General features: G+C 42.8%; 8 protein-coding genes across 22 annotated transcripts in view; 4 read left to right on the top strand and 4 right to left on the bottom strand.

Annotated features, from left to right (window-relative positions):
• C16H7orf50 (chromosome 16 C7orf50 homolog) overlaps positions 1 to 110,887 on the top strand; it is a 135,628-nt gene extending 24,741 nt beyond the window's left edge. For all 5 annotated transcript variants that reach the window (XM_067306187.1, XM_067306186.1, XM_067306185.1 and 2 more), the window contains exons 3-5: positions 83,678 to 83,853; positions 105,322 to 105,403; positions 109,923 to 110,887. In XM_067306187.1, the coding sequence (XP_067162288.1) occupies positions 83,678 to 83,853; positions 105,322 to 105,403; positions 109,923 to 110,105 (441 nt within the window). In that variant the 3' untranslated portion in view covers positions 110,106 to 110,887. The remainder of the gene's footprint in view (positions 1 to 83,677; positions 83,854 to 105,321; positions 105,404 to 109,922) is intronic.
• Positions 18,459 to 75,387, bottom strand: GPR146 (G protein-coupled receptor 146). 8 transcript variants are annotated; one of them, XM_013950962.2, is made up of 4 exons: positions 75,158 to 75,387; positions 74,852 to 75,075; positions 49,460 to 49,501; positions 18,459 to 22,962 (listed from the first exon to the last, which is right to left on the bottom strand). In XM_013950962.2, exon 4 carries the CDS (start codon positions 22,916 to 22,918, stop codon positions 21,917 to 21,919), a length of 1,002 nt encoding a protein of 333 aa, XP_013806416.1. In that variant the 5' UTR covers positions 22,919 to 22,962; positions 49,460 to 49,501; positions 74,852 to 75,075; positions 75,158 to 75,387; the 3' UTR covers positions 18,459 to 21,916. The 8 variants fall into 8 exon arrangements, 6 of the variants coding, with proteins under 6 accessions (XP_013806416.1, XP_067162284.1, XP_013806417.1 ...); XR_001293766.2 differs by lacking the exon at positions 18,459 to 22,962 and adding an exon at positions 43,762 to 43,933; XM_067306183.1 differs by having other exon boundaries at positions 74,852 to 75,387.
• An 18,316-nt stretch (positions 110,888 to 129,203) lies between the features above and the next one.
• On the top strand, positions 129,204 to 140,144 carry CYP2W1 (cytochrome P450 family 2 subfamily W member 1). Its single transcript, XM_067305939.1, has 9 exons — positions 129,204 to 129,386; positions 132,977 to 133,139; positions 134,450 to 134,599; positions 134,720 to 134,877; positions 136,705 to 136,878; positions 137,811 to 137,952; positions 138,307 to 138,491; positions 139,149 to 139,299; positions 139,840 to 140,144. The coding sequence occupies exons 1-9, from the start codon at positions 129,204 to 129,206 to the stop codon at positions 140,025 to 140,027; spliced, it is 1,494 nt and encodes a 497-aa protein (XP_067162040.1). The 3' UTR covers positions 140,028 to 140,144.
• A 3,427-nt stretch (positions 140,145 to 143,571) lies between these two features.
• Positions 143,572 to 155,535, bottom strand: LOC106491342 (cytochrome P450 2W1-like). Its single transcript, XM_067305938.1, has 9 exons — positions 155,244 to 155,535; positions 152,551 to 152,713; positions 150,492 to 150,641; positions 150,251 to 150,408; positions 149,231 to 149,404; positions 148,078 to 148,219; positions 147,505 to 147,689; positions 146,723 to 146,864; positions 143,572 to 144,660 (listed from the first exon to the last, which is right to left on the bottom strand). Exons 1-9 carry the CDS (start codon positions 155,439 to 155,441, stop codon positions 144,470 to 144,472), a joined length of 1,503 nt encoding a protein of 500 aa, XP_067162039.1. The 5' UTR covers positions 155,442 to 155,535; the 3' UTR covers positions 143,572 to 144,469.
• A 7,001-nt stretch (positions 155,536 to 162,536) lies between these two features.
• Positions 162,537 to 170,129, bottom strand: LOC106491306 (cytochrome P450 2K1-like). Its single transcript, XM_013950870.2, has 9 exons — positions 169,932 to 170,129; positions 167,569 to 167,731; positions 167,220 to 167,369; positions 166,639 to 166,799; positions 165,266 to 165,439; positions 164,586 to 164,727; positions 163,822 to 164,009; positions 163,172 to 163,313; positions 162,537 to 162,742 (listed from the first exon to the last, which is right to left on the bottom strand). The coding sequence occupies exons 1-9, from the start codon at positions 170,127 to 170,129 to the stop codon at positions 162,537 to 162,539; spliced, it is 1,524 nt and encodes a 507-aa protein (XP_013806324.2).
• Positions 170,130 to 176,233: 6,104 nt separating this feature from the next.
• COX19 (cytochrome c oxidase assembly factor COX19) lies at positions 176,234 to 180,139 on the top strand. 2 transcript variants are annotated; one of them, XR_010885838.1, is made up of 4 exons: positions 176,234 to 176,444; positions 176,618 to 176,729; positions 177,388 to 178,789; positions 180,012 to 180,139. XR_010885838.1 is itself a non-coding variant. In XM_067306499.1 (3 exons), exons 1-3 carry the CDS (start codon positions 176,273 to 176,275, stop codon positions 177,473 to 177,475), a joined length of 372 nt encoding a protein of 123 aa, XP_067162600.1. In that variant the 5' UTR covers positions 176,234 to 176,272; the 3' UTR covers positions 177,476 to 178,818. The 2 variants fall into 2 exon arrangements, 1 of the variants encoding a protein (XP_067162600.1); XM_067306499.1 differs by lacking the exon at positions 180,012 to 180,139 and having other exon boundaries at positions 177,388 to 178,818.
• An 11,205-nt stretch (positions 180,140 to 191,344) lies between these two features.
• On the top strand, positions 191,345 to 271,440 carry ADAP1 (ArfGAP with dual PH domains 1). The gene is made up of 11 exons (XM_067306593.1): positions 191,345 to 191,627; positions 202,889 to 203,019; positions 206,022 to 206,113; positions 219,280 to 219,362; positions 250,579 to 250,691; positions 254,638 to 254,784; positions 261,585 to 261,668; positions 263,605 to 263,667; positions 265,791 to 265,862; positions 266,265 to 266,493; positions 267,342 to 271,440. The coding sequence occupies exons 1-11, from the start codon at positions 191,543 to 191,545 to the stop codon at positions 267,368 to 267,370; spliced, it is 1,128 nt and encodes a 375-aa protein (XP_067162694.1). The 5' UTR covers positions 191,345 to 191,542; the 3' UTR covers positions 267,371 to 271,440.
• A 1,210-nt stretch (positions 271,441 to 272,650) lies between these two features.
• GET4 (guided entry of tail-anchored proteins factor 4) lies at positions 272,651 to 285,760 on the bottom strand. Of its 3 annotated transcripts, none has more exons than XM_067306594.1 (9): positions 285,581 to 285,760; positions 281,082 to 281,160; positions 280,565 to 280,646; positions 279,620 to 279,769; positions 277,809 to 277,947; positions 275,746 to 275,886; positions 275,587 to 275,662; positions 275,108 to 275,180; positions 272,651 to 274,020 (listed from the first exon to the last, which is right to left on the bottom strand). In XM_067306594.1, the coding sequence occupies exons 1-9, from the start codon at positions 285,739 to 285,741 to the stop codon at positions 273,932 to 273,934; spliced, it is 990 nt and encodes a 329-aa protein (XP_067162695.1). In that variant the 5' UTR covers positions 285,742 to 285,760; the 3' UTR covers positions 272,651 to 273,931. The 3 variants fall into 3 exon arrangements, with proteins under 3 accessions (XP_067162695.1, XP_067162697.1, XP_013806405.1); XM_067306596.1 differs by having other exon boundaries at positions 277,809 to 277,902; XM_013950951.2 differs by lacking the exon at positions 285,581 to 285,760 and adding an exon at positions 284,475 to 284,538.
• Positions 285,761 to 286,498: the final 738 nt, after the last annotated feature.

Genomic DNA, 286,498 nt, shown 5'->3' with positions numbered 1-286,498 from the left:
AACTAGATCCAATATATTTCTGGAGTAGGTTTTTCTTTTGGGCACCTTTAACAGTAACTCAGATTAAGGTGACTCAGAAACCATACAGTATTTATTCTTTCATCCTCAAATATAAAATATATGGAAGCAGTGAATGAAGTAGAATCCTTTGTGCATATTCCCATACTAAAAAATAACCTATTTATCTGTGGTGCAGCTGAAGCTATGCTATTCTCTGTCTAAATTGGGATAAACAGCTTGCGTCTTTTGCCATATTCTTTCACTCAGTCTGTCAGCTTTTTTCACTGACACGCTGCTCTTACAACTTATCTCTTCAAGCTTCTTTCTGGATCAAGCTGATCTTCAGTCTGTCTTTTAATCTCTTTTTCAGGTGCAAAACAATAGCTCTGATGCCAAATTTGGAGCTGAGAAATCCTTTCACAACTATAAAACTGGTTCTTGTGTTTGAAGAGATGATTTTTATCTACGTATTTCCTTTCTGACCAGGTTCTATAATGGTCTGTTTTTATGTAGCTTTCTTTAATTATCCATCTGTTCGTGCTGGCAGCAGAACAAAATTGAACAGGAAAACAGGCTGACATAATACAATGCAGACATAGTACCAGCTGATTTTTACGTCTTGCGGAAGCATTGGTCCTTATGGTCCTGGTTATTGAGATACATATTGCGCTCTACTTGCATGTGATACAGTCATGTTCCATAAATTTCAGGACTTAGGTATCTGAGACTAGGTCCATATGTCTAAATACCAGATCTAAATACTGTATTATTATTGGAGAAATGTCCTTTATTCTTCTATTTATCCACTTGGCTGTTGTTTTGCAGAAGTTGTTCCTGTCAATAGGTCAGTGCCCAGTCCTCTGTAAGTTGGCCAGCCCATGCTGATTTGCAACAACTATCCATACAAATCTAGAGCCTGTCAAGAAGGCTTTCCAAACATACAATTGCAATTAAATATATCAGTTCCTTTAGCATCCAGGTATCATGTTTCAGCCAGTGAATTCCTGTCCTTGTAAGTGCCATGCAAAGGTACATGATTAATCATCAAAGCAGCTCTTCTCAAAAACCTTCAGGTCATTTCTGAGCCTTTCTCATCGCATCAGTATATTTCTATAACTTTGTAATTCAAGTCTACATCTTTATCCAAGATTTAGTATGATTCTTGTGTCTTCCCTGTTGTTTTTGTTCTCCTCCCCACTCACCCACCCCCACTCCCATGGACAGGAAAAGTTGGCTTGTGCCCAAATTCGGTAACAATGTGTTCACAGCAAGCATCTAAAACTTTGCATCTATACACCAGCCTATATTAGCTACTGATTCTGGAGGGCTACACCTGAACTTGTATACCACAACTGCTGTTTTATGCTTCATTTCAGGTTGTTGGGTTTTTTTTTTTCTGCTTTGCACCATTCACCTGTGAATTCTTATCCACATGTATAATGTTCCCTATCTTGTTTCTAGGAGAGCCTTGACTTAAATCAGAAATTGGGGCTCTGCTTTGTTTGTGTTTTTTTAAAAGCAAGCCTCAGTTATACTCTTCTGAGCCTGGCTTATCTTGTTTTTTCTTTAGGATATTATCCAATGTGATTCTTCCTAGGTATAGTACTTCATACTTTTGAATGAACCTATCAAGAATGATTAAAATCAATAATTGCTTTAAGTCTTAAAGTAAAGTTGAAGCCAAGGGAAGTTTAACAAAAAGCCTTCATCCTTGCACAAAAGTTTTAATTAGCTATCTTGTTGATCTTCCCAGTTCAGTACCTCAGAAGGGCCTCAGAACTTTCCTTTATGGACCAGAGTTTCCATTAATTTGAGGGTTTTCTTTCTTTCTTTCTTTTTTTTTTTTGGCTGCAAGAATTCATACAAAACCTTAAAACCTTAATGGTTCCAACAAAAGTAGGAAAGGAAAATGGAGAAAGAGAAAGAATGCTAAGGTTTTTTATTCAGTATATACAAATATATATATAAATATATATACTTTTTATATTCTTATATGTAAGTTTATATAAAGCAGTGCAGCAGACTTATAGCATCGCAGTATAATTTCAGGATTATAGTGGACTCTTAAGCCATAATTCACTGCTGTTGCTACTGGATTTAACCAAGATTATAAAAAATATGAGTATTGTATAGGGGAAGAAATTCCAGTCAAAAGAGAAAGCACAGCTGAGAAAATGCTTTTGCTGCAGATTTTTACCTTAGCTCAAAGTTGCTTTCTGCTGTGTTTTTGTTTGCATCTTTGCCAGTGCATTGGTACTATTACAAAAGCATACTTCTATGGTAACATGCTCTTATTTCTGCTCTGCTTAGAAGTAACACTTGTAGAACGTAGGGAATTTTTTTTAAAGATATTGCTGGGGGAAAAAAAGACCGAAAAGCCTAGATGTTTTCTCATAGATCACTGCAAATACTAGACACAAATATATTTTTTCTTCTACTACTGCTACCTGTAAGGTAGTCCAAGTTTGGGATCTAAACAAGGAACCATTATCCTTTATGAAGAAGAAGAAGTGAAAAAATGACAGTTTTTAAAAAGCAGGCATTACTGAGACCCGCTCTCATGGTTTGTAGATGTTACTGGTATTTCAAGATGATTGTTGGTGGTGTTTTCCTTTTTGCAGTTCCGTATGACTTTCAGCATTCCATCTTTGCATGGTTTATGAAAACAAAGTACGAATATCAAACTAGCACAGCTCTCACAGAACAACACTATTTCTGCAATGTTCATCATGAGCTCGTTCTTTGGAGTTCCAATGCTTTTCTGTAATTTGAATGTCGTCCTGAAGAGAAGCATAATGCTGTAAAATAGGTGGCATATAAATATTGTTACGCTTAGAGGTACCACAGCCAGGTAAGTACGAATATGCTGTTGTAAGGCTGGAGCTTCAGCAGGTGCTTCTTTAGCAAAGAGCACAGTAAAACAGGCTATCTGAAGAAATGATGGGATTCCAAATCCAAAGGTGAATTTAATGATCTCATATTCAGGCCATGCAAATAAAGGATCTAACTGGCAATCGGTTTCCAAGTGATAGTTATCTGTGCCAAGCAGTACTGTTTCAGTTAGTGACAAACAGAAGGCATAGATAAGTACAAATCCAACACACAATATGGGACTTTGGGTTGCTTTGCGCAGAGCAGTCCTTGGTGGAAATCTCTCGAGTAAAATTATGAGAAGCATCAAAATCAAAAGATACTGAGAAGTGAAATAACTTAAGTTGAAAAAAAATGATAGAATTTTACATGTGAAATGTGTTGCTTTTAAATAGTCAGGTCTAGGAATGACAGTGAATGAAAAAAAAATCATTATAATATTGCTGATGGTGAAGTGTAGAAGAGGTAAGTCTAAGTTTTTTATGACTTTGAACTGCAAATAATTCTTTATGAAAATGATCAAAATACATATGCCAGCTATTAATCCTGTTGGTACAAAAAGGGCAATATAACAGTGCATAAGTCTTGATATGATGTTTTGAGATGCTATGAGTGCTTCAATTTCTTCTGGGGAGGTGAAAGCCAAGTTCTTACTCGGGTAGCTGATCCATGTCATGTTGTGAGAAATCATCCTTTCTTCAGTGCAGTGTTTATTTCCTGTTTTATGAAGTTTGAAACTGAAACCTAAAAGGAAGATAAAACAGGTTTTAAAGTACAGTTTGTATTGTCTGTAGTTTGTATATTAAATAGCATGTGGAGTCAGGATTATGAACTATTTCTTCAGTATAAATGTAGTGGGTTTTTTTGGTAAATGTAAAATTTTTATGTTAATTTCAAGTTAACTTAATAACTTAATATTTGTAGCCAGATAAATCTGGATGCTTATTTTTTTAATCTGGTTCCACTTTCCATTTTCATTGCTTCAGGAAGATAGGCATTTATTGCAGCTGAGCTTTTTAGACAACAGTCAGGGTTCAGTGCGCTCATGTTCCCTGTTCTATAAATTGGAAATTCAGTCTTAATGTGGGTGAGGAAGAGTGTTGGATCTATGATTAGGTGGAGCCCCTTTTCCTCACCATCTTGCCAAGAAAGGATAAAGGCAGCATGCAAGGCAGCCCTAGTATGTGGGCTGCAGTTACAGCCACAAAATAGCTTTGCTCTACGGTGGCAAGTGTGGAAATTTTGTATAATATGAACCCAGCTGACAGTCTCAGGGCTCACACTGCATATTGAGGAAAATGCAAAGATAATCACAATATGAGGCAAGAACCACATTCCTTTCTTTGTTTCAGTTTTGCTTCCTTTCTGTTATGAAAAAAAGCTTTTCATAACTGCTGTCTGCGCTGAGAAACTCATTGAAAATTAATACAAATGTTTAAGTATTACTATGAACAAGCTGTGCTTTCATACTCAAACATCTTTATGCATTAATAATACTATCATTTCAGATGTAGCTATTGCATAAAGCTGCAAAAAATAATGATTTTCTGATTGCTCAAATTTGAGAAAATGTTTACCTGTGCATTATAGGCCTATTGATAAAGCTATATAAAGTTATATAAAATAGCAAGGAACATTTTTTATAGCTGAGTTATCAATTCCTGAAAATAGGGAATCTTAAGAGTAATACAGATAGGCTGTTAGCTATAATGACTAAGATATGTTGTCAAAATAATTCTGCTACTGTGAAAATGTTGGGAGGATCTTTGTTTAAAGCAAAAGGCTTTGTAGGAGAACATATATGTACTCAAGAAAAACAGCATGATAGATATGCTTTTAGGAGGTCTATAAAATTTATATATACATAATTACCTCACTTTGAAAAGAAAATTTCCAAGTACCTTGTACTGGCTGATTTGGAAAAATACAGATTTTTTTCTTATTGACCTATTTCTTTTTTTTGTTTTGAAGGATGAATATTTTTAAACATTGGGCAATGAACTCACTATTTCCTAATGAGTCTTGAATGTCTGATTAAGTATGGTCCTTAGTACTGAAAAAAATGTGCATATGTACAGTTTTACAGTGTTGTTTTCTGGAAAAAAAAATCTTGTATATTCACAAGGATCTCAGTTTTGTGTTCCATCAGAGTTTAGTTTCTTTACTTTATTCAGTTGTATGCAAAGCTGGTATGTTTAAGCAATGTACCTAGAGAGTGAACCAGGCAGTGCAGCCAATAACAATATACTTACAGTTGTACATAATGCATTTTTCCATAAAGGGATACTAGTGATGTTAACTCTTAAAGTGAAAGTAATTTTAAATTGGTAAAAGTTCATAAAGACACATTAATATTTTTAAGCAGTGTTCATTATAGATAAGTCAGCCTCTTAATTCTGTTTGACAGTTCATTTATGGTTGTTACCTCTGACACTACTTCACATTTCTGATATTTCTAATCTCTCTCCAAAATTGGAATTCTAACACTAGCTTTAATTAGAAAAGTTGACTTATCGGAGTGACTTTGATTAAATGTATATATAATCTTATATAATTATAATTTCATTTATATAAAACCATGGAGTTATGTTTTGATTCAGCAGTGGTCTTTGTCCCCTTAAAGACAGCAGTTCTTCCTTTCTCAAAGATGGTTATTTTTGGAGAGGTTCCACTACAGGGAGGACTAATGCACACAGGAAGACTTTTGTGTTACAGGTACACTAGCAATAGGCGGGAGCTGGCTGGTCTGACTTGCTATATTCTAGGCTGTCAGCTTGGGTACAGCATACAGGAAAATGATGAGAGGCAAAACTGGCAGAAGTGTCTGAAGCGAATTAATAATTAAGAGTCAGTATAATATTGAATCTTAAAAAATAGGTTGTTAAATCTAAACATTCTTGAGAAAAATGGAAGGGAAATCTTTTCAAAGATGAGAGGTGTTGGGAGGAAACATGGTTGACTTGTTAATTAAGGCAATAGATCTTAAATGCTTGCAGTAGGGTTTTTATTTCTGTTCAGCGGATTTTTAATATGTACCACTAAGAAGAGAATCATGTTTGTATTAAAGTGCTCAATCTGAAGAGTGGGGATATTAAAAAAGAAAGAAAAAAAAAAAGAAAGAAAAAATACCCTCTAGTAAATTGATTGGCCTTTTGTATTTTTTCATACTAATGACTTCTCCCTTGTAAGTTATAATTCCAAAGTATTGCTTTTGAAATAAAGCTGATTAGTCTGACTTCTAAATCATCTTCCATGCTTTTGGTGGCTAGTGAGAGAAGTTCAGACAGATTCAGATTATGTCCCTGTAGCTTTGGAAAACAAAGTTTAACTTCCATTTTCCGTGAGCAGTGAAACACAGTTCATAGGGTTAATTATTTTAGCTTCTGTTTGATAAACTGTGAGATACTGAAGTGCTGGGAAAAAATCTAGAAAATTTCTCATTAGTCAAGCAGTTGCAATGCTCTCTACTTCCCTTCGCCTGTATGGCTGTTCTTGTATGCTGGGCGGCGTAAAAGTGGTCTACTGTGCTATTCAGTCAGCTGCAGCCCCGGGGCTCGACAGACTTGCTTCTTGTGGCTCCTCCTGCTGCTTTGATTTCTCTTTATTTCCTGGAAATCCAAAGACCCTGAAATTCTAACTTTTACAATTAATCTCTCCTTAAATACTCAGGAGAAATCTCATGAGTGAAGGAATCAGTGTAAGTCAAATTCTGACCCTCTGTTAGAAGAGAGACTTGAAGCCTCGGCTGGTATTGTACTTTGTGAGGGTAGGTAGAGAAAGAGGATGTGGAACCACGTGAGCATCTGAAGAAGGCTTGCCATTTTTATCGGAAGTTGTCCTCCCGTACAATAGTTTCAGGAGGTTAAGAAAAACTTGTATTTTGAGAAGCTCTTCCACTGCAGTCTCTAGTGTTATTTTCTTCTAGTCCTATCAGGCCTTTCACAAAACTGAACATTTGAAGTTAGTTTTGGTTCTGTGAATGTTCCTGTTACCTTCTCAACTCTTTTCAGATCATGGGCCAAGGAACCGTACTCGCTTTCCTTACACCGACTCTCAGAAGAGCTTAGCAACATTCTAGTTTTCTGGTAGCAAAGGAAACAAAGGGCATGGTTTTAGTTTCAGATCCAGATTTCACAGGAAATAATATTGGCCATGCATGAAACTACTGAAAAAAAAAAGATATCAACATTTTTTTAAATTTTGCTCAGGATCTGGCCTTGGTACTGATATTAGAATTATCTTTGACAATAGCAAGGGATTTATTCTTTTATTTAGCTGCTCTTTGAGTGTTTAACACGAACTAAGGAAGATTAGATTTAAAGCAGCAGATTCCAGTAATTGCAACTTACCTTTCTTTTTTTTCTTTTTCTTTTTTTTTTTTTTTAAGTGCATCTTCATGATTCCTCTTGCTCTACCCACCTGTTTTCAGGTTATATTTTAATGATGGAACTGCATTTTATTACTGAGAAGCTATCAATGTATCTAGGCCTCATTTGCCACAAATGTCAAGATGAATGCCTGAAATAGCTTGAACTAGGTTGCACCTCTTGTTTATAGCTGCAGACCATTATTTAACATTACTGTTAAATAATAACAAAAATGTTATTAGCATTGTTGTTGTTCTCCATCTAGACATTGCTATTCCAACTTAAGTGTGTCTCCTTTAACTTATGTCATTTGGGGAGGGACTTAAACTAAACAAAAATAATCTATTCAAACTAGAATTAAAATATTCACTTGGAAATCACAGTGCAAATTTATGTGTATAATTATAATCAGTATAAATGTTAATTTTGACGTACACTGAAACTAAAGATATTTGGAGAATCTGGTGTTAGAGAACTCTTGAATACTATGCTAATGCGAACTTAAGATGAAGGAAGACATAAGGCATTTATGATCATGTATCCTACAGTTTTAGAGAGTGTTTTGACTGTAGGGCAATCATCTGTCTTGCAGGACTACCTTTAGAAATTTTAAGCCTTTACAAGCATATTTAAAGTTTTAAGTTTATTCCTTGCACTAAACTAAATCTATGCTTATAATAATAATGGGATAAAGCTCACAACTTCTGCTATAGTAAGTTGAACATCTCTGCAAATTTTTGTAGATTTTTGGTTATACTAATATAATTTAAAGTAAAAAGATATGTTGGTATGGGAGCAATGGAGCAATGGAGGGCACTTTGTTTCCCACATCTTTTATTTCATTATGTCCATACAGCAGAATACATTTTTTTCTCAAAATACTTTCAGAGTTTCCATGATGAGATAATAAGGAGTTCATTATCCCTTTTTCCTCTTGCTGCAATTAAGATCTGGTATTCCCTCAGTTCTTGTCAGGTTCTTAAATTTACTGTAGTGGCATACATTTTATTTCAAAACGCTTGTAATGTTTTTGGTGTGCTTGGCGGGGGGCCCGTGTCCTTTATTTTCTGTGGAATCTGTCATGTTGCAGTGTAAGCACCACAAGGCATGACTGCATTTTTCCTCACAACATGTGAGGCATACTGACTTCATTGCTTCTCCTATTCATTGGTAGCTGAGACTGACATCGAAATAGCTTGTCAAAGCTCATGTACATGGAAACTGTGGCAGAACGCAGACCTAGTCGTGTTTATCCCGAGGTTACTGTCCTGTATCTCAAATGCAGGGGAACTCTCAATATGCTATTTGCATTTTATTTTCTGTATTGTCTTGCTCCAGCGGCACATTGTCCCTGCTTTACCTCTGCTCCCCCTTGCTTTGGTTTAATTGATCATAAGTCTCATGTTGTTAATCGTTCTTTAACTTCACATTGCCTCACCTTCTGTTCTTTGGGTTTTGACTCTTTCTGGCACTATGCTCCCCCACTATCATCCGATTTGCCTTTTGCATTAGCAGTTAAAGTGAACATGTTTGATTTTTACTTCTGAAGCACAGCTAATACATTATCCTTCAATTCCAACAGACGGAGCTGAGCAAATGAGTATAGTGTTTAGAAGGCAGTTTAAAAATAGCAAGTTGTGAAAAGGCTACTTTCGGTATCGAGAGGACCTGGTCTGTAAGGGTTCATTGTTCCTGTTTTTTTTCCCCTCTGATGGTTAACTCTTGTAGATGGAGATCTTGGTTTCAAGTAAACTTTAGTTTATTTAAAGCCTACAGAAGCGTTCCTAAAACAGGGAATTTCTCCCTGGCAACTAGAACTCTTCCTACATGGCAGGGCAGTGTCTCTGCGTTTCGTAACCAGCCTTTAGAAGAAAAATATTCTTTCAGTCCGTCGTAAAGCAGTATGCACAATATTCCTTGCGGCATTCAGCCTTTCATGGGCATGTGCAGTTTCAACCATTGAAAACAATGCAGATAATTTTTGGGGGGTGGGGGTGGGGGGTTAGTAAGGTATGTGAATTTATCCTTCCTGCTTTTACGAGGTCTGCCAAGTTAAAAGATGGGGCACGTTGCAGTGTACTAAAGATTGAAATGTAAAGCACTGCACTCGTTTTTCTTGTAATTTCACCATGACAAAATTCCTACATTTTGGAAAATATATGAGGTTGTAAAGGTTTAAGAAATCCTACCTTTAACTTCTGAAAAACGATCACTTTCTGAGAAACTGAAAGCTTATACTTTTACTTCTCCAGACTGTAAATGAATTGGCAGTAACTGAACATAATCTTCAAGTAGCATTGCTGACGTGTTTCCTGCCCCATACAATTTTTGCAGTGTGGTTAGCATTATTCAACAATGTTCATCCTTTAAAGGTCTGCTCTTAGGCATAGGCTAGAGTCTTTTTCCAAGACCACTGAACAGTATTTTGCCTATCCAACTATCTAACTATCATCACTTCAATGGGAGTTAATTACTTATAGAAAAACAGCCTTTTGTTTTACTCTACTTAAAGCTGAGCTTTATTACTAATTTCAGTTTTATGAGGATGTTTCCCAGATGTGGTATTTTATCTTGTGCAGTTCAAATGTTGTTAATGAAGGGAAAACTAAAAACTGGAAATTACAACCTTAGCATCACAATTTTATCCTGTTATGATGAAAAAAGCATTGCATATTCAAAGTAAGATAAAACGCTTACCTCTTCAAGAAAATGCTCCACAGATACAATTGGCTGAGGCTTTCACTGTGAATAGTCAGATGAAATATAATTACTGTTTGGAGGAAACAGCCCTTTTTTATTTATGCAGAAAGCAGGGTATGTATTACAATCGCTTCTTTAGCTGCTGTACATCAAGATGAAAAATCCAGACGCTCGCTGACTACAAAAACATTCAGTTCGCAAAGGAAGCAGGAACTTGGTTTAAGTGATTCAAACCATACACGTTGCATGTTTAGCAAACCTATGGTTTCGTCATGTGACTTTAAAGTTCAAATTATCCTCTGCAGTTAGATATTTCAAAACAGTGAAGTAGTGTTTGGCCCAGCTATTTCTAAGTATGTGAGGCCATCCAGTGGATTTTTCTTCCTGTTCATGAAGTAATCCTATGCATGTAGACCAGCCTTTGCAATTACTTTGGTTTTTTTTAAAGTGTGCTATTTAGAAGTCATGAAAAGGAAAATCCAGTTGAGTAAATATCAGACAACCCCCCTTACTAAACAAGACAAAAGCTTGACACAAATGTCATGCATGTCAAAAATGTTAAGATTTCTTTTTAAAAATAGGGTGCTTCCCTTCCCCCCCCCCCCCCCGATTCCGTGGGTCCTGGCTTTTGGAACACTCCAAGTAATGCAAACATGCAATAAATTATTTTTCAAGATTTTCTGCAATGACTATAAAGTGTTGAAAGGCAGGATCTTGAGCCTGTAGTATGTTTTGGGTCTGGCTCAGCATCAGTCATCTTAGTGGCTGTGTAGAATAGTGTTTTTAAAACCTCAGATATAAATGAGCAAGAAAGGGTTGGGGTATGATTTTTCTAGTGCATGCACCCTTGTTTTTGGAAAGTGTCAGTCGCATCATCCTTTCTCATACCAGCACACCCATGGAGAAGAACATTTTTGTTGTTTAAATCTCTTGAAAATCTACAGTAGCTTCTGTAGGATAAGAAGATTATTTGTGGCCAGTGTTTGATCAGCTCTTTGTCTTCATAATATCTTACCTGTTGCACTTTAATATGTTCTACAGAAAAACATGTTAAAATAGAGCCAAAACACTTCAAAACAAAGAAATAACATGAAACAAATGAATCTGAGTCTAGATTTCAAAAATGAAGTTACAGGTTGCCTGGGGAAAACATTTCACCACTAAGTTTACATTTCACCCAAAGGTTAGCACTACTGCTCTAAATATGTTTCTGAAAGTAGAGATGTGTGCGGATGGTCCTGGGTTGCATTAATAACCCAGAGATGCTTCAGCTTTTGGGTGGTTTCCAATGAGCATACATTATTCAGAATACCCTAATTCCCTTGCTGACTTTGGTTGTGATCATCTTAGTGTGGTTTGTGGAACAGGGTAGATTGTTTCCCTTTCATTTATAGTAGTTCCTTCAAGTTGTTACTGAAAAACTTGACGCTGGCTGCGTAGTGTACCTGTTTTGTACATAGCATTTGTTTTTTGAGGTGTACCCAAATCCTGGTTTCTTTTGTTGTCATTAATTTCACATAGTTAATACGGGTTAAGGAAAAAATATGCATTTTAATAGTATGTAAGTTAGGCAAATGATTTTTTCTCTTGATTTTCCATAAAAGATGCAAATTTCAAGTGTTACCTTATTCTTCCTAGGACTTAGGGCTGTACAGAGATCACATTTAAACTGCCTAAACGTAGTCAAATGATTGTTTAGGAAATTGCAGGAAAACTTAAGAAAGTATTTGATCCTCAGCTGGAAGATACTAACTTGAACTTCCAGAACGGATCATGTGCATGCATGGGATAACGCTCCACAGCTACGGCAGCAGTTGGTTGTTGTCCTTTCCACTGAAGCAGTCTGCGTTCTCACGTGATCCATCACATCGGCTCTGCTGGGCGGCAGCAGCAGGGAGTAATTTGGGGCTGTGTTTAGTTTCATTATTCAATTGTATTTAGAGGGAAATAACATTTATCATACTTTGTTTTGAATGGGGAAATGATCGAGAGCCTGCAAAGAAGCACACTACAATTTCAGTGCTGTACATACATTAATCCAGAGAATAACATAGGAAAGTATCCACGTTTTACAGGTGCAGAAACTTGTCTCCTGGAAATTTATTCTCCTAAGTTGATGGAATAAATTGAAGGCCATAGGAGAAACAGGAGTTAGAAAATCAGTGTTTCCCAGCTCCATATTCTTTGTTCTGTTTAGACCATGCTGATTTCCACATTGGTAGCTGCAATTCTGCCTTGTCCCTGAAAACGGACAAAACTTAATCAGAAATACCTTAACATTTATATGGTGTAGTTTTGACAGCAACTAACTGTCCTGTTATTTTCAAAGTTAATGCAATATTAAAAGAGAAGCAAGATATTGCTGGTTTTGTGATCAGCTGTGCCTTTTCTTAAACAATAAAACAGTTCAGCTTGATTTGCTTGAATGATCACAGGGTGCAAGTCATATGAAAACAGTGGCAAAACAAACTAGTGTTTAGTTATATAAATGAGGAGCTAATTCAACTTTTTATAACAGTGCAAAACATGGTGGTTAAATGTGTGGGATGATGCATAAATTTAGTATTATTTTCATTAGTGACTTAGTGATTCATGATTAGTGATTAGTATGTATTAGTATATACGCTGTCAATGGATAAGGTTAATATATGATAATGCTGTTCTGGATAGGGTGGAGGCAGGAAAGGCAGAAGTTGTTGAAGTTAAATATTTGTGATATTCTGTGACAATATTTTAGGACTGGCTGATAACAGAATTGTACTAGCCACCTACAGTATGCTGCTGCTGGCAAAGCTCTTGTTTGTTTTTTAACCCATGTTATTCTTTCTGTGGCAAAATACATATATCCAGTGCAGAGTGACTGACATCATTATAAAGAAAGCAGATGTGAGACACCATTTTTTTCTTTTGACGGAAAACTACTGTTTCTTTAATTGTCCTGTATTACTGATGTGTTTAGTAGACTATAGATCCCTAACAGTAAGTTTGATTTTCAAGTGATATCTCTTTCTCTCATAACCATAAACGCCAGGTGAGAAACTCATCTCTCCTAAAACAAATGTGGTTCAGGGCTGCTAGCTCATGAGACACTGAAACCATTGATATTTCAGTCTTTATATTCTCTGACTTAAAGCAGATCTATGCAGTAAAGTATTACGGAGATGGCAGTTCTGGCTTGCTCACCTTTCTTCTGAATCATTATGATCTGTTATTCAGCAAAGAGTCCCAATACTCAGTTGAGCAATACAGCTCTTGCTTGCTTGCTTACAGCATCAAATAGCTGCAGCCATCAAGGACTGAGAGACCAAAGGCTGCAGTAAGCTTGCAGTTAGTCTAAGGTTTGGACTGGATAGCTCTAGACTAATGGTTATTGTTAGGAAGCTAACCCTGCATGAGAAGTCTGAGGTCTCTTTTTAGACTGCCCTGTCTGCTCCTGCTCTTGATTCATATATCCTTCCTTGCCTCTTTGATGTGAGGTTATGATTAAGGTAACTATGCCTGTATAGTATGATAGGAATGGTTTGGAATATTCAAGAGCTGTTATTGCCCATTCCCCGGTGTGCTGTGATTAAGGTGAAAGCAATTGCTGTGTGATTGGAATTTTGAATTGTGAAATAGTCCACATTTTATTCATAAATATTTTTCATGAACTGCCATGTATTTCCATCTCAATTTTCCTCTAGTGTAATTAAGTAACAACAAATAACTTGCGTGGGATATTAGCCAAAGAGCTGGGCTAGTTAAAGATGCTTTGATGGTCTATTCAAGGGCTGAGCTTACATATTAGAGACTTTTTTTGGTGGCATTTTAGCACCTCAGGGCCACTTGCTATTAATGCAGTGACTCAAGATTCACGGAAAAAATTCCCACCTTATGCTTGAGAAGAGACTGTACACTAAGGCTCCTGTTACATTGATGCACAGTTGAAAGTAGCTCTGTAAAATTGTTCTTGTGAGAGGTTTTGCTTTTAATTTTATGTATGTTTAGTCTTTATTACTTGACAGCAAGCAAATTTATGTCCTTGATTAAAAGAGCATGGAACTGTTGGTCTTTGACATAAAAATACTGGGGAAGTTTGTACAGAGAAACTGAAATCGCTAGCTCTGAAAAATTTAAAGGAATTTTACTTATGGTTGCATTTTATAACAAAAAAACTTGTATGCCTTCATTCTATTATATTCCTTGCATGTTTGGTTTGGTTGCGCTGTGAGTTTATTTATTTAATGGCATTCAGATGCTTATGCTTTTTTCATGGTAACTGAGGCTTTATGGGTCTTAGCACTAGCATTTGGATATGCAGATGCTTTGATTACGTATGATAGTTCACTGGAAAGCTGTTTCAACTTCTTTGTTGGCAAATAGAAAAACTGAGTATAGGGTATGTGGAGCTATGTGAATTTTTTTAATTTGACAGTCTTTCTGGCTGTACTTGGAACTTTAAAGATAGGGTTAGAAAAGCAGAAATTGGAGATGTTGATACATACTCAATGCTATTAATAACTACCTTTAGGATGAAGTCCTAAATCATTTCTTCCTTATATTCTAGAACAACCATGCTCTGTGCTGTCTGATCGCTGTCTTCCCATCTCAGAATTGCTTGCCCATGATTCACCATTAGTAATTTCATACTGGCTTGTTTGGGTATTGTTTGTAATGTAAGTTGTTTTATAAACAGTACTTTATTATTACTAGAAAATATATATAGTATTACTATAAAATAATGTTTCTATCAATCACAAAATAAATTCCTCAGTATGGGTAGATCATCTAGACAACTCAGCTATGACAGCTCAAAAAGTGCCTGTGTTTCCAATTAATACTCTACTTTTAATAAAGAATGAAAAAAAACCTTTCTCTAATTACAATAATTTTTATGAGAGATCTGAGCTCTGCATAGCACTGCAGGTGCTAGAATGATAATTTAATTGTGGCTGGCTGAGCTGAAAATTTTTAGAAATTTATATTAATAAAGTGTGAAATCTATTTGTTTGTGAACTAGTGAAACCATAACTTAATTAGAAAGAATAACAGTGTTCTGGAGCTGAATGGGAATGGCACTTTCTTTGATCTTTGAGCACCTTGTCATCCACCATGACTAGTTCCAAATGGGTCACAGAAAAATGCAAGACATACTTTTTTTAATAAATATTTCTCTCTTGTGAATAATCAAAGTTAATAGTCTGGTTAAATATCTGTTACATTCACACAAAAAATTTTTTTGAGGTTTGTTTCTTAGAATAGAATTTTTCTCATATCGACTTCATCCTCACAACAGCAGTTTGTTGTAAAAGTTATGGGTAATGTTGTTTCCGCTTTACAGGTGCTGGTAGCAGTACTCTTACTGCTTGCAGACAGGACCGGCTTATATGTATATGTGCTTAACCAGAACCTGGGATTGATTTTTTTCTAATGATTAACTTAAATCCTTTAATTAGTTTTACTAGTCTTACTGCTTCAGTAAAGGTAAACTTCAAGAGTATTCAGCTAGTGACCACCAGATGGAGTTTCTAAAACATTTTCCATCGAGGCTTTGATATTGTAGTTCCCATTCCAGACTTAATTTCAAATTTTTCTTTAAAAAGTTTTGAAGATAAGTTAAGAAACAAATATGGAAATTCTGCCAGCTTCAAGATAAGTTTAAGCTAAAATTTGCAAGCCTAGCTGCTATAATTATGCTTTTCAATTCATGTTACAATTGGTAAATAAAATTAGGCTAACGTAGTAGTGATCAATAGAAGAACCTCTTTTTGATGTCAGTGGGATTTGTGATAAAAACACTTTAATTTAGGAGTTTAATAATGCATTTATGAAGGTTAACTTTAGTTATCCAGAATCTAACATTTTGGCTGTATTTTCATAGCAGAATTATGCCTACTGTGGGACCTTTTTGGCTCCAGATTGGTGTATTCTTGCAAGACGTCTCTAACTGTAAATCTGTATTCTCTTTCTTCTCCTATTATATATTCTCCTCTCTCCAGGACTCCGAGTTGACAGTATTTATGCTGTTTCTTATTTATCTTTCCGTATAATGAATCATCAAATACTCTGCTAAGAATCTGATACTTTCCAAATCTCTTACTAGCATGATTTGTAATTATACAAGAACTTGGCCTGTTGTAGATTGTAAATAGTTTTGAGTATGCTTGTGAATGTAATTAAAAGCAACAATTCTTTGTAAGGGAGGAATATAAGGAAATCACGTGGACTGTAAGAAAAAAGCTTGGGGGGAAGCAAGTGGAATGACAAAATAGATAACAAATCATCCTCTCGCCTGATGGAAAACTAATGTATGCAGAATGTGTCAAAGTGTTCTGATATATAACAGAAAGTTAAAGGAAGTAAAACAGAGGAAACACTTCACACTTCAAATTTGTTGCCATGGTAGTCTGCACAGTTGTTTTTGTACATTTAGATTGCTTTCATTTAGGAAGAATATTGTATGATATAGTCAGAAATACATGAAGTTTCACTTACTAAAAAGCTGCAAAAATTAATCTTAGTGCATATGTTTCAGATTCATCAGTGTGTTGAGCACTTCACAGCTGCAAAAACTTAGGCAAAAGTCAGTGCTTTGCAAAGTCTTTAGTTAACAGAAGAACTGAGACTAGGTGAGAACTTTGGAGCCAAAATCTGCTTTTATTTTCTGTTACTGATCCTGTGCAACTGCGATAAAGTTAGTGAAAAGGAGAAGGTCTCCAGCCTGACCACTGTACTGTTTTCATTTTTAATAAATGACAAGTAATGTTTTCAATTATGTACTTGCCCATAGCACAGAACCAGTTTAATTGAATCTTAGTTTAAAAACAAAAGTTACATTCCCTTGAGTTCTCTGGTATAGGTATCATATTTTCTTGTCAACTTTGGTGCCTATTTTTCTCTTATATGATACAGTTAAATATATATTCTCTGTGACTGCTCCAAAATATGGTTGTCTTCAGTGAAATCTTTTTGTGCTGATGGAAAAGGGCTGATTCTGATGCCATGTTGGCCTGTTTTGTACCAGTGCAAACCTGTTGACTTGAGTGACGGTATCTGATCAGTTGAGTTTACTTGCATTTATGTTGAAGTTCATCCTTTGCAAAACTGTAGGCTAGTTAACTTGCTGCTTATTAATGAGCTGCATTTTCATTTAAGATTCTCCAAGTCTGTTTTATATAAAAGGGATTTTACTTCTCGAGATGAGAAACATGGCCTTTTTACGTGTAATGGTTACAGCAGAGAATGGTCTGAGGAATGAAGCATCAGAAAATTACTGCTCACTGTGTTTGTTTAGAAATGCTGGCTCTCCAATTTAGAGGAGTAAGAAATAGTCTTTAAATCATTGTATGGAAGTAAAGACTTCTTGTGAGATACTAGGCTTTGATTAAATGGTGTAATACTACAATTCCCATTTTCACAGTTGCTATTTTCATTTATTTTCACTGAGACTTAACGCTTGTAAGTGTCTTGGACTGTTTTGTTATTATGGAAGAGATTCCTAAGATATTCGTTTGTTGTTTTTTTTAGTAATTCACCAGTAACCATTTTAAATAGTTACTTTACTTACTGTCAGCATACACTTTACAGGGAAGTAATTAATAATTTTGAATGTATAATGACAAGTATTTTCATATATGCGGGGTAAACTAATTGATCCATGGTGACTGATAATTTTGATCATATGCAGTGGCTACTGCAAATAATGTATTATCAGGGATGTTAAAACTCTTAGAGGTAAATAGTCTTTGCAGTGCCAAAGGTATACATTATTACATCTATGTTGTTCAGGGAACCAAGAGAAGTTCTGCAGGGAGTTGATTTCTATGAACTCATCTGTGGCAGCACAGAGGAGATGATGTGACAAGGACATGGACAATGTATGCATTCATCACTAACCTGGTATTTTTGTGGTGTGATATTAATCCATTCTTTTAGTTGCAGGATTCTTTATACTAAAAAAGTTGTAGTTCGGGGGGTTGGAGGATGGAGGAGTGGTATTTTCATTTCAGTTTGGGGAATTTCTTTTTACTTTCATCCCCAGCCAACTTCACGCTGATGAATAATGAGATTTGAATGATGTCAGAATTGTGATCTGGAAAAAATGATAATTCAATATGTGTGATTTGACATTCAAGTCACGTAGTTTGTGATGGTTTAATTCAGTGAAGCAACACTGGTTTAACCTTATCTACAGTTGGGTTTTTATTAAGAAGGCCAAAAAAATCACTTACTGACCAGATAGACTTTAACACTTAGGCGTTTTATTAAGAGTATTGTACGAGTCAGTAGTTCCGTTGTGAAGCTTTGCATTTCTATAGTTTTATGACATGATACGGAAGATTCTGTCCCCTCATTTTAAATGGAGACAGAAATTTTCTAGTGGTTGACTGCTTTCTTTCATTAACAGAACATTACCTCTTCAGAGCTCACCTCAATTTGGTTCTCAAACGGAAACTTGTGAAACGAGGATCTGTACTAGATCAGTCAACAAGAACCTGTCTGGAACTAGCTTTGTTAATGACTTAAGCAGAAGCGGAGATGAACGTTTTTGTTAGTTTATTGATTTGACTTAATTGGCTCTTCAGCAAGAGGGCTGTAAGCCATAGATCAACTCAAATATTAAATTTAATTTTGTGAGAAAATAACACTGTTAATAATGGCACTTAACTTGTGCTTACTTTCTAATATACAGTATATACATACAGTAACATACAGTACACTTCATTGTTCAGAGGTTTACATTTAAATGATACTTTCTTTAAGAAATAATTTAATAAATTCTTTGCAGATTTTTTTTACATCAGTAGACTGATTTTTATCTTGCACATATATACAATACTTTATTCATATTTATTTAAATGCAAAATAGATAAGCCCATATTTACAAAGTCAACAAAACCCTTCAGGTATTGAAATGGAAAGGCCCCACTTTTAGAACTTTGTATATTAAAGATCGGTCCATAAAAGTTCCCCTGTATTTATGATACCATGTATTTCCTAAAGTATTTTAATGCACTTGCTCATGTACCCTTTTTTGTATAAATATTGCAAAGTTGCTGTTTTTTGGAATGTCACTTTTTAAGAGACACCAAGTTGAGGGTATTGCAAGCGCTCAGAATTTCCTTAAGAGAACTGCAGTCAGTCGTTCCATGGCACAGTTTCTTCGAGGCAACTGATATATCACTTTAACTCTTAAAAATATTTATTGAGTCCATATTAATCTCATTCATTAAATTATAACAGTTGTTTGTCTATATGATTGCCATCACATTTAGTATATTATCAAGGATATATGCAAAAATACTTAACTTTTCTGAAATAAAAAGGACATCAGAAAAACTCAAAATTGAGATTTAAAGAGTAAATTATATAAAACCTGTTCTTTCTCCATGTTTTAAATTGCAGCTTCCATTTTGCTAAACAAATCCATTTATAATTTCAAATCATTGTGATAAAATTTGAGCTGTCATAAAAGAGTCAGTCGTCTAGTGAAGTAAATATGAGTGGTGAGTAGTATCAAGGATAAAGTAAAGGACCAAGTAGGGAAGGGAACAGAGGAGCAAAACTAAACAAGAAAATCAAATAGAACAGCACATGCAGATGGAAAACACAAGAAAAAATCCGAAGAGAAATAATAAAAGAACAGTGGTTTGAGACAGGGAACTTAACAGGGAGAGAAAAGAGCAGAAATAAATATGCCATTCAGTCCTATTAGACACAATAAGCAAGATGACTTGGGAGAAGGAGGAAACGGAGTAAGAAAGCAACGTAGAAGTTAAAATTGCACTTAATGCTGTCCGTCAGCCACACAGTCCTGGCAGTGGCCCAGTTCTGTAAGCCTGTATTCATACCAGATAAGCCAGTGCCTCCCTGCTGGAATTTGTTTCCCTGCATAATAGGACAGAATTTCTTTAACAGCTTCTACATGAGAGGTTTAATGTGGTGCTTTAGGAAACCAAATTTTCCTCTGGTAGGAAGAAGAGGAGCCTATTTGCTAGACAGTTGTAAGGAAAGGTTTCTTATTTCTGCATTTTGGTGTGGAAGGTGAGCTTGAATGCTTAAAAATTAGAGTGTAGCTTGCAGTTCTTAGAAAAGCTCCTATGCTGGGTGGGTGGGGGTGAGAAAAAAGGGAAAGAAAAAGGCAATGGTTTACCAAAAAACAAGAAAGCCAGCATGCTGTCAGCACAGAGGCACCACAGGCCGTAGCGTCAATCAGACACAATGATAAAGGCTTCCTGCCTTTACATGGTTTTAATCAACAGGCTAAAACTATGAAGGAAATTGATATAATTGTGCTGGATAGTTTTCATGCAGAAAACCCACCACAGAAATAGATGATTTAATGTATAGGGTTTTAAGGGTTAAAAAAGTTTCCATAAAATATGAGACGCTACAAGATCAGAGAAGTCCGTGACCTCAGCGACTTCCCACTTAAAGTTTATGCATGTCTCTATGCTGATACATTAGGGCAAATTATCAGATAAAACTGTGCTATGAGCAATGGAAAAGGTTTAATTCTGTTTTTACTCCTTGGTTTTTCTATACCAGAAGCTTGAAAAGCCACACTTGTTGATGAAGTCATGTGGAGTTTGAGAGTTGTGACAGATGAGTCAATGAAATGACTATGCCATGTGAAAGCAGGGCCAGTGCCAAAGCTGTCATGCTGCCCCAAACCGATGGGACAACACGGGTTTAACTTCTGCTCCCTCTGCCGTTCATACTGCAACACCAGTTACAGCGAATTCTTTGGGTTAGCATTTCCTAATTTGTTATTGTGGGTTAACTGACATTCCACTACTAATTTACCTGCAGCATGTTTGTGTTTCTCATATATTTCGAATACTCTCCAAACTGTAAAATTTGGTATTCGACCCTGGGTTTCTTTATCACCTCTGTGCAATACAGAGGGAGGCACTCCATTTCTGAGAGGTCAGCTGATGCTGACTGGAACGCATACATGCTGCTCCCATTTTAAAATCTAGTATGTATTGAAGGATTTTGTATGGTTTCCAAACCTCCAATGATGCCCTAGATTAAAGAGAAGTTAATTTATTTGTTGCAAACATATCCCTTGAAAATACAAAATGTTAATCATAAACATATTTATTTTTAAGATAATTACTCTTGTTACATGAACATATGTGGACCATAACACTTAGCCAGACATTCTTTACTAGTTAAATTTTAATTTAACTTTGTAAACCACTGTGTCCTTCATTTTAATGTGCAGAGAAAATGTCTCTCAGTTCCCCTAGAATTTGTTAATAAATATTTCTGAATTGTTGAAATGTTTTAGGATGCAAACAGAGCACTGGAAAAATAATTAAAAAAATTGTTAATTACTAGATCTAGAAAATATTGATTTAAAATAGGTGTTAAATCTTAGGTTAGTTGGTGTGAGAATATAATTTCTGAAAATGGTAAATTAGGCATTTTTAGAGGGGATTCAGTGATGGAGAAAGAAATTAAATAATGTAATTTATAATTAACATATTACTATTTGGACTTACATTATTGAGTAATATGATCTTTACTAAAGATCACCTAGATCATCTTCATTGAAAAATGCCATTTACTTCATCAAGGATAGCACTGTTAGTTATTTCTTTGTACAGAAAATAAGATAATTCTTTTTTCTGTACAAGATACAAAGTGCTGTCTTAAGTCAAAATTTCAATTAAATGCTTAGTTATTTCTTCAGGCAGAAATATTAGAACTATGAAGACAGAGCTTATGCTTTGTAACCAGTTCAGTGCACTGAATATATTAGATGTCACAGGTATTACAGCACATAGGCCAGAGCCTTACAAGATTTCTGCAAACACTTAACTATTTGAAAATTAAGACTGTGTCTCATTTAACTGTAATGGAAGGCTCCTTCTGGCCCCCTGGTTGGGACCCTCACATAAATGATTTTCAGTGCCAACACAGCAATATCATAGCCTGAGTACTGATATACTAAGGACTGCAGTAACTGAACACCAGAGATTTTTTCATACCTACGTCATAACTTGCTGTACTACTGTGCGTTCATGAGAACACCCTTGATTCCCACAATGCATTTTTTTAAGCAGGCGTCGTAATTTGTTGGGAAAGTTTTTGTTAATGTATCTGTAGAGCAGAGGCATTACAAAGCTGCTTGAGAAAGCAAAAAATTTTGATAAAATCTTGGTAAAATGTAATATTCGACTGTAATTCTCATCCGCTAGTCTTCCTTGTGCATTAGTAAATGTGCTTACCAAAAGAGTTACATAATAGGGTGTCCATAACGTGAACTGTGTACAGACTGTGGCAATCAAAAGCCTGTGCACCGATGGATCTAATCGTCCAGTGTCTTGATCCAGTGGTGTAGCCTCTTTGCGTATTCGCAAAATTAATACAAGTGCATACAGTACAGCAATAGCTGGTACAACATACCCGATAAAGACCATAATGGCATCTGCTGCCTCTTTGTTCTGCATCTTGGAACATTCGATTATTTTAGTGGATACGTGATTGCAGACGTAGAATAGAAGAGATGAGAAGCTCGTAAGCATAGCTCCTCCCCATATGAATCCACAAACATGTTTCGTGTTGTACACACTTGACATATAAGTTCTAGGTAGAGCACGTTCAATGTAGTAGTCCAGACTGAGCAATGTAGTAGAGTACATGGTAACTAAAGATGAAACGTTGAATAAAATAAGTAAGGTAATATAAACTTCATTGTTGGAATTCCAGATGGCCCATTTTGTATTGGCAAGACCTAGAAGGTACAATGGTGCCAGAGCGTTGATGATGAGACCAGCAATGGCAATATTGACAAAGTAAACATCTGGCATAGTCATAGTTGCTTTGTTACAGAGGTTAACTAGGACCAGCAAGCCATTGTAACAAAGGCCAATTGGAAAACATATAATGAGGTAGAGAAGGGAAAAGATGGAAAGCACAAGATGGAAGTCATGGCAGAGATGCTGGTCCTCACTGTTCTCGGTACTATTTAATGTTTCACAGCTCCACATAGTGATTTTAGCTTTTGTATCTTCTCTGCTGGTTACCAGCTTTCCTGTGGAGAGAGAAATAGTGAGAGTATTGTTCAGTATTACATTCTAAATGAAATGCAATGTAGTATGAAGAAAACAAAGATTATACTCAAGGAAAAGTCAATGACTAAATGCCTTTTGATCTTGTTAGTCTAGAACAAAGTCATCTCTGGCTCAGAATTTCATGAGATTAGTAAATGTACTGAAATTTTAATTTTTAAAATGAAATAAGCAAATGATTCATTACAGGACACTCAACAGTTAATCATAGACTATACATCTCTGTGTATATTACATCAGTATTTTAAGATTAGTACACTGTTTTTAAATTACTAAACAATATCTTTAATACATCTAATAATTATGTAACACAGTAATGGCTGAAGAAGTGAAGGATGTAAGATGAGCCACAAATCTCAGCAATAAACTGCAGAATACAGTTCTCTGTCGTGTTCTGTGGTAAACTAAATATAAATAAGAAGCTCTCTCTTCAGGTGAAAACTTAGGAGGCACAACCGAGGAGGTACAGTGGGAGTGGACAGACACTGGGTCAGCGATAAGGTTGACAAAGACTAGAGGAAATCGGGGAATGTAGTGAATTTTTTATGGGTCTAGCCATACTCTGACTTCAAACCTATAACCATTTAGCTCTGAAAAAACAATGGACCTCTGTAGTCCGGGGAACCTAATATCAGGGCAGCCTGACTTTCTGAAAAGGCAAGAATTATCTTTCCCCTCTCAAAAGAGCCTGACTTCTTTTAAAAATATGCTAATTTCAGTAGATGTTGTCCAGCTGTCTTTATCAGTAAAGAGATAACGTTCTAACCGAAATCAGTAAACTTTTCAAAACAGTCATGAAAAGTGTCTTTCCAAAATGCTGAAGTAAATAATCTCTAAAGTACAACTGCAAACATTCACAGCCTTAAAATCATCATTATTATTCCTGCTAGGCCATTTCTGGGCCAGTGTGGAATTCATGTGGCAGGTGATTTCCCATGTCAAGTGTATTGTGGTAATGTCAGATACTTAGCGTAATTTTGTGTTTTTTCCTTTTAGTATGTATAAAAAATAAAAGTACACATACAATTCTTTCCAAAAAAGAGCAAGGACAAGATATAATCAAATCCACAATAAAGATTGTGCAATTAAAATGAATGCTACTAGGAAATATGCTATATTTAATGAACCATACAGCTAAATTACACAGTGTGGGTTTTCCAAACACAGAAAGATATATGGCTGTATCTCACTGGTGCTAATCCTTTGACACTTCAGCTATAGTACAGAATTTGTTCCAGAATCTGTTACATTGCATTTTTACTTCCCATTGTAGTTGTTTTTGCACGTTTTTTTCTAAATATCATTAGTTTGTGCCAGAAGTCAGGCTAAAAATACAGCAATTTTAGCTGAACAAACAAATTTCTTATTCCACCACTATATATTGGCTTTTCTCAGATAAGTGATTTCTGTGGCAGTAGCGCAAGATGAAATTCAGTTGTATTTGGCTTGCTTTTACCATTGTGGAAAAACTTTGTGTTTTTCTCAAATTGTTCTTTAGCTGTAGCATGGCACGTGTGTAACAAAGTATCGTATCTTCATATTGACCCTTCAAGCTTCATACTATTTTTGAGCACTGAAAACAACCCAGTTTATTTTTAGACCGTTGTTTTAAATGTTTCTTTTTTTTTTAATTAAAAAAAAAAAAAGCTGTTTTGCACAGTTGAAGGCGACCAAAACTGCATTGAACTGTTATGACCTGATTCAACCAAAGCAGTAGACTGGAACTAGATATTGCAAATATATGCATTACAGTGAGTGCAAGGGTGACTAAGCACAGGCACGGGTACAATCACGTACTTCCATTGTGTAGGTTTATCCTTAAGCATGTAGCTTTGATTACTCCAGACTGAATTACATCAGCCACAAAACACTTTTCTGTATATTGTCTCTGAATGCGATCAATACAGTTTTTGCTACCCTGCTTTGTATTGTAGAGAGGCATGTCTGCTTCCACAATTCTTTTTAAAAATTACCCCATTTGCTTTATTTCCTGTAAACGCAGTTAAATAAGACTCCTCTAACGACAGAAATAGCTGGAAATTTATTTTGTTAATTACGAAATGACAGAACTTATCTCAGAAATGAGCAAAAATAAAGTCCACAATAAACATATATTCTCTGAAGAAATATGTCGTTAATGATTTCTGAACTACCAGATGGGGTATTTTTGCCATCAATATAATAATCACCCAGTTTTACATGTCACTTACCTGAGAAAGCGCTGTACCTGTTTGCTATGCTGTACAGGCTCAGTTCGGCATTTCTTACCCAGGAATGTCTTTTGTCATTTTACAGGCACTTTTGCCTTCGCAGACTACGTTTGGGTGAGTCCTTAGGGCGCTACAAATGAAGCAGTTTGACTTGATAACTCTAAAGCAAGCGCTCCTCTAACCAGAAGTCCTTCTGAAGCTCAGGTTCGGTGTGTTGCATAAGTCGGTTCTGCAGTCCTCCTGTTTACTGTATTCCGACTCAGCCTTCCCTAACGCTGCTTCTGGTTTTGCTGTTCTTACACTTTCATCCTATTTAAAACCCGAAGTTAAAATGCAGAGTTAGGAGTAAAAGAGCTTCCTCCGGACTGCTGCTCACGCTCCAGGTCCTCTCTCTCGGCCCCAGCCTCAGCAGCCTTGTTTCCAAGCCTCTTACCTTTAATTCACGTTTCACATTCCTTCGCGCTGCGCGATCCACACGCGTTTGAGAAGTAGTGTTTCCGAGGAAGGAAGGAGGCTGAAAAGCCTTGTCTCGTTTCGCTTTGGAGCCATCGCGCCCGCCTGTCCCCAGCATGCGTGCGGCGCGCTGCGCCGTGTGTGCGCTGCACTTGTTTTTCCCCTAGTAACTTACTCACGAGTTTCTGCTTGGCTTGGCAGGCGGCAGCAGCCCCTCCCTTGCTCTGTTTACAGCCAGTTTCAAGAAGTGAGAGGCTGTGCTCAGAGGGGAGTGAACTGCTGGATTAAACTCGGCTTAGTGGTTGGGTTTCAGCTTTACTACTTAAACCGTACGGGTTCCTGGAGCAAACAGCTTTGTTATGGTATTGGCACTTGTGTCTGTGTTCTTTTCTGACCTTTGAGAATGCGTTTCGTTCTCCCTAAGTGGAATGGGCAGCTATGGCTTGAGAGCATGTGTTTTATTTTTAACCTGTTATAAGAAAATATAGCTTTGAGGTTTTATTTTTATATGATAGGCATCCTAAACAATCTGTATTTAAGACTATTGTACTAATAGGTGCACAAGTGCTAGTGCCACTTCCAAAGGTGAGCTCGCTTGTAATATAAGCTAGGAAGAAAAGTTTTGATTTACTTGGAATTTTGGTGTTGTAAAAAGGCATTAAGATGTGACATGAGCCTCACTTTGTGATGGTATCTTTGCTTCCTTTTTTCAAAAATTAAATTAAAGAGGTGGTTGTTCTCAAGCTATTTGCATAGATCATCAGTTAATGGAAGTGAGTGTGTGTTTTCTCTGTGCCCTTGAAATGAATCATTTCTGTGCTGTCACTTGAGAAGTTTTTGAACTGTAGGTTGATAATTTATTTCATACTGAATTTTATACTGGGGAAGTTCTGTTGTTTATATGGAAACTGCTCAGGCTAGTGAACTGAAGTGACTGCCTACTTCAAAGTATGTTTTCATTGATAGCATCAAACAAAACCAAGAGCTGCCTTACTTTTTCCTCTATCATTTGTCTTATACTTAGAGATTCTGAGTTTTTATTCTGTAATAAACCAATAAAAAAATCACTGAATTTAAAAATTAAATTAAGGAGGTGTTTATTGGATAAATACCAGAGAAACACTAAAAATGGTTACTCGATTTGTATTGAGTTACCCTTCTCTAGTGCAGTTTGTTTATATAGGCAATGTCACTGCTTGTTGGTTTGTACCTAGCATTCCATTCTGAATATTATAAAACCTCTGCAACTCCCAAATGAGAGAAAATTTCTACATTTCTATTTCATAAGTAGTACATGGACAGAATTGCATGCACACTGTGGATAACTGTGTTACAAACTGTGGCATCAAGTCCTTGCTGCCTCAAAACTTCAGGAAGGAATGTCATCTTTGTAAGTTTAGTGGGGAGGCAGCAAAGTAGGAAAAATATTAGTTAGCCCATACTTTTAGAGCTTTGATACTTAACTGAAAGTCAATTTTTTTTACATGTTATAAAAATTAAAGGTGACTTTATTTAGCTAAGAATTTATGGGAAGTACTTTAGGAAGAATTCTTAGTACACAAAAATTAAGAGCACGGCAAAAAATATTTTAGAAAAGATGCATAGAACAACCTTTTAAATTAATGAGTGAGAAAAAGTGAACTGCTGCTTAGTTGCATTATAGAGTCAATAGCTGCAGTTGGATTTTTTTTCAGAGATTTATAATTCATCACTAAATTGTAGAGCGGGATGGTTAACAGTTTCAAGCATGGTCATTCTAAACTGATTATTTTATTTGATTTAAAAAAAAATTATCCATCCGTAGCACTATCTCTTGCTGTGCAGGTATCTTTTTGTTTAGAAAATAAATATTTGTCTACTTGCTTTATTAAGTTATCATCTGTATGCGAGATAATCTAGATAAGAGCTATCTAATTTTTGAGTATGTGTTTTCACAAGCTGTAATATCATTATAAGCCATATGTAGCTAATAAAGTGACTACTTTATTAGCATGTAAACTAAGTCTCTAAACAGGCTTAAGATTCATACCTTCATCAGATCTTGTAAAGGTCCCACAGTATCCATTAATTTGTACAGAGACTGGAAACAAAGCACACTGCACAGTAAAGGCTGAGAGCTCTGTAGGGCTTTGGACTATGTAATTTGCTTCAGATCATGACTAAGAAAACTGAAAAGCTTTGCCAGAAACGTCACATATACGCATTAACCATGACTTAGTTACTCATCAGTGTTTGTAAGGTGCATTTATAAAGTCACATGCTAAATATTATTATTTATTGATTAATCTTTTAAAAATTAATGGATGATTGGTATTTCTGGATAGCAGCATTCCCACAATTAGTTGTACCTCCAGGGGAACACCCTTTGAATTCTCAAGTGGGAGAGAAAGCAGTGTCACATTGCTGTTATCTCTAAGTCTGGATAACATGGCATTTTTTTAAGCTTACTAGTTTATATACATGCCATAGGGATTAACAGAAGAGTTGTTGGCCGGATATACAGAAAATAAAACTAGATTGTGCAGGTTAGATGTGAGGGGGGAAAAAATGCAGTAGTGCGGGCGAGTCGGTTTCTGGCTACTCTTTCTTTACGCAGTTGCCGAGTTGCCGTTGTTTATAATATAATGATATGGCTCAGATAAAATGCTTTTAACATTAATGTGGAAGAAAATCCTGCTTGATGCTGGGTGCTGGGCTGAAAAACAGGCCTCTTCCAACCCTATCATTTATGTTTTTATGGTGCAATCATTGACCAGTTTGACAGGTGGGATGTTTGTAATTGATATTGGTTCCATTTTATAATGTAGTTAATTCAGTGCAGTATGATATGAAAGAAGCTATGACTAAATTACAGAAATAATTAATGTATGAAGTATCATTGAATCTAAACCCATCTTGTATGTTTAAAAAATACAAATAAAAAAGCAAGAGTAAGTCAGTTGGAAGAGGGATGGTTTTATTCATTCTACAGTCCTAGCACTTTTTGCCCCTGGTCGAGAGAGAGAGAGAGAGAGAGAGAGAGAGAGAGAGAGAGAGAGAGAGAGAGAGAGAAAGAAAACATGGAGCAAAGGGCTTGCCAACCCTGGCAAGCTAATTCACAGGAATAGCAGACCTTCCAGCCTCCTTAGTCCCACGCATTAGACTCATCTTTTTCTTTTAAAATGCATTCCCTTTGCTATACAAATCTGCTTTAATAGAAGCATAAGCAAAAAAAAAAAAAAAAAAAAAGCCCTCACCTTTGACTCTGTCTGTCCAACTTTTGCCTACTCCCACTTAATTATGCACAATTTATGAGTGTTGTGAGCCCATTTCCAGCTTTATAGCTTATTACCTCCCTTCTCAGTCCACTGTTATTCCTTAGGAGTTCCTTCTGGCCAAACCTAAATGCTTCTATACATTTCCATCTGTTTTTCAAAAATCTTTGTTTTCGCATCTGCCTGGCTATTGTGTTCCTCTTTATCTCTCCCTGATGGCTCCATTACCATTAACACTGCACCTCTCCATCATTTGGACATATGACACATATATAATATCAGACTCATCACAGGGTTTCCCCAGTACAATATTCTTCTCACTTTTTTCTTCCCTGTTGCTCTCCTGCGAGACATCTCAGTCTGCCTTGGATACATTCTTAGCCATGGCCAGCCAACAATAAAAACTGATTTCTCAAAAACTAAGGGTGTATTTCTGGGACACATCAGATGAAGACAGAGATCCTCATGCATCTGAAATCAGTCTTCTGCTATGGTCATCCTTTGAGGTTGCTCACTCAAACTGCTTTTTCAGAACTTCGGAATATACTTTGTCCTCAGAACACTTCAGAACTTAGCTCCGTCCCATGGGTCCCACTCTGTCACTTGCTACCTGATCCTTCTCATTGTTCCACAGATGTTAGCAACCCTTTCACTTGTTCATTCTTTTATTCTATAAACACCATCTTTGTGGTAAATCACCCTGCTTTGCAGCTACCTTGTTATTCAAATCCCACTTCTGCCATGATAAACTGCTCACTGACTTGGCCTGTTAGTCACCTAATACATATATGTAATTTTTTGCTTCTGTTTTAACATTTTTCATTATTATTAATATAAATTATTAACAATTTGTCAATGGCATTGTGCACATTTTGTTTCTATTTAGATTGTTGAGCTCTTTGGGAATCCAAGTTCGTGTAAGGCCATGTCAGAATTGATCTCTGCAAATCGCTGTCATATAATCAGTAAGCATTAACAAGTGAGTTCAGACGCTCCTATGGTTTGGAAGGGAGGAAAACTTAAATTTAGATTATGACAACTGTTTTTTCAATACGTGTGTCTTATGTATATTACGTTAGAACTGAAGAACTTTCTTTTGTCTTCAAAGTTTGTAGAATATTACTCAAAGCAACGTGTATTGTCCTAATCAGAAGTGGATAACAATGTGTATTTGCTTTCTTTTCTCTCTCTTCTTTTTTTCCCCCCCTCATTTTCTAAGAAGCTTAAAGCTTTCAAGGACAGATAAGATACTCCAAAAAACAAAGACAAAAAGTTCAATTACTCTGGAAAACAATAGAAACTGCTAAAGGTTGTCTTTAAGAGACAAACTGTTAGATCTGTTAGTGAGTGGCAGTGTGGTAGCAATCTGGAAAGCCTTAACAACAAAGTAGTATGGGACTAAAAGAGGCATGCATATATTTTTTATTTTACTAGATAAAAGCTACTAGGTACCTATTGAAATTACTGCAAAATGGGGGACTAAGTTTTGAGGAGAGGAGATAGTCCAGCATTAAGGTCTCTAAAGATTTGTGTGGGAGGAGTCCTGAATTCAGAGACAGATGCTATCTGCCAGGCACATCTGCCATTCCAGATAAATCTTTTTTTAAATCCTTCTTTTTTTATGCTGTTTATTTCTTTGTAATAGGGCCTCTGCAGGAGTTTATGTTGCCAGTTGTTGTGCCCTCTGCAGCTCTGGTAACAGCTGCGCAGGGGGCTCTGCATGGGTTAACTCCATCAAACTTGGTTGTTTTGTTAACTTATCTCGGTGTCTGAGTATCAGATGAGTATGACTGGTCTCCTGCTCCACCTCTTCCTGACTTAGCTTTATCACTGAAGTCCAAAAGAGCCTCTATATGGAAAACCTGACATACTGACTTCTTTTATTTTCCCATTTGTACAAAGTGAGAGAAGATTCACCATAAAGTGAACAGTGCAGCTTTTAATATACCAGGAATTTGTTGTGGCTTAAAATTTCATTACTGCAAAATGTGAAATCTCTTATTTTTTGCAGTGCTAAAGGAGAGATAATCCATTAGGCAAAATGAATGTATGTTAAAGTGAATCAGATCTTATAGAGCAGTTAGCTGTATATCTTCTACAAGTCCTAGCTGTCTCAGTGTCTTGAAATGAGATACAATTTTGAGATGCAGAAATATCTACAGGGTAATATTTTTCTTTAAAAAGGAGTTTTATCCAAAATAAAGAACTTGTCACTGTCCTGGTATTCATATTCACTTCCAATAATGTATAGTATATTACATAACAACAATTAGAATGAGTATAGTATTAGAAAATAGGCTTCATAAGATGATTTGAGTTGTGGATTTTAAAAAGTTGACTAATTGGAAGACAAGAAATGACAGCTTTTAAGTGTTAACCTAGTAGACCGTTTCATTCAGACCATTTAATATGAACAGCCAATCAGTACTACTGCTCTAATTTCTATTGCATGTTTTCAGAGCATCTGGAAGCCAGTTTTGATGTAGCTATACTACTTTAAAACTAAGTGGCAAAAAAATAAAGTAAATTAAATTTAGTATCAAGATGAAAGTTGCTTTATATATTTCACTTTCATTGGTTCGATAAAAAATCTTTTTCTTAGTTTTAACCTGTGGCAGAACTTCCACTGTGTTTATAACTAAAGAGCTGCAGAAACCAAAAGACTTAATTGAATTATACAATTCCAGCTTCTTGGAGAACGCACAAGACCATTAGCTGTAGCAAATATTTACATTCAGTTTAAAACTGAATATAAGTTGCAGTTTTGTTTACTGTGAAATATGTCAACTTGGTGGAGCTAACAAGGGTTATACACACCTTCGGAAAGCGTTCTGACTATCGTGATACTGATGTTCAGAAGGTGGCAGACAGTGACTTCAGTAGATTTTACATAGTGGATATACTTTCTCCAACTGTTTTTCATGAAAGTATTTAGTCTAATAATTTTTCTGACTTAATGAATAGAATGAACCAGTTAGGCAATTTCATAAAAATCTTTATGATATAATCAATTATATAATCATGAATACTTAATAAAGTTTTTTTGTCCCCAGTAGCTACAGACACCTAAGCTGTAGAATAACATGGTAATTAAGACTGGCTTTGGGGGAAAAAATGTGTTTATGAAATAGGAAAAAATGGAACGTGTGTATCAAGATCATGAGATCTTGGAGAAAATTTTAAATTTTTCTATTGAGCTTTTTTAGAATTTGAGGAAAACAGAAAATTACACAACAGTTTTATAGTAAAGCCTATGAAATGTTCCGTCTGTTTATAAAATAGGTTATTAGCCTTTTACAGGCTAGCAGGTGGCTAGATATCTCAATTTCCACCATTTTGGATTTGTTCAGGTTTCCAGCAGTAAGGAGTATATGTAAACTAAACAATATGCTTCTGGTCCATTTAAATCAACATTGCTCCATTAGAAAAGCCCAATTCTCGCTGATCAAAATTAGTGCAAATTATCCCTTTTCTAGATACTGTGGGCTGAATCTTTCCCAAGGAAAGAGAGTCAAAGGCACACTGACTGGGCTGGAATTACCTCGTAAATGAGCTGGTGCAGTGATTTGGCGGGGTGGAGACAGCCGCCCTTATCTCGGTGCAGTATTTGTTAGCTTCACCCATGTCTGACTTTGTGGCAGGAAACGCTGCTCAAAGTTGGCAGCAGGAAAAACGTTCCCAGCGGATATTTTGCTGCCAGTTGCCAGGGCTGACGGGAGGCACGGATGGCAGTTTTCCTGGAAACTATAGTACAGCCGCACTTCCTATGAGAAACAAGTGAAAGGTGACCTGGTGCCCCAACGGGGCAGCGCGCTGGCCGCGTAGGAAGCTCGTGTGCAGCAGCCTCAGATGGCAGCGACCACACGTTTCCAGTAAATGCAGAAATATTGACATAGCTCTTTCCCAGATAACATTTATAAGAATGTGTAGGAAACTGGTTTGGGTTGAGTTTAGAGTCTGACTGGAAAAATCAGCCCTCAGGAGGGCTGAACTAAGGCTGAAATGACTGTAGAACTTGTCACATCCGCTGGAGATAAACAGATACCTTCCTGATAATGGTCAGCAAAAGTCTGAGACGTCTTGTTCCTGACACCCCTACTCATTTTAATTTCTCTCGCTTGGTAAAGGAAATAGCGTTTACTGGCTGCATCTGTGAGCCGAACTTAGACATTTGATTTCATTTTATGATTCCGTTTATGATGTCTGAATAAAATATTTTCATTGAACATTTTAGGAAGACTAGTATAATATTAGTGCTGATCTAAGAATGGCTGTTAGTAGACTGTAAAATTTGGAGTAGGAGTTTTCATTCACCAGGGGGCTGAAATTAATAACGGGCTTCGTACTGACACGAACGGGTTCCTGATTTGGCCCTCTTCTGCTTGTAGCTCCCCACTCTGCTTTATGAGCGACAGGATTTTTACTGCTTATTCCTCCAAGCTTTCTATCACTAATCTTGCTTTCTTACAAGGCTCCCCATTACACCTGTATGTATGGAATGACCCTTCCATCAAACTCCAAAAAGCCAGTAACGACCTTTAACTAATTTCCTGTGTTAGGGTGCCTTGGAAGTGTTTGACACGTTTAAGTGCGTGGTGTTGTGCGGTTTGACTCCCTAGCCACACTTGCACAACCTGCGTGGATGGTTTCTTAGTTATTTTTAACTGATGTCAGTTCTTCTGTCCATATCAGTATGAGGGTGCACAAATGTTTCCAGCGGCAAAACTGAAAGTAGTTTTGAGGGGAAGACATGCGCTACAGAGTCTGGGGCCTACATAAACCAGGACTCTGTAAACCAGGTCTCCCATTGCAAAACCGGCCATGAAGTTGCACCTTCCAGATACTAACTATAGCCACTGACTGCTACCCCAAATTGTATTTTGAGGAATCCTGGTTAGGATTTTTACAAAACACTGGGACTACAGACATTGAAAAAATACCTGTGCTTATTAATTGTAGTGCATAAATTGACATATCATACTGCAATTACTGATTTTTACTTTAAATATATTTTTTAAAGTTTTCTTGCAATCCTTGATAGCTACACACATTTAAAAAAATCTTTTATGCCTCAGGAAGAAAACATAAATTTTGTAGCAGATTTTTGTTATACAGGAGCTGTACAGAGCCTTGATTATAAATTTATTTTGAATATCTGCTTCCTCTTTTGCTAATGGGTGGAAGCCCAAGGAGCAATTAGTTTGTCACAGAACCAGTTTCTTAGTAGTGATTGATAAATGGTTGCTTTTACATAGCCCACAGACAGAGGGTGCATACCAGTGCTAAAGCACAGTTTGCAGGGAGGTCACTAGAGCCTACTATACTATCTTCATTTAAATAAGCATTACATGTTTGAGCTGTTGTGGAAACATGCAGAATCTGCTGATCAACTCTATCTGTTGCTCACATCCCGACCACAGAAGTTCAAATGAATCATTCTGATGTGCAGATTACAGACACAGACATTTAAATGAATCATTTTGTCTAGAACATTTGATTAACATTTGGGTTTTTTATTAATTTCAGAATGAGTCCAACTTCTGTTGAAATCTATGGGATACTTCTTTGACTTAAATACTGATTGAATTGGGCCAATCAAATACATAAAGAATGTGATGCTGGCGTAGGAAATAGTGTGCTGCCTTTTTATGCTGCTTTAGCATTTATATAAAAAGGGATAAAAGTTCAGCTGACAGAGCCCTAAAGCGAAGAAGGTCTTCTGCTAAGTACAGTAGAAAATAGATGTGCAAATATCATGGTGATGAGCACAATTAAAAATGCTTATGGAGGCTAAAAAAGACAACAGTCATTCTGCTTATTTAAAGTTTCTGCTGAAAGCAGTTTGGAAATTTTTGGTGCTTTGAAGTTTGCCTTTGGCTTACCTTTCTTTATAATATAAATGAAAATGCAGCTTAATTGTGATTAATTAGTTAATTAGTTACTGCAGTGACTTCTAGTTGCTTTGCAGTAATATTTCACAGTACAGTTTGCTGTGCATTTTACTATTATGCTATGAATAGAAGATTCATAAGTATCTCACTTTCTCACTTTCACTGAGAAATTTTGTTTTATTAAAGACTTTATAAAAAGACTTTTGTTTTATTAAAGACTTGTTAGATTAACTTTTGACCAATTCCTCTAATAATATACTTCCAGATTTAATATAGACAGAAAAATTAAGATCTCATATATTCACAGCAACTAATACAAAAATTAAAAGCACCTGTTAAGTACGTACAAGAACAGTAAATGAGAAATACAGCCTCATGTTGTAAAAGAAAATTGATATGCATAAGAAAAAACCTACTGTACATTTCTTTTGGACAACCAGATAAAAGCAGCAGCATGCCAGATTCAAACAACAAAGTTTTCTTTTTCTAAAACCTGCATATTGTTTTCTGATGATGGAGCTGCTCATCTCCACTGATCCAAGGTTTATATGCATTACTCTAAATTGCTTGCAGGCTCTTAAAAATCAAAAGCAATCTAAAAGGTGAACTGCTTAAAATCTCACCTGGTAGGCACTGCCTTGTTGTTTGAGACTGTGTTTCTTGATGGCTGGCAGAAGCATTTTGCCCATCAAGTCTGAACCTTTTCAAAGTAAGCTCAGCAGAAGCTCCAATATCTCATTTCTCTAGTGAGGGCAAACAACAGGAGAGCTTAGAAAAAGACCGCTGACTCTGCTGCAGCACCCCTGTTAGTGGCACTGAACTCCGTATTTACATGTGACTTCCCCCTGCACATACATACACACATAATCCGTTAAGCTTTAGCCGCACGCTTCTATTGGCGGAGAGGGCCCTTGCGAAAACAAGTCCTCCACGGCGATACCTCAAAGTGATGAAGTCAGAAGGGTGAAGCGGCGTTAATCGCAGGGCCTGATCCCTGCCGGAAGGCCTGTTTGCTGTACCAGGCTCATAATCGTGGCAGCTTCTTTTTAAACACAAGCTGAAAAGACGTAATTGCCATTTGAGAATAGTTCAACCTTCAGTATAGTTACATAACCGAAGGCAAATAATGGCTGCATCTAATTGCGAGAGCTTTTTTTGGCATGAGGGAAGGATTTTTACGGTAGAAGTAGCTATTCTGCAAAGCTGTGCACGTTCACAGTGTAATAAACCGTTCTCCCTGGCAAAATGAGCCAAACTGGCAAAAATATTGGCAAAAAAAGAAATTACTGACAAAAATTCTATTTTCTTTACCACTTCTGCTCTCACAGCCGTATTGGTCAGGAGTCATACTCCTTCACACCTTTGAAAAACAATATTATTTAGCAGGAGCTTGTAACATCCACTTGTCCTCTGTAGAGTTTAGAAACCAATCAACGTTACAGCTGAAAAAGGGCCAATGTATGCTTTAAAATGTACTTTACTGTAAACCTCAGGATTATTTTAAGCAATCGAAAGAACATTTTAATAAAAAATCACCCATAAGGAAAATGTTTTCTACTGCTATAGCATTCTTACCATAATGAGATTTTAGGTAAATGTAAGTTCTTTTCATTTGAATAAAAAGTGTGTAATATCATGATTCTGTGTACTTAACTTGAATACAAATAGCCCTTTAAATAATTTGCCTTTTTAAACCATAATGAAGAATTTATTTATGTTTTCCTCCCTCCCTCCCCAAAGCAGTGAAGCGCAGTAGATGCATTACTTATTAACCAAAAAGGGGTTGACCCCTGAAATGAATGAATAATTTGTCATCCACATTAAGCGTGTATGTAGCATGTACGTTTTACTTAGTAAATGTAATATACATGTGTGTTTTTTTATTCTAGGCCATTAGTTGCTTTTTTCTTTTTCTTACAGTACCTTGTAAGCTAAAACATAGACTTTAAGGTAACATCTGAAAACGTTTTGATTGTTGTTATTTACAATGCAAGTATTTGCCTAGTTCAATTATTTTGTTGTTCATTGTGGCTAATCTTTTGTCGTTCATGTTAAAGTAAAAAATTCTCTTTCCATTTACAATCTTTGTAACCTGGCAGCTCTGCTTTTAGGTCCCACTGTTAGTATTTTCCATTATATACTCTATTGTTACGGGTTTGTCAATTTATTAAATAAGTACTATTTTTTAAATCTCAGAAGTAATATTCATATGAGGAAGCAATGTGGGGCGGCCCTGGATTAGGCTTTTGTATGGTTTGTATTATTTTATGTTTATCACTCTTTTTTGTTAAGCCACTAGGTATGGTTTAATTTTGAAACACACAGTGAAACCCGTAAACTAGGGTGATTTACATTTGATAAAATACCACTGACAGTTGTGTATGGAGTTTAAGATGAACTGTGCTTTATTGTTGAAATTCAGACCTCATACACTTTAGCACATAAGCTTTTTGCAGGAGAAAAATGCAGAGACTGGGAGATGGAATAATACTCCTTCAGTCTTTAGGAAGACTAAAAGGCAATAATGTGGCTCCTTTGAGTCTGCTATTTTCTTTGTTTTATACTAGTGACTTTGTGCTCTTACAAGCCCAGCCAGTGCATCACTCGTTTCACTTTGCAGTGCCCACAACCCAATAGTCCTCACATTATCCCGACTCGGTTTGTTTAACACTCTTCCCCTGAGGCTTCTTTGAATGTGAGGATATATAATCCCTACACAGTTACGCTACGTAATTATCGCTCGGCTCTGAGCGCTCAGAGTAACTTGGGGTAGTTGTGGAGCAGGAGATTGAAATGTTTTGACAAAAAAGGCCTAACTTTTTAACTCTATCCTCACTTGTGGAACTTGCCTGGGTATTTCTTGTGCCCGCGCCTGCCCCCGGGGGCTTTGTACAGCGACTCTCCCTTCTGTCCAGGCAGATGCAGGGCCATTGGGCGACAGGGTGAACAAGGTGATGGACGGTTACTTCAGTGACTCTCTGTTTCTTTGCCTCATTGCAAAGTAAGTGCCAGCCTAAGTGAAGGTGGAGCCTTTTCTGTGTCTTCCCCACCAAGAAAGTTAGCCCATACTTAAAGCACCTTTAAACATAAGTCAGATATTTTTTCTTTGTGCGTGGTAGAAGTTTGGCTGGAGGAATCCAGTGCAAGTGTGAGGCATAAGCAATTTTCCTTTATTTCCACCTAGCAAAAGGAATCACAGGCACCTTGGGGGTCTCCTCGCATGCTTAATATTCAGGTACATGCTGATATTGGCTTGATTAATATGCTGGATTAAATATGAAACCCCCCCTCCCCGAAATACAGTTCTCATTGCTGATGGTTTCGTGAAGTTAATGTGCAGTCACAGAGTTTGTAATTAGAAGACACTTTGTTAATATGAAAGTCTTATTTGAGTAGTGCAGGTTTCTGTTTGCATAATAACTTTGTAGTGGTTCAAATGATGAAGTCAAAGTGTTTGAGATGCTGATGTTTCTGAAGTCGTGCTACATCTGATACAGCACTGATAGACAATTCTGATAATACCTGCACTTATAGAAGCTAAATAATAAAAAGACTAATAACTTCTGTTTAGTTTTGTTCAGCAGTATAATGAGTTTCAAAGGTTAATCTTTTAGGAGTGCTTAATACAGTAACATAGACTTAGGTGGAGTTAGAACTCCAGTTGGATTAAACAAATCAGAAGGTTGAAGTAAAACTAGTTATTTAGGACTGCGTTTGCTACGATATTATTTTTACGAGCTAAAGTGGTTTTGTTGAAACATCACTGTATGACATTAGTGAATTAGAGGGTATATATTTGTGCCCTTGCAGCCCGTGTGTACACTGTCTATAAAGAATAGTTATTCATATAAAAGGATTAACAGAAACATTCCTCAATATACTTGTGTTTCAAGCTGAAATGATGGTACTTTCAGAGAAGTGACAACAATGCATCAGTTAGTATATGATAAAGAGGCTGTGATGTGGGCAAAGATCTTTTTTGTAAGGTGCTTCTGATTTTATTGCACTGACTGCTTCCAATCTTTGGCTGACACTTTTTTCATATTTTTCAGTGCTGTTGTTTAAGTGTAGAAGTAAAAAGCAATATAATATTAATTGGATTAATTCAGGACTGTTTATTTGTGTATTATCTGGTTGTGAGAATTCAGCAAGTTAATATTTGTTCATAGCGTGTCTGAAAATGTTTTGGTAATTATTTTAAAAAATTGAAATTGAATTTGTAAATCAGCTCAAGTAAGCAAGATTCATTCGCAAATTTTAGATTAGTTGCTTTAGAACCGTCTTTTCTATGAGCACAACTTTTGATCCCTTTCATTTTTTTTGATCTACTGCAATATTTCAGGTTGTAAGACCTTTGAGGGAAAGCTTTAAAAAGGAGACCACAATTGTACTTAGGCTGCGACCCAATTATTCATACATTCATGCTTCTAGAACCAGCCTCTCTGGTTTCAGAAATTCAGCCGGCTTCCCCGAAGGGCCACTAAACAAACGAGCTCCGGTGAAACTTGCTGTGGCAGTTGGATGTGCTGCTGCCCTGACAGCCCAGTCTCCCTTCTGGCAAAGGTTACCTGCCCCAGCAGCGTCAGCAGAGGCACGCGTGTGCCAGAAACGGACTGCAAAGGTGCACTCCTTTAAGGTGCATTAATCCGAACTCAAGCTGCTGCAGGCCTTTTATTTTCCTTGTGCCAGCTCTACCACAAGAGCAGGACCCTCCTGCAGAGAGTCGGTAACAGCCAGGCTGGGAGAGGCATGAGAACATCACAAACCATCACAGCTCTTTCCCAGCTAACAGGAATCAGCATCCTGACCTGCTTTTAGTGAAAACCCCACAAACCAGCTAACCCAGCTCATTCAGAGGAGTTTTCCAAAAGGAGTCAGAGCTTATCTGACTCATGACAGTAGCATGATTCCCACCCCCACCACCACCCCCAAAACAACTCCAAACCCCAATATTCTGTTTCAAAAGACATGGTTCTATATTAAAAACATAGGAGGTTTGAATTTTCTGGTTATGCTGGGGGGCAGTTGACAAAAACTGGTAGTTGCATAGTAATGGGCTAGACAGGAGTATTTCTTCCTTTTCTGTTCAAGAGATTTTTACTTGGGCATATTTATATTTGAACTTTAACCGAATGGCCAAACTACTGAAATGCACTTTTAGGGCATTGCTTATGTGGATGCATTCAGAGACCATAATGGTGCTTCTGTGTGCATCTTTTGTTTCCGTGTACTTTGGATAATTTTATTAGCTATTGTTTGAAAATGTCATTAGACATTAAATCAGTTTATTTAGCTATTGTGGGCTAATCTAAACATACAGAATATAATACACTGCTCCAGACCTTTTCCTGTCAGCAGGCTTTCAGAAGTTCTTTCTTTTGCAAACCTCAAGTGGTTGGAACAAGGGGAGGGCCTTAACCCTGTGTGTCTTCTGTAAAGACTACAGAATGGTCTTCAGGTACTATAGCTCACTTTACAGATCAGGAGAGATGGGAGAGGAGGTGGTTGAGAAGGAGAAAGAAACAAGTCCAGGGCCTTACTGTCATCTCTAATAAATGCTTGAGTGGAGTTTCCCCACCCCCTATCTCATTTAAGGATCTTAGACTTAAAGCAACAAGATTGCACACTCCAGACTGTAGTTAGCTAGCAGGATTTCATAGGCATCTGACCATGAAACACTCCCTCTTAGCTTCTAAAATCTGCTAGATTGAACATTACTTCTTGAAGTCTTCCAGATCCTGAAGAAAACTTGCACAACAGTCTTTTAAGATGAGGTTATAGTGGTTGAAGGATTACGACTTTTAAAGGATATTAAAGAAACTTTAATATGTTTCAAATCTAAGAAATGGGAGTTAAAACATCATTGCCTCTGGTTATCCATTTTACTATTGCCACTTGTGATCTTTGTTGGTTTGGAAATACAATTGATTAATAAATCTCTCTTCCAGCAGGTTTTTTGGTAGCATAAATCTGTTATATGTGTTGTGAATAGCAAACCTGGAAGAGAAGAAAAAACAGGAAGAATGCAACAAAGATGTTGACCTAACTGGATAAATATTGGACTGTTTGTAACATGAGAAAATTCAGTAATTATGACTATTATTATTATGACTATAAAACCTTTGCTCAAGGAATGAAAATAAACAACATACACTCTGTGTGGAAGTGGGAGACAGCCTTTACATTAATACAGATTCACTGTAATCTTTTCTCCATAATAATTCTTAACAATTTGGGGATTATTTTCGTTAACAACTAAAACTGTTGAGGGTGTCTAGGGAGTTTGGAAGCTGTGCATAATAAGACATTTTGCAAACATTGCACACCGGGAAAACATTTGAGAACCAATAATGTGGTTGCTGTTATAAGCACTATTAGGTGCATTTCTTAATGTTGCATTACAGTGGTCTGGCGGGTAGGTTGTCCATCTGTCTTTTAACAACAGAAGATTTGCTAGCCAGTCTATTTTTGAATCATTCCATATAAAATTTACTTTTAGGCTTACTCTTCAAAGAAAAAATGTGGTTGTAAAAAAAATGTGTGTCAGAACAAAGGTGATAAAACATCAATTAACTACAGCACAATAACACTGCAAACTAATTAGGACCACTGTGGAGCCTGACTCCTTGTTTCTAGATGTAAAGAGTTTTTCCTTAACATAAGCTATAGCTAAATGGTTTTCTCAGACACAGATTGTTCATGTGTTATCTGAACTGGACCAGCTCCATCTATGTTCAGAATTTTCTCTGGAGTGTCCTAATACAAAGAGTAGTTGTGTCTTAAGAGTCTGACACCAAGTAGAAATAAAAGGCTGAAATAGTATACCACTAACTTGCTTTAATTAGTTGTATGTTTCTGTACTTAAGCTTGAAGGTTGGAAGTATTGCTTTAAAGACTACCTACAAAACTGGTGAATGAGCAGCCACCGAGGGTACCACTTCAAAGGGGAACGCCCAAAAGAGCAACAGAAGGAAGCTGCTTTACAATTCCCTAAGTTCCTCTTTGCAGCCCAGAGCTTGCAAACGAAGACTAGAATAGGTTATTCCCCTTTGTATTAGTTACAGAGCCAGCTCCCAGCAAATAAAACTGAAGGTGGAGCAGTCATACTAAGTTCTACCTAAAAACTTATGCCTAACGCAGCTTGATACGAAAAGAATCCTGCCTAATCTTAATAGTCTTAATTTTAATAATCTTAATCCCTTTGTGGCTAAGGGATATTCCTCACACATGGTCTGCAGACAAGAAACTGATTAAAAATTCTGGGGCTGGTTGCAGCTCTCAGTTGCACTGGTGCAACTTTGAGATTGAAGTCTTCATGGTTACTCCAGATTTAGACCTTACTGCTGAAGCAGTAGAACAGCTCTTGGTTTCTACCACTTTTTATTTTTTCAGACCTTTGTATACAATCTCACTGTAGCTAATACTAAAGAAGTAAAAAAAGCATAAGAAATTGGGCATTATTTCCTTAGGATCAGTTGAAGCTCTAAGAATTTTGCTTTCATGCCAGTCATCCTAAATTATTTCTAAGCTTTGTCTTTGCAATCATGCTGTAGCTGCCATTAGCCATTCAAGATGCAGGCTATAACTTTGTCACCATAGGTGATGGCTCCAGCTGGTCAAGCTCCTTTGTTTTGGCCCTTGTGAGCTTTGCCTCCCTGTCCCCTTCAGCCATCTTCCCACACTACCCGCGACAGGAGGTGCTGCCTGTTGTCCCACTCTGCTGCCTCTGGATCCCCCATCATTTTCTTCCCTCCTCTGTAGTAATGGCTTTGTCTTCGCTTTGGGACTTTGCAGTTTGTGAATAGTAACTCACAATTCATGGTAATTCACAGACTAGTTCACTAGTTCCGCATGTCCTGAATTCTGGAAGTGTGTTTCCATTGTCTTCAGGTGTCAGCAGTAACGTCACTGCTGACTTATTTAAGAATGGTGTCATCATTTAAAACATGATTAGAAGACCAGTTTGAGGGTAGCTTAAAAACAAATACTTCATCTCTGTTACTGATGATATAGGAGGTAAAAAGGATGAAAAAAGAATTTATGGATTTGGCAGTTCAAACCATTTTTACACTTGCACTATGTGAAATTAGACCTGGAAAAGAGGGACCTGTAGTAAGCACGAAATTCTAAAATGCCACTTGTGCCATAAAGTATTTACAATACTTTATTATCATTACTTCTTTAAGTATTAAAAGTCAGTGCATGTAGTCTGCAGCAGCAAATATTGTCAGATGTTGTGTAATGGAAATACGTAAGAGCCAATATTTAACATTTTGAAATATGAAGTATCCAGGATAATTTTTGAAATCATTTCACTTAAATTCAGTATATATTACAACAAAATACTAAGGTATTTTCATCAGATGACTTTAAACTAATCTCTGTATTTCCTTTAAAAAATAAAATTAAAAAAATGAGTAGTGGAGAAACAGAGTATTCTTCATGTAGCTAAAATTCTAAAGCATAGTGCTGAGAGAAAAAATAGTTATAAATAATTCTATTTCCATGTTTATTGCTCTGGTTGTTTGAATCTAGAATGCTTTTTAAATCATCTGTTTTAGGCCTTTATATTGCAAACAAACTTTGGATAGGTAGATGCATACGTAGAGGCAGAACAAACTACAGAAATTAATAGATCTTGTGTAGCCTGAGGTTCGGTCTTCACAGAATTGTTTGCAGTTTTTTTGTTTATTTTTGAAGTGTTTTGGAATATTTTTTCCAACTAAATATATGATATTCCATATATGACAGATGAGTAGTACCAAACTTCAAACCATCAGACAACTTTCCTTTGCTTTGTTTAGAAAGATCTTTTTGATTATGCTTGTATTTAAAGTGCACTGGTGGGTAATCATAGAGCATGTATCTGTTTAAACCAAATTAAAAGAGTATCACGAAACGACACCTGCTTAAGTCTTTAATTAAAAGTGACTTAATCTCTAAGAATCTCCACATACATAAGCAGAAAGTATCTGTGTTTAATGTGTACTTTGAACTGCCATTCATTTAAAAATCAAAGATTTGGAAATGAAACACAGTATGCTAGACGTTACGATGCTTGACTGGAATCCCTTTTTGTTGGCATAGCCTAGTTTTCTTGATGCTGTCAGCCTCTGGGAATGCATTCTTATTAAAAATCATGTAAAGAAGGAAAAGATAAAAAGATTAGCTAAAAAAGTGTGTATATATCAACTATATATATAACATGCTTAAAATAGGCAAATGTAGTTGGACATGTAATGGAGAATTGCTCCTCCCTTTTGTGATTAGTGTTCTGTCATTAAACAGTTGTACTGCCTAATATATTATTATTTTGAATCAATGTAAATATATAAATTGTCATGTATTTTTACCAGTTCTTTAATTTAAAATGCTTCAGCAGAGTCGGTCATACAATTAGTTGGTACTGAATACTGTATTTACTGGTAATCTATGTTCTTTGCTGGATTGTTTGGTTCACAGGCTGTGCTTAATTTAGTCATCGATCTGTATTGCTAATGGCAGCATTTAGCCTTCACTTTCCTTTCACTGCAAAAAAAGACAGTGTAAAGCTCCAATTAAATTCTCTTCTATTACTGGGAGATACCTTTTCCTTAAAACAGGCCTGTGCTTTTTTCTTATTGCTAAGTATGTATGTGTTGGTCATTTGGAAGGGTTTGCAGAAGGAATACTGGTTGTGTTTCAAGATGAATGTACCCCATAGAAAGAGATCTATTTTCTGTATTTTTCCCAGCTCTGTGAATTTTGCTGAGGTAACAAGAATTAAAACTAAGGATTGATCTTAGTTTACTTAATGTTCATTAATGTTAGTTCATGTTCTCCTTCTCAACTATCTCAGCTTTTCTCCTGCAAAAAACCTCCTTATTTTCTTGAAACAAATGTATAGACAATCTTATATTTTCCTGTTATTTGGCAGCTGGGGATGGTAAAGGGCATTAAGTGATAATAAGCACTGGTTTTTAGCTATTGAAGGGAAAAGGAAGGAAGGAAGTGGAGCCTCTTACTTCAGTTTTTGCAGATCCATATTTTCAGCTATCCCTGCAAACAACGTATTGGTGGCACCCATAACGATTTTCAGCACAATAGTATGCCTAATCTCACTTCTACCTCTCCTCACAGTGAAGTTTAGTATGTTGTTTGAGAACCTGAACCTAACTCCCAAATAACACGAAGACATTCAGTAATGAGTGAGGGGTGAAGGAGACACAGGTAATGGAAGGAGCCCCTGGAATGGCTGTGGATGGGAAGGTGGCATGTGTAACGGGGTGAACAGAGGAACGTAAAGGAATCCCGGGGATGTGCAGTGAGCTTGGCTTACACGGGCTCAGACGTGTGTAACCCTTTTGACATATTCAACTTGTCTGTCTTAAATGAATTATTGTAATGTCTGTGTTAGGTATATGCTGAATTAAACTAATAGTGAAAATGTGTGGAAATACACCCAGAAAGGAGATAAATATTTCTTGAAAAACGTTTCAGAGCTAATGTTTGAAAATACAGTGTTAAAAACATTTGCTTTTGATTTGCCTTTGACCTCCTCCAGAGCTCACCAAACAAGTTTTGGGTGAGAGGAACAAGACTGCGCAAAGAACCTTGGCTTGATTTAAATGTGGGTAGTTGTGTTTTTAGGATGGAGACCCAAATACTGAGAGGTTAAGTGTGTGGGGTTTTTTTGAAAAGTTAAGGGGTTTATTTTGTTTGTTTGTTTATAAGCTTTCTTTTTCCTCTTATGCTATCATTTCTTTCTATTGATAGTTTTAAAATATTTCAGATATTGTTTGGATCATTGTAATCTGCTGTTTACAAACCTATGTAAGAGAGGATTGCATTTGTCCTTGCTGTGGCCAAATAATATAGTGATACAAAGATTCTGATATGACAATCAAAGAATCATGGTATTTTTCCCTGGGAAAGATTAAACCTAGCATCTCTAGGAGTTGCATTCAGGCAGAGAGAACTGAGGTCATAGATCAAGCTGGTCTTCAAACTGTGACACAGGTATTTCACTGTGAAATTTACTGGTAACTGTTGACATTGCACATCTAAAATTCATTAAGGTAAATCTTTATGCACCCTCTTTTCTGCTGCCTCAACTTTGTTTCAAAAAACTATAGCCACCAGTGGAAGATTTCAATTAAGATTTGAATTAAAAAAATGAGAGTTTGCAGTTAAATGCTATCCACAGCTGTTTTTCCATGATTATTTTAAAATTTATTTCACCACAATATTAGTAAACAAATATGTTTATGATTATAATAGGTAGTAGGAAAAATCAAAACAACAATCCGAATAAATTCTGAATGCTTTTTGCTTCTGTTATTTAAAATCTTAACTATTTTTGACAAGACTGAATTAATCATAGAATAATTCAGGTTAGAAGGTGACCTGAGAAGGTCATCTCTCCAAACTCCTGCTCAAAGTAGGGTCAGCTATGAGATTAGACCAGATCTTGAAAACTTCTGAGGATGGAGACTGTCTAACCTTTGTGGGCAACCTGTTCCAATGCTTGATTGTCCCAATGTTTAAAAAAAACCCAAACTTATAACCAGTTAGAACTTGTCTGGTTTCAACTTAATGCCTGTCACTTCTTGTCAGCTGGTGGAGTGACAAGATGCATCACTGTAAAGAGCCTGGATCTGTCTTCCCAATAACCTCCTTATAGGTAATGGACAGTTGCTATTAGATCCTCCCGAAGCCTTCTCTTCCCCAGGCTGAATGAGCCCAGTTCCCTCAGCTTCCTCTTCTCACAGGGCAAGTGTTCCAGCCCCTTGATTATCTTGGTGGCCTCTGTTGAACTCACACCAGTTCACTGAAGTCTTTCTTGTACTGGGGAACCCAAAACTGGAGACAGTATCTACCCGTAGTCTAACAAGTGCTAAGTAAAGGGGAAAAATCACTTCCTTCAGTCTGTTGACTTTGTTTCTGTTAATACAACCCAGGATGCTGTTAGCCTTCTTTGCTGCCAGGACACACAGCTGGCTCGCTTTCAGCTTGCTGTCCATCAAGACCCTTGGGCCTTTTCAGCAGAGCTGCTCCTCAGCCACTCAGTCTGCAGCCTGTATTGTTGCAAGGGGTTATTCCTTTCCAGGTGGAGGACTTAGTATACATTCAGCCCTCAAGCGTATTTTCTAGTCCCTCCAATTTGGTGTCATCAGCAGACTTGATGAGAGTATACTCTGTCATCTCTTCCAGGCACTGATAAGGATGTTAAATAAGACAGGTCCCAGTTTAGCCTGCTGTACTTCTTACTGACCTCCAGATAAAGTACGACCCTTTAACCACAGCCCTCTGAGTCTCGCTATCCAAACAGTTTTTTAGCCATTTAGTTTTCCTAACTTGGATGCAAGAATATTGTGGGAGACACTGTTGAAAGCCTTGCTAAAGTTGAGATAAATGGCATCCACTGCTCTCCCCTTTTCCACAAATCCAGTCATTTTATCATAGAAGGCAGTTAGGTTGGTCAGGCATGATTTATTCTTAGTCAATCCTTGCAGACTGTTTTCGATCAGTTAATGATAACTATGTTTTAAGTCATTCCAATCCAAACACAAAATGTAGATGTTGTAGTTCATAGTCCATATGAAATTCTTGAGAGTAAAGGAGAAATATTTATACTATTTCTATTTGTTAAAGTGGAATAATCTGAATTGAAGATTGCATCACACTGTGGTGTTGTCATGGAATGCGAGTGTTTTTTTTTTCTTTGCAAAATTGTATGTATTAGGAGATAGGAAACGATGGGAAATCTATGGAACACTGTTTTGGAGAAGACACAATTACCAGATACTCCTTACAGGTTCTTCCCCAAGATTATATCTTTCAGAGTTTTGGCCCTGCTTGAACACCTGAACCAAATTTATCTTGAGTTCCACACTGCATATTATTCCTTTGAATGTGTAATCTGTAAATGGACTCAGCTGTTCTGAGGTAGTTTGTCCTCTCTCTTTTTCACTGGTAGCATATCTATCACTTTTCTCATTTCCTGGGGAGTAGAGGGCATGTTCCTTGGTGTACCTTTTCCATTGCCGATTTTGCCCACTATTCGGTATGAGGGAAACTTGCATCAAGAAGTGCTATAAGGAATGATCTGGCTCTTAAAAATCTACTAAAATATCTAATTTTGATAAATGGCCTAAATTTGAACTTGCAGCCAAGGTTTTAGAAGCTGGTGAATTTGCTGGATGCAAAAGAGGTGAACATCAGCATCGGTTCCATTTATTGAGTTAATTTATATTTAAGGTTATTGCTTACACTGGATTGCTTACACTGTCAGAGATTCAAAACACGGAATAAGAAAAACAGCCAAAACCCAAAGACAACTTAGTGTAATACCTGACAACATTTTTGTCAACCCAAAGAGTTCTCATATTCTCTTTCATGCCATTTTACATGCTATTGTCACTAAAATTCTTATGCAGAGAAGTATCAGGTTGGTCTTCATGCAAAAAAGACATGTAAATTCAGATATGTGGAGGCTTAGAGAAGTTTTCCTGTGTTTCGTATGCATCTGGGCAATGAGATCAAATTTTTTTTAGTAGAGTGTCTTGCAGGTGTATAATTTAGAGGAGTCTTCTGTAGGCCGACTTAGGTTTGGGGATCTCAGGCTTTTTTAACAATGGCCCCTAAAAAGATGGCTGTCCATGGAGCTGCACGCATGTAATGTGTTTGGCCCTCTGTGGAGACTTTAAATTAGAGGTTTGTCTCGTTATAGCTGACATCTTATTTAATATATCCTTTATGTCTCTATACATAAAGTAGACTCTAAGATTAGTGTGGTTCAATATATTGAAAGTAATAGAAAACAGACCCAGAATAATTGTTGCATGTTTAAAAAAAATCATAAAATGAAAGAGGAAGTGCATCATTTATTATAACACCATGTAGACTAATGAAAAACATACTGCAGGCTGGAAATTTGTTAAGAGCTGAACTCAAAAAGTTTCCATTCCCAAAAATGCCTTGGGGCCTCCGGCTGTAAGCTTGTGGCTGAGGAGGCCCTATGGTAAACTGACATAAAAAATAACTACTCCATAAACATTCAGCTCCTCTTTCACAATAGTTGGAAAGAAGTTTTTAAAAGTGTTACCAATTGATACTTGACCATACTTTATCAAAGTAAATGGGAGGCAATGAATTATTGTGACGAGAATATTAAATTGGGAATTAAACACTGGGGAGATAGGCACAATAATGTTGCGTTCATTGTGCACAGTAGAAAATGGAAAAGACGAAGTGATTTGCCGAGGGCAACAGAGCAGCGCTCGGTACTGGCAGAGCGCTGGATGTTCGCATTAACGGATCCTGGCTCCCAGCCCTTTGCTCATTGACTGGACCAAGGTGAGCAGGCTGCCAGCCTCCGCCCCCGAGGGTAGGTACCGCATCCCCGAAAGGTGCAGTAAATTGGATCCGTCTTGGTATGAGCCTACTTAGGTGGCTAATTTGTGAGCTTTGAGAAGGAGGATCATCTGGGAGCAAATACGGGTTGCCTGAACTAACTCTGCAGTGAGGACCTGCTCAGTTTTCCAGTACATTTTCAGAGAAGTAAATAGTGGGTCTAGGAGGCCCAATTTTGGTAATTATTTTCACTGTTGTAGATTGATGAAAAAAATGTACACAGTAACAGTTGCACTACATTGTTATAGCTGTACTTACTAGAGGTGCAGCCCAGAAGGATGTCAGTCCAAGATTGAGCCACTGGAGGGAAAAAAAAAAGAAAAGCAAGAAAAAGTGAAAAGATTGTTCATAGGTGGTTGAGAGAAATATAAAAAATCCATCAGTTCTGATTAAAAATAAAAATTACAGATCACACTCAGTTTTTTTTTGTCCTAGGTGTCACTGTACCATGATTTGGATAGCATTCATCATACACAGTGTTTTCGTTCAGTGATTAGAAAATCCAAAACATTATTTTTTGCTATGTTTGGAATTGAATTGCTGCTTGACGTTGTGATTAGTGACCTCATGACTGTAGCTGAAAGGCTGATAGGAAAATCACTGCATCACAGTGGTGTTATGGTTTTATTTATATTTGTGAGGTGAACGGAGATTCTTGAATAAAAGCTATATACGGATCTAAAAATAGAAACTCATACAACTTCCCTCTCCTCTTTGAACATTATGTCCTGCATAGTGGGTTAAAACTGAAATGTAACAGTCCCAGTATGAAACATTTGTCATGTAGTATGATACTATGACAAATGTCAGGGTTTTTTTATTGTAAAAAGTAGTGGTTTGGCATACTGTGTTACACTAATTCACTTTGATTACTGGGTATATATCTCCTCCTTTGCGCACTGTGGAAAAAATATGTATTTTTTAGTAAATTTATATTAAAAAATAAAAGCATTATATATCCGGCCAGCCAAAATTTGTAACCAGTATTTTGGTATACAGATGTAATGAATCTAAGGGAGAAGAAGAATGAAGTAAAGCACTGATTTCCATTTTTCTTGCTGTAAAATGAATGTTTAATATTTTGACAATAAAGAGGTTTAAATGTTTTAGCTTATTTATATATGATTGAACTGTAGTATTTGGAGAGCAAGATAACTTTAAGAATAGACTGTCCCCCCAGTATCAGAGGTGGGTTGTCCCCTAAAGAGAAAGATTAACCCTATTAAGTAAGGGTACTTAATTATGACTGAATTTTAATTTAAGAGGAATACTTTATTTGTGCAAAAATGGTTTAAGAGAGCAGCCCCTGCACTCCATTCTTTTTATATTAAAATTTTATTAAAAGGAATAATAAAGCCTGTGAAAGATCTAATCTCTTACTGATTCAGATTTTCCCTTCCCTGTTTCTCTACTACTATTAATGGTTATGGTCTTTACAGGCTGCTGCATGGGATATAGTCAGAGCTACCAAGCTTCCCTGTTCAGCCTGGCTTCTGTTTGTCCTGGTTTCTCACATATTTCCATATATTTGCAAGGGCTAAATTGTATTTGTGATGTGTCACATAGGTGTAAATCACCTAACACTAGCTGTAGTGGTCTTCAAATATGATGTAGTAGCTGGCTGTTTGATCACAGGTGGTTTATCTTCTCCAGCACCAAAATGAAAGTACCACTGATTCACGTGGAGAAACAGCAGATTTTTCTGATTATACTTTCATACAAATTTAAGCTGTGTTGAAGGTCTTAATGAGACAGCTGCTCCATGCTTTAGATCAGGAAGTGCGTGTGGAGAGCTCTTCTTGTCTGCATTTGTTAAATGGGAAGGAGGATTTAAGTTGTTAAACTGGCGGGTGCGAAAGGGCCTGGCTGATACCACTCACTGCTGAAGTCCCATGCCTGGAACAGCTGTAATACGTTCTGGGGCTCCTTAGTGCTCCTCAGTGAGCTCCAGTCATGTAGCGACAGGCCGTAGAGGATGGCTGTCCCTGGCTAATGCAGCCCCTCAGTGTCATTGGTGTGACCTGGCATATAGTTACAGATGTGAGTAGAATTACACGTGAATTATCATCGACTTCAGCTGGCCAAGTTGCACATAGGAACGTACTTATGCACGTGGCAAGGTGCCGTGCTGAGGTCTGCGTTCAGAGGACCACAGCTGTATGTTTACAGAGTTCCTAGACGTGGGATGGAGAAAGGTTCTGTCCACATTGGTCACTGAGTAGTCACCAAAGAGAAGCTTTGGTATTGCTGACCTAGTCTGGATTCACAGTAACGATGCGTATCACATTGCCTGCCTTCTTAGTGACTCAGTAGCTCATCCTGGAATGATTTGATTTTCTTGCGTTCTGATCCTTTTTGATGGAGAAATACAGTTCCTTTTATGTAGTAAACAATGTTTCAGAAATGATTAAATTACAACATGAATCATACCTGAAATGCTGAGCTACGCTCTGCTTTTTACGTCTTTAAACCAATGGAAATGAATAATAAATTTTGTAGTGAGAGACTTAAAACGTGGGTTGCAGAAGCTTTGCTGGGAGGTGAACCCACTGATTTTATGACTTTTGATGTAATCAACTATCATGGACCAAAAGGCAGGTTAATCAGTTTGAAATAAACTTATAGCATGTACAGTATGAGCATATTATGTCTAGATAGCCTGAAGAACACAATACATTTTCAAATGTCATGTGTTATGTATTGTATAATTTTTATTCATGAGACCTCTGTTTTATAGTCTAACAAATATAAATCATATATCATATAATATAATTCTGAATCAGAATATACAATTTTGCAATGCTGTAATTAAGAAACCTTAGAAAGAGAGTAGCAACTGTATAGCTAATGAAGGAGTTAATTTCAACATGTCTTTCGGACCATTAAGTTGTATAAAGCACAAAGTGTTGTGTTGCCAGCACAGACCAAAGGAAAGCAGTAAACCACCACTCCCTTCCCCAGACAAACATAGCTGGGGATACCATAGAGCTTAGGCTTCATTTAAATTGATTGATTGATTAAGATAATAACATGCACTAGAAACATGGAAGTTGTAAATGAATCATTGTTACAAGTTGTCTTATACCAAAGCAAAACTTCCTTATTCTGCCTATGTGACTATTGATATTTCTTTAAGAAAACATTTTTATCCTTTCAGGTTAGAGTATATTTTATAAACTGATCTAACAGTTTGAGAGCCAAGAGTTCAGGTCCTTGTTCTGTCTGTCAAGACTTTCCAGAGGCTGAAGGCTGCAGGCCATCCAATACATCATCGCTCACTTCGTGCCTTTTTTTTTTTTTTTTTTTTTTTTAACAAGCCTGAAATATTTTCCATGTTGTGTGGTTTCGCAAACCCATTTTTTTCAAACAGCACAAGTCTTATCACTAGATCAAATTTAGAATTCACTGCTTCCAACAATTGTCTAATGGATTCGCATGTTTACACAGCACGACATTGGCATCCAGATAGTGCCGTCAAAGTCTCCAGTCAGTACTACTGTTTTGTGCTTCCGCTTTAAAAAAATGCAAAAGAAAGCCACAGTCATGATTATTCTGGGAAGCAGTGAATGGTCCCTCTGCTCCAGCCATCACTGTTGGCTCACAAAATTTAGAAAATAAACTTTTCTCATCTGTTATACATGAAAATATCAGTTCATAAGGTATTTTATCAATGATTATTGTATCAATAAAAAGTTCTTAAAATGTTATTGAATAATGGACTGGAAAAAAACAGTTTCAGAGCTGCTCCTTTTTTCTCTCCTGAGTTTCCCATACTGAATGAAAACTTTATCCGTATATGCCGCTATTGCCACTACTATCAGCATAAGAAGCATTTCTGTCTCTCTGAAGATCCTAGCTGCTTCTTCCTGCCACTGTATCTTTTTGTTGATATAGGTACTTGCATAGTCTTATGGTGAATCAGATTGCTGAAAACTAACCCATCAACCTGCAGCCTCAGTCGCTTGGAATTTGTGTGTAGTGTGATAAGACCTTTTATAATTAGCTTGCCTGTGTATTTTGCAATGTGTTTAATTCCTGTTCTGTGTGATTGGATGTAAATAAATCAGTAGCCATTACCTGACAGCAACCTTCCACAAACACTGAGTGGAGAAACTTAGTCCATGGTAGCATTAAGTGGAGGGAAAGGGGGTTGGCAAGGACACCAAAACCTTCCTTTTTTAATGCTCTCATGGGATCTATCACTTCCACACAAGCAACTGCCCAAATTGGCCAAGTGGCCTTGATTTAACACTGCTTTGTGAACACTACTTCTTCCAGCTGCAGAATGTCATAACCTCTGTTTCCTTAGCTTAGATTTGAAATCTGGAGCCATATGATTCAGATAAACCACAACTGCCTGCACTTTAACTTGATGTATTTGTTCTGAAAATACCATTGTTCACTTCAGGTTTTCGCTGCTAAGCGAATGAAGCTGATCTGCACTGATAAATAGGGAATACGTACTGGCTTGTGAAAAAAAAATACCTTCTGCTAAGCAAGTTGAAGTAATACTTAACTCATCAATCCCAATGAAAATACTTTGTTAGCATAAACTTATTAAATACAGAAGAACAGATTTTTATAAATAAAGAATGATACATTGTCCCTAATGTAAGTGTAGCTCTGATGCAAAAACTTTCCTCATGACGATTAATTGCATGCTATACAGTATTTCAGTGAAGGACAGTGAGCTTACAGAAATGTTGCTGCAGACAGCTTTTAGGACAGAGAATGATGAATGTAACTGGGTTGGCTTTGGAACCATCTACATTCAAAATCAGATTTTATGTGGGCTCCTGTTCCTTGTGCAGCTTAGAAACAAGGTTTTGGGTTTGAAGTTAAGCTAACCGGCTTTGTAAAGATGCTTATCTTATTCTCTGGCCCTGTTCAAATCACCAGAAGATATTAGGACTGACAAGCCTAACTTGATATGCTTCTCAATTAATATTTTTATGCTAGATTAGATCTTATATATAGATCCGGACAAATGATACGTTTGTAGTTACTCAGCCAATATTTGCAACTGGCTTGTGCTTGCTGCTGTTGCTACTATATTGCAACCGTGTATGTCTACTCTCCAAAGATAAAATCAGTCCAAATATTAGTGTTGGGGTTCAGTGCCTTTAAGTGTAACTTGTAGCATTATAGAAATCTTAATATCTCTGACAGACAACTTTAATATGGCACTTTCCTTTTAGATTCTGGGTTAATATATACAATGTGTGTCAGTGCCTCTTAACTCCATGTTCTTTTTTGGCAGTCTCCAGTTCTGGCATTCTGTCTCCAGTTAAAATTTATGCTTTTATCAGTTGGGGCTGGTAATTTTTTGGTGGTGGGTGTTTTTCTGATTTTTTTAAGTGTATTTCATCCAGAACAGGAAGGCAGAACAAATGCTATGCAAAAAACATGGCCACATCAAATATCTCAGAAAGGAGAGCATGCTTTAAGAATGTAAAATTAAAAAAAACCAAAACCCCAAAAAATAAAAAACACAAAAAAAGTCTTTACCACACTGCAGCCTGTTTAAAAAAATAATCTTGCAAAAAAAACTTTTGTGCAAAACTGATACATACCAGAAAAAAAAAGGAAAATCAGCTGATTGTCCATGAGGATCCATATGTGTATCCCATGTTCATATAAGTGAAGATCTATTTACAAGCTCTAATTTGTAAAGATCTTTTACCATTAAGGCTTTAAACGTCATAACCTAATTAAATTCTTTATTTTTACTTTCTGTAATTGCCAGTTTGTAGTGTTATTTTGTGAGTTTTATTATTTATTTACTCATAAATGCTCAGAGAGGCTAAACAGAAACTTTGAGATCTGGGATACTTTCCCAAATATAATTTAGAGCTGTTGGTCAATCAGTGCGTTGCTTCTGCAGTCTGAAATATAAGTAGCTACAGCAGCACCTGCTAGTACAGCATGTTCAGAATGTTAAGGCTGGCAAATCTAAAATCTGATTTTTATTCAGATAGTGTGTGGACTGGCCGGTTGTAGGGTGTCTACAGAGTTGCTTCTAATTGCCAAGCATACCTTACCCAGTGGGAAAGTATTGAGGAAATTGCATTCAGATACTGAAAATGACATTACAATTAAGATTCAATTTTACTTGATTGATTTAGGTAATTCTACTTGCTGCGAAACTGTAAGGACTGAGTGGGTTTTTTCTCGCCCTTCTTTCCTCTCCTCTCTCTCCCAAGGTAATGCAGTATACTGGTTCTGAGCTTGGTATAAGACAGTGGAACTATTCCAGATTTAAAAGCTGTTTTTAGTGTCTGAAAGCAATGCTATGGATGAGGGACATGAGCTGAATTCCTCAGCAGTGGTTACATGACCAGCTGGGCCAGTTTCTCGCACTTCACTGTTGATTCTTTTTTGACCATGGTTGTTGAAAATCCTTAATGAACCATAAGATTTAGCCCATCTATTTTTATATTCTTTATGTAATGTCCCAGCCTCGTAGGCTGATCTGATTTTATTTACACTTACACTGACACTTGGCACAGCTTAGAGCTAGAAGAGCAGTTTCTCTAACCTCCTAGCAGCTGAGAGGCAGCATGTGCTGTTGGGCTAAATGGCAGTACATCCTTGCTGGCCAAGCAGCTCCCCAGACGGGCAGGCATGTGCCTCCTGGCTTGCTAGTTGATTTGAATGCATGTGTTTTCTTGCCAGGCATCTGGTCCATCTGAACGTGACTACCACCTGACAAGCTGCAGTTGGGACATCTGCATCGCCTCCCTTACTGGTATATGCCAGGTGGCATGTGCTTATTTTCTCAGCTAACTTTTTATTGGGACAGAGAGCAGCAGAAGAAAGCTGTGTGTTCTCTCTTAGTAATGAGTATTACTGGAGGTGAGGGTTGGAGTGGGGAGGCAGAAGAAGGGATGGTGAGTACTGTAGTGCTCATGAACAGAGAAGCTAGAGATGGGTTGAATGTGCTGTACAGTAGAAGAAAAAAATGGGATTTTGTAATGAGGGGGAAGTGGTGTGGCTTGATATTGCTACATCAAAGTTTTCAGTGACCCACCCATTTGTTTTGACATAAACATCTACTCTTAAGCTATGAAGAGGCATGACAACTGGATGCATACCTCCAGACTTGTGATCTTCAGGATTCGTTATTACTCTTTGAAGTTTGAGCTTGATGTTTTAATGTTTTGTTTGGAGATTTACATGTTTAGATTTATAATTCTGCCCTTCTAACCATTTCCCTGAAATTATCTTGCAGAATAAATATGCTTTCATTCAGTTTTCCTTAAAGTACGGAGGGACTTCCTTTTCCTTTTGTTTGCTGTTGGCCTATTTTTCAGTATTCTCTAAGTTCTCAAATGCAGGTACCACCAAAGGCACCAATTTTAACAGCAGCAGCAGCAGTGCTTAGGTGTTCTGGCAAAGCTCACAAGCCACTTTGAAAAAACTGGCATATTGCTTGTGGAAAGTGTCCTGTAATTTGGAAAGCAGTGCTTTAGACAAATTTGTAAAGCATTTTCTTTTGTGGGTTATACCTCCCAAAGTTACTGGTTTTCATTTAATCTACAGTGGGCTCAGTTTCCTTCAGTGTTTGATATCTAGGATCTTAGCATCAAATCCGTAATTAATATAGCTACATTTAGAGACTAAAACGTGGAGTATTTATAGCAATAATTCACTGTGTTACACAGTACTGAACTTGGCACGTTTTAAATAGTCTCCACTTGTCTGTGCACAGATTATTATAGTTGAATTAAAGAATTATAATATGCTGGTTCTCATGTTCCAGGCCTGTTTGTTTCTAAAGCAACGTACAGAACTTAGACTAGGTCATAAATTTCTGTAGATAAAATGAAGGCTGATTAGAATTTTAATATTAAGGAAGGAAATGGTCTTGGGTAGCGCACTACAGAGCAGAACAGGCCTTCTGTTAATACACTGGAAGCATTAGTGTTTTCTTAAACTTTGCCTTCCAGTCCAATTACCACTTGCGCCTAGAAATCATAACTGTGATGCTTCCCTTTTGATAACACAGAATGTAATCCTCCTCCTAGTTTATATCATTTTTAGTAGTAAAAAATGATCTTGGTTATAAAACTGCTAGATAATATACTCTTAAAATTGAATTGTAGGTAGTTGTACGTTGTATTTGTTGATACACAAAGCAGATTCATGATAGTATATTAAATTGGCCCAGTTCTGCCTCTTGAAATGAAATGAAACGGAGAGGCTTGCTTGTGAGGTGCTTTTCTTGTGATAGCATCTTGCGTATTGCACTTGTCATGACATAAACGAGGACAAAGCTCTCAGTTTCGTAAATGATTTATTTTGAGAGTCAAACAAAATTACCGGAATCTGTGTTGTTGGGTTTCATTTTAAGCACTTCTGTGATAGCATAATGCTCCCAGTATGTAAAGAGCTCATGCAGGGAGCACTTCCAGGCAGCTCCTTTAGCAGCGCAAGCCTTTGCAGCTCGGTGCAAGTGCTTCCCAAGGAGAGCGGGACAGGCCCGCGTCCTCCTCCCCTGCCCTGCCGGGTGGTGCATGAGGCAGGATGCTGCGTAATTCTGCAGATGCCGGATACTGAGCTTCTGTTGCACATTTATAGCAGAATGTTGTCACCAAAAGCGTGGAATCGCGTTTTGGTATTATTACATGAAAATTGTCAGTATTGCAGAGAGTATATTACTAGAGTAGTACAAAACCCCCCATGTTCTTACTGAGGGAATTAAAATCCAACCCTTGTTTAGATGCTGCATGTTTATTTATAAGATCATAATGCCCAGTGGTGGCTAAACTCGGCTGCTCCTCTTGCTGGTTTCTATGGGTTTATTAAGTTGTCCAGAAACAGGGACAACATTCTCAGCTCTGCGGCATCCATCAACGTGATTCGTGTGATGTCCATTTGTGGCAGGAAAAGAAAGATGTATATTTGTTTATTTAGGCCGTTAAAGTTATACCAGACCTTATAGTTTATTGTCTCTCTCTAAGATATTTTGTTTACAGTTCTCACACCATTAAAACATCACTTTAGTCTGAAACATTCTAATCCTACTCAAAAGACTGAATGGTTTATGTACAGTCTTTTATGTAAGTAGCTTTACTTTAGATGTTTTTTCTTTTTTCCTTTGATCACTTGTGTAATGTGCATTTGAAATGCATGTGTGCTATGTTGATTCCTTTTGGTGTTGCATTAGGTGCATTTGATTTTGCAACTAGAAGGACTGAATACCAAATGTCCTTTTTGTATGTGTATATAATGGTATTTTAGTTTTCATCTTTCAGTCAGAGGATGGGAGTTCCTAGGATCTGGGGCTTGATAAAGTACTGTAAAAATATAGTATCAAAAACAAAAAGCCCCAAAATAAAAACATATTTTTAAAATTTCCATGATTTTTATACCGTAAATCAGAGCAGAAGGAACAAACTATATTCAAGATAATTTTAAAATTAAAAAAAATAAAATTATTATATTGTTTTATGAGAACAGCAAAGGTAGACTCTGACTCTTTCAGTGTGTTTTTTTACTGTATTAATCCACCAGTGCTTCAGTAACCAGGAATATACGAGTTTATGGAGAAACTTGTTATAATGAATCCTTTGCTGAGAAAGTGTTGCGTTCAAAGATTTCTTTTTATTCCCTCTTTCTTAGAGCAGAAAATTGCTAATGTTTCCTTTCCTTTCTTACCTTCTAGACTGGGACAGTATTTGATGAGCTGACTCCCAGGGTAAAAGTGCCCTTTGGAGATGGATGCTCTTTGTAGAATATATGAATTCTTTCGTTTCATTTGTTACAGTTTTTAGGCACAGCAGGGCAAGTTTAGTTTTGGTATCTGCATTAGATATAGCATTTCAACAATATTTCTTTTAAACAAAGCATTATCTAGTGATTCATTGTTAAACATATAGATGATTCTGGAGCTCTAAAGAGACTCATTTCTTTCTGGCCCTGTATGTTATCTTTAATCAGAAATTAAGGAGGGAAATGTGAACTGAGAAGTCTTCAGAAATCACATGAGAAAATATAGAAGTTCAGACCTTTTTAGACGGTTTTATAAACTGCAAGGCTGAATGTGACTGTGGTTTTGCCTATAGACTTTTTTTTTATCTGCTGACATACAGTTTTTAATTACTTAAAACCGTGAGTGATTTTTGTGTCACTCGTGTGAGTTGTAGAAGCATTCAGAACTGAATTATCATGACAAGTTTTTCCTATGCGCATTTTTACTTCTTCCCCTCCTCAATTCAGTTTATTGAAGAGAAGAAAGGAGCACTGGTCCTGGCTGGCTGGAAAGAGATCTCCTTTTTCAGTAGGCAAAATTTGAAAGGCTGAAAGTGATCTTGCTGACATTTCACACCAAAAGCTTCATACAAAATACTAACGTACTAGCATCAAACCATCCAGTATCGAGCTACTCAGTGCTACTGAAGAAGAGCAGTACTGCTCTTAGTAAAAGGGACACCAAAAAGCCCTGTGCCACATTATGTACCAGGAGTAGGGTTCCTGGCACTAACCCTGGAGAACGTAACTTACGACCCTTGGTGGTTCCTGCCATGCTGGACATGGACATGGACCAACCAACTTCAGAACCACCAGGATACATGTGTGTAGACCAGAGTGCCTTGCAAGCCTTGAAAGAATAGTTGCAGCTTTGTCAAAGGTGTCTCCATCTCTGAGTTTACAGAACAACTACTTGGAGTTGAGTTTACACTTTCACTCATCAGTTCTTCCTGGTGGATGACGCTGTATGCAATACTTGTTCTGGCAAAGCTGTCTTAGTTTTATTGTATTAGTTTCTAATTAATCATTTCTACAAAATCACTGCTGGAGAGTCACCATAAGCCAAACACTCTGTGAACAATTATCCCAGGAAGTTGTTAATTACTCTGCAGTAACTACAGCCCTTTAAAATGTATTGCCTGTTTAGATACTGTAAATCCGCTTTCCATTTAATTGAGGAATCTTTTGTATTATGGAATCTGTGTTAATGAAGGTATGGAAGTGTTGCTGTGGCTTATATTCCTCATGCCACTGGCTGAAGTGTACAGAAAAGCAAGTAAGATGGAGTGACTGCTACAAAAGGCCCTGTTAACCGAGCATGTGGGGTTCATGCACGTCGGTAACACACATCAAAGTATCACAAATAAGAGTTAGGTATTTTACCATCTAAGGTTTTTTTTAATTCTGATGGTCAGTAAGGAGGAAGTGCCGCAAAAGCACTGTGTAACTTTCCATCTTTGTAGTAATTATGGTGGATCTTGCGGCTTCCTATTTGCGACATTGGTTGCATGTAAATTTTTGCAATTTGGCCATAACAAAACTGGTTTTAGGCCTTTGCTTCGAAATGTGTTGAGCATATGTTGCCATATTATTTATTGTACAGCACTTTTAACTAGCTTTATATACTGAACACATAAATGCACATAAATGGCATCCCTCAGTTTAACTTTTAAAGTATTTCTTAAATTGGAGAGAACCTACAGTTTGTATGCAACTCTAGTGACATAGCTTTGTTTGTAAGGAAAATGGACTATTTTGGGGCAGGATTATGGAAATAATTAATATTTGAAACTGTTATAGTACCAGGAACATTAGGCCTAATTTGAATGAAATCAGAACACAAGCCTTACGAAAAAGAAAATTAAGAAAATAGTAAGACTTTTATTATGAGAAAAACATTTCAGAAGCTTTTACAGGCCTGCATGCACTTGCAAACTTGTGATTCTGAGACCTTTCCATGTGGGATTTAAAGTAGCCTTTTTTTATATAATAAGAAAGGTAAATAAATTTGATTAAGCAGTATGTTGGCGGTTGATCTACTTTTCTTTCAGTAGACAAAAAATGCTTTAAAAAATTGATAATTCCTTATAACAGGAATCTGAGAACTGTATTAGAAAGCTGTTTTCCCCTTTTATTTTTACTAAATTTATAGGCTGAATAGTTTAGGAGGTGTTCCAAGTTAATAATTTATTTGGAATTAAGAACTGTTTTCCACTTTTTGGATCACACTTCCAGTTTACTTTGATATGATTATGCTTTTCACTTCTTTAGACTTTGTCTTTTTCCGCTTGTCTTAAATTTTGCATTGATTTTAGTATGAGTGTTTTTACCTTCAGAAGTTTATTCCTTTCACCTAAAAAGTATGGTGACATATTCTACTGCTTTAAGGATTGTCTGATTCAAAATTTAGCAAGCAGTAGTGTATACCTAGATTTTAACAAAGTTTCTGGTGTACCTGAGCTGCCTGTTATTAATTACATCATTAACTTTAACCTGTGTGGAAACACTGTAGATCTGAGCTTAAAGTATTTATTTGCTGGGTACTGTATTGATTAAATAAAAATATTTATTTAAATATTATGGATAAAATAATGTATTTCCTGATAGAATAGTAATGATAGTGACTGATTTGTATAATTCTCTTTCTACTTGGGCCAAAGCCCAATGATTTATTAGTTTTTTTTCTCCAAATTATTTGATTTTGTTATATTTTCGGTAACAAAGTCTGAGATTTGGGTCCCTCCAGTGAAAGAAAGGTGCTGATTAACATGGGCTACTGCAGCAGAGGGCTGCCGAGATGGCCAGGAGGGCTGGAGCATGTCCTGTGCAGAGAGACTGGGGGAACTGGGCTTGGTCAGCCTGGAGAGCGGGGGCTTGGGGGGACCTCAGCCAGTCCCTGCAAGGAGGTCACCAAAAAGATGGAGCCCAGCTCCTTCCTGAGGTGCACAGCCTCATAAAGGGAAACAGGGGAGGTTCTGGCTGAATATAAGGAAAGCGTTTTGCACTGTGAGTTTAATTAAGCCTTTGAGCACGTTGTGCGGCAGCTCGTGGAACCTCTGCGCTTGGAGGTTTCAGCACCCACCGGGACCAAGCCCAGGTAACCTGCTCCCAGTTCAGTGTTGGCTGGAGTTCAGAGGTTGGACTAGATTATTCTACAGTTTATGCCGGCCCATTTCTTTCTCCAAATTCTCTGTAATTCTGTCTCACCTTCATACAGTGATGTTTACCAAAGCTGTCTCTAATTATATCTTGTTGCACAGTAAAACTTGGTCTCAAGTCTTGGTATCAGACCCAACTGAATCTATTCTTCTATAACAAACTTTTTCCCTGACAAGAAGGGAAAGAGATGAGCTTCGCAGGTGGGGACAACATGAAATGTGTCTAAGAGTTTTGCCTATGTGCTTGGAGGGAATTACAAGGAGAGCAGGGGCGTGAATATTTGTGTTACACAGAAATACATGTTTTATTTGTGGACACCATTAAAAGGAAGACATCATGATTCCTGCAGACATTGTTACTATTACTGTAAAAATTCTCATGAAAAACAGCTCAAACTTACTAACACTCAGTTCAAGAGTGGAACTAGTACCTAAACCGTCTCTACCAGGTCTGTAGTTGTCCTGGTAGGTGAAGAGTCTCTTGCCATATCAGTTCTTATAGCATATGTGTTCTTTCCTCTTAAAATTTTTTTTTTTTTTTTTACACTAGTGTTGTTATATCAGTAATCTGTTGGGAATGTTCTAATTTGAGACTAGTAAAAATCTTAAGATCTTGTGAGCTTAGTCTATATTTTGTTCTGTGGGGTCTGAGAGGGGAAAAAAGCCCTTTTAAATAAATCTGTTCTGTTTCTAAATAGGTAACTAGCTAAATGCACTTCAAATATTTGCTCAACTGTTCAAATATTGGTTTAGGTTTAGAAAACAAATTAACCTAGTGTTTGAAAAATTAGACATTTTGTACCTGAACACTTTTCTGTGTCATTAGTTCTGTATCAATGACACTAAGTACTTTGGTCAAAATAAAAGATCCTTCTTACAAAAATTGGGTAGGCAAACATATTTTTGCAACTTGAATAATTCTTATTGTTGCGTGCACTCACGTTAAAATAGTGCATTTCTGTGTTTGAATTTTGGTAGTTGCAATAAGGAAAATCTAGTCCAATTACAGCTCTTTAATGATGGAAAGCTGGAATTTTTTCTGAAGGAACTGAAAGTATGCAGAATAGTTATACTTACAGTATTTTGCTAGTCTGTCAGTATTGGATGAAATCATATGTCTGTATGTAATATTTAAATGACTAAAAAAAGTTGTAAGATGGATAAATTATAGATCAAAGCTAATAAACTACTAAGCCAGCTTCTTTACTGTTTTGGGGCGATTTGGGTTTTTGGGGGGTTTTGTGGTTTTTTTTTACTTTTTCTGCATAAATTAAGTAAACTTTGGAAGCATTTACTCATTTTCTTCCTCTACCCTTTTGCTTACAAATAAGGTGTACCAGTGTGTCAAATTTAAGTTGTTACTTACACTGTAGATACACTGATTTGCCGGTTTACTTCTATATGAGCTTATTTTTGGCGAAGAGATAACTTGATAGTTGAACATCAGTTTCATTTTATGATAAACGGATTTCTAAAAGGGTGGGTTAATAAACCAGAGCAGTCTTCTGTTGTGAAACTAAATAAAAACAGTCCAAGGTGGGAATGCTCCTTCTCTTTAGAGGAGTGTTTGATTTAAAACAGCCTTCTGAGATGTTTGGTCGCCTGCTATCTCAGTGGATATGCCTCAAGATCCTGGTATGTATTTAAAAGGGGTGAGATACCTGAAAGAGAAGCTATGAACTTCTTTTCTTCAGAAAGTGTACATTTAAAATTTTCTGCTAAGTAGCTAATAACATGAGTGGACTCATGCACATATATGCATATAAAATACGTTTTTGCACACTTCCTATGACTAGGAGTTGTAAGTAGATCAAACTTAAGACTTTGCGGTGACACATTGCAGATTCTCAGTTGATACGTCTGAGTCTCATGTTCTGTACGGCACACTGCTGGTTGTACAGCAGATCACAAGGAACGCCTCTCCGCTGTGCGGCCAGCGATTACTGTACGTTCTGCTTACGAAGTTCTGAACCTTTTAAAAAGGTTTCTAGATTTTAACTTTTAACTGGATGCAGCCACTCGCTTTACGTAACATGCTGAACTGAATGATCCCTTGCAGAGATAACATGACTAAAAGGGAAAACCCAAAGGGAAGGACAGAGGAGGGCAACATACATTGTCTCCTCTGTCTTTAACTACTGTGACCACATCTCGTCATACGTTTGCATTTGTATCCTAGAAAGTGAAGGGGAGGTTCTTGCTCAGTTTTAGTGTAAAGTGCAGGAAGCTAACCAGCATCTTGCCACTGCAGATACAAGTTAACATGGCTAGAAAACCCGACAGCTCCAGTTGGAGTCCGTTTCCCCAGCTATTTGTTTCTGGATGTGCTTCATAGTTTTTCATGGTCAGGAAGTCAGTGTATATGCTGTGCAGTTAAACACTGTGATTCAGGGAATAGTAGCTATAGCAGCCAGAGAACATCATCTAAAGAGAAAAATAATTGGAACAAATAGTTCACCTAAGAGGACTAAGAACAGAGAAGGTTGCTTCTGCATAAACAGAATGCTTTATGTACTCTGAAAATGGGACTTTTACACACTAAAAAAAAATCTGTAAATTGCTATATTAGCTATCTGTTGATGTTTTTTGAATTCACTTGCTTGCATCTGCAAGAAAAATAATTTTTTTCAAAATGTTGCCATAGGGAAAGTATTTGATCCATGTTGTTACGGTCTTACTGCAAATGCTCACCCTCTATGTAAAAAGCAAATGGTTCTCTTGTGTTCCTGATAGACTGATTGTTGCCTGATATGTTCTGAATGATAAAAACGTGAAGTATATGATATTGTCAGTCTTGAGTTAAATCACAGGTCGTTTCAAATCATACATTTAAAAATACCACCTTATTTTTAACTTGCTTTCTGATTTGCTAACCTTGAGAAAACATAGCCTTCTTCCAGTTGATGGTCTCAGATTCTCTGCTCAGTCTTAAGTATCCACTTGTGAACAATGAATATGGCTCGTTCTCGATTCCCAGGTGTTTACCTGCCCTGTCCTATGCTTTGGCTCGTGGAGATGCCACTTCTACTCTTGATCGTCTTTCTCTAAATGTAGAGGAAGAGCAGCTATTCCAGTCATATTATGCATATGGTGAAGGGTTGTATGTCCTCCACTTCTCTCCTGTATTTATTTTTGCCTTTGATTCTCTTTCTTCCATTGCACTCTCCCTTTGTGGTATTTCATATGGTTCAGCACATCCTTCAGTCTCCCCCCCCCCCCCCGCCCCCTTGTATTACTCCATATCCCCCTGGGGCCCCCTTCCTGCCCTACTGTGTCCATGTGTGCTCTTATCAGATACTCCTGCACTTTGTACTTGCAGCTCTCATTCTGTTCCCTCCTACATATAAACATTGCTTCTCCTGACTTTCCTGAGTTTCTAGTTCCTTTTTACTGAAACATTTCCTACTCCCTGCTGCCTCCTTTGTCTAACTTCTCTTGTTCTCTGATTGAAGTCACTGGAAATTGTGTTACTGGTTTTGGCAACGTAATCGGGCTCTTGATGACTGACATGCCATCACGCTTAACGTGGACAGCCTGATTTCAGGCACTCTGAAGCAAAAGTTGCAATTTCTGCCTTTGCTAAGGCAATCTGTCATACTGGAATTAGAGAGTGATGATCAAAAGCCCCAAACTGTGCGATGCGTGGCACTCCTGAAAAGCACCAAATGCTAGAAGATCTGTGATAATATGAGAGCTGGCAAGCTGGAAGCCATCATCTCTCTGTACTTAAAAGGTTTACATATATATTAGGATTACGTATATTACTCTTGCATTTGTTTTAAGGAACAGTGTCTGAAGCCGGAGAGGCTGCCAAAAATCTGATACCACAAGCTGCACAGCCACTTGCTTCCACCTTTATATCACCTCTATTTGCTGGCAGAAACATTTGCAATGAATTGAATCAGAGAATGAATTTGTTTTTAAAGTAGCCTTTTGGGGGGATAGAGGGGTAATTTTGTACAGTCTTATAAACTTATCTGGACTAAATGCTTGGGCCAACCCAAGGAAGAGGTGGGAGAAAATGGAAACTGTGTCTTTTGGCAGCTGTACTGATTTATACTGGTTTAAATTGTTTGTCAGACTATTACCGGAGATTCTTTTATTCACAAATAAAGCTTTATTTAGAGCCTGAACAGAATGATTTGTTTGTGTTATCTTTTTTCTGTAAGCAAAATATACTACATCTAATTTAGAAGCATATTATTTGTACTGCTGCAGTCACTGTGTGAGTCTATTTCCTCCAGTAAGTTAATCATTTCTATTATATATGATGTGGATGTTTTCGTGTAAGACGGGAAGGGGAGAAATCGGAGCTCTGTGTAATGATATTAAGCTTTTAGGCATATAGACAGCTTAAACAGACTCACAGCTGTTTAACATATGCCCTCTGCCTGAACTCATTTTTATCACTTGATATCTGACTTCTCTCAATGTATAAAAAGTTGATGTGATTGATGCTTGGTTATATAATATTTGTCAGAATGAGCTGAATCATTCTGGGTATGGATTCAAGAATATAGAAAAATAAAGCTGAAAGAACAAAAAACCCTGTCTTTTTTGCTTTTATTAAGCTTACTTAAAGCAACTCTTTGTTTGCTGGAGTTGGTGGTTGCTGGTTTTCTAAGCAGCAATTGCTGAGTGATTTAGAGTACATTTCTGCTCTTTTGTTTGGATTTCATTTGCAAAACCATTTAGAGTTATAAAACTGTCAACTTAAGAACATTCTATATGCTGTGCAAGTGAGGGCCTCATGTGTAATGTTTGTGTTGTTCTCTCTGTTTTGCGTTCCATTTGAATTCTCCAATATATCACCATTCTTCTTTGAGCTGCTTATTAGAATATGACTATTCCTGTAAGTCACATGGCCTTCTTTAAAGTAGGAAGAATCTTCAACGTAATCATGAAATTGTGTCTTAGATTAGTCATTAGGTAAAAGAAAGTAGACGATCTGTTAATCACAGTGTCTCACCCTTGCAAAACCTAGTCTATCAGTCTAGTAGTAGAAGGCTCTGCTGTTGCTTAAACACTTGAAATTTAGCAGGAGTGACTGTAACTAGAATTGAATCATACATCTAAACATGAAAAAGAAAGGACCAGAACTGGTAGTTACATTAATTACAAGATTTGAAACAGAATATGGCACCTATCAGAACTCTCAGATCCCTAAAATAACAAAAAGCTTAGTAGCTGAAAAATGTTATGCAAACAGTATTACCTATTACTTGGAATTTTGTTTGCTATGTTCCCCTTCTGCAGATTTTCTTTGGTGACTAAACTCATCTTTACATTGTATGAAATTTCTGCGGCCTGAATCTGCTGTGATTCTGCATGCAGTTCATTGCTGGTGTGGTTCCTACAGGTTCTGCACGCAGAAAACTCAGAGTACTGTCTGGGTGATTGTATATTTTTATTTTAGGTTCTCTCTTCCAATTGTTCAACTTCATAAGGTGCTGCAGATTTATGATATCAAGTACTTCATAAAATTATATAAATATGCTGATGTCAAAGCTTAGAAGCAGACAGGAGCTGCATCACTTTTGGGGCCGGAACAGCATCCTGACAAGCACTTTAAGGTGCTTTGGGTTTTGTTCCTCTCTCTGAGCAGCAATCCCACCTTTCCTGTTGAAGAACTTCTGTCTCTGTCGCATAGGTTTTTCCCAGCACAGCTGGGCTTTAGTCTTTGTTGCAGTATTTCCTGAACTGTGGGCTCCCTGCAAGGGAGGGGGAATGCAAAAGGTGCTTGGTGGGCTGCAAGAAGCTATGATTGCCGGGTTTGTTTGCCCCATTGGACCATGCTAATTGCAGCTTAAGCAGGGCAGATGTATAAACAGTAGAGTTTACATGCAAAAAAGTATGCAAAGCATAATAATTTAGAGAATACCTTTCAAGTTGGACGCCTTAGGAACTATAACTATTTTTTGTTTAATTAAAATACATATATATATATATTGTACAAAAGGAGAAAATGTATTTCTGTAACCTACTGTTGAGCTGAATAGATGCCTGAGAGTTGGGAATTCTTAAGCTGAGAAGTTCCGCTGTCTGTTTAGATACATGTTACTTTGGGCAACTCATAAAGTTTGGCTGAAACTGCCAGCATGAACCATTATTTCCTGTCACAAAATTTGTTAAGAGTACTCAATGAATCAGATTATTATCTTTTATTTTTCAGTTGTATCCCAAGCCTAACCATAGCAAGATCTGGGTGGATAGGTACCAAAAAAAAAAAAATGTTGTAAACATTTTCAAAGCCAGGGAAGGTATGAATCAAGCTGTTGTTTATAACTTGACAAGTTGGAAATTATCATGAATTTGCACCTCTTATTGTTACTGTATGCCTGGTTGCTCATGTACCATGGAAAAGTAATCAGCACTTCAGACTGACTTGGAATTTTTGAAGTGAATTAATAGAAGTTTTTAAGAGTCAGCAACAGATTTTACAAAACTACTAAATTAAATATGAGTTCATTCAGAGAATTTGGAAAAATCACGCATAGACGTAAAATGCTTTTGTCTCTGCTATCTTGAAAGAAAACTGGGCGTTGACTTTCCTGGCCTCTCTAACTTCTGCAGTCTTCCCTTTTCTCCTTGTCCTTACATTTCAGTAAATGTGCTGTCCGTACCACTGTGCGGAGTTCATCTCTTCAGTTCCACCTTGAAACCTTCCAGTATGATTTTAGCTCCCAGTATTCCAAGTGAAAGTACCCATCTCTAAAGATGGTTAAATAAAAAGACAAAATGAGAGAACCTCTCTATCTCACTGGAAGATTTTTTTTTCATTTGGGGATTGCCATTTTGTTTAATGTGTTTTAGCAAAGATCCTGACTTTTAATTTAATTTTCAACAGGGAAGTATGATTTCTGCTTTCTCATTTCATGTTCATAAGACCAGAATGTCTCATGCTAAGGTAGAATGTTACATTTTAATTTTGATTTTAGTTTGAAATTTCTGTCTTAAAGTATGTTGTATTATTCACAAGTAAAATGAAATGCGAAGATTTTCTGTTTCCATTCAAAAGAGAGCTCTGACATCTTGATTTTTTCCAGACTTATCAGAAATTTAAAAAAATTCTTAAAGATCAGAATTTCCTTTGAGATGGATGTTCCATTTGCTCTTAATCTTTGTCTTCCTTTGCTGTCCTTCCAGCAAGTACAAACTACTTCTCTTTCAAAGCTATTTGCAGTCTGTTCCCACTCTGGCCATTATCCCATGTGCTATGGAGATGTTGACTTTTCTCCTCCACTAACAATTCAAGCATTTACCTTTGACTGTCTGCATTTTCTAATGACCATCTTCAGTGGTCTCTACCATGCAGCCCCGTGTGCACTGAAGAAGTTCCTTGTAACCCTCCACTGGGCCACCTTACTGTCCTTTTCCAAATCCTTGCTTAAAACTCCTTTCTCTTGATGCCTGCAAAATTATGTGATAGCAAAACAGTTATGTGATACACTTAATCCTTCTCTTAGTGGGTTGGTCTGTACTTTCTTGTATTCCACATGTTATTCTGTCTGTAATTATCCACTATATTTTATATTTAATTTTAAAATTATTTGGGCTACAGCTGTCTTCTGTTGTGTATATATTTGTTTTATCATCATAAAGCATTCATTCATGTCTCCTGCATACTTTCATAGTGGAAATAATAGGTAATTACAAAATGACAGGTACTTTGGTATGCACATATTCTATTCAAACAGTAAAATGTTTCCTTTTCTTTCAGGAACTTAATTGAATAATAAGCAAAATGGCATACAAATTAAAAGAAAAAAATGTGACTTGCCTCCTCAACAAAGATGTAAAATTTAATCTATCCATGTAAAGTTTGAGTAGGAAACTAAAGTGAGTTATAAATTCCATCCACATAAATTATGGCATTTATTTTATAAATATGTGGAAGCTATTTATTATTGAAACACAGATTAATACAATTTTATTTTAGGATAACTTGCTAGCTGCCTTCATTAAAAAAAAAAAAAAAACCACCACCACCTTTTGTGTTGCATTTACAATTATATTCTTCAGTGTGGTCTACTGAAATACAAACAGGTTTTATGGAGTATTTTTACTAAACAGTCGACAGGTTTTAATTTAGGGTCTTAAATCATAATTGTTTTTCAATTTTCTGCTCTGCCTCACAGAAGCATAATGAGGGCACACCTGATGCTATAAAAAACAGATGTCATTTTAATGTTCCAGGACTGTGTGATAAATTTGGAAATCCTATGAATTAGTGTCATAGCTATATAGTTATCAGGGAGCTTAAAAGAACAGAAAACATGTAAAGCGTTGCTAATTAAATAAGATTTGGGAATAGATTGCAGTTTAATTTTTGAGCCTTTCAAAATACTGAAAATATGGATATAATTTTCTTAAGAAACTTCCAGGAGACCTTTTCAAACTGGCAAGTAACATATTCAAATTCTTGCTTCCTAGGAGTCATTTTTAATGAGACAAAATTACTTGGACTTGATCATTTTGATTGGATGAGCAACAAACAGACCTAGAGGAAAGCTAGATCATGTAATTTGTACAAACTCTTAGAAATATTATTCCCTTACATTTCTCCTTAAGACCAAACTTCTTGAAAAAACATATTCAGCATGAACTGAACTGCATGTTAGATACAAATGGAGCTTTATGGTACTTGTTCCTTTGAACAGGTTCAAATTTTGCACACAGGTGTTCAAAGGTCTCTTGCAACTGATGGAAATTACATAGATTTCTAAGAATAATCATTTTACAGGAAGTAATTTTCACAGTCTGAGTTGCCCGTGTCTAGTTACCCCTGCACATAAAGTCAAATGCAAATATCTCTACTTTCCACCTCATTCATTCCTTATTTTGAGTTAAAATACCTCTCTCTTCATAACCAAACCTGCTAAAGAAATGGTTCCTGCCCACTCACTTTTCCTGCGTGTTTGATTTTAGGTCTTATCCATCACAAATTGAAAGTCATATGTGCCTGCCTACATGTGCATGTGCAGTCATGTGTGCGTATGTATGTATGAAACACTGGAATATTTACATAGTGATTTAAAAGACCTTAGTATATCAAACTATAGTGATTCTCCTTTTGTCAAATGATGGATTTGTAAATATGATGAAGTAGTTTCTTCTTTTAATTGTCTGTGAGAACACAGAGTTTGAAAGTACAGCATATATAGCAGGACACTGATTCCTGCTAGTTACGTATCCCATTGAACACTGGAGCTGAGGCTAATGACAACAGGTTGGTAAAGAGGTAGGGTTTTGGTTTTTTAGGAGTTTTTGATGCCTTTTTACAACCAAGAATTGTTTCTTCCTAAGTCAAACATGAAGATTCCCATTTGAATCATAAGGAAAACTGGCTTTCCTAGGGAGTAATAACTTTTAACTAATTTAATTATTAGTCCTCTGCTTCGCTAGCCTTTCCCACAGATGGGGGAAAAACTGTACCTTCTCCAGCTCTATGTTTATTTAGGTTCCGTTTTTTTAGTCAGAATAGGTACGTTGTAAGGAAGCAGTCACTCAGTTTCAGAATGAACAAACTAAATATACTCAGCTGAATGAATCTAATACTGCCAGCATGAACCAGTGGTATAAATGAGGAGGGCAATACCTAGAAGCTTTACAGTATTCAAGAAGTATCAGAGCATGTTTGTTTGCAAGGGATGGAAGCAGTCTTTCTCTACTAGTGCAGACACCAGTATTATGTTTCACCTAAGACTGGCTATCCAGGTGCTTAGCAGACCCTAATAGCACTTTTGTTGTTGCCAGTGTCATTGAATTTCAGCCTTTTTGGAATAGTTCAAATTGTTTGGTAGAGTTCCAGATTTCCCCCTTCATGAAACTTTAGATAGGCGAGATTAAAGCAAAGTGTTGATGCCCTTCTGCCTTTAAAAAGGCTTCATCTAGTTTGCTGATCGTTACGAAACCTTACCTACTGTTTTTTAAAAGCTCTTTTACCAAGACAAATTGCTGTAAGGACAATCAATATGAATTATTAAGAAGTCTTGGCTATGGTGAAGTGTGATTTGTTGAGGACAAAGTACTTCTGATGATATGAGGATATCAAGACTAGTAGAAATGTGAGAAAACAGATTCCCATTGGTTATACTTTGTATCTAACTCAACAAAGCAACCTGAGAGATCTGAGATCTTCCAGATCTCCCTGCTCTAAAGTAAGAGTCTGAAGGACTGGGTCACTGGTCAGTGAATCTGCTTCAATATCATTGGCAACTTGAACATGTCTTGCCTTCTGGTATGACTTCTGGAATATCTGTATTTGGTCAAAACACTTCTTAACAAGAAAATACATGACACCTTTTTTCTATGTTGTGTGTTTGTAAGGAACATGTTCTGTTAATAGTAAATGCTGTGGAAACTCATTCCACTTAGCTTCTGAAAAGTGCATCATTGTCAACAAAAATACACTGCACTCTGCTTTGAAGGTATTTATATCTTCTGCTGCAAGAATAACGGGGAGGAATATCATTTGAACTTGAGAATGTCAGTACAAGTGATGCGCATTGCCTGAGTCCTGCCTAAGCATTCCTCTTCTGAAATTTTAAATAAAGACTTAAGTGAGTTCTCCTCTGCATAAGGATGCATTTTTCTCTAAGAACAGTGAAAAATAATTTGTTGTTTGGTTTGGAAGTGATTACCATGATTCCCTAACCATGCAAGAGTTGTCATTTTTGCAAAGGACCTGTGTTGGCAGTGGTCAAAACATGGAAGAGATTTTGAAAACTGTGGGAAGTGAGGTGAATCTTGGGTATGTGGCTATGCCCCAAAAGTTATACTGGGCCATTTTCTATTATGAATCATAACCTTGCTTTTTTATTGTTATTTATTTTTCTTTAATTAAATTTTCAGCTGTAATTTTGCTACTGTCTTTTATGAAGAGTTTCAAACTAGACTGATAACATCAGAGTAAAAACTTTTTAGTATTTAGAAATTGCTTCAGCTATTTTCATAGTTTAGTCAGAACTGTACATGCTTTAAAAATGGTTAAGCACACATCTGTGCAAAAATAACAGTCCCTTACTTTCAGCGATGGAGCTGTTATCCAGGTCATTTTTTAAGCGTGAGTGTCTTTTGCATTTCCATGTGATGAGAAAATAATAAAGTAACCCTAAAAGGCTGTATTTTCCAAAGAAGGAGCAACATTTGCACCTGCACAAATATTTATGCACTTGTTGTAGCAAAATAAGATCCCATAATTATGTAAGTAAAACAGATCATTGCCCACACAGTTACTAGTTTGTACATATAATTATTTGATCTGCTAATAAACAGAATGACTGTTCATATGACAGGGACCTAAGCCTGAACTCCAAGGAAGATTGTCTTGACTTTCTCAATTACATGGCTCTTCAGGAGAGTTACCATTATCATTCTTTTCTAGCTGAGAGAATTAACCAAAAAGATTTTCTTAAAAAATCCACAAATCTGCACTATCATGCATTTTACAAGAGCTAGCATGAATTTCTTTACAACAATTTTGAATATTTAAGTGGATCCTTATGTACAAATGATGGTTCTTATTTTGAAAAGTAATGAGGCACAAGGACGTTCTGTCTGGTGGTGCAGACATGGAGGAGGTATTGGGAAGACTCTTCCCACCACCGGTCATTCAGACTCTGCTTATACCTTTGAGGTTTGGGATAATGAGGCGCAGCTACTGTGCCAGCTCGCATGAAACGTCCCCTTGGGACCCTGGGAGGAGGTGGAGACATCCAGTGCCTCCCTCAGCTCTCTTTCTGGCAGCGGGCATGCACGGTGCTGTCAGCATCTGGCAATGGCCAGGACAGAAGGGGCAAGCAAGGTGGCTCTTGCTCAGCAGGTACCTATTTATCGTCTGTCCCAGCGTATTCCTGCCACTACTGGGAAAGAGAAGTATGTGTCATCATTTTCACCTACCTTGCGAAAGGCAGGATTTGATTTCACCCTTAATGTCTCACTGAAGTCTAGATAAATCTTTTTTTTTAAGTTAGTCAAAAACTTGTGAAGGATTTTTCTATCTACAACTGTCACCTGTATCTTTACTGTTTTTATGGGGGTATCTGCTTAAAAAACATATGCAGTTGGGTAATGACAGAATATACAAGTACTGAGTAGAACTAAGTTGGTCATTCTTAAACGATGTGCCAGAAATGCCCCTTGGCTGTAGTAATAAGTAATTGGAAAGTTCTTTTAAACAAGATAATCAGATTTGTAAGTGTTGAGGATGAATGAGATTAGCCCACGTGCATACAAGTTGCTATAATTTATGGTATAAATCAGCCACAGAACTCGGTGCAAGTATGTAGTGTATGTGGCTGCTATGGTGATTAAAACACAAAAATAAAACAGATAAATATGCACCATACTAGAAATTCATTACTGGCAGTCTTTCAGATCGCAGGCAGTTTCGGCTTGCGGTGTCGGCAGTGTTTCATAATCCCACATAGCAAAAGGGACCTCCTGGAGCAGGGAACACAAAGTCTTTCTGGAACGGGTGGAGTTATGTAATGGCCTGATTCTACCTTGTCAATAAGCAAATTACACACAAAACTGATAAACAAAAAGCTTTTATAAATATTTTAGAGTTCCCTGAAGATTAGTGGCCTGACAGAATTTGAAAATGGTATTAGCTTCACGTTAACTTGCCTGAGAGTTAACAAGGAGGGACGTGAGGCAGTCTGTGGAAACTTAAGTGGAACGGTGTATCTCTGATTGCAGACTTGATACGGGGAATCATTCAAAACATTGTACTCACCTCGGTCTTGGCTTTGGTCATGTGCTTCCTAATGTTTCAGCTGCTTTAAGATGTGGATAATACTGGTCTTAGGCTTTTGCTTGCAGTGTTTCCAGCAGCTGCAGGAGCCTCCCCAGCCAGGGGTGACAGTCCATCCTGAACGTGGGCTTTTGCTGAGTGCGCTCCCGCCTGTTCTTCCCTCTCGCACCTCTTAACATTCTTCTGCTGTCAAATCCATCCCCCTCCTGAAATGCAGAATGATGCACTTGTCTGATGAAGTTTTTCCAGGCAGCATTCAAATTAAAAACAAGCCGTTCATTTTCTTACCACTGTCGAGAGGGTGAAGGGAGCAAGGAGACTTAAAACTCTCACTTCCTTTAAATCCCCGTCAGGATCTGCCGAGTGCTGAAAGCGAAGTAGCTCGTCATGGTGATCCTCAGAGTTTAACTTTCGGGGGGAGGGAGAAAGTGGAAAGCAAACTGAATGCTGCAGAGGAGATTTCTCTCTTCCCCCACTGGGCCTCTTGCCGACTGTTTTTATTGATTTCAATCACTGGAGGCTAGCTAGCTCGCCGAAGAAACACTGTGTAATGTGTTCTTTCCTGGCTTTCATTAAAGAAACTCAATGCAGTGCGGTCACGCTGCCGAGCGCGCCTGGCAACCTGCCTACACGCTGTGGTACCTCTTTCATTGGAGGAGAGCGAGCGCTTGGGTTGCTTGCTCCAGCGAGGATTTCAAAACAGCTTATTCTCCGCTTCCACCTTTTCTGAGCCTAAAGCCATTTGAAACTTAGGGAGAAATTATCCACGCTCGTAAAAGGGATGGTTTTGCCGGTGACGAGAAAAGGGCTGAGTGCTGCGACAGGCTCATGCTCAGTTCATTAAAAGTCTCGCGTGCGTTTTTGGGGAGGGGTTGGGGGGGGGCTGCGTGTAAGTCGCAGAGATGTGGATACAAATGACTTCTCAGGGGTGCTCTTTTTCTCTGTTTGTGATTCCTGTCTTCCCCTGATTGGTTAACATGCTTTAATTATGGGTAAGAGAGTAAGTGAAATACTTCTACAAATATGTAAAAATTCCTGGCAGTGTTGTAGTTGCAAATGAAGCAAAACTACATTCCGCAAGACTGCGTTGCTGATGTTGTCTTAAATATTCCTGTAGTATTCAAGACTATGATACAGGTGGGCAAAAAAAAGAAAGAAATGAAATATGGTATTAATTTGTGCTTTAGGACTTAATCTGTTAAAATATGTATTTTATAGGAACAAATAGTCTGCAAAGTGGAATTCGACAAGCTAGTTTCTGTAAATCACGTTGTTCTGTGCGCCTGTAAATGCTTCAGTTTGATTTATTGAATTGTGCAATTTCTTCTTATTCAGCAGTTCATCCTGACAACACTTTCTGTACTCTTCAGAACTGGACGCAACTGTAATAAATGTGTAAAGATCACGTAGTTTCAAATTAAGCCAAGTTTCAAGCTAATAAAGCTGTGTTCATTCTAAAATACAGTTGCAAATTTAGGATGCTGCCTGATCACTTGTACTTAGGAGATACTTTAGCTATGTGCGTAAGGGTGTGGGGTTTTTTTCTTTTTACATTTATACAGTTCCTCAAAGAATCCTTTCCTGGATCAGAAAGATACAAAAGCTTGTTCTTATTTAAATCTGGCTTCCTGCAGGACTTGTTTGAGGTTTTTCTGCCTGGTCGTATCTTCAGAAACCTTTCCAAATCAACATAATGTAATTTATTCCCAATGTTTCTGTTGCCAGGGGTTGAGATTATAAAAACAGGTTAGTTTTTATGAAAAATTTAATTTTCCTCTGTATAGTTCTACAGACATGATATAAGGAAGCACATTGCTACAAATGTTACTTTTGATTCAAAGTTTGCTTTCTTCATGGTAATGAAATTTCATATGCCCTCTCTGGTCGTACTTCTTCTGTTCATAAGGTGGTAACTAATAGAAAATAGTTATTTAAATTTAGTATGGTTGTGAATTATTTCATGTTAATACTATAGCTGTGGTCATAACATAGTTCTTTCTTGTTCATAGTTCTCAAACCTCAAACAGTAAATCATTTGTCAATCTTTCTTTTAGGAACCTTGCATCTAAGGATTTGCCAGCCTTTCTTCCTTGCAGTTTTTGAACTGTATTTATAGATTTTGCTTTTTTTTTTTTTTTTTTTAAGCTGGCAGATGGCCAGTTATTTATCTGCCTTCATACGTATTGTGCAAGAAAGAAACTGAACATTTTGTATGCTAAAATAATGGGGCAAAAGGCTACTTGTAAGCAAAATTCATTGTGTGGCTGGTCGGTAGCTTCTAGTCAGTTCTTGGACAGTGAACAAAGCCCCTTTTTGATATTGCCCTATATTAAAAATAATGGAATAACATGAGCTTAATGAAGAAACAAGGCAATACAATGCTCCTACTATGAAAAATGTGGTCATCCATTTCCTCATCTTTCTCTTTGGAGTTCAAAAATTTGAAGCCTTCTTTATATATTTGTCACTCTTAATCATGCTTGCGGCTTGCTTTGCCGTTCTGCAGACTTCTGTTATTGTGCTGGTAGAAAATGATAAAAGTCCACTGACTGTTGGAGGGGCTCAATTCACTGGCGCCAATGGTAAATTCGGTTTCCTCCCTTTTTCCCCATGTTTTCCAGTTCTTTTCCTGTTGCCTTTGTGGAGTGTCCTGTTCCATCACTTCTCTATTCCAGCAGATTCTTTACATTTAGTTCTATTTATCAGGGTAGGTTACAGTTAGGGTCACGCAGAGTTTGTCACGTTGCTCGCAGAGCCCCGACGCACTGTTGGTTGCAGCAGTACAAACGATGCTTTCGGCCCCAGCAGAGCAAACGGGTGTGTTGTGGTTTTGCCTGTTTGCGCTTGCTGCTATAGGTCGGGAAGCAGGGCTGAACCACTGAATAGAAGTTCAGACCTACATAGCTGAACCCCGACGGCAAATTTATAATAAACGAACGTTAAGTTCTTTGTGGCTGTTTTCAGCGTTTCTGACTCCATTCAACCTTTTTGTGTGCTGGCAAAAAACAACTGGTGATGCAAGTGTAGGATTCTTTAAAACAGTGATAAGCAAGAGGAAGGAGCAGAAGCCTTTAGAAAATATATGAAGTTCCACTCAGGTATGAGGCAGCCAGGAGCCTTTGGTTAACTATAAAACTGGAAACAAATTCAAACATTTACTTGCTAGTCTGCTGAAATGCAACAAAATTAGTTTGCCTTTAATACCATGTTTGTACTAGTTCCATAGCTATCATAGTTCATAGTACCCTGGCAGTTTGAGCTTATGTGCAGATTCAGCCTCCGAAAAACTGTATTTGTTTGTTTTTGCCACTCCTGCTGCATAAGAAAGGGTCTGATGTCTTCAGGAAATCCTGTCTGGGGTAAAACTTTCTGCCTTTTCCAGGCTGCCTTGCAGTTACAGTTGTTTCTTTTTTGTTCTGAATTGTTTAGCAGGTCTGCTTTACGCTGTTAAATGCTTTACTCGCTCCTCTTTGAGATGACTGCCTTTTTGTGATGGGCAAACTCATTCCTAACCACCACTTATAAAATGTTTTAAATTTGGGAAATATTTCCAGATTACAAATAATAATGGAAGACTTCAGTTGGTATGTAAAACTGCCACAGCTGAAGCTATCAGCTGTTTTGAGTCAGATGTCTCACACTACTTACGCTGTTACTATGTTTACACAAATTTAAAGACTGGCACTGATGAAGGGCACTCTATGGGCCGTCACAGTCCTTTGCATGCAGATTGACATAGTATAGCATGAACTTTGGGAGTTTGCTCGAGGATAGGATGTCTGAGCTCGCATCTCCTTACCCTTGCGAAAATGATGTGGATTTTTAATCAGCATATGTGTTAAAGATTTGGGGATCTATCTCTTACTCAAAATATGGCATCCAGTGGCAGTATCCCTCTTAGCACCTTTTCAGGCCTTCTGGAAAGTTTCCAAGTGGAAGATTCCCACCTCCTTAATCATGGAAAGAAAAACCCTAGCTCTCTCCTCTGAATGTCATTCATTCAAGTGTGCTGACCTGGCCTGACCTCGTTTAGATTGAGATCTAATGAGCTCGCAACCCAAGGTGGCATGGTAGCGCTCAGCAGGCTTTGCAAATAAGCAAATGTTGTGTTTTTCTGTATGCATGTGTTTTAAATTTATCACATCAATAAACAAGTGTATCGCACGCTCAATATGGACTTTACAATGTTGTAGTTAAGAGTAAATTGTAGCACTACAAATTGCGATGTCACTTTATAAATATAGAAGGGGACAACGTGGAATATTTATGATCACGAAAGAATGAAGTCCTTATTGTTTTTAAATTTAAATACAGATGAGATAATACTAAAACGCTTAATCTGAATGGCTCACAAATTTTGGGCACATCTGTCAGAAAAACAGTCATATTAATGGTGCAGGAAGAGTAAGATTAAAAAAATAATGCTGTTGATTTAAGAAAGGAGAGATGCATCAGGAGAGTATCATAATGGAGACCAAGTTAAAATAAATACAGCTAGGCATTAAATTACATTGAAAGTTTTGGGTTTGTTTTCTTTTGAGTCCCAGATTGGGGGGTGGAGGGGAGGGCAGAGCTGGGAGTTTTTTTCTTCTTTTTTTTAAAGTTATTGATAAAACTACTATCAGCCTCAGTGGGGAGTATACCCCAAAATGCACATACTTTGTGAGGGACATAAACCTTGAGGCCTTCAAATTAAAAAGCAGTTAAGGACAGACTGGTACATACCACTAGACTAATAAAGCTGACAGGTATGGATAAACGTATGGTTGTAACTAGAAAAAGTCATTGGAGTTATAAAATTCCAGGCATTTTCACAGCAAATGTGTGGGGAGTTCCAAACAGAAGTCTCATGAATCATATTTTTGTTGGCCTGAATGATGGTATGCACTATCCGAAGGGTACCTTAAGCTATAAATCCCGACTCCCTTAACCCTGGAAGAGCTCCAGCCCCGAAGGGAGAACAATGCTCTTGTTTCAGAGGGCCACAGCGCATAAATTGTTATGCTGGCAACAAATGTTGTTAGGGCTTGGTATTTATGTTGGGACCTACTTATGGGGAGGCAGCAACTTGTTTTCTTTTTAATGGAGCAGTCGGAGAGAGGGATAAAAAGCTTTTTGATAATGTGAGGAATGTGGGGGGGAAGGGAAGGTACGGAGATACGCGGTTACTGTAAGGCTGAAGCAGCAGAGGCCTCTTTATCAGGACGGCTCTAATGATGTGCCACAGTCGCTTTATTTGAAAGCTTCATGGCTCGCAGAAAAAGTAAACAAATTCATTACATTATTTTTAAAAGAAGATTAAGTGTAGTGTGTTGTCTGTTGGACAGCTGCTGTGGTAATCTTTTACAAACACTTTATAAATGACCACCCTCAGTGTTTTCCTGGGTTTTGCATGGCAGGATTGTTATTTTAATAAGTACTAGCGTGGCTTTTCAAAAGAAAATGTTGTTTCCTGTAAAACAATTACGTACCTACCTTCACCCTAAATATTATTTCTTCTCAGCATGAGTTACAAAATGTCTTCTATACAAATGCAGTATATGCTGCTTTTTTGTGTCTGTGTTTGCACATGAAGGCTGGCTTTTCTGTAAAAACAAATAAGTATTTCAAACAAAAAAGCAAATCTTCTATGTTGTCCTACTCTCATTTATTCTAATGTCTGTTTTCTTGCCCTTTTTTGGTCTTTGAAAACAGAAGGTTGAAAAGATGAGTCAGGAGTAAACTTAGATGATACATGAATTGATGCTGAACAAATGTTTAGTCCTCAGCAGGTGTTTTTGGCAAATAAGATTATAGTCAGGTATTGTCTTGTTTAACTGTTCTTTGTTTGCATGTCAGCAATAATAATGATATTTAGCACCATGTCTGGGTTTTCGTTTTAGAGCACTGGACAAACACTAACCGATGTAATACCAAGGATTTGGCGCTTTATAAAAAGTGATTTTAACCAACATTTTCATAAAGTAATTGATCTTTTTGTGTAATTCAGGTTTCAGTTATGGGTTCCCATAACTGGTGAAGAGGCATCAGAGGGAGTAAGAAGAGCATTGCTTTTGCTTTCAGTTTGTCCTCCCAGGGGGTTCTCATGCTCTGGTGGAGATAATTTCACCCCACCTTGCAAGTATGATGCTTTAGTTCCTCTGAGATTTAGATACTCGTTTGACTTTAGGGTGGCTCATTTGAACAGGTTGATACCGTCAAATAGCTTCTCAAAGCAATAGGGACGTTAAGGGCCTGTTAAGTTCCTGGCAGGGCCCCCTTCCCCACTGGACAGTAAGTAGGTGTTCTAACCTATCATTTAATGACACTTTCTTCCATAGCAGCTGGATCTGAGCAGAGTCCACTCCATGACTGTAATTCTTGTTCTTGAAAATGTTCCTAGAGTTTAGACTCCTTTACCTTCCTCAAGATGGGGATGCGAGACACTAACACAAGTGCCATAGGTATTGAAGCTAACACAGAATCCTCCAAGCTTCCTTACTTGTCTCCGTATACTCCACCTTCCTGGGCTTATAGTTGAAGTGTTTGAGGAACATATGGGTTTGAAAGAAATATCAGAAAAGCATACTCTGCTGATTTTGAGCAGAAGAATTACAGATCTAGATATCTCAACACACACTTGCGTGCAATCACCCCTTTTTCTGTCCTTGTCATACAGGAATCTTCTGAGCCTCCGTTCTGCTTTACAGTCTATTTGTGTACAGATAAGGTAGACATTTCCTCAGCCTTCCTATATCAGTGCCATTTTTGCTGCTGTTGGTTGCTGTTTTTTAATACCCAGCGACCTCACCTTCTTCTAAATTTAGCTTGTCCTCATAGGAAACTGTTTCTTGCTCTAGTTGTGTTAACAAATCCAGTACAACTGTTTCTGAGAAAGTGGGTTAGTGGATGGGGTCACTGGCAAATTGTTACTGTTTGGTCAGCATCTGGATCATATTTCACATTTCCGTATGCCATTATGTCTCCACAGTATCAAACATAGCCCCTTCTCCTCTTGTTAAAAGTCAGGAGCAGGAAATTTAAACTGTGTCTTGAGAGAACATGCTAAATATGGCAAGATACAAAATGGAAGCCAGACAACCTGTTCCAATCTAAGCCCATAACTTAGAAATGTCTCAATATTTGCAATTTTAAGTTGGCTACAAATGATAGTAGGGATGTACTGTAGCACAGCAAATAGGAGCAAAAAACCCCAGCTGTCATCATAGAAGCTAGTACTTATAGTATTTTTGTTACTGGGTTTCTGTTGTTAACTTGGAAGAGGAGATGACATGTAAATGGTCTTCAGTGTGCATACCTTTAGCCTCCTTAATACTGCAGTGCCTGAACCATGGAAGCGGCTAAGAAGCAACAGTTCCTTAAACCATAACAAAGGTGGCAAGTTTTATTCAGGACTGTGTGAAGTCTGTAACTCTCAGATAAGCTAAGAATTAGCTTGGACCATTCAATCTTGGACTTGGAAAAATCCAAAAGTAAGGCCAAAACAGTCCAAGAGTCTTGTTTTCAGAATGTCATACTTTTCATTGCTCAGTTGTTATTGGGAGGCTGCACATAAGAGGCAGTTTTACAGTGTCCAAATTCCTACTGCTCTCTTGAGGTACATAGGGATTTGGATACCCAGATGCTATTTTGCCTACAGTTTTATGAAGGTTCGTGTCAGATAATCATCAAAGTAGTTAGGGTTCTGTAAAGGGTAAATTTCTCAAGAAGACATGATAAAACTGGTATTTGTCCTCTACAGTGTGAATGAGGAGGGGAGAGGAAGCACAGTCATAGCTTGTTTTAGACTACAGAGTGTTCGTACAGGAAAATAAATTGTATTAGAACGTAGAAATCTGGCAGGGAGATGAGTAAACAGCCATCTAGCGTTACGCTAGCTGGAGCTTTGTATGCTTCCAGTTGATACCTAGCCATTGATACTTGACAATTCAGTGGGACCATTGCCTGGAAAAGTCATGGATCAACAACTCATGATGCTCTGGAAATCACTGAAGTAAGTCTCATCTTGTTATGGAACAGGTTTGTATTTGTGTACTGAGTGATCTCACACTGGGTTCTCAGCAGAACTATTTAATGCTCTTCATCTGTATTTTAAATAAATATTTTCATTTTGGATGTGCCTATGCATTCATGTTTTCAATATGGATCACTAACTGTTCAGTCTCTAAACTAAAGAAACATCAGTCTTTGTGAGATGTGTATGTACACACAATATACCCAAGGTTGGTAAAAGATGATCTAGAGCTCTTGGATTAAGATGGTAGTTGTCACATCGTCTCCTCTGGCATAATGGAAATTTCTACAATAAAGATGAAGCACCTATGTGGAAGACAGTTTTTCTCAGTCCAGGGCAGTGTGAGATTACAGAACAAACTGCCCCAGAAACTATGGATCAAACGAAAACTCCACTTCTCACACTTCAGCATGTATATGTTAAAATAAAAAATCCATACCCTTCCTCCACTGCTAAACAGCCTCTGCTGCTCACATTTCTCCCTCCCATATGAGAGAACAAACAGCACAACAAATTTTAGGTATGGTGTTTAATGTAAGCTAGAAGGTGTTCAGATTACTGTATTGCTGAAAACAGTATAATCATCTATAGAGGGCAAAACAGTGTTTCTGCAGATTTCTGCAATTGCAGTATTTACAATTCTGTGAATTGGGCAGAGCAGAAAATTGATGGAAGTATAGTGTACAACTTGAAGCTTCTAGTTTGAAATATTTAATGTTTTCATCAATTGCATTTCTGCATATTAGTTTGCATTCCTACAGGAATATAAACTTTTTCTATAAATATTATTTCAGGCAACAAATGAAGAGAAAGATCTTACTGCGGAGGAAAGACGAAAACTGGAAAGAAAATTAAAAAAAGAGAGAAAGAAAAAAGAAAAAAAGCTGATGAGAGAAGCTGGGATCTCTACTAAAAAAGAGGAACCCAAAAAGCTGTCAGGATCTGAGCTGGCTCTGGCCTATTTAACTAGGTAAGAATACTAAAACCACTACAGATGGTCCCTATAGAAGTAAGCTGTAAACTGTGCCAGAAATCTAGAGCAAGCTGAACCAAGTAATAAGACATTAAAGCAAATTCCTGCAATTAAGTACTAAGTTAATGTTTCATCTCAGTTGACACCCTTCCATGCAGTTGTTCACCCCATTTTATTTATATCACAGTTACAACTGAAGGATGTTAAGTATGGTACAAACATTTTATAAAAAGATAGTTCTTGTCCTGAAGATGTTATAGTTGAAACATAAATATCACTGGGTTAGCTGCAATTACAAAGATCAAAGGCATATTACAGAAAGGATTGCACTGGGGAAATTAGTTTTGTTTATTTAGTACACTGTTTTAAGCAAAGGAGTTTCATTTGTTCTCTTTATATAAGCAAATTTCATTAAATGGTTAAGAATTATGGTGTCTTAATTTAATCTAATGCAAATCTCTGATATTTGGATATTTGTAAATTAAGATGGAATTATGCAACTATTTTAAAGTTAACAACAATGCCTTGTCTTTGCATGCCAAAGTGTATAGCAAGTACAGTGACTGATTTTGGATTGGAAGTAATTACCTAATCTAGTTATCCTACTTTCTTAGAATACTTAAAATTCCATCATAAGGCAAAGTCTATGGTCAAAATAAAAAGGATTAAAATAAGACATTCATAGTATAGAACAAACAATAAGAGGTCATGTATAAACAGGAAGATAGTGTTTATTTTTTTCCAAACTGCAAAATATTCCCTGTCCCTAAGAACTCCAGAACACTGTCATGGTACAAATAGTAGGTTACCACTTGGAATAACTCCAGTGCTGCATCTCTGGCCATGCTTAAAACTAAAGTATTCAGACTGTCTGAATTGTTACTTGCAACTTTCAGTGGGGAAGGAGGAAATTAATTGCATTCCAGGCAGAGGGACATGTGCATTTTTGTTACATAACCTTCAGCATGCAGTGATAGCAAAATGGCAATAATATTTTTGATCTGGAAAACAGCTGGAGTAGTTCACTGTTTTGAACTGCAAATGGATTGACAGTGGTGAACTACCATCTGTGCAAACTGTACTCTGGTATGTGTGTTAGTAAGTGGTGGATATAGAGACAATGGTTTTCAGGTTTGGAAAGCAAAGGAGTAAGCTGTGGGTTTTTGGTTAAAATCCACTGTTATTTTTATGGATTTTTGCCTTGTTAGGTGAGAGAATATGAAACCTACTGTATTTGAACTGATTTGACTCCAGAGTTTCACTTTACCCTTTCCAAAATATCTTGAAACAGTACACCTGCCACATAACTCAGTCATGTCATACATGGAGTCCAATGGCTGTATGTATGGCATTAGGTTATCAGGGATTATTTCATCAACAGCTGATTTGAATTTCATAAACTTAACAGGGGTAGTCATAAGATGTGAACTGCTAAGCAAACATAACTGTAGATGGTGTTCTAGCCACAAATGTCATGTGACCATCTTGCACTATTGTAAATTACTGAAAAATAGCATAATCCTTTTATACTTCTAAAGTTTTTCAACCTAGCAAGATTGGAAAAAGGAACAACATTTGGTTTTAAAGCCATCAGAGAGGTAATATGGTAGTTGGGGAAAGTAAACTAAAATCCCGGCTCTTAAAGTCCATTGTAAAAATCCCAGCAACTTCAGTAGATCAAGGATTTCAGTCTACATGTTTTTGTAGTGTTACAGGCATGAATAATACATGGGAGGATAAGGTAATCTTAGAGATGCAAGAGCTTAAAATAATTGGAAGTAAACAAAATAGTGCTGTGGATTTATGTTTTGCCCCACCTACAATAAAAAGCCTTACATTAAATAAGGGTTGCTAAGTGAAGTGGAATCTTAACTCCCTGACTGCATGTGAATCTCCTGTAGGACAGGTGGAACTTGAAGTACTGTATGATAATTAAAACTGTCATTTTTATTTATTAAGAGACTATTCACAGCATTAGAGCACAACTGTATGAGGCTTTAGCTTTGGAGAGAAAAACCTTAAATTTGTTTTAATGAAATGTCTTTTGATAAGTTTCAAGAAACGTTAGAAAGCATTCAGTGGAAGATTTTTGTTACAAATCTAGGTTTTTGAGGTGCACAGGAAAATTATTATTTTGTAGGTAATACATATTTTAAGAGGTGGAATCATCTTTTCTGATATGTGGCATGAAATAAAGAGAAATTCCTCATCAGAGAAGTAAATTTCTCTTTTAAGCTGAATGGCAGGAGGAAGTAGCAAAATTCTAATTGGAGAAAATAAAGAAAAGCTAGTTGATGATGGCTGTTGTTTTGGGGGGGATGTTGCACTTAGAAGGCCCTGCTTCTGGAATAGCTTTGTGTGTTCTATTAAAAAAGTAAAATGGAAGTAGCAGGCAGCCCACAGGCAGCAGTTCTTTCTTTGCTGAGGCACTAGATGACTTTCACAAAGACGTGCCTCATCCTTTTAGCTGCGATGAATTAATGAAGGGAGCATTTATGAGCGGGAGCGAGGCACGCGGAATGCAGGGGAGGGCCGGACTGCTAATTGGATACTTTACTTCCTGATGCCTTTGATACAAACAATGCCGCAATTAGAGTTGGGTTCAGGCTAATGCTTAGCGTGGAAGAGCAGCACAAGTCATGCGGCTGTCCATGACAGAAATACTGCTGCGTGCTCCCTGGGCCAGGGGCTGCTAGGGGCCTTCATAAATTTCTGTATGCTAGGCACAGTGTGCTGTAAACCCACCAGTTCTTCCAGTTCTCCAGATTTGTTACTAGTGAAAGACAAAATCTGAAAACAAACAAGCAAATAGCCCCTAATGCTTTACCAGCCTCCTGAGTTCAAATTATCATTTTATTGGAGGACCATCCTAACAGTTGAGGTTTTTTTGGTATGCTTGCAGTGGCCGTATATCAAAGTCCATATGTAAAAGAAGCTGATATCGACTAGCAAACTGCCGGCCCAAGCTAGACTTTAGAGGTGCTGAAGGGTTTGCCCTGTGAGCTGGATGACATTGATAACCCAGACCTTTCTCATCAGAATGAGGCCAGGAGGGACACACGAAAGTTTGCACACACAGAAGTTTTGGCACTCTTCATCTCATGGCTCATGTTTCTTTCTCCCTCACCTTGCATTGGCCTGTGAGAAGAGTAAGGGAAAGGAAGAAAGGTCTTTGCTTCACCAGTTTTTCTCTCATCTTTCTCCACAATGAGATAAGCTCTGGCAGTTTCCCAGCACAGTTCTGTCTAACTTAGAAATCACAGCATGCCTATGGAAGTAGAAAAAGGAAAGTCTACCAACACCATGTGCTCTAGCTTTTTGGAGAAAGCAGAGAGAAAGATCTGAAGATACAGAGGATTAAAAATAGGGAGCTGAAGCAAAAAGGGGAGCAGAAGGGTTATAAAACTATGAGAAGGAGGAAAAAAATGTGGGATGAGGAAGAAAAACTGGTACTGAACAGAAGGGAAAAAATGTATAAAATTTCTGCAGAGGAATAGGGAAAAGCAAGGGTGAGGAAGTGGTTAAACAAATTACATAAATCTTTTCCTTTTGATGATGATATGCCTCTTTTATGATGATAAGTGACAATTCAGGTTTAAAGCTGAGATGAGAAATTCTCTCATTTCCTTGCTTCTTTCAAAATATAGAATACAAATTCACACTTTTCTGAGCATTGAGTGCCTTCAAGTGAAAAGATGTTGCAATTCATGGGAATGCTAATTAGACTTAATTATAACCTAACTAACCTTCTATGGTGCTAAAATGCTGGCAGAACGCGTTTGTCTTGGCAAGTTACTCACTCCTAGAAATGTTTCTATTCTTGTGTTTGGCTTAGAAAGTTCATTGCTATATGAATCTGCACATATGGTTTTCTCTATCACCCATCAAAGTAATAGGGATCTGAACAAATGTTACCAAGAGTATGTGGAAGGCCAAGACTGATATCATCTGAAGTAGAAGAAATAGATAATATTCCTCTCTGGATATTGCTGTGAATTACCTAAGCCTTGGAATAGATATCAATAATATCCATAATAATGGATATTGATCACTTGTTAAAATTTCAAAAATAAACTTCTGGAGCATGTTCTCTTTGCTCTGTAATGAACTATATTATACTAGTAATATGTATTACCAGAATGTTTCCCAAAATTTCCTATTGAGTGGGGAAATAGTGCAGCTCTGTTAACAGAATGTCTTTTTTGTTGAATGCTGCAACTAAGTCATAATACTGCTGAAAACAATATCGAACCTGGGGTCCCTGTTTATTTGCTGTGTTTGCAGAATGAAAAAAGATCCCAGCCCTTGGCCAAACAGTATTACACCCAGTGCCTAGCATGGGGAATTTTAAATCTGAGAAGTAATGCTTCCTTTCAGAGAACATACAAACATCAGGGACATTGCTCTAAACTTTTATATCTAATATGTATAAAGTATATAAAGTTGATATTTATGCCAAGGTTCCTGCTGGAGCGGAGGCCAGCTAGGGAAGGGCATTAATAAGTAGCTTAGTGTTAACTCAGTGATAGCATCTAGGAAGTTCCTGATTTTGAAGCAACCAGTAAACCGGAGTGGAGGCCTATGCTGGACGCTAAAGGGAAAGCAGTATCTGAGAACTGTGACCAAACAGCCGAGAGGAGAAAATGGCCCTTCAGGAAATCACAAAAGTATGCAGGATACCACATCTGGGACCTGGTAACTGTATTGGGAGAGCTCCTGGGCAAATAAACCCAAACTCATTAATTTTGAAAAACAGTTCCTAAATTTAAACTAAATCGAGTGGGCTTGTGTCAGGTTTAGTGTGTGCCTCGTTGGTCCATAACATTTTTAAGCTGTTTCTCTTCTCACGGTTTAAGTGTTTCTTTTAGTCTGAATCAGTGATGATTTCTGAGGTCTGATTCCAAACTTATTTAGGAGAGTAGTGTAAGCAGTTTCACTGGTACCAGCCTTAATCTCTGTTATTTTCAGACTTGGCACTGGTGTTGATGTTTCACCATCAGTGGCTTAAGCTTTTAGATACTAAGAGTAACAGATTCACTAGAAATCTAAACATACATAGATATTTTTTTTCCTCCCTCCAGAGACTGACTACTTGGGTTTGACAGCAGTTATCATGTAGCGTCCTTTCTCCTTCCTCCACCCTCCTGAAAAGACAGCAGTTTTATATAGGGAAGATGTCAGTGGATTCTGGGAGGGAGGCACAAATGATGTGTTTTTGAGGCCCTCCCTCTGGGCGTACATAAAACCACTTATTTGTAAGTAAGATCACTTCATGTTTGGAAGCAGATCTGAAGAAAAATGTTTTGCTCTGATTTTTTTTTCATGTTATGCTGAGATTATATCACGTTTAAGCAGATTCAAATTCTGTTTCTTTACAGTATAATTCATATGGGGTTTTGGTACAAATTAGAATGCTGTGGCCTTTCAAAGAATGGCAAATATATTTCTACTATGTTTTAATATTCTGTGTAATTAAAATTTGACATTAATATAGGGTATGTTTTAAAGTAAGTTTAAATATCTTTCTAACCATTTGTTGCTGTTGTTTTAGCTCAGCTAGAACCTATGGTCTCAGTATATTCATTCAGAGTCAAATATTATTGAATATTCCAGACAGATTTTCTGTTACTAGTCTTGAGAAGAAAACTATTTGAAAAGTATTGAGATTCCAGAATCTCGTCTCCTAAACTGTCAGAATAAATAGGAAGAACCATACGCTCATGTAATTAGTAGAGTTTAAATCATCTGAATGGTTAGTAGCATCAATGCCAGTGTTTCATTCTATAAATTCCCTAGGTGTTAAGCCGCTCTAAACTTTACAGGTCTTCATCAGAGTTTCCACAAAGCTTTAGCAAATTGTTAAAAGTATCTCTGTATCCAGATTTTTTTCTCACTTAATTGTGACTTTGCCATTGTCCCCAGAATGCAATTCCTAGCATATGTAACGCTTGTAAGAAGGACTTTCATGAGCTGATGCAGACTGTAGCACAAAAAGCAGGAAAGTCTCATTACAAACTCTCCCTACATAACAAAAGCCAAGACCAATGAATGAGTTTCCTTTATGATAGGGAGATACAGCATTTGCAAAAGCTCATCACTTCTCTTGAATTTCATAGACTAGTGGAGAACTAATCAAATTATGAATCTCAATTAGCCAATAGCAAAAGTACTATGTGAACTTAAGAAAAGCTATTGTAATTAGAAAGGAAATTGTTGCTGAATTCCCTTTAAGAACTGTGGCTTTAAGGTGTCTTGAAAGAGCAGCTTTTCCTTAAAGATTAGGGAAATAGTGATGGAGGATAGTTTTGCTTTAGTAATTGAAGGGCTATTTTTTAAAGGTTCAGAGGCAAGCATTAACTATGGATGTAATTAATTTATTCATACATGCTTTTGGTCATTTTGTCACATTCATTAGTTATATAACAAACCTTATGAATCCAGAGAGTCAGATACGGGAAAATTTGTATTTGGCATTGTTCTGCGGCTGTTTTTTATGAACTTGGCAGGCACTTTCTACTATCTGATTTCTTGTGCCCTTTCTAACACTATAGAGATTTGTGATTTTGTTTTAGCACTCTCCTCCAACTTTCTCTGTTGCCTTCATTTTTAATTTCTACCAGGGCCTAACTTGCCTTTAAGTGGAATTTCTCTCCTTGACCTCAATCAGTGTGTCTGTAAAACCGAATGTTGGCAGACTGGTATTAATAATTGAACAGGTCTTCTGCATTTTAAAGGAAGTCTCTGTCTCTGTGGCAGAGAAAAAGTCTTACCCTGACAATAACAGAGTGAGTTAGGTTATCATCATCCCATGGTCCTTGCATAACTTCAGTAACCCTTGGCAGGTGATGGAGCCACATCAGTTTGTTTATAGTTCCCTAACAGCCCCAGTAGTACCCAGAAACTCTACAAAGCAATTGGATGGATCTTTGAGCCGTATCATGTTGTGATTTCATGTTTAATTTGCTGTCTGCTAAAAACCCTTTGCCCTTTTTTTTTTTTTTGGTAAACTATTACTCAGTTTTGTGGAAATTTCAGTGTTGGCATGAATATGCCAGCTGTAACCATAATCAAGTTTTCGCTGAATGTCATAGGGACAATACTTTTCACCTCACTTCAGCCTGGCTGTAGCGAAGTCACACACTACCATTTCAGAGCTGGATTTATAATATACATTTCCAAATGTTAGTGTTCTCATTATCATCTGATTATTCAAACTGTGCATTTAGGATTCTGTGAATGTCATGTTACACTCCAGTAATAGCAACACAGAGCTTTTGCCTGTTTAATCAAGATGTGTGACTGCAGTCCAACATGATGATTTTCAGTCCCTACGATACACTCATTGACTTCTGGATACACTTTTTTGTATCTTGGTGGCAATTGATAGGAGAAACTGTTTTGAATCCATGCCAGTGTTTTTTTAACCCCAGAATGACATACACAGGAATATTACGCAGGAGTTAACTTTTAAAGCATTAGTAACTTCTTGATGGGATAGCTCTTTTCTGTCATTCTGTTACAACACTTTTGCTGCTTTGCAAGAAGCACATTAACATCTAACTTTTAATTTATTGAGTTTGTGCAGATTACTGTTGCTTATATATATCGTGTCTTCTTCTCGACCTATAAATATTATAGCTATCCAGACTAAGTAGCCTAGGCTGTACCTGTAGAAGGGCTCACCAAAAAAGGAGGACAACAGTTTTGGTCTGCAGCTCTGCCACACGAGTCCAATATGTTATGAAGACTGTTAAAGAGATGCCTGAACTAGGTCTGAACAGACTGAGGTGCCTGCATGGCACAGGGCTGTGCAGACGTACGAACTCCAGTCTAGAAACAGAATAACCAGGTTAACACTGAGATGGACCTGAGTTAATAAGTTTTGTCTCCAGACAAACAAGCTTGGGCATGGCACAGAGCTGATACTGCTTCCAATGCCAGAGCAGATGCTGAGGCTTCTTTAGCTGCAACTGAAGATAAATTTGTTGTGTATTAAAGCTAACTGCGACAAATAGTGGTATTAGTAATTACTGCTTAATTCTAAAAGCAGTGATCAAAAGTATGAAAAAACAATTTTAAGTAGCTTGGTGCCAATTGTAGTTATTTTTATCAGAAATTCCTGGGAAAAACTTGAACCATATGAATATATTCTGGATATCCAGAATGCTATCCTGGAAGTCCTTCCAGATAGACAGAATTACATTTTTTATAATTTCAGTCATTTCTAACAAGTCCTCTCCATACTGATATATCAAGCGCTAGCATTTTGAAGAACTAGTTGCTTACAAATGTTTTTGGATGTATTCTGCCATTTCTATCTTGCTGTGTAAGCAACTCCAATTTCTAGAAACAAAACATGATTGTTTTGAAGATTCTGAAATGTTGGGTTTTAAGACTTTGAGCTTAGTTATAAGCAGATGTTCTTAGACATTGCAGATATTTCTGCCACTGTTTTCAACTCATTCAGAAGTAGGAAACCTCAAACATTGCATGATTTTCCAGTCAAAAAGTAAATGCTTATGATTCAACTAAGTCAGCTAAGCCTGGGAAAAGCAACCAGACTCACAAGACTTTTCCTGAAAGAAACCTTTTAGGGTTTAGCCATAAGTATTATTCTAGATTCTAAAACCTTTCTATTTCTTATATGGAGTAGTTCTGGAGTAGCTCTCTGATCGATTTACTTAGCACTAGTGCATGGCTTAAGAGGAGAAAGCAAAGGAAGCTGATGTCCGTGCTAAGTTGTTGTCAGTCAGAATCAGTGGCTGTTGCATCTTGCTAAATCTGCTCATCATACTATTTAGTTTATGCCAGAGGAAAGAGATTTCTTCTTGTAATTTCCATAACCATAATTGATCACTAAATTTTACAAAAAGGGAGATATGGAATAAGAAACTCTAATCCTGCTTTACAGCTCCAAATCAAATCATTCATCTCTCTAAATCTTTGAATTAATTTTGTAGAAGATTACAAGTACACATCTCAAAGCATATTTCAGTAAAAGCTGAAGAGTGATTTACTTTGAAACCTTCTGTCTCTTTTCTTCTCCTCTTTTTCAGTGTGAAGCAAAGCTGTCAAAATATTTACTTGGGACTTTGGTTCAAACAGTTTCAGGGGAAAATGCTATATTTAATAGCATCATTAACATGAATTCTCAAATTCTTTTGAAATGATATCTATCATTTACAGGATCAGCTGAAAAAAAAATTATCAGCTAACCATACCCATCCTTAAATGTATTTTTATTTTGTTTTTTAAAAAGTATCTTCTCTATCTTCTCCAGATCATAGTAATGGTAATTTGTTTTTTTATAGTACCTTTAAGGATAGCATATCATTACTGTATTTTCACAAAATAAAATATTTTGACACTAATGTATTCACTGTTGCTATGACGGCCTTTGAGACATTGTTGTATTGCGCCATTTTTCAGATGGATAAATTAAACAGTGGTTGAGTTTGTGACTCACCAATGCCCTTGCACTATCCAAAGGTCCCTTCAACCAAGTGACATGGAGGAAACTAGACATAGCTTTCTTCTCATCTGAACATGGTCTGTTTTCTTTGGCCCTGTACCAAAGTCTGGTCTCAACAGACCTGCAGAATTTTTCTCAATTCCTAATTCTGAAAGAGGAGCTTGCGTAGATTTTTTCTGTGGTGCTGTCTCGAGACATTCTTAGAGGCCATGAACTTCTATAGTAATTTGGGGGTCAGCAAGCAATATGGGGGTTAATATTCCACACCCTTAGGCTACTTTGAGAGAGAGCTTTCTGTCTCCAGTGGTCTGGATCTTACATCCACTGTTTCCCACTACTTTTCATAGCAGCAACATTGTAAAATTAACCTGATCTTAAAGATTTATTGTTGTTCACATTAGCAGTGGTCCTTAGTAGTATTACTGCAAATGACCACAGTAGCTTTATTCCAATCTGCTGCTGCTTGATAAAACTAGGAACAAAAATTCCAGAGCAGGTTAAAGACAGCACTTTTATTCTCAGTCACATATATATGATTTTTCTCTTGTATAAACTTCTCACTTATATATGTGTCAAACACACATATATATGTCAAATGGGATTGGTGGTTCTTAGGATCTCTTGCTCTCATGTGCCTGAGGAGGTTTTCCATTCACCCTGGATAAATGAGGTTTTTTTCAGACCTTAGTTTACTTTTATTTATAAATTTTTCAGTAGGATTTTAAGGCTCCTCTTAAATCTACTCAAGTAAGTTGTCAGAGCTATAAATTGTATTAGCGGTAATTAACCATTGTGCTGTAAAGTGCTTCCTCAGATGGGGAAAACTAGATTACAAGTGTTAAGCCCATAAACGTTGAGGTAAAAATAGATCAGGTTTCTTCAACTGATTCTCTTTCCTGTAAAATAACTTCTTGCAAACCTAATTAAGAAAATTTAATGCATCCTTTCTTAATGACTCTCATTTCCAGCAAAATAAAATTTAGTATAAATGAATTTTCTTAACAGTTTATTAAATGTAGTCATTAGATAGTTCAAGTTGAGATCCAGCTTTCATCTGTCCATATTATTATACAAAAAGGGTTACATCTAATTAAATGATTAAGCAGCTCTAGTATTTTTTTCACCTGAAATGGCTTGTAATAACCTTGTAAAATATATTAGAGAGATTCAGAAGCAGAAGTCTTTAGTAACAGGCCAGTCTACTTCAGGACCTAATCCTGACAGTAACTAGGCACCTTCATTTCCCACTGAAGTTGTGAGTGCTCAACACTTCACACAATCACTTGGATCTTTTCCATTTGTTTTGAGGGAAACTCGTGCACTATCCTTTATTCAAGTTGCAAAGAATAATTAAAATGACCCATTTCACATGTAAGATAGCATTACTACAACAAACTACCTGTTGGCATTCTTTAACTAATAGCAGATTGCAGAGATTATTTATTTCATATGAATAAAATATCATTTGCAATGAACGTTTATTCAAGGAGTATGAAACATAGCTCTTCATCCCATTCTCTGAAGTGTGTTCTCCACCAGCTCTCCAAACCTCTTGCCTAGTGCCTGGCTCAAAGCCCAGGCATTTCATACTTAACTCATCTTCTGGATTTAGGAAAAGGCATTCTCTGCTCACCCATCTTCTTCCATTCAGACTATACTCCTGAGATGGCAGAAATGCAGGACGGTTTCATGTTTTCTCTTTGTCGTAAAATTTAAATCTAGAAGAATTAACACGCCTGCTCACTTCCTCAAACACATTTAAACTATTCATCCAAAGCCCAAATATTCAAAATACAGTGGAGAGTAGTTTTGTAGCCCTAGGGAATCATTTAGGCTAGTCAGCCAAAGCCAAAATTAAAATTTAAAATGCAGTTGGCAATGATTATTAATCAGTTAGCTCCAGGGAGCCGTCAAGGCTTTCCAAGCAGAGTTAGAGTAACAAGTAATATTTTTGAAATAATAAAACTGGATCCTTAATAAAACTCATCTCCTGCTTCACACATTTATTAATATGACGATGCCCAAAAAGGTATCAGTAATTACTTTTATATGAATAAAAATAAATTGGAATGAGAGCCATCTGCAGGAAGCAGTAATTGGCAGATCAGTTTCTCTAAGCACAGATTACTCAAAATCTTGGTAACACAATATGCATCACAGGATATTAGAAGCACAGAATCCGATAGTGTCCTGAATACCATCATGCAAGGGTGGATTTTACTGTGCAGTGAGAGGTACCAGAAAATATCTGCTAAATCGAGAAAATCTGAGTGGGCTGTCAACTGCCATACTGTTTTAGGTTGATCTTGGTACTTTTGTTTGCTTGTCCCTTTTTAAAACTCTCTGCAAAAAGAAGAGTAAATGATTCTATAAGGTGTTGGCTATAACTTAGGATTTCCAAATGGCCAGGGATCTGCAACACTTTCTCTCCCTCTGCCTCTGTCTCTCTCTGTCTCTGCCATACTTCCTGCTGAACGCAGCTGTGGGGTCTCCAAACTGGGATGTAAAGATGACAAAGATGGCTGGCAGGTCATTTTTTTGAAAGCCTCTATGTATGCTCCTGCTGTTGGTCCAGAACAACCCCAAATCTGGTATCCTTCCAGGTGCACTGTAAAAGCCATCTGTTTGACGGGTAATTTGAAGAGGGCTGCACATACGCTTCCTGTTACAAAGAAGAGGAGGAAAGCTTTTTTTGTAGTAGTAGGTGTCTGTGAATTTTTTACTTGTATGCCTCATGGATTTTATTATATTAGGATGTTAGAATGCTTACCATCCAGTACAAATTTAAAAAAATGGGCTTTTTACTATAAACAAACTGTATGAAAGGTATGTCTAATTAAATAGCCACAAAAATACTTGGCCCTGATTAAAGAAAAAAAAAAGCCTCAAAATTTCATTTCTGCAAGAGTGCATCTAGGGCTGGTATCAAAATTGATAAATATCTGTTCTTCAATACTGTCCTAGGAGAACTGACAAAAGTAGATGGGAATCCTACAGTCCATGATTTCTTTTATACACCTACAGAATATTGTCACCAGAAAGGGCCAGCCTTGTAGAGAAGTGGGGGAGTCGGTCCTAAAACATAGGCTTAAGGTTCAGCCTCCCTTTGAGGGATGGTTTCCTCCTTTCATGGAGGCCTCCATTAGACCCTCTGGTCAGCACAGCGTATGGGACTGATTTAAGGCCAGCTGTTTATCAGCCTGAGTAGCCCCACATGTTGAGCAAGGAGAGGACACAGGAACTCATTCTTGAAACATGCTGCTAGGACCTAGTCTACCTGGCCACCCTCCAGATCGCAGTGGATGGGCTGCTCCCATTACACCCCTCAGGTTCACAGGGATCGCACCCTGTGGTCCAAGCAGCTCCTTTGCATCAGGGATACGGGGAAGCCCTGCTGGGAAGTCTGCACTGTCCAGAGGGTGCACTGAAAGTAGTTTCTGTCTACGCTCTTCCTCCTGCCTGTGGGCTGAGGAGAGGAAAGGAGGCCAGTCAGGCTCCCTGCAAGGGGAGAGGAAGAGAAGAGGACACTGAGGACTGAGACTACGTGTCCTGGATGCTGAGTGTCAGAAAGGAAGAGTTTTCATGGTGCTGGGACCTAATGCAGGTAGGCATTTGGCAGACACAGGCATCATGTTGACATAGTAAGAGAGAGCATTGCTTTGTCATATTCTAATCAAATGTTACTCTGGTGCGTGTTAACGTGTGGCCTGACAAACGTATCAGTAAAAAGAGCAGATACCGACCCTTAGCTGGACTTTGGAATTGCAGAGTACTTTTGATCCTGTTGGCTAGAGAAGTTCTTTAGTCTTTGCAAAGGTAGAAACAGTGCAGAAACACCTAACCTGAAGTTATATTAAAAACACGTGGTTACAAAAAAGCCCCACATTTTCAGCAGTGTTGCTGATCAGAGGCCCAGCTGGATTAGACACCTTCACAGGGTGCCTGCCTCACTTTGTGGCTTCAGGGCTTCTTAAAATAGCACATGCATAATAACGATATAATACAAACTTTCAACTCAATATATTAAGCAATAAATTTGCATTTTGGCATCCTGACTACCTCAAAGCAAAATCTGTCAGCCAAGAGCTTCAGTCTTCAAATTTTTCTCCCAATGCTCAATTCTTCATCCCATCTCAAAAACTTTCACTGACAGATTTTCTTATGAAGTTGGTTTCTCTTCTAGCATTTTCCTTCAGCATCACTATTTTGAAAACCATGACACTTTCTTGTATTTCTGGTATTTTCTTATTAAAAACCAAAAGTAACCTTTTTTTAATCATTGCTAGCTTTCTGTTAAGGAGATAGGCCTTAATTAATTATACAAACTTATATTAATAAATTATTAAATATATGACTTCTCATAGCAGCTTTTAGTATCTTGTCTAATTTTCCTTTTATTGACACTGTTATATTCTAAGTATAGCTATTATAGGTCTGATCCAGCACTGCTGAAACTATAGAAATTTTCACATTGCCAGCTGGAGCAATTTTAGGTTAATGCACCTCTAGCTGTATACACATGACTAGGTGTTGCTGTTGTAGATTTGCAGCCCTGAGCAATAAAATTGAATCTTCTAGATCTACCTTTAGAGGACTTGCGTTGCTCATCCTGGTGAGCAGTAAAACCCAGTGATTATTTGCTCTAGCTGAAACCGCCACAGAACCTAATCTTCTCTCAGCGATATGGAGTTACAGACTCACAAGGAGTGCTTTCAATCTGATTACAATTTGCATGCTCCTAAAATCCTTCCTTTGATCAAGTTGGTAGATATTTTAATTTGTCCTTCAAAAAATGCTGTGTAATTCTCTTACCCAGCATAATACCTAAAGATGTAAAAGAGCCATTGATGAAGGATATGTAGATTTAAATTCTCGAAATAGGCAAATGAAAGAAGACAAACAGTATAATGTTTGAATGCCTGGAATCAGACAAAACAATTAGTTTTTAAAAGAAATCGTCATCATTTGTTCTTAATCCTTTGACCTTTTCTATTATTCTTTGCTTCTTTGAGCAGTTAGGAGGAAAAGTCTTTAAAAGTTTTGAAAGCTGATTTAAAATTTAAGAAGATGGTGAAAACGAGCTAGCAGTGCAACTAAGCTGAATCCATGCCCTGGCAGGAGTATTCTGTACCGCAGTTGGACGTTATATGGTATAATGGTAAGACAGAGGAGAAGAGAAACGACCTTATTTGCTTTTCCTGGGTCTGGTAGCATATCCCTCATCTGATCATCAGAAAGTGTTTATATAAATGGACTGCTGCCAACGTTTGTAAACGATTTTACTGCAGCTGGCTTGTTACATGGTTTTCATACAGACTATGGGGCCCTCTTTACCTCCTCATACCCCCCAGGATGTTCTTCATGGGAGGGAGGCAAAACAGTTGTTTTCAGTTTTCCTTTCCCTTACTTCTGGTCTGGCCATTGGTCTGACAAGAATTAAGTGCAAGGAAAGAGGGACATCTGGAGAGGAGATGGGCCTTCAACACGACATTGGGATATAGTAGTATATTCGTTGCAGGAGCAGAACAGATTGGCTCTGAAGCGCTCAAATTTCATTTTTTTTTCTTCTTTTCCTGTGATAATTAAACTCTCTCTTTCTCTTTCTTTTAAAAACATATGTAAAATGAGAAGCATATTTACCATAATATGTATTAGCTTTGCTCTTTCAAGTCTACTAATAACCTCTCTATTACTGCTGGAAAAAATAGCATTATTAGGGCTATATATTTTTTCAGAGCAAAATGTAGTTTTGTTGCAGACACGCTAATACAGATACCAGTGATTAAATAGTTGTGCTAGAAAAGGAATTTTAAAAATATGTATATTTTTTCCCAGTGGAATGCTGGTGGCAGTTGCAGATACGTTTGAGTCTATGAAGTCTAGACAAGTTGAATCATAGTAAGATGCCCTACATTCATTGTACCATATGTAAGAGATATAAGCCCTACTGATGATCCGCTGTATGATTTTGAGCCATTGTTACAATTTTCTGGGTCGACTTTCCTTTCCACTTATCATCTGTCTCATCTGTTTATACTCTGAGCACTTTAAGGAAATGTCTCGTGTTGCATTTGAACAGTGCCTATAGTGAGGGAGGAGGGGGATTTCTATCTTGGCTGAAGCCTCAGGATGCAAACACGTTACAATGTTACAAATAATGGCAAGTGATAAAAGTACACATAATAAAAGATATGCTGTGATAAACATTTTATGTAGATTTAATCATACTGTTACTTTAAGGCATGTAGGCCTTTCCTTTCCTAAGAAAATTCTGTGGCCCGTTTATTTTCCTGTACACGTATACTCTGTCCTTATATTGGACATCAGGACAAAATTAGATACTAAAAATTAGCATATTTCTTTCCTTCCTCCTTTGTGCTTGCTCCTTAAACTAAAAAAATTACAAGCTTTTTTCCTCCTGACTTTTCACAAGTCTTTAGTCATTATCCTACGTCTAAACCAGATGGAAGAATAAATTGAAAAATTGTTTTTAAGCCACAGATTGAGAAATGGTGCCAGGATAGCTGTTCTAGCAAAAATGTGGCAGTGATTCTAAAATCTGTTGACAATTTTAGAAAGTTTTTTTCTGGCAAAAGATCTTCGTCAATGTCTCCTCTTTCAGGAAAATAAGGAAAACCTTTAGCTGAGTTGTAATTTAATTAACTTTCATACTGGATTCGAGAGTATCAGTGTAAATATGCTAACTTTCCCAGTAATAGGAATTGGGAGATAAACAGAATCATCCATAATGTGAGAAAATCACAACTAAGAGTAACAGATATGACTCTCTTAAATCTCTATCTTGACTGTTGTCAAAGATTAGTGAGTCTGTGATGTCAACTACAACCATTCCAGTCAAGTCTCTAGAAATCTATGTAGAATTTAAATTTGGGGTATTTTTTCCAAATGGGAAAAATCAGCATCACACACACTTGAAATGAGATTTCCTCTTATGTCACATACAACATTGGAGCATAGTGCAAGCTAGCTTTCTCAGCATGCAGCGTGTAGGCGTTCCCAAGCACCTCCTGTCAGATCCCCGAGGTTGGTTTCTGAAAATGCTGCTTTTGGTCATTGTGGATACATGTATTTGGTGTGGGCAAAGAAAGTAATTCAAAAAATCTTTTTAAAAGAAATGGATTTTAAATGCCCTGAAAGTAAGAGAAGAAAGACTGAATGTCCACAATAAAAATAAATACTTGTACATTCCCCTTTAAATAATTGTGTGTTACGACTGGACAAAAAATTATTATTCCTAATGCATTATATGCATTACAGGGCATATATAAAACTTCCATCAGTGTTTAAACAAGCTTTTTAATACCTTTAAGGGAACTGTTTAAAGTATGGTTGTTCTTTATTGAGGAAACACCTGTTATCCACATTTTACAGATAGGGGACTGAGCACAGAAATGATACGTTTTGCACAGTTTGCAGAGCTCTGAGGGTGCAAAGTGCTTAACCTGATTCCTGCAAGCCTTAGCCAGGTGCCCTAACTTCTGTTCACCCTTCCATGTAGGACACTTAGAAGAACATAGGTGATTATTAAAGACAAGTTTCACTAGAATGAATAATTGAGTGTATAAAAATGGAAAAGTATCTGGGTAAATGGGGTGGGAAGAATGTAATAATTTTTGCAGAGTGTTGCAGTACACTGCTTTTAGCAGTTCTAATATATCTTTGCAACGTAGCTTTGAATATGGTGTAATGAACAGATCCTTTGGTCCATTCCCCCTTTCAGATTCAGGGAAGCTTGTGAGAGAAAGACATGAGGATCCTCCTGGATAAATCTCAGGAGCGGAAAAGGAGGTTCCACTGTGACCTGGTCCTTAGGGCTGGAGAAACCTTTCAAATGATTTCCTTGGTACTAATCGTGAGCTGTACGCTGGAAGAGTCTACACTCTGTGCCAGAGTCTGCTTTACCTTGGACAGATATCCATTCTGGAAGATGTATCAGAAGCTGTGCTGGACAGAGTGCAGTATTCTGGCTAGAATTATTTGCATTTGACAGGAAATAGTGCTCTCAGGCACGTTCTTGGTCATTAGCAGTCACTCGTCTGTCTTTCTTTTTAGTTTCTTGAGACTTGTCTCTTACCCAGTAATCTTTTCAGTTGATTTGAATGAGTTAAATGACTGGTTCTCAGCATAATTCTTGTCTACACATAGGATATTATTTAATAATTATGGTGGCTTTATAGCATTTTCTCCTGGGCAGTAGTCTAAACAGATATGTTATTGTCTTTCTGAATCCAATTTGTAACGATAATGTTTTTCTCTTACTGTGTTTCTGGAAGCAATTTGACTGCTTTCCCTTCCCCCTCTCTTTCTTCTAGGATGTCTCAGAGAATGCTCTGCCCTGCATGCTAGCAGTTTTCTTCTGTGTGCCTACTTATGCTAACACTTCTCAAAAAATGACCTCTTTTCTGTCAATACATTGATAAGGGACGTGGTTAAGCCTTTTAAGGGCATATTACACCTGTGTTGAGCAGTTGCGATGGCACAGCTCAACCATGTTTGGGGAATAAATTTGTATAAGAGAGCGATTTGTGCAGGATTTGTTTAATGTATAGACTGAAACTCATTTATGAGATAGACCACTGAGAACCTTGAGCAATGTTCCTACATGAGACTGTCATGCAAAAAAAAAAAAAAGTTTTCTAGGCCACTTGATTCATTTGATTCATTTTCTCTGTATCTTTGATTCCAAAGTCGTTTAGGAACATCGTTTCCACAAACTTAAAAGCTCTCTTTAACTAACATCAACCAATGTGTTTTTCAATGAGCTAGAGCTCATAAGAAAGATTCAAACAATAACTGTGTAAAGAAAGCAATTAGTGTTTGTACAATATATTGAAAATTAGCCCTAGGCATAGTGGGAAAATACATATTTTAAACATGTATATTTTTCATCCAATTCCATAGTTTATATTAGATCTGGACATAGATAGTTCTGAAAGCTACTAAATTAATTCAAACTGTGAAAGAGGCTTTGATTCTCTATAAAAAAGGTTTATTACTATAACACAGTTGGTCTTACACTGTATATTTAATCACTCAAGGGAAAATCCCTTCCTACTGCTACAGTATGTCAAGGAAGCTTATCTGCATATAAACAGCAAACGGGGACCTCTCTTGTGTTACAAAGCTCCAACTTTTGTAGTTTAAAAGTAGGACATTTCTAAAAATTGTACTAATTATCTCATTCTAACAAAAAGAGAGACCTCTCTCACTTTGTCACGTAGTGAAACTTTCCATAGGTTTTAAAACTGCTAACAGTCATAAGAGTCAGTGGAAAACTTTTACTTTAATAATTGTTGGGGGGTCTATTTACAGGGAACAACTGCTGCATTATCTGTCATGAAGATTGTGCGTCCTTTATCATGGGCGTTTTGGCCACGGTTTGATAGGAAACAAGGTCAAGAGCTTACCCACGGAGCGGGCAGGGGGAGGCAAGAAACAGGGACTGCTGCAGCCGTGCAGAGAATACCGGTTAAAAACTTAAAGTGTTTGTTGTCTGTATGAATGTCCTTATGAATGATTATGGTGTACCCAGAGAGAAACCTTTCAAGAAAACTAGCTGAAACTTTTTTTGGTCCTGCAAGAGAATTCCCTAAAATGAAAGTTAATATAGGATCTTAGATACAAGAGTGTAATGGTTTGCCTTAACATGTAAGAGAGAGCATATGGTTTTGGTAATAGACTAATAAGAGCAATTAACCTTATAGTGCACTCATTTGTTAGTCTCAGTTTTTTATAAACTCGGTAATAAATAAATTTTAACATCATATAGGTTTATAGGAGATTAGTGAAATCAGGATGGATTTTTCAAGTTAATGCTTAACAATACTCAGATGATACTGTAAGTGATAGAAATATAAAATTAACAGAGTAAGATATGCAAAGTATTATGTGGTATATCTAACCAATGAATATAAATTGCAAATGTAGAAATAAATTTTGTGGCTTACAGAAATAAAGACATATTTTAAAGGTTTTCATTAGAAGAGGAAGGTTTTTCACAGGGCGAGGTCTCAGATCTGTCATTCAGCTTGTTCTTGTCACATTGCAAAAATTATAATGTAAACTCTGATTCCACGCTTATTTAATGTGAAAAAGAATTTTAGACTTACCTTCTTAGTCGTGCTGTGCAAAGGTACAGCGTTTCCTGTAATAACTTTCACGTATCTGTTTAGAAGGATGAATCTGATAGGTTTCTTTTAACAGCAAGCACCATCCTTTTTTTTAAAGGACTAATAGAAGGTAAGTCACTTCCTGCAGAAGTTCCAGTCTCTCAGGTAGGAGAGCGCCACGTTTCTGCCTGCTGTACAGAGAAATTGCATACAAAGCGATACCAAAGGCTGAATCATGTTTACTTGCAACTATTTTGGTTTCCAGGTTGGTGATGGTGGTGGGAGAAAGATGTTAATTTTTTTATTTGGTTCTATGATTTTCGGCAATCAGCTTTGGAGCTCTTGCTTTTGTGCAAGATTTGTTTTCCAGTCTTTTACCTAATTATCCAGTCTTTTACCTAATTATCGTAACCGTCCCAAAAGAGACTTATAAACCAGTTTATTTGTGGATTTATCTTTGATCATGTAAAATATTATATATTTTGGTTATTAATGTCTGTCTTTCCTGGTTTACCATTATTTGTCTGATTTTTGCCTTCTATTTTGGCTACAGAGGCTTTTAATTGAATTTACCTAGTGATAACGCTACTAGGTTGGCACAGGCTTTTTCTTATCCTGAGTTATTAAGGAAACAATTTTTTTTCTTTTAGGTTTTCTGCAGAGGCTGCCGTGTTAGCCTTCTGTACAAATTTGCGCTCATGTTCTTCTTATTTCATTGAATTGACTGAACAATGTATTTGCTGGTACAGCCTTCACTGAGTATGAGGACTCTTTTGCTTTATTAGACTTGACAATGTTTAAACAATACTAATTCTCATACCCAGCTGGCTTTTCAATTGATTTCTGTGCTCTCTGTTGCTGTGTAAAACAAGCTGGAACATTAAAGACATCTTGCATCCTACCCTCTGGAGACTTGTTTTTCTTTAGAGGAAAATCAAATAAGTATAAAATTTGCAGTTTTTTTCTCCTCGTACTTTCTGCTGGGTGTTTAAATAATATTTCGGTGTTTTGACTGATTTTGTACATGTTAAGGTACTATTTTTTTATGCATATACTTTCAGAAAAAAAAAGCTGTATTTATTTTATAGTGAGAATTGTTAGTTTGCTCTTTTGTTTATAGAACTAAATGTTTGTCTCTTTCTTCACTTAAAATATACCAGCTTTCAAGTTATCTTCCTGCTATATGTAAATTTGCCATTTTAACCCAGCTAAAATTTTGCATACTTAAAATGTGTTTCATGAACAGCCAGAGAACATTTGCAGATGTTAATCATTTGTTTTATGCATTCGCTTATAACAATATTGAAGCAGTCTGAAGTTTTGAGCTAAATATTGGAATCAGAATTCCAGGGAAGAGTGAGGCACAAAACATTTTCTCTCCAGTAAACTTCAACATTCAAGTTGCACCTTGAAACAAATCCAAGCCTTAAAACAAATGCTCCTGAAAAATGAATTTTCTCTGCTCCCTAGCAGTCATGAGTTTATCTGTGGTGGGGGAGGCCGTGCTGAGGTCTCATGTTTTATTTCCCATGTCTGAAGGTGTGTTTTAACCATTGGTGAGATGCATGTGCTAGCATGAGTCTCTCCCTCCAGTCCTTTAGAGAGTGTTTAATTTCTTATGAATTTCAGGTAATTGGTAAATATTAACTTCCTTTTTGTGCGGAAGCTGTGTAGCCTTCTCGTACTTCTTTTTTGCCACTTGTACAGTATGTGTGCTAATACCTGTTTTTCACAGTGTTTGGAAACTCCGTGTAGTGCGTATGAAGCTGTTGGAGTCATTATATGAAATACTTAAGGAGTAATGAATATTTTGATGAGACTATTTTATTTAAGCTGTGTTTTTTCTTATTTAATTTGCCACAGCTGGTCTGAAAAACCAGAAGAATGGAAATTTCAAAAGACAAGACAAACCTGGCTTCTTTTGCACATGTATGACAAAGAGAAGGTTTGTGTTAACACTACTTTTTCTCAAAACAGTGGCAATATAAAGTTTTATACGTTAGTTATAGCTAGTCTTTATTAACCGAAATTTGCTAGTATTAGGCTCCACTTTTCTAATTGTTTTTAATAATTTATAAATCAGTTACTATATTTTTTTAACTAAAAGGATGAATCATTTTAATTGTTGGTAATTAATCTTTTAATTTTGAGGAGTGATCTTTCTTCTGCATAACCTAGATTTTTATACTTGTTGTATGTCAAATATAAATGGAGATGATTCATGTTTAATACAAATCTGGAACTTCCTGAGAATATATTTGAGTTATATCCTTAACTTGAATTTCTGAATTTGTAACCCAATGCTTTCAACCATGATTCTGAGTTCTTGGGCAGCTCGTATTGCTTCAGATATCTCTGGCTGTATGCAAGATGTATTGCCGTATTGTTAAGATGGTAAAATAATTTTCTCATTAAAATACAAGTGAAACCATATGTTGATGTTAAATGCATAAAGTAAAATCAGAAGCTAGACTGGCATCATTACTGAAAACCATTGATTTCATAACTCAGAAAACAACATAGATTTAATTTCCAGTAAAAGTCTGACCTTCATGGTATTGAAGGGAGGGTTTTGGATCATTCACTTTTCTGCGTAATAGAACAAACCATCTAGCCATTTGCACAGTGGCTGGTTTATTGATGCATTTAGTTGACATTCAGTCAGTTTTTGCTGATTATTTTTTTGCATCTAAACATTTAAGCATAACAATCTTTCTGACCCAAATTTTATTATGCATCTCTTAAGCCAGCTACCTGACATATGGTGTTAGCTTTACGATTAGAAATATGTCTAGAGAACCATATAATTAAAAACAGAGTTTCATGAAGGCAAAAATATTCACAGTGTAATACTTTGAAAAGAATACAGAATACAAATCTGATCGTTTTTGGTGTTTTTTATTTTGTTTTTTCTTTAAAAGCCTGTATCAACCTTTAAAAATTTACATATGCTCTTCAAAGCTACCTAGAAATTGGTTCACAACCAAAATGATTGTGTTGCTTTTTTACCTGTTTACTTTGGGTGGTTGTATTGAAATATACTGGGAAATAATTAACTCTAACTAGCATTCTTTTTCAGTGGATTTATGTATCAAGATATGGCTTAAATTTGTATTTCTCAACACTGAAATGAAATGAAAAAAAAACCTTCCTCTCTAGATTTTTTTTTAATTTATTGAGAGCGTGGTGATTTATTTATATTCACATATCTTTTACTGTTTAGTAAGGTGAGATACATCAAATATGAACCTTAAATAATGATTAACATCTGCAATCAGATTCAGGAAAGTTAGCAGAACTACTCAAGTGCTTATAATTAAGTGTGTGATAAAGTCTTTTCCTTCGTCAGGACTGCAGTGAGAGCAGACCAGCTTCTTTTGAATATGTTTTCATACCCAAATCCAACTTCCTGTCCATTACAGAGTAAAATCTGTCGGATATCCGAGCATGACTACAATACCAAAGGAGAGATCAGTTTCTTTCCTTCCTAAGCCACATCTTTGATCTTTTGATGTCACTTGGATGCCTACTAAAAGGCCATGCTTAGGGGTACATTAAGTGTCCTAAACTGATATGCCGCTTTCTGTAAGAAATAAGTTGAGGTTCTTTAAATTTTACAGTCCTTTACAACATTATTTTTTTTTAATTCCCTTTAAAATCCATGTCCTGGTTGGCAGGCAGCTACAGAGCCAAGTCTGTCCACCTACAGTGTATACACTTCTTCAGGATCCTGTACAAAATAAACACTAGATCATTTGTTGATCTTAGAGTCATTTGGCACAGCATCTGTAGGAAATAACTATATCAGTTGTCTTCAGCTTCTGGACTGCAACCCCCTGGGGGGTTTCTGAAGCTCCATAGGACGGTACCTGCAAAGCAAGCTTGTCAGTAAGCTGAAGTTCTCTGTGCCAATACCTGTATTTGCTTTGCAAAATATGCGAGCCTCTGCAAATCTGAAAAGGCTGAAAACCCTTTTGAGTTACACAGGATAATTTAAAAGAGATAGCTGTCCTTTGCCTGCTATTTCTTGGTATTTCCTCCTTTTTCACAATGGCACAGAGCTGCTGAGCATTCAGGAGCTGACAGTAATCATTTCTCTCTTCGATACTTCCATTTCAGTCAGCTCCAAGGCGTATTAGCTAGTTAGAACAGATGCAAGGTTGGTGTGTGAGGGAGAAAAACAAAAAAGAGAAGCAAGAAAAAGATCAAAATTGTTAAAAAAAAAAAAGAAAAGAAAAGAAAAAAATCCAGTAAGTATCACTTCCACTTGCCAGAGCCATGGTTAAAGGTCTTGATATGCAATTCCAAGCCTCCCCAAAAGCTGATCTTAGAGAAGGATTGTGTTCCTTCTTGGGAACCTCCCCAAGAGTCCTTGAAACTTCAGCTCTTGCAGTACTGTATTTTAAGAATTAAAATCTTGATTCCATTAACTTTTTGCTGCCATTTTGAATGAGACAAGAGTCCAGTCCTTGCTATGACACTTTTGTATGTGCAAGTTAGGAGGAGAAAATGTAATGCTATCTTGTCTACCTGTTGCTGTTTTGTAAGCTCTTGCTGAAATAAACTAAATCGCTGCGTAAAAGAAAAAATTCAGACATTTTTAAGCACTTGTGCCTGGGGCTGAACGCTAAATGCTTTGTAGGCCTCAGGCAGCCACATGTCTGTCTGCACATGTAATCTTTCTAAGTTTAAGGTAGGCCTTTAATTGCCCCTTTAAGCACTTTGCTTAAATGATACAATAATAACTGTAATTCCGCACAGTGAGATATGACTATATCATGCGGTCTGAGAAAGAGGCATAAATTATGTAGATAATTTGGCTAAGGTTTCGAATGTAGAAATGTTGTTAAGCTTTAAAAATCCAATACTGAGTTTTTGTGTTAAAGGGGCGCTATCACGCTGAAATTGTTTGCCTCTGAACATTTTTTGTATGTTATTAGTACCAGTTTAATATGAGTCTAAAGGGTTTCAAAAATATAGACATTTTTCATTATGTTTCAATGTGTTTGATTAGTGTATTATAGCAACACTTTACATATAATCAATTTTGGTATTACTATAAAATTAATATTTTTTATATCTGTATTATACAAGAGCATTCCTTGGAAGAATTAGGAGATTTTCCATAGCGTGTAAGTTCTCAGGCTGAATGTCGACTTTACTTTTGATTTACAACTTTGTAATATCCCTGATTGATTATGGCAGTGTTGGAATATTCTTTCTTCCTCTGCTTTGGGAATGATAGAAGTTTTAGTGATCAAAGTTATGCTGCCAAATGATGATGGAGAAATAAGTTGTAAATTAAATATCTGTTGAAATTCTGTCTTCTCTGAAATGTTGATACTTTGCAGAATTGAAACAGCCCTCAATTAGCTGCCAGTCCTTTAAATACTTACGTATGTGTTTAACTTGACTCATGTTGAGTAGACCTTTTAAAGTGATATGTGTGAAATTAAACATGGAGGAAAATATTTGCCAGCTGAGGTCATTTTAACATCTCCTGATTGACAGGAGAAATATCCTCTTTTTGGCTGAAACTTGTTCCATGGATACCCAACATAAAGTTAAGATAGGCTTCGTTGTAGATCTGTTTGCCTAATACTGTTGAAAATACATTGGTTTATGGTTTAAAATACTGAGTAAATCATTCAAAAATCTTTGCTAGATTAGTGCCAAGATAAATTTAATGTAATGATTATTTAAATTGTACATTGGACCAGTTAAGCTAAAATTTAACCTCTTACTAGCTAATTAGAAAGGAAGTGAAAGGCGGGGGTAAGGCAGTTATAGACTAAACTGCTTTTAATGATAGACATGTTTGGTTAGAAGAGCCTATCAGTTTTAGTCAATGTGATTTAAAAATTATTTCCATATGCCTGAATTTAATTTGTTTTTCAAATTCAGTTCTATCCCTTTGTATAAGGATTCTGTCAAACTCACAAGCTACTGTTTGATGGTGGGTGGTATCTCATCTTAGCAAACAAATAATTTTGGGCAGGGGTGAGGAGGAGAATCAGTATTATTAGGCTTTCTCAGATACTTCCAGTTTCCAGCCAAATTCTTTCTTAAACACGTGCATGCAGTTGTCACTTGAATTTAGTATGGTTTGCCTACATGTATCCAAAAGTAGGATTGGTTAGTGTTTTTTTTCTTCCAACAACTCTTAAAGGCTTGGAATCATACTCAGGGAGTGTTTGCATTTGCTGATCAACGTTTCCACATCTGCTCAGAATTTGCTGTCAGAATCGTTGCCCATCAGAGCACATGATGGTCCTCTCATGATGGCCCGGCCCTGCCAGCAGCTTCAACGTTGGCAAGAAATAATTCCATTCAGAGGTGGGCATTGGCGGATGCAAAAGCCTGTGCCGTTCCCATAGTAGTCTCAGGTGATCGTTTGGCCGGATTGTGAAGGAGTGTTGAGAGAGAAGAAAATAAAACAGTTCTTTTTTTTTTCCCCCTTAAAGGTTCCAGATGAGTATTTCACCATTTTACTGGATTATCTGCAGGGACTTAAAGGCAGTGCACGAGATGTAACTGTGCAGAAAGCTGAAGCTCTTATGAAAGAATTTGACAATTCTGATGCAGAAGATGCAAGCCTGGTGGAGAAGTGTGAGCGCATACGACAAGTTCTGCAACTGCTATCCTGAAAGTGCTTGTGTGTCATGATGGTTGTCTCTGTTCCTGGTGGAGAGAAGGATAGAATGTCACATACAGATACTGTAAATTAATTGTAAAGACATATTTTCATAAAGAATCTTAATACTAAATTTTCAGGCTTTGAACTCAGTTTTTTTCCAGTTACAATTATTTATCATGTGTTATGGTGATGAAGTCAAAGCAGAACATCATCTTTGGGCCATAGACATGCCATTTTGATTATGGTAATCTTATTACATGTCTTTCGAAAAATAAACTGCTTTTTCTTGTTAGTTTTTCTCCACCTCTCTGTGTAGTTACTGTTAAATGAGAGGAGCTTTGCAGTTCTTAGTAAGAAGACTAAAGCAACCAACAAAAAGCCTGGAGGTTTTTTAGAAATGGCAGCTTTTGCAATGAACATACGGTACACTGCTTGCTCAGCCAGCTGTAATCTATCACTTTCAGCTTTAGAAGCATGTCATTTGGATTTGGGAAAGATCATTTTCAGTCTGTTGAACACGGGTTATATAACACAGTTGCTTATTAGTACTTTAAGCGGTGATCTGGAGATACTGTCAGCTTTGTAAGTTTTCCTTTTATATTTTAAAGTTTTCAAATGCTTTATGGCAACTGTTTAGATATTCAGATAATGTACAGATGAGAATAGATGAAATCTTTTGAATGTATGTATCGAAATCATCTGACTGTATCTAAACTTACTCTATGATAAGTGCTATGCTGCAACATTTTGTGTATAGCCTGCCAATATTACATTTCATCATTCTCTTGTAAATGTTGTCCAAAAGAGTTCATTTATGTTCATTTTCTTTGACGTGGGACATTTGTCTCCTATGAATATGTTCAGAATGAGGCTTTCAGGTAAAGACCAAGGACATTAATTACTCAAAATTTGGATGATTGGCTTATTTAATAACACCTGTGTTCAGACAGCATTCTTGACCTTATTCTTTAGTGTTTCTGCAAACATTGTTCATAGTTTATTAATAATAAGTATATGAAATGTTTATTATTTTAAAAGAGTGACTGTCCTTGGGAATTATGGCTTTATTTGGATGGGTGATGGAGGGGAGGGTCTATGATATGCAGGCCAAATTTTTAAATAAGAAGCATTTGAGTGGATGTGACAGTCTTCACAGCCATGAAGTACTACAAATCTTTAAAAGTACAAATGATATTACTAGTAACAACTTATGTGTTCTGACTTCTTTAAGATGATATTTTCAGCCAAAAAGGGTGAGAGGTCCAGCATGCCCTACTCTAAAGCAGTAACTGTAATGGCGATTAACACAACAGTGAGCAAAATACAGCAGAAGTGGCCAGTCTGTGGCTGTGGAGCTGCCAGTGGTTCATAAGCTGCTCAGGTGCTATTCCCATGCCGTGGGGCAACAGTTGATTGGGGCTGCAGAACTCCCTCTCTCAGAGGGTGGATACAGTGTTGAAGCAGTGATTTCCAAAGAGATGGAAGAGATGATGGCACAGGTATGATACAGGAGCAAAGACATGCAGAAAGGTATGACAGAAAATCATGAAGAGGAGTGTCGGGTGAGATGGTGCTGTGAGTGGAGTGTCAACTGGGGAAAGTGAAGAGAACCAATGGCAGAAAGGTAGGAAGCCTGGGTTAGATAGAAATGCAGACTTTCACAAAGTTTGAGTGCATTCAGGTGGAGGACCACCTTAATATTGTGGCCACCAATTTAAATTATGCTCTAAGAATGTTTCTTCCCCCATCCCCTTTTCCTTCTCTTTTTCTGCCAGTAGTAAAGTTACTAGTTGGAAGGATCTTTCTGAGACCCAAAGCTATATAAAACTTAGCTCCCAGTACAAAGTTGGAGAAAAGGATCTGTAATAAAAGGATGTGATACTGACATTAAGTGAACTAGCGAAAGATCTTTGGTCTTGTATTTTATGTCTGAGAATATGTAGTTGAGAAAAATTACTGTGACTCCAAGGGGAAGCTGATTCTTTTTTTTCTCCAGATCAGAAAGAAGGAATTTCTAAGGGATGAAGTTTTCAGAGTGTCTTTTTGTGACTTTATGATTGCATTTGAGGAGTCATAGAAGACTGTGTCTTTTCTTAGATATCTTTGTGTTATCTGTTAGGTATTTGGTAATCACTACTTTTGATTTCTCTATCGCACAAAAATGTGGTTCTGCATTGTGCACTTAATAAACATCGTAGTTCAAAAACAGAAACACATTGCAACCATTTTTTGGAAAAGACTTGTAATAAGGATTGTAAAGGTAAGATCCAGGCAGAAAAAATGTGAACCTTTTGTAGTGAGTTTGACATACTTGTCAAGCTCTGCATTTTCTGGACCTTAGTATGCAAATGTTGACAAAAACTGTAAGAAGAGAGGCTTTCTAGATCATGAATTGAGTTCTAGATCATTAATATTTCTTTTTACAACAATTAATCTTAAAAGCATGTGGGGACTGCTAATCTGGAGTCAATATGAACAATAATATTTGGAAGAGAACAATTAGAGCCTCTCACAAGTGCAGTAATAGCCCTCTGCAAGATCTTGCTCTACTCTCTCTTCCTCAGCTGCAGTTCCAGCTTTCACTTCAGTGCTACCAGTTCCTGGGTGAAGTGAACAGTCATCAGCCTTCCAACACTTGCAGTCATGGAAAATTCAGAAGCTAAGGTAATTTTTGCTACGGTTGAGTTTGTCAGAGAAAGCAAAGTGTATCATCAGGCGCGTGTTTCTCAGCGTATGGTACTGTTCAAATGTCGCTGGTGTCTGGAAACTGGGTAATGGGCTTGTAAAACTTCTGCTTTACTTACTGTATATTTCTTGTTATAGATTGGGTTTCAAAGCTCCATGTGAAATATTATAAGTGTAGTCTTATACTTGATGTCATAATGTAAACAGAAAAGGACATTTAACGGCGTTTCACTCTTTTACTTTTCTTAAAAAATCTTTTTCTGGTTGGCAAAGAAGTCATCTTCAGAACACCCATGAAACACAAAAACAAGCCCATTTTAGGGAGTTATGTATTGTTAGGCCCATTGTACAGATGAGATTGTGAGGACCCAGACGCTTTACCCGACATGATGTGCAAATGTGATAGCATCTCTGGCAATCAAATTCAGTCCCTTCCATATGCTAGTCACCTGGGCAGCTTCTGCTTCCTGCTCAGCTTGGCATTATAATCTAGGAATTTACATTGCATGATGAATAAAGATAGCAAGATTTACTCCATGATTTATTTTAAATTCTTAAGTGTATAATCACCCTTACTGAATTCCTGTAGCTGGTCTAAGCTATGCAGGAGGATGTAATCTGTCACTTCATTCACTTTGGTTTGTCATTGGGTCACTTAGAATTTTCAAATCTAATGGCATTTGTAGCATAGGCAATCCTATGGATACAGATAGGAAAAAATCATGACTGTGCCTCCATTTAAATCAGTCTGCTGTGTTAATAAAAATTGGATCCGTGGCTAGAAGAAATAGTGTGTACAGACGGACAAATTACATCTTCATCTGCCTACTCTAATTGTCTTCTAGCTGGGTTAATCTGTATTGTGGAGCTCTGACTAGAAGAATTCATATCCTAAGAGAATGCTGAAGTCAGGACTTCTAGGCAAAATAAAGAAGCATTAATTACTCAAAATTGCTTAAAGCTGGAGCTGTGCCTCTAATGGCAGTACTAATTACTCAAAATCTGGCAATGTAAAAAGCTCCCCCTAATTTGGCTGATCTTTGCTATGGATTGTATATCTTCTTGGTTCTCCACTGTCTGCCCACAGTTTTAATTTGTTATCACTATTGTAAAATTACTGAGTAAATGAATTCTCTGTCCGTATTTGGAAAGAATATATTGTAGTTATTGAATGTGTAGTTTTTTCCTTATCCCCTCCCACTGGAGAATAGCTCTGCTTCATTTCTTTCAATTTAAAAACAAGGTGACTCTTGGCACATCTCCCATCATTCCAGTTAGCTTAGAAATTCACTTCTTTGATTTTGAGGTTTTGGGTTTTTTTTTTTTACTCTTGACACTGAATAAAACAAAGTAACAAACATTAAAATCACATTTCTGCAAATGAAAAAACAATGATAAATGAAATTTAAGTTGTGAAGTGAAGCATTCAGAAAATGATAAAACATAAGAATGGAAATTGTGTGTAATCTAATTTTGATCCTTCATGCATATGTAGTATGATGCAACCTCTAATTGTGTAATCATATACTGTATTTTTCATAGTGTATAACTGATAAGTCATTTATTCAGTGTTCTCCTTGCAACTCTTATATTATTCTCGTTTTCAAAATCTAGGTCTGCAAAGTAATATTAAAGCTACAGAAGTAATTTTACTGTGTGGATTTGATCGTGCAAGGATGAAATAAGTAGGAACTTTCCTATTGACTTCATTTGGCATAGGATCTGGTCATAGACATTTCATCACAAATGTTCCCTTAAAACATTTTTAAAAGTTCTGATTCATTTATAGTCAAAATACTGAACTGATGTTACTTAATTTAAATCCAGTTTTGTTTGCATAAAACTTTCCAGTGGTTTATTCTGGTTTAGCCTTGGGTTTCCTTTTATGTCTTCCTTTCTGTACAGCTGAATGAGCTGGTTATTTCTGTCCCTGCAAATAGGGATATTAGTTGTTTACAATGATTCCAGTCATACAAGGACACAATTAAATATACTTGCTGTTGCAGGGCAAGCTTGTTTTAGCAGTGTTTTATAATTACATTCTATTTTAAATTCTTCATAAGAATATACATAGTAACAACTTAATATGGTCAACAATAATTATTTTTAAAATACTTTTTTCCTACAAAGAGTGGGGAATACCAAATTAAATAAAACTAATGAACAAAAGGTGGGGGAAGGCCAAAGCACACAGTGGTTTATCTTTCTGTGTCAAAACAAAGCTGAATAAGAAGCTTGTGCTACTAGGAAAGTTTGGCTGGTGTTACGAACACAGAGGGAGGGACCTTAGAATAAAAACAGAAGAATAGTCATACAGTTGCACTTACTGGTTTTTTTCCCTACATGCAGAAAATTTTTGGCATTCCACAACAAAACCCACAAAAACACCTACGTCAAAAAGTTAAATAGGTTTCAAAATCAAATACTTAAAGGTCAAGAAATGCCACATATGTATAAGTTGCCAGAAGAATTTTAACTCTACCTCTTTATGCCTCCAACCTGGATACTGAATGAAGGGGGATTGTGTTAAAAAAGAAACAAAAAAACACAAAATATGTGATCATGTAATTAAAGATTGTTACCATTCACCCTTGTATGCACATCAAGGTGGAATTAAGTTTCATATAGCTTTAACTGTTCCGATTTTTTTAAGAAAGGAGGTAGATAATTGAAGTATCACATAGCCTTTTGCTGTTCTAACATTCATCTGTTCTCCTTGTGGCCCCGTGTGCATTTTATCCAATATTCTCTGTTGTCTAGCTCAGATTGTAAGCCTCCGGACACACGATCTGTCACTCTCATTTGCTTATAAATAGCTAGGCCTAGCTGTGGCACCGTGGAAATAATCGTTTGCTCTTGGGCTGCTTCGGGCCCAAAGAAGGGCTTTGAATGCTTCCCCGTACTCTTCTAAGTTGTCATGTTTCCCTGTACAGGCTTTGGCAGCTTCCTTTGTATCAGCCCAGCTTTCTTAAGCTCCGTGAAATTGCCCGAATCCAGCGCAGTGATGCTGCTTGCGGAGTCTGCCAAGTGAGCAGTGGCATTTGGGGAGGTGGGGCTGCGGGATCGCAGCTGCTCAGGATACTCAGCGCACAGCTCGATGCCTTCCTGGGCCTTGGTGCCCATTGTCCGGCTTGGGCTGCTGAGAGTTGCAACCGGTTTATTTATCTACTTTTTGTGGGTTGAATTTGACTAATCAAACTGATTTACAAGCTATTTGAGCATATTCAAAGCTTGAGCTACAACCGTGGTGTTTCTCTGGTAGCACAGATACGTGTAAATAGACTTTATGGATTTCTCAAAGATAGTGCTCTTTATTAGAAGCAGAAGCTCTTGCAGGATCCTGGAAATGACCAGCACCCTGATTTACCTTGTTAAATAAGACCGGTCTTCCCATGAGCTGTCATAAATGCGTGCTAGCAGATAGACGTGACTACAGACAGCCAAGAAACCATGTATGGGCATCAAACATACTAGAGGGCAAGAATGACAGTAGGGAATGTAACCTCCTGAAGTTGCGTGCTTTTGGTTAAGGCACAATGCCACCTGGCACAAATCCTGGCTGCCATAAGTTTAAAAATAACAAATAGTATCCCTATTACATAAGGAAATCTTTTATCCTTGTTTAATTGGGCAATATGATACACTGAAAAGAATAAATATGTAGCTTCTCTGAAGTCTTACTTGTGGCTACTGCTTAGGGCCAAAACACCTAAAAATACCACAGTTGATTCCAAACAGGGCCTTGTATACAAACTACTGGTATTAAACAGATGAAATCTGTGTGAAAGTCTAATCTCTAAGCATGCTTAACAGCAGCATAAAACCAGTTCATCACACTGGTGACACCTCAGCCCCAGGAGAAGGACTTCTAGTCCTTCTTGTGATGGTCATGTTACTTTTAAATACCTGCGAAGCATCTGCCTATTCAAAGCAATCTGTAAACCCTGTGGATGGCTGCAATCCATCAGTCAAGTTCTGCTGCTTATTGCAGTAGAACAGATAATGGAGCAGCTCTGCTGAAGCTATTGTGGATGTATGGTGATGCAAGTTAAATTGAAACTCATCCCAGAAGTACAATCTGTATTCACCCACCTCACCTGCGTGCCTATGGAGCCTGCAGATCCTTGCAGTACCAGGGAGGAAACACCTGCCTCCTTTTCAGTTGAAGAACTGTCAGAGTTTACATCCCTTATTTTGGGCAGAGGAAGGCACTGGGTGCAGACCAAGAAGGAAAATCTGCTGCTGGGGGAGTTACACAAGAGGGATGTGTTACTTCGTTGTTTAGAGCTGTCTCACTTCCCGTGGCTAAAACTGGAAAGTGGGGCTCATAGGAAAGGCATAAATTCTGGAATGCTGAAGTTTTCTTTTGAGACCTACAGATCGCCTTCTCCTTGTTCTAATCACACTCAACATGAGATGCCGTTAGTGATGAATCTGTGGTCTAGGTTCAAGCAAAATTCTTGTGTTTCTATGGAAGCTTTGCTTGAGTGAGGACTGTGTAAGTAAATACCTGTCTGCAGTTAGGGAGCACAGCTCTGCTTGTGCTTGTCATCACCTTGTAGGTCATGTGGCTGTGATGCCTTCTAGGTCAGTACAATCTTTACTTAGTAACCCTTACAAACATGTTTTTGAAGCTTCCAATGCTTGTTGTAAGCCGGACTATTCTTCAACTGAATGTCCTTACACGTCTATTCTCAATCCTGTGGTTTACCCACAGCATCTCCCATGTACCTGAGACAATCTACTAACCATCCTTTAGTGGAAAAACTGCTTTCTGGTGCTTGCCACTTCACCTAGGATAGTAGAAGGCATTTGGGGTCCTCAAGGCCTGTATATATCATATTTCATAAGAAGCAAGTTATCTTTACAATTCATTCCAACTTCCTTCCCAAGGAAGGATTTCCATCTCAGTCATCTCAGCTTTTCCCCAGGGAGATGTCCCATCAAGCAAATTTAAACCTTACATTCTAGATGTATAGTGATCTTTTAGTTAAAAACAATGATGCCAATCTGGGCCTCATCCCAGACAGCTTGTGGCTTTTAGAAATAAGGGGAGAGGGCAAACAGAGATTATTTAAATCCTTAAACTGCCTTAGATGACTAAAAAGAAACCTTTGAATAAAAGGGTGCTCTGATAAAACTTGTGAGCATCTGCCTCTTGTTGGGGTACTGTATTTACATCTGAAATATGCCTACGTGCTTCCCAGCATTCAGTCTCCTGCGAGTGCCCTTCTGGGGCTAGCTTAATCCCCTTGGGAAATGGATTGGGCTGAGCCACAGGGAGGACAGAGCCTGCGCAGAGTGTTAGTGCTTAATAGCTATTTCGTGATAGCGTTCTCAGGTATTTCTTCATATAAATAAACACTTCTCGGCCAAATTACTGAGTGGCTAATGAAACCACTCCACTCTTTGTACTATTTGGCTACAGTGGTTCGAAGGGTAAGCAGGGTGAAGGTACAGTCACAGTGAAATGCTGCTCTTAAAAATTATGATTTTCATATATAGTTCATATAGGATGCACACCTCAAAACAATCACAGCTGCTTATTAACAAGTACGTTATTGTCAAAAAGAAAAACCTTTACATAATTTTGATTTCCAGTATATTTAATGTGCTGTTTTGTCACAGAGATGGAAAATCTGCAGTGAGCAGACACTTGCATTATGAATATTGCACCAGCATCCTTGCTTTGCTTCCTGTACAAGGTCCTGAGCAGGTTATAACTCACTTTAATTACTATGTGGAAAAGCTCAACGGACTGAATTAGCAAAGACGATAATGATGAAAACAGCTCTTCAAAGTTAGTGCTGAAGCTGGCTTTTATTTCAGAATAGGCCAGGGATAGCTTTTTGGTTTCTGAATCTGTAATATTTACACAAAACTCATTCAAAAACAATCACCTGTGCAGAAATTTGGCATGAAAGAGCTCTCTGCACTATATTGTATCATATTACTTTTCTTTTCAACAGCCAAGAGTGTAAACTGTAGAACATAGTATGTGTAAGAAAAACTACAATCAAGTTGACAATTATTTCCAGAGATTGGCTCAGTCTTAGAAAATATTCATTGGCTTGCTAAAAAATCCAGGGATTCCCCCTCTGCTTTCTAAATCCTTTTTGATATTATTTCAGCTGTCTTTGGACAAAGGAGGAAACAGAAGTGACCACAGAGAGATCAAGAGTACATCTTTGACGTTGTTTAATGAGAAAATACTGACTTTTGTTGAATTACCCAGTTAACACAGAGCAGACAGAGACTCTCGGTTCTCTTTTACATTTTCAGTCTTTTGGTCTCAGTAGAAGATGTGGCTCTCTGAAACGTGGCAGGTGAGTATTGGTTTATGCTCTTTCTTACCTGAGTGTTACAGATGGTTGCTACTCAAAGACAGGAATGAAGGGAATGTGACAAATGCAGTCCTTTTACAAACAGTATGTCTTACATAGTTTTCTGCTCTACTTGTGCTGATAGTCCCCTTTCTTTTTAGTAGAACTGTATTTCATACAATAGAACGTGTCTATCAGCCTTTATTTGCATCATTGCTGTGGCAGTGGGTCTTGTATACCTCATAAAATTGCTTAATAGTCAAATTAAACTTTTGACCTGCTATACAGCTGCAAGCCACTGGTGTTTTGAATTCTCAGCAGGAACACTTTGGAGGATATCCTGAGAAATCCAGAGTTACTTCTGATTTAGGCAACTGAATGCAGGTAATAGAGAACACAAGCTTGTATTTCAGATACTTTAGACACAAAGCAAATTTCACTATAATGTTGAACTGCGTGAATGATGATTGAAAATGACAACTACAATATGCATTTCTTGATATCAGAAGTCAAATAAATTGCTGATACTTGTATTTTTTTTCAGAGAGCTGAAAACTATTTCTAGTTCACTCACTTGCGGGAAGATAATTGTTGGACCCATGGAACTTTTTGCTGCAAAGATTCAAAAACAAGGTACCAAGTTCTGCTACTGCTGCCCTACAGATTAAAATGTGCTGTAACATTTCCAGGTGATTTTTTGAATATTTGGAAATGATAAAATAAGTGTCTCAGAGGAAGGAGGACAGATGTGTCAACCAATTTATCTAGAAAATCGTGCCATTTCTCTCAGACATGATCTTTACCTAGGTCATCTTATCTTTCTTGCAACCTAATTAGATCATTATTAAGGGCACCTACTTCCCTTGAAATGTATTCAAAATCCAGCTCAAGCCATTTTATGGATACAAGAAAATAAAATGCTTATAGTCCTGTTCTGATTGTCAGGATGCTAAGGCTATAATTCAAGTCATTAGGCTTAGTATATAAAGTCCTTTGTAATCTAAGTCTTAAGAATCTGAAAGGTCACTTACTGTCAAATAACCCTGAACAGTAAATGTGAAGCTAGTGCCTGTTTTGATCCTAAAGCACCTCTTAAAAAAACATTGTTATCTGCCCCAAAGCATATGCACATTATTTCAGTATGATCCTATAGGACATGCAAGGAATCAGCAGCTTGACTCTTGCACAACATGATGCAACACAGACTTTTTTTTTTAAATTTTTAAATAACTAGATTGAAGGAATAGGCAGTTTGCAAAAGGCTTTGAACATGCACCTTCCTCTGGCTGCAGTGTTCCAGTGGAGTGAGATCTGCTGCAGACAGCTCATCACCAAGGTCTCCAAAATCCTCCCCGAGATCTGCCCGTGGAGCTGCTTGTGCAACTAACTTGAGCAAAGGTGGTTTAGGTGATTTAAACAGCAGGACTTTGCTCATCCCCTGATTCTGGCAGCACTGGGCTAGAGAGCTTTCCTACAGGAGACAGCAACGTCCGGCAGGAGGTGCCTCAGCTGGCGTTGGGCAGGCGGGTGGGCTCAGAAGGTCTGCCCGGCAGTCACCACATAGCCATGGCCATGGCAGCCTGCAGGGTCTGAAAGGCAGCAGCTTTGCCAAGCAGCCCCGAAAGGGAGTTTGGTGCCTGGCAGTGCAGGATGGACCCGAGGAAGGGAGCGCCTGTGCAGTTTTGTGGGAGGAAAGGATGAGGAGCAGAGGCAGACCTCCAGGGTGCCAGGAGACGCATGGACTGATACAGTGGATTGCACATGAGGTTCAGCACACTCTTTGCCGTGTTGCACCGAGAGAGCCAGTTCTTTACCTAGTTTCTTAACCTCTCCTCAGGAAGATGTCAGACAGGTAAAGTAATAAAGGATAGGTTATGTTTAACCCTTTTAAGGGACCACCTTGAATGTCCCCTCTTGGTAACTGACACTCCTCTTCATCCATGTCTTTGTGCTGAAGGGAGGATGCCTGGCGGGAAGAGGGCTGGATGACTTTCCTTTTTAATATATCCTTGCCTTTCAATTTGCTCAGTATTTGGAGTGATTTCATCCTCATATTGTATTTATTCAGTGATGCTCTGGATATGGTTAGTTTTGTACCCTGAAGGGCCTACTTTTCCATTATATATTAATATATAACTTATATTAACATCAAGGCATGGTGCATGCATAAAGGAGCACTGAATAGCTAAATTGTACTTAAATACCTGTGACCCCTTGGCTTTTTCCATATAGAATGATTATTAATACTTCGTCCTTGCCATGTTTCATCTGAGGATCCTGCCACACAACGCATAGCTGGGGAGATCTGATCATCCCTTTATTACAGAAGGGAAAAACAGAGGGAAAGAGATTAAAAGATTTGCCAGCAACACAGAGCAATCAGTGGCTGTGCTGAAAATAGAAACCAGGCTCCTGGTTTCCATTTCCCAAATCTGGCCTCTGGACAACACTACTATATTAAAAATGTAAATGCAAATGTAGAAGATAATTCCTTCTCAAATCTTCCCCACTAACATTTTGTCCTTTTAACTCTTTGCCTCATAGAATAAGCTGGTAGCCTGGCAATCGGATCAAAGACTCAGTAACCAGATGGGCTGTACTTACTGAATAGAGGGAAGGAAGCAGGACAGAACCACCAAAGCCTCACAGTGACCAGAAAGCCCATGGCAGAAGGTGGGAGGAGGTTTGTGTCTATTTTGAGACAGGAAAGTATTCAGTAGCTGCAGGCTACTGTTCAAAATATTTTGATTACTGTATTTAAGCAAGCCAAAAGTGATACTGTTGTGATAGTCAGCAAGTCAACCTTGGTATTCTAGAAAATATTCTTTCTTATAATGTGCCACAGATATGAAGCTGGCAGTTAGAATATGCTGGCATTTTAACCGTTTGGTATTAAATTTGCAGATGGTGGGTAAATCAAACACAACTGAAGTTTGAAATACATAACCAGAATGAAGAACTGAGTCTCACTAAGGAACTGCACAGCTGCAGGGCCTCTTGCTCTTTCAAGGCAGAGATGCTGGCAATACCATTAATGGTCTCATTCCTTTGGGTTTGTCCCAGCTTTATTTCTGTTCCCATATTGTTCTTCTATGCTGTAAACAGGCTTGATGATCAGAAAATAAAAATAGCATGTGGATGCAACCCAGCCAAACAGCCAGAATAAGCTTCACAAGTGAAACTGAATTTAGAAATGCAGCACTGAGTCACACCAAACAGAGTCCACATTTAACACTTTTTTAAAAAGCAATTAGAAAGCAATCTCCTTTTAAAGACAAGACAGCTAATCATCTTCAGTGTGGTCATTACAGGACCATAATGCTGCAAATTAGGGCTAAATCCTGCCAGTATCACTGTTGCATGTCTTCATGTGAATAGGGTGTGAGATGTCGCTGCACTTGCTCAGAAATCCCCCGCAGAGCTGGTGACATCAGTGCACAATTCACCTCTGTGTCCATTGCACAGAGGGATCAACGCATTGTCATCTGGACATCTGAAAAAGAAAGTCGATGTTACTGCAGCCTGTATAGGGGATTGAGCCCCCTGCAGCATGTCCCGAATTCCTGCTGAAGTTAATGGCAAGCTCTTATATAAACTAATGGGAAAACTCAGCTGATGTCAGAGGGAGGAGAATTGACCTCAGAGAAGTTGATGCATCTTCCCTAAATCGTCTCATCCCAGAGTTCAGCTCCTTCAGAATCCCTCTCATCACTCCGTTCAGCCGAAGCTTAGGTAAATGAAATGAGATGAAATGAACTTTTGAACCATGGTGGGAAGCTAAGGACATCCCCTGTTCTCAAGCATTAGGAAGCTCATTGAGCTGATGAGTTCTGGGCCTAGTTGGTGCTTCCCACAGGTCACTTACCTGTCTGGAGAGTGATGATATGACGGTGATGTGGGAGTGACACCTGGTGGTTCACAGATCTAGCGTAATATCCAGGCCAATCTGCAGAGATTTGCACAGCTTTGGTCATGAACAAAGTTAGTCAAGGGGTGAGAAGTGACCTAGGAATTCCTTCTTAGAATATTTGTTGAGATTACAATGGGCTCTCCTTCATAGAAAGGAGAATACTTACAAATACTTACACAGTGGTTTAGAAGATTTTATTCCAACAACTAGATTTATGTTATCATAGCCATAAAATTGCAACACATAATGTGTACTGACTACTTCTGTCTCTGCTTCCCATCATCTCCTGTTTTACTAAGGCTTTGGAGCTCTAAGACTCTTTCAATGACTGGGAAAAGCCAGTTCAGAAAAATCTTTTGTGTCATCTTCATTGTAAAATGTTCATACTTTATATCATGCTAGTTTTTCACTAGCAAAATTATCGCCTTTTCCCTTTTTTGCTGGCTTAGCAGGGCGAGAGATTCACTGATGAAGGCAGGAAGTGATGTGATTTTCAGTGTTCAGCTGGCAGCTTCTGAAACATGTCCAGATTTTGTGAGGTTAATAACACTGTAGCTACTGATGTTGATTTTCTTTGCTGGTTCAAGACCCTATGTCTGTGACCTGATTAGATTTTTACTGACTAATGACTTAGGGAACAAATCTCTAAGGATTTATTGCCTGGTTCCTGAAGAATCACTACAGGAGGGCAACAAAGTTGGCCAGCACTATAATCCTTATTTTGAAACAGGCAAGCAGCTCATTCACTTGCTCCAAACTGATAACTGTCCATGCTGTTAACACAATCAGATAAAACTGCTACATTTTAACTTCAAGTTACTCATCTGATTAAAAATTAGTCTGTGACCTGAAAAGGAACATTGTACCCCTTTGGTGATTTTGGCGTGACCCTTTGGCATGTGATTTGGCCATTCAAGACAATGATGCAGTGAAGTGATTCATTAGCAGTTTCCAAACTCCACAATTTGCAAATCCCTAAAATTCTTCCAGGGAAGGTATAGATTTGTCTAAAACAACTGTAAAACAAAAAGATAGGCTTGCTTCTCAGTATTACCACTGTGAGACTACAGGTTGAAAACCATAGGCTGGATTTACAACTGCAAGTGATGTTTCAAGTGCTGCATGGGTGATAAAATATCCTAATTATGATAGATTGAGTTATGTTATTATCCGCTAGTGACAAGTTTATTTTGTCACCATTTTTTGTATGCCTGTTAGCAATGACTGCAATTCTAATCTCATTTCTATCACTGTCTTATGTGGCCTTTGAACTAATCTTTTCACTTTTCCATCTGGATTCCCCTTCTATAAAGTGGGGACGATGACATTTCTTTTGCTGGAGTGCACTTCATGTTTAAGCGACGGGTAATGTGCTGTCACTGAAGAACGGCTAGCAATGCTGAAATGGGTGATGGACTCCAGGAACCGAGAGAGTGCAGCAGAAACATTATGGAGCTTTTTTAAAGGCAATCTACAAAGAACTAAAGAAGCCTGTATTCGGCTTAAAACATTTAAGCACTTTAACTTTCTTCTAACAAATGTCTGGTCTATGGATCTAAATAGAAAACCACAATCCTCTCCAAACCCAGTAAAAACTGGTGCTCCTGAGCTCTGCTAGCATATACAAGTCCGTGATAGGCAGTTCTAACCTAGAAGACAGACTTTCATAAAGATTAATGACTTAAAGGCAGGTTTCACGGTCAACAATAGCTTGGCTGCAATAGATGCTTCGTTGCAGTCCACAGCGGGGTTTGGGCTGCGAGTTTTGCACCAGAAGTTGCTTGAGGAACACAGCCGGGGCCCCTTTGCAGCTCCACACAGAGGGGCTGCAGCAGCTTTTCTCCGCTATAGCTCATGTCACGGCTGTCGACACATGTTAATTAACTGAAGAGAAAGGTCTAAGGGAGCTCGTGCTGCTTCAAAGGGCTGTTCAGAGTAACATTTAAAACACAGTTTGAAAGAAAAATAAATGGAAAAGGACTTCTTTTTTTTCTTTTTGGAAGCCTGTAAGCTGTGGCAGCCTCCCAGGGGCGCCCAGCCTAACCACCATGGAGCAGATAGCTCCCGTGAATGTGCTGCCGAGACCACCCACACAGAGCGGGCCCATTGGCTCCTTTCTTGCTGATCTACCCTTGACACGAGTCCTGCAACCTAACTGTGTGCTCAACCAGCTTCCTGCTGCTTTTATCGCCTTTCTGGAGCACGGCTCTCCACCAGTCTCGTGCTTGCTTGACGGTGGCTGCACAGAAATGGGGTGGGGAGGAGGAAGGGCCTAGTCACAGCCAGGGAAGAAAAGAGAAAAATAATGTTTTCAAGGTTGCACCTTGAAGAACCCAGCCTGGAAGCCTGACCTTTTTATCTTAACAAGGTTGGCTTTTGTTTGCTGCGTAGCAACATGGGACTTTGGAGGTAGGACTTTGCCTGCCTGCGATTCATGTTTGCTTTGGAAGAGCAGTCAGTCTCAGCCTCTCCCTTGACGCAAGGAAGATCACGATGGTGTGAGAGAGGCCTCCCAAGGTGCCGGGGGATGATGTGGGCAGTGAACATGGCCATTCCTGCAGGTCTGGGGGTGACAGTGTGGCCTTGCTGTGGAGTCACAGGCTCCGCTTTGCAGAGCTTCCCCTGCAGGTAAATGCAGTGCCGTCAGGACAGGGTTGGCCGTGGATGCCATAAGAGAAAGTGAAGTTTTTTTACTGAGAGAAAAAGGAGGAGGAGAAGCTGAAATCTTCGTTCAGAAAGAGAGGAGCAAAAAAATATTTATTTTGAATATGTAGTGTTTGTGTATATTTAAGTACCAGCTAAAACCTGGGATTGAGATGTTGAGTATTAGAGGCCTGGTAGATGGGATGAGAACACCAGGGAAAGAGAACTTAAAAAGCATGTCAAATCCTGCTTCAAAACGCCCTGCAGCTGGGTTTGGCCAGGGGAAAGGAGGAGCTCAGTGTTGTCACTGAGGGAATCCTGAAGCCTCAAGAAGGAATAAAAAAACTGAGAGCAGAAATTAAATCCTATCCTAATTGTTACTCAAAACCACCAAATGCCCAGAAAGGACTTTAATGAATCAGAGCTTCATACCTACAGGAGAGACCAGGAAGCGGTTGCATGTGACAGGGACTTAGCTGCATGCTTAGAGAGCACATCCTGATGTGTGCGATTATTGTGTGTGCTGGCCAATAATGTGATGCTTCCTCAAAGTGCCAGGTGATGCTTCGAGGGACAGATTTATCCATCTGATAAATGCAGTCCTGAATACCCCAGTGCAAAACGTTGAAGGCTCTCCCCGGTTCTGATCCATCCAGGAGCAGGGGACAAGCAGCATGCTGCTCCCGAGACTCCCTGCTATGCAAAGTACAATGCATCCAGATAGGGTGATCAGCACATTTTTCCTCTGCCTGCCATGCATTGCTGACTCCCAAGGGCAGATGCAGGAGAACTTCGCTTCTGTTGGCTAGTCCTCTCTATCGAAGAGGCTGGACCTCCAAATTCATCATACATAGGCCAAGGAATAACTTTCTTTCCCAACTGCAAAATCCATGACTGTTCTGGAGCTAGCACACTGTTTAAGAGCATCTCTTTCTGTGCTTCCCTTTCTGTAACTTCTCCTGAGACTTGGGAAATGACCCTGCCCTCAAGCAACTGTAGAGGTTTAATTTTTCAAAAGGATCATTGATTCCTGGATAAAGATTAATTTTCATTTTAATTTTTAACTTAAATCTTTATGTGAAAATGTTTTTGCACACCGTCTAAGGAGATGCTCTGCTCTTTGCCCAGCTTGGCCTCTTTCACAAGTTGCTTCACCCAGCAGGTAATGAATAACTTTTCCTTCTACACAGAGTGAGGGGAGAGAGCTAACAGGCTCACAGCTGGGTGGTTCCCGGATAGGTAATCTGATTGCTTCCTTGCTTCCTTCTCTTTGAGAATCATAAAGCCATTTTCAGTTTCAGAGTGCCATTTTTCCGCCTCTTGCTTTTGGCAATTCTTCTAGTGTGAAAAGATGCAGTTTCTACTACCGTTTCCTGCTAAGCCTCCTTTCTGCCTGGAGCCCAAAACACCTAACAGAAATGACTGTAGCAAAAGGGTAGGAGCCGGGTCGGCTCCATAGGAGTGGGGCTAGCCCTCTGAAGGAGCTCCAGCAACAACGGCCACATTCACAGCACAGTCCTGACTCACTCTGCAACGCTGCCCATCCTAGGGGCAGAGTAGTACTCCACAGAGTCCTTGAGAGGATTGCTCAAAGCCACATAGAAAGTCATTGTCCAAGCAAGGACACAAACACAGATAGCCAGACTCCCAGTCTCCTGCCCTTACCACAAGAAAATGCTGTTTGTAACACAAGTGGGTTTGTGTCGGACAGACTACTCCAAGGCAGTGCAAGGTTTGCGACAGGACTGAGTACGAACCGAGATGCTGTTCTGCTCAGTCACCGGCCTGCCTGATTTGTGTGGGAGGCTCCTGATTTGAATGCAAGTTACATCCCTTTTAAATATGGAGCTTGCTGCACCTTGGGACAATCCCAAAGTGTCCTGAAGGCCAACACCATCTCATATCACAGTAAGGAGTGCAAAATCCTTGTGATCTAGAAGGGCTCAAAGAACATGTCATATGCTCTTTTCCCACCTACAGGACTGTTGCATAGTTTGTGAGATTGGAGTAGTTTTACAAAAGCAATGTGTGTTTCTTGTAATGGCTCTGACAGGTTTCACTCTGTTAGCAGCTGCCAGAAATCAGTTGGACAGCAGATCTTTTACAAGGCCTTCCACATATATATTGATTTAATAATATAGCTCTCTAAGGCACAATTTTTGTATTACTTTTGTTGTGTGAAGAGCAAAAGTGGAACCAGTTAACACAATGCAGGGAGCAGGAAGAAATACTCCTCACTGTAAGACTCAATGATAAAAAAGGGAGGCACAAAACTGAATTGTGACTTAGGAGTTTGCAGCAGTGAATTAGTTTTTCACCAGCCTCTGATGGGGAAAAAACATGGGGAGGTCAGCAACTCTGCATTTAAATGAGCTTTCCGTAATGTAGCCAGCAGTAAGGAAGAGTAAGAAGTGTAAAAGTGTCTTCTTAGGTGTTTTACACCAGACCAGCAAATCATTTAAGCCTGGTAGCTCAAGGACTTTAAGTTTCTAAAGTCACTAATACTTGAGAGGATCCTGTGTGCTGGTCGGAGGCACTGGAAACCCACTGCATAGGGATTAATCTAAGGGCTGCCGGGCGGCCTCACAGCGCTGACGGTACAAGCCTAGTATCCTTGAAATGAGGCAGGAAGAATGACGGCAAATCAGTAACACAGCAAAAGACCTGAACGTGAAACGGCCAGCTGTGAACACAGCCTTACCCGCTGATGTGATGGCAGCACGAAAGCAGCCTATAGAGCTACGCTGATGTAAGGAGGGGTAGCTCCCTGCCTGCGCGGCGTATAGGTCTTTAGGACAGCACAGATTCAAGCAAATAGTCAATACATAGGAAGAGCGTAGAGGTAACAACAGGGCTCCGAATCTGCAGTGGCAACAAATGTATCCTGAATTTTTTGTTCGTGAAGATTGAACGGCTCTGTGGCCCTTCACTGGGAGAGCATGCTTCACTGCAAGGACACAAGAACGTGGAAGAGGCTGGAAGAGGCTGTCCACTCGGCTTCACACAGGACCTGGAGCAAGTCTCTGCACCAGCCAGACCTGCTGCTCCTGTGCTGTACCATGGTATGAGTAATGCTTATCTACCATGAAGGATTATTTTGGGGTTGGTATTTGTAAATTCTGGGTAGAAAGTAGAGAGCTGTCTGTGTTCAGAGAAAAAGGAATAGTTAGATAAAAAGGAATGGACATAAGGGATGAAGAGGAAATGTTAAGAGATATTTCATGATCAGTGTCTAATAATAAAGCAGACTTGTTGGTGCTTGGCAAATTATTGCAGAAAGAAGAATCTGAGATAGACTTTGGAAATAAGGCAAACCTGCCCTGTCCCACTGTGTGGGGAGCCGGCAAGCCTGCACCACCGCTAGCAGTGTTTGGACTTTGCCTTCTGCAGACATAATGTCCAAAGTTTGTGGAGAGCTGGGGGAGGAGGGGAGGGTAGTGCAAATCTCAGCAAAACCCCTGATATCAGTTACTCTAAATAAATAAAACATGAGTTTCCTAAAACACGTCTCACAGTAGTTTGCCAGAAAGGCAGGCTCTACCAAAATATGGCCACCTTCATGCCTCTCTTTATTTGTGGGTTGTGCACATTGCTTTTATTAGCTGCACTCTATGTTTCAAAAAGTTTGAAACAATCAACTTTAAATATGCCTCCTGGTCCATTTCCTCTTCCAGTCATTGGTAACCTGCATTTGCTGGATATCAGAAGGCAAGATAGGTCATTAATGACGGTAAGAACAAGCATCCTTTGTTATCAGTGTGTTCAGTGTGTTGAATGTTAGAGCTTGCAGTTTGAAACTCTGTCTCCAGGAACTGTTCTGAGATAATTGTTCAGTGCCAAATACAGTTTTTAAAAACTGTAATAAGTTTTAAAGGTTTCAAAATGTCTAAGGAAACTGTTAAATCCCAACTCTGCAAAGATTGATATTAAACATGAGTAGTCCTTGTATGAGAAGAACTGTGCACACATTGAAAGCTATGTGTGTCTGCATCAGTCAGGCCCTGTGGACCTGAATTCTGGCATTTCTTGTGTTGTGAAATACTTGGATATATTTACGTGTCCATGTAACCAAATTGAAAGATAGATACTTAATTGTGGTTGCCAAAAAATCTTGTATTTGTTACTCATGGTGCCAGTTTTTCATGAGAACAGGCATTAATACAGCACAACTTAGATGAGAGATATAAGACAAATCATTTGAAATGGCAAATGGCTTGGAGTTATTTAAGACAAGTTTCTCCATAGGAATTACAAGTGCCTTATGTCTATGTTCCAGAAAAAGGGGGAAATTTCAACCTATTTATTCTCTCAGAGCTAAAATGCAGGACAGTGGACTTTCCATGTGTCAGGACAACAGGGTGTGATTCCAAGACAACAGGGTGTGGTTGATCATGCATTCATCAGGATTGATCACCTAACACCAAGCCTTGATACCATTACATTCCAGGTTGCCAGCAGCCCTCCAACCTGCTTGACACTATTTAGGTAAAAGGAGTTGGCTTCCTGTCTTGCCGCCATCGCCATGGCATGTGAGGGGCCTCCAGAATGCTTATGTGGATGTCTTCATCTCTGTTCTTATTCCACCTGCCAGTCCACACTGGGCTCACCATCCAGCGCTTGGGAGCTGGGAAGCAGTTTGGACTGTGGCTCCTGTTTCAGCCAAGACCAGGAAATCTTCTGCAGAGGTGGATAGGAGAGAAGAGGGATTGGGTTGGTGCATGGGAGTGCTGGGAATAGTGAGCAAAATGAGGTTGGAAAGGAGGGGACATGAGAACCTAGGAGCATAACAGCAGCAGCTTAGTGGAATACAGACATAGAGAAAGGTGGAGGTATCAGGCAGGCTGGCTGCAGCGATGACTTTCCCCCACTGAATCATAGCATCAGAGAGCCAACTGGGAAAGGAGTCTACTGCTGATCAGTCATGGTCATGCCTGCTCTGCCCTGACTGGCGCTGATATAAAGAACTGCAAAGAGTCTGGGCTACAGCGGTGGGCAGGATGAGGGTGGGTTTGATGTGAAGGTGCTGGGATGGGGAAGCAGAGTTGTGCCATAGGATCTTGCACCTGGGGGAGAGGAGCTATTGAGGTGATGACAGAGGCTAGAAACATGACAAACAAACAGGTAACATTGGGGCTGTCTGCAGAGGAAAGCAATTTCTGTGTTGGTAAAGCAGAGTCTTTAGCAGTTGCTGACCCTGTACAAGCAGCACCCTGGAAATGTGCACATCTCCTGGGCCATGGGCTGTTCTTTCCACTGCTGCCCCAGTAACGCTCTGTGCTTTAGCTGGCCTTCCCACGTTCACAGGCAGACACTTGGCACATAAGACATTCCCCTTGCAGGCAGGTCCATGTAATACATTTCATATTGGGCTTGTGGAATTGTAATAATGATTTGATGGCTGACCTGCCAGAAGGCTTTTGAGGTATTAGCAAATAAATGACATGAAATAGAAAATCCTCCCTAAAAGGAGAATCCCTGAAGGATTTCATCATGGAAGTTGCACAGTACATGATGCAGCAACTGAAATATTACTTTGAACTAATGGCCAAAGTCACAGAGTCACAGAATCACAGAATGATTGAGGTTGGAAGGGACCTTTAGAGTTCATCTAGTCCAACCTCCTTGCTCAAGCAGGGTCACCTAGAGCAGGCTGCCTAGGACTGTGTCCAGGTAGCTTTTGAATACCTCCAAAGAAGGAGACTCCACAATCTGTCTAGGCAATCTGTGTCAGTGCTCAGTCACCCTTGCAGTAAAAATGTTTTTCCTTATGTTCAGACAGAACTTCCTGTGCTTCAGTTTGTGCCTGTTGCCTCTCGTCCTATCACTGGAAAGAGTCTGGCTCCGTCTTTTTTACACCCTCCTTTCAGATATTTATACACATATTTATAAGATCCCCCCTGTGCCTTCTCTTCTCCAGGCTGAACAATCCCAGCTCTCTAAGCCTCTCCTCATAAGAGAGATGCTTCAGTCCCTTCATCATCTTAGTAGCCCTTCGCTGGATTTGCTCCGGTAGCTCTATGTCTCTTTTGTACTGGAGAGCCCAGAACTGGACCCAGCACTCCAGATGTGGCCTCACCAGGGCTGAGTAGAGGGGGAGGATCACCTCACTGGACCTGCTGGCAATGCTTTTCCTGATACAGCCCAGAATGCCATTGGCTGCCTTTGCCACAAGGGCACGTTGCTGGCTCATGGTTGACTTGGTGTCCACCAGCACTCCCAGGTCCTTCTCCACAGAGCTGCTTTCCAGCAGGTTGGCCCCCAGCCTGTACTGGTGTGTGGGGTTATTCCTCCCCAGGTGCAGGACTCTGCACTTGCCTTTACTAAACTTCATGAGGTTCCTCTCTGCCCATGTCTCCAGTCTGTAGAGGTCCCTCTGAAAAAATCAATGTCCTGTTAACTATTTTGGCTACAGCATAAATAAAAACTGTCTGGATATGATGCTGAAGTGCAGATTAAACTCTGCCTGGGCTACCTGTTTGCTTGGGCACAGCTGCAGGGGTTACTAAACTTTGAAGCCTTCTCTGGTTTACATTGTCAGAATTGGTCTCCTCTTACAGGATACCAGACTAGATCTCATGATGGTTTTATATGATTATAACTCCATTGCTCTCCATCAAGTCTTAAATCATTGTAAGGCCTGGCAAGATCATGTTTGTGAGCCTCCAGAGAGCTCTTTCTACCCAGTAGCTCAAATCTTACTATCAAGTTTTAGTGGTTGGTATAAAACCTGTCCTGCTATGCAGTGGCTTGAAAGCTATGTTCTAGCAGAAGCAAGAGTATATTATTGTGGTAATTCACTGAGATAGGCCAAATGTACGATGGTTTCTTATGCCTTGATATATCCATTCTAGGTGAGTCATATTATATATCTTTGTGTTAATTGTGACAAAGCTTCTATTTAATTTGCTGTAATAAATAAGGATGCCTCTGCTCTTTCATCCTTTTGTGGTGGACTGTAGCATTGCAACCTGCCAGGTCAGTTGATCCATTGCTATCTGGCCACTGTTCTTGATGCTTTTGTGCTATTGTTAGTATCGTAAGTGTCGTGTTATGTTCTGCCTGTTTTAACCCACTGAACCAAACTATATGAGTACAACCAACTCAGAATAGGAGTGAGTTTATGGAAACTGTTGGGTTAAGTAGACCAGTGTTCGTTTGGTCTGATTTCTGTTTCATTTGAGTGTCCCAAGGCTTAAACTTTGGCATCCCTCCAGCCCTCCTGACCACAGAACAAGGAGTGAAGGCAATTCTTTAACCACCGCAGCAGGATGTGCTGCTTCCACTGATGACTTCCTTGCTGTGCTTTTTCTTTCTCCCTAGATTTCAGAGAAATACGGCCCAGTGTTCACTGTCCATTTGGGGTTCCAGTGGACTGTGGTGCTGACTGGCTATGAAGCAGTAAAAGAAGCCCTTCTGAACACTCCTGACGTATTTGCAGACAGACCAGCTATACCCATATTCTATCACATCCAGCATGGAAATGGTACGAGCAGTTTGGAAAGATGAGGACGTGTTTACTATACTGTTCTCAAATGTGTTGTTGGAATTGCAACAGTATTTAAGAGTCTTGAGCCAGGCCCTTACAGTCAAGACCTACATTTTGGAGGACTTGGGAGGGGGTTGTTTGTTTTTAAGAGAAATGCCCCATCATTTTTTTGCTTTTAGAGGCACTTGGGTCACATTTTGAGGATTTTTTGCAGTGCAGAGGATGGAAATTATTTTTCACATGAAAGCTGAGGTTCTTATGCAATCTCTTTGCTGCAGTAACTGGAAGTTCAGACAAAGACAGGATCATGCATGACTCACGATAAAGACTGCAAGAACTGGCAAGAGTGCAATAGCATGGGCTGTTCATACCTCAAACAATTACTTCTGTAAACAGATTTTTGGCATGTTTCTGAACTGCATGTTAAAAAGTAATATATTGCCCAAGACTAGACATTGAAAAACAATGAAGGGACTAATCCAGGGCTGAAAGGAAAAGATTTGATGACCTAATATGTATAGAATGCGTACAGCATGTGGGTCTTTTTCTTCTTGTTTTATAATAGCGAGGCCCAGTGTGAGGAAGGGCACACTGTGCTACTTTCCTAACCAGCATATGAAGACATAGACTATGTTCAGTCCTTGAAGCCTCCCTGGGAAAGGAGGACTTCTGAATTAAACCCAAGCAACTCTGTGTCCTCTTGGCTGAACGTTTCCAACTGTGCTGTCTGGGACAGACCAGCATAGCACAGCACTGAAAAGAAACGCTTGAAAGTTATCGCCATGTTCCAGCTTCTTGCAGCTCCTTTGCAGGAGGAAAGGTGCCTCCCTAACGCCCATTCCTTGTCTTCCTGCACAGTGAAAAGTTCATCCTCTAAAACACCAGCTGTTAAGTGAAGTGGTTTATGTTTGTGATGTGGACAAAACAGTGTCATCTGCTCCTAGCCTTGCTCTCTGAAACAGCTGGGTTGTTTTTTTAGGGAAAAACAACTCAGTCTGAGACAAATACCATACAAAGTGCATTTTGCTGTGTGTGGCTGCAAAGAGACAAAGCTAGAAACAAGCAAAACTCAGAGCTTTGGTGTGAACAGCAATTGACTGTTTAAACGATTGGCTCCTGCCCTAATGAACCTACCTGGGTATGTGCCTGTCTAGGCCAGCCCTGCAGCAAGCACTCCAGTCCTCTCCCCAGCAGGCTTTTCCAGGGAGGATTGCCTGGAAAATATCTGTGCTGCCTGACTGTGTTTTCAGTGTTTCTTTGAAAATCCCGTACCGCCTTGGCAAACACGACATGCAATCCCTCTGCAGGTGTGTTCTTTTCTTCTCGAGAGCTCTGGAAAACAACACGCAGGTTCACCATGGCAACCATGCGGGATCTTGGCGTGGGGAAACGACTGCTGGAGGAAAGGATTCTGGAAGAGCTTCACTTTCTTGTCGACCTGATCAAGTCCTTCAAAGGTGGGCTGGAGATTTAGAGATGAAGCATCAGTTGTTTTATGTTGCTTTACAGAGCCACTGTAAAGACCTCTGGGTTGCTTCAGAAATGACAAATACAGTTACAATTTTGTTCATTTTTAGGTGGACCTTTCAGATTACGATTTTTGAATACGGCCCCCACCAACATCACTTTTGCTATACTCTTTGGGAAAAGGTTTGATTATAAAGACCCAACATTTGTCACTCTCTTAAGACTCATAGATGAAGTCATGCTTCTTCTTGGCTCTCCATTCTTGCATGTAAGTTGCCCTCTGTGCTGAAATGCTCCAGTATCTTGTCTGAGTTGGTTGGTCAAGCAGATTTCTATCGCTGGACAGTTTTTGAGAATCTTGAGGGTATTGAAACTTAAGATTCTTTGCTCTGTGTTTTTCCTGCTTTATGAAATCCCATTGCATATACTACAGTGCCCTGCAGAGAAAGTCCAGTATCACAGAGTACCACTAGAACAAAAGTGTGAATGTGACCTCGCCAGCAGAAAGCAGGAGCTATGCAGAGCGGGAGAAAGCCCAGGAGCATCAGTGGAAATCCACACTATAGACTCTGGCCTTTATATATTGGGTTTTAGTCACATTATCTAGCAAACTTTGCAGTTTAAGGTAACTTGTAGTCTCCCATGAGGAAACATACTCTAATATAGGACGGATCTGGAATTTGGGCAACCTTCTTTCTTCAACATTTCACAGTAACTGCAGGAAAAATTTCCTGGTGTGTGCCTCAAAACTGTTTGTCACATTTTGCCAGAGAGTTCAGAGGGATTCTGCTTACTTCTTTTTTTTCTTTTAATTTTTTTTTTGGTCAGTGTTTTTCCAGCTGTTGACAAAGTACCAGTAGTACCCAGAACAAAACACAAAAAACCAGCAACTCCTACTCCCTAATATTTGCAGTCCAAACAGGTCTCAGATGGAAGAGACAGGGGAATCAGGTGCCTCTTGGAGGGAATGAGCAGGGTTTCTTTCTTTTAGAACACACCAGTGATAAAACTATTGAAAGGCTGACTTTCTGTGTGCATGTACCATTGGAAATAGCCTGGCCTATGTCAGTTAATGTCTGCTGAATGCTATGTGACTGTCCCAAAAGTAACCGCTTGTTGTAGGGACAAGTCTGCGGGTATTTAGGAGTTACTGGCATTTGGTATCATGGCTGTCATCATGGCATTAAATCAACTGGAAAGTGAGGGCATGCTTGCTAGATAGAGCAGCACAAAAAGTGTATTCCAACTAAGAGGTTCTTACCTGAGCAAACAGCTTTTGTTAAGTTTAATCCTCCATCACAAGGACAAGAGTATTAGTTACTTAAGTTAATATCAAAACAGTCGTCCAAAAAGCTGTTTTAAAAAAGCACTGATGCTGATGAATTTGTCACCTGTCTGAGAATTATTTACAACAAAAAAAATGGGCAACATCCTTTTTTTTTAACTTTAAAGCAGGCTTAGATTTTGCAGAAAACAGCAAAAACTATAACCAATTAGTGCAAGGTAAAGCATGAGATTTGTAATTTTTATTCTGCAGCCTGTTTATTTATAACATTGAGAAACGGTGTAAGTAATCCCCCTGCACATAAAGTGAAACTGTTTATTGTGCTGTGAAATTTAATGGTGCTGAGAACTGAGTGTAATTGATTTATAATTCATGTGAAAGTTAAAAATGATGATCTAACAACTTTAAAACGTAAGTATTTTGGCTTGCTAGACATTTGGGGTTTCCTTTGCTAAAACGTAATGCTTTATCTTTTTGCTTTATTACCACTTTAAAAATGTAATTTCATTGTTTCACCAGTTTACTATCACTTTCCCTTAATTGTATTTTTTAATTCGTGTTTATAGGCTATGTCTAGACAAGTCTGATAGGCTCATTTATTTCTGTAGAGAATTTTTAATAAGAGGAGACATTTTATACACTTAAATTTTTTAGTTACCAAAAAATGAGAGACTCCAATAACATGTCATTTGGTTATGCACATAAATGGTTTCTTCATTATGATACTTAAGTTTTACAACATAATGGGTGAATTTATTTTTTTTGTTTTAATCTTGTTTTGCTGAGTTTTTTTCCTTTTTTCCTTTTTAGTTATTTAATTTCTACCCATTCCTTGGATTTCTCTTCAGACCTCACAAGATGATACTGAAAAAGGTGGAAGAGGTGTGTGTGATCTTAAACAAACACATCAAGGAAAGCAAAAAAACCATTAATGGAAACAACTTGACGAGCTACATTGATGCATTAGTATTCAAACAGCAAGAGGTATTTTAACAATATGTTGACTCCTAGTGTGATATCTTGTGCAGAGACGCTCAAAGTTGCTTGCCTAATGAACACGCTCTATTAAGGTCTATATGGAAATATTTATATTTGGGGTAAACATTCTCTTATCATAACACAGATTTTTCATCCTTGTTAAGTACTGGATACTGCAGGAAAAGCAAGAAAGAATTCACTAGACCATGTAGCACAAAAGCATAAAGCTTGTCCTCAGGTGTCAGCTATGGTCTCTTCCATACTGGAGAAGGCATCAAACTCACAAGCACCACGCAAGCGTTTTGCGAATCACTCTCTGCACTCAGCTCCTCTGCACATGTGACACTTTGTCCCTGCGGCACCAGGCGGGCACCTCTCATCTCTTCTCAGGCTTCTCAGGATCCACAGACACAGCTGGAAGTGCTGAGTGTATTAGGTCACTACTGCCCAGAGCATATAAATGCCATGAGGTGTTGGAAAATCAAAGAATTTGTCAAAATATTTCAAATTATTGGCAAAATCTTGAGTTCCAAAATATTTCTGCTGAAAACTGATGCATTTCTATGCTGAAATATTAATGCAAGGCATCACAGGACTTGTAATTCACTTGCTTCCCTCTCCAGTGCCTCTGAAGACTAAGTTACCCCCTTGGATGGTATGTCCTATGACATCCTGCAGGGTGCATCCCTTATAGATAATGAGAGGCATTCTATCATGACAGTCATCACTAAAAAAAAGTGTCAAAAAATTAATAAATAGATGTGTCTCAGACTGCAGAAGTATTTGCATATAACAAAGAGTGGATGTTGGAGGTGGTTCCCAGAGAAAATGGGGGTTTTCAGCTCTCTTCCGCATCCCATGATCATATGACTCTGGATTTGAGAGGCCACATAGAAGCACCATTCTAGTTCTGCCTTTTTCTTTTTGTTTCTCTAAAGGAGAAAGATAAAAGCAATACCTCCTTTTATGATGCAAATGTACTGGCCTCTGCACTGGACCTGCTCATGGCTGGCACCGAGACAACGTCCACAACATTGCAATGGGCCATCCTGCTGATGATGAAGTACCCTGATATTCAGAGTAAGACACCTTTATGGTTTTGCTTTTCATAGAGAGAGTACTGTTAGATCTCTGCAGTGACTTCATGAATGCTGATTCCCTGTGAAAGCTTCATAGCTTCTCATGTATGCCAGAGCATTCAAAATCTGCACATCTGAAACTTGCCCATCTCTGTCTAAGCATTTATGCTGCCATTCAGGGCTAAAGGATCTGTTGGGTTGTTCTCATATCTGCTCTCAGGCGCTGTGCAACCTCCTGCCATGCCACTCTTCACTGTGCTGGGGTCGTTCTGCCAACAGTCAGCTGGGGCTGGGATTTGGAAGGTGCTTTACCACTGAGGGAAACTCAGTTTATGCCTTTTCCTTTTCCTTGCAGGAAAGGTGCATGCAGAGATTGAGCGAGTTCTTGGCCCTGGCTGCTTGCCTACCTTTGAGGACCGGAAAAACATGCCGTTTACCAATGCAGTGATCCATGAAGTGCAGAGATTTGTCACCCTCCTGCCACATGTTCCACGGTGCACCTCTACTGACACTTACTTTAAAGGCTACTTCATCCCCAAGGTACATGCTGCTCTCAAGACGAAGAGTGGGGTGGTTCCCTTGCAGCACACCAGTGACCCACAGTGGGAAATGTCACAGGAAGAGAGGGAGCCTGAGAGGCAGGGCTGTTGATGGGAAGGAGCCAGTTCCCTAATTCCCCATCTCCTCAGTGTCCAGATCTATGGCAGTGTGACTTCATGGTTATACAACCAACTTCCCATTGCCTGTAACTTCCCTTTTCTCATTCAATCCTCATAACCTGGAATCTTCCTTATTCTTTTAACTCCCTCCCTTGGTATTCATCGCCCTATAAAACTGTGCTGACTTTGGAGTATCACAGCATTGTCTCGTTGCCTGTTTGAGGCAAGCAGAGAGCAGCTGGCTAGGAGAGAAGCCTGGCTCACATCTCTCTTTTGCTTCATAATTTGGGCACAGCCGATAACCATTATTAATAATCATTATTAATAATCATATATTAGATAGTAATTCTAGCAAACTGGCTATCCCCACTAACTAAGGGTCTTCTGGTCATATAGAAGTCCAGAAGTTAGTTTTTCAGAGGTAGAAGTTGGCTTGCAGACACAGCCCAAAGGGAGGTATGATTCAAGAGGTTGAATGGGCAAAGCCAGAAGTTTGCTACTTCTACACTGGCTAAAGCTGAAAGTGGTTATGCTGCAGGGAACAACAGTGATTCCTCTGCTCACCTCTGTACTGCTGGATAAAACGCAATGGGAGACACCAGATGAATTCAACCCCAACCATTTCCTTGATGCAGATGGGAACTTCGTAAAGAAGAAAGCTTTCCTGCCCTTCTCCACAGGGAACAAAAGTGTTTGATCCTGCACAGAGCTCAGAGTGCTCAGTGCCACTCAGAAGACAGTAGTCAAGGGACAAGATAAGAGTCTCTGTTAGGAACAGCACACAGACTAGTGATGGGGATATTTTAGAAATATCTGTCCTGGGTTCCGATGTGTTGCAAACAGCCTCTCAGCCCACACTTGGAGGCACACTGGGCCCTGGTATATTGTTTAAAGACACCACTGGGAACTACAAAAGACTCAACACCTTCAAGCAAGAGCCTGCTTTGCCTTGGGAAGGCCAATTTCCAGGTTCAGTTCCCAGATCAATTCCTTGCAGGCTCTGACTTTAACAGCCCTTTTCAAGGCTGGTACAGTCAGAGACTGTTACATCGGAGGGCTGTTGCATCGGAGACCAGTGGCAATGGCTGCTGAATATCAGTCTGTGCTATTTTGCATTTCTGCCTATACTGTCCCTCACACTACTCTTACCAAGTAGTAGAGAAGAGCTGTTGAGCTGAGCCACCGCTTACCTAATCACACTACAAATGGCCATGCTTTTGGCATTGCAGGGCGGAGAAACTGCATTGGAGAAAGTCTTGCCACGGTGGAGCTCTTCATCTTCTTCACAGGCTTGATCCAGAAATTTACTTTTAAGCCCCCACCTGGGGTCAAAGAATCTGAGCTGGACACGACTGCAGAAGCTGGATTCACCATGAGACCTCATCCACAGTGTGCCTGCGCTGTGCTACGAGAATAAACCCAAGGCTCTAAACAGAGAAAAATCCATGTAATTGTTTTGCACAGAGTCCAACATATGCACAAAGGAGAAACCAGATCCCTTTGCAGTAGAAACAGCTAGTGTCTTCTTACTCAAAGCCTTGCAAGCACTGACTATATGCTTAAAATATTTGTTGAGCAAATATTTTTCTAAGAAGTTGAGGAGAGCCAGTGGGTAAGGTTACCTGGAAAATTCCAGCCAGATACATGACTGAAAATGGCAGAACAGTAGCTACTTTCCTTTACACATTAAATACATGATGTAAGAACTTATCCTAGTTCTGAGTGTCTGGGAGAGAATGTTTCTCAGCAGTGGGTTATTTCTTCATTTGGAGAGCAATGTAAGATACAGATGTGTCATTCCCAAATCCCAGCTCTTTTCCCATTCCCTACTGTACAGCTAATATACTGTTCCCAGATACCTGCTCTTTCTATGTCCTATGGATGCTCCTCCAATACCTTCCAGACTTCCAGGTATTGAACCTTGGACTTTTTAGGTTCCCCTTGCTCTGAGGAACCTCAGCATAGTTTCTTGTGACTCTCTGGCCCTTTCTGGGCACTGGCTCTGCCACCCCTGCACTGATGTAGGACTTAACAGATCTCCACCGAGAAGTCAAAACCCCCCTCTTCTACATTTTTCCAAAGGTAGCTCAGATGCGTAAGCACAACCTCTTTTCAGACTACCAGGTTTGGACAAACAGGCATGCAAACATTGCAAAGATGCTTCTAAAATGCTCTTTCCTTAAGTGGCACAGAAGCTGGGCAAACCCAGGCAGAGTGAGAGAAAACTCATCCATCTCCCCTTTCCTTCCTTCTCCCAGTGTTCTGTGAAATTTGTCGGGATCCTCCCTTTTCCTTACATTGTTATCTCTTCTCCTCTGGAAGGACTAGAGATGGAACTTCATCTCATCCCCTCATCAATGCAGGCAATAGGACACTTATTCATAGCAGCTGGCTTCTTCCTTGATCTGAAATGCTGAGTGGCAGCCAGAAGGATCTAATAAGACTGCAGTGAGAGGTGAGCTGAACCATTGTCCCACAAGGTGTTTCATCACGTAAACACCTGGGAGAGAACGAGATGGAAGAAAATCCCCTTATGCTCCAGAATGGGAAGGAGAAGACTCCTCCTGTTCCCAGCTTACCACATGATTCTTCCAGGTTAGTGATAAATACTGCATATGTCTCTGTGCACCCAGCCTTGCTTGCAGGTGAACCCATTTGAATCAGGGGTGTGTAAAGCCTCAAAGCTTAACTCTGCTCTCCTTATAAAGCCCTAATCGTGCATGGCAGGGCATTTTACCCCAGGAAGGACCGCAGGGCTGGGCTGTCTGTCACTCAAAGGGATTGTGGTGCCATCTCGTGGCAAAAGGAAAATAGAAACAATATTCTGCACAATGGTTACTGCTCTGGCCAGCGTGCAGAGGGATTTCAAATATAAGACAGCCCACATTTTATGAATCTGTACAGCTGCTGCAATCCTTGCAGTTGAGCGTTGCCCCTTTGAGAGCACCAGCTCCTGGTTGTGTAGCACTGAGGGTGCCAGGCTGGGCTGCAGGCTGGCTCCAGGCTGATCACGGGCGCCTGCCACAGGGCACACTGCCCAGCCTGCTGCAGGCCACGGACATGGTGTGAAATGGAGTAGTTCAGACCTTTAAAATCAAACCACCTGTCCTGCCCCCAGACCTTTGTCTTCTCTTCAGACCAGTGTTTTGCAGGGCACAAACATGTTTTGCAGCTAGAAGGAAGACCCTCAGGGCCACTGAGGAATGTGGAGATGATATTTCCACCCATTTTTAAGCCCCAAGAGCCAATGTTTTCTGCTAGATAAATCTGTAGCTGAGTCATAATCAATGTTCTGCCATCATTTGGCTGAACAAATGAATGGGAGGAGGCACTTTCTCTTGCGGAGATATATTCAGCTGTCTAATTCTGTGTGCTTGGGTGTGATCACTTCTATCCATCTGCTAATGCAAGCCCAAATAAGATACATTTTTTAAAGGAATTGAGGAACTGGTATTCCTGTGCAAATTTGCACATGGTAGTTCATATCTCTTGTTGGTATTCCCTGATGCACTGGTATTGCTCGGTCTTCCTAGATTTCTGTATGTGGCCAGCAATACTGCAGACTATGGTCTGCCTGCCAGAGAGTACCGGCATGGAAAGTGATGTCTGGAAAGTGCAGGCACTGAAGGTTGCTATGCAGTGTAGGAAAGCCATCTCTCTCCTTCGAAGCCAAGACTCCCAAAGCCAGTGACAATGAGTCAGGTCTGAGGTTCCCCCAGTGAATTAGTTCAGATTTGAACCCAGCCCCTTGCTTTCTGGTTCCATTCCTCCCACCCCCAGTGGATTATTGTCACATCTGTCTTTTGAGTTCACATGACTATCAGGAAGGAGTTAGAGCAGGAACAGTCCTGCTCTGTCATAAGCCAAAGGCAAAAATCTTTTTGATTTCAGCAAAGCCAGGATTTCCTTCAGCCTTTCAGCCGCTTCACAGCTGCTGTGGCAGGGTAGACAGGGCTGTCGGGAAAGCCAAGGTCAGAGCAAGATCAGTGGATATGTAACCTGCTCCTGAGTTGGTTTACCTGTCTTCCCCCTAGGAAGACCCCGTCCTACTGCCACCACCCCTCAAGGATGACATTGCCACCAGGTGATGCTTTGGGAAGACAAAGATGCTACTTCGAGAGGGCAAAAGCTGAGCTGAGAGGCTCAGGATCCAGAGCACTAAGCAGAGGGACAGCATCAGTATCAGTGAAGCTGTGGTGGGAACCTTTCATTTTGCCTTTGCAAGCAAGAGGTGAAGGCTAGGCGAGCAAAAATAGTGAAAAAACAAGGCTATCCTCAGAACTGACTAGTAACCCACAGCTGAGAGCAAAGGGGAAGCTCTTTGGCCTGGAGAAACCACTGTCCAGATGTGAAGGGTCTCCAGCTGAGCTGGTTTTTAGTAGAGACCTCTTGTCCATGGAATACCAGTCAGACTGATAATATTCATTGTCACTCTGGGCTCAGAATCAGCATTTTAGGGTATTTGCATTTCTGTGTAATGCAGAGTTGGGTGGCAGGCACATGAGGTATAATGAAGACATTGGAGGATTAAAACTTTATTGGGATCCCATGAAGGAGGAAACATAAACGTTGTGATAATGTACATGATAAGGTAATGAATATGGAGAAGTAGCAATTCACATATGAGGATGGAAAAATGCCTGAGCTTTACATGAACTGGAGTAAGGCTGAGGAATATGGTGGCAGATAAGAGCACTACAGATGGGGTGGCAGCCAGACAAAGCTACAGAGTAGAGGAAACAAACAAAACCAGGTCTTTTCTGATCCCTGATTCTGTGTGTGTGTGTGTGTGTGTGTGTGTGTGTGTGTGTAATACTAGCACCATGAAATTATATTCCATTTGCAAGGAAATCACATGTTTGCTTCCAATGGCCGGATTATCCCGAATACCAGAATGATTACCCATGAGGTCCTAAAAGATGGAGAGTGTTCCTATTTAACAAAGTCAGGAAAGGCAGAGATCTATAAAAATGAGTCTGCTTTATTTTCCATGTCATTAGCAATTTATTATCAGTTTCTGATACAATTCTCATGTAGCCTTATGATTTAGACTGCAAATTTAGAAATGTAGACTCTTTCATTCAGACTGTGAGGCAGTGTTGAACCTGGTGGATACTTGCCTATCTAAATGGGTTTGCACACTTTGCCATGTCTTTCAGGACACTGTTCCAAGGCAGAAATAATTCCATCCTTGAATCACATGAATCAATCTGTTTTTTCACTCCAAGCATTTGACTTTGGCTGCCTAGCCTGGTAGGATTTTGCTAGAAGCTATGGATAATTAGAGAGTCTGGAGAAGTTCAGGAGGTACCTACAGATGGTTTAAGTGCTGTGAGCAGCAGTGCATTTCTGTGGCTCCCAGCAAATGGCAGTGTATCTCTCTTCACAGTGCTTTTGGAGAGATTTCTGCAACATTCAGAACCTCACTGCTTTGCCATGGGAGCCTGGATGTCAGACCTATGACTCATGCGCAGCTTGCCCTTCACCAGACAACTTTCTTGGGCCTTCCAGTTGCTCCATGCACAGCATCCCTCTCTTGAGAAGAGGTATGTGTGCATCACTGCCTCCTGGCCCACTGGCCAGCCCACCATTCAGAGGATATTTATCAAACAGCCAGAAGGATCATGCTTTCTAATTGATCATATACACCCTCTCACAGCTCAGGAGCAAAGAGGGGTCAGCAACCTACGTGGCAGATGTGGAGGTGGAGAGCAGTGGAGTGGGAGTGGATAGAGACAGTGGGAAGGGGATATGAAAGAGAATGATGTAGCAGGATGGGGGATGGTGAGTCCTAGCTTAGCTACGTTGGGTCTAAGTGGCTTCCCCGCTCACCTGAGTTGCTCTTTAACAAGGTTGTGGTTATTCACGCAGGACAGCACAGGTTGCCTGAGGCTGAGGCCTTAATGTGAAGGTCGTTTGGGGGACGGTAAGGTCCAAGTCGGACTCTGAAACTCCTGGCTGGGGTTGAAATGTAAATGTCTGCAGCAACCCTACGAAGAAGACGAACAGCTCCATCTTGGCAAGGCTTTCTCCGATGCAGTTCCTTCGCCCTGCAGATGGAAGCAGTGTGTTTACTTGATGAAAATATCAAGCTAAAATTTTTGTCATAGACACGTTAGCATCTGAGATATTGTAATGGAAGTGAAATCTCTCTGATGGCACCAGACAGTGTTTTGGAGCAGAGGAGCCCATCTTGCTAAGGGTGGTTGTCCTGTTCAGACCAGCACAGTGTGTCTGCCTGGTCTCTTTATCACACAGCAACATTCAGCAGCAAGTGACTACCATGTGGTAAGTTGCAGGGCTATTACTAATTTGTGATGTACCTTCCCTCTCCTTACTTGGGATGCTGTCTGGTCTAGTGAATGGAAATTCGCACTGCCAGTTAGGAGCTGGGTTAGGTTCCTGACTTATGCAGGAAAGTGATCAAGCAAATAACTTCTCCTCTCTGGCCCTCTGATTCCTTTCCCCCCAAGACTGCCTGTTTAGCTCATCAGCGCTCTGGCGCAGAGATGGGCTCTTGTGCTGTGTATAACGGTGTTTAGCACAACAGGGTTGTGGACTGAGGTTACAATTTTTGTATGCGTTACGTTATTGAGAATAGGTCCTTTCCTTCACCCAGATTCATGTGGACTTGTGAATCTTCTGAACTTCTCAGCATCTTTAGCCAATCCCTTCCTCTTAAAAATCAGACTGATAGAAAAATGCTGTCTACTCCCAAAGTGGGATAGTTTGACAACTCACTTTTCCTGTGGAATTTTATCCTAATCTGCTGCATTTTTAGAAAAGATTGTTTATTCTTTCCTACCTCCTTTTTGTGTTAGATTCCCTGCCCTTGTATGAGTGTCTATAGGGGCGAAGCACTTGGTGGACAGTGAGAACTGACTTCCCAATATCAGAAGTCACTGGTGAAGGTCTGTTGTTGTAGCACATTCTGGAATCCCTGAAAGTCATCGTTTAAGAGGAACAGCTGGAAAGTGTAAGGTTACTGGAGGATTTGTAGGAGTCTGCAGGAAATCTCCCTTTACAGTACTTACAGGCTCCTGCAGTGTTGGGATTTGTTAAACTCCCAGCAAGAGGACTCCATTCTGCTGTGCCCTCTCATAATGCGCACTGTTGGAGTAATAGAGTGCACAGGCTGGGCAGCAGGTGTTTCTGGAAATTAGCAACCTTTGGAAGCATTTGTGGCTGTCACGAAGACACCGTATAAGTGATCTTTCTTCTTTTGGAAGACTTTCTGTTACCTAACAACTGTTCTTGCCATTAGCTCAGTTTGAATCCCTAAAGTTTTGGTTTATGACCCTTCAAGGACAGATATTTTGCAGGTGAAATTGAAATAAAAAAAAGTATGCAACTTGACCAAGACAACAGATGGAGGCCAAATGAGAAACAGAACCCAGGATGCTAAGCGCTATATCTCCTCCTCTAACCACTGGACTGGGTTCCCTCCTCTAAAAGATCTTGCTAGAAATCCTTGGCAGCTTTCAAAAGTGCCACTGGAAGAATCACAGCCAGAGGTGACTTCTGGAAATAATCCAGAGCTTTAGGGGTAAGATTTCGTAGTGAGAGTAATATGGTTTGATGTACTCTGTCCCATGTTGGGTTTCTGCTGGCTGTAATACCCAGTTAAGGTCCAAGGCTTACTGGGACTCTCTTCCTTGACTCTAACAGGCAGTGGATGAGGCCTTGTCCCATCAGATCCACTCGTATGTGGGATTTGGGACTTGCCTCAAGGCAGACTTGAGGGTTCCTGGACTGTACTCTCATTTCCAGAAGAACTCATGATATCTCATGTGGAGCTGTGCTTGGCAACCCCACCAGTCCTGTCTGATAATCTGCCTACTCTTGACAGCTTTGAGGCATTTTTCCATGTTCTTTCAAATTCAGTATCTCTCTTCATCTTCTGTTGAAACTTTGGAAACCAACTCCTTCAGTGGTGGGAGAGCTGCACTGTGAGAGCAGTCTGCCTGGGCACAGAATAATTGGCTCTGCTCAGTTGGCTGGTTGCTTATTGACTGAGAGGGGGTACTTAGCCATCCAGACTCCCTTTGTGTATATTGTAATAAAATGGTCCTGCCATCCCTTCAGTTCCGTGCCGGTCAAGCCTTTAGTTACCTATGGAGAAGGGCAGGAAAGCCTCTTTCTTTACAAAGTTCCCTTCAGCGTCAAGGAAGTGGTTGGGGTTGAACTGATATGGTGTCTCCCATTGTGTCTTATCCAGCAGCACTGAGGTGAGCGATGGGATTACGATTATACCCTGGAGGAAAAGTAGATTAAGGTACAGAACTTAGCAAGAACAAAGTCTTGCTTGGAGATGTCACACACAAAGCAGGACTGAAGATCTCAGGCAGCACTGAAGGTGCTGTGATATGGGGAAGGGACCAGGTACTAGGAGGAGCTCCAGAGAGGAGTGATGCCCAAAGTGAAGGTACCAAATGTCTCTCTCTATCTCTAGCATTTTGCTCCACCTGGGATAGGTGGAGATGCTGAGGGTTTTATTCCATTAGCCAACTGAGAGGTAAGTCAGTTGAAAATTTCCCAGCAGTGCCAAGGATCAAAGCCAAACCCCACATGGTGCTGTGGGAACCTCAGGCAGAGGGTCAGATCCTGTAAGTTCCCTGGAAAATACTTGACTCTGCAGGTGGCATCAAGGCAGTAAAACAGGATCACTCTTGGAGTGAGGAAGTACTGAGCATGACAGCAACAGGATCGAGTCCTGTGGTACCAGTCTCTCTGGGCTCTGAGTGTGGTCTCTGGAGAGGAGGAAACTCTTCTACACCTCACTTTGGGCTTCTGTCCTGTAACTCTCTCTAAAGAAGCCTGGTTCTAAGAACTAGTTAGTGCCACTGACAAAAACAAGAAGTGTGATGTGTTCCCAGGTTGGAGCAATTATGTACCTTGGGAAGGAAGTAGCCCCTGAAGTGGGTGTCAACAGCAGTGCAGCGGGGAACATGGGGCAGGAGAGTGACAAACCTCTGCACCTCATGTATCACCGCATTTGTAAACGGCATGTTCTTCCTGTCCTCATATGTGGCCCAACTTCCAGCTTTGACAGTCCTCCCAATCTCCTCTTGCACCTTTTCTGGAAGGAACAAACAAAGTGAATGTGTCCCAGCAAGGACGCCAGCTTCTTTGGATTTTGTTTTGATAAAAACATATTTTTCCAGGCTCTGGAGGGAAAGGATTCCTAAAACACCAGTCCTGGTTTCCCCAGCTCTATCTCTAGTTCAGGCATGTGCATGAATAGTTCGCCCAGCCTCATACTTTGGTTTCTGCTCATACTGTCCCCCTGCAAGGCACAGAGACTATTTGTTGTGACTACATTCAGCACCTAATTGCATCAGGAGTTCATAATAATAAAGAGACGGAATTCAGCTCTTGAGGAAAAAGAGCTTCTGCGTATGTAAGGCCAGGCCTCTCCCCTCCTTATCAACCATGTCACGGATGGAGGGTAAGTAAAAGTAGCTCACTTTGAATCTCTGGGTATTTCATCATCAGCAGAATGGTCCACTGTAGGGTTGTGGCTGTGGTCTCTGTTCCCGCCATCACCAGGTCAAGGATGGATGCTATTAAGTTGTCATCATGGAAGAGGCTGTCTTTCTTGTTTTTCTCCTTGAAACACACAAGTGTACTGACTAGTAAGAAAGCTCTTAAAACAGTCAGTGTTAATATTCAGTGAGCTTGGGAAATACTGCGTAACCCATCACACTGTTGGGTGTGATCAGTGTTTGTGCACTGAGTGATAAAATAGGCCGGATCTTGTAGGCACAGCATCAAAGATGGGAAATTTGGAGTGAGATTTAGCTTCGATATCCATCTCCACCCAGAAGCAGGCTGAGGCCCAGTGCCAGATGCTGTTTACTGACTCAGCCTCACAGGTCTGGAAGGAACCTGCTCTCTTCTCTGCACAGAAGGACATTCAGCTAATTCCAGCTTCAAGAGACTCCTCCTGCCCAGGAAGGGAGGGGAGGCCTGGAATGCCCAAGGATGTTCAAAATTACTTTTCAAACCTTTTCTACTGGGCTTTAGGACTGTACTGGACCTTTCTCCATATAGGTGGGTAGAAAACTTAATGCCTATGGCTGGCCCAGATCCAGTTAGAAAGAAGAAATTCAGAGCCCAAATATTTTGTGTTCATTGAAATCAACAGACATGAGAGACTGCACTGGATCTCTACTAAGGTGAGATACAAGGCAAAGACAGGACTGGTAGTTATGATCTATTATTCAAGTACTTTGAGTGTACTTTTGATCTTGGAGCAACAGTATCAATGATTGATTGATTTTATTGTCATAAGAAGAAAAGCTTTCATGTGAATTCATGCATTTTTTTACTAGAAACCAAGAGCTAATCCTACATTATTATGTGTACTGCTATTTCAGGAGTGGACTGAAAGAGTGGCTGAGAGAGTGGCTTTCAAATCTTAAATTTGATGGAAAAATTCCTGCAATAAATTACACCAAATATAAGAGACTAGAGTCTGATTTCAGTTCCACTGGGTTAACAGCATTGACTTGAATAGGTTTACATGATGTGACTGAAATCGAGACCTAGCTGAGTATTTTAGCTAGAAAACCCAAAGAAAACACTGCAAACAGTCAACAAGCCTAAGCAGCCAAATACCTCTTGTTGCTTGATTATCAGTGCATCAATGTAGCTCCTCACACTGTTCTCATTGATGTCTTCCCTGCTTGCCTTCATGTATTGCCTTAAAATGACTCGCACATCTTCTATTTTCTCAAGCAAAATCTTGTGGGTTTTGAAAAGAAATCCAAGGAATGGGTAGAAATTGAAATACTGATGAGGAATTAAAAGAAATAGAGCATTAAGTCTGCTGTAGTATCAACATGCTGAAATAACTTCTTCCTAAGGGATAACATATCAGTTGAGTCCAGTCCTGTAGCAGTAATATCTGAGCATCCCAGGGACTTCTCAGAGGGGTCACAGGTAGATTTGCATGAAAAGGAGGGCTTTGCAATCTTTCAGCTTTGATTTAGTACTGCCTAATTTTAAGCATTTGAGCCATTCTATGGGAACAGCTCCCCTACCAGTAGCAGACTGGTCAGCCTCCTAAGAGAGCTCCTGGTGCTGCCTGGTTCCCACACTGCCAGATCACCAGCCATTTTAGATCAATATGGGACTGGCTAGTTCTGCCTATCTCACTTACAAAGGATTGGACACGGCAGTTCAAAGAAAAGCAGTTTTCCTTGTGCTCTCCAGGGAAGCATGTTTAATGCAGGCTGTGAAATCTCTCTCACCTGGACGTCAACACTGAATGTGAGCTCTTACTGGAAAATGCAGGTAAGGCAAAGAAAGCCTGCACTGTGCAATTATATTGAAGAAGTTGAAAACAAATCTATGCAGATAAAATCATCATAGGTCACTTCTTATTTTAGCTCCATGCATATTTGCAGGCTGGTTTAAAATCAAAGTATCAACCTGGTAACCCCAAGTATCCAGCAGAATTCCCATTCTACTGGACACTTGGGGTGACCAGGGTGGTATGTAGACAACCGTCACATTTTAAGTTTGATGGCTGGTTCTGAATATTTGAGAACTGCTGAACTAAATCCTATGGTTGGTGTGGCTCACCGTAACTTGCCAATATAAAAAAAATGTTAATCTATGGGACAAGTTACATACGTTCAAAGACGGAGATCCCAGAAGGGTCATGACTTCATCTATGAGTCTTAAGAGAGTGAGAAAGGTCGGGTCCTTATAGTCAAACCTGTCCCCAAACAGCATGAGGAAGGTGATGTTGGTTGGAGCAGCGTTGAAGGACCTCAGGCTAAAAGGTTCCCCTGCAATGAGAGGAGAATGGAAATGTTAATGTGATGTTGCAGCAGCAATGAGCTGTATGGCACCACAATGGTCCCCAGCTCACCTTTGAAGGATTTGATCATCTCTATAAGGAAGTGAAGCTCCTCAAAAATTCTCGTTTCTATCATTTTTTTCCCCATGCCTAGGTTGCGCATGCTGGATACAGTGAATCTCCGAGTTGTTCTCCAGAGCTCCCCAATAGAGAAGAAGACACCTGGGGAGGCCATGAGACATCTCCACTGGGGTCATACATGGAGGAGCTCCACCGCACAAACCAAGATATGGGACTGGACTGACTGGGATCTCCAAAAGTGTTTCTGCTGCCCAGTTTCCCATGGATTTGGGGAATAAGAGTCTCCCATTTCTGTGTGCCCCATCCCTGTGTCCTCTCAGCTCAGTTCTCCCCAGTCTCACTGAGCCTCTAGTTTGTGAAAGACCAGCTCTCACCCAGTCCAGTCTGACCCAGCGCTCTCTTGTGTGCAAGGTAAGCAGGTCGGGCTTTTCAGAGCAGCCCTGTTTGGCTTTAGAGCAGGGCAGAGAGGTTGGTCTAAGTCAGTCGTGCAACCTTTCTGTCTCTGTTTGCCAGTCTAGGGCCCCAAATGACCACCTTGGAAGGTTCCGCCTTTATCATGTTTCAGTCATAAAGGTATTTTATCTAAGTGGGAGGGGATAATTCAGTCTCCCTGAAACCCTTTTCAGTGCTGGGATGTTTTGCTGAAATTCCTAACAGCACTGTTTTTTTCAGCAGTGGTGAAAAGCCTATCCTTTTAAGGAGTCATTGGGCTCATGTCTTGATGATCGCTAATGACACCAAGCAGAGATGAATATTTCATCCCATCATAGTGCTGGATGCAGTGAAAGGAAAATTTGTGTCAGTAATCCAAAGAATATTCAGATTGTGTCAACTGAAAAGCTGGATTACATTATTTCATGTTCCATCACATTCAGCTGCAAGATTTTTGAATATGTTTGCCTTTCCTAGAATGAACACAATTTTTAAGTGGCATAGTTTTAATTTGGAAAGCAAAACTTTTTGTTTTAAAAATGTCAAAGCAAATTTCTAAGCTTCATTTTTGATTTGCTTTAATTCAGGAAATTTCATTTTGAACAGTCCTTTTCTGCAAACAGCTTTGGAGTCAACAAATTGGCATTTTCTGAAGAAAAATATGTTTTGTCAGAAATTTTGTGACCATTGTTACTTTACAGCCATTGTGAATTTACAGCTTTGGGTCACCTCTAAATGGCTCACGCTTGGACTGATAGGGTAAGCGTGAAAGGACTTATACTGCAGTACTGACAGTCTCCCGCAGGGATATGTTACATGTAAATTGGCTCTCAACATGCGTTTCTCCCCATCAATTCCCTTTCTTTATGCAATGATAAATTGATCTATTGATATTATGGCTGGGTAATTTAATTATTATTTGCAGTCCCGGTGTCACCTGTGACTATCATATAAAGCTCTTTTTTTGGACACTCAAAGCTAAAGCCTCAGCTCAAGCAGAGGATCGAAAAACAAGATAAAATGTTCCCTGAAATAGGGAATGGGGATGGAGAGTTGCCTTGGAAAAACCGTGGGGCTGTTTGTGGGAAGAATTTACAGCCTCAGCCCCTTGCCTTTGTCCAAACCTGTTTCACATCGTTCCACCCAAGAGCATGTGCGGAGCCGAGATTCTGTGGAAAGATTATATCCAAAAGCGTGGCACCAGGTAGCGGGAGAAAGGGGAAAACCCTACAGCTCCGAACAGCCAAACGAGTTAGCCCAAACTGCCGTGACACCGTGGGGGCGATTTGGAAATGCGTCGATGGCCGCGAGCCACTCAGCTCCCGTTACCGTCTTGCAGAAATTAACCCCGGAATTACTGCTGGGCCGTTAGAAATCCCCCTCCTCACCCTGGAGCTCTGAGGAGATGGATTGGTCACAAATGCTCTAGCAGAAGTAATTACTGCAAGGCTTTGCAGAAAAAGGAGAAAAGCCGCATGTTTGCTGTCAGCTTGGCTGCGGTAGGGTCTGAGGGGGATTTTTAAGAGCCACATTCGGGGGGGTTGTGGGAAGCACAGTTAGGCTGACGCTAAGCGACGGCATCATCCCGCCCGCCCGCCTCCCCTCCTTTCTCTAGTACCGTTTCCGTTCTGAATTTGGTCAAATATTGGGATGGATGGTCTGTCTACAAACTCCTCCGGGTAGTTCACAAGCGCCTCCCGCACAACTTCGTACCCAGCCAGGACCACAACTTTCTGGAACCCAAAATGGAGGGTGAAGACTGGGCCGTATTCTTCCGCGAGCTGAAAGAGAGACAAGCTGTGACGGTTAGCAAGGCAGGGAGCGCGCACGCATCCGATGCGGACCGACGTGGGAAAGCCGCTGGCCCCGTTACGTCCTGGCAGCAGGAGCGAGTCCCGCTCTGCCCCACGAGAAACGGCCGCAGAACAGCTCCTGGGAGCTGATCACCAGCAAAACCAGGGCATGTCGTATGGATGCCCAGTTGGGTTTTTAGGCTTATTGCTACAAGACAACCCCCTTCCCCCCCACCAGTCAGTACGTTACTAGTCTGGTTTCTCTGTTGAGGAGAAAGTCAATGAAAAACAGTCACCTAGAGCTGAGGTCTAGACCTCAAATGGCAGCGCAAGTTGATGAACAGAAGAAAGCTGCAAGTGGAGCAGAAGTTTTGGTACCGATAACGACGCGGTCCCTGAGGAAAGCACTTGCTCCCAACACCCCTGTTGTAGCAAAGCACTCCTGCATCCATGCCACGAGATCAGAGGAGGCAGCTTTGACTCACATCAGGTATTCAGCTTGCCCTGAAGGACCGCAGCGTAGGAAAGAGCGACTCCGTGGCCCCGTGCTCAGACCAGGCGTTGGTACCCCAGGGCGGGCCCCCATGAATGAGGGCCGGGTGCAGCGGGGCAGCCCACGGCAGCCCTCTGTGGCATTCGGAGCGGGCAGGGGGCAACCGGAACGGCTGGCTGTGCCCACGCTTGCAAACAAAGCGAAGCTCTTTTTGCACTAGAGAAAGCCCTGGCCGTATCCTTGCCACGACACAGAGAGGATCTTTCATTGCAGCACGCGCAAGAGCCGGCTCCCTGCAGCTCTGTCCCTGCTCACAGCCGCGCTGCACGGGCTGCACATTGCCGAGCGCTTACAAAGGCAGCGCAGTTCCTCGGAGGGCTGAAAATCCCACCCGAGGACACGCGGTCCTGCTGGCGCGTCCTAACCGTGCCCACGTCTGCTTCTCTCTGCCAAGGGAGCAGGTTCGCTACGAGTCTCCGTGCAGAGCCTCGCACGCGGAAGGGGAAACCCACGCTCTGTGAGGCCAGGCTGGCGCCTGCCTGCTGCTACCTGCCTGCCTTTTATAGGGGCGAGACTGCCGTCCACCCCTGCCCCTGCCCTTTCCCCGTCTGCCTCCGCAGCGTCCTGCTGCAGTCTAACGAGGGAGGCTGAATATCAGCCCTGCAGCGGTGGCTGCACCGTGCAGCTGGGAAGCAGCGCTTGGAGACAGCAGGGAAGAGCCTGGGGCAGGCTGGGGCGAGGTGGTTGGGAGCCGCTGCACAACTCTGCTGCTGAAGCGAGGACGCGGGGTGCGCGCAGCCTCGGCCCTTGCCTGCTGCTCCGGCAGCCACATTGCCCTGATGCGATGGGGAGGGTCCATCCCTGCTTGCCCTGCAAATTCCCCGTCAGGGTACCCCACCGGCAAATGCTGGTGCATGTTGCTCAATGCAATCATTTCTTTTTGTTATCCGTGGGGGGAGATGGAGAGAGGACCCCTCTGGATGAATCCCAAATTAAAGGCAAACATAGGCAAAGCCAAATATCCATCAGGTGATGCGAGCGTGCAGAGGAAGTGAGCAAGAAATGCGGTTCAGTGACACAGTAGCAATGTGCACCCAGCCACGGTGGGTAAACTGACCCAAACCCTGGCATTGCCCGCGGCGCGACGCCAGGGGCTGGGAGCCTCACCCCGGACCGTGCCTTATCCAGCGCGCGGCTGCTCCCAGAGAACTGCCGGTGTTTATTTAGCGCTGGTATTACAGGAGCCTCGTCAACGCCTAGTCATGAACTGCCCCTCTCTGTTTGCTCAGTCTCTCCGTCCCCGGCCTAGGTCGAGCCTGTAGGGTGCCGTCTGCCGAGGCGAGGCGGGAGCGCTCGGAGGGCTGACGCGGACACCGCAGGCTCTGTGCCAGCCTTACCTTAGCTGCAGGAGCCGTTTAACTCCATAAATGGGACAAGCTGTTTTAATTACAAGTTAACAGAAGAGCTTGCAGGCCATTTGTTCTGTTTCCTTAGCACAAATTTTCCATCCCTCTCTTGTACTGCCATCTAGATCTTAATGCGAATCCAATTCATTAAGAGGGAAGTAAAGTTTGCAAAGGGGCACCTGGATTTGACCATCTCCAAAGCAGTTTTGGGGACACTGTGGAGAGGACTTCCTCTTGCCAGTTCTTGAGGGTGGAAGGGAGGGAAGCAATTTCATTCCATGTTAGTTATTTCCAATGCTTTAATGATTTCTGGCTATCATCAGAGCTGTCAAATTAATACTTAAAATTCCACAAGCATTATATACTTCATGTTCCTCGTCACACTTAAATGAAGAAATCCCATATTACCCAGTGGTCTTCTTTTAACAGCTGATCACTCATAAATGACACTGCATCAACACAGACATTGGCTAGAAGAAGCTCAGAAAAATATTATAATGCAATTTTCACGCCTTTATAGTTATTTCAAAGCAAAAAAGACAAAAAGTTCTCACCAATATAACTGAGGCAGCTTTAAAAAGCATTAGAATCTGGGTTTGGGGGAGGTTTTTTGTCCTACCTTCATTAGTGATTTATCTTGCCTTCTAATATCCACCAAATGCAGGTTACCAATGATCGGAAGAGGAGTTGGACCAGGAGGCAATTTAAAAGCTGATTTTTTAGAGCCAGTTGAAAAATAGAGTACAGCTAATAATACTGCCGCACACAGCAGACAAATTAATGCAGGATCAGAGATAAATGAAATTAAAAAAGCCATTTTTAGTAATAATCTGTTTTGGGGGTGTTAGAAGCAATAGAAATGCAGTGGCACTGTCCCGTTTCTGCCAGCTGGCTTTCTGTTTGTTCTCTGCGATTGCTACAAGCACTCGATTCTTATTAAGGTTTGTAGAGTACCTAAATAAATACTGCATACTCCACCCTCTTTAAACACCTCAGAGAATGTGGTCTAAGCAGTTTGCAAAGCCTGTCCAGAAGTAAAGAGAGTTTCAAATTACAAACCCATGCATGTGTGTGCAAGAACATATACATGGGAAAAAGGTGCTTGGCATTCCTCTATAACCTCCTCCTCCCCAAGACCTCGAAGTCCTTTATCAGCAGTACCATGACCCTCCAAACACTCTACTGACACAGGGAAGTATAAAGGTTTCCTTGGATCCTATTAGAAACCTCCAGAATCAGATTTGGTTAGAGTTTGAGATCTCCTTCATGTTACCAGAGAGAAAAATAGTATCATTATGGGAGACTTTAGCTTGCTTGATATCAAGTAGAGATCAAAGGCTGTTAATAATGGTAAAGCCCATGTATCTCTGGGTGTTATAGGTCATAAACCGCTTCATAAAATAGACTCTGAACTGCCCAGAAGGGATGTGATTTCAGACTTTGTGTCTGAAGTAGAGGACATGTAATAGCTAGCCATGGAAAAATAGCTTGGATCAAGTGATCATGAATGGATTCAGTTGAAATTAAATGGAAGACAAAATTAGATCTGAAATTTCGGTGAAGATTCCTCATTTTGAAAGAGTAGCTTCTAAGAGATAGAGGGAAGAAGTTAATGAAGTTAGCTGGACTGGAAGGCTTCAGACCTTGAGCAAAACTGGAGCATGGAATTACTTTAAAAGTCAAATATATACAACACCTGGTGCTTGCATCCCTCGTAGAGAAGGAATTGAGATCTGCATGGTTGAATAGTGGCTTTCAGGGGGATAAAGGGAATAAACTGTTGACAAAGTATGGGAAAAAAGATTGTTTAGGAAAGAAAGATCTGTCTTACATGATCAGGAAGCACAAGGCTAAAGGTAGATTTATCCAAAGTCAGCAAGTTAGATCATATAAAGGCTGTTATTTAACAGTTAAGTGTCCTCAGCCTTGCAAATGCAAAGGGGGTAGGGAAGGAGTGGGCCTAATGTGAAGGGAGGACACGGCTGTGATTAAAGCTAATCCAGCATGGTCCCAAAGCAATTGGCTGCTTTGCTGCAGGTTGGAACTGTCTGAGTGGTGTGGAGATGTTACAGGGCAACCGTTGCCCAGAAGCAGAACAAACAAGTGTATTGCAACATTTCTGTTTTTTTTTTAAATTAGTTTCCAAGAAATGGGCTGGAGACAACGGTTTTCCCAAGAAATCACTTTCTCCTGCTTGCTGAAGTGAGCAAAGAGGCAGAGGGGGTGTGAAGACAAGCAAGGAGGATCTGGGCTGGCACAGGGTGCAAAACCGGGGTTGCAGTGGCACATGCAAAATGTTTGCTCCTGAGGGGTTTTATTTGACCGGCAGCACCCTGCACTACAAGAGTTATGTGCTGCTGCCTCTATCTTGGTATTTCATCCTTGCCCTGGGAGCTGCTGAAATCCTAAAAAAGCCTTTCAGAAACAGACTTAAATTATCTCCGAAAAGCCGGGGGCGGGGGGGAGTTTGCTGGGGGGTTTTAAGCCAGACTCAGAGTGCAGTGCATTAAAATGACAAAGGTAAGTCAAGCTCTTGCGATGACAAGAAATTCCTGTCTCAATAATGCGTCTGCTACATGTTTCACTCCAGAGCTGCGCTGCTACGTGCTCCCCTGCCTGAGCACACAGAGCCGAGCACGAAACACCTGCCAGGCGCTGACGCCGCTCCGGGTGCATTCCTGGGGCAGCCGGGCCCCTCCAGGGTGCTCGCAGCCGGGTTGTCTTCAGTCCCTTATGCCCCCGTGGCGATCCCCTGCCACAGGGAGAGAAACGGGCAGTGCAGATGAGACCGAGCAGCGTGGGCACCAGTCAGCATCACCCACCACCACCCCGGGGTGCAGCCACTGCACTGCCATTTGGGCCCCCCCAGAGAGATCCATCCAGCAAAGCCCATGAATGCACCAGCCCTGCATCCATTAAATTAACCTAAATCCCCCAAGATCTCTGCGCCTTCTCCGCCAATCCGGTTCTCAACCAGCAGTGCAGCCAGACCAGGACCGCAGTCTCAGATACTCTTGCTGGCTTTATCATAATAAGTTCCTTTTAAGCAAGTGCAGGAGCCTCAGGAACGTGGAAATCACCATAAGAGGCCACATCGGAGATCCAGCTAGAGCAATATCCTGTCTCACACAGAAGCCAGACCCAGGTACTACAGGAACTCCCTAGAGGTACTGTAAGATAAGAAAATATTTTTTTCCTGGCCTTATTTGCAGCCTAACTTTTGCTTTTAAGTAGATGGAGTGGCATCCTTTGTCCAATGTTAAAAGCCTGTAGCAGTAAGCTGCAACCTGACTGTGCATAAAATGTCTTATTTTCTTCTATTAGTTTAAATATGCTGCCATTCACTTTAATTTTCCATTTTGCCTCTTTAATGAGAAAGGGTTGATGGAAGCAGGTGACTCATCCTCTCTGCACTGGGACACTGTGTGGCCTACCCTTCCCACATCCCTTCTCCATCTGGTCTTTAAGGCAAACAACCACATCTTCCAAGCCACAGCGTACATGAGGGGTTTTCATTCTCCACCATCATTTTTCTTTCCTCCTATCCCAGCTTCTTCTAAAGCCAATATATCCTTTTGGAAATGTGGTACCCAGAGCACAATACTATCTCAACTGGTTGTCTGTCTCCCTGGGACCAGTGCAAGAAAAAGCCTTGAGCAGTGTCTTAACCACTTGGGAAATCTGGGAGGACTTCCACCTTCCTCACCCTGTGACTGGCAGCCCTTGGCAAAGGTGCACTGCAACTGAAAAGTCTCATGATAGTTGACATGAGAGCATTTGAGTACTGTAGGATTTTACTGGGTTTGCAGGACTGCTTACCTAAAACCACCTGAGGACCATGAAGACAGCTAGCTTCTCCAGGGCATCAACTTCCTGGAGGACACCAAAAGATATGGGGGAAAGAGAAGGAATCTGGGTAGATAGGGGCTTGCATGTCTAACTGAGAATTAATGGACCTGTTCAGCATTAGCATGGGTGTTAGCGAGATGGTCCTACCTCAGTGCATTGCTGTTGCCTGGATACCGTGAAGGACTGTCAGGATGGAAATGGATGCTGCATGGCTGGCAGGCTAGGTTGGAGAATCAGGCTCGTGACAGCTGTAACATAGAAATCAGTTGAAGATGGGCAGAGAGGCAGGTTTTGCAAATTCAGGAAGGCAAGTAGGCTTTTATTGATAATAATTCAAAAGCAAGAGTAATGACAGTTAATTAGCTTTTGGATAAGCACACCTGCTTGGAAGACAGAAGCTTGGAAACTGCTGTTCAGTTCATATGTCTGGGTAGCGTTGTTTGCAGCATGGTGACTGTGCGTTCAGTGTAAAATCAAGATAGATAAATCAGGGACGTTATGCGAAAACAAAGTGTTTAGCAAGCAGACCAAAATTAAGAGCTTTAGGAACAATATTTTACACATCCTCTTCTGTAGAGCATAGCCTTGAGAAAACACCGCGTCCTTCAAGAGCATCTCTCACTGCTGGTTCATTGTCTGGTGAGATAAGTAATGAAAAGGGCATAGAAGTAGCACAGTTACCTACAGGAAAGCAATTGCATGACACAGTTTAGGAATACCTGCTAATTAGGTACCGTCAAGCAATTCTTTATAGGCCTTAGGTCAAATGACGGAGATCAGCCCAGAAACATACTCCATACCTTAATATTGGCTGTGTCACATCATTATAGTCAAATGTAACAGGTTTGGGAAATAATTCAAGACTATGCAAGACTAATACTCCATGGCTTGTGCCTTGTGTGCAAAAAAGATGGTGAAGATAGAGTAACAGCGATGCACCTCAAACCGAACCTACAGGTTCAAACTCAACAGTGTGCAGGCTCCAGGGAGAGCAATTTTCTGTTGTTCTCAGTTGCTCTGATCTCAGTCCATTCACAGGCCTCCTCACATAGGCTGGTGTCTGTCCTGGAAGGTGTAAACTGCCTCCATGTGCATTTTCACACTTTAATTCATCAGACAGTGAGTTCTAAAAACTCTTTTTCTAATTCACATAAGTCAGCAAGGATGTGACCCCAAGTGTAGACTTGCTAACACAGCTCCAAGATCCCAGGATTGTTATACAGTTAAACTGTGCATCAACCTGTGGGCCGTGCACCTGCTTTTGATAGGAGATACTTTTGGAGGGGACATTTATTAAAGTATTCAAAGTACTTGTGATATTGCCTTTTCTGTTGTCATTTTCTGGAGTTAGAGATTCAATGATTTTCTCTGAGCTGTTCATGGCTATGAGTATTCCTCACCTTTTGCACTGTTAAACATGTCCCAGCTGCATGTTTCCCAGGGATCCCTGGGCATACCACTCCAGCATGGGTGTATTAAAGGTGGTGCAGCCCAAATTTATCAATTTGACCCTAAACCCACCTTTTCCAGCAACACCATTAAGATCAACAGCAACAGAGAAAAATATTTATATGTTAAGCAGGAGCTAAGGTCGGGCTTGTGGTAGTTAGACCGCAAACAGAGCAACAGCAAACACTTGTAAGCAAGCTTAGCAGCAAAGACTTTCTTGTCACTGAATTTGTTGTGCAGATTCCTTGAGGCGTATCCAGCAGCTGGAGCAGGCTCCAAGGTACAGTGCAAGTAAAAGTGCAACAGCAATACAAGTACAATGCAAGTGCAAGTGTGATACAAATACAAGTCCAGTATAAGCACAAGTGCAAGGTACAGTACAACTATTAGAGTGTTGCCTTTAGTCCTGAACTGAAGCTAGTGTGAAGAGTCAGTGTCCTGGCCTGACAAAGACCACCCTACTTTGGACATCCCTTCATATTCTCTTCCTCCTTTTTTTCCTTCTTTTTGCAGCACAGATCATCTTTAGATGCCAATGGCTTTGGTTTTGTGTTATAAACTTATCATAGCCACTCCCTTAGTCTCTGTAATTTTCTGGTTCTCCCTTTCTTTTCATCCAAACCTGCCTTTCCTGCTTCCAAACCAATACAAAAGCATCTTCACTGACTCCCTTCTCCCTAATCCGCTTAAGTTTTCCTGCCTTTGTTTCACTGCAGATGAAGCCTCCCCTCTCACCTGCACCATCATTCAGATTTCACGCACGTGCATGTGCACACGCATACACACACACACACATACACACATCATGGGTCCCTCAATGGGTGTAGCTTTGCAAGTACAGCTAGTTGTTCGTCATTTTGGTGGCTGCTACATGAAATAAATCATTAATTGTTGTAATCAAACAGCTGTTCTAGGAAAGCCACAGTCTCTGAGATGTCACCAGCTTTCTGCAGAGACCCCATATTACACATTAATGGTATAGGTGAGAGGCTTGGTGACAAGGTACAGTGTCCAACCTACTTCTCCTTCCAGTCTCTATTACCAGTTTACAACATCTATTTTCACAGTGACAACATACACAACCCTATTAAACTTTGACAGTGATGCAAGATCTCTGCTAGGCAATGTATTAGTGGCTCTGAATTTGTAACTTTGTATAGGTTCTTACATAAGCAACCAAAGCACTTTTTGCATGGATCAAAATTTGGCTTGCAATTCATATTGTGATGACCCTGGTCCTGCTGTACACTGAGCGCATATAACTTCTGCGGGAACCCATGACTGTGTCATTTGCTCAGCACTGCTTGGGGCTGCAGGCTGAGTCTGTTACTCTGCCTGGAGATCTTGCTGCTTATCCCTGACACCAGGAATGTCTGGAGAGGGAGACAGCTTGAAATGCCAGGGGCTGTGTATCTCCTGTAGAGCTGAGGACAGAGGGTAACATTTCCTAAAGAGTTTAAGTCCTATTTTCAGTCAAATTGAAAATAAAGTATTGCCCCAATTCATCCCACCAAACCTGATGCATCAGATTGAGAGGTTTGAATTAGGAGCCTGGGAGTGGTGGCTCACTCCACGGTCAATGGAAAGAGTGAGCAATTCAGAGCTTATGGCAGTTGAATCACCCACTGAAGGAGCCTCATTCTTTCTGTGGATGGTAGAGGAGATCCAGAGATTAACTAGGCTCCTGAGTTGCAGCTGAAGAAGTCAAGAAGAGCTGGGAGAGTGGGAGTTGTGCTCCCTGGCTCCAGGCTGCACGGTCCTTGCACTACCTCTGGGATGTGCCCAGTCTTTAGCTGAGCTGATTCAGAAACTATTCACTTTCCAGGGCTGGTTATTTTCTGCTAGCTTAGGTATCTGAATTGGCCCAGGCAAGGATCGGACAAGTATTGGAGCCAGCACACAGCCAGGAGAGGTGAGGGAATAGCAGAAACGCCGTTCTGAGCAGAAGCAGAAAGCTGCTAGATTGGCCCTGTCATAAATAGGCTCTTTAGTACAAAGTTTCTGGTGTGAGTTGGAATGAACCTGCTTCCCAAACCACTTAGATGTTTTCTGATAACTGTCCTATGTCTGGCTCTTGGCATAGACCCATGTTACACCCCAGTGTCTGGGGCTCTGTGAGGAAGATAAGGCAGGTTGTATTGCGCAATGGAAACTCAGTCTGAGGCTCAGCCAAACAACTATCCCTGGGAGATCTCTAGATCCATTAAATATACTCTGTGTCTGCTGGCTCCAGCCAGGCCATCAGTCAGCTCTGCTATAGTGCTTGGACTCTGGGCTGGGAAATTCCCCGTGGAGGCTCTCAGAGGAGAGACTAGAGCATCTGATGGGTTACATCCATAGAGGAGGCCTGAAACCATTTCATTCCTTCAGACAGCCCTGAAACCTGCTTTTCTGATGTGCTGTTCCAGGAATGGGTTGCACTGTTTCTCAATGCTGTACTTAAGGGTGTCTGAAGGATTTGCATCATACCAGCATCAGGAGAGCTCTTGGAAAGAATATGAAAGAGAGAAAAATAGCAGTGCCCATTGTCTTCCTTCTCCTAAAACTCAGGAATAGACAGCTTTTTTTCTCCCTGTAACCGGACTTGATTTCAAGCCTAAAGTGTTCACTACGCTTACTGCCTGTGGTTTGAACATTCATAGGGCACAGCACAAACCAGGTGAGGCATGGGGTTCAAGGTAAAGCCAACATCAGCAGTGAGATCTAGATCTGACTTGTCCACTCCTGGAGGGGTCTGGAAAACAAATTTGCGGAGCAAGCCTGCAAAGAAGAGGAACAGCTCCATTTTGGCTAGTCCTTCTCCAACGCAAGCCCTTCGTCCTGAAAATAACCAGAAGAGAAGTAAATGATCAGCACCATAATGGATAGTGCTGGAGTCGGAGACCTTCTAAACTGGATGTACAGCCTGTAACAGCAGGCTGTTGAGACAGGAAAACTTTCCTTCCCTCTCTCTGTCAGAGGTGCTGAAAGGGTATCAGGCAATGCAGAAGCCTGTGGGTATGTGAGATCATTCAGTGCCTGTGAGTAAATCAGTGTCTCCCACATTTCAGCCCAGATCTCCCAAGCAAGAGATGGTAACTTACAGCATGGTGAACTGGATGAATGACCAGAATTCCCTTATCCTGTGTTCTGTGTTTCTGACTTTCATAATTTCCAACATCCAAAACTACTTCTGGATTCAGTGGGAGCTGTGCAATTAGCCTAAGCAATTAGCCTAACCGCAGGTGGTGCACAAAATACCCCTCTCACCTATGGAAAATGGAATAAATGCCTCTCTCCTAATAAAGTTCCCATCAGCATCCAGGAAGTGAGAAGGGTTGAACTGATCAGGGGTTTTCCAGTGCAACTCATCATTCAGAACGGAGGTCAGCAACGGAATAACCTCTGTCCCCTGAAAGGAATCAGAGAAACTCATGGTAGTTGGTAGGAGCAGATCACTTTCACAGTCCAGCTAGGCTGGTTTTCTTTTTTCCAATGTGCATAGGTGAATAAGACTAAGCCATGGCAAACAGAGCTAGCGGATGCTTTGCTGCCCTGCTTCACCTCTTATCAGTAGTTGCTGCTCTCTTTTTGGGCCACAAAACAGAACACATTTCCTTCTTACATATTCAGAGACACCTTTCAAGCAAGAAGCTGAACTAGAGGTTCCACATTTGGCAAAAGAGATTCAAACTGGTGTGATTTAATTAAAGTCTGTGGTTATTCTGGATTCAAAAAGCTGTAACTAGGAGCTCAATCCAGCCCATAGTTGTAACAGCCATCCTGGATCTGAGACAAAAGATCACATCACAGATTAAACCAAACATCAGGGCATCTTTAGGTTTTTTGATTTTTCTTGCCTGCTTTAAAAGAAACTGTAAGGAATCTGTGCAGTGTAAGCTGACAACCTCAAAACTCACCTTAGGAATCACATAACCTTGGAAATTCACATCAGTAGGAGTTGATCGTGATAGACTCATTGGGACTATATCGGCAAATCTTTGTATTTCATGTATCACTGCATCTGTATAGGGCATTTTTTTCCGGTCCTCCAACTTAGGCAGCTCTCCTGGTTCAATGACGTGGTTCATTTCTTCCTGAATCTTTCCTTGGGAGGAGGAAAGGATAAAGAAGCTGTACCCCCCTCTTATCTTGCAACCTAAATGGCTTTTGGTTTAGCCAAGATCAATAAAAGGGAGAACTTTGAGGGGTATTTGGGAAGAGCAGAAATAGGCGTGGGTAAGTCAATGTGTGATGTTGTTCTTTCAGGTTTGTTGTTGAGCCAAGGGAGCGTGAATGGAGTTGCTACAGGACATGCCATGCCTGATTCTGATCTTATGCCTTTGTTACCCCACAGCCTTCAAAAGAAAGATCAAAATCAGTCAGGAGACGGGAGACCGATGAAGGTTAGTTGCAGTGACGTAAGCTGATAGCCTGCAGGAGAATAGTGATGGGGGAGCTTTACTGTAACTGTGCAACGCTGGCCCGTAGCCTCTCCCACTTGGCTGTGCTGTTTCCTTGCAACCAGCTGAATAAAATCTCTTTGTAAGTCAGTGGTTGTTATCGCTCTCACGGTTCTTATAATTACTCTAGACAACACTGAATGAGTCCCACTCCCTCCCTTCTATAACCAAAGCCTTAAGCGTGCAACAAGATATTGTACAAGAAGACTTCTTAGCCTTACTCTGAATTTCTGGGTATTTCATCATCAGAAGAAGACCCCAGCGCACAGTTGTAGAAGTAGTCTCAGTCCCAGCAGCAAAGAGGTCCAAGGTCGAAAACAGCAGGTTGCCATTGTGGAAATAAGTGTCGGGTTTCTTTGACTCCTTCAAAACATACAGATAATGGCCATTAGTTCTATAGCAAATGGTACAAATACACGAATGTGTTGCCATCATTTTTATCTACATTTTAGCTTTTTGTGGCTTTATATGCTACAGGGACCTAAACAGTTAGTATTTTAGCGTTAGGGCCTATAGTGCGTGGAATATATGGAGTTTGTCCAATCCTGAGTGTGTATGCAGTCCCAAATCCAGATATTATGTAAGCAGGAATTCAGTTACTGCAATGAAGTTTGTTACTGTACCATTCTTGCAGGAAGGTTTGGGATGATATCCCCCCTACACGTGCTGAGCAGATTTCACCCACATGGGACATCTTGACAACTAGATCCCATTAATCAGCAGTTTCAGTGGAACTATGGAGCGAGTACAGCACTGCTCACTGTGAGTATTAGCTTTAATATATTCTAAAAACTGCAGTTCCTGTGTTTTCATTCACTTCCAGTCCCTGACAGATGGTCAATCTTAATAATAAGTCAGAGCTAAGAGAACAGAAAGACTCTGAGACTTAGCTTTAAAGTACCTGTTGTTGCTTCATAAGAAAGGCATCAACAAAGCCTGTTAAGTTATTTTCATTAAACTCTTCTTTGTGCTCCTGAAAGAGCTTCTGGAGAAAAGCAGTCAGCTCCTTGACATTTTTTTGCACAGTCTTGAGAGCGCCAAAGAGAAATCCAAGAGATGGGTAGAAATTATATAACTGTGGAGCAATAAAAGTCTTACTGTTAATTGGCGTTTTGAACATACATTGGTATCTCAAACCATACTGCTGGCCACTTGTCTAACAGGGTCTATCAAGGCCTTCAGCTGGCAGCTCAGAGAGGACAGGAAACCTTTCCAGGGAGAACCACTCAGCTAGCTGGTGAAATATTTCTGAAATGCTGAAGATATTCCTTGCTGAGACTCATAGGTAGACATCCCATGCCCTGACATTTCAGGTCACAATTCCCCCACATTAGCTTGTACAGTCCAAGCAGCTACAAATTGTGCAGAAATATCATGTTCTCTCTGTTCTGCCTCTGCATGAGTCCTCACTATGACTTTTGGGAGACTCATCAACTTAGTCTTCCTTCAGGGCTTTCAGCTGTGTAGATAGTGGGACTGAAGGTCTCAAATGTGAAGGATGGGAATGTGAGCATTGTACCAAACTAAGGGAAAGCCTTCAGGTGTGTCACACTCTAGGACAGAACAAGGGACTTGAGCCAGCCACCTCCACAGACAAACACAATTTTTCTATGTCAAGGAAGTGGTTTCCAAGCCAATTAGCTTATGCACAGCACCATGCTAACACAGCTACACTGTTCTTAGGAGCTGGACTAAGCACAGCATTGCAGTATGTCATATGGATGAACTTGCTGTCTGGTGGGAGGGGGTCTCATCCCCATTCCCCCCGAGGTGTGCATGTCCTCTGGGAGACCACTAGTTGCCCTGCGAGCCCATTAAAGAAGCCCCTACAGTTTGCTGTTAGCCGGTGCCTCGTTCTGGGAGTTTCCCTGCTGAAGCACAGTGTGTAATTCTGACCTGTGCTCAGATGGTGCTTTATATACTGAGCTACTCTGGAATTACAGCGAGCATCAGACTTCAGTGTGGCACTGAGGACGAATCCACTGGTATTGAAAGCAGAAGCTTTGTGTCAGGAAGGAATGGGCTTATATCAGCCTTTTGTAAAGACTATTCTGCTTTCTTTAGCTAAAAAGCTTCACAGACTAAGCCCAGGGCCCTGGGAATCTGTGCCCTGCAGATACAGAACCCCAGACATAATCAGTACAGACCAGCTGTCTGTTAATGTTCTCCTCAACCTCACCTTGAGAAGCAAATGTGGGAGGCCAGGAAAACAAAAATGGGCAACCAGATATCCCAGAAAAAGCTAAAAGCTAAAACCTAAAACCAAGGCCTTACCAGTATCATAGGGGAGCCCAACAGCTTGGTATTTTCATTTAACAGCTTCAGCAAAGTTAGAAATACAGGATCATCATATTCAAACCTCTCTCCAAACAATATAGAGCAGATGACATTGGATACAGCATTGTTGAGTATCATCTTGGTATCAAAAGGTTTCCCTGTATTTCAAGCAAAGAAAACAAATGGTGATGTGATAATGCCCATTTTGCCCTGCAACGTGGAAGTGTCCTGCTGGGGTGTGTATGGTTAGATTTGGTTCCCTCTGGGGTCCCTGACTGTCTTTGTACATGGTGGGGTAATGCTGTGCGAAATGCCACATTCAATAAATGAGAAAAGATGCATAGGGTCCATTAAGTTTCCTTTGGAAATGTAGTCCTTAGCTCTCAAAGAAAAACCTCATTCACCACACACAATGCACAGCAGGAAATTCAGTTTCAATGTTTTAAGGCCTCAGTTTAATAACCTACTTAAACATACACTAAGCATGAGATACCATTTGCTCTAAGTTACACTTTCATTCATCTTTGTTGTTCAGCTAGATATGTGATCTGTCTCTGGATGAAATTCTTGACACTCACCCTGATAAGATGCAAAATATTTAATGAGGGAATTTACTTCCTCAAGAATTCGGATCTCAATTGTTCTCTTTCCCATTCCAAAATCTCGCAGTGTGGACAAGGTGAATCTTCTCATAGTTTTCCATAGTTCTCCATGGCTGAATCCTATCCCTAAAATAAAGGTATGAGATCCTTATGTTACTTGTAATTAATAAATTTTTGTAAGGTCTACTTACGCATTTGTACAAAAGCTACTCAGTGCACTGTTACACAGACAAAAAGCAAACCATAAGAGGACGATATTCTCTGCCATAAGAATAAAATCAGTATAGACAAACTGAAAAAAGAAAGTAACCAACCAAAAGCTTACCATTTCCTTGTGTTATTTTCCTAAATATGGGTATTTCTGCTCTTTCTCCAAATTCTTCAGAATGATTTAAAAGGGCATCCTTGATGGTTTTGTATCCAGCCAGTACCACAACTTTCCTGGGTCCAAAATGCACAGTGAAGATGTTGCCATATATCTTGGAGAGCTTCAAAGGTAAATAAATATGTTCATTCAAAACCAGATCTGGACCCATATGGTAGCATTAGCTACCCCAGTTAGTTTCTAGCACGAAAGGCCCCTCCCAGCCCTGCCTGAAATCTCCGGGTGCTGCTGTAGTGCAAATAATAAACCTCAGCTATCACTAGCCAGCATCTCTGCTTGCACCCTGTTTGCACAACAAGGTGTCTGCTATCATTGCTCCTATGAGATGAGCAGCTGATAAAATGTCATTGCATTCCTATGGTATTTTGCAGTAACAGGCCAAAGCAGCGAAACTACCATTTGGAGGCTCATTAGAAAAATGCTGTAGCAGGCAGGCCCAGTGTGAGGGCCTGTTTATTTTAACACCATTGACCTGAGGCAAGGGGGTGTGCACGCATCTTTGGGGCTGAAGCCACAAGCACTACAAGAACAAAGCTACAATAACTCTTTCTTTCAGGACAGCACTTGTCTCAAGTTATTGCAAGGTGAGTAGTGTTGCAATCATAGCAAAGTTATTTGCTGGCCACCAGAAATTTGAATCCAATCAGGAAGCATATTCTTGTAGATAATGTTGCAGGCGCTCAAGGCTTTTACAGCAAATTAAGTATGAATCATCTGTTACAGAGGAGGGTGGCTTTGACAATCTAATCATTCACTCAGTATTTTAGACTTCATTTAAACATACTGTAAGCCATCCGCTCCAAATGTCTTGTTTCCGATGTGCCTGGGTTACCATTTGCTATGCATTAGATATATACAGAAAATTGAATTTCAGATTAGAAGCAGCTCATGTTATTACAGCAGACAAATTGAATTTGTTTTCATCAAATGGTGGTTTGACAGCTTGGGAGATAACATTAACACTGGTTCCTTCCTCTCTGGCAGATCACAGGGTGTGCGGCAGATCCAGGGGTAGTTAAACACAGCTGTTCCCCAGTCTTCCTTTGGTCATTTCTTTGCATTAGTACGTCTTGGCAACAGCCCTGGCTTTTCTCAGCAATATGAATATTGGATGTGGCAGGCCTGAAAGCCTCAAGAAAGCTGCTTGGCAGCTTATAGGAAATGAGTCTGGTGCCTGCAAATGACATTTGTATCATAAAATCCTCCACTACAGCCAAAAATAGTTGCCCTTTCCTTCAACCCCTCCACAAACACATCTATGGTCAGACAGGAGCTCAGGACTGGAAGACCATCAAAACTGCACTCTGCACAAGCCTGGTGGCCCCGTAAGTCCAGGCAGATGGACACTGTGTGACTGCTATAGGAAATCTGAACTTTTGCAGCCCAGGATGCACCTTTTCTACAAATAACTGGAGAATTCCAGTGTCTGCACTGCCATCTCGCTATGGGTGTTGAGGTGAGCTGAGGGAGTTCACTGGGGACTGGACTTCCCCTGTTGTAGTGCCTGGCAAGCACACACTCAGGGAACATGGCAGACCAGCCACAGCCCCTCAAATGTCTCTACAGCCACCTGAAGAAATCTGAATTAGTGTTGAATTGTCCTCACCTCCCTATGGGAACATAGCAGCCACTTTCTGAAACAAACATCGCAGCTGGCTTTAAAATATTTAAGTCTTTTTTTTCCCCCCTTTAGAAATAAAAGTATCCATGGAGCTGCATAAGAAAAAGGAATTTGTTTACCTAGAAGTACAAAAGCCATGCACCAAGTCTTAAATAGCCCTGGCCAGTGTGTGTGCAGGAGGAGAAAGGGGAGGCAGCGTTGAGCCGTGCATTGCAAGGACATAACTAGCTTTGGAAATAAATGTACATATGACCCAGTTTCCTTTGCTGTGGGAATGATATCTTTCTTTCCTGCCTTCCTTCCCCCCTCCTGTGGGGGATGTCTGTCTGTAGTGACAGAGCTGTTGATAGCGAATGGCCCCCATCCTTCAGCAGACTGGCCCGGCTCGTGCCTTCTACTTGCAGAGTCTGAGGGCCATGACTGGGGCTCAGAGTGCCAACAATGTGGACCTGGCTGCAAGGGGTGGAGACCTATACTTGCATGTGTATAAAGGAAGGGGTACATATACGCATATATATGTAGGTAGGGTGTCAGTCTGCCAGCCTGCCTGTACTTTAAGTAGCTCATTTCTGCCTTCCACACAATGCAAACACAATCGCATCTCCATCACCCTCGTTGCATTTCTCACATCAGGCATTGCACGCAGCCAATTTTCTTCCTGCCTGCTCACTCAAGACCCTACCTCCGTCAGCGACTGGAACGGCTTTTTCAGGTCCACCACATTCAAGTTTCCGATCAGGGGAAGAGGTCGTGGCCCAGGAGGCAAACGGCAAACTGGTTTCTTCAAGCTGGTAAGAAGGTAAATGAGGGCTACCAGCCCCGCTGCCAAACAGAGCAGCAAGCTAGAGCCCACATATTGTAGCAGACTCTGTATGGCCATGGCTACCTCAAAATGTAGATATGAACACCTTGGAGCTTCCTTTATAGCCCTTCTTTCATTGCTTGAACCCACCTTCTGGGGAAGCGGCTTTACACAGAGAAAAGGGCTCCCAGGTCTTGTTTAGATCAGTTTTGTTTTTTTTGTTTTTTTCCTGACAGAAAAGCATTCAGAAACATGGATTATCTTAATCTGGAGCTCCTGTTTCATCCACAACACTGGGGCAAGGTGTTTGTTTTCCAGTGAAAACCTGTGTTGTGGACATGTTGTGGTCTCGGTGATCTCGGGGGCAGAATTAAGGGACAGAATCTGTGCTGGATTTCCCCCCATTAGCTGCCCGTGGTACAAGGCCACAGGACTCAGCCAGGCACTGGCAATGCAATGGAAAAAGCAGGAAGCAGGAGGGAAAGCCCTCAGTATTGCTTGGCCTGGGGCCAGCTTGGCCCCAGAGCAGACAAGGCTGACCAGGGAGGAGCTGGAGCAGGGATGGCACAAAGATGTGCTAATTCAGGCTTGCAGAGGGGAGTTTGTCCATTTATAGGCAGCAGCTCTCCATATCTCTGCTTTCCTGCCACCCCAATAAAATCCTCTCCTGGGTGTGAGCTCCACTGATGGAAAAATGATTATTTATTAATAATAATAAAAGTACATTAGCTGAAGGCAAGGAGGATTGATAAACTCTGACAAGATTGCCATGACAAAAGGTGTGTCTGCAGGTCTGCCTGTTCTCCGAGGTTTGTTATCAGGGGTAGAAGGGATTTTACCACAAGGAGGAATTAGCCTGTGCAGAAGAGGACTAGGCAGAGTGGGCAAGGAAAGGAGGTGTATGGATGGGCACGTCCTCCTCAAGATTTGCTGGACAACTGTGCAGCTCTTGGTCTGAGTCCTCTTCTCCCAGACATTTCCAAGAATACCCTGTTCTGCCAGACTCCTCACTGAGCTAAAGGTGTGACCATCGTGATTCTTGAGAGTTTATAAGCAGCAGTAATAAGAAGGAGGAAAAAACCCTACGTGAGCACAGTGGGTACCAATGGAGGGAATTTACTGGCTGCATACAGCCACCTCTGTGCTGCTGGAGCAGAGCTGGCTTCTGCCACAGAAAGCAAGAGAGCCTTCTCGAGGACTTTCAGCCTATTTAAAGGTCAAGTTGTACCTGGGGATAAGACTGGGTGAAATCCTTTCTCGGGCAATGAGCCCATGGACGTGCTAGCCTGCTTGACTGATGCATGCATTGTGGGAAACGATGGGTGACTGCTCCAGTGCGGAATCACTGCAGTTTTAAAACACCACACATGCTATTTCCTCACTTCGATTTCTTCCTCGCAAGCCTTGGCTTCCAGTATGCAATCCTGAACACAGAATTTGAGGTGCTGCACATCTGCGTTGATGGCTCATAGGTGAGGCATCCCGCACAGGACTCGGCAGTGATCTTTTCTCCCTGCTCACATGTGTCTTCGTCTTTCTACTACCACAAGCCAGATCAATATCATCTTCAGGTAACCAGACTTTACTTTGTGGGCACAGCTCAGCAAAATAATCATTTTCTCTTAGAAAATGAGCCCGTACATTAAAAAGCCATAGAGTTATTTACCTTCTGTGTGCTCATCTGGAGAAGGACATATAATCTTCTAATGGGAGATAGGTTAATAATGCTACAGCAACAGTGGGATAATGCAGACAGAGAGAGCTATTATAAGGCCATAATTCAGTCAATGAGTTCTGATAACATAATAAACCATGAGAGTGAACACCAAGTGCTCGTATGCCTTGCAAGGCTCGGCAGCTGAATTACAACCTCAGGAGATGCCTATCAGCCCGTGCATTGTTATCAGGGATATATAAAGCATGAGAACACCCTATTAAACATTAACGTTTTTAAAAGACTCAGATATGTTAAAACTCAGGCTGCTCTTTGCCAATGGATTTTCCTCACCTTGGCAAATGCTGGTACAGAAAGAAATCAATAGCTCTCAGACTTTGACCTCTCCACATTTTTCATAATTATTGCGGTGTTTTACGGGATCCCACCTACTTCTTCCCCAATCCTTCAACTCAGTATTTCTATAGGATCACCACAGAATAGTGATCAATATCTTAAGTGTTCAGTATGTGAATTTTGATACAAACAACCTGTACTGGGTTTCTTATTCATTTATCTGTTAAATCAGTCTGTGTTGCACAACTGCTGTGGGAAGGAAGACTTTTTTTGAACCTTTTCAAAATCATTATTTTACTGCAAATTTTCAAAGAAAAATTCCTGTTTTTTCCATGTTCTGAGATGAGGGATTATGGTAAACAGTATGTGATGGATCTGGTCAGTGGAAGAAGAAAACAAACAAAATTCCTGCACGGGATTAGTGCATTGTATCTGAAGTGAAAGTACTTCCCACTCATATTAAACCTTATCCCTTTTAGCAGCAAACTGTCCTCAGGAACCTTGTTGCTTTTAAAAGCACTGTTCTTGGACTGAAGAGATGTCATTCCTTCATGGGTCTCAGTGACAAAATCCACAGGAAATCCTGGGATTCGGTGCTGGTGATGTTTTTTATAATATGCCTATCTATAAAAATATTTGCCGTAAAGTCCACTGTGACCACTGCCAGAAGCATGGGTTTTCAGACCCTACGCTTATGTCAACAAGCCAAGGCAGCCTGACCTGGGAAGCCAGTACTGAGGAAGTCAGCTTATGAAGACCTTATTTTCAGCATGGGACTGAACAGATCACAAGCCTCAACATAAGTCTAAAGATCTTCCTCTTCTGGGTCTCTAACTTCAGTCCGCCTCAGCATAGTATGGCAGAAATGATACTGATCCAAGAGCAATTCAGGATACTATGGATAGAGCTTAGCTGGTAGGTGCCAGAGTCCCAGCATCTTACTTTTGAGCCACCTGCCTTGATGATGCAGATAGAGAGGTGGATTTAGTTATACCAGAACTGCAGCTAGCAAGGTAATAAAAAAGATCACTTTGACTTTCAGCACAGTGTAACTATTTCTGTTGTGTTCCTCTTTATCTTGATGAGGCTTTGGCTGAATGATAACAGAAAATGAACTATCATTCCGTACAACTTTGTAGAGCACATAGCATATTAAGGCCTTGACCTTACTGGCATAAAGCTGTGATTTCCCTCTAAGTGCAAAACAATAATATTTCATTAATCATCCATAGCAAAAATCCCCGTTCCCCAGACTCTTCTGGCAATATTTTGCATTTTTGCTTGTCTAGGAACCTGAATTAAAAGGGAGAAAAATGGTTTACAACAGCCTCTGGCAGTGATGTAGCAAGACACCTTATGTAAGAGCTGGCTGTGTGCTCGCGGTGCAAGGGTGAGGCTGAATGAGTGATCCCGGAGGGATGTTTCTCTGAGGTGTGTTCTGCGCCTTACCTGGGAACAGCAGTCTCAAGGGCACAAATTCCAATGTTTGAATGTGCTTGGTCTTGTTCGACTGATTCATTTCTTACAGCTATCCCAAGCCAAGCTGCAAAATCCCTTAGAATTTTACTCAAAGCCTTTCACAGCTTGTTGATAAATTATTTTCAAATTAACTACTTGATAATTTGCATCTGTAGGTTCTTAAAGATGTGGCATGGTGAGAGAGAGAGAAAATAATGAAAGTCCCAGACTCTACCCTGCTCACAGCAATGGAAAGGTGTTCTGGTTTCTGGTCTGATGTAGTACTTCAATTTGGCACTTTTAAAAGCAATGCTAAGCGGGTTAAAAACCCTTCTGAAGGTACATTTGTACAATTGACAAATAGTGATATACTGATATAAGTTTTCAGTGTGATCCGACACCATTGTAAAAGAGCAAACAATTTTTAAATGTTACTTTAGTCAGTAATTAATGACTAACAGCTCTGATTCAAGCAAAGGAGGGGTTTTTATATATATATATATATATATCTCTCAAGCTGTGTAAATCAAAAGGGGAAGGTCCAGATTTTCCCTAGTTTGGGGAGTCACAGATTTGAGCCTTCTAATTTTTGCAAAGGGCTCCAGACTCCAGACTCCCGATACTGTAAAACACTGGATGCTTTACAAAGTATCTGATCTCTCATGTACATCAGGCACCTTGTCACTGAAACAGCTATTTCAGATTTTTGTCATGCAGTGAAAGTCTCTCATATCTTTGGAAGAAAGTATGTGAAAAGCATTAATTTCTTTGTTAGTGGCACTGTTCTTTGTGGCACCATTTTTGCTGAATTCTTTTGGAACTAGTTGGCTTAATCTGCAAATAAGATTTTTCTTAGCACTGATTATCTAATGGAGATTTCATTTGATCTCCTTGGGAAAAATACATACTAAACCGCTAAAGCACATGTATTAGCTTTTAAGAAAAACTGTACCTTTGCAGGAAACTCTAGAAGATACAACTGATACTTAGAATAAGAACATTAAATAAACATAACGAAATACCTGCTACTATACCTGAGGTGAATTTGGGTAACCACAAAACTTAAGACTCCAATGAAAGATGCTGAGGTAATTAGTAGGTAATCAAAACATTTGGATGTAATAAATCACAGCAAGCTGATATAGTCCTTGCATAGGACTGAGTCAGCCTGTTTGGGAATAATCCCACTCTGGGATCCCTGCGTATCTTTTGCTTTCAGTCCTCCCTGCAGCACCTGGGGAGTCAGCAAGTCAACCCTTGCACCACCACAAGCCAAGAAGCATAATTCAGGCAGTGTGCTAAAATCAGTTGTTTTGATATTTCAGTTAAAGTTGTTCAGACAAACCAAAGCTGCTTACTCCTCGAGATCTAGCAGATGGTTTGTTGCCTATATTTTTGAAAGAGCACTGTCTCCCTTTTACTGTTCAGTATTGTAATTAAGTCAAGTGGAAAAGTACTATTTACTGTCTAAAAAAAATCTATTGTTCATAGCCCTGAAAACATAATAATAAATAAAATCTCATATTTCAGGCTGCATAAACCTTATATAATAGAACATGTTGTAATTTTCCATTTCCAATTTCAAATTCTGTAATAAGAAAGCAATCAAAGCACAAAAAAAACCACTTTAAGTGGGACTTCAGGTAATATTTCTATAATGGCCATCCTTAACAATTGCAGCTGTGTTTTTTTTTTTCTCCCCCAGCCTGGAATTCTTTATACTTATCTCAGTCATTTAATTAAAATAAAATCAACTTAAAACAGATGAAAAACCTCCTTAAACCAATTGCAGCTAGGGGCAAAGAAGAAAGATGGTAACAGCGTAACGCATGGTGAACACTGGAGCAGGTTAAATTAACACCATTTCTCATCTCTTCTCAGGATGAGACCAGCGGCTCTCCGGCGCGTGCCGCCAGCACACCACCAGCAATATTACATCCCCCAAAAAAGATATTTTCGTAAGTGGGGCCCCTGTCCTGAGCAGTGACAGGTGCAAAACTTCTTCTTAAAGCCGTTGGGAAATGAGGAGCCCTGGTCTCATCCAGGTCTCCTGACTGATGTGGCGGCTTGGGAAGAAATAGAGGGGAATTTGGGTGACGCTGGTTCCTATATAAATTGATTTGCTGACACTGGTCTCTGATTTTTGCTGGTTTTCCCTTCATAAAGGCATCTGAACAAATAAATTTTAGCAGTCAGCTATGGAAGAAAAAATCAATTTTTGCTTTCCTTCCCTTCTCAAAACAGATTCTCCTCAAAAATTGCTCTCATCTTCTGGACTTGGGGTAGGAGACTCTGGAGGCAAATTAGGGAAGTAACCGGTTTTGTGAGAAGAAAATGTTTTATTTCATTGAGATTAATTGAAACTTGGGAAACAAGGGACGTGGAGAGCAGCCTGGTTCAGTGCCAACCACCAGCCCGATCTTCCTTGCAGGATTTTGTGCTTCCAGGAAGAAGGAAAGACCCCGACGGGCCCCAAAGGGGCTGCGGGGCGTGGGCCAACATGGCGGCCAAGATGGGGTTTCCATGGTGACCCCGCGCTGGCGAGGTGAGGCCTGGGGCAGCGACGTCACTCCCCCCGTTGCCCTGGAGAGTTGCCGTGGAGACGCCACGCCCCCTGGCGGATGCTCCCCCGGGAGCGCGGCACTCCGGTTGCCGCAGCAACACGGACGCTGTTTCCCTCGCGGCGTGGCCCCGCCCCTTTCGGAGTGGCAGCGGTCACGTGGGGGTGGGGGGGCCGGGCCGCTCGCGTTCGATGCGCTCGGCGCTCGCGGGCCCGGCCTGGTTCGGCTGCTCGGCTCGCCGGTCGCGCAGCCGGGAGGAGACCCCCGCCGAGGCCGGCGACATGTCCACGGCGATGAACTTCGGCAGCAAGAGCTTCCAGCCGCGGCCGCCGGACAAGGGCGCCTTCCCGCTGGATCACTTCGGTGCGGCGTGGCGGTAGCAGCGGCCCTCGCCTCCCCGCGGCCTAGCGCCGGCCAGGCCCCTTCCCCCCGCCCAGGCCTCGGGTCTCCATGGCGACGCGGCCGGGCCGTTGCGGCGGGCGCGGGCCCGGCGGCCGCCCGAGCCGGCGGTAGCGCGGCCTCGCTGTCTCTTGCAGGCGAGTGCGGCGCCTTCAAGGAGCAGTTCCTGGAGTGCCTGCGCCAGAGCGGCTCCGAGAGCAGCGCCTGCCGCCCCCGCGCCATGGCCTACCTGCAGTGCCGCATGGAGAGGCGAGTGCCCCGGGGGGCGGCCGCTGCGGGGGGGGGAGGGGGCAGCACCGGTGGTCGCAGCTCCAAACACCACCCTGTTCCCGAGGCCACTGGAAAAAGTGACGGCGCTTGGTTTTCTAGGGGTGTTCCTATTCCCGCGGTGCTCTGTACGCTGCGGTGAGTCAGGAAGCCCATTGGAAATGCTGGGAGTGTGTAAATACAGGAACACCTGCACCCTTTGCATGGGCTGGTAGTGAGGAGGACTGCAAGTCAAAAAGAGTTTGGAAGTCCCTACAGCGAAGTAAAATAGCACAGCTAATACTGTGAGCCACGTTCCCTTAGAAACATGGTGTGTGACGTGGTTAGGCTTTTAGGAAGATCCTATGCACTCTGCTAATTAACCATAACAAGGAATCAGTTTTCTGAGAAAATTGTTGATAAACATCTAATACCAGAATGTAACACATTCAACTGGAAAGCCAGTGATAAGGAAAAAAAAAAATCCCCAAACGTAGCTGTTCCGAAGTTGAAGTTTTTGAGGCTTTGCTGCATGGCAGTTACTCTGTATGGTAGTCTTGCATTTCTTTACAGTAAGTAGTAAGTGAATTAGAAAAGGGTGTTATTCTCTTGGTCATGGACTGTGTTCTATAAAATGTGTTTTTTGTTGTTTTTACCTCAGGCAACTTATGGCTAATGAACCACTGGAAAAACTGGGATTTAAAGACCTGATAGATGAGAAATCAGAAGCAAAACCTGAAAAGCTATAATGAAGACAAGAAAGCTTTACTTCTCTTTTATGGAAAGCATAACTCTTACGTAGTACATATTGTACACTCTGGTCATGTTGGAATAGGAAGAGTTACCCAAAGGAACTTTTTTTCCAGAATTCTCTTTCCAAAACTAAGATTTTTGGAATGAGCAAAAGTGCTGCAATTGTTTGCTTTACTTCTGAAGTATCTCAAACTAACTTTTCTTGTTTTTATTTCTCTAATCTGGCCTTAAAGATCCATAAGATTATTTTGCATATGAGAAAACAATTATTGCTTGAGGTGTTCTCTGACAAAAGAACCCATATCTCTGTATGAAAAGTAAAGTTAGCTCTCAAACTTGGACTCAAACTTCAGGTTAGAGCTCTCAAACTTCAGGTTAGTTTTATGTGAGTATTGCTAACGTGCTTAGAGTGCTTTACTTGTCAGTTGGAAATAAAACTGGTGTGGTACTTACAAATTGTTTTGATTTAAATACTGGTAGTAATCCCCTTCTTTGGGAAGATAGCCTTCTCACCCTGATACACAAAACACTTGGGACTTTTTTTTTTTCCATCTCTTCACCTTCATCATTGCTTGGACACTATTTCTAGTTCTACACACCGATAAGATAATGATTCTGCTTTTATTTACAATGCCAACAATGTTCATCTAATTTTATTTCATCATTTAACTAGGAATCTTTCATGGCGGATTTCTTCATTTCTCCAACTAGAGCATATTGCCTGAGCTGCTATATGTTCTTTTTCATATCCTAATAGTGAAATTGGGGTGGAGATAGGTACAGTATTTATTTGTATATGGAGTAAATTGTAGATCTAAATGGACCCCTCCCCCAAAATGACAATTTTGTTATTTTAAAAACAAATACTTTATATTAAAAACCAGGGTAGATCAGAAGTTAGATATCTAGGAAATACAGTATTTCATTTCAAAAGACATCAGCTGGGGCCCTTGCTTTGTCAAAGTAATGCAGCGATGTACAGCAGATTTTCAGTCAAGTCTGGGTATGTCTTTAAGATCTGTGACAGGTGTTTGTAAAATTTACTGTGAATTAGCAGAGGCAGCAGTGTTCCCTTCTCTTGCACTAATGCAAATGAGTCTTTCCTAATTAATACTGAGCTCAGGCCAAAATAATTTGGCCTATTAGATAGCCCTCTGGAAATATGTTTTGAGCAGACAATAAATCTGAAGATCTGATTGTATTTTCCACTGTATCTCTTCCCCCTCCCCCCTCTTATTTTTTAATCTATTGGATCATTTCTCTGTGTAGCTGGCTGTTAAACTGCAAGCGTCACGGAGCAAGGCCTGCAGGTATGGATAAACTTGTTTATACCAAACAATGCTCCTGTGTCTTCTCTTTAATTAGTGTCTCTTTAATACATCTTTCCTGCTGTCTGCTGCTGCTTTTGTTTGCTTCATTCCCATATGAATCTCTCTGTTCATACAGAGATCGAGGAACTGGTACAAGAATGTTTCCCACTCTTCATGCTGATGGGTGGAGCTGGAACTTAAATTGTTGCTCAGGTCTAATCAGATTGAACAGACTGTAGATAGTTCAGAGCGAGTCTCTGTTTGAAAATAATGTTCACTTGCTACTGCATATTTTTATTCTACTTCATTCTACTGTTAAAATTAAATCCTTAGGTGAGATTAGTACATTTATAGAAAAGAAAGCAGAGATTTTATTGCTGAAACAGATATTAAAAGACTTTATATTAAACCAATGAACAAGACCTTTTTTCAGTGATACTGAATAAGAATTATTAAAATAATCTCCTGTATCTTCAGAAGAAAGAAATCAAATTTCATGCTTCCATGCTCCCTGAATATTATAAGGTGAAGTGAATCCCATGTGGCCATAAAAGAAGCCACCAGTGGTGGTAGAATAATCCAGACTGTCCTCAGTAGTAGTTATATCTCTTGGATCTTACCCTGCATGGTAATTAGAGGCACGTTTTTTCTAACACAGTTGATGCCACTATGTCACCCAGATTATTATAAAGTAAAAGAAATAACATTTCTGAGGTCTGAGGTGACTGAATTGTGACCGCTGAGCTGAAGTGATAGGTGCTGCTTAAACGCGTTGTCTCAAATTACACACTCAAGGAGGAGCCACTGGAGACTCTCTGTTCACAGTGGCTGAGGCCCAAATTTTGGACCAGTTGCAGGAGGGGTGGTGGGCACAAAATCAGTTTCAAAAACTTGGTGGCATGTCCAAGAAAGCAGTGCTCTGCTACATGTAGGCCTGGGGTCCTCCCATAGGATTTCTGTTGATGGAGCCAGCAGGGACCTGCACAGCACAGACCGGCTGGGCTGCTGAACCACCAAAGGGGGCAGAGCACGCTTCATCCCTCACATAATAACTGCAGAAGTAGTAACTGCTGCCCCAACAGGGAATGCTGCAGTGAGAATTTTGCACCTTTCACCAACCCTTAGAAGACACTTTATTATCCCAGTCCTGATCCATGGTACGTTTCATCCTGCCTCCCCCGCAGGGTGAGTCAACTCAACAGCGCTTTCCCTTTCATGTCAGGACAAGACCAAGGGCTGCGAGTCGATAGTTGGAAACTCAGGGAACTGGCAGAGGCACGTATTTCCTGGCGGTAAGGTATTAGCTGGAGAAGATAGTATTTCCAGAGGAGCTGTAAGGTGAGTTCAAAGCTGATGAGAGCCATCAATTGATCTTGACTGAAATCTAATGCAACTGCAAAGTGGCAGAAAAACAGGTCATTAATCAGTACAGAGCCTGGGGTCAAACAGTCTTCCCAACTTGCTCTATGGGACAAATCCCTGCAATGCTGGAGTCATTTGGAAGAACAGAAGTTCCTGGAAAGCTCTTCATTTTATTTCTGTGAAAATACAGGCCATTATTTAAAACTTTTATTTAAAACATTTTTATTTCAGCTTCATTTGTGGGATCCACATTTGTGCTTCTTTACAATAACACCAGTGTATAGGCCAAAGGAAACTTGTAAGTTCACAGTTGATCCTTCCTGTTCCCATAGCTAGGAGGAAGCACTCCAGAAGCTTGGCACCAAGAGGGAGGAGTAAGTGTGTATTCTGGAAAAGCTGAGCTGAGGCTCAGGGCATGTGTGGTGGGGGAAAGGCAGTTTGTCAGGGTTACTGATTTCTTCCTGTAGCTGTTTGGAGTTAATGAGCTGCTCTGCTGTGTATGGCACCAGGAGCACAGTGAATCCCACGCAAGCACATCAATCTCCATGTAAGAAGAGTGCACGTGTGCCTGCCTGCACCAGCGCTGCCTGCCCAAAGGCTGCCGTGAAGCACCACCTGCTGACGGACTCTGGGAGCTGGAAAAATACAGTTGCGAAACGTGGTTCAGCTAGTATTAATGTACACACGGCCTGCCTAGATGTAATTGCACGGGTGTGGAAGCGATAGCCCGAAGCAGGAGGAAGTGTTGACCATGTTGGAATGAAGATTTATTTAAGCTGTTAATACAATAATAGAAATCAGTAAGTGAGGGGGCTGTAATCTTTCCTGCAACCTTACTTCAGCCTAGCATCATTCACACAGTAACCTAGGTACTCTGCTGCTTGGGCTCCTGTCCCAGGGAGTCCCCAGAGGGCTCCGGGTCAGCAGAGCTTTGCATGGTGGCACTTTGGAGCGCCTTGCCTACACATTCTCCCTTCATTCCCATTAGAATCAACTCAACTACAGAAAACTTAACCTTGATCACTGCAGTTATTTGCAGAAAGAACATTGCTGCAAGCCAGCCCTAGTTATGTCTTCCTGGGAGACCTTGAGCTCTTGGTGTCTCTCTCCGTACAATGGCAATGACTTGCAGAGCAAGGAAGGAAGGGTTCAATAAATGTTTCCAGGGCTCTGAGGGTTCTTTCATGAAAAAGCCTGTGCAAAGAGAGTGTCCTGTGATTGCTCTGGAAACGGGCCAGGGTACGAAGTCCTTTGTGTGAATACAACGTACCTGTGCCCCTATGCCTGGGAAGGATTGTTATTGTGATGTTGTTGCTATTAGTGCATCTGCCCCCAGAAGCGTGATATCTGGCATAGCAAAAGGGTTGTGTCTGTCAGCGCCTGTAAAGCGAGCGTTTGGCATGGTTTGGCATTGTGTGCAGTTAGGTGCAGGCAATGGGTGTAGCCAGATGACCTTGACTCTTGGTCCTCCTCTGAATTCTCTCCCAAGGTTTTCTCTCCCCTTTGTCCCACCTGTTTCAGGGCCACAGAAGTCCTTGCGGCTGGGCATAACACTGATGGTGAGTGAAACCCACCTGGTTTCATTTGGGGGCTGCAGAGTTGCCTGCCTTCGCTGGCGATTAGTTGCCCTTTGTGGCAGCAGTCAAAATGCCCTTTCACTTACAGCCACTTTTGTAGGTTTGGCTCGATCAGTGCTAACAGTGGGAGGGAACTAGGCTGGTTAGAGCACCGCTTGCAGTTTAACCCATTTATCATCTCACTCTGCTCTGAGCAGAGAGCAGCAGGAGAGCACTGGAAGGTAAAGCTGTGTTTCCAGTAAAGTGTTGTTCCTGTTCCAGCTGCTGGAACTAAACCTGGGGTATTGCACTGCAACAGCTGTGGATGAGGCAATACTATAGGCAGGCTATGAGAGCAGGAACAGCCTGCCCTCCCCCCAAAAAGCAATCTGCGGCATCACTTCACGCTCTGAATATGCTCTGAAGAGTGTCTTGGGTGTGCTGGTTCCACTGGAGAGCAGTGTGTTTCTACATTTCTCTCCTGCGATTCCTGGGAAGGGAATGATGCTTTTGCTCATACAAAAGAGCACTGTCATTTCTGGTACCATGTCCAGTGACCTCAAAGGATTTTAGTTACTTTTTTACCCGGTGAACATTCCAAAGCATCTATTCCTGCTAAATTGGGAGTGGGGCATTTTGTACCAGGTTTCCCACAAAAAGCAAAGCTCTTTAGCTCGGATTAAGAAACAAAAGATTGTTTGGAAAGGCACCTGCGAGGGTCAGTTTCCCTCCCAGGGTGTCTCAATGGAAATTGGATGTCTGATTAAACTTCTCCCAGTTTTGTTTTGTTTTGTTTTCTTTAATGATTCTGCTTCTGTGAATAACTGGCAGTGCTGCATTTCCACCAGGATGCAGCAGATTTTCTAGTTTGCAGATTTCAAGACAAAATGCTTTCCTTCTGGAAAGATGGTGCCACATGGCCTGAAACGCAAAATTGATCACTGCTGGAAATAACAGTTTCGTACAAAGTGACCTACAGCTACAATACATGTGTGCAGAGGTCTTGATGAACCTCAGCGCATTTTCATTCCCTGGGACCAATGGTGACAAAAGGAAAGGTTTTTATTGCTCTTTCTAGGGACTCTGATGGTCGTGCTCTCTCTAACACTGCACTGTTTCACTACAGGGTTGTTTATACCCGTCTGGGAGATCCTGGGACTTTCATCAGCAGGTGTATCAATCTCTTGAGCTTGCTGATTCCTGCCTGGTTTGGCTGCCTGGGGAAAGATACACCCCAGACAAGCTTGGCATTCACCATATAACCTAGCAAAGGCCACAGTCAGCTCTGTGGGTGTAAAATAGTTCAGATGCCTAAAGTGTGGTGGGCTGAATCCAGGCCTGACTGTTCCAGGCCTCCCCAGCTCTGGTGGCACGTGTGTGTGCACGAGCAGTCTGTTTCCACGCCGAGTAAGGCAGGTTCCCAACGATGTGGGAGGGATAGTATGGTCCATCTGGCTGTGTGTCCTGCTGGCGGGTAGTGACCAGTAACTTAACCTACTCGTTATTGCAGATGCTCACCTGGTGTTATGAGTTACAACAAATTCTGGTGGCAGCAGTGGTGGAAATTAGCCTTGCAAAAAGAGAGCAGAGTACTGCTGAAATTATTGAGGAAACCACCCAGAGTGATTCAGGCTTTTAATTTTTATCTTGATTTTTAAGAGCCGGCAGTGGGGGCTGCCTCTGCAGCCCCTTTGGGCATCTGAGTCTTTCGTCTGTTTTAGTAACTTTCTTGGCGTTGACAGCTCCAGTTCCTGGAAGACTCATGATTTCCCCAATGCCAGCAGGCTGCGTTCAGCAAGAACCTGCTAATATACCTGAATCTGGTCTTGTTTGCAAAGCTGCTAATCAAGGGTAGCCTGTGGGAAGAGAGCCACATGGGAGGAGCTGCTCTGGAAGGACACCAGGCCCAGTTTTGATTGCTCAATCTACATTTCTCTGTCATCAAACTCTGTTCTGGGTTTCAGCAAGCTTTGGAGGCACTGAATCCCTTCTTAGCAGACAGGGCACGAGAACACAAGACCTACAGAATTTGGGACTCCAGGACAGCCCTGAGGATTCGACATGATGCTGTGTGCTGCAGTCTGCCTCAGACCTTGCAAGTGCTCAGCAGCATCTAATGCTGAATCCTAGCTTACTTGAGCAGGGTTTACAGAGCCCGCACAATAATCCAGGCTCCTGCATGGACTATCTCCTTTGGTCCAGTCTGTGTCCTCAAATCCTTTGATCCTCTGCTGACAGAGGATGGTGCAGTTGTGGGGGCACGATCTTGCTCCCATAAAGTCACTATTGACAAGAGCCAGGGTTTCATTCCCAGCCAGCAGCAAAGCTCCCCTGAGCTTAGGGGAACAATCTGCCGGCAGTCTACAGACAGCTCTTCCCTCTGGGTTCCTCTGACAACTCCGTAACAGCATGACTTGCTGGATAGCCACACCAAGCCCAGGATTTCACTCAGAAAGTCAGACAGTTCACAGGCAGGCAGATCCAAATGGAAATTTTTTCCTTTTACTACTCAGGAATCATACAGAAGCTGCAGATCAAGTCAGTGCTGAAAAAATTGTTAGTAACTCAGGATGCTGAGCCAAACAGGAGAAAAGCCCCCATTGATAAATTAGCCTTCACATCCCCGTGAACAAGGACCAAATAGGAAATCCCCAGGGTGGAATAAGGCTGCTTACTTTCATTGCTGGGGTTATTAGGAAGCCACCTAGGCTTCTGCTCCTCAGGTTGGGTTTAGGAGTTCCACTGCTGCAGACTTCGACCCACGGGTGTAGCACGCTGTCCTTCACCCCTCGTGTTCGCCAGCCATCCCTGCAACCCATCCGCTACGGAGCGCGCGTTCCCAGGCGCGCAGGGCTTTTGCTGCTGTTTGCTGGCGCCAGTGCGTGTGCAGGTGTGCACACCCACCGTGGCTGCTGAGGCAGCATCAGCGCGTGCCCACAGCCTGGCAGCACAGCTCCATCCTGCTCCCTCTCCTCATTTAATTTGTGTCTCATCTACAGCTATACGTGTACTGGGTCCAGCCCAAGTATCTAGATGGGACAGCACAAGTGATGCCTCAGATCAGGTGTTAGCAGTCTGTGTGCACAGACATCAGTGTGAATGGTGCAGATGAGTGGAGTGCGTTTTTTTCAGTCTCCTCCTCCCTAAATTGTCTGTGTTGCAGAATCCAGCGAGTGTCCAATGCCACGTACTACAACCCAGCATGGAGATGGAGCTGAACATCTCTGGAAGGATACATATCCTGGCCTCCTCACGCGGGGAGACGATCAGCATGTGCACGTGCAGAACAGAGAGAGAAACAGAATTAGGTCGGTATGAGATGCGCAAGTCAAAGGGAGAGAATTGCTGAGTTCACCACTGTCTCCTGAAAAAGAACCAGGTGGGTGAAAAATGAGAGTGTGTTGGGAACATCTACGTGCGGCTGTTCAGCACTCACCCCAGGAGACTTGCAGGTGTGGTGCCAGCCAGAAGGACTCACTGGAGCAGAGCGATGTCTCGATTGATGGCTTTATCTAGGCTTCTTTTAGCAAATAATAAGCAGGGGGTTGATGTTTATCACTGCAACTGGAGCTGGCTAGTGCTTTAGATCACAGCCCTAGTGGGTTGGTCTGGCTTAGACAGTAAATCACTTTAGCAGCACTAATAATACAGAGTGACTGGTGTAGTAAACCTGCTATTACAGCAATAACCGGGCTCTGCTGGTTCTGTGAGTCAGGTTGGTGCCTCTGCTCAGGGCTGGTTAGTTTATTAAAGCTCTTTGCCAGAGTCACCTGGGCTGCTGCTTCAGCTCAGACAACCACCGAAATGGCTGTTCTGTCTATCTCTCCCCTGCCATTCCCCAAGCTGGCTTGGGCTGTTTTTATAGCCTGCTATAAAATTGTTTATTTTTGCACCTGTTTATAAAGGGTTTTTGGCCACAGGGGTCTCATGATGTTGTTTTCATGGTTTCTGGAGCAGGGCTGCTCTGTTGTTGCTAGAAATAATTGCTGTTAATTAATTCTTTGCTGATTTTTCTTTGGCAAAGCATATTGAAATAAACAAATAAGTGAACAGCGTGCTCTGTATCTCAGTGTTGTGGGAGCTCTTCTGAGGCCTGCAGTGACCTCCCAGCAATCCCATCAGCAGCCAGAGGAAGGGTAAGGCATGGTCCTCAACTTTCTATGGACAAAATTAATTGGGGGAAGGCTGAATTGCCCCTTCTAGCTGTTCAGCTTTCAGGCCATCATTTCTAATCTCTTTCTAGAGAAAACCCACAGCTTTGGTTCCGCCCAATGCTTTATTCAAATCACAGCTGAGCAATGTTACAGAAAGTGATGCGGTCTCAAATGTCTGGGCTGGACAGGCAGCTGAAGGCAGCAGTCTGTGATACGAGACTGACTGATGAGTCCTATAGTTGCAGCAAGTTTTCTCTTTTCCTCTGTGCCCTTTTAAAATGACCGATCTTCTTTCTGAGGACCTTGAGCTCCTCTGCAGAGATTTCCAGACCAGAAGTGATCTGTTGGGCTTCAGCTCCTTTCTCTCTGTCCCACAGTCCTGCCAGTAGCCTCCTGTGTCATCCATCCTCTTTGCACTGGGTCCCTGGCTGGAGCAGCCACTGACTCCCAGGTCCTCCTGAATGCACAGTAGCTGGCTTGTTTGCTCTGCTTCAGTCCCTACCCTGCAATGGGACATCACACGGTGCAGTCTCTGGCTTGAATGTCTTCAAGCTGTTCCTGGAAGGATGAGGCATTTGAACAGGAAGAGATTACCTTATTGGAACTGAGCAAAAGCAATTTCCCTGATAAGTGCTTGCCCTGTGGTTTGCACGTCGAACCTGTCCTGGTGCTGTCTCTGACTCAGATTGAATTGATGATGGCCAGCTACAAATAATCACTCTGACTTTTCCTGGATGAGCTGATACCCTCTGACGTATGGATCTTTTCACGTATGTGTTGGCTTTCTCCATACGGAGCCTCCCCAGGCCTGACTCTTTTCATTAGCATAAATCAGGAATAATGCTAAAAGCAGTGGTATAACACCGGTGTAGGTGAATTACTGATTTCGTTTGTCTAATTTCATCATCTTTTTTCCTGAGAACAGAAAAGAGCCCATAATTAGGACTGTTTTTCCAGGCGGTGTAAATCAGCATAGCGCCAGCCTTGTGGATGGGAGCCGCCGCGGAGCCACGCCAGTTCCCCCAGCTGCCCCTTCCATGTCATTTTTTACCGCGTATGAACTGGGTTCAGTACAACAGTAACAAGGTTGTCCCAGTGAGTCTTTTCTTGTGTTGAGGTTTCCCCGTGTGCTGTGAAGCAGACAAATACAAATATCCGACATCCTGCAGCTATCAATTACCTGGTTGCTCGCTACGACGTCTCTTGGCTCCCAACTGCCCTGCCAGAGTGACTAAGCAGCCTGCGTGACTGTGAAGAAGAACCTGCCCTTCCCCATACCGATTCCCAAATCTGCTGATTTCTGCGGCGAGACTGGCCGGAGCACAGGCAGCGGGAAGAGCACCCTCAGGCTGGGAGAAGAAACGGAAAGGATCTGTTGAGCACGTGACAGACGGACGCCGAGAAGCAAGCGGCTGGGGCTACTTTCCTTTTCGTGGCGGTGTGGTTGTGAGAGCGGGCGCCAGCCCCAGCACGTAGCAGCAGAGGGAGGACAGAAGCGAATCATCCGGTTTGTGACCAGCGGTGGTCACAGGGGTCTGAAAAATGGTGTCTAAGTAAACCAGCAGAGAGATCTTCCTGTCCTCGCTCCCCCGTTTCTTCTGCCGTGAAGAGGAATTCTGTGGTCTGTTGTGCCCCGTGTTACCTGCGAGCCTATTAAATGATGGGAGTAACAAACTCCCTTTTTCAACGCAGCTGACGCTGGGCTTTGGAGCAGAGTTAGCCACTATGCAAATGCAGTGACACCCTGACCTGCAAATTACTCCACGGCAGTGCGCTTTTAGAGCTGCACAACGCCTTTTCCTCTCTGGGGTCAGGTGCACAGCAGCTCCGCAAGCGCAGGACTTAAGTATGTTATTCTGGCACTCTTGCATCATTTTCCTTTGCATTGCTCTCTTCAGTTTGATAGCACTCAACACATGATAACCACGCAGGCAGAGGTGGGAAGTGTGCTTTTCCCTGCTCCAGAGAAGGAGAAATTCACACAGGGTCCATAAAGCAATTTGCTTAAAACCGTAGAGAAAGTTGGTGGCAATGACAGATTTTCAGTTCAAGCGTTTATGACTGCCCTGGTCTGAGCTCTCCCTGCTCCTTGGCATTCCTCTCTCCCAGGTGTAGCCAGTGTCTGGATTTAGCTGGATAACCCAACGAATACAATTTTTTAAAGAAAAACCTCCATGACTTCAATTTCTTTTTCTTTCTTTTGAACAGAAAACCACATTGCAACTGAAACTAGCTGCATTAACATGGGTGCGGGCGGTCAGTGCTACAGCTTTTCATGCAAACCTCCCGCTGTAAGAGCTGCCTTCCCTAAAGCACTGAGGAAGCACAAGGCATCCAGGCTGGTACAGCTACTCCTCCGGAAAGCTTTGCTTGTATGCGGTTACAGTGGCATGAATTATTGATATTTCTGTTAGAGCTGGCTGTGCACACAGGAATTTGTAATGTTTCCCCATGTCACACTGTGAACGCACTCTGGGGTCACATAAGGGGTTGAGTTTAAGACCCTTTTACTTGTGTGATTGCGACATTGATTTAGCCATTTCAGGACTAGGGCTGCAAATTTAACTAAATTACGATGGAAACAGCTCTTTCATAACAAAACAGTCCCAGGTTGGAAACAGCTAAGATGGAGGGGCGAGGAGAAGGTAATCTGGGGGATAGTTCTCTCTGTGTGTTTTCACGGTGTCAGCACAAAGATGGTGAGAAGACTTCCAGGAAGTTTTAAGCGTTCTTTGCCCTGACCTCACGCGCCAGCGTTTCCAACGGCATCAGCCAGCCTTGGCTACCACCGTGCTTAGCACTTTGGGAGATTGCATTAATAATGTCCGTTTCTAAGACAACAGCCTTGCAATTTAGAAAGGACTGAGTTAAAAATGTGTGTGTTTACATACAAACATTTTACACAGATGTATATATGTATTTATATACATATGTAAAAAGAATTATGTCAGACTAAAAGAGTCACTCAGCGGTGGAGAGACAGAAACCATCTGAACAAGGACGATGCCTTGACAGAAGCAATCTGGTCTCTATAGAGCTTGGCCAGAGACTTTAGGAGAAATAGGAGCAAATTCACTGAACACTCCCTAAGAGATCATACCCGCAAGCTGCTCCAAAACATGGTGAAAAGCTCATACTGAATTCCCTGGGTGCTGGATCCTACAGGTACAGCCTCACATGGACAAGTCTGAGCCGAGACTCCCACCTCTGAATCAAGCCCTTGATTTTCCACTAAACAAGAAATGATTTTCAAGTCTGGCTGATTTGGTCCTGCATCAACTTTTTTCTCTCGTTCTCCATGTCCCCTCTACTCACATGTGCTGTTTGTTTCCTGGTTTGAAGTTTGGAGTAGGATGTGTGCTGCCGTATTGGTGTCGTGGGGAACTCCCTAATTGTGATGGGACTTAAATGATGAGGATCGCCGCTGACTGATCCTTTCTGGCCCCTGTCCTCCACCTCCCCTGCTCAGCCTGTCCTTTATGAAACGCTCCCTTCTCATCATTGACAACAGGCTCTGTTAGATTTGATTTTATTACAAGATATAAATTTCTGTCTGCAGCCCTGATTTCCAGCATGCAGAGCGGAGAGAGGGATTGCCTAGCAACCAGGAGGACAAAAAATTAAGAGAATCAATGCGACTTAATGGAAAGCTAAACAGAGACTTTAAGGCCAATCTCCCTCCCTCTCTTCTCCCAGCCCTCCGGCCCAGGAAGTTCATAATGACTTGCAGTATCACAGCTATTGCACGAAGAATTTGGCAAGTGCACACACAGGTGCTGCAACAGCCAAAGGACCGGGGCTGCGGTGTGACTGAAGCACAAATGAAAACCTAACCTCCTAATTTGAACATAGGTAAAGCTCTGCTCCTGTAAGCATTTACACTGATGAGCAGTCCCACAAGCTTGAATATAATGTGGTTTTGGAGGATTAGGGCTAAGATTCTGTGCTGAAGCCAGTTTTACTCACGTGCTTGGGTCTAAGTCCTCCCTCAGTAGGAGTTTGAAGTCAGTGGCTTTGCTCCAGGTTAGTATTAGTGGTTTGGAGCTTTAAGAAGGTTAAGTCACCTTTTTGGCACACAAGTCGAGGGCCTGGATGCTGTGGCTGAAATTCACAGCAACAGGACTACGTGCGGGAACAGGGGCTCCAGCATTGAGCCTTTGGTTAGCATGGGAATGAGTTTCCAGATGCCATCAGCCCACATGTGGAAAAACAGAAAAACAGAAAACCCCAACACTGCATAACGTCATACTGTTGTTCAGCAAGGAATAGTCCAATGTCACTTTAAAACAATCAGAAATTTATTCCGTTAAAGTCGATTGTCTGACAGTACAAATGGCAAGGTCATTTAGGAAAATGTATTCCAGATGAGAGGAGTATTTAACCATATCAGGCCATGATTTTCCATCTGTTTAAAGATGTACCTTATTTTCTTCGCACAAAGCGTTTCCCCGGAACCGGTGGCACTGGTCACACCGGTGTACACTTGCAGGACCAGGCTGTGGAAGTTCCCCAGGAACTACGTGGATCCTCCTGCTGCTTGCGCAAGCCTTGAACCTTAGGAGGAGCGTTAACGCTCTGCAGAAGGGCGTTGTTCTGTTTGAGGCAACGGAGATGGACGGCTTAACGGGGGACTGGCTCCGCAGAGCCAAAGACGGTTCTGTAACCACATATGAACCACAAATAACTCGGTCGTAGCGGCGTTGTAGACGTCCGTGACCCGTACGGGAGAGGAAGGCTTCCCCGGGGCTGGGGCAACAGCCCGCGAGGCGCAGCCCTGACCTGCTGCTCCGCCGACGGCTGCCCGTGCGGCCCCGTCCTGTCAGCTTCCCAGCCCTTAGCTGAGAAAGGGGGAGAGCAGCACTTTCCCACGGCGCAGACGAGGCACCAGCGGCCGCAGCCCCCGGCGCCAGCACGGAGCGGGGAGCCGGGCCCTGCCCCGGCCGGGCCCAGCCGCGTCGCCTGCCCGGCGCAGCGCCGGAAAGCGCTGGACGGGGGGACGCGCGGAGGGGAAGTGCGGCCGCGTGCGCGCAGAGGGGCGAAGGAGGGGCGCTCTGGGGGAGCCGGGGCCAGCGGCGAAGCTCACGAGCGCCCCGGGAGACGCTGAAGTCAGAGAGGAGCTCCAGGGCAGGCCTCACGGACGCGCCGAGGCCCCTCTGCCCGGCCCGAGGCGTCGCCGTCGCCGCTCTGCCTCGCCACAGCAGCATGGCGGCTCCCGCCCCGCGGCCGCAGCGCCCCCGCCGGGCCGGGCCGGGCCTGCGAGGGGGCCCCGGGCAGCCCCAGGGCGGCGGCGCTGCCCCCGGCCGCCAGCGGCCGCTGGGGGTCGCGGGCGAGCGGCGCGGGGAGCCGCCAGCCCCCGGGGTCCGGCTCGGCTCGGCTCGGCTCGGCTCGGCCCGGCTCGGCCCGGCGGGCGGAAGGCGGAACCGGCGCGGCGCCCGGGCGGGCGGGCGGCTCCAGCGGCGGCGGGGCGAGGAGGCGCCCTCGGGAGAAACCGCCCCGGCGCGTCCCCGCTCGGCGGCGGCGGCGGCGGCGTGGCCCGCCGGAGGCGTTCACCTTGCGCGGGGCGAGCCGGGGGCCGCATGGAGCAGCCTCGCCAGCGCCCCCCGCCCCGCGCCATGAAGCTCATTTAGCCGCGGCGGAGCCGAGCGAGGACGCGGGAGCCGCGCGCTGCCCGCGCCGCCTCCATGGCGAAGGAGAGGAGCAGGAAGGCGCTGGCGGAGCTGCTCCAGCGGCCGGGCAACGCGGCGTGCGCCGACTGCGCCGCGCCGGGTAAGGGCGCGCGGCTCGGCGGGCGGCGGCGGCGGCGGCTGCACCTGCCCGCCCGGCCCGGCCCGGCCCTGCCCTCCGCCCGCCCGGCCTCGCCCGTGCCGGCGCGGAGGGGTCGCGGCGGGCCGGGGCGCCGGGGAGGCGCCGCCCGGGGGGCAGGGGGCGGCCGGGGCGGCGCCCGGGGGGCGAGGGGAGGCTGCGCTGCCTTCCCCGGGCGGGAGCGGGCTGCTTGGGCTGGGCCGCGCCCGGGGTGGCCCTGAGCCTGGGCTGCGGGGCTCGGGGAGCCCAGCCCGGGGCGTGCAATGGGGGGGAATGCAGTGGGGTGGGGTGCACTGGGGAGGGATGCAATGGGGCAGGGTGAAAGGAAGGGGTGCACTGGGGAGGGATGCAGTGGGGTGGGATGCAAGGAAGGGGGTGCACTGGGGCGAATGCAGTGGGGTGGGATGCAAGGAAGGGTTTGCAGTGGGAAGAATGCACTGGGGAAGGATGCAAGGAAGGGTTTGCAGTGGGGAGGGATGCACTGGGGAAGGATGCAAGGAAGGGGGTGCACTGGGGAAGAATGCACTGGGGCGGGATGCAAGGAAGGGGGTGCGGTGGGGAGTTTGCGGCACCAGGGCACCTGGGCCAAGCCCCAGGCGAGGCAGGGGGAAGGGTATCCCCTCCGCCCCCGCAGCCCAGCTCCACTCCCAGCTGTGGCAATGCTGATGTCATCCCAGGCTACTCCGGCAGGTCTCCGTGCCTGCGATCTGCAGTGCAGAGCAAGCCCTCCACATGGGTGACACTGACATTTAATTAACCTGCTCGGGTTTCCAGGCGCGGAGCGGGTGGCTGGTGGGCGCTCGGCAGGCAGGAGCGGGGCCCTCGGAGCTCGGCGAGGGTGGGTGCGCGGCGCCCGCTTGCACTTTTCGTTATTGTTGCCTCGCAAACGGAGCGTGGCTTTTGTTGCTGCTCCTGCCGTACCAGTGAGCAAACACACTCAGGGAACCAAACGCTTTGCCATGCCGCTTCCTGCCTGTCAACCTTTGACCAGCGTGCCATAGATTTATGCAGGCTTTGCCCACTTTTTAATGCAGTGGAGATGACAGTGCTAAAATGTCCATAGACCTGTTATGCACAGAGGCTTTGGGGAGAGAAAAATCTGAGTGAGACACGTCTTCCTTGTCCTTTGCATGGGTGAATTGTTGGGGTCCAGGTGTGATCGTGGGAAAGCCTAAGCCTTGTGGAGCAAAGTGATGATCAGGTCTGCATAGTGTTATGGGACTTACCTTTGAGAAGAATCTTGCAGATTTGCATAGCAAGTAACTTTTTTTTTTTCTTCTTCTTTTTTTAATCACCTTACAGAAGATACTAAAAATTTTTATTAGCTTGAGCAGGATGGTTCTGAAAGTGATGCAGAGAAGGGATGTCCTTTTTCATCTTGTTCTGTAGGTTAAAAAAAAAAAGAAAGACTTCAGCAGAACCTTATTATATTTGTGTGTGGTATGGATTTCTTTGGGATTTCAGTGTCTATGGGATACTATCATGCAGCTTGCGCCATTACCAATGGGTTCATATCCCCGATCTGCATTTCGGAAAGATGCTGTTGATCTTTAGACGCGTTGTGTCGCCGGTATCTGGCTAGGGAGGACAAAGCACTTCCTGCGCAGTGTGAACGGCTTTGCAGCGTGGTGTGGCCCTGCCTGCTTCCACCCCTCTGCTGGCTGCTGCTGCTGTGTAACTGCACCAACCTACCTCCTAGTTGCCTTGCCGAGCTCAGCTTGGGCTCGCTGAATAGGTGTCTCCTTAAATTGCTCCTCCCTGGAGGAGACTTTGCAAGCTGGGGCCACTCGGATCAATGGGATAATTCTTCCTTGCGCTGTGCGTAATGTAAAGCCCCTCCGCAAACTGGGAAGTTTCTCAGCATCAGCAGGATGGGGCTGAAGCTGTGGGTCAGTGAAATAGCTCGTGCTGGGGAAAGGTGGTTGTTGTTAAAGACACCAAATGGGCTTGTAAAACAGCAAAGCCGTGTCTTGCTTTTGGTGACGCTTGCATGCAGGGATGTCTTCAGTAAATTTGCAACTCAGAGAGGAGAATTTGGGCCAGTGTCTTTTGTAACACAAGATGTGCTATATTAATACCATTCAGCCTCTCTTCTGAACTGTCTCAGGGCTATTTCCCTGGGACTGGAGCTCTGTTCTTAAACGGCATTTCTTTAGCGATCGCTTTGCTTCAGTTTCTTTGACGAACGCTACTCATGGCGCTGTAATGTGCTCCTCTGCCTGGGAGTGACAATAGACTTGAAATGCCTCCCCCAGCTGTATTCCCTGGATTACTTGATACCCAGCTGAAAAACAGACACATACCTTGTGCCTGTTGGTGATGCATAAAATATTCCTTCTGAATTCTGTTATTCATCCTGGCGTGAACGAGAACAGCGACTGTTGCAGCCGCTCTCAGTGTGGGCGCAGAGCAAAGGGGTGGGAATAGCGATGTGTCCCTTGGCTGGTGTCTCTCCCATCTGCAAATGTCCTTATGCCCATACAGATGAGGGATCGCGGGACTCCTTCCCTTGGCTTGCAGCAGCCGAATGGACAGGCACAGTCACGGGAACTTCAGCCCCGTGCTGACTGGTGTCCTGAGAGCCCCAGAACGAGGTATAAATATGATCTTGGCAGAGAAATGGGATGTACAGAAAGTTAAAAGGGAGAGCTGGAATTGGGTGGCCAGCTAGAAACAGGAAAAGTACCGAAGCAGAGAAAATAAAGTGAGAATGAAAGAAGAGCAGGGGGGAAAAAAACGAACAGAGGATGGGAAAGCAGGTACTACTTGTCCTTTCCCGCTTGTGTCATGTGCCATCGTATTGCTGGTCTGGTGCAGCTGGGGTCAGGATCCTTGGTTTATTATTATTATTACTTCTAAAATGGGCATGTTCCTTTCCTTGAAATCCCAGAGCTAATTGAGGACCAATGATAAGAGATGGCCATTTAGCTAAGGGATACTAATAACAAAGAATAGGATGGGTCAGAAATATAATAAGAGAAAATTGCTCTAGTAGTTAGTCTCTTTAATTCTGTGTATTTGGAAACTATCTGGTTTTTCTTTTGCTCTTGGAAATTTTTGTTTCAGAAATCAGCCAGTCAGTGGACAGTTTTCCTTTTCTCTTGTCAGACAGGGTTGTTTCTTTTGTTATTGTTTTGGCATTTTGATGGGGCTCAGTAGCTATGGACCTTGAGGAATGAATTGTCCCAGGTATTACATGGTCATGTAACAAAAACGTGGGTTCCTGCTGCAAAGACCCTGCAGCTCAGCATCACTGTGACTGAGCTGTGACCATGCAAAAAGTCAAACCCCAGGATGGAGGCAGAGCAGCAGGAGAGCGAGTGCTTTTTCTCTTAGGCTATGTGGGTAACTGTCTCCCACAGGATCATGGAAAACAGCTGGATCCTTGCTGAGATTAAGCAAAATTTACTTATTGACTGGACTGGACCAGAATCTGCTACTTAAATAATCCTAATGTCATGGCTTGTAGCCCTCAAAGTCCCACGACCAAGACTAGCATATCTGACATTTCTATAGCCTTGGTTTGTCCACAGAATATATACGCTTGTATCTGTGTGGAACATGGCAAAAATCCTCGCAGATAAGATTTTGAGGGCGTATCTCGGGAATAGCGAAAAGGCTTGCAGGGGCCCTGGCCATGACAGCTGGGAATGCAGAAGGACACTGAAGTAGAGACTGAAAATCAGAGTGGAAAAAGATCTAAGAGGATAAATTTCTCATTTGCAGGGTGTGTTGTTGTTGTTGTTGTTTTAAAAGCTTCTAATTAATTTTTATTAATTATATCTTTACAAAACTTTATTTTGCAATGAAAGGCTGTTTTGAATTAAAAAAAATAGTTGCAAAAACACCATCCGTCCTTGATGAATAATGAGACTGCATTAGCTGCGCCTTTGAGACTGAATTATGAGGTAGAAGCCACTATAATAAAGTTGTTATTTGGGGCATCTGGCACTCTATCATTACACATTTCTGTGTTGGAGTCTGGGTCCTAGATTTTGGTTTGCAGTGTGTTTGTTTTGGTGGGTTTAAAGATAAAGATTTCACTGAGGAAGACAGCATGTTAAATGCGGTCCTAAGCGTAATGGCTCTCAGCGTATTAGAATAACCTTTTTTCTTCAAGACTAATGTGGCAGGTTTTTTTTTTTTTTTTTTTTTTTTTTTTTTTTTTTTTTAATATGATTCCTTGTCTTAGGCAATCTTTCCTCCCATCATGAGACGGATGGTTATCTCGGGGCATAACAAGACCTTGCGTATTTCTCTCTGCTCCATTTTTGCATGACTTAGGGTTGTGTTTCCACTGAGCGAGAATCATTTTACATCACGGGACACCAGGGAGACCCTGAAGACAGAAGTGGAAATCCTGTCAAAGCGATCCTGCGGTTTAGACCCTCCAGCAGCGGTTTTCTGGGGCTTGTTTTTATCGCTTTGATCTTTCTTATTTGTGGGGATTACTGGGACACGGACCCTCAAAGGAGAGTGGTCAAACACTGACTTCTGTGTCCGCGAGGTGTGGATGGGGTGGGAGATGGAGGAAGAGCCGAGGGGCAGGAGGCGAGAGGTGGAGAGGGATCTAGCATCGGAGCGCCCTTGCGTTGCGGAGCTGGGTGTATTTGGCCTTGGGTGTAGTGGTGTATATAAAAGCCTGTGAGGAGGTGTACAGCTGAGATTGTTCCCAACACCTTTCCTACAGGCCCAGCATCTTCTTATTTTTAAAGTAGGTGAAGCTATTTCATTCCATTGACTTCATGAAATAGGGGTGGTGATTAGAGGAAAATACATGTGTGCAGGGGATTGCTTGATTTGTTCTGGATTAAGGAGGGCATTGAAAGGATTTGATCTTAAACCTCTCCATCCACTATCTAATCACCAGCCCTAAAAACACAGATTTGGAAGAGAACCGACTGAGTCATCGGGTCCTGTCTCTTGCTGTCATATGCAATGACATCTTCTAATCCCCCCCATGAAGTGATGGGGCTCTGTCTTGTAATTTCTTCTCTCTTTTGCCCCCACTACCTCCTACTGGAAAGCTGTTCCAGAGCTTCGCTGCTCTAATGGCGTGAAACGGTCTTCTCATTCTCAAGCTAAATGTGGAAACTTGTTCCCGCACCTCCATTGTCCTCTAACTTAAATAGTTCTTTTTCTTCCCTGGAATTTGCCAGCTCTTCTCCCTCGGCGTGCACAGAGTGAGGGGAAAAATTCCCATAGAAGTTGTTTCCCTCGATTCCGTGTTCTGCAGGGAAAAGGACTTTTTGAAACCAAGGATGCTTAACGTGACTGTGCTTTCTGACCGTGCTTTAATGTGACAGTCTGTCCTTTCCTAGTTCCCAGGCTTGCAGCACTGTTTTGGTCTGCAGACAGCAAGCAGAGGGGGCTGCTGAGACCTGACAGCTGAATAAAAAGACCTTGGCATGTTTAGTGCCTTCACTGAGAAATTTTCCTACTTAGTGAAGTGTTGGTGGGAGTCTGTTTGGCTTTAGCTTTATGTCTTTTATTGTTATTTTTGAACATGCATGACCAGGGCCTGTTTATTAACCTCCTAATCTTTCCCACAGAGTAAACAGCAAGAGAAGTTTAGTGCTGAAATGAGGTTCTCCTGACTGTGGTACTAAGTAAAGCCTTCTCTGCTTGCTGTTCAGCTGCTGTTGATTTAATAATGTTGATTGTACAAAAATTCCCATGTTTACATGCATGTAGGACATGCATTACCTTCCTAGTGCAGGGTAGAAGAGGTTTTGCCTGCCTACGCATTTCCTCATCTCCCCTCCAATAATTTCTTCTCACAGACGTCACCTGGGGAGGGGGAGGCAGCGGTACTTGCTGGTGGACGCGTTCATGGGACGTTGCTGCACGTTCACCCTGTGCTCTTGGATACTTGTCTTGGCCAGGCCTGTAGCAATAACTGCTTGTGGTTTAAGATGGGAATAGGTGGAGTAGGGGCGTATGAGTAAGTTTAGTGACTCTGATTTCTTGTTCTTGTCTTGTGGGTACTTTGAGTCTGCTACTGCTCCGCTTTGTGTGATTTTTCATGTGGGCTAATGGCATTTAGGGCTTTGGGGACGGGAACCCTGAGTTTGTATCCTGGATAGAGGAAAGAGTTGTTGTAAAGAACTGTATTCCACTGCCATCCCACCTCCAGGTCTTCTCTGCTCACCTTTTGCTTTGTATATTTGTCCTAAATCTTACGTAGGTTCTCTTTGTTTATTATTTTTCTGGTTTTAGCCTTTTTTTTTTTTTCCCCTCCATGGGCTGTTCTTTTGCTTAGTAATGCTGGATTCAAGCTGCAGAGTTTGTTGTTCTGTGTACCGGATTGTCCTTGGGCCTGTGGTAGCAAAAGGTTGGGGAACTTAGTTTCTGAATTCAGTTCTGTGTTGCCCAAGTGTTTCAGTTTTGGTTTGGATGCTTCTCTAATCTCTGGCTGTGCCTTCCTTTTCAGATGAATCAGATGTAAAAATATAACCCCAATGTCCTTTTTCTGAGTCTAGTTTAGCTTTGCTATTTAGTAATGAAATTACATCAGGTTTTTATTTTGAAAGTCATCCTAATCTGTGCATAAGTGAACAAAAGTCTCTACCGTGTTCTACAGTGAAGGCACTCTACAACCAGCCTCCGTTGTTCTGGAGCGATGATGCCTAAGGATAAGTGACTTTCTGCACTCGTGACAGTGTGCTCTGTTTAATATTTCCCCTGCTCCTTGTTAGTCTTTATTCTTTTTGGCTTGGTATAATGGAATAAAGTCATTTGCTTGGAACTTAGGAATGCCGGAGAGTTTTCATTAGGCTTTACTGCTGTTTGCAAAAACCCTTAAAACTTTGGAGGCTTAGAAAAAATGATCTGTTCTGAGCAGGGCCCAAGTAGCGAATAGTGCACTGAAATGGCAATGTATCATCATCTGGAAGAGCAAGGAATGCATGGTAGTGACTGTGTTTGCTGGATCAAAACAAATAAAACAGCTTAAATAAAACTACTGAAATCCCCAGATGTTCAGTGTGGAGAAGGCACTCCAGCAGTTTAAGCGTCTAGTGACAAGATGAACTTAAGCTAGCTACAGAGAGGGGCGTTTGTACCATCCAGGTTTCTGTGTCTGATGGCGTATTTTGCTAAATCCATCTGTGGCCAATGCAGAGACATGAGCTCTGGAGAAACCTCTCTCTCTGCTGACTGCAGAGCCCAGGAAAACTAGTTCACTAAACTAAAGGGTGGCAACAGTAGTGCCCCAAAACTTCCTTGTCAGGTTATGTAAAGACACTTATGTGACTTTAATCACATGCTTGATAAAATGTTGTCTTATCTTGAAGTCTGCCCTAGCGCAGTCATTTGAAGGGTTGAAATTTGTGATTATGCCAAGGTCAGAGATCTCTATCCTTATCTACCATGTCCATGAGCTGAGGCCCTTTCACGTGTCTAGTGTTGGAGAGCACAAATGAAGACCGAGACTGCGATCAGCTCAGGGAACGCTGTAGCTGCTGACACCAGCAAGTGTTACAAATGGCTTTAAAAAACATCTCTACGGAGCTGGGTACTAACCCAGGTCTGCAGCCATCTGCTCGGGAATCTGTCACCAGCTCCAGGAGAAGCTCCGTGGGCGTCGAGGCTTCATAGCTAGGTTTCTCTGGAGATTGTGTCACAAGTGCGCAGAACAGGGCTGCGCAGAGCCCGAGAAGGGGAAGTCGGATGGGCAGAGATCTCCGGAAGATGGAGTAAGGGAATCCTCTGCCCTCCTCCTTCCTGTGCGGGTGCGGTGCCACCGGGTCGCAGGGGCATGCCAACCCGCGGGGTGGTGTGTGTCCATAGCCCTCTGACTTGTTCAGATGCTACTTAGAAATTCCTCCTGGCTTTCAGTCACAGCCTGGGAAAGGCAAAGGCTTGCTTACTTTCTCGGTCAGATGTCTTCAGCCAGGATAGCAAGAGCAGTGAGAAATCGCTAATCAATTATTTCAACGGTGACATTTCAAAGAGAGTTCCCCTGGCAAATTAGTTCTGGAGGGTTTCGCTACTTAGCAATTTTTATCCCCTCTGGTTTGTAGGGCACTGATTCAACTCCTGAGACATCTTGAACTATTCTCCTTCCTCGTGTTCCCTTTGGCATCATAAACAATTGCCAAATTGTGTGGTTCTGGGCTGCAGCTGTCACAGTAAAGCAGCACACAAACAGCCAAGCGTGTACGAGACTTGCGTCCCCCCCTCCCCGCCACGTGATTTTTAGATTTGAGATATGTATTTTTAAAACCAGAACAGCAATGAACAGGAAGTCGCTATTAATACGTAGCGGCAATGTGAATAGCCTGGTATCCAAGTGCCTGGTAAGTAGGGCTGAATGTGCAGCTCTTTCAGGGAGCTCCATTAAGTTTGCTGTGTTTGATGCTGTCGTTTGATAGAAGTGGAGCTTGGACCTAGGTGAGAGAGGATACACTGAAGGAAAGGTGGCCAGCAGGAGGTAGCTGGTAGGTGAGGCCAAGCTGAGATCAGCCTTTCCAAAGTCAGGGTCTTGACTGTAGCGTCGCTGGTGTCTGCTCTTCTGAAGTACATACACGTTGTCATCTTCTGCAAGACATGCAGATATGCTCCTGCATATAGCCCAGTTTTTGCCTTCTTAGTTAAACATTGCTTGACTTTGTGTGGAGTGGGGAAGATGCATGTTTAAGAGTCTGGTTTAAAGACAATATTGTTGGCGTTAGGAGAGCAGGGCTTTACAGTCCCAGCTGTGGCTACAACTCCTTGCTTGAGGTGCTGTTCACCCGTGCTGAGAAGAGATGGCTTGGGCATGCGATGGCTCAGTGTCTGACAGAGCTGGCGTCCCTCCATCTGACCCTGAGGATGGTTTCTTCTTGGGTTCCTTCACCCAGATGGATCCTTGTCCCTTGCTGGAGGAAACTGTGCTGTCTCCCAGGTCTGTAGCACACACCAGAGCAGGCAGTGCAGGGTTTACTTGTTCAAGAGGGCTTTGGCAACCTGAGTCTAGAAAGTTGCAGACAGTGTGAAGAAATCCACCTGTGTGTTTAAGATAAAACTGTTGAGGTAAAACCCACAGAGGCCAGGGTGTGCTTTGGTACAAGTTTTCCCTGAGATGGACGCTGCTCTGATTGTATCCTATTACTCTGGGAAAATCTGAAGCAAGATTATCATGGAACGGCTTCGCTGAGCGTGCAGTGCCAGTGACCACGTTCAGCCCATGACTCCCAACCTTTCCAGAAGCAAACTCTGCTGTGGCTGCCTCCTCTTCCTCCCTCTGCCGTTGCATGCTGCTGCCCTGTCCCGCCAGACCCCTGTTGCTCTTTCTGTGCCTGCTCCTCTGCTGCTGCTTGCGAACCCCTCCCCGTGCCCACTTTGCCCCTTTCCGGGGTGTTGCAGGTTCCCCTCGGCAGCGCCGTCTCTGCCGGGGCCGCGGAGGCCAGGACTTGCTCATGGGCGCATGAACTAGCTCATGCGAGCCCTTGTCCTGCGGCTTGGATGTGCTGGGCTTCATTAAAGCCGCTGGCTGTTAGCGAATTGCTGGCTGCTCTTTGAGTAGCAGACGTGTCCGGCTCGTGTGTTTCTCTCTGAGCCTAATCCAGAGGGAGCTGCACCCCGCGTGGGCTGGAGCGACCAGCCGCTCCCCGTGCTGGAGATATCTGGGGGGAAGTGGCAGAAGGCGCCCAAGAGGGGAGGACGGTACTCGCGTTCGCCGCACTGTCTGACTGCCGCGGGGCAGGAGTTTTGCGCTCCGAACGATTTCTACCGCTTGGAGCCCCTGAGTTTGGCAGGTCGCAGGGAGCAAAATTTGATGATGTCAGCACGTTTGGAGCTCACTGAAGTGGGAGAGGAAAGCGTGAAGAATTAAAGCGAGGAAATGTGCGTGAGCATATAAAATTCTTGCTCCTTGTTGCCAGCTGGGCGTACGGATAAACCAATAACTGGCAGCAATCCTTGCAGTTGGAATAAACGGGGTGTTTGGTCGCTGCTGCGAGCTGCCGAGATCGGCGCGGGTGGGTTTGGGTTTGCCGGGCCTGCGCCTCGGTTGCAGCCGTCCGGCCCGAGGCCGGGAGGCCTCGCGAAGAACCGAGAGCCGGTCCCAGGCCTGTGCTGAGAGCCGGTGCCGCCGAGCCTGCGGCACAGTTTGGGGGTTTGCTCCCCTCTCCTGCAGGGCCAAGGGGAGCCAGCCGTGTCTGAGGAGGCCGTTCGTTTAGCTGGCGGATTTATACCCGCGTAACGACGCTTCGGGGGAGCCGAGCTCCCCTCCGCCGGGGCGAGCAGGAGCGAGGCTGGTGGTGGATCCCGACGAGGCTCCTCGAAGAGCCGCTGCCGCTGCCCCCAGCCCGGCTCTCAGCTGCGCCAAGGCCATTAAATATGTATAAGGAGCAGAAAGCATGTTCCCTTGCTTTTTATAAATAATTGCTGCGCTGTGTAGAGCGTTTAGCGTAATTACTGTGGGAGAATAAACAAATTACAACAGTTTGCGAGGAGAGCAGACCTACCCTCACTGATCAAAGGCGCTGCGGGGAGCCGCGGGGCCTCTCGGATTTTGGGGGAGGATGGGATATTTGGCGGAGGCCGCGGGCCGGAGGCGCCGGCATCGGCTCGCCTGAGGATTTTGCGTCCGACTCGGTGACTTGCAAGGAAGCTCCTTCTCCCGGGGCTCGGCTGGGGTAGCGAGCGCCGGCGTTTGCCCAGCGGGGTTCAGGCAAAGCTCCTTGTATCAGCTGTGGGAGGAAGGAGTCTCTGCGCAACACTCCCATTGAGGACAAAAAGAATAAAATAAAATAATTCAAAAAAGCCAGGGAGTGGAACAGCACAACAGTTTCCCTGAGCTGGTTGTTTTAATTGCCCGGTCTCTGTTCCGCGCAGCGCTCGCTCCTTGGGTGACGTTTACCTCTTCTTCCTCTGAGCAGCGAGTGAGGTTGGAGGTCTTGGGCAAATGCAGTTGTCTGCATGTTGGGTTTCTCTGAATAACTGCTGCTTCTAAGGTTGCAAATTTGGTATTTTTTGCCTAAATGAGCAGAAGGAGACATTTGCATGTGTACTTATGACAATTTTGATGTAATGATTAGTGTGATTGGTATAATTATTAATATAAACAAACACATGCGTATGCTTGTGTGTTTATCTGATCCCTTTAGAGTCAGGGCGCTTGGGCTCAGGTGATTTCTGAATCTGGCTCCCGTCTCCTGTCCTGTCCCATTTCTCCTTCCTCCTCCTGTGCTAAATTTGATACACCTGTCGAGTGTAGTTTTCTATCCTTTTTCTTTCAGATCCAGACTGGGCATCACATAGCCTGGGAATCTTCATCTGTTTAAACTGTTCAGGAATCCATCGCAATATTCCACAAGTCAGCAAAGTGAAGTCAGTCCGTTTAGATGACTGGGATGATGCTCAAGTTGAGGTATGTACATCTGGGACTTGAAATACCATCTAGCTTGGGTCACTGCATTTCACATCGCTGGTGCAAATGCCACCTACGCTCTGCCTTCCTCAGCAGAAAAGCTGTAAAACACAATCCTTTCTAAAGATGTCACAACAAGCATGATTTCAGAAAACGTGTAAATAAATTTTGAATGTGGGAACAAGGTCCAGCTTTCTGTACTTACTAAATCTGATTGAAAAATGGAATAACAATGTCATGAAGAAGTTGTGTAGGTTCCCCACCATCACCATAAAAGTGTCAGCAATTCTTGAACAGGGGCTATAGAAATTATTAATTTCAGAATGCATTCGCTCTGCTCACATCTTACCTCTAGCTCTAGTCTACCACCCCTGCCCAGCCTGGCTATTTATGGCTTTGTTCTGCTTGGCATCGAAAGCTTTTAAACTTGCCTCTTGAAGATCTGAACTCCTGCAATATAAATACTCTCAATTTATGCAACCCACCTGCCTGGATTTGGGTGATATTACTAAAGGCAAACCTAATCAGGAAATCTATAGGCTTTGACTATTGTCATCTTTAAAGGCATGAAGAATGCTACCGGTCCTTGATTTTTATCTTGTACGTTGTAGCTTTGGGGGTTTTCTGAAAGCTGCAGCTCATGGACTCGTGACTTATGAGGAAAATGGGCCTTTGTTTACGTGTTTTTTTTTTTTTTTCCCCTCTTCCCTGATTGCTGAAAATAGATTGGATTTGTAAACTCAAGAAGCTCAAAAACAGGAAAATAACAAAAAAACCTTGTTTAGAAATAACAAAAAAACCTTAGCTGCTCATTTTGCTAGCACACTTGGCATATGATACAAAACAAAGCATAGTTAGCATGGGCTGCCTGGAAAAGGATGTTTTTCTTACAGCTATGAAGTACCTTTCATTAAATTTGAACAACATTTATGAATAAGGAAATATGTGGCATGTTTGCACTGTTTTCAGCTAGCCATTTGTATGAGAGATCAGAAGGAAAGGAGGGCTGTCATAGCAGGTAGGGTTCTTACCCTATTTAATTGCATCTGAAGATGGCAAACAAGTCCAGAATAAGTGCTGCTGCTGTTGAAGCTGTAATAAATGGGCTTAAAAGACTTTGGCTACAAAGCTCAAGTGCCAGGTGTCAGCTTCTACCTTAGGAATTGAGTTGCAAGAGCGAGTTGGAGCAGGCCTTTCAGAAAAGTGTTTAAGTCCAGATTTTCCAAGTGGGCATTGACCTCTGTCAATGGAAAGCACCTGGGCTAGGCTATTTCCCCTCTAAGTTAATCCACACGAACATCACCTTCCCTGCGTGTGCAGTAGGACTAGTGATAACACTCTGTCTGCTAAATGCAAATTGTTATTATGCTGCTAAGTGTCCAAGGTAGGATTAAAACCTGAGGTCTCTGGGCTCCTAGGTTTAGACCCAGTCCTGGTCTCAAAGCTTTGCCCAAGAATAATAAGTTAAGAAAATGCTTCATGATGCTTTGTGCTATAAACAGTAGTTAATGTAGACTCTTTTTCTGTCCCTTGTTCTCCTTTTTCAAAGGGTTTCCTCTTTTAATATCTCCATTGTGACTTGAAACACTGTAATAGCACCTTTCCATTGTTTAATTAAAGAAGTTAAATTTATGAAGTAATCAAAGTCTCTTCCAATTCCAAGGTAAAATAGAATAAGTGAGGTTTATCCTGCCATGAAAACTTTGGTAACTGCATTGTTGGGTTACTTTATAGAAGACGGAGAGCACTGTAGGCCATTTTTTTGGTAACTGATGGTAAAACTCAAGTGGGTGCTTGACATCCACCGGAACAGGAGTGCGTCATCACCAAGGATGGCAGAGATTACTGGCTTGGCCCTCACAGCATCGTGTGGGCCTTTAACCACTCACCAGTGGCAGATCTGAGTGCTGGTCAATGATGAGATGTGGCTCTTAGTTCTTGGCTTCACCCAAACCCGGTGGGCTCAGTAAAATGACACGAGAGATCTTTGAGCCATGGCCAGCTTGCAGGCTGCTGCATTCTGCCTGGTTCAGTCTGTGAGCCCCATTTGTTCAGTCTGTGGAGAGTAACCGGGAGGTTGAATTTCCAGGGCTGTTAGCAAGACCAGCCCTTAGGCTCTACATGAGAAACGAGTGTTTGCTAAAGACAGTTCTGCAGAGCAGCACATCATCATGCTCTGTTATCCCCTACAAGCGCCTTTCTGCGGTTGCTGGCATGGTTTTGTAAAAAAATTGAATCCTTTTGGAAGAATTGATGTGATCCTCACCAAAGCAAATAGCATAGGGCTTACTGTCAGAGACTATTACCTTGCTGGAGTCTTAACATGTGGAGACTTAAAGTTAGTGTCGGGTTCTGCCCTGTGGTTTGCCTAATTTCTGTGTTGGATTCCCTGGGAGCCAGCGCATTCCCCAGCCTGGAAGTGGGAAATGCATGAGACCAAACTGTGACCGGTTACTGCCTTCTGCTCCTGCGGGGACTGTGCACATCTGGCTGGGGCTAGGACCCGTCCCCAGGGATATTAAGCAGATGAAGCATCTGGTCTCAGGGGATGGGATTGATTCTCACGGCTCGGGTAGCCCTGTGGTCCCTGCCTGATGGATGGCACAGCTCCTGGAAGGAACAGCAGCCCAAATGACTTGCAGCCAGTTCAAAATGATTTGATAGCATTTGCTCTATATGTTTTGAGCAAACTGCTTTGGGCCATTGAATACCAGCAGTTCTGTGCCCTGTCTCCAAAATGAACCAGCCTACAGCCCGGATGCAATCTCCGTGAAGTGCTTTATAGCCTGGATGTCGATGCGTCTCCAAGGTTAATTTCTGAGCCCTGGCCTGCAGGCATAGCCCTTGCGGAGCTCCTCCTGTGCACGGTCCCAGGGAAGCCCTGCAGTAAGTGAAGAAAAGCCTCGTCCTAGTTATTTTATTGCTATGTAGAATCGGGGGAGGATGAGGGAAAACACCATTAACATTTCTTAATTCTTTCTGTTTTTCTCTTCTTTTTACAGTTTATGGCTTCGAATGGAAACAATGTAGCAAAAGCAAAATATGAATCTAAGATGCCACCATTTTATTACAAGCCAACATTTCTTGACTGTCAGTAAGTAAATACCTTTGCTGCTAAACCACATTTATTTGTTTGTGCAGCTGAAGCCTCTGTAATATTTTAGTTTTAGCATGGCATGATGCATATTTTTTTAACACAGTGGGGGTTTCATTACAAAAAGCCCTGAAAATCTTTGTTCTTCTGAATGCATATGGTAGAGTTTATATTACGCATGGGATCTTATTTAATAAGTACAATTGCACGATGCAGGGAAGTCAGTAGTTTGTCTATTCCCTAGACCCTTCAAAGTTTCTAAGGCTATGAAAACGTCGATTTCTACCCATTGATTTCCTCTACCTTTGCAAATAGCCCTTCCTCATTAAAATGTAACTTGCTTATCTGATGTATGAGATGCTAGGTTACTTGTAATGTGAAAATGTTGTTTTCATTAGTGCCAAAGTGGTGGATTTTCTTTTTTTCTAAATGACAAAGCACATCCTAAGCTATGACAGGTGAAAAGATGTTTTATCCCATACAGTGTAGAGTAAGCCTCCCTAGAAAGCCGGGACACCAGCTTTTGTAGACCAAAACGGCTGAGCAGCCAGAACTTGTACCACTTAGGGAGCAAGGAGATAAACTGAAATTGTTTGTTCAGTGAGATTCTGTCCTAGAGTCCAATCCTGCAGAGTGCCGTGGGTGAATCTTTGCAAAATCAGTGCTTCACAGGATTGGGTCTCTGAAGGACATAATTTCCAGAGTCGGTGTTTTAGTATTAACCAGTCAATGAGTGTAATAGCACCTGATGTCCAACCCAGTATTGCTTAAATGGGTGTCACTGGTTGAAAAGAGAGATTCAGCAGGGTGGCAGTGGGTATGAAAATGCCCAGTCCAATTGTGAGTCTCTGAGCAGCCTTTTGATGTATTCAAACATCGTAAGAAATGCCCAGAACAGAAATACCAGATGGAATTGTAGGTTTCCTTGTATGAGAAGCCGTTAAGTAGGGAGGCTCTGCTTTATACACCAAATCTGAAATCATACTGAAAGTGGACTAAAGGGGCTCCATTCATGAGTGCCCACACTCATCCTCAAGGTGATTTTCATCTACATTTTTAACCCTGTTGTAATAGCTATTAAGAAGAGTTACTGTCTTCCTATGTCATGCAAAAAGCCTTTACAGAGAAGAAAAAAGAGGGCACCTGTCATCCCCATGAAGCATCTCTGTGATGCATCCATTACCTACTATTTGATAATGCTAAAATGCTAAATTTGGGAAAGCCCAGGTGTGAACAGCACTGTCTGGCCTGATGATAAAAAAAATCACTCATTCGCACAACGTTAGCAGATCTTGGTTTTGATCTAAAATGGCTTCTGGCAGCAGCTTCTACAGTTTCTACAATTAGAGAAATTATTTGAGGATTGGCAAAGCTACTGGATATACACTTCGAGTGCATTGTGATTATCCTGGTGGGATCATTTTTCTCAAGGAAGAAAGCTTCATCCTCTTACCTTTCCTGTTGCTCAAACACCTGTGCTTTTATGGGAGGCAGCCCAAGAAGAACTGTTCGGTAAGATGTAGTCCCAGCCAGAGTGATCCCATGGAGTCCTTAAGGCTTGTAGTATTTATCTAGGGGAGAAGATAGTGCAAATTCAGCTGTAACATGACAACTCCCTTGTTAATTTTTTTTCTTCATTTCAGAGGAGGAAAAAATAGCTTCTGTGAAATGACTATTTTCTTTTTAACCCTGTTTCTCCCAAGGGAAACAGAGGGAAGGGCCCATATTTGTTTGACCACATGGAGAGCTTGACAGCTTTCGGGTTCGGCTTCCACCTTGAACTGGCCTTAAAGCATCACTCCTGGATCCTGGGACTCGGGTCGGGGAGACAGTTCACATCTCGAATCAGTGAGATTTCCTAGAGATTCAGAAGTGCTTGTGTGGGTGAGGACCTGAAAGATCAGGACTCTTATTTGCTAAAGACTTAACAGAAAATTGATGTCTCAGACCTGGTGGCTGGAGGAGCTGAAGGGGACTTGTGAAGGACAGGCTCTCGCTTCTCCTTCCTGTCCATGCTCAGTGCACAAGATGCTTTTCCTCTGCTTAACACTGTCCTCCCCACCCAGACACAGGGCTGATAAGATGTCATGACCAGGCTTCCTACAGCTGATGTGACTGTCCCTTGTTCAAGGACGTGTCTTGTCTGAATAATCCTATTTCTTTTTTGGTCCTAGAGTGTTAGCTTCGGGTGAATAACATAGCATGTAACGAAGAAGCAAACCTGGCCCCAGGTTAGGGATCAGGTATTGCCCAGCATTGCAGAGGAGCTTGAGGTGTTGTCTTTTGTCTTCAGCAATTTCCCCAGTCTTGCTCAGACACAACTGAAACAAGGACACTTTCCTGCAGGGGCTGACACAAACTCAATCCCTTCCTCTCCACTCTCAAAAGATCCTACCTCTTTCTCCCCTGACTACCAGAGCTGGCAGCCCAAGGACAGCAGTATCCCCTTACTGCAGGGTTTGGTGGCTGCAGGTCTCTTCTGCATCATGATGCATGTCTCGGCATCCCTGCAGGGTCTCTGATGCCCCTTGCAGAGGGCTCTGGTGTCCTCTTTCATTCTTGTGCATCAACTGCTTCTTGCATTTTGCTGTTTAAGTAGATTCCACTTCCTAAGATGGTGCATCTACTAAAAGAAATTGCTGCTAATTTCTCCCCTGCTTCTCCCTGGCTTTGGGCTGAAACCAAAAATCTACAGGTTTTTGGAAGTCTTTTGTCAGAGCATTATTCATGCTTATTTCCCTTGCCTTCTCCTTAGAGTCTCTTTGATACAAAGAAGAAGAAGTGAACTACAAGATGGCCATGTTACCCAGATTACAGAACGAGTTGATAGTTGCGCCAACAGCAATTACATGGTGAATGCTGTCTTGTGATAAACAGGCAGCCCCCTTGAACTGTTCTGGTCCTGAGAGGATCCAGTACCATGTTTATATCACTGAGATCCAAAATCCAAGCAGTCAGCTGTGCTATTTGAAGACTTGCAGATGGAAAGGCAAGATTTTAACCTAGTTATAGCTGTGTTGCTGCTGTTGTCTCTGTTAGGAGAAACAAAGTTCTAGGTGAGTTTTGCTCCCTGAGGGTCTCAAAACAATTTGTGAGCTCTGTATTTGAACAGAGATGCGTCCCGATTGCTTCACTGAAAGTTGTGGATGGTCAGCAGCTTTGGAAGTTAGTGCATCTCTGAGGCAACCTTGATATTCCCACATCAGAGGGCAGCTACTAAGCAGTAAACAGCCAGAAATGGAGGAGGCTCATACACAGCCAATCTAGCTGGCTGTAATTCCTTGCACTAAGTTTGGCATGATTTTAATATTCTTCCTCTGAACTGAAGTGAAATGGCTGTAGCTCAGTGTAATGGGAGTGAAATTCATATGCAAACCATACTGAAGACTTTTTGTTTTGTTTAATCTTAAGTCTCAGTTAAACTAAATTAGCCATTGCAGTCCAGCTTGAGCTGCCGTTTTGTTATTACGGGACAGGGCCCTATTGGTATCTAAGTTGTTTAAATCCTTGCGGGGAGCACAATCCTAGTACTTCTTGATGCTCTAGCACTGCCTGATGGGGTGCAGAGCTCATGTGGGGGTGTCTGGTTGGAAGGTTCCTCTGCAGCTTGGGGTGTTCGGAGATCTGGGTACAAATCGCACCCAACTCTCCCTGCACGGGTCAGGCTGAAAGGCAGCCAAAGCATGCCTTGCTGCTCAGGAAGCTTAACGACCTCAAGCACTTCCATTCCTTCTGCTTTTGGGCTGGCAGAAATAACTGAGCTCAGAAAGAGCCGCAGATACTTTGGCTTCCTTTGATAATGCAGCTTGGGCTTTGCCGCTAGTATATCTTTCTTTTTTCATCCTGTGGTGCAGTTGCGCTCTGGGGAGCTTTGCAAAGCAGCGTCTGGCTTCCAACCACAGCCGTCGGGGCCGTCTCTGAGCAGAGGCAGGCGGTGCTGGGCTTTCGGCCGGAGGGGGTGCGGTGGCCACCTTTCTCTGCAGCCGTTCCCCGATGCCTGACGGAGATGCGTGCAGCTGCTCTTAACCCATGAGAAACAGGGGGTGTTGAAGGCTTTGTTTGTTCGTTTGGCATTTTTTTTTGTTCATCTAGGAGGATGAGGCAAGGCTAATCCTCCTGCAAGCTGCTGCTTGTGGGCCAATTTTTGGCTGTTTTGTACTCCCTGACTTGCGGATATTTTGCACTGGGTCATGTTTCAGCCAGGATGCCCTGATTTCTCAGCTGCCACGGGAGCCTGGAGCTCTGTTTATCTAGGTGTTCTCCCAGCCGACACCGCTGGGTCTCCGCAATAGCGGCAGGACAGGTTAATATGGATGCGCTCTCTTGCGGTAACCCATCATGTTCTGACACTGCTGTGGTATAAGTAGCTGTGGGTACGTCACATGTTGGGAGTGTTTCAAGGGTGATGTGCCAGGTTGTATTTTTCTTTCTCTAGTTAGAGGCTTTCTGTGCCAATAGATGGATATGTGCTAAGCAAGAGCAGGGAATTGCTGCTTTTTAAAGAGGTTTGGTATATACTTAGCTTTCTCCTTGCTTCACGTTGAGTCCTGTCACTGTAGCAGCATTACTAGTTCCCAGGTCACAGCTCTGTGTGGCATTGCCACGAGCCAGTCAGGATAGTGCTTCCCGCCACTGCCAGCACCATGCTGTCTTTTGCCAACCTGTGTTCTGCAGTATCTGGAGTTTTTGATACTTGTAATTACGACAACCCATGTTTGAAGGGCTGGGCACACTTGGTGAGAACTGCCATCGACTGCAGCCCTGCAGGATGCCGACATATGAACCAGAACAAAGACAGGCTCTTTGTTCATTTTAAGCTCCTTCATTGTATAATGCTTCCTCTGGAATCAGTTTGCCTTGGTTTCTTGCAGAATTGCTAAGTTCACACAACAAGATGGAAGAAGTGCTCTGGAGCCAGCCTGTCCTTTTGTCTTCTCGCCTACAACGTTATGTTGGATTCCCTAGAAAATACTTGGTGTTTGCCTGCTGCATCTGGTTTCTGCCTCCTCCGGAAACCTCATTGTGGCTTTCTGGCTCTGTCAAAAACTTGGCAAAGATTAGAGAAGTTGGAGGAGTGCTCTGGAATTGCCCAGGGAAAATTTGTGGCTGTGAATAGGCAAAAAACCCCAAACAAACAAAAACTATCCCCTCGTCTCCTCTCCTTTCCTGTCTCCAACAACTTGGCCTGTGCATGAGGAGCAGCGAGCTGAACAGCCAACTTTTGCACCACTGGGGAGTCCCTGAGGCTGAAATTAGTACCAGACTCTGCTCCTACTACACCACACCATTGGCACAAAGACTGTTGGGTGAGGACCCTGAACCACAAAAACCTCTTTGGATGATTGTGTGTGGTCATGTCCCAGCTCTGTCCCATGGCAGCAGATTGAGAGCTGTTAGACAGCCTGTTCTGGGGCAGATACAGACTGTTACTGACAGGAGGCTTCTCATCAGTGGCTAAATTACAGGTGATGTAGTGAGCGTCCCTGGAAAAGGCAGAGATGGGCTAAGACAGGAGAGTCTATATTTGGCTGTCTGCGGGAATTCAGGCCATGTATTTGCTGTGCCCGTATCAACCTGTCTCTGCTTGGGACTGAGGACTGGATGTCTGGAATCAGAGGAGTATGCACAAAACAGTCACATTTGGGCACAGCAGCATTTGGGATGTTCAAATGGTTATTGACAGGCATGGGCCTGGGGCCTGCTCTGCAGAGCAGTGGTGCAAAGCGACGTCCTGGCTCCTGATGTTTTTCCATGTGCAAAGACAGCCACTACAAGCGCTGGATCAAGTCTGAGTTACCAGTGAACAAAGAGGAAAATGTAGCAATGCCTTTTAGTAAAGGCAAAGGGAAAGGCTTTGTCTAGCCACATGTTTGGCTGTTACAAGATAGAGATGAGCTCTTACTTGGCTTTTGCAGTCCTGGAAGTACATCCATGCCCCTGCCCAGTACTTAACAGCTGCTTATGTTGCCTCTTTGCTTGATTCAAGAACACTGCGCATCATTATGGGGAACTGCATATAAGCTGCAGTGCATTACTCAGCTCTGCAAAGCTCCCTGGATGTCATTTCGATCTGTTGTTCCTCTCTCTGTGCTTGAATACATGGGAGCTACATCTGGTCCTTAAACAGAACGCTTAAATGTACTGACAGTCAGTACCTTTGAGTGCCTTGGTTTAAAAAAAAAAAAGGGGGGGGGGATGAAATAGTATGAATTGTACCGGGCAGTTGTCTTATCTGGAATGAGGTGAGACATCAGTCAGAGAGAGGATGTGACCCAGCGAGGCTCAAGTCTTGAAGAGTCATCTAAATAGTTATCTAAAGAGGAATGGCTATTGGCAGAAAATTGGCTCGCTATTACAGTACAATTAAAATGAGGAGAGAGAAAATTGCCTAGTAATTCCCTGGATTTTTTTCCCTTCTTTCAAACTTAGAGTTTGGTTCATTTGGTAGTAGAGTTACCAAGCCCACCACCTCGTTCTGGCCTCTGAAGTCAGGCGGGCCCCTTATCATCCCACACATAGGGCATAATGAAGGTTTAGGATGCAAAATTTTCACCTGGTTTCCATCATGCCAGTGCAGGCTTGTTGTTTTGGCTTGTTCTCATCCGTGTGTGAACATACCAGCGCTGGTGGGTTTCCCTGCATGGTGCTTAGAAAGCTGTTTAGCTGCTGCTTGCTGGGTCACCTCTCAGGAGCACCTTCGTGTGAAAGTTGAAGAATGGTGGCCTGGAGCCAGCAGATGTGAATCCTTGCACAGAGCAGAGCTTCCCTGGAGGAAATAAGTTGTCAGTCCACATAGTGACATTGGGAACAGAAATGCTCTTTGGTTTTGAGGCGGAGCCCAGTGAAATCATTGTGGAGATACCTCCTGACCAGGCAGCCTTTGCAATGGGCTCTTCACCCCTTGTAACAGAGGAGGTATGATCTAGCCCTTGGTGCGATTTCTCTGGTTAGTTATTGACTTCTAACTTGGTAGAGCCCTTTTTCTTTTTGGTTCCCCAACACCGACTGTGCTGTACTCCCTGGAGTTTCGGAGAATTATAGCTTTTTGTCCCTTAGAAATATTAAAATAATTGGAAATTCTAGAAGCATCGCTGCCGGGACATTAGTTCTTCTGTACAGGTCTGTGGACAGAGCCCATTTTATGAAATATGGGCATAGCTTTGGGACTCAAGCATTCCTAAGGATATGGGGGACAGAAGAAGATGGTTTCTGTCTGAAGCCTTGTTCTTTGGGACAGATCTTCTCCTTACGCTGTTGCATCGTCCTTGCTTGATTCAGAACGGAAGCAGCGTTTCAACAAGAGCCCAGACTTGGCGTCCACCTCTTGTCTTTGGTTCTTGTTTGCTGTGAATGACCCCATAGGTTGTTGGTGACTAGTTACGTGGTCAGTGCCCACTTAGAGTGGGAATCCATTCAAGGCACCTGTCAATCACGAACAATTTTTCAGAAATCCTGCCTCCTTCCTTGCCACTCTTCTTCTTTCTCTGTCTTTTTTTTATTTTTTTCCCCTCCCTCCATCAGTTGTTCAGACTGTAAATTCACAACAAGACTGTGTGCAGCACTTGCCACCTTGGGACCCTTTGGAGTTGTAGTAACACAAATGAACGAAGTGTCGGGTTGTAGCGTGGACCGGCTGCCCTGCCTCCCAGCCCTCGGTTGCCATCATGAGCGCAGCCCTGTGCCCCGTGGGCTCCCGCGGATGTTGAAGGGGGGCAATGCCCTTCCCAAGCCGCGAATCCCATCAGTCACATCCCAGGGCCCAGTTGGGAAAGCTGAGTGTGGGGAGAAGGTGCAGCATCGATGGTAGTGTCACCTGGTACTGATACTTCATAGATAAACCTCTTCATGCCTCTGACCATTGAGCCTTGTGGTTGAGTGTTTGGCTCTGGCTCCTGCTCGTTAGTAAGGGTCGTCAGATTTTGCACCCAAGGCTTGCAGAAGTGCTTGACGTCCTGGGTATAAAGCTTGAGGCGCAGCAGAATGGCCTCTCCAAGAGTGGCTGCTCATCAGTTCCTGAGCATTAAATCCTTCTGTGACAGCCCAAATTGTGCACTCGGCCTCCCAAAATCTCTGCCTGCGTATAGTGCTGCATTCACGAGTGCCTGTAATCTGCCTGCTCCCCCCGTTCAGTCCTGATTGGCAGCGGAGTCCTCCCCACTTGTGGTTCATTTTCTCTTTGTCACTAGCTCATAGGTCTCTTAATTCGTATTGATTCCTTTGGTTTCCAAAGGAAAATGCTACTAGGTTAAAATAGTACTAGGTTTCCTACATGTTTTTAATGTAAATGTTCCACTGTTCTGAAAAAGTGTGGTAAACTGGACCATGCAGGATTTTAGTTAGTTATAATTCTTCCTACTCAAATTCAGCCTTAACTTCCTCTCATCCGTGACGGGAGATTTTATGCTTGGATAGCCCAAAATTCCACCCCTGTACTCCCCTCCAGATGTTTGCTGTTGGCCAGGGGTTTTGGGGGCAGATGGCATGTCACTCCCAAGGGCTCGGCAGTGCCGAGCTGGTGCGCAGAGTGCCTGGATCAAGCCCCCAGGCCATCCCAGCTCTCCACAAAACGATTTGAAAGCGAGTCTTCCCAGCGAGGACTTAGCAGACACAAAACGGAGAGGAAAGGGTGTGGAGGCAGGCTGTGTGGCTGGATGGACTTTTATTCTAAGTTGCAGTGGTTCTTCTTTATACTGTCTGAGGAAAAATTTGGACTCGGACTTAAAATTTCATTAAAAGTATTGCTTGACAGCAACTTGGCATAGCTATGGCCGCAAAGCTGCCTGTGAAAAGCTGTGTGTGCTTTTTTTTTTTTTTTTTTTTTTTGGAAAAACCTCTGTCAAATTCCAGAAGCAACAAATTTGATTTTTGGAAAAGACATTTCTGGATCACATGCTTCTGGTCTGCCTTTGCTTGGCTCGATGGTGGCTCACAAGGATGAAATCCAGAAGGCCATGACGTTTGGTGTTTGATGTCTTTTGGGCCCCTTTCACTTCTGGCTGGGGCTTCTTGCCTGGGCTCCGTGTCTAGCGAGCCGTCGTGGCCACGTGGTGTCTGCACTGTGCGTGGTAGGTTAGTAGCAGGGAAACGATTCAGCATCCCAGGAAAAGCAGCCCAGCTTGCAGGATCTTGTGCAGCAACGAACTGGAGGCTATTAATTTTGCTGACCAGTTTTCCTGTGTGCGACACAATGAAGCCACGCAGTGGCAATTTAATATTAAGCTGCTTGAGCATAAGAACCGTTTTCCCATGGTGCTTTTTTTGTGGCGAGAGAAAGACTTCTCCTGAACCCATGTCAGCTGTTTCTTTTGCTTCTGGGGGTCCAAGATAGAAGTGCTCCACTGTGCCTCTGACAGAGTGCACTTCGTTTCATGTGGGTGGCCAGGAAAGCAAACAAGTATTTTTAAATGAAATTTGGAGTTAGTATTGGCAGTGCTTTGTTGGCCTCTCCTTCTGCCGTTGCCCCAGAGCAGCCCAGTCCTATTGTATTCGGTGGATGACTTCTTGCTTATTCCGTCGGAAGTGTGGTCTTTCATTAATTTTTTAGTTTGTTCCCTGCTCCCAGGTTTTTATCTTGTTGATTACAAAGACCTTTCTGTTCTAATTGCCAAAAATGACATATTCCCTGTAACCAGCAGCCTGCCAGACTTTAGGTGGGCTGTTAAAGCTTTTGGATTAGGTCCCAAAAGCTGTGCATCTCCTCAGTTTAGGAATTATACAGTTATATTTTTCTAGCAAATGTGAACTGTGTATTTTTTACATATCCCTTCACCAGAAATGCAATAAAATACCATCAGGCTATTGCTAGAGTCATTTCTGTTCGCAGAACTCTGTGCAAATCGCAGGGAGTTCTGCGCAGAGGGGCCTCTAGCAGGCATGTGATGTCTGCCCCGGGTTATCTACATACACATTTACCTCAAGAAAAATACAGTTCAAACAAAACACAGCATTCTGTCAGCAGCAAATGCCTAAAAGGCCCCTAAAGGCATACTTAAAATGAAATGGAGATCAGGTCTGAAGTCCACTGAAAACAGGAGAGAGACTAACTGGCTTAAGGGGGCTTTGGATTGGCCCTGCCCTCTAATTGCTTTCAGATCCTGTGGATTCCAGGACAGATTCCTGCTCCTGTTCAAATTCATCTAGGCTGTGTCAGGGAAACCGGGTTTTAACTCCGGACTCGCAAGCAGCTTGTTGTGGCAGGATTGCCATGAGTCCATCATAGTGAGTGTGGTCAAGTTGCTGTGCAGCTTCTCTGTCCCACCAAAGGGAGATGCCAGACTCCTGGCTGTCCTGCCTGGGTCTCTCTTTCCGTTTTTTGCTGGAGTTGTTCTGCTTTCTCTGAATAACCTCTGGAGCAGAGACTGCAGCCCCAGCCTTGCACTGAATTGTCCTAACGGTGGGCTCCTCTGGTGCGTCTTGGTTTTGGAGGAACTACTGCTGAAAGATCCTGGAGTTGTGATGGTGAGGAGTGGGGAGGAATGTTCGAGCTGTCAGAAAGCGGTATGGGCTGGGCAAGTCACGTGGCTGGAGTCCTGTGGTCCTTGGGAGTTGCCATCAGAGCCCCTCAGGATCCAGCCCAAACGTTGGGTGAGATTATCAAGAGCATTCAGCAGTTGGTCAGCCTCGCAGGACGCCGGTTTGGGCTACGCACCTTGTGGCTTCTGAATCTGCACTCTCGTGCACAAAAGCTGTGGAGACATTGAATTGTCGTCACTGACAGTGCCGCAGGGGATAAGTCACTGCTGAACAGTGTTCCTGAAGGCGTGAGACCAGCAGAGTGTCTCTGTTGTAGTATTTGCTTTATACAGCGAGAGAATGTTTTCCCACTGCTGCACTTGAACCTTAATTTATACTGTATTTAAACATTCATATAGGCAGGTTGACTTTCAGAGACTCTGAACAGCTGCAGCTCCTGCTGAATCCGCTGAAGTCAGCTGGAGCTGAGGGTGGTGTGAATTTTCTTTCTTATAGTTAAATCCCCAGTCGCGTTGTTGAGAAGGTCCAAGTTTGGCTATAGCGATTGCAAGCTGTCTGCAGTAGCCAGGCTGGAAAAAATGGAAGAACAGTAACAACTTTAAGTATTTGTGCTGATTTTGTGATTAAGTTTCTGTAGCTTTGTTGATGAGCCATAGAAGTAGGTGATTATATGGGTCACCAGATCTAGTCTTCTACAGCTACAGACAACCATGTTCTAGATATTTGATCCAGAAAGGACATCCTGAGTAACCCACCTCACACACTTCTACAAAGCCCATCTCAGCCTCCTGCAACCAACTGAAGATGGGTTGTGCTCCAGACCAGCGTGTATCACAGGGAGACAACAGAAGGGAGATGGGTGTTCTTTGGGGTTCGCAGTCTAACTTGCGGATACGCATGTGACAGCTGAAGATAAGTTGTGAAAACACGAACAGAAGGGGGAAATGCAGATTCAGTAGATTATTACAGTAGTGCAAGTGACTCACATTTGAGTTTTGGGCACAGTGACATTGTGGTGTTTCCTGTGCATTGTAGGAGAAGGCTGGTGCCCCCAAACAAGGAGATGAAACAGTGGGTGGGAGAAAATATGTGTAATTATCTGCTGCTTTACCACCAGGAAACTGATGGCACCCGCAGTTCTGGTTGAATAGCGTCTTGCAAATTTGATGAAGTTGTTAGCTGTCCTTCCAGAAGAATTTTCATGAGTAATAGTAGTACATATATCTTCTTTGAACATTTCTGGAGTGTTTCTGCTGAAAAAATAGTGTTTAATTTGTATTGTGAGCCAAAAAAGGAAGAGATTTTTAAACGTATCAACAGTTTTCCTTAGCACAGAAATTGGTATGTTCAAGTGTGGTGGGTTTTACAGAGCAATGGCCAGCTGCTGGGGATCTTTTACTGTCATCAGTGTAGGCCACTTCTAAATGTAAAGTTGGAAGGACACATGGCTTTCTGCCTGCTTGGGCTATTTAAGATTCTAGGGTAGTTAATAACTGAGTGCAATTAAAAAATGGTTTGAAGCAACCCCTAGCATATTCCAGATAAAAGCTGCTTATGCCCTTCACTAATTCCAGGAGTCATGCTAAAATAAAATAACAAAAAAATATTTGAAATCTTTGGTCTGGGTCCCCCCGCTTTCTGGAAGTAAATGCCTTGGTATGTAAATCATTGGTGTTATTTTCAATATGACAAGTGAAGCACTTAATAATAGAATGTTTTCTGCTCTGTATTGTGGATTTCTTGCTCAGATGTAGAAGCACAGGCTATAAGTTTGAAAGCTGGGTTCCTGCCACCCTCTTGTGTTTAGGCAGTATTTTCCACAAGGTCTTAGCATCGGTACCCAGCTATGTTCTCCTGGTCTTTTTGATGCCTTTTCACACCCCGCTTTCCTCCAGGAGGTTCGATATGGCCTGGGATATGACTGTCCCATGCTTCTTTGTGCTTTCGTTTTGAAGAGGAGCCCTCTGGATTGAATTCTCTGTCGTTCCTAGTTTGGGAAACGCATGACACCTCACAGCAGGCTCTGTGGTCACTGAGTCGCAGTGTCACAGCCATTTCTGGCATCCTCCTTGGGCTTTCAGGAACCCGTCGTTGGGCCACCCAAGGCGGGTTTCCCTCATCATCGTACGTGTAACTTCATCTCAACACATCATGAACTTTGAAAAGCTCTCAAAGCGCGACAAGGAGACAGTATCTCTACAGCTTGAACTGCCAAAAGGCAGTCACATGTATCGCTCAAGGCATACCCAATTTCTGCTTTTATAGCTTTAGGGAATGATTTTTTTCTTTTGTATGTAGTGTGTGTTGATTTTTTTTTCATTCAGTGATCGCTTTAATAAGAGAGTCCAGTCTGAGGAAATTATATTTAGAATTGTCCTTACGCTGAAGGAATTTTGCATAGAGTCTAGTTGGGTGGGTGGGAATGGGATATTCTGCTAATGCTGGAAATTTTATTACATAAGTTTCCACTAAATTGGATGTACAAGGAAACAATTGATTTATTGTTGTCTCGCAGCAAATGGAAGAGACCTGTGACTCCAGACTGTAGAATTTCATTTTTGGAAGACTTTCAAATCACACCTGTATTCTCCATTGAGGAAATAATGATATGAATTCTTCCTTAGCTTATCTTGGACAGTATCTCCTTTCCTGTGTTTTTTTTCTACTTTGTTGTTGTTTTTTGTTTTTTACAGGCTGCTGCGGGAACAGTGGATCAGAGCCAAATATGAAAGAAAAGAATTCATTCACAGTGAGAAGCAAGAACCCTATTCTGCAGGTAGTGAAAGAAACTTCTGGCAGATGAGTGTTTTGATGTCCAGCACCTTCTATGTCTTTTCTTGTCTGATAAATTAGCTTTATATTGATCAATGCTTATACTTTGCAAAATGGGAGGGGAAGGTATGATTCTTTGGGAAAGATGTCTTCTGGCATTCTCTGTATTTGACTGGGAAAATCAATGCCTGATGGAAAGAAATCAAAGTTATCAAGAGTCCTTCTCTTGACGTCAGTGGGATGTGCACCAACAGTAAGTCAGATAAAGTATCAGTGAGCTCCTTTCTGGTAGCAGGAGGCATGAATGTGAATTAAAATGGAGATAAGGATGTTTGTCTCATCAAGGTGACTTTTCCTTTAGAAAGATAAGTAGGTTTGTTAACGCTGTTTGGTTAATGTGGTAGGTAAGTGTGCAAGGTTTCCTGCTCTTCCCAAATATCCTTTTCACAGCTGTCTTTCCACAAAACTGCAATGTCTTTCTTCACTGGGACATGGCCTCCGTGTAGGATAATAAATGCACGTGGTGTTTTGCAATTGTAGAGGCAAAGTGCTTGTGACAGAGCTCATTTCAGCACTCACAGCACAACAGCCAGCGTGACTGTGGTCTTTTTAATGGGATTGTACGGCGGAGCAGGTGGATCAGATGATTTTCTTGTGGAAGGGCAAAATTTGAAGAGGAAGCACAGGGTTTGGCCGTGTTCGTTGTGAGGCTGCACCAGCGTAAGAGCTGACATTAGAGATTGTATGAAATTAGCTGGGTATTCCTTCGCCATGTGTAAGTGTCATTTAATTTATTCTGCATTTTAAGTAGTTGACACTAGCTATGTGCATGGATGGCTCTGGGATGATTTTATTAACAAAGAGCATGTTACAGATGAAAGGTTAAAATATTATTTTCGTGCTGCCTTTTGAGATTAATAATAAGCAGGTAGTGCCAGCAGTTTGCTGCTGTTAAAACTGCAGTTAAAATCTGATATCATGTAGCCTCAATTTATGTTTAGAGCAATTTTGCTATGCTGTTTTGTGTACATGAAACATGCACATAGAGTGTGTGTGTGGTATCCATATGCATATGTAGTATACTGTGCACATGTTAATTTTAGATTTTCAAAGTAGCGTGCTGGAGCTGGGCATGTTCCCTTAAAAATAGTTGAATTTCTTAGACAGTTTTGGAATATATCTGCCAACATGTGTATAATGTTCACTGAGAAATAATGTTTCCAATTTACACTGTGCAACTTTTAGGTGTAAAACCCTTGGTTCAACTAGGTACTTCAGGCGAATGCATAATTTTAAGGATGTGATTAGTCCTGTTGACGCCAAGAAGAGGGTGTACCTGGTTAAAGTTAAGTATGTGCTTCAGTGCTGTGCGAGAAGGTGGCCAGCGTGTGCTGAGCTTTCTGAAAAACATTATAGGCAGAGTTCAAGCAGGAATTTATTTTAGCAACGTGTTTTGTAATGTCTTTCAGCAATGTCGCCACATAATGTTTAACTTCATGGTGAAGCGGTAGGGCTTTTTCCCCTCTCTTTGAAGTTCAAAAACCATTAAACGCAGAATAAAATAGACGGTGGTAAGCAATTTTAAGTGAACAGCACTCTTAGGGGGAGGAGGGGAAAGGGAGGCAAACTGGTGGGCATCTTGTAGGTTGTGTATTAATTCTTTCAGGTTGTATATTTTCTTTGAGAATTGTATCGTCATTAAAATCCAACATAGGAATCAGGTAAATTACCTGCAAAATACTGACCAAGTCTTCCTTTATTTATTCTTCTGGCCGGTAAATGCCTAATGCAACTTCAAAGCAGATCTTTGGCCCAGTAGCTGTTCCTTGGGATGTCCAAGTTTGTGTTACAGCCAAATACAGCTGGGGAGGGGACACCAAACTTGCACTGCTGACTTTTCCCTTCTGCTGAAACACAGCGGCCCCCCAGGTATGGTTACATGACCATACTTCACCCTGTGCCCAGCCGCGTTCCTTGTTTTGGGCTACGTGACATGACTCAGGACCTGTGTTTTCAGCTCTTCTGCAGTTACGCTGGGAATTAGTTAGTTCCCAGGGCTGGGAACTGGGACATGGGAACCAAGGGAAAAATCCCGTGTCCTGCAGAAAGCAGCACCCTGGAGACTTTCACTTGTGTGCTGGGACAGTTTTTGTATTGCTCAGGTCAAACGAGGATGCTTGGTCACTCCATATTGTACGTGGTCCAGGAACACCAGCTTGGCCAGCTGGTGTGAACCAGAGCTGTCTAAGAGCTGGTCGGAGCCACGTTGTCTGCAAGCCCTCCAAGACCAGCTGGAGTTTGGCACATGCAGAGGAAACTGAGCTACATTGCGTGCCCCAGCTATGCCCTTTTCGCTGCTTGCAGGGGTTGATACAGTTTACAGGCACAACAGCATTTTGGAGGATGTACCCTGCATGGCGTGATCCTTTTGTGCCTGATTATGCCAGGCTTAGCACTGCTGGGCACAGGAGGAAACCGTCATAGGATCCAGGCCGCTTGCTTTTCATTTGACAACCTCCTGAACTGCATGTAAACACACTGAGGTGGGACCAACCCAGAGACTTTCCCCCTCCCCACCCCATGTCCAGTTTGTATCTCATTTAAATGTATGTATATATTTTTCTTTCCTTCTAATATTGTGTTGGACCATTTTTCTCACCCTTCTGAATTCCCTGGAGGGGTGTTAGATTACCAGTTTCTAAGCATGAAACATTTACTGCTAATAGAGACATCGGGATTCATTTTCTGGTATTTGTTGGAAGATTTAATTCCATTTTCCAATCCCACAGGCAATTTTGCGCTCTGGTATTTGTTCAAAAATTGCATAAAAATAGGAAAACGTTATCTTTGAATATTTTTGAGCAATATCCTTTTCCAGCCAGTCTGCTGAAACCGTCAGAAATCCGATGTCTTCACTTTCAGAAAGCCTTTGGGGAGAGACTCTCTGGAGCCTGCAGATGCCAAACAGAAGCTATCACAGCTGAATTGACAGACCTCGGAGAAATGAGTCTTGGGACCAGAGTGTCAGATGTGCAGGTCAGAGCTGAGATACAGAGTCATGTAGGGAAGCCTGGCAGGAGGATGCAGCAAACTGTTCAACTACTAGCAAAGAGTATAAATAAGAAAAAGAAGTGTGGGAGGCGTAGGGAAGGAACAGCCCTTGCCCTGCTCCCCCAAAAGGCTTTGCAGAGCACCCAAACTGGCTGGAAACCTCTGCCCAGGTGGTAGAGAGCAATGCAAGGGAGTGGAAACAGAGTTGGACCAGGTCTGACCTTGTATCTTTGCATTTACCAGGATCAGGTCTGCATGGATGTGCACAAGTTGGGGCAGTTTTGCTTTGACCACAAGGTAACTCAGGGACTTGGATTGCTGTTCGGATCTCCTGCCTCGGCATAGTCTGACAGCTCGCTCCTCCCATGCCTTTTTCCCACAGGCACTAAGGAAGAGGCTGCTCTGTCATCTTCAAAATCCAGGCTGCAGCCAGCAGTGGGGATGGAGATCTCTGGTGTGGCAGTGCCCAGCGTTTAAGCGGTTCTTGAGCCGTAGCTGTGCACCCATGGGTCCTGGCTCAGTCCCTGCTCCGATGTCCCTGCTTCGGGACATGTGGTTGTACTTGGAAGTCACGGCCATTTGCCCTCGGTGGAAGACTGCAAGGGAACTTTTACAGAGTTGCTTGCTGCTACAGGAAGCCTTTGAGCACAAGCCCGTGCTCTATTCACAGCTGCAGCTTTTAGCTCTTATGCCCTGAATTAGTTTTTCAAACTCTGATGATTTCGTTCCTCCAAAAGAGCCATCATTAATGAGTATATTAGCCCCATTGATTTTAGTGTGAGGAGTCGGTTTGAGTTCAGATAGTGCAGGAAGATTAGTAAAACAGTGATTAAATGCTTCGGTGATCCACTATCGATTCTTAGATACACCCTTTTATACATTTGAGCTTTTAATTCAGCTGTAGTATTAGAGCTAAATAATTTGTTCGCCCTAGCCAGACTTTATGAGGCAAAACATTATTTACACCCCAGTAATTCCGCTTAACACCACGGTCTGCGTTCCTCACACTATTGATACATTAGTTGCACAATGGCATAGAATAATACCAATTTTAAGAACCTCATATTAACATATTTTAGGCTGGCTTTATGCCTTCTGATAAATGAACTGACTAAATTACTGTTAGTCTCCAGCTAATTATCCCCTTTAACAGAGTTTAATGGGGCACAAGTCCTGAATTCTCCTAGAAACAAAGAATGGCAGTAATTGCAGTCAAAGTCCAGATCTGGAACTTAAGGCAAACGAAAGGTTTATGTGATCATTTTTTAAAAAGTGTGAACATTTTGCCCTGCTGTTGATAGGCAGCAGTTATGGTAATGCTTTCCAAAATTCCTGCTGAGAGTTAGTTCATTTGGGTACTTTTGATTCCTCTTTTAATCAAATGAATTTATGTAAGTGAAGGGAGTTGCAGAGGAAGCGAAACAGAACGCTTTTCAGGGATGAAACATGATATTTGAAACTGGTAACGGTGCAGCTGCTCCAATGCGTCTCGGGTCATGAACAAAAGAAGGGGATGTGTGTGTGTGGCCAAGAAAATGCAGAAGGGAATCGTTACGCTCCTAAAAACATGTCTTTGGCTTCTGACGGACCTTCTGGTTACTGCTGGGGTGCCAGGAGAAATCGGTGCCGGTGCTGCTGTGTGCACTGAGCCCTGGGGTGAGCTGAGAGTACGGCCGGGGGGGCGTCGTGGGGAGGGACAGCACCCATCTTTGGGTCTTTGATTTAACGTGAGCAAATGAAGAGCTCGTGAGCTGCTTTACGCTGGGTGTTAAACCTCGTAATGCTTGTCAGCAAGAATGGCTTAACTTTGCAGTTAGGGCCTTGAAAGCGTCTGTCCACGCTGAGCATGGCTAATGCGGCTGTCGGACAGGAGGGCTAATCGGCGTCCGCAGACACGGGCAGAGATGCCAGCCTAGAAAACCGCTTGCCGCCTTTCCTTGAAAGCGCTGCCCGTGCCTGCCTGTTGTCTGGTGTTAATTGTGGGTGAGCCAGGGATGTTCGTCGAATCCAGGGGGGGTAAAGGTTGTTATTCCTTCGTCTGTGCTCGCCAGCCCTACAAGCAACCGCAGTCCAACCATTTTTGCTTAATATCTGCCCAATTGATGATAGGCAAATAGGACACATTTAAAATGTGTTCTCCAAAGCAATGTGAAACCAGTCGAGTTCCCGCCTGTCCTCGCTCTTGCTGTCTTCGGCCTCTCCTCCAGCCGGTGCTCGATGGGGGTACGGCAGGCGATGCAGAAGGAGGACGATCGCTGCATGCGCGCTTGCTGCTGTTGCGATGGATTAGGTTTTTGGCCAGACAAGCAGGGCCAGCCTCGTTCTGTGAGCGGTACCTAATTACAGGCCCAGAATGGCAAATTCCTGTTGAGCAGGAGAAGCCAAGGCCCAATAGCTCTGGAATAGGAACTATTCTGTTGTTTTGGGTTTTTTTTATGGCTGTTTTCATCTCAAATCCGGTGTCGTTGTGGTGCCCAGTTAGGGACAGGTGACTGTATTCAGACAGCTTAGCAGGTCTTACCATTCCTTGTCTTTTGGGAGAAGTTCTTTACTTTCTTCTTTGCCTCCTGCACCATCTTTCCCACCGGGCTTTCTGTGCAGGAATTGGGTGCTCCTGCTCCCTGACGGGCTGCTCCCCACCGCAGTACCTGTCACAGGGGTGTTCTGCTGGGGGGCAGGTGGGAACCGGCAATCATGAGCTGTCAGGTGTCTTGAAGAGATTTAAGATAACCCTAAACTGGATGGTGAGGCAAGTTCTGTCTCGCATGATGCAACGATTTGGTTCAGAGCCAGAGCTTTTCTGTGGAGCTCCAGCTGTTTGCCGTTGAGTGGGTGCATTTTGCCTTGCTGTTGAGTGGGTGCATTTTGCCTTGCCGTTGCTGTGTGCGTGGGGATAGCACAGATCCTCTGAGATGTTGCTGCGTGGAACATGTAAAGCTGCAGAGAGCAAACAAGCTCACAGAGTATCCCTCAGGCAGGGTAAGTTATAGCAAGTGGGAATTAATTCTGCTTTCTAAAACCAGACTGTAGCAAGTCCCAGCCAGCCAGGCGCAGGAACCTGCCCTTGACGTTCTCCTGGCCCTCCTAGAGCCACGCGTGTCAGAGCAGAGAGACGGCTCCCCACCAGTTTGGCCGCTGAGGTGGTACCCTACGGTTGGAGCTGTTGTGCTGCATTAGGGTGGTGCTAAGCTTTGCTGGCCACATTAAACAGTTCTTCTCTCACTTCACACGCCTAAAACCTCTTAACCCTCCAGGAGGTGCGAGTAGGGACAAAGCTCTCCAATGAATTTGTACAGTGAAGTGGATGGGACCAGTGGTGCCCCTTTGACAAGCTGCTGTGGGCTGCTGCTGCTGCTGATACTGCAGTGTCTTTTGTCCTTTAATTTCAGGGCTTTGTCGTATTTTTCTTCCACATGGAGAAGTTGTGGGCTGCTTGCAGGATCCGGAGGAGCTGCTGTGCTGTTCAGCTGTGTGTACTGGTATACGACCGCTCGCCCTTTCCTCTAAAGGAGAAAGAGAAAAAAAAAAAAAAAAAAAAAAAAAGCCCTGGCTGGATGGAAACGTCCTGAGGGCGGCTGCTGTTCCAGTCTGCCCGTCACATGCTTCGTTTCCAGCAAGGATGCTTTTAGCACTTCCAAAGTGTCTTGTGAAACTCATTATTCTGCAGCGACTGAGGTGCTGTGATGGGAACCAGATGAATACCATGGATACAAGGGACAACAAGGGAAAGGCGCTGCTTTTAATGCTACTAACTATAATAGTAGCCAAGGTCATAAAAAAAAAAATCCTTGGACTAAATACTTGATGTGATTTATACTAATGTAGATGCAGCGTAATCTCGCTGGGGGAGAGGGAGGTTCTGACTTGTTCTTAAAGAGTCTGAGCGCAGGGGAGCAATGTCCCACTGGTGAGCTGCAGACATAAGAAGCACGTACTCCTAAGAGATTATTTGTCATGTATTGTTATTTAATAAGGTCATTAAGATAGTTCAGAAATGATTTACAGGCTCTTAGACCAAGGTGTAGGTGCTTTCCAGTGCAGTGTGAACTGACAGTGAGGCACAGGGTAAACTTTGTGCAGACAACACCCTCATCAAGTGAGAAATGCAGCTTTCTGCACCTTTGCTGTGGAATGAGATATAATGCTGCTTTCTTGTATTTCCTGTAAATAAGCCTGTAAAACCTATTGCCGTTAACTTCCTTAACCCCTTTATCAGGTGGTGGAAGAGCTGTCAATAGCAGTAGAGGATTCACTGTAGGGCACAGTCGATAAAAAGTGCCGCAACCAAATCTGCGTGCTGATATAATTCCATTTCAGTAGAACGGGAGAGCAGCAGGTTTCCCTCACTGGCGGCAGATGCTGTTGCATATCTTTCATGTTGAGACATCTGGTTCCCAAAGGCGTTCAGGATGGGAACGCATCACGCGTAAGGGAGAAAGATGTAAATGCTAGCAAGCATCATTGCTTTCATTCTTTAGCTGGAGCTCCTCAGCTGATGTAAAATGCCAGAGCTCCCATAAAAACAGTGGGGAAATCCAGTTTTGCACCACCTAAGATTTAAACCCTCTCCTTTGGGTTGCCAATTGGAGAAGATTATTTGATTATTTGATTGTTACTTCTGTCGCTGGGGAGGGGGTGGGCTATTGCACTGCAGAATATGAAAAAATGTGGCTGTAGCTGCAACCTTATGTGGCCTAAGAGGTTCTGTTAGACCCACTGAGAAAGCTAGAAAAAGTAGGCAAGGTTTGGGGCATGCAAGGCCTCCTTCAGGCTCGAAACAGAACAACTGAGGTTGGAAAGAGTTTGTTTTGGTTGTGTTAATCACTCGGGAAACTTCACGAAAAAGAGTGGTTAGTATTTGCAGAGCAGAGGGAGGTGTTAGCAAGCCAAAGCTCATCAGGGTTTTAGCCTCTGTGGGCTTGTATATATGTATTTATAGTATGGACTAAATTTTACTTTCACTATTCATCTCAGAGCAGGGTGAGCTCTAGGTTCACCCAGGTAGTTGCAAAGGATGGTATTTGTCTGACTGTATCTGTTCACTTGCACTGTGTTCTCTGAACGCCCTATGGACTGCTTTGCTTATACGTTGTTTTGTATTTGTCTATGACTATCATAGCAAAGTAAATTATGAGACATGAAAGACCTCCGTAAAATAGTAAAATCTGTTAATATGCACTTACTGCTCCATGTGGCTCTCACACAACTTGGGAAACACTCTGAATTAATTTGCAAGCACAGGGGAAAATTTGGAAGGAGCTCTGACTGTAAAGGACTAGAGAAGATGCACAGGACGTAAATATGTTCCTTCTCACTGTGCGAAAGATCCCCTTATTAGTTCAGTCCGACCTGCAGTGACGTAATGCAGTTTATTTTGGGCCTGATCAGCCCAAGCGGTGAGCAGTGTTGCAGCTACGCCCAGTCGTTTCAACTGACAGACTGGATCCTCTGGTGTCTCTTGCCTGATTTGAGCTGGCTGGTGAAGGGCTGCGAATGTCAGAGTGACAGAGCCTCTAACGTGCTTCAGCCTGGTGTTTTTCGTAACCTCAGAAGCGAAGCTCCCCTTTGCCGCCGGCTTTTCAAGCTGTGCACGCTGCTGAACTGCAGGGCTGAGCAGCACCCGGCGAACAAACCGGTCCTGAGGATAACCTAAAAACGGCGCAGGTCTTGCTGCTCATCAGACACAGCTCGTAGCACCGCAGGGAGTCTGTTAGCCAGCCAGCGCGCAGAAATAAAGCGTCGCCTCGAGGGGTCCTGCCCTCATTTATTAAGTCATTAACGCACACGGTCCTTAAGGAAATGCTAATGCAAAAGGGCACGTGAAGGGAACCAGCACCGTCCCCTTTGCTTTGCAAACACTTGCACAGTAAAACGCTGCTGTGGAGGGAGCGGCGTGCGGGAGCGGACCAGGCCGGGGGAGGTTTCACTGCGCGGGGGGCGTGGGAGGACCGTCTGGGGCAGGACGGCGTGTTGGGAGCTGTGATGATTTTTAAAAAGAGAGAATGAGAAACGGGAGTGAAAAAGGAGATGGGAAGGCTGTAGAGGTTGCAACAGCTCTTCAGAACTGTGACAAATGAAAGGTGATCAGGTATTTCCCCACAAAACACTTTTTTTTTTTTCTTCCCCCTTTCATCAGAATTTCTTGCAGGAAGTGGCCAAGCGAAGGGCAGCTGGGGAGCAGAGGGGCTTCTGCAGCAAAGGAGGGCTGCATCCTGGGGACAGGTTGTGCCACCAGCCAGGATCAGCAGTGGCCAGAGTCCGTCCCCCCCGTAGCCCTACAAGGATATAGCGGTGCTGTGATTTTTGGGAGGGCTGGTGTTGCAAAAGGCCCAAAGCGCACATCTGTCGCTGGACGGGCGAGGCTGAGTCTCGGACGACAGCAGCCCTCTGCCTTAGGAAGAGTAGGATTTTCACGGGATTTGTTTGGTCGTACAGCTGTCTGGAGCAGCCTGAAGAGTCCGTGGAGCAATTGCCAGTGTAATGCCGGGCTTTGGGAAGAGCGGAGTCTGCTGTGCATTTGGGGTGGGATGACACCCACTTATAGCGGGGATCTTGACCCCATGCCTGGGGGAGAGGAGAGGCAGCCGTGCTGGGGCCTGGAGCTGCCAGCTCGGGTGAATAGGACGTTTTCTGTAGCCAGCAAGATTTCTATACTGTGAACTGCTGGGGAAAAGCAGCGAGAAAGAACATGCTATTTAAAGGCAAGGCATTTTCTCCAGCTTCCTTGTTTTATACGCACATAAACATACTTGGGTGTGCAAATAAATCCCTGCCCTGCAATAGAGCCGCCTTGCACAGGGAAGGACGGCTGAAGCGGGAGAGGCTGATGCTCGCAAAAAGGCGCGAGAACGAGGCGGCTGCAAAGTCTCTGTCCGGGGCCCTGGAGCAGCATCAAGGTCGGGGAAGCCAGTTGTCAGCAGACACCGGTTTCTGTGAGAGGTGCAAGAGAGGTGAGTTTTTTCTGCCCTGTTTCTGGTAACTCAGTCCGGCCTTGGGGAAAAGGCACCACCGCCCCTCTCGCCTTTCTTGGGCAGCAGCACGCAAAGGTGTGAACATACCGCAGTCCGTCGTATGCCGCTGTTGTGAACCAAGTGTTGCAGCAGCGAAGAAATGTGCTTTGGATGGGGGAGAGCATAGTCTGGGGTTTGGTGCTGAGAACTGGCACCCTGGCTTTTACATGCGCCGTCCAGCTGGTGGCCTCGAGGAGGACGCTTCTCTGTCGCTGCGTTGTTTTATGCCTGCGTAAAATAATAGTTCTCCTCCGATGCAGGACTCCTGCCATGTGGAATAAATTTGCAAAATGCTGTGGCTTTGTAAGATGATAAGGACTAACCAGAAAAGGGCAAGGTATTACTGACGGTGTTGTATGATAGCAGCTGGCCAGCTTGCAGAAAACTATGCAGAGAAAAAATTAATATTAAATTGCAGGAAACTCAATTCTCCAGGTGTTGTGGGAATATGTACTCTGGCTTCTGCTCTTTAATTGAAGATTTCCCTCTTCCTCCTTCTGCTCTTCCTCCTGTGTTGTCTAAGCAATGTGCTTTGAAAAGTGGCCTTCTCCTTTGGCAAAGATGGCTTTTTGATGCAAGCGTTTTCAGTGAGGGAATGAAATGTGTTGGGCAGCTTAGAGTTTGCATTTGGGAGCCCACCAATATGCAGCATTTCTTTTCTCCTGTCTGAATACCTGGGGGAGGTGGATGCTCTGTGCAAACATGAGCTTGAAAGACATTTATTTATTTATTTATTTATTTATGCAGAGCTGCCCAAAATAAGATAGGGTGAGGGCCAAATTCTTGGTTGGTGTAATTCTGCCTTGCTCTGAAGCTCACACTGATTCGTGCTGTCTGAAAGTCTTGGTGTGGGAGACCGTTGTCTCCCACTGGCCCTGGGTCTGTGTCCAGGACATCATGACGCCTCGTGTGGTGCGATGCCTTCCCTTGCACGAGCCCCCGTGCTTGACGTATGATCAAGTGGTGCTGTGGGAGCAACATGATATGAATTACAAAAAGCTGTTGCGTGAAACTGTCCCCTCCTAAGCAGAGGGAGGTGACATAGGTGTTTCCTGTAGCACTCTTTACTTGCTGGCGAGATAAACACATTAAATAGTTGAATCAAAACTCCATTCTTGCAGAAGCGTTATTGGCTGAATCAAGGGCTTCTTTTAGCATGGAGAAACTTGAGCCAGCTAATCTGTCTGGTCAGGACTATAGCCAGCTGCAATCTCAGCCTCTGTCACGCAGACCAGCGCAAAGATTGGGGGGTTTTTTTGCTCAAATGCAACCCATTCTGGACAAATCCTTGGCTGACCTTCCTGTTACGTTTCCATCAACTCCAGTGAAGCTCTTCTCGCTTCCCCCAGCTAAAGATCTGGTGGAAGTCATGGCGATACGGCGATAAGCGCTGTACAGACGCCGAGCAAGGTCACCCTACAATTGCGTGTAAGGTAAGAGTGGGCAGGCTACGGCCCCTGGGAAAATGAGCGGCAGAGCCCCGCTGCACAGGTGGCTCCATGGAGGAAGGCGTGAGGCTGACTTGTACGCCTGAAAATCGTCCCGTTGCTTTATTAGTGAGAGCAAGTGGAGCATTTAGCAAACTACAGGCAACTAAATCTGGCTGAAATTGTCCAAGATGCTTAAAAGTCTGAGGAGAAGATGGGCAGATAGATGATGCTTGCTTAAGTGGTGGTTCTTTAGGAAACCAAGCTACTGAGAAAGATAAGAGAAACCACACAATAAAAGGAACCGTTCTGAAGCTTATTGCTAATATCTCGCAGAGGTTTGAAGAGGAGCAGGCGCATGCTGCGGCAGACAGTGAGCGACTGGGTTTGCAAGGCATCAAGCACAGAGGTGCATGCAAAAGTGTCCTGCCACTCTTTTGGACGGATGGTGGCTGGCAGGTTTGATTTGTGGTTTCTGTCTGAAATGAGCCGCTTCAGTTCCCACGCGGAGCCTCTTACCCCTCACTGTTGGCGCGAGGGTCGCGGGAACCGCACGTGGCGCAGCTCCGAGCGTGCGGACTTCAACTCTGTGCGGTGATGCCCACGGTCTTGTGTGCGACCCGACAGGATCCTTTGGCGTTTCTTCTCCCCGGAAGGAGTTGACACCATCTCCTTGTGGTACAAAGAGGCTTTCGCGTCAATGCCGGGCTGTGCCGCGGCTCCCGGCGCGGCTGGAGCTCTGCCGGCCCTTTGTTTCGAGGGCTGCAGCACAAACAACGGGTGAGCTCGCAGGAATATTAAATACCGGAGCGGATCTGCTGACTAATGTGGCTCGCTTTGCAATAGCGACTCGGAGCAGTTTGTAATTGGGCCGTAAATGCTTTGTTCTGTGTTAACAAAAACCAGTTTGTGATCTCTGCTACCTGCTGCTGTTTTTGGAGTGGTGGAGAAATCTCTGCAGTGGGTTGTTTTCACGTAACCCTTCCTCCTCCCCAAAGGGCTCAAAAACCCAGTGATGTCCATGGAAGTGTTTTGGTTGAGATCACAGAGATTTGAAATGTCACCTTAAATGACACTAGACTCTGAATGCCACGATAGAAGTTCTAGAGTTGCATGAACACTATGAAGTTTATAGTTGTCTTTAAGGCCTCACCTGTGTAGCCTTGTTTGTCTGTAAAGTGAGTAGTACTAGACAGATAAAGAATTTTTTTCCCCTCATTCTGGTTTTATGTTGGCTAGTTTCCCTTAATGACAGTGAATTGATTCTTGATTTGCACCATATGTAGAAATTTAGAAATAGCCTAGTTAGAACTGGCTCTTCTGATTTTTCTTTCTTTTTTTTTTTTCTTTGAGGTGAACTTCTGAAAATACTCACTATATCCATAATCTTGATCCAAAGATCTGAGTTTTTCAGGAGTTTCTCTGAATGCAAGTCTTTATTGAACCTCAGTGCACATATGACTGATGGGCAAATAGAGCCATCAAAAGCTTTAGCAGGCCTTGATCTTAGTCCATAGAGAGGAATTTTCAATATAAAGAAATCAGTTAATTTATTTCTACTTATTAGCCTCAAAGAAGAGTTGCTGCTTTGCTCTGACTGGTTTTTAATGTCACTCTTATCTGATGTTAGCTGTAAAATGGATTAAATTCTCTTCTGATGCTTGAAAGGCCCAAGTATTAGAGCTCTACTTTGAGTGAAGCTCAGGCATTTTGTGCTGGTGTCCCTCTGTGACGGGAAGACCTCGTTTCTATAATGCAGACCCAGGCACGGCTGCAATGTGCATCAGGAGGATTCAGCACGCTCCGGCTGCTGCTCCGTGGTGTGACCTGCCGAGCCTCCGTTACTGGGAGGTGCTTGGGGATGGGGTCGGTGCAGCCTTCTTAGCTCCTCTCTCCTCTCCTTATAAATAGATCCCTCGTAGACCTAGAGATTGAAATCTCTAGTACTACTAGAGAGCAGCAGAAATCGTGGCAGTATATAATACTGTTTTGAAACTTCATGTAGACTTTTGCACTGCTGAGACCTGGATGTGAAAAAAGAGATGTCCTGTGGTAGGAAGTCATGACACTAGTTCCTTGCAATGTTTATCGGTGCTTGATGTGCACACCAAGATTGCATCATTGGTGTCTGCTGTTAAATCATGGTTTCCAGTAAAAACTCAGCAGCTGCCTCCTGTGTCTGGCTGAACCAGAGCACCGGGTTCAACTCTCAACTGATTTCAACAAAATTTTGTTACAAACCCCAGGGCTCCATCCTGCCCTTGTCTCTAAGGTCTTGGCTACTCAGTCGCTAAATCTGGGTCCGTTTTCACTAGCACCAACTGAAACTGTGAGCTATTCCATTGACCTGAGAGCTCCCATTATTCTAAATGATTTCCAAAGAAACCTGCTTTCCCTGAAGTAACTCCTTACCTGGCAAACTGTGTTGCAAATGAGGTTAAAGGTATGTGGCTGATGACAGCAAATGCTGCTCATGCCATAAGACCAAAGACATTCTGAACAGATCTGAGTCTGGGAAGGCTCAGTGGGCGGTGGAGAGACCCACGATTAAACAGGGCCAGACGCAGAGCATGCGGCAGGGTGAAGCGTCTTTGCAAATAAGATCAAGCTCCTAGCTGCATAAGGCAGCAAATAGCTTAGACATAGTTATAGCCTCTCTTTACAAGCCCTGTGACCAAACGCCTCCGACTGTTTAGCGTTGATGTACCCTTGCAATTTGTGTTTGTACCCTGTGCCTCCCTTGCAGAGGGTCTTGGAGATAAGGACCGATCTCAGAAGACTGCTGGTTTATGTTGAGGTGAGAAGCGCAGATACTACACCTCTTTGGCAGATTGGAGCATACGAAATGTAGTTGGTGGCTGATAGGTAAAGGGTAAAAAGTGGGTTTAAGTCAATAGCGAAGAGTGATAGCGGTTAATCCCCTCTTGTGAAGCTGAGAGTACTGATGACAACAAGGCGGAAACACTGAGCCCGCAAGGGAACTGGCTCTGCCCTGTGTCGCTGTCCCAGCGTATCAAGTGTTTTGGTGTCACGCCTGTGACACGTAACACCCCCGGGCACCCCCCTGAGCACAGCCAGCTCACCTGGATGGCAGGGAGCGTGGCACAGACAGCCTCCAGCGTGTGGATAAAGTGCCAGCGGGGGTTTAGCTCCCTCCAGAAAGGATGCAAACGTCCTCGTTGTTCGCGTTGCAAGGGAGCGCGAGAGCATTATGCGCGGATTGCGTCCATGCTTTAGACACAGTATGGATGCACCAAGGAAGCCGTCCTGGTCCAGGGAGACTAATCACAGGCGATGTGGTGGGGGTGACTTTGTGAGTGTCCACACTGCAATCCCAGACCCTGCGTGTCCCTCCACGCACTGCTGCTATTTACTTTAGAGATAGTCTTCAATTTTTTTTTTAAAGCTGAAGCCTGAGAAGGAGGCACCGGCGTGCCGTTGTCAGGAGGGGGTTAAAGCTCAAGGATGAGCAGTGCAGAAGTAACCTTGCCCGCCGACAGCACAGCAACCTCCTTCGCTTGCAGCCACAGCGAGGGCTTGTGTCGTGCAGGCGGTTACGTCACCCCGCCGAGCAGGGGAAGTGACTCATCCTGGGATCGGGCTCTGCAGCCGCTGGGCATCGGGGAGCCGGCCGCCCTGCGCAAGGTAACGGGCCCTGGGGCTTCCCGCGGCAGAGCCGTGAGCCGCGGCGTACGGAGACAGTGCCCGCTCGGAGCACCCGCGCTCCTCCGTGGCTAGTTAAAGCACCGCCCGGGCTGTCAGGCAGATTAGTCACGCACAAAAGCCTCTCTGGTTTGTGGGATTAGGTTTATGAACGCAAGGACGTTGGCAGCCGGATTTTGGTAGGCCTCCTTCCCCCTCCGCTGTGCGTGGCAGCTCGTCCTGCTGGCCTGGAAATGGTCAAGCTCAGTGGACAGTTCACTGAGGTTTTGGAGCTCTGGTTTTTGCAGGGGGCCTATCCCAAATGCGGCATTTTGTGATTTGTGAGAAAAGCATATTCTTCTCGAGCCACTTTTTCCAGCCGAAGAGGCCAAGGTAGCGGCTCTCCTGTTTGGCATGCCGGGGCAGGGAGGATCCCCTTGACGGGTAGGGTGCGACTGTGACGGCGAGGCAGGCGTCCGCCCTGGCCGTCTCATGCTCGGCACGCGTCAGTCCATGGGTCCGAGCCCCAGGACGGCCGCACGGCCCGTGCGTTGGGCCCGGCGTTCGCAGCCCCGGGCTGGCGAGCGCTGAGAGCCGCGCACGGCGCGAGGGCTGAGCAAGCGGGCGCCGGTGCCTGCGGGCGCCCGAGCAGCGGGGTGCATCCTCCAGGCTCGGTCGGTCGTGCAGTGAGCTTTGCGTGCGGGAGAGGGGAGACTGAGGGCTGGGAATCGTCCTGTTTTCTAAATCTTTATTTAATGAGGAGGTATAATTGAAACCAGAAGGCTCAGGAAAAATTGAAATGGAGGAAAGAGGAGAAACTCCACAGGAAAGTGTGGTCAGGTGGAACAGGCAGGACTCCCATTTGCTGATGCTCAGTCTCCTTTTTATGCCTTCCCAATTTATTCCAGCACTTAACATTACACAGCTCCCTGCCAGGACTTGCTCCAAGTTACCTTTCCTCATCCTCTCCCTGGAGGTTTGAGGGAAATGTAGTCATTTCTTTAAAACAAATGACTACTTCTTCTTCTTCCTCAATGCGTTCTGTTATTGCTCCCACTAGAAACAGAATTAGGGTGTGATGCGGCAGAAGTTACTTTTGCTGGTCTCTCCAACCTCATCCAGAGCAGAGAGTACAAACTCGGGCAACAGCCTGTCCTGAGGAGACCTCCAGAGTAAATGGCCAAATAAGCCAAATCCTCTCTGAGGGGCAAGGAGGGGGAAAGAGAAGGAAAGGTATCCATTAAAAAAATCCATTAAAGAAAATAGCCCGTATAATCCCCAGCCAAACTAACAACATCCACTGCAGCAATCGGTCCAGGCAAGGTAGCGGACAACAACAGTCCTTGGAGAGACTTGAGCAAGCAGAAGACCTTCGCTCAGCCGTAGCTCCCTATAGCAACTTGCTTTGCAATACAAGTGATTTAAACATCAAGCATTGACCTTACTGCAGTAAAGACAAGATTCATCAAACAGCTGTTTAGCAAACCAAACTAGGGAGAAAGATGCAGGGCGAGATCGCAGCATTTGTCTTTTTCCACGCAAGGAGAGGAGGCCTACGACAGGAGCCTGCAACCAGCATCTCTCGCCGTGTGTCAGCGCGGACGCTCGGCTGTTTCAGGACAGGTAGCGTATGGCCTAGGGACCAAAACAGCCTTTCAGTGCTTTCCACTGACATTTGGAAGTGCTGATTCAGTTGTGCTGGCCAGATGCAATACAGTCCCTCGAAATGCCACCTAATGAGGATCCAGGGAAGTCAAGGTGGATAATTTGCCCTGTTTACCTGCCTGCCTAAAGAGATACCCCGCCGGATCGCCACGAGAAGACAAAGGAAAAGGCTCTCAATGCAAAAGCTTTTCTTTTAAAAATAACTTAGGTTCCTTTTTCCTTTGTCTGAGCTGTGGTTAAAAGGACAGAGCCCGCGCTTAGATTTGCTGGCTCTCCAGGAAATTCGTGGGCGTCCCAGTGACCCAGTGGTGGTGTGCTGGAGTGCAGAGAAATCGATACTGCTCTTACAGAGAGCTAGCGCAGAAAGAAAATCAAGCAGGAAGGAGAAATGTGCTGATGTCTTCAGCTAACCTGAAGCACGGGAGCATTTTGCGAGCCAGAATCGTGGCGAGGACGCCTGGGTCGGGACGGGAGCGGCGGAGGCGGAGGAGCAGCCGCCAAGCTGAATGCTGGCAGCGCCGTTTTGGGGAGCACAGCAGGGTGCTAAGGGTGGATTTTTGCAGCTAGTTTAGGATCCAGCTGTGATTTTAACAGCTGGTTCCGTCAAGCTGCCTTCGCCTTAGCGCTGATCCAAGGCGCCTATAATTAGCCAAACTGCAGCTGCTTTCTTGCAGAAATTGAACCAGGAGCTGGTTTGCTGCAGGGGAAGTGGAGCTGCATGGGAGTGAGCCGTACCCAAAGTGGCAGAGGCCGGCCAATAACCTTGTAGGCGGTCAGGGTTTGGGTGCTCTGTTTTTTCCACCTAAGCAGCGCTTTGTGCAAAACGTTCAGTTATTTTTTTCCTCAAAACAGCACAAATAAGAAGTCTTGTTTCATTCTGCATCATCCTTAGGAGAAATATTTACATTTGTCAACTCAAATCAAGCCTGATTCATTTGTGGTCAAGTCGACGCCGGTTGTGTTTGCTGCGCGAGTGTGGTTTCTCATGGGAGAGCTGGCGTGAGACCCTGCTGCCCCTGGGTTCCCCGAAGGGCTGAGTTCATGGCCTGGGTTGCCATGTGCGTGTAGCCTATAAAATCAGTAGGTGCGTGAAACATCCCAATTATAATTTGCATGAGCCAATCCTGTCCTTGAGCTTTCCCTATTTAGTGTCATCCAGCCTGAAATAATAGATTTAGATATTGCCCAGGCTGCCTGTTCCTGTAACCTACAGTCAGTAAATGAATCTTTTCCAATTGGAGAGAGATAAAAAGAAATGTGAGACTGGTGCCACATGTTTTCTCTAATAAACATCTAGAGAAAGAATAGGGGAACCAGCCCTTTTGTAGGATCTCCTCCGTGTTTCTCGGTGTTTGTATGCTGGGCATGTTCTTGGTCCCTGTGCAGTGTCACTGGGTCAAAAGGTTGGTGCCCCACAGCTCTCCGCTGGTAATGAGAAGGGAGTGACTAGGGAGTAATACTATACCAACGTACGTGGGGGGAAAAGCTGATTTCATGGCAACTCTTCCTAGCTTAATTAAATCTCCATTATGGAAAGATCCATTTTTATATTGGAGACCTGTGCAGGGCTGGGCAGTTTCTGTCCCTTAGTAGATAAAGAACATTTTTCTGAGTGAGGTTATGTATTTTTCTGGAGTTTGCCAAGTACGTTGTTGAACCTTAGATCAAACTCAACCAAGAAGTGACAGCGTTGGTTGCCACTTCCTTTCGACTGGAACCAGCCTGGCTCCGTCACTGGTTTCATAATTCTGTGCTCCAAAAAAATAAAAACCTGCAGAGTTATAAAACAGTGGAAGGATGTGTAACATTTTGCATCGCAGGGCCTGATCCAAAGACGTGCCACATCTGAGCGCCCCAGCTGAAGATGTGCGTGGCTCGGCAGCTGTGGGGATCAGCTTTACCTGAGCGTCTGCCATGCCCTCAGAAGGAGTAAAGGCAAAGTATGGAAACAGGGTGGTGTTCAGTGATTTATATATAGGCCTACATGTCTGACAGGATCGTGGGGAACAGGTCAGCGTGCTAGCACTGAATAGATGAGCGTTAGCATATCGAACCATCAGGACGGGCATGTTTTACCAGGATGGCTGCAGCTGGCTCTGCTGCTGACAATAATCTGAGGGAACGTCAGCAAGTGGTCGAGAGAAACGATGTGCATTGCATTTTCCCCCATATAGCAAGCATATCTGAGTATTCACCTTGAAGTCTCTGATGCCATTGCAGACTTATCTGCTGCAGAGTTGTTATCCGTACCCCACCCCTGGCCTTTTGCGTGCTTACAGAGAAGTATTTGCATTATTTAAGAAGTCATGGTCAGCACTGGGTTGGAAGGTGCCTCATCAGCAATCTAAATATGACTGTTTTAAAAATGTTGCTGCAGTTGAGAAGCACACGCAGCAGTAACCTAGATGAGCTAGATTCATTTTCATAACTAGCTCTGCGAGAGCAGCCCTTGAGGGAAGTGATTATGTGGCACATCAGTAACAAACAGGATATCCCCAAAATATCTAAAAGGCAAGAAAGCTGCTCAGCAGGGAGTGAATTTCAAACTTTCACGCATTGCAGAGGCTGGAAGAGGAAACTTCAGCTCAGCAAAGTTAATGGGAGTTCTGTTCATTGATTTATTTAGGCCAGAATTTAGCCTTAATTTGTATGATTACAAGACTTCATAAAGCAGGATTGCAGTGTTTCAGGGGACAATGCTTCAAAAAAAAGAAAGGTGGGTAAACTCCTTGTGCAACCTGGAAGCTGTTGCTGTGCACTGAACGCACCTCCATCAATACTGCAGCTAGAGGAACATCCAATATGAGCTGATTTCTGGGACAGCTGTAAAACAGGCAGCCAGGAGAGGAATGAGTCCTAAATTTAGAAAGTGTCTCTTCCCTTCATAAAGTTATAGTTTTGACTGCAAATGCGTCAAGTACCCAATAATAGATGATTGGGAGCCGTTAGCACCGCAGCAGATGTGCTCCAAGCCATTTGGATTTCTCTTCAAAGCAAACAAAAAGGAATGTTGTGTGCGTGCGATCGCCATGAAGATGGATTTCCTTGATTTTATTATGGTGCTGTAATGCTGCTTACGTGGGGGGAACGCTCTACTCCAGAATGTCCTGGAGAGAGGGCCCTAAAACCCATTTGAAGTCAGTAGTGAACTTATCTGCTGACTTCAGTAAAGCTCTGCTCGGTAATTAAATTCTTCTAATCCTTTCTAGGATTGATCTGTGTGAGCAGCTGTCCAGGCTGAAATTTTATTTACTGGTATGGGTATGAGACAATCCATCCAAAACTATTCGTGGCTTGGAGGATATTTTGGACCATCCTTATAGCTGTGGTTCGAGCAAGGGCTGTACTTCGAACCTAGGCTGCTAAATGTGCGTGTGAAAGGCAGATCTTCAGGTGTTTCTTGGAGCAGGGAGAAGCAAGGGAAGGCTTTCTGGCAGCATGTGCCTTGGCCCGGCGAGGCCCAGCTCCCCGGCTTGGAGCGGGAGTGCCTCCGCGCATCTGTTGAGCATTTTGGTGCTTTCTGCATAAAAGTCAGTGTGACTGCACACGAGGCTGTGTGTGCATTTGCCCTCACTCCCCGGAGGTCCCCACAGGGCCAGCTTAGCATGCGGGCAAGATGGGGGGGGAAAAAAGTAGGGAAAATAACGCTGGTGGTGGAGGTCCTTCCAGGTTGAGCAAGCCACAGGGGCCCCACGGCAAGAAGCTGTGGCCCTATCGTCCATGCATCTGCCCCACACTGACCCACTCTGTGTCTCAGCTGCCCTCTCGGCAGGGCCTTGCACCGTCGGATCGTTTTGTCCTTGCATCTTTGCTCTGGCGCCTTGAGCCGGTGCTGCTAACAGTCCCGTTGGCTTAGAGCAATGGGGAGGAGGACACAGGGAAAGCTGCATGGAGCTCTGCAAAGCCAAGAACGTAAGCACATATTTATCCTCCGATTGCATGGTTAGGGTCAGCCTGTGCCGCAGACTCCTGAGGGCTTCAGGGGTCTAAATTTCCACATACAAACCTTCTGCAGGGGTGGCAGGGGGAAATCACTTTGTGCCTCAGTTTCCTTTCTGGCCACTTCATCTTCACTTGCTGCTTTTGTGAATTTAACTGCACAGTGGCTGCAGCAAGGACTTATTTGGGTGTTCTTGTCTTGCCCAGCGAGGATCCTGAACTCTGGTTTGGGATTGTTCTTGCTCTCAAACTTCAGCTTCCAACAGTGTAGCATGGTTTTACAGATACTGTTATGACTTAGTGTTGAGCACCGATCTTTACATGCTTTCTTTCCTGGCTTCCCAGATATATCAAGTACGTTCATTGCTGGTAAATGGGATAAGCATCATATTGTGAACCTCTCAGCTTTCATCAACTTTCATTTTTCTAATAAAAGATTGGATTCAAAAGATCAAAACCTGAAAGTATTTACCTGTAACTGGAATTTTTCTCTGAGCAGCCAGGATCTCCCAAATGGGCATATACAGCTGCCACTCAAAGAGGAAGTATTTGATTTCCATGTAAAATTGGTTTCCACATTCAATTCTCAGTAATGCAAGCGTAAGACTTCCAGTAAAGACGTTTTCTTTAGCAGAGGATTTTAACATCTCCCAGCAGATGCAATCCAATTGCACTGCAGCAGCTAACTATTGTCTTATCTTTAATATGTAAACACGTGCTCAGTAATTAAGTTACCATGGAAGTCGTACTGTATCGATGGTCCATCAGAAGATAAGCTGATAAAAGGGAGGATGTGGCTGGGCTCTCTTCCCTGCAAACCAAATCTGACATGCCTGCGGTGGTCAAAGACTCAGGAACTTCATTCTTTAGTATAGTCTCCCAGCGCTTGGTCTCACGTGGCATTTTCAGGGGAGGTTAGCGCTCACTAGGAGATCAGCTTTTCCAGGAGTTGCTCTTAAAAGGAAGTTTTAGGAGTTCATCTCCACCGTGGTGGTGGCATCTGGCCTTTGCAGCCCCTCGCCTCGTGGCCGCTTGTCCGGAGATGGCCCCTTCCTGCTCCCGGGAGCTGACAGCTCCCGCCACCCTGCGCCTTGCACGGGGCACCTTGTGCATGTTGTCCCCTCTGCGCTCCTCCAGCGGCGGGGCAATGTGACACCACCCGAGGGACCTTCTGGGAGTATTAATGACTATATTAATTTCTTTGTCACCTGAGAGCTTCTCTGCAGGGAATCATAACGTGATTAAAGAAACCAGTTAGAAACAGCTTAAGAAGCTGGATTAGATACGTGATCTCTTATTATGTTTTCCTTTCAGCTGACAACTCGGTGAAAGAAGGGGGGTCTGGATTACACCGGGAAACATCAGAGTTGACAGGAGTGTTTTCTGACTGTTAGGCTTAGTGGTGTTGTGAACAATTTTAATCAGATTTAAATAGTGGCAAACATCACGGGCTTAATGGATTTCAGCTTTATTATTGGAGCTTTACTTCGAAGCAATTTGGATTTTCAGCTGTGAGCCAGCAATGCAAATGTATTCGCGATGACATTAAAAGGCACTGGAATCCCAGGGACTGACCTTGCATTTAAATGCCACATGCCTATGTATGGGGACAGAGCTAGTCTTCGTTGCATCAAACTCTGAACCTGGATGTGTTGTTAAGCTCTGCCCCATGTTTTTCCATAGAGACAGGGTGTTTGGCTCCATTTCACACGTCGATCCCCAGCAGATGGGTAGCTGAACAGATATTTTCCATTTCAAAGGTTTTGTTGTTGCTGCAGATGAAGCAAAATGACAATACACTCTTGCAGGGATCTGTCAAGTTGGTTGGTTGGTTGGTTTGTTTTCCACGCTTGGCTTCAACCTCAAAGTTATCCTAAGTATGATCTAAAATGGCCTTTATCCTTCCTTTTAGAGGTGACGGGTTTCTCTCCAGAACTCCCTGTAGTTAGCATTTGCCTTGGCTGTGCTCGGCTGTCACCAAGAGCTGTGCCAGTTCCGTGTGATCCGACCAGAGAGAGAGCAGAGCCCCCGGGGCACTGACACCCCTGTGTCTGCACAGCCTCGATACTGCCTCCAAATCCAGTCTCTCTGGGTGGCTTCTTTATGTTGTGGGAAAAGATTCCTTGCGAGACATCAGTGTTGAAGAAGGTTTTGTAAAACGCGTTTGACTTTGCTCCAAGGATTGGTGATGGGAGACAAGCTCATACTTCCAGCTCTCGCAGATTGGCTCTAGCTAAATTTCTCAATGACAGAAGTCACTGTTTCCTGATGGTTGCTTGGTGAGGTCTGTCCAAGTGCTCGGTGCTGCCAGTCCTGCAAGAGTAGGTAGAGGGGGAGGGAAAGAGGAACATAGGCATTTTTCAAGTTCCCGTTAGAAGCAGCCTGTGGCATTGTTCTCTTTATCAGTAAAGGGAAATGCATGTGTTTCTACTCCGTTGTGGTTTTTGTGCCATCTGAAACCACAGACCTGAGGTTTCAGGTACTTCCAGCGCTAAACTGAACATTAATAACAATGTCTTCCCCCAGAAGGCCAAGGAGATGTCTGTAACACGGTGTCTCAATCACGTTCGAAAGCCTGGCTTTCGGTGTGATGTAGCTCTTCAAGCGCTAATTGCCTTTGATTAAGTCAATCATTTGCAGAGTGAGTGGGTTAATTGGGTATTGTGGAAGCTATCAATCTAATCAGCTGCTTGCATCCATAGCTGAGGCGCTGCAATGCAGCAGGACAATAATTGTTTTATGAGCTCCTGGAAGGCAGCAGAGGCAGACTGGATGGCAACAGGAAACCCTTTTCTGCAAAATGGCCTTTAGGAAAGGTAATTTGCATGTTAAGTGCTCATTAGGAGAGGACTGATTGATTAAGAGCTGGGAAATTCACTCCTTGAAAATGTGTGTGCATAAGAAAATGGTTGATGTTGGTGCATGGACACGTGGACATCCCTGGGATGCATTTGCTGAGCTCGGAGTGACATGAGGAGTGCGTGCTCAGTCTTCGAGGGGATGAAGAGCCCGTGCGGGGTGGCAGCCGGGGAAATGGGGGGGAGGGTCCCGCTTAGCAAGGGAGCAGGAAAGCATGAGACACGCCAGGCACCTGTCTGCACGTAAGGCACTCCGGTGTGTCTCAAGCTTGTCCCAGCTGTGCCTCCAGGGCAAAGAGACCGGCTGGTTCCCAGGATCACTCAGTATTTGCTCATTTGTCCCATGCTGAGGCTTTCATTTACAAAGCACTGAACTGCGCTTGAACGGTAGCAATTCTTGGTTGTTTCTCACCTGACCCATGCAGTTAGTGCCTTAGAGGGAAAAGACACGTCTCATTAGCAAGCCTCTGAGGTCCCCTCTTCCTCTTACACAACATGTGAATGCTGACATCCCCAATACACTTGTATCTGCACTGGTAAGCATGGAACCAACAGTACGTGTATTTACTCAGAGATGATTGTAGACTTATTTGCAGGGAAGTTATGAGCTCTTAGCACAGCTACAGACAGGGAAGAAGCTGATGATAACATGCAGTAGACCAGTGGTGCAGTTGCAACTTTGCCTGCAGACTCTCATTTGACTGACCGGCCTTGATGAGACTTGCTACTTTGGGGGACTGTCCCTGTTTGTTGGGAGGACAAGTTTGTCTCTGGACAAACGGTGGCATTTTCACTCTATAAGATTTTTCATTAAGTGTTTTTATTTTTGATTGGAATGCAAATGCTTAAAGAATTCAAATTGAAGCCACTGAAATATTTTGCTTTGATGGTGGCCAAATGCTGTGGAAAGAAATAGTATTACGGCTTACAGCAATCAAACCAAACAATTTAAACTGATACAGCAAAACAAGAGGTTTACAGCTTTTTGCAACAGCATTCAAAGCTCTGCCCAGTCAGTAGGGGAGCCTTCAACGCTTAGCGTATACCTTCTTCTCGGTCCAGCATACTGCTTCATGGACAGCACAGTTTATTTCTGAAGGAAGTATTCTTCATTCCCTTTCTGCTAAAAGGAGGATGTGACATTTGGTGTCACTTGTAGTCTGGTATGTCAGGGATTCTCCAGTCAACTGCTTCAGATAATTATGCAATTCCTTAACCTCACAGAAAAAGCAGACACATCATCTGCAGTAAGTACCTACCTACCTCTCTAGTTTAATTAATGTGTTATGATGTTAATATTAGCAGACTACTAGGCTTCTGACATAGAGCAGAAGCAGCAATATATACTCTGCAATTTTAGCAGCAAAGTGATGTAGTTGTGTTTAAATCTTCCTCTTCATCTCCAAAGCTGTGAATTGGGGTCAAAGCACTTTGCCTGACTGCTCAGAGAAAGGAAACCTGTTTCTGTAGGTGGAGGTGTCCAGCCCAAACTCCAGAAGAATGCAATTACATGTACCAGTAAATTTTTTCTTCTATTTCAGCCTTCTATGATTTGTCTTGCAGTGAGACCAGAAGGAAAGAAACAACAGAGTGCACTCTTGGCTTTGTTGCTATGCTCAGCTTTGGATGCATTAACGTGCTGCTCCTAAAAGCATGGTTTTACTGCTGAGGTTGGAACTTCATGGGAACAAGCAGTTCTGATACCTGTTTCCAGGTGAACTTGCAAAACAAATGTGCCAAAGGAACTGAGGAGCAGATGTGGTTTAATCCCAAGTTTATAATGCTTTCCTTGGGATGAGAGAAAGAAAAGTCCATGCATGTATTCTTTTCAAGCTACTGAATTTGACTGTCCTTCTCTTACAATTTTTTTTCTTTTCTCTGAGAACAAAAGCTCAAACCAAAATACTGGTTCTTCTTATATTCCAAATTCTCAGAAAGACAAAAAAGAAGACAAAAAAAAAAAAAAAAGCATCATTAGCTAAGCACCATAGCAGCTTTCTGAGGTGGGGAAGTAGCAATGTCCCTGGTTCTAAAGAGAGGGAACTTGAGCAAAGTGCTGGGGGAAGTCAGCTGGAAAGATGGTGCCTGCATCGGGCTGCCTTGCCAGAACATCCTCCGCCTCGCTTCCTCTGCGCCTCCCACGCGGTGGGAAAACTGGTGCAGAGGAGAGCACCCAGTAGGTGCTGCTGTTTTTAAACACTTGGCTTGGAGAAGCTCCGGGCACAACGGTCCTCAGCTGACCCAGGGCCCTGTCGTGGCTTCTTTTTGGTGACCCAGTTTAGTGACCCAATTTTCTTTCGCCAGGAGAGTTTTACCTGCCATTTTACCTTGGAAACTGTGTAACAGGTCAAAAATACCCATTCTGGCTGTGTGGTTTCAGGTTATGCTAGGTGCCATTTGTTGGCTAACTTTGTCACAACTGCATGGTGGGTTTTTTTTTTATAAATGTCACAGGTTTGTGCCAGAACTGCCTACAGAAGCAAGCGACTGATTTTTCTTCTTGGCAGACGGCTTAAGTACTGCAGAAAACTCGACGACTAAGCAGCCGTCGCATTAGCAACCCAAGAGCAGTTTCTCTAAAACGAGCCCGCGGGTCCTGACCTGCAGCTCTTCACCAGGTGGTCTTGCTTGCCGTAACGGCTGGGTGCTCGTGGTTGAGCACAGCGACGACGGGCAGCCGCATCCTTCGCTCTGCGCTTTGGGAAAGGAAGCAGATGTGTTGGCAGGGCTGTGCTGGGCACCGGCGAGTGGCGCAGGGCCGCCCGGCGGTTCGCTTCGTTGTAAGCAGAGCAGCCCTCATGAAGGCAAGGTCTGAATTTGGCCGGATATCTCTAAATACGAAGCTGTTGCTAAGGCAGTGCAGCCCACAGAGACGAGGAGAGCTGTTTTAGGTAGACACTGATCCAGCTCTGGTGTCCTCCAGCCTGAGATCTGCTTCCCCGCTCAGCCTGCTGCGGGCGTCATCTCTGAAACCCTTCTCTAGTTGTTTTCAAAGTTTTTTAGATCCAGACACTGAGGACATGTCTTGCCGACATGCTCTTTGCCTGGGGAACCTCAATGAGTTCATGTTCAGTTCAAGTCCAATTCATTGTGTTTAGTGCTTACCGGTGTTGACAGGGGTGCAAACAACAGACTTGGGCAGAGCAGAGCAGCTCCTGAGGACACAGCCCTGAAGGAAAAAAGAAAGAAAAGAAGCAAGCAAAGGGTTTATGAAAATCTGTACCAGAGTATAACAACATTAGCAGCTGGCTTTGTCAGAGCAGCCAGGAGCTCTTTTGCAGAGATCGTTCTGGAGAGAGCCGGCATGTGAACTAAGGAAAGGGATAACACTTATTTTATTATTATTATTATTATTATTTTAATTCTCCCTTGGAATGGAATTCAAATACTGTATTTTGCCACGAAGGGTTGGAAAGAGGAGGTGAAAATGATAAAATGTCCCTATATAAGAAAGCAGGGAAACCGAGATTTCTTTGTGCTTCCCTGTCGTTCTGTAAAACAGTTGTGATACCCATCTGCCAGGGGTAGAAGCGAGATGGAATTTGCAAATTCGCGATTATTTGAAATCCTGTTTGGGGAAATGCAGAACAGTTTTATTCTTTAACCCTTAATAGTCAAGAAAAATCATCAAAAGGGTAGTGGGGAGGGGAGCAAATTAATAAAAAAAATGACTGAAGCATCCCTTACACATAATACCAGTCAGATATCTGTAATGAAAACACTCAAGATGAATGAGTGAATGAGACCCACAGCCAAAACTTCTGGAGCCGAGCTCCTCTGCAGTGTTGGCTGCTGAGAGCTGAGCAGCTCCGAGCCCCAGTCTCTGTAACCAGCATGTGCTGCCGAACTGAATGAACTCCAGGTGGGGATTTTTGAAGGAAAAGATGGGCTTTTCTTCTGTTTCACCTTGCATTTGCATTTGGAGATGTCACTGTCCTGCGTGCGTTGTCTCTCTTATTTGACACCACTGTCCTTTCCTCCAAACCCAGCTTCTGCCCAGCCTCCCGTGGGATGTTGGTGTCTCCCCGACGCCAGGCGCAGCGGTGCGGCTGAGAGGCTCTGAAGCTCTCTCCGGTTTAGTGGAATGAATAGAAATGGCTTTTGAAGTGCTCTCCCCTTGCTCCAATTGGCTCGGCGTTAAGTATTGGCACCCTTCAGGAAATAGCAACTGTCTGTCCTTGGTTTCTAAACCGCACAGAGCGGCTTTGAGGACAAGCTGCTTAACATTTTGCTATTCAAGAGAGCAGTCGGCAAACGCCAGCCGTCAGAAGCCAGGAAGCATCTCTGCCTCGTGTTAAGCAAATCGTGCATTTTATAAACATATCAGCCAGGCATCACCTACTGCCTCTCTGTCTGCTGTCTGTTGCTCCCGTTCAGAGCCGTTGTCCCGTGCGCCGGGTGTGTGGAGCACTTCTGCTGATTTGAGCCTGGCAGGTAGCTGGGTCTGACTCAGGATCTCTCAGAGCTTCAGATCCCCTCAAAGACAAGAATTAATTCGTACCACAGCGGTAATAAGGGTCCTAGGGCATCTCTCGGTGCCTTTTGTGCTCCGTTGTCGGGTGTTGCTGTCCTTGGCTAGGTTTAGTGGTTTTCTTGGCTGCTCGAATACCTGCTTCCCCTTGCTTGAATTTTGGAGTGGGCTAATTCTGCTTGCTGTGGACTCTTCTTTCTAATATTGCAACTGTCTTCCGCAGGTTAGTCATGTCTTCTCAGCAGAAAAACTACATAACAAGCCCATAGCTTGAGTTTGTATAGGGTTGATTTCATCATTTAGTTGACTGAATTAATAAGTTCTGCTCTTGGTTTTGGTGAAGTCTCTTCCAAGCCTGAAGCAAGTGAAGGCCCCTGGGCGGAGCAGAGCCACGGCTTCGCACCCATAACTCCGCTAACGTATCTGATGGCAGTTTGCTGGGTTATGGGGTGTGAGGATCCACGCTGCTGCTGCCTGCAGAAAGAGTAGCGATGCTCCCCTTGGAGCTGGCGCGTGTCCCATGCTCACCAGCTGGGGCCGTAGGACAGTTGTCAGGATGCCGCAAACGCGGCTCTCCCAGGGGAGCGGGCTCATGGACACAGGATGCTGCTAAGCCTGGTTTGCTGGGAGATGCACCGGTTTGGTCCAAAATCGCTCCATTGACCATTTCAGTGTCGAAGTCACTGAGACCTGCCCCAAGGAAGCAAAGGGAACCAGGCAGATGAACGTATCAACTGATTCAGTTAACACGTGATCGAATCACTTGAGCTTTGAACCCGTGGTGGCAGATGCAGGGTCTGCGCGATCCTTAGGGTCCTTCCCAGTCCTTGTTTCTCGTCCTGGCTGTAGTGAGATGACGAGGGTGGTTGCTGCCTGTGGGACCTCAGTGGGTTCAGGCTGCAGGGACTGTGCGGGACGTCTCCAAGCCGAGGTGAGCAGCCATGGGCAGAGCGGGATGGCCACCCCGGACCCAGCTGGCCGACGGCCGGTGACATTTGGGGCTCGCCACCAGAGTTGGTGTGGCTGCTCCCACCTAGGGGTTCATGCGATCCCCGTTAACAGGGGCATCGGATCGCGGGCATGCTGGCTGCGTAGAGCCTGTGCCTGTCCAAAACGAGAAAGCTGTAAATAGCGCATGAGAGTGGGCTCCCCGGGGGCTGCGAGAGGAGAACTCGTGCTGCCTCTTGGGTGGCACCACACGCGCTTCCTGGGAGGGCAGCGTGAGGCCCCGCATCTTTAAATAAAGCCCTGCTGCAACATATGACCTATATAGAATAAAAAAGCAAAGGAAAAGCTGCCGACAGCTTTAAAGACTTCCACCGCTTACATCTGTATCAAGTTATGAGCAGTCCTGCATTCCAGCAGCCTGATGTGCGTTTTAGATTTATGATGTTCTCTATAGTTAGCATTCAGCATTAGCAACAGCACAGCTTTTACCATTGTGTTTATTTATGCCAGACATCGATGGCTTTGCCTAACAGCCAGAAAAGGCCTCTCTGAGGATCTGGAGAAAGCATTTGGCTTAGGGCTTCATAAACACAGACAAAAGAAACAGGTATTTTGGCTATCGGCAAAGACACATTTAGCTAGATGGGCCCCTTTGGTTTGGTTAGCAATTTTAGCAGTTGTCTGTGTCACTTTTCTTTCTGTCTTTTCTGATTTTTAAATGCATGTGTGTGCGTGCATTTATCTTGCTGTTTTTTGGCTTTAGGTTTTTCTCACATGGAAACATTTTATACAGCCCGTACCAACAGAGTCAGTGTTGAGGAGCTGGTTGAGGGGATTTTGCACGTCTTTTTGTCTGTGGTTTAAATAAATCCTGCATGAGGATGGACGACTGTCTGGAAAATGGGTTGAATAAGGAATTTCTGCACCTCGCTGATTCATAACATGCACGCGAAGGACAGGCTGCCTGCTGATTCCATAGCTGCTTTGGGCATTAAGAAAGGTTTAGTTACTTAGTTGCAAGTTGTTATAAAACATATAACCTTTAACTTTCAAATCCTAGCTCCTGGGAACCAATAACAAAAGCTTAAAAAGAGTGAAACTAAGAGAGAAAGGCAACGCTCTTTCAGTGGGGCTTTTATATAATTATGTCTTAAATAAATGGAAGAAAGTGATCAAGATGCTGTGTTAATATTCACAAAGCTTGGATTGGAGAGTTCTTGGGATTTCTTTATTTTTGAAGCGTGCTAAAATAGGGACATCAGTTAAACTTGTTGCGAGATAATTTGCTCATTGGGCCTGTTGCACGTTGCAGATGCCGGCAGTAGTGAATTGTATTGCTTTTCTTATTTGAGGTGTTCAGATTTCAGAGCTTAGATTCTTTCCTTTTTTCTCTTTCTCTGGCTCTTTTGATTTTTTAAATAAGGCACATTTATTTTAAATAGCATTCTTCATGAGCAGCAAATCCACTCCCAGGTCTGATATCCAGGGAAATGGAGCAGGTACGGCATGGCCAGCAGCTGTGCAAGCTCCTTGGGGCTGTCCGGCCAAAGTGTCTGGGAGCTGGGTGACCCAGCTCAGTGGGGAGAAGGTGCTGAGTCTGGCTCAGTCAGTTCCTCAGTCAAAGTGCGCTGAAGGCAGTGGAAAGAGCTGTAAGTGTTTTTCCCTTTTTCCGTGTCAGAAACGTATTTCAGAAGACTTTGACTGGCTTCAGTGGGGCTGCAACCGCTCCTCTCGGAGCGGACTGCCAGCAAAGGCACACAGCTGCCCGGCTGTGGTTTGCTGTGATATGGACAACCATCCTCTGGGAACCGCTCCAAAAACGCCTTACATGAGTAAATTGAGCATCGTTCCTGGGGCCGGGAGTTGTGGCAAGGGTTGTCCTGCGGGAGCCCTTGGAGGGCCACAGCCCGGCTTGTAAAGCCTTCGCCTGCGTTGCCAAGCGTGATGCGCAGCACAAATCCCCCTTCGCCCGTCACATCGCAGCGTGGTGATCTGCGAAAGATATGCTTTTCGCAAGATGTGAAAAAGAGCAAGAGCAGAGTGAGATGGGCAAATATGAGGGAGAAGGCCTGGTTCTGTCATGTCTCGCACAGTCCACACACGCATTTGGTCTGCTTGGTTTTTATGTTGAAGCCATTCTCCTTTTCCCAGTCTCTTTTTTAAATAAAGCATTTTATTCCTGGTTCTCAGCAATTCCTTTCTGCTGCAGGATACCGAGAAGGATTTCTGTGGAAGAGAGGACGTGACAACGGACAGTTCTTAAGCCGAAAATTTGTGTTATCAGAGAGGGAAGGTGCACTGAAGTACTTCAACAAAAATGACGTGAGTTCCTGGGGTTGCTCTGTGGGGACAGGGGATCACAACTGTACGAGCATTTTTGAACAAACAATTCCTGGACCACCATTTTATTATATAGAGTCGCAGAGATTTCGTAAGGGTCAAGTCGCTGCTTGCTCTAGAACGAATGGCCCTAGGTACAGTTTACCAGTCTCTTTAATAAGATACGGCCCTTCAACTGCTCTTGCTCCACCACCACAGTCATGGTGAGACACCCTCACTGACCACTTTACACATTCCTGCTCTGTTGCTCCTTAAAGTAAAAAAGACTTTACTTAAACCACTGATGAAGGGGTTTTTTTCAGCTCTAGCTCCACATGATCCATTTGAGATGGATTTTGTGTTTGTGACTAGCTTTGCTGAAGGTGGAATCACCTCACAGTGAGAGAGTGGCACCTGCCCCACATTTTAGGTGGTAGGGGGCATCTGAAAGCCAGTGTCTGCTTGCAGCCTGTGAGCTGTGTCCAACCAAGTTACAGAAGGGGTAGAGACATTGCAGATCCCTCAGTGTCCTTGAAACCCTCCTTAAAGAAGGTGGCAAACAATCCAGAGGGAAGGGCCTCAGGTTCTTCTATTCCAGGGCCAGGCTATGGAAGCATTTTGTCTTTTTCCCAGAGCAGATTTCATCTATTGAAAGTGAGATATGGAGCTATTACCATGAAAATTGCATTTGTGATGAATGGATAGAAACTCTACTATTCTGCAGCACATAACAGAGGAAGCCAAGTTGTTTTCTTTGACCTTTTCATCTCCCCTGAAACCTCCAATGTGTCTTACTTATGCAGAGCCTGATGCCTCTAAGCATGGAAGGGCAAGTCAGCAGGATAAAGCTGGTGGCTGCCTGACCCACTGCCTGCAGCCTGGGGTCCATCTCTGCGTTTAGGAGATAACAGCTTCGCCCGATGCATTAGAGTGAAGCAGGGTTATATGAACCCACTGAATAACTGCTCCCCCCCATAAGTGGAGACAGAGGCATGGTAGCAGATACTACTGCGCTTCATCCCATGAGCTCTTTTGTCAGCTTCTCACGCTCTTTCTCGCACCCTTTTTCTCACAGTCTTTCCCTTAAGGCAGAAAGTTTATCAGCCTCAGCCTCCTCAGCCTCACAGCCCTGTGTGGGGATGGAGAAGCGCAGCTCTCCAATTTGCGGTGTAGGTGCGTAGGGCTCTTAGCTGGCTTGGGTTGTGGTGTTGGCAGTGGGTTGTGAAAGTAGTGCCGGGACAGGAGATGAATCAGGACGGACCATCAATACCAGGGTGGTTGTCTGTCCTCCCTCCCCTCTGTCCTCCCTCCTCAGTGCTAATTCTCTTGTGCCGTTTTCCTCATTTGTCACCGTTTTGTGTAAGGGCCGTGATAGCTGTACAAGCTTCCTGTGACAAGCCACAAGCTCCAATAAAACAGTGACAGCGGCCCAGACCGAACCACCAGCAAGTTTTCTAAAATACTTGGTGCAATTGTCGCATTGTGTTGGGGGGGTCATTTGGCTACACTGTGCCGAGGCGGGGAACATCCACCACGGTTCTCCAGTCCCAGCCGCCAGCTTAAATGGATAGCGCTGTCTTCCTTTTCAGCTTTGTATGTGTGGTGCAGTTGCATCTTGTGGGTAGGAGAGAGCCAGTCATTCCCAAGGGAGAAGTGAAAGTCCCAGCAGCCCTGATGCAGTTGCTATTAACTGCTGGAGTAGTTCAAAGTTGTTTTACTTTATTGTCGACCAGAGCTGTAGGGGGAACTGCACTGTCTGGACACATCCTCTTTGCTGGGATTTCCCCACCCCACTCATCCCCGGCGGCTTTCATTCCACGGCAAGTCCCCAAGTTCCCAAAGTTGCGCTTGCATCTTCTCTAGGGCAGGGACTTCTGCTTGGTGCTGGGGTGCCACAGTCCGGCTGCGTGGCCATCTGTGCTGCAAGACCCTCTGCCGCAGTGCAGGTCGGGCTCGTGGCGTTGACAGCAAGAGGTGTGTGTGTTGCACCTGAATCGCAGCAAAACCCCAAGAGCAGCCACGCAAAAAGACAGCCGCTGCTTTGCCTGCTCGCAGTCTTTGTGCAGTGCAGCTGATGGGATGCAGGTACCGTCCTGGACCGTGCCTTGGGCAGTCTGACTGCCATGTCCCCCTCTGCCGCCTGCCTTCCCCTGCAACGGAGGAGCTTGTGCAGGGAACGGCTGGTGGCTCTAGTGAGGAGTCTTCTTCTGTTTCTTGATGTTCGTGATCATATTTCTTGATGCTTCAGGTGCTGCGTGCCTGTGTCAGGCTGTGGGTAACGCACCTTTCCACCTGCAGCTTTGACTGTCATCACCAGCCCACTGCTGGGACAACTGCTCGCTCAGACCTGGTCACCGAGCTGGTCTTGGCCTGTTCCAGCCAAGGAAGACCAACTGCTCTGCTCCCTGTGGTGCTTGAAGGCTCTGAGGGGAGAGATGCGGTTTTGGCCGTAATCTCAGCAGCAACCAGCAGGTCCGTGCTGTGACTCTGCACCCACAGAGGAACCCAGGCGGATACGTCGCAGTCTTGGCAGGGAGGTTTGTGGTGGTGGTTGGTCCTGGCAAAGTTCCTTGCATGGTCTCAGGCAACCCTTGAGAGAGCGGAAACCTTCTCCGTTTCTGTCAGTGTGCGCACACGTGTGCGTCTCTGTTCTTCTCAGAGCTTACAGCGATAGCTCTGATGTACGTAAGATATGGAACAGCTTAGAAGCTAGTCAGATCCCAAAACCATAAAGCTGGTTAACTCCCTTTAAAAAAATCCATACGGTTTTGTCCCCATTAAAGCAGAATAAAGAGATATAAATATGTCCAAATGCCACCTGGCTTCCAGGGAGTTAGAGCCTCTCTCACCCATACCTCAAGTGCTGCTGTCTGGAGACTGCCGGCTTCGTGTCTGGGTTGATTCACGTCCACTGAGAGGGCAGGAATTGGTTTTCAGGGATGGTTTCATCTACTTAATTTCAGGTGTAAATCAGGGGGCTTAGTGTGGCCTAAAACTGGTGTTGCCAAGAGCCTAATCTTTATTTCTCAAGACGTTTTATTCACGTTTGGCACTTCACTTCTCTGTGCAGTCCTAGGAGGGTGCTAAATTTCTAGACATGTTTTGTAGGAAGACAGACTGCACTGCAGAAATTCGAGAGCTGCCACAGAGGGAGCAGGTGGGATTGGTGCTTGCGAGGGCTTGATCCAGACTCACGGATGGGCTGAGCCGCCCTGTAGGGGGGCTGCAGGGTATATGTGTTTTTCTCTCTCGGGAGAGTACCCAGTTTGGAGGGCAAACTGCAGAGCCAAGTCAGAGGCGAATAGCTCGTGTGAGAGGATGGGGCTGATGTGGAAATGGGCATGGTGTGTCCTGCCAGCCTAGCACCCGGGCTTGCGGGGTAATGTTTGGTCCTTCTAGGGCAAGGACAAACTGGCTGTGGGTGCTTGAGATGCAGAAAACATGCTGGCCTGTTAGTTAGCAGTCTGCTTTTTTTTTTTTTCTTTTTTGTCTGGCTGAACATTTTTCTTTTTCCTTTAATAGGGCTCATCCAGGTGTAAATACTGGCCATTTAGCAGGAGGTGAAGAGGCTGGAGGAGATGTAGGAGTCAGGAGGCAGTTGAAAAGAGGCTGGGAGAGGAGGCCTGCCGAAATAGCTTGTCCGTATAGCACAAAATCCTGACTTGAAACCTGGCCCATCCATCCTGCTTCTGGGCTGAATTCTTTCTCCCCTTTCTGAACGTTATATGAACTCCGCTGAATTTCCAAAACAGAAAAAGGGTTTCCCAGGCTGGCAGAAGGCACTCGTTGTTGCCTCTGAAAAATCTCTGTTATGTTAACACCAGGCAGTTTTGGGGGCTGGTCATTTTTTAGCTAATGGCCTCAATCAAGATTTTTTTTGACAAAGTGAACTGCTTGCTTGTTTGAAAGCTGATTCTCAGGTGTTTGCTCACTCAGCTGTGTTTTCCAGGCAAAAGAACCCAAAGCAATTATGAAGATTGAACATTTAAATGCAACTTTCCAGCCTGCAAAAATAGGGAACCCGCATGGACTACAGATCACTTACTTGAAGGACAATAGCACAAGGAACATCTTTGTCTATCATGAAGATGGCAAGGTGAGAGCACGGAGGTAATGAGAAGGGTTTGTTTGTGGTCCTGTGGGATTGATGCTCCACAGAGCCACTGGCCATGTCACACCAAACTCTGATCAAGCCATGAACTGCTGTGGGTGTGGGAGGAACCAGGGTAAGGGGTGCACAGCAAGCTTCAACTGTATTTGTCGTGTCCTGGCGTATGGACTTCCAAGCACAAAGTTTGCAAACCTGGTCTTTTAAATAACAGGAAGCAAATGGAAAGGAATAGAAACAGCTTCCTGGGAGTGTTTGAGCAGAGGGGGGAACGTGGTAGAAGTTACATGACCATTACAAGCCTGTAATAATGTCTGCCTGTAGACAGCACAAAACTCCAACTTGGACATGTTTCCGTGTGGCAAGTGGCTTTGAGAGCAGTTGGGCAGTTTGTGATATCTCTGTACCCCCCCCGTGGGTTCTCCTTGGTTCAAGGATGCAGTCTGCAGTCATAAGCTGGGCTGGGTGGACTAACTCACCCGTTCTGTGGTCGGGGCATGATGTACTGTAGGGAAGCTCTGTCTGAAAACCCGGCTAAAGCTGACCAGGGTCATGGGTGTTGCATAGGGCAGCCCAGGAGACAGCACCCTGCTGCTGATGGAGGCAGTGATTTGAGTGGTTTTTTGCACTATTAGTTTGGAAGGAGGGGCAGATGCTCCCCTCTTCCCCCACAGCACCTCTTGGCACTTGAAAGGGAATTGCAGTTTCTCTGCTTGCAACAAGACCTAGGGGGCAGAGGCTTTTCTGAGGCAAGCTCCTCTGTCCCAATGGAGACAAGATGAATGGAGAAAGGAGGGCTGAGCGGACTTGATCTAAAGACTTGCAAGAGGGGAGCGAATTGGATTGAAGGAGAAATGAGGAATTGGTTTTCTCTGCTTGTCTTGTGCTTTCCAAAAGGCAAATGTGCATGTTTGTATTGAACTAAATCACCTTACTTTATTCCCATCTTGTCTCTGCGGGGAGGTGCCAGGGAGCAGGGCTCCCGGGCCTGGGACGGTCATTGCATATCGAGGAGAGTGGGACACCAAGGCCAGCGCGGCGAGAAAGGGGGTTGGGTCCCAGCCCTCCTAGAGGGTGTCAGATAGGCGTCAGCCCATGAGGCCACCATGAAGATCAGTGACCAGTCATCCCAATCGCCCTTTGAACTTACCAGCAGTGTGTTTCCGTGGCTGAGTTTTGTCTCCATGGATTAGTGTCCATTCAGAGAGCAGAACTGGGCGCGTTTGTAGTGGGTACCGTCTCACAGTCTCATTTTCACCTCTTTCCTCCTTTTTTCCCTCCCTCAAATGCTTGGGGCTTACCATAAAACTTAGGTTGGGAATGGCCACTTAGTCAGAACCTAAAGCTGTCATGTTCATGTCATGCTTACTTTCCTCTGGCTGTCCTGGGGCCTCCATCCTTTGACGTTACCTTCAGCAAAGGGGTCCTGTGTGTCAGGGAGGCTTTCTGGGGGCAATCCTACGTGGGCGGGCATGGTGGGATTCGCAGAGTTGTGCGCAGCCAGTTCTCTGTTCACCCAGGCGTGGCGAGCCAGACAGCTTTGCTAGCGATAAGCAGTCTCTGCTCCTAGCACAGTCACTCATCTCCAGACTATATAGGCCAATAATGCCGCCAAAAACCAAGACTTCCTTGATTTGAAGATGAGCAAAGCTGATTTCTCGTGTGCTATCGCTCAGGTTGCGAGGGAGACCTGGAGGAAGCCTTCTGTGCTGGCAGGGCTGTGCTGCAGAGAATTTAAATGCAGTTCACGGCTAGCTCAGGTACTCCTGGTAGGAAGAAATTGGTGTGTCAGGTTGGGTTAGTTAGTGGCGTTGCCTGTTTTTGTAATACCAGCTTGTTTTCAAAAGTGTGTATAAAACATACACACACATGCACACATATATACATACAATACACATGCATAATATACCTGTGATGGCTGTGTGTCTCTATGTGTGCTGTTGAATATACAAATATAAAGGAAGGCTCTCTCTTTATGTTTGCATATAAAAAGAAAGCAGTGATTGCCCCTTGAGGCAGGTCTTGCCCCTCGGCAGGGAGGCAGCGCAGCTCGACTGTGCCTGCGCGCCTCCCGATGGCTTCGCGCACAGCGGTTTAGTAGCAGGGCTGTGTCCCTTCAGCCTCGAGCCTGGTTCAGCCCGTGCACCCGGGGCCTCGGTCAGGGAGGAGCGCCGCTGTTTCTGCCTCCCAGGAGGCTGCTCCGGCCGGGCTCCTCCCGAATTCACCCTCCCCTCCCTGCTCTCCAAGCGACGAGGTGTGCAAGTCTCGTACCGTGCAGCAGGCAGCTCTCGGCGCTGTTTTAGCACAGCAATGTATCCCTCAAGTTGCTGTCAGTTACCTACTTGGCCACACTTTAAATTGAAAAAGAGGAAGAAGCTCTCTTTCTGGTGAAGGACATGTCCCACTGTCATGCCTGTTCAGGGTTTGCTGAGCTCCAACAAGCCGCTCAGTCCAGCTGCGCACAGAAGAGAGATGTCCTTCACCCTGGGGCCGAAAGATGGATGTGGGGAAACCCAGACCAGGAGTGGGGTCAGGAGTTTACTGTCATTTACTTTTGGTTTTAAAATGATGACCTCTCTGCCAGTGGCCCTCGTGGAACCGCAGTTTGTGAAGTTCAGCCCGTTGCTCTAGGGAGGATTTACTGGTCTGAACTTGCGGTCTCATGGTCAAACCCCATGGACATTGGCAGAGTCACTCTGCCTTCGTATCAGCAGCGGCGACAGGAAGATCTCTGATGTCACCCAGTAACTTGTAAGCTGAACTTCTTTAGACTTCCCTGAAATTGGTCTGTCCGTTTGGTTGAGTTGAGGGGTGAGAGAAGTTCATGCAGCTGGGGTAAGCTTGGAGACTGGAGGCTTGCGTGGGATCCGCCACTGCTCTGGCTCCCTCCTGCGCTCCCCCAGAAGTCCCACCGTGTCCCCTCCGACCCCCTGGACACACGCAGCGAGTGCTGCCTCCCCCAAGGGGAGGTGCTGCCTGCCGGGTTTCGGCCCTCAGCTCTGTTACCTGGGGTTTGATCCCTCCCAGCGCAGCCCCGTCGCAGCGTGGCTGGCCTCCCACCACGGCAGGGCTTGGGGTTTCCTTCCGTCAAAGAGCTCAGCACCACTTCGGCGTGCTGGGTGCTGTCTGCCGCTTGGCTCCTCTGCCACAAAACCAGACGCACCCTGGCGCTTCTGCAATGTAGGTGTCTGGTAAGAGCAGGAGCGTGGAGGTACCAGGCTGAGTGTCGGGCTCGGACCATCTTTGCATGCTTCCCCAGCAGCAGAGGTTCACAGCAGCCTGGGGTGGACCTAAGGCTCCCTTGGAGCTGTAGATCTGCTTAGCAGACCTGATCTGCTGGGGTCACTGCAGGATCTCTGTGGCCACAGACCACACGAGCACAGCTCTTTGGTTTCAGAGGGCTGGGCCTTGGCCATCCTGGCCTCCAGCTGCTGGTGTTCACCCTAAAGTTACAGCAAAAATACATACCCCTTTCCTTCGGTTATCTCTGCCTCCCCTGCTGATGCTGTGCAGAAGGTGAAGACCTTTGGAGACAGAGGCCCTTATCTACCCCCAAGTCTCCATCTGAGCAGTGGGAGATGGTGATACACAACCAGGGCCTTTTGTCCATTGAAAATGAATATAGAAATAACCTAAAATGCAGAATTAAAGTAACCGAGTTAAGCTGTTTACGAGATGACCGGAGCTCTCTGTGCATGGCCAGGAGGAGAGGAGAGCAGCGAGGTTTGAAAGAGATGGGTCTTAGGGGCTGTGCCATCAAAACCTGTTCTGATACTTGAACCCGGTTGCACTGGTGCTGCTCCCGACAGCGCAGCACCCGGACGGGAAGCTGTCGGAGTGGGTTTCCCACTGCTCCTGTCCGTGGCTGAAGCTCCCTCTACAGGACTTGTCCCTCAAGCCACCTCAGGAGCAGCGTGGAAAGCTGCAGTGTGCTTCCGCCATCCCCGCTTGCGTTACCATCGCCCCTAGGATCTTCAGATGTGGGCTGACTCTCCAAGAAAGGCCACCCTTCAGGGTGCAAACCCAGATCTTTGCATCTTCTCCGGGTAAGCTAGCAAAAACCTCTTCCCCAGTGCTCCTCCTTTTCTGAGCGACACCAGGAGCTTTCAGTAAGCGAAGAGGGGGCATGAGGGGCTCGGCAGCAGCAGGAGGAGTAATGCCTGCGGGGTCCATGGCTGGAGCTCCAGGGATTTTTGAGCAGTCTGGAGTCAGCAGGTACAGCGAGAAGATGCATTTTTATCCGGGGTTGTTAGTCTGCGACTGGCATTGCAGTGTGGGTGGCTCCGGTTCAGGACGGGGGCTGGAAGGGTGGCATCGTCAGGCATGTGGCGTGGGAGCCAGCAGTGGCACTTAAATTAGGAAGCAGTTGAGAGGCTAGAAGAGCCATTTGCAAAGGTGCTGGCAGTAGTTCATTTTCTCTGCTCGCTCTGAGACATAAAGCAGTGAAAGGAATCTCTGCTAATGAGAAGTTATCTGCCTGCATGAAAACACTGAGCAGTTTTATGCTGTTTTAATACATCAGCTATAATCTCCTCACTGCATCTGCAGTATTGCTCATAATTATATACCCCGCAAATTCAGTACATTTTTAGCAATCAAGCCTTCTGGGGTTACATACGCAAGTATAGGTTTGTGCAAAGAAAGTTGGTGTTGCCCCTTCCCTCCAGTAATGGGATTAATGCTCTGGAGTCGATGGCGGTTTCACCTCCGGCTTCGCTGCAGGGTGAGCCCGATCCCACGTCGTGGTCAAGGAGGCCACCTTCAGACAAGAAGTCGTACATCAGCAGTACAGCCCTCCGTTTGGTGATGTTTATACGAAATACAAACATTTTAACATGGCAGCTTATTTTGCATAACCTCCAGCCTGTTTTGGTCATCATTAACTTTAGAGCCCAGTTCCTCCTGCTGATCCTCTTTCTGCTGCTGTCTGGGGTCTGCTTAGCTGCTGCAGGTAGAGAAGCAAGTGGTGGGTTGAACCTCAGACAAATAGGTCAGCGTTTTCCGAAACATTTCTTTGTTATTGTTCTATTATGGTTTTTTTCCTTCAGCTTGAAATAGATTAACGAGCCAAAGCAAAGCATCTGACCTTTCAGATGATGGGTGTTTGCCCCATTAGACTGTTTTTGAGGAATCTCAAATTCAACTCTGTAAAACTGAGATCTCCAAAATTATTTTCTAATCATTTTAAAACATACGAACATTTAAATCTTACCGGAGGCTGACTTCTACTTTGATATGGTCTTTCCTATGCTACAGCAGCCTCACCTAAAAGAGTTGCAAGTGTTTATTTTAGCATCAAGTCTGGCTCATTGAAAGTGTCCCTGATGTGTGAAGTATGATGCTTCACATGTATTAATAACAGCCGATAGTTCAGTGCCGGGCCCCTCGCAGCTGAGCAGCCAGGTGCAGACAGCTGTTACACCTCCCTTCCAAAATGCCTTTAGTTTGCCCATCCCTTTCGAATGTAAGGCAGTATTTGAAAGTGCCCTGTGCAGATCACTTACTCAAAATTAATATGACATTTCCCAGTGAAACCTTCAAAAAGACGAGTGCAGTGCAAGCTCTGCAATTCTCACCAGAGGTGAATCAATGGATGAGTTTTAAACAAGCAAGTAAATCACCACTATTTTTTTTTTTTTGGGGGGGGGGGGGGGATCACAACCTGAGAGAGATCCTTGCCAAGGAAAGGAAGAAGTGCCAGAGCATCTGTGAAAGTCAGCCGGGACTTCAATATCGCTATCGATTTTTTTGCAGAACACTCTCGAATATGCAGTATAAAGCCAAAGACAGAGAGACTTGGTCCCTCTTTTAGCAAAACACTGAAATATGTTGATAAAGCCTCAGCATTTGAGTGGGAATCGGGTGCTGAAACATCTGTCTTGCCTCCTGCCTGCAGTCGGTTTTCCATTGCTGGAGGGATGGGTGGCCGGGATCCGCTGGGCGAGCGGAGCAGGCTGCATGGGTTTCGGATGCATTTCTCCGGTCATCCTCCTCCCTCCCACAAGCTGTGTTTACAGGTTGTCTGGCAGGTCCTGGGGCCTCCTCTGGTTCGGTTTCCCCCCGGTGTAATCCGGGGCGAGACTACAGGTCTGATGATGAAGGGGGCATTAATGGTGGGTATTACTGGGGCTAAAGGGCCCTGCGCCGTCGCACCGGTGTTTCCCGAGTGCTGACCTGGGCTGAGCAGCTGATGCTGCCGGTTCCTGGTGTGGACACTTGAAATAAATGCTGTTTTGGGGAGGTCTGGCAAGAGTCGACCCGTGCCCAGCATGTTCGTTATCAGCACCAGACCCCGGCTCTCCTCTCCAGCTGGTCACCGCTGGGTTTTGGCTGGGAAGCAGAGTGCAAGCACCTTGTTCTTTGCAAATAAAACCAGCATGAAAAAATTAGCAGCAGCATGAATATGGAGTCAGATGCGGCAGATGAACTGGATTTCCAATACTGATTTGATGCTGTTTTTCCCCCTGCGGCGACGTGCCGAAGTCCTTCCCTCTCCGGAACCCCCCTGGGTGTTCGCTGGGGACGTCTCGAAGGCCGGGAGGGTGGTGGGACGCCTGGTGCTGCCCCTCGGGAGAGGCCCCGGCGCGCACAGCGGCTCAGTGGGTGCTGCGGGTGCTCCTCGTCCACGGCAGCGTGGGGAACCCGGGCTTAGTTTGAGAGCTGCCGCTAAACCGGGCTCTGTCGCTTGGGACAAAGCGATGGGAGAGATGAAACGTAGCAGGATCACGTCATTTTGTTGTGTGCTGACTGTATGTTAATCACTTTGCTTTTTTTTTCCTCGTTATTAGGAAATTGTGGATTGGTTCAACGCCATTCGGGCAGCGCGTTTTCATTACTTACAAGTGGCGTTCCCTGGAGCCAGCGATGTCGATGTGAGTTTTCCCGCGTTATTTTTTTTCCCCCCCCCCCCCTACTCATTTTTAGCATCTTGTGAACAAGCTGGAAAGCTCGGAGATGGCTCCGTTCTTCAGCGTCTGCCTCACAATTGCCGTGCTGAAATCATTGCGGTGGGGTGTAGAGCCTGCGTGCGGCACCCGTTAGCAACGTGCAGCCTTGGAAACCCTCTGTGTGTGACCGTGTGCGCACACGCAGGCGCATACACACGTGCTCAGACTCAAAATATGAGTCATGCGTGTGAGTAATTCCAGCGTTGTCACCCATGCGGTGCCAGAAGCCGCACGTGTCTTTGTAAAAGGTAGTTGCTGTAATATTACGAGTTGTGCTGCGGTAGCTTCACGCGGCGCTGGGGAGAGCGAGGGGAGGAGGAAGGAGAAAGGTCCCACGGCTGGTACCCAGTCCCCCACGTGAAGGACTTCAGACCGTTTTATACAAGTAGTTATGTGAAGTGGGTAAATACTAAAAACCATAACAAGAGCCTCATCAGCCCACTGTAGCAATACAGTCCCTGGGCAGCGCGTTCTTTCCTTGATCATTTTTTCCCCCCTCTCCATATCTTCTAATATTTTTAAAATTGGTTGACTCATCTGCACAGAATTGCCAGGAAAACCCACGGGCCTAAAATAGTCCCTATTTTGCCCCGCAGTTAATGAGAAGTTAGATTTGTTCACGCTTGTGCTGGTGGGAGATGAACTGTTGATATTTTTATTTATCTTCCCCTTCTCTTTGATTGTTATATGGGGGAAACAGAGTAGCGTGACATTTAGCAAGGGTTTTTAATTTACGACCTTGAAAAATTGACCAGCCCCCCAAAGTGTTTGGGGACCCGTCTCCAGCGCTGAGCTGGGGCGAACATCCCCCGGACACAGCGCTCCAGCACGGTGGATGCACTGCCCAGCAAGCTGGTGGTGCCCGCAGCATCTGCGCGGGAAGCCGAGCCGCTCGCTGCCTGCCAGCTGGAGACACGGATGCTCCGGCTTGTTGCAAAGCAGCTCTGTGATTCTTTGGGCTGTTGTATTTTGGGGCGTTTTTTTTTCTGTTCAAGCACATATCTGCTTGATCAGAGCTTTCTGTTGGACAGAATTACATGTTGCAGGAGTTTGGTTTTGAAAGCCGAGCCATTAATAACTTGTTTAACTAAAAGGCAGGAGGCACGGGAGGGGGAGGCAGAGGAGTGTTTAATCAGACCTGTCAGCTCCGCTTGTTGGTGAGGCTCCCTCGTCTCTTTTCAAGAGCCTTTCAAAGGCATCTGCAAAGATCTCACAGCTCCTGGCTTGTCTTCACTGAGCAGCGTTAAAAATATCCCAGGCACTGGTAATTATTGTCAGGAATATCTCCAGGAAGGGGGAGTTCACAGGCATCATGTGTTAATAGTGTTTTAAAGGCAAAAGGCCCCTTAGGGCTGGTGTGGGTCTGGTTTGAAGTAGCGGGAGACCAAGCGGCGCCGGGACGTGGCGGGGAGCGGGTCCCGAAACCCTCTCGGGCAGGATGGGGACCCACTGTCCTGCAGAAAGGTCTCCGTTTTTTCCCAGCCCCTACCTGGGGCAAATCGCCCGCCAGGCAATCGCGGCTCAGTTCCCAGGGGATTCGGGGAGGATTTGTCGCCAGAGCAGACCAGCGAAGCAGGATTTGGCCCGGGGGCTCTCTCGAGGCTCTTCACTTTGCTGCTGAGCTGCTGCAGAGATGCTTCATGTTTCTGCATCAGCCCGTTTGCCGTAGGCACGTTAAAAGTGTGACAACAGCATTTAACGAGGGCGGTCGCATGGTCTGGGGCCCGCGGGGGAGCTGCGGCGGGTCCGTTCCCGTTCCTCCCACCAGCTCCCTTCCACCTGCCCACGGCCACCCGGTTTGCATGTGCCACCCCCCAGCTCCATCCATCTAACTCTTTTCTTTCCTGTTTGGTTGCTCCAGCTGGTGCCAAAGCTTTCTAGAAACTACCTGAAGGAAGGGTACATGGAGAAGACAGGGCCAAAGGTAGGATACAAAACATTTCCGCAGTCCCTCTAAAACGTGTCTCCCCGTACAGGGCCGAGAAGGGTGCACTGGTGGGACCAGTTCCCCTTCTCTGGAGAGGCAAAGCCTTAATGCCCCAAACGTGTTCATAGAGGAGTCTTTCGAGCTTGCCCCTTCCCCACCTGCGCTCCCAACCCTGCGGCCAAGGTCTGCTGCCTGTGCCAGGCTGGTCGTCGTGTTGCAGAGAGGGAGACGTTGATGTCTGTCCGCCCTGGGCTGCGCGGGCGAGGACCTGTGCGAGCTGCAGAGCAGCTCCCAAGCCCTGCACAGGGTGTCACCACCCGAGCGGGTGACAGCTCCGCTCTTTGGGCACGGTGACGAGAAGACAAGGGAAGCCACCTGGGGGCAGACGTGGGGCTGGCATTTGGGTCAAGTCTAGCCCTGGTGGCGGGGGCTGCGATTGCCGTCCCTCCCTGGACGCCGTCGCCTCCCCGTTACCTGCCCCTTCCCAGCCGGCGGTCCGGAGATGCCGAGCTGCAGCCGGGGGACACAGCATCTGAAAAGCAGTGGTCATCTTCCCGTCTGTGCTTGAAGGCGCTCCCACGCTCTTTGCATTAGCAGCCAAGTTTGCCAGATGTGGGCTACTTTTTTGTTTTCCTTTGCTGTAAGCACGCTGGCCTGAGCCTTGTGTGGACGCCAGCTTAGTGCAATGCCTTATCTTGATCAAGTCCAATGATACAAATATAGATCACGTTCATCGTGGCAGCGTCCTTGTAACGAGAGGGGAGGGTTGTAGCTCTGCATTGCGAAAGCGCTGCCGCTCCTGTGCGTGGACAGAAGTGGCCTTGGCTGCAGTAAACCGGCCGATGCTTTCCGCGATTTCTGTCTCCGAGGTTTGGGTTTCCCAGCAGCTGGTTCCCTCCCAGCTGCCCTGTGTTACCGCCTGACTTCAGATCCACAGAGCAGCTCCTAATACGGGCTCAGTCTGGGGATTTTCCTTCTTTTTTTTTATTAAAGCTGAATTCATCGTTTCAAACTCAGGAAAACGTTTCTACCAAAGCCAGAGTCAGCTTCTAAATTGACCTTTAAATTCTTTCCTCCTTTTAAAAGGGAAAGGGGGGAGGGAGAGAGAATGGTCATAGTTAAAGAGGCTCGTTTTGGAAGTCCCGGCCAGATGAAACTGTTCGCGATCACTTTTGTGTCCTGCTGAAGCCCGTTTGGTGAGCAGCCCTTGCAGGACCGGGGCAGGCCTGATTTGCGCCAGCGAGACGTGGGCTCTCGCAGCCAGACGGCCGCAGAAGGACGCCCCGCACCGAAGGGAGCAGACCGCAGCCGCCCGCCGGCGGAGCCCTGCAGCCCCGTCACGGCCGGCCCGGCCGCGGTCCCCGTTTCGGCCGGGGAATCGGGCTGAGCCTGCAGGCGGGTCGCAGGGACGGGAGCGAGCGGGGCCGCCCGCCTCGCACCCCGATGCTCCCGAGCGTCGGCGCGGCCGGCCCGGCGACATGGCCCCGGCAGCGTGGCCCCGCGAGGCCCGGCTGAGGCGTGAGCTTTGCTGGGGGCTCCGGAGTCTGGTTTCGCGTCGGGAACCTGAATCCCTCAGCAGAGGAATCGGGGCAGTGCGGGACGGAGAGGGGCAGCCTGCAGCTTGGGCTGTGCTGTAAAGCTCGATCCGGAAGCAGCCTTTCCCGTGGTGTTTGTGCACCTTCCCGTGCGTAAGGGGTGTCGCTTTTTCCTTGTATCCTTTGCATGCACTGAAATAACAGCAAACTCCATATCTCAAGCTCTGAAATTGGGGATGTTGCCGAGGCCGAGCTGTGAAGCAACAGTAAGTGGGGATGAGGCACAAGCCAATATTTTGAGTTTGTAAGTAGACATAAAGAAACCCTAGAGCATTTTGCAGACAAAGCTACCCCATTCCCCTCGGCCTGGCAGCTCCCGCAAGCCCGGTTTGTGCAGCCGTCCCAGGCCCTGGCTGTGCTGCCTCGGGTGGGCGCAGAAACCACCTTTTGTGAATCCCCCCCAGCCCATCGGGGTCTCCAGATCGGCCTGAAACGACCGCAGCGCCCTGATGCTCCTGCGTCGTGTCCAGTGAGAAACAAGCTGCTTTTCCTTGGTGTGTAATTTATCCCTTTTTGGCTCTTCAGCAAACAGAAGGATTCAAGAAGCGATGGTTCACCATGGACGACCGGAGGCTCATGTACTTCAAAGATCCCCTGGTAAGGGAAAGGTGCCTGGGCTGCCGGCAGGAGGAAACCTGCAGGAGATCTCAGGCTGATCGGAGAGCCAAGAGGCTCCGTTAGACTGGATCTGCCTGGTGTCAGCGCGTAGTAACCTAGCGCACAGTTATTCGCCAAAAGTGCTTTGGAAACACCATGCGCTGGTCCCAGCTTTTTCTGCGGCTGGATTTTGAATCCCTTGATGTTGGGGCTGGAGGGGATCCTATGTCTCGGTGGGCCGAGCTGTGGGTTGTGGGATGTGTCCAGCCCTGGGAGAAGGGCTCGTGTGCTGTGTTTTGCTGCTCCCGTTTCCGGCTGCGGTGCGGATGCCAGCTCGCAGAGCGAGCCGTGTCCGAGCTCCCCGTCGTGAGCGCTCCTGCCTCACTGTGTGCTGTCTTCTAGGATGCCTTCGCTAGAGGGGAAGTGTTCATCGGGAGCAAGGAGAACAGCTACAAGGTCCTGGAAGGGCTCCCGCCATCCACGCAGGGGAATCACTGGCAGCACGGGATAACCATCGTCACCCCGGACAGGAAATTCCTCTTCGCCTGCGAGACGGAGGACGACCAGCTGGAATGGATTACAACCTTTCAGAAAGTTATAAGCAGGCCGATGCTGCCTCAGGAATATGCAGGTGTGTTTTCTCACAAGGCCTGGAGAACAAACTCGTCCCATTTATTTCCCGTTGGAGAACAGGATGAACAGGAAGGGGGATCGGGGGTGGAACAACTCCTGCTTCTCCCTTAAATTCAGTCTGAATGGAGAAGTTCTTCCCTTGCCCGGGGATGAGGCAAAGTCTGTCCAAACAGACAGGGGTTCGTATTTGGAAGAGGAGGACGGTATCTCGCTGCTCCCCCTTAACACGAAGGGTTCCTGTGCGTGCACTGCCTGGGCTGATGTCCACGGTGCTGTAATAAGGATGATCAATCCCTCAGTTATGAAGAGCAGCAGCAGGCCAAGGACCTGGAAAAGAAATGTGCCCTCTCGCTCCGCCGGGGGCTTGCTAGTCCAGGATGGGCCCTTGGCATGGAAATGGTATAGAGGAGGGGTTGTCGGGCTTTAGTGCCTCTTTGCCCCATCAAAGGGCATCTGCTTTGCTCAGGGTTCATGATTTACCAGTCCGTCCTGCCACAAGGTCACTGCTGAGCAGCATTTCCGCTGCGGGACTGGCGTGCAGACACTTTAGAGCTCCGCTGGGCCAAGGCTGCGACACAAGCTCAGCACGTCTTTGTGGGCGAGCACAAATTGTGGCAGTGGTGCCCTGGTTTGCTGCGGATAATCCCAAACGGGATAACGGCAGCGAAAGACATTCCCTGGCCTGGGCTTTGTGTGCGTTCGTGGTTGTACGTGCGCAGGCCTGGTGCGGATGAGTCCTGGCTAACGTCCATCCGCGGGGTGGACTTGTGGGGGTGTGCTGCCTGCCTGCCAGGCGTTGTCTTGGTCCTTGTTTTAACTTTGTTTTCTTTGTGGTCTTTGTTTCAGTGGAAGCCCACTTCAAGCATAAACCTTAGATGGGACTGGGCAGACCTGAGGAATGAGCTTCTGTTTACAACACAACATGGTTTTATTTGAAATGCTAAAAATAATAATTATTATTAATAATAATAACAATAATAATACTTCCCTTTCCCCTCATCATTGACTTGATCATGTTGGAAGCCAAGAAGGACAGCCGCAAAATGTCAGAGAAGATGCTGGTCAATAACAAGTCATTTCTCTGGCTGCGCTGTGTTTCCAGCAGTGCCCAGGCTCCTCCAGAGGCCTCATTTCCACGTGCAGCCGTTTTGTGTGTCCCACCGCAGTAGGTAATTCCCGCAGAGACCGCACGTGTTGTCGGGGTAGGCGGCTCTCACGACGTGCCACCAGACCGGCCCGCGGGCCTGTGCTAGCCTGTAGTAACACACCCGGTCCCAAGCGCGGGGCAAAACGGGTTTCAGACCACACTTCCCGGGATGATGAAGACTGTGTCAGTGGCCCGTCTCGGGGCACAGGGCTTTCTCTGGAAACCTGCTCCTTGGCTGGTGCAAAACCAAAAGGGTTTCCCTGTGGAAATTGGTAACTTTTGGAGGAAAGGAGAACACGCCTTTTTCTTCTATCCCATCTGAACACCCTTTCCAAAGCATTTCAGCAGCTGGTTAGTTGGATGGTGAGTGGGGTTTAGTAACCTGTTTTTCCTTCTCTGCAATTTTATGTTAATTTAGATCAGGGACGGATATAATCTGGTTCAGGTTTTGGATCTGAACTTCCCAGAGCTCTGAGCCACCTGGGCTGGTGGCAGGGGGAAGAGGCAGTGTTGAACCGGACCTGGACCTCCTTGGACGCTCTGACTCTTCCTCTAGGTTAGGCTGGTTCAGTCCGTGCAATAGCTGCTCTCGGGTGAGCTGACATCTGCGGTTCAGCCGGGCTCTCCCTGACAATCCCAGCTCTCCACTAGCGTTTTCTCACGGGAGACTGATTTCCTGAGACTGTGACATCCTAATGGGATACAGAGCACGAACCTAAAACCCTAAAGGAAATAAATGTTGTCAATAAATGTAGGGAACCACAGCTGTTAACCAGAGGGGGAGTTTGTAGGTGACGGAGATGTGTCAGAAGGCAGCATTACATGTTCTGTTGGCCCACATGGTTCAGACTCCTTAAAAAGCAAGGAAGGAGTGTAGCATTTTAGAGCAGCTTCAAACAAGGATCCTGATTGATAGGAAGTTTGCCTCCATGTTATTCCTTGTGGACAGTATTTTCTGTGCAGTGCCCCAGCCGCTTCTGTCTTTTTGTCCAAGTTGGTGGCAAAAAGTGATGTGTTCTTCTGCCTTTGCAAAATGGGCAATTGGAAATGGTGTTGGTTTTGATGGGTGGCAGAGGATGCCCATCTTCTGGAAGGTCATGCCTTGAACGTGTGATTTCATGCAGGTCACCTGTTTGCCTGTATGCACATTTGGGCCCAGTTCACCTGTTGAAGTGGATATCTTCTGTGTTACTGATGCCTGTCCATGGTCTTAACATGCTAGCTTTCTCATGGTGTTTCTTTAGACATAGAAGGGCTGAACTGAGTGAGGTGCTAGCTAACAAGCAACAGGCCCGTGAGCGGTCCCAGGCAGGTGTCTTTACAGTTTGCTGTAGGAGCCCACGACTGCCAGGACTCGAAGAATGTTGCATGTGCACCTCTTAGGAAGCTCAGACAAAACCGGAGTAGTTCGGCTTACATGGTCTCATGATGTGTAAATGTTGCTAAATCCTCCAGATGTCATAGAGATAAATTATAAATAAGTTAGTTACTTTAATGTGGGTGAACGTCACACCTCGTAAGTGATGGTAATGTTATATATAGGCTAGTTGCAAACAGGATTTAAAAATAACAGAAATTTGTGTCGTTGGCCTCATTATCTGCTTACCAAAGTGCACATCCAAGAAGTGCCCATTACCAACAGCGAAATATCACCTCCGAGGAATCCCAGACTTTGCTCGGCGGATTCATCCGGCTGGCAAGCAGAGAGGGAGGCAGGCCTGTCTGGGAGAGCAGGACGCTGTGCAGAGCTTGTCCGCTATCCCCTGCCCCCAGTGGAAGGGGAAGATTTAGCACTTGGTCTGAAGTGAGCCACAAGCATAAAAATGAACCCGTCGGCAGGCAATCAACCAACCACATGTGCTCAGAGTGGCCTGTGGTGGTCACGGAGAGACTAGCGTGACAGCTGGGAAGATGATAGAGCAGTGCTCCGAGTGCAGCCGTGCTGGGAGGAACTGTGGCCACGGGAGCTTGCTGTGAAATTGGTATGTCTTGCACAGTCAGTGTTGTCGGAGCCGGACCTGCAGGGCCTTAGAGCAGATGTTTCTGCCTTTCACCTCTGCGTTGAGCTGGTGATCCCCAGGTTGGCGCTGTGGTGTTGTCCTCAGTTGCTGGCCCTAGCGTTGAAGCCTAGCATGATGCCCAGGTGCCGCTTATGTGCTGCTGCAAGGGCAGTGGAGCTGTGCTTGGCTTCTTGCAGGCTGGTCCCCTGCAGAGTGACGGCCGTTGCATCGCACCCAGAGCTGTACTGGACCATGGGAAGGGCGTCTTGGAGCTTGAGGAGAGAGAAACTTGCTGTGCCTAGAGGAGCAAGAGGAAGAGCTCGAAAGCCCAAGGTGGGCAGCCAAAAGGACCACATGGCAGAGTCGGGGTGAAGAGCAATGAAGGGAATAGCGCAATGAGAAGGGCTGGTTTGGCTTGGCGTGCTCTGAGCAAGCCTTCAGCCCAGCGTGCCTCCCCTCAAGTGCTGTGGGGTCAATGTAGGTTTGCCTGGAGGGGCTGGGAGCCCGGTGGCCAGCATCTGCATGGAAGGGCCATGCCAGGACCTTCACTGAACCTGCTCCCAGCAACTCTCCCAGAGCCTGTCCGTCAGAGGTGTACATCTGTCCAGCATCGATGCTGCCCTGAATCACACCGAGGAAAAGGCCCAGACACCCAAGGTGGGTTAAAGCAGTTTCCTACACCCTGCCCTTCCCTGTTCCCAGGTGTGAGACTAGGAAAAACAGGTGGTTGGCCCTGGATGGAGAGCAGAGCCCTCCCTCAGCTGCTGGGTGACCTTGTGCTCACAGTGGTGGTGAAATCAAGAGACCAGCTGTTTGTTTGGGGTGGTGGGTAATGGGCAACCTTGGCTGCATGGTCCCTGCACCTTCGTGGCACAGCTGGGTCCCCGTGCAGCTGCCTGGGGTGGTGTCTCCAAGCAGGAGACGGCTCCTGCACAGGGGGAGAAGGCTTGAAGGCCAAGTGCTGCCAGTGATCATGCCAAATTACCTGGCATGCCGCGGTCATTATCCCAGCCAAAGGCAGGGATCACTGTGGGGTATTTTGTAGCCATTTTGCGTTGCCACATTGGTTGAAAAGTTGGACCGGCTCAGTGGGACGAGGCACAGCCCCAGCTTGGGTTGTGGGATTTGCGCTTCAGGTTCACTTATGCCAACAGGCCCTGTAAATCCACTTCCAAGACCCTCCAGTGGTCACATCTCCTTCGACCACCTCCTACCCCTCTGGCCGATGATACATTGCTTCTACAAAAAGCGGTTGTTGCACTTTTTCAATAATTATCTTAATTTTTTTCTTGTTAATTTTTTGGGAAAAAAAAAAAAAAAAAGCTGCTTAAAGTGACATTTCAACGATGTTTTGACCGCTGTAATTCCTGCAGTCACAGGAAGTTGTGAACGAGGAAGTTCTTGGCCCGTCAGTCCAAGAACTGCACAGAACATGCTGAATTTTTACCTGAAAAAAATTACTGTGTCCAGTAAGTAACACCAGAACAATACATTGAACCGTCCGATGCATTTCTTAAGTTGGTGTTTGTAAATGAAAGCCATTGTATCAGCTGTATACATTTGTTATGTCACTGGTAAAAAAAACTGTGGTACTAAATGTCATTCGATCGAATAAATTATTATATCAAATCAGTGGAAGTGTAATGTTCAATCGGGGGAGCACTAAGACAGGGTTTTGGGGGGGGAACAGAAGCAGATGGGGTTCAAGTAAGTGCCATGCTGAGCTGGCATCCCCCACCCACCGCTCCCCAGCACCCAGCGGGGATGGGGGAAATGGACATTGGGGGAAGATTTCATAAAAAAAATGTATTTTATCTAATTATATATAAAGCTGTTTCATGTAAACATTTTATTCACACACACACACACACACAATATAATTAGATATCTAAATCTAAATGTTTCATATAAATATTTTATACACACTTATATAAATGTATACACACACATATATAATGTGTATGTGTGTGCATATATACACATATATAGAAATATATGTATATACACATATGTGTATATATACATGTTCATTATGTGTGTATATATTAGAATTTTTAATATGTATATGCATGTGAGTATATCTACATGTATGTGCACATGTGTATGTGTGAGTAGTATTTATAGTTTATTTTTATGTAATATGTAATTATATAATAGTTATATTCTATATGTATTCTCTATAACATATATATAATATATAAATAGCTGTCTCTCACTATATCTATATATTATATATATTGGTAGCTTTTAAAAAAGAAATCCTATAAATAAAGACAAAGCCATAGCTGTATACATTTCCCTCCCCCCCGCCACAGCTGCTCTTTATTGGCCCCCATACAGGGCTGCAGCACGGCTGCGCACAGCACCTTGCACGCTCCTCCCATGCGCTGATGCTCCTCACCCGTCTCACACCCAGCTGCTGCGCAGCAGCAGACGAGCAGGAGGATAACGGTGGCAGCACCAGCAGAAATGCCCTCCTGCAGGGCGCAGGGCTGGGATCAAGGCTGGGATCAAGGCTGGGACAGCCGTGTCCTACCGCCTGGCAGAGCTGAGTGCATACCCCAGCAGTCACTTTTAGCCGCGTATGTGGCACACAGGAGGGGTCACTGCTGCTCCCGGACACTTTAACCGGCCTCCAAGACACAACGTTGCTTTCTGCTTGCTTTGTATCAGATGCACATTACACTGAGGACATCAAAATGGTAATTAGCTTAGTTAGTTATCATCAAATTTGGCCCAGACCTGCATAAAAATAACAACTGTGTGGCACAGTTCATATGTGGCAGAGCAGGAAACAGGTTTTCTTCCCTGAACTTGCTGCAAATCAAGGAAACTTGGACCTGCATCACCTGTAACAGACATTACAATACCTGGCTAAAAATACACCTTCGGTGCACCAAGATAAAGCTGCAGTACTGAGATCCAGACGATCTGCAGTCAAATCTGGCAGGGAAAAAACTAGCAAGGAACACAAGATCTCTGCTCATAAAACTCTCAGAAAGCAGCAGTATTGTTCATCCTGGTATAAAGTGTTTATTTGAGACTTCACAATTAACACAAAGTCTTCCTTTCAACGCCTTTTCTTTTTCATACAGTCAACACGTTTGTATTATTCCCTCCCTCCCCTATGCATGATTGCTGTTTATTAATCTAAGCCTTTTTATTTTCATCATGAAAAAATAAAGCGTTTCCCCATTTCATCTGCTCACTGTACCACTGACATCCGGTGTGCTGCATTAAAGAGGAGGAGATGTAGAATTGCTATGCCTACCACTGGGGTTGAAGTTACTCCATTATTTATTGATTTATTCTTTTTACAGGAAGTGTTAAATGAATCAATCACCCAAGAAAAATAAATATATCATAAAGAACAAAAAGTTCTGCAGTATCCCTTTTCTTTACATAGAGCTGCGGCTTAAACACATACGTTGCTTGTGGCAAATCATTTCATTCACTTATAAAATGCCTTTACGTATGCTTATGAACTTACAGTGAAAAAGAATCTGTTCCAAAGGAGTAGAGCCACGAGCCAGAGGAGGTATTTTAGATGCCAGATTTTTATACCTAGGCCAGAGATCCACATGGAAGCCAATTACCTATGTCCCACTGATCAGCTTTTACTCGAAAGCAATTCAGTCTTGTGCTTTTCCAAAAATATCAGCTAAACACGTGTGGGCTCAGCCAGGGCCAGATCTTAAGCAGCCTGAAAGGCAGCATGAGTAGCATGCGTGTTGACTCACTGCACTGGAAGTGAGTTCCTGGTATCGGTGTCTCAGATGTGCACCTCTATACTGTTTGGCTCATCTCGCAATACTTTTGGCACCAGCCTCACAAATAAATTATTCAGTTAATCACCCTGCCCTTCGAGATGTTCCTTGGAGATGGCAGAGGTCAAGGAGGCTTTCTTGTAACAAAGATGGTATTGGGTAGGCCGTGAAGTACAAGACCCATACTTATGCTTTATTGAATTACTGTGCAAAAGGGAGTACTGCATCAGAAACCGTAGAAGACTATATTTTAATCAAAGTCACCAGCCGCCGTATCGGAAACCTGCTAACAATTGCTCCGATTGGTTCTTTTGGCTACTTTTTGTTGGTTTCTTTCTTTCTTTCTTTTTTTTTTTTACATAAATAATATAGACCGAACGTTATAAACATTTCAGCAACCATTTCTAAAAGACCAGAGGAGCCCTTTTAGGCACCAAGAAACAACTGCAGGATTCAAATTCCAAAACTGTCTTTGGAGTCATCGAATCATCAGATTTACATGGCACCCGAGGACAAAAATATTCAGTCAAGTTCGATAGGACTGCTATCTTCCTGACCATCTTCTGTGTCATCATCTTCTCCAGTTCCCATCAGACTGTTTAAAAGATTTCCTACATTAAATATAGGACAGTCAGATTTGCCAGTTTTACATTCTCATCTCATAATCTTTAACTACTTTCCTACCTGCCTGCTAGGGTGCACATTTCAATAAAGAATAATCAAAAAACCTTTTGTTGAAGTAAGAGTGATTCCCACACCTGTTTCCACTAGGAATTTATTGATATGGGAAGCTGTATTTTGATACTGTTCCTTTTCTAAGAGTACACTGGAAGAAATACCCATACTTACATACATAGTTGCATCCTGAGGGGAAAAAAAATAACAAATGAAGAGGCACCTCCAATGATGAAACTCTCGAACAGTAACATTGCTGTGCATCACACTATAAAGAATTTGTCTGAGACTCAAAAGCATTTATGCACCCTCCTGTTTTGTTCATTTTTAAAGATGCCTAAATTTCTAAAAAGCTGTCATGTGCATATGAAATCTATGATGCTGATGTTTTTCATCAAACTTTGGGTATCAGTGAATTGACATTTGCAGGTAAAGCTTCAAGTCAGCTTACCAAAGGAAGAACTTAGTTCTCGAGGAAAAAATCAGATTTTATGAAAGTAATCTAGTTCAATCTCTTCCCGTCTCATTTTATTCAAAGAGCCAAGAAACAAGGGCTGAATTTCTCTATTCCTTTTCCTTTCTTGTAGAAAGGCAGTATTCATTTCAGAACTTCAACTTTGAGAGCATTCATTTTACATCAATACCAGTTAGACCTCTACCAAAGTTCCAGATTTTACTTTAGGAAAAGCAGCCACTCAAGTCAGAGCAAATTAAGTTTTAACACAAATAATGTTTTGCTCTACATTTATAAGTTATACCATAATGTCAAAATGAATTTTAAGAGTATTTTACATGTTTCTTCCCTTCTCAAAAAGGAAAAGTCTACTGGTTACATCACTTTAATCTCATATGCAACCAATTCATCTTGTATTCTACAGCAGCGACTGTTTCTACAGGCCATGGAAAAGAAATACAATATACTTGTTAGAACAAATAATCTGTTTTTGGCACACCTGTTTTATGTAAGCCACCACTCTGAAAAGACTGGTGGTATCTTTAAACACTTGTCGACATAAAACTTACCTAGTAATCCTCCGTAGGACGATGTCTGCTTGGGCGGAACTCCAAAGAAAAGCTGTCCTATTCTATCTAGGTACTGAAATGACACAAGATGGAGAATGATGTCAACTACTTCATCTTCATTAGGTGGAAATCCTCTGGACAGCAATGAAAGCACACAAGCTGGGGCACTGACCCCTCTCTACAAGCTGTATTCAAAAACCCTACTTTTGAAACGTGTCAAAGAAAATTAAAATGCTGCATATGCTGTATTTATGAATTGCCATCCTGCTCCTGAAGGGCACTCTTCCACATATACAGTATAAAGTATCCATCAGTATCTAATTGCTTAGCAGAAACCTCTAAAGCCAGTACACTTTGGTGGCTGTGGCAGCCAGACTCTGTGACCTGCCAGGTTTGCAAAGCCACAAAACAGGAGACAACCAGCTTTTATTTAACTAATTCTGTAGGTTATATTCTGTTCACAACTACTAGCAACTCACCTCATTATACATGGGATCTCTTTTCAGTGAGGGTTGATACTGTTCACACAATACTGTAAATACTGTTAGTTTTCCTCTAGAAAGGAAACAACACAAAATGTAATCTTAGTAACAGATTAAAAGGTAACCAAGAACAAAGTAACAAAAATCAAACCATACCCATCAACTGCCAATAACAGAAACCAGATGAAGTTTAGCAGCGGTTGAACAAAGGGCGGACCCTTTTCTATTGACGGATGTTTCTGTGTGTATGTCGTAAAAACAACTGATGCGCTGGTCTTATTTTTTAAGCAGAGAAATCTGTAAAGGGAAGCAGAACAGAGGAAGTTAAAAATAAAATATAGAGAGGAAATTTTACATGCAGAAAGAAAAAGGGAAACCAAATGCTCAACAGTCTCTACTTCATTTGGGCACAGAAGCCTTCTCAGGCTCACACTGATAGCAGAAACCCTAGCTGGTAGTGATGCTCATCTTTGGCAACTGTTTGGAAATCAACTGAGGATATGAAAATCCCTATATAACTAGCTTGTGGTGTAAGTGGGTTGGGGGGGGGGAATTGACATTAAATATTCATTGAATGAATTAAACCTAAGCAAATTGTATACAGGAAGGTTATTGAAAGCAAGCATCAATTAAATAAAAGTGTAGAAAGACTGGCTACCACATGATTCAAATTAAATGAGACATTACCTTTACTGGTACAGAGTTTACCACACTGAGGTAAAACCTAGTCAAAAAAATTCTCACCTGGCCCCATCCACTCCCGAATACATCTCCTTTCAGTACGCATCTCTCAGTGTCCAATGACCCTGTCATTCCCTTATTGTCATCTCAAAATAACATGGCATCAGGACCACTAATGACTTTGATACACAAATCTAAAAGTCTCACTAAAAAACAAGCACTGGATTCCTGAGTGATTTGTCAGCAGTTAACAGATCAGTTTCCCGCACTGGTCAAATCTCTGTTCAGATCCAGTTAATTTAACAGTAATCTTTGCAAGTCCACAGGCCTAGCACAGACTTTATCTGGGACAAATGCTGTCAGCAAGTACTGGGAAGACTGTCACGAGCAGTCTCATTTTTGGTCACAAGTTGGCCTCCAAAGCCAAACCCAGGGAACAGGGACTCTTTTGCCTTACTGCTGAGCAAGGAATTACAGTGTTTTTCATTAGATCATGAACTGCAGTGTAAGAGGATTTAGCACGGTATTTGAGATACAGGCCAGTAAAGGATGTAGTAGCATTTCTGTATAAATACTGGAGAAAATAATCCCATACCCATAAGCTTGCACCAGAATTCCCCCCCCCCCAAAACAAAACCCCACAAAATCGTTTAAGAGCCCCATCAATCCTGCATATGCTGGTCCCCTATAAAAGATTTTCTACCTCTCAAGAATCACTGCAGTCCAGACCAACCAACTATGGGAAACAGGACTAATATGACAGCTCACTGCTGCCAAAAGAGAGACAGGCTTGCTCGCACCTCTTCCCTCTCCCCCAGCACTTACTCTCCCACTTCTCTGCCTGATTCCCTGCTGCACAGCCCTGTCTCCACCTCCTCCTCAGACTCCTCCATAAGCTGCTTTCCCTGACTGAAGAAAGCCATCAATGATTAAATACAGTAAAATTGGCTTTGTTAACCTTAATTGTACATGGGCTCTGCAAATGCACATATTAGCTTGCATTCCCACCTCCTACAAAATAAATGCTTAAAGCAAGCGAAAGCCACCAGCAGTTCTGTTAAACCAAGCACCATCACATTGCTGCTCATAAAGCAGGGTGACCCAAAAGTAACTGACTCTGAAGACCACAGGGCTGACGGCAAGTACTAGGCTAAATGCACATATAAAGCCCACTTAGCCCCAGTCTTGGTTAGGACAGCTAGGTAAATCCTAACCAGTTGCAAGTCAGTGTTAATAAAAACATAAGAATCATGCTTTCAGGGTCACACAGATTACGTTAACTCTTTAAGCAATTAACATGATTTCACATTTCAACCTAATACAATTTTTTTTTTAAATCTGACCAATTCAACACACCAGTTCTGAGACAGTCTGCTCCTGTTGTTACCACACAAAACTAGTTTTGGAAACTTTGGCCAGTTTCACAATTTCTTTCGAAAAGGATGGGCAGTTAACCTACAGTTATCCTGATTAAACTAGGCTGGCCTCAAATACAGTGACATCTCAGCAAAACAGTCAAATAAAATGTTAACACCTACTGTAGGACTGCCTGTGCTACAAACATGTCCACCTCACTGCGATATCCTCTGGACGAGGAGTATTCTACTAGCATATTTGCACATCCTTCGCCATCTGTAGAGTGCAAGAAGTGATACCGAGATTCACTATAGTTTTGCTCTATAAAAGGAAAAAGAAAATGGCTTTTAAGAAATCAGTTCAACATACTTAAAAACCACATTTGCTAGGCTTGTACATTACAGCTAGAGAAAGAGTAATAGCTACACACACGGTATATAAAGAACATGACTAGCAAAAAGACAGAGTCCTTTTTCTTTTGTAAGTTACAGACAGCTTATAAAGGTAGATAATAAATACATTATTCTAAATATATTTGAATCACTGCTATTAAAAAATATTTCATTCAATACCATCAAAGAACAAGGCTACCACTGGGGCAAACAGCTACCTTGCAGCCATCATATCATTTTGTTCAACGGCATCCTGGCATTTAATATGCTATCAGCAGCACTTAGGAGAGGAACCAAAAAGTTCCATATTTAAGCATGTGCACCAAGAAATCAAATAACACCTTCAGCATCCTTCTTTCTAAGTGCAGAGCAAGAAGGTATCTCCTATTTTTGGCTTAGCCCACTCTTGCTATCAAAATTACTTCCATATGCTGAATAGAACGGCAATTATGTAGAAAAAAAGGCATAAGAAATGCAAATGGTTTGTTAGAACTTAATTTGAGGCAAAGTATCATGCAAACCCACAGTAATGACAAATCAAAACTGGAAAGCTGCTAATTTTTGGAATCTAAAAGCTTTTGTTTTAAAAATCTAAGCCACTTCTGATGAAGCTGTTGAAAACAAAAAACTAAGCAAACATAAGCATTGTTCTTCAAAAGAATGGTAAGCAGCCGGCCAGAAAACGTGGATTTTTAGTTTCAAAACGCGACTGTTTCTTTTCTGAGTCATATCTCAGTTTCAAACTTTAATGCTCTGCAGAAAATCTTCCCTTTTTGGCTGGTAGCAGCCACCAAAAGCTAATGTAACTCACATGAGAACAGTTATGGGATTGCCTACGGCACACAAAAAGGCAATGAGTTGGACTGTTGACCACTGGGTCAAGATTATGATATGAAACCCTGATCACTGCTTTACAGCTCCTGAAAAACTTAAAGGAACCTTGCACTGTTATTAATTCACGAGAAGCACAAAAGAGACAGTATTTATTCAACTGTTCTCACTTACCTTTGTATGTTTTGAGCATTAACATGTTAAAGACTATCATCCACAGTTAAAATACTTCATATATAGTTCATAAATAGTTCATTTTAGCCCACTTACATCCCACTATGAGAGTGATAAAATCCCAAATAAATCAAATGAATCGGTGTTCATTCTGAAACGCCTGAAGTAAGTCTGTTGGTCAACGTCTCATAAGTATCTAATTACAGACCCAAAGACTGTTTCAGATGCTAGGTGATATATTTCAGTCTTTTGCAGGTTTAATCAGGATTTGAAAAGGAAACAAAACAAAATAATAGAACAGCCTTGCTCTCCAATAGTTTTCTTCCTAATGATACCTTATCAAGCTACCTGAATGTCTAGAGGACAGACTTTGCTTTTATAGAGAGGTTCCCGGCAGCTGCATTTGGGGTTTTGCACCAATACAGAGTTACAGGCCTATATATATATTTTTTTTGTTAGTAACGCAAAGCTGAAGTCATTGCAAAAATCAGGTAATAGCAGAAGTAAATCATTCATTTCTGTCTTAGCTCTCTTACAATATCTTATTTTCAACATTATCCAAAAAAAAAAAAAAAAATCCAGTTAATTGTTCTTACCTTTCCACAATGTAATTGCTAGTAACTGGTGTAGTTTTGGATGACCAAGTTTTCCTGATCCCCCGCTAGACCATTTCAGCGCTCTGGATACGAAAGCCACTCTTTCAGGAGAATTTGGATCCATTAAACTAAACAATTTAGCCAAGTTTTCTGGAAGCAATAATATTCACAAATATTTAACATTAAATAGAAACAGAGTGACCTCCTGCTTCTAGTGCATCTTTAAGATAAGACATTTAAGATACAGTGCTATAGTATATTTAAGCTCCCTTATTAGCCTTCACAAGATACCTTAAAAAACAGTGCCTTTTAACATGAGCCACTTCTCATACGTCAAGTCAATCTTGCATCTATCAGTCAGCAGTACTGCGAAGCCAAAAGCTGTGCCTTGCAGTCGGCATGGCGACAGCTCCCCATCTAACGGTCTGGGACAGAATATCCCAGAGCATCACGCAGCCTGAAGGAGGAGGAAAGACTTCAGGCTACGGGAGTGCTTGGCATTCATAGGGAAGCCGTGGGGGATAGAAGCTCAGGAAAGGACCATCAGAACTCACTAGATGGGATGCAAAATATTAGAGCCGATCTAAGTATATAGATAAGTATATATAAGTATAGTATATATATCAGCCATCCACCAAAGCCCTGGAGACACCACTGGCTGTGTGGACCATGCATTCACTCCTGTATTGAGGAAAGGACGAGGCCACAACACAGCAAGGTTTGTTCTAAGCATGCCCCTGGGCTCAGCATATTGTCGGTTACCAGGGATCCATTATTCTCCAATAATTTTGCCCCTGGTTCTTTTCTACCATGATGTTAGCCATGTGGGAGACCACAGCGCACACATAAAAAAATCAGGTTTCAAGACTGTTAACAACGACGCAAGTATTTTGAAGCGAAAATGTACCTTAAATACCATCAAAGCAAGTGCAAAGGTCACCTCACCTAAAAGGTCATCCGTTACTTTTGCATCTGATTTCTCCAAAGACTCCAAAACAAGCATGGACAGATCAGCAGCGCTATTTTGCTACAAAACAGACATATACTGGTAGTGAGGAAGATATCGTTTAAAAAAAAAAAAAGAAAGAAAAAAGTTTTGTTCCTCAAGCAGAATTTTGTCAGAAGCAGATTATGCTTTTATCAACAGCACACATAAGGCACAACATCACCAAACCTCAATTCTCCCTTATAAAAAAATAACTGTAATTTGGTGGTATCAAAAGAGAAGCCTCCAGGAAAACAAGAACAAACGTGACTAAGATTATTGTCTGAACACACACAAACATTTCTGCATTATGTTCCAGTTTGGCAAAATACTTCTTTGTGGGGAAGGACTCAACAGGTAGATAAAAGATTACAGAGCAAATCCCCCAAACCTATACCACTGAGAATTCACCATTTGCCTTTAAACTCTTTGAACAATAACCATCCCAAAACCACGCACACAGAAACAGTGACTTACCTGGCTATGACTGAAGAACAGCAGTGCCCCTGAATACATTAGCTCTCTTGCTTCTGCATGTTTTCCTTGTGACATATACCTGAAATCAATAGCAAAGCCATGTCAAGTCCTCGATAAAAACTACCACTGAGCAACAAGTTGTGCATGCTCAAAATTATTTGCATCTAAAGTGATTAAAGACTACCAAAATTTGAAACAAAGGCTATAAAGTATTTATTTTAAAATCAAGTTAGTTTCAATAATGATGTTCCTTGAACTGAAATCTACAATTTGTTTTCTACTTGAAACTAGATGGAATACAAGCTAATAGTGTGTGAATGAAATCTGAGAGCTTCAAATCCAATTTGCACTGAAACAAAGGAAGGTAAATTATCCCAAGAGTTCACCGGAACAAAAAGATATCAAAGCATAAAACTATACCACTCAGGCTGTTACATTAGAGCTTTTACTAAAACCAAATTAGTCACAGCGAAACAGCTTAACCTTACACCTTGGACAGCTCCTACACGCAGCGATGCTCATGGTTAGTCCCGTTACGTTAACCAGTTAAGATCTGTAACACGTTTTACTGCATCAGTTAAAATTGTATGTGTTTATAGCAATATACAACGACTCTCTCCAGTGGAGGAACCGGAACCATATTGGGGCCAGCCCTTTTACCACTGATGTCCTCTTTTTATTCTTTTAAGTCTCTCTGACCACTACATTTGCCTACCGGACAAGGGGACAAAAGTCAACTATTAGCCCTTTACTGAACCAAAATAGCTTGTCTCTGATGGTCTCTAGTAAGACAAGAGGAGCCAGCAAGATCTACCATGCAACACTTTAGAGTCTAAGCGGTCACCAATTCATAAAAGAAACCAATCTGTTTTTTCAAATTTAATGCTTCAAAACACAGGTGCTCCAGCACCTACCTGCTACACTTAAGAGTTAACTAAGAAATGAAGGAGGAAAAAATTTGCTCCCAGTGGTTACCTCAAGAACAGGAGCCTCTTCCCACCATACCGTGATTGCAGCCTCCTGCACATCATCACTATCAGTAACTAAAGGGCTTGCATAGTCATGTCTCTAGATTAGGAATACAGTATTTCCTATAAAAGCATTTAAGAAGTGGCAGCAGGTATAGTTTCCAATTTCCATTTCTCTTAACCTTGTCTCAAAAAGAACATTTTCTGATGAGTTAATGACAGGCAACTTGCTCATCTCAAAATCCTAAGACGCCAATTCTACCACACTGCTTTAGCATCTGCAACGTTCATTTTGTCCTCTACGACACCTGGTCCCGCTGCGCCCCTGCTTCACCCCTTCCTGTTCCCCCTAGTCAGAGCAGTGCTGCTGCTCAGCCTCTCTGCTCCTGCAGCGGCAAGGCACCTCAGGAGAGCAGATGTGAGGCACCGACATCCCGACACGGTGACAGAGAGGGGTCAGTGTTTCTGGGAGTGAAGTGGTCAAGGGATGGGACTGTATGGGTGAGGTGGGCCACGTAACTGGGGGAAAATGAACAACTGGTGGATCCCAAAAGCCCTTGTGCTGCACATGAAATTGCTGCCATGGGGCGATGTTCCCAGGGACAAGTCTTACCCGTAAAATCTGATCAGATAATGAGCAAAGGAGGAGAGACACTCCTCCCAAAAATCCCAAAGTCTTTTATCCAAAATAGGAGTATCGTAATACTGCAGAGCATACTGATTTTTTAAAATAAGTATCCTCAACAAGTCAGATTTGCAATCACCACAGTAAATACTATGGGCATTAGTCAGACAGATCAGCAGAGCCCGCATTTTACAGTTGGTCTTGCTTCCAGACTGGTTTCTAGATTCTGAATCTCGTTGTGAACCTCACTTCTGCAAATTCATTTCCAGTGGACTCAAAATGCTATTTGGTGACACAGCTCCTAATCTGGCAACTATTACAGCAGATACTTAAAGATGCTGCAAACAGCTTTATAATAAAAATACATTTAAAAGTTTTCTTAAAAAAACCCACCAACCTTCTAATGAAAAGGAATTTTTAATAGAAATAAATATTCACCACATCTAACTGGCACTGAAAACCAGAGAGAAACTTTTCCATAATACAATCCTGGAACGGATTATTCATACCAGAAGGACTGCCTACAAGCATCAGGAAAACAGAAGCCAAATTAACTACAACAGTGGTGTTAAACTTGGAAGCATGACTAAATCGCCAAATCATAAACAGAGAAGAGTTCAGCACAGCTAGTAGGCACCCTAACAACCAGGTATGTACGTTCAGAGGAATACAGGACTCACTGCATGTGGCCAGTCAGGAACAGCAGTTTTCCTCCTTACATGGGAATCATAGAGAGGGATAAGAACTTTGCAGGAGGCAGGCTCATGCTAATCTTTCCTCCTCCTCCATTTCTTCCCCTCCCTCCCCTTCTCCAGCTTCAAACACTTCTCAGCTTATGACTTTTGAAACTCCGAGTCAGGATTCCAAGTTTAACACATGCATCATGACAGAACAGGCTAATATTTTACAGGCCTGTTTTGTTTAAAAGGAGTAAGCACTGGGTATCCCAGTCACGATTCTGCAGCTGAGATCATCTCAGTCTGTGAAGTTCAATGTCTCTCTGGAAAATTGTTTACATTTAACTAAGACTAACCACGACTCCTTCTTGGCCCCGGTCACTTTCCAAACAAGTTTCACAACCTCATTATATCTTTTTGCCTAGATGGAAATCATCTTCCTAGTTATGAATCTGTCACCTTTCCATTTAATTGAGCACCTTCTTTTTCCTGCATTTAAAATAGAAAAGACAGGAACTTCCATTCCATGTTAATTCACTGAGGCTTAAGCAAAGTATACATATATTAGTTAATACATCTATATACTATAAATGCATAAAAATGCTTATATATATATTCATATATATAAGTTAATGCATTTAGAACATTGGATGAGAAGTGACCTGCTGAGTCAAGTCATCTTCTGCATTTGCAGCCATCACATCACATAATCCTCACTATAAAATAGGCCGTGCTTGGTCTTAAACTTAGATTTATTCTCAAATACAATTTAAGTTTTAAGACTTAGATAGTGCCCTCACTGATCCCATCAGAAGGCTACTACAGAACACTACTGATTTAATTTAGTGGTGTTTGGTATATACAGGCTATACAACATACGCTAGTGGCAGAAGTAGACTATACACCAGTGACTGTCCCCCACACACCCGGCTCCTATTTTTCTGATGGCACTCACAGGCCTGTTCCCATCCCAGCTTAGAGGAGCTCCAGGAAGAATGACAGACAAGTGGGCTACCAAGACTCAGAACGCCATTTTCCAATTTGTTTTCCCTAGCAGAACCACAAGCGACATTTTTAAGTAAGCAAAATTGGGACTAATAGTGGAAGGCCCTAGAAAAGATACCTTATTCTGTATCCCTGAAAGCAAGGGTCTGCATTTTAAACTTTGATGAAAGAAAAAGCGACCGTAACAAGTTGCAGTGGATGTGAAAAAATATTAAAAGCTTTTGCAATAAACATAAGAATAAGCTTCTGATGACCTAAGAAGCACTAGTAATAGTTCTGAATAAACACCCAGGCCTGCTCTACTTAGTCGTTGCCATATAGACAAATATTACACAAAGCAGAATTTATTCTAATGAAATCCTACTGCGCAGGTGATATTTGCAACTCGGAGAGCCGACCATTCCTGAAAGCGATGCCAGAGGGTTGCTACCATGCAACAAAGTAGCTCTGTTTCTTTACCGAGCAATAAACAAGCCCAAATGGTAAAACTGAAACAGTAGGTGCTTCCCAAACAAGTTGGAATTAATTTAAAATAGGGTCTCAAATGAAAAGATTTTAAGAAAGTTTCTGCTTGATTCATGGAGTCAGGGACACATTAAAAAAAAAAAAACAACAAAAAAAACCCCAGGGCCGAACCCGCTCGGGAGCAGAGCGGGGGGCTGCGAAGGGAGGCCCCGGGACCGCTGAGGGCTTTGCCTCGCCTCCTCCGAGCTGAAGCGACCAGCCCGGGGGGGGCGGGGGGCCGAGACCCAGCCCGTTTGCGGCCCCTGAAGCGAGGTCGGGGGGGGCCCTTGCTCCTCCGCCGGGCGGTTCCCCCGGACGGGGCGAGGCCGCCGCTGTCACCGGCCGCGCTGCCGGACTTCGCCGCGACCCCCGGCCCGCCCCTCGTCCCTCTCAGAAGCCACCGCAGCGGTGGCGGAGGGAGGCAGCGAGGGAGCGAGGCGGCGGCAGGGCCGCCCGGGCCCGGCAGCCCCAGGGCCGCCCCGCTGCCCCCGGCCGGGACCGGCCCCCGGCGGCCGACGCCGCTCACGCTACGCTGCGCTGCGCTGCACGCACCCGCCCCGCCCCCCGGCGGCCCAATAAGGGAGCGGGAGGAGGAGATGGGCAGCAGCGGCGGCCAATGGGGAGCGGGCGTTGGCGCGGCGGCCAAGCAGCAGGGTAGAGTGCGTGGGAAGGCTCTGGAAAGGCCGGCGGGGGAGGGGCGGCGCGGCGGCCGGGCCCTACCTGAAGAAGAGCGTCCGGTACATCTGGTGCGCTTCGTAGTAGTCGCCTTTCTCCACGCTGGCGCGCAACTTGCCCTCAACGCGCTGCACGCCGCCGCGGTTCCTGCCGCCGCCTTTCGAGGCTTCCTGCTCCGCCGCCGCCGCCATAATCGCCGCCGCCATCAACGCGGAGGAGGGGGGGCGGGGGAGGGAGGGCGCAGACGCGCGCAGCCCCGGAGCGGCGTCGCAGGCGCCGCGGCTCGCTGCCCGTCTTCCGCCCACTGCGACGGCGGCCCGCGAGGCTCAGGACGCGCGGCTTCGCAGAAGGGGCGCCGCGTCACGTGGGCTCCTGGGGGCGAGTCCGAGCCGGGGGCGGGGCGAGCGGGGCGGGGCGAGGCCCCGGGGGCCCGCCCAGGCCCGGCCCCCGCGGCGGCGGCGGCGGCGGCGGCCGCCTCACTTCGGCAGCGGCCCGGCTGGCGGGGCGCAGCGCTTAGCTTTTTTTTCAGATGTATATGCTATCTCTATACATTGCAGCTACTGCTAGAGAGCCTCCTCCTGCACTGAGGTGACTGGGATGTTGAAGCCCAGCAACACCCCCCTTTCCTTAATTTTTATTTTCATGCTTAAAACATCTTTCCTGCAAGGATTTTAGGTAGCTCAGCCTTTAGCAAGCGCCTTTAAAAATATATATATCCAAAATAAGCACCTGATTCAGAATCACTTCCATTTCTAACATTGTTCTCTTCCACAAAGAAAAAGCTGCTCAGGCTAGTTCAAAGCTAAGTTTGTAATTAATTCCTCCAACGCTAATCCAGTGCATCTGAGTTAAATATTTATTGGGGGGGGGGGGGGGGAGTTTTTTTTTTAATAAGTTAACTTTAGCATGTTTGCCTAGCTCCTAGCACTTGTGTAATTACAACTGTAAAAAAGCATTCCCTAC

The sequence above is a fragment of the Apteryx mantelli genome, chromosome 16 (assembly GCF_036417845.1).
Source record: "Apteryx mantelli isolate bAptMan1 chromosome 16, bAptMan1.hap1, whole genome shotgun sequence".
In the NCBI taxonomy this organism is placed as follows: Eukaryota; Metazoa; Chordata; class Aves; order Apterygiformes; family Apterygidae; genus Apteryx; species Apteryx mantelli.
This window is presented reverse-complemented; position numbering and strand designations above follow the sequence as displayed.

Coding starts and splice junctions, on each gene's coding strand:
- GPR146 (XM_067306183.1), bottom strand. CDS start 22,918: ATGTGGAGCTGTGAAACATTAAATAGTACCGAGAACAGTGAGGACCAG.
- CYP2W1 (XM_067305939.1), top strand. CDS start 129,204: ATGGCCACCTTCATGCCTCTCTTTATTTGTGGGTTGTGCACATTGCTT. Junction 129,387..132,976: donor AAGATAGGTCATTAATGACG/GTAAGAACAAGC, acceptor CTTTCTCCCTAG/ATTTCAGAGAAATACGGCCC. Junction 137,953..138,306: donor GAAGTACCCTGATATTCAGA/GTAAGACACCTT, acceptor TTTTCCTTGCAG/GAAAGGTGCATGCAGAGATT.
- LOC106491342 (XM_067305938.1), bottom strand. CDS start 155,441: ATGGCTTTTTTAATTTCATTTATCTCTGATCCTGCATTAATTTGTCTG. Junction 152,714..155,243: donor AAGATAAATCACTAATGAAG/GTAGGACAAAAA, acceptor TCTCTCTTTCAG/CTCGCGGAAGAATACGGCCC. Junction 150,642..152,550: donor CCAAATTCAGAACGGAAACG/GTACTAGAGAAA, acceptor TGGCCTCCCCAG/GTGTCTTCTTCTCTATTGGG.
- LOC106491306 (XM_013950870.2), bottom strand. CDS start 170,129: ATGGCCATACAGAGTCTGCTACAATATGTGGGCTCTAGCTTGCTGCTC. Junction 166,800..167,219: donor ATATTTTGCATCTTATCAGG/GTGAGTGTCAAG, acceptor CTTGAAATACAG/GGAAACCTTTTGATACCAAG. Junction 162,743..163,171: donor ATTTATTCCATTTTCCATAG/GTGAGAGGGGTA, acceptor GGTTATTTTCAG/GACGAAGGGCTTGCGTTGGA.
- COX19 (XM_067306499.1), top strand. CDS start 176,273: ATGCGCTCGGCGCTCGCGGGCCCGGCCTGGTTCGGCTGCTCGGCTCGC. Junction 176,445..176,617: donor CTTCCCGCTGGATCACTTCG/GTGCGGCGTGGC, acceptor TGTCTCTTGCAG/GCGAGTGCGGCGCCTTCAAG. Junction 176,730..177,387: donor CTGCAGTGCCGCATGGAGAG/GCGAGTGCCCCG, acceptor TTTTTACCTCAG/GCAACTTATGGCTAATGAAC.
- ADAP1 (XM_067306593.1), top strand. CDS start 191,543: ATGGCGAAGGAGAGGAGCAGGAAGGCGCTGGCGGAGCTGCTCCAGCGG. Junction 191,628..202,888: donor CGCCGACTGCGCCGCGCCGG/GTAAGGGCGCGC, acceptor TTTTTCTTTCAG/ATCCAGACTGGGCATCACAT. Junction 219,363..250,578: donor GCAAGAACCCTATTCTGCAG/GTAGTGAAAGAA, acceptor TTTCTGCTGCAG/GATACCGAGAAGGATTTCTG.
- GET4 (XM_067306594.1), bottom strand. CDS start 285,741: ATGGCGGCGGCGATTATGGCGGCGGCGGCGGAGCAGGAAGCCTCGAAA. Junction 277,948..279,619: donor AGCAATTACATTGTGGAAAG/GTAAGAACAATT, acceptor TTCCTTTTATAG/AGCAAAACTATAGTGAATCT. Junction 274,021..275,107: donor GTCCTACGGAGGATTACTAG/GTAAGTTTTATG, acceptor TATTTAATGTAG/GAAATCTTTTAAACAGTCTG.